General features: G+C 42.3%; 4 protein-coding genes, 1 long non-coding RNA gene and 1 pseudogene across 20 annotated transcripts; 2 read left to right on the top strand and 4 right to left on the bottom strand.

The window, feature by feature from the left end:
* The first annotated feature begins 37,732 nt into the window (after positions 1-37,732).
* On the top strand, positions 37,733-41,723 carry LOC130455146 (uncharacterized). Its single transcript, XR_008913075.1, has 2 exons — positions 37,733-39,267; positions 40,582-41,723. It is a non-coding gene; the product is annotated as an uncharacterized LOC130455146 (long non-coding RNA).
* Positions 41,049-118,685, bottom strand: LARP1B (La ribonucleoprotein 1B). 6 transcript variants are annotated; one of them, XM_007495499.3, is made up of 20 exons: positions 114,184-118,685; positions 101,210-101,268; positions 99,943-100,002; positions 97,620-97,794; positions 92,720-92,770; positions 90,091-90,231; positions 86,581-86,724; positions 86,172-86,340; positions 82,307-82,451; positions 77,831-78,005; positions 71,670-71,842; positions 59,760-60,128; positions 54,102-54,225; positions 51,867-52,078; positions 50,151-50,257; positions 46,020-46,180; positions 45,364-45,508; positions 44,012-44,121; positions 43,620-43,747; positions 41,049-42,372 (listed from the first exon to the last, which is right to left on the bottom strand). In XM_007495499.3, the coding sequence occupies exons 1-20, from the start codon at positions 114,683-114,685 to the stop codon at positions 42,121-42,123; spliced, it is 3,402 nt and encodes a 1,133-aa protein (XP_007495561.1). In that variant the 5' UTR covers positions 114,686-118,685; the 3' UTR covers positions 41,049-42,120. The 6 variants fall into 6 exon arrangements, 5 of the variants coding, with proteins under 5 accessions (XP_007495561.1, XP_007495562.1, XP_007495563.1 ...); XM_007495500.3 differs by having other exon boundaries at positions 51,867-52,036; XM_007495501.3 differs by lacking the exon at positions 92,720-92,770.
* Positions 118,686-157,841: 39,156 nt separating this feature from the next.
* On the bottom strand, positions 157,842-224,789 carry ABHD18 (abhydrolase domain containing 18). Its single transcript, XM_056803524.1, has 14 exons — positions 224,339-224,789; positions 215,060-215,147; positions 206,355-206,454; positions 204,920-205,004; positions 194,690-194,790; positions 185,395-185,473; positions 185,206-185,290; positions 184,322-184,349; positions 182,949-183,087; positions 178,222-178,311; positions 178,018-178,119; positions 164,670-165,039; positions 162,244-162,406; positions 157,842-160,099 (listed from the first exon to the last, which is right to left on the bottom strand). Exons 3-14 carry the CDS (start codon positions 206,444-206,446, stop codon positions 160,048-160,050), a joined length of 1,386 nt encoding a protein of 461 aa, XP_056659502.1. The 5' UTR covers positions 206,447-206,454; positions 215,060-215,147; positions 224,339-224,789; the 3' UTR covers positions 157,842-160,047.
* On the bottom strand, positions 165,339-178,008 carry LOC130455145 (zinc finger protein 512B-like; annotated as a pseudogene).
* Positions 224,790-225,288: 499 nt separating the features above from the next.
* On the top strand, positions 225,289-267,655 carry MFSD8 (major facilitator superfamily domain containing 8). Of its 8 annotated transcripts, none has more exons than XM_056803523.1 (12): positions 225,289-225,490; positions 230,377-230,468; positions 232,569-232,612; positions 233,680-233,920; positions 235,458-235,571; positions 236,026-236,170; positions 239,426-239,481; positions 242,449-242,557; positions 244,711-244,845; positions 246,239-246,342; positions 246,429-246,676; positions 251,503-254,537. In XM_056803523.1, the coding sequence occupies exons 2-12, from the start codon at positions 230,450-230,452 to the stop codon at positions 251,713-251,715; spliced, it is 1,428 nt and encodes a 475-aa protein (XP_056659501.1). In that variant the 5' UTR covers positions 225,289-225,490; positions 230,377-230,449; the 3' UTR covers positions 251,716-254,537. The 8 variants fall into 8 exon arrangements, with proteins under 8 accessions (XP_056659501.1, XP_007495548.2, XP_056659498.1 ...); XM_007495486.3 differs by having other exon boundaries at positions 225,486-225,824; XM_056803520.1 differs by lacking the exons at positions 225,289-225,490; positions 251,503-254,537 and adding exons at positions 225,620-225,824; positions 264,679-267,655.
* PLK4 (polo like kinase 4) lies at positions 255,597-282,987 on the bottom strand. Of its 4 annotated transcripts, none has more exons than XM_007495498.3 (16): positions 282,278-282,503; positions 282,088-282,183; positions 281,103-281,198; positions 280,902-281,016; positions 278,983-280,006; positions 277,218-277,294; positions 275,001-275,371; positions 270,949-271,053; positions 270,321-270,423; positions 268,845-268,994; positions 267,487-267,620; positions 267,283-267,374; positions 266,963-267,113; positions 266,159-266,299; positions 265,509-265,615; positions 255,597-259,853 (listed from the first exon to the last, which is right to left on the bottom strand). In XM_007495498.3, the coding sequence occupies exons 1-16, from the start codon at positions 282,308-282,310 to the stop codon at positions 259,847-259,849; spliced, it is 2,802 nt and encodes a 933-aa protein (XP_007495560.2). In that variant the 5' UTR covers positions 282,311-282,503; the 3' UTR covers positions 255,597-259,846. The 4 variants fall into 4 exon arrangements, with proteins under 4 accessions (XP_007495560.2, XP_007495558.2, XP_007495557.2 ...); XM_007495496.3 differs by lacking the exons at positions 255,597-259,853; positions 282,278-282,503 and adding exons at positions 264,080-264,674; positions 282,726-282,987; XM_007495495.3 differs by lacking the exon at positions 255,597-259,853 and adding an exon at positions 264,080-264,674 and having other exon boundaries at positions 282,278-282,362.
* Positions 282,988-288,358: the final 5,371 nt, after the last annotated feature.

Below are 288,358 nucleotides of genomic sequence, written 5' to 3'. Positions count from 1 at the left end.
TCATCATCCACTTGCCCCACGAACAGCAATGGATAATGTTTTAAAGAGTCTTTGGGTAGATGTAGACAGATTTTCCCCAATTTATCACATTAAATGGTTACTCCAATTTTACACAAAAAATCTCTCAAAAGAAGGTTGATTGGGCATTCTGGGATTAATAAGAATGTGTGTTCTGTTGTTAGGGGTCCTAGAGTTACCATTTTTTATTTTAGTTTTGATACTCTGTTTTTTTCCTGTAGGTCCCATTATTTGTACATAACTTGTGATTTGGCTGTCTTCAGGAGATGTTTTTAAAACAGATTTAGATGCCCCTGTATTGATAAGAGCTGGGTAGATCTCATTTCCCACTTTTATCATGACCCTTGGTTCTGTGTTCTCATTTTGTTGGCATACTTGGACCATAGGTGCCTGTATTTCTATTTTATTCACATACTAGTTTTGTCCATCAGCTATCGACTTTTCTTGTTGCCTTTATTCTTTTTGCAATCCATCATCAGTTTGCAATGGAATTGCATTATCATGGAGACTTAAGGATGGAATGTTTGTGTTTGCTTTTTCTTGTGCAGTTACTATTGGTTGGAATTCTGCATAAGGATTTAAAGTTGACTTTTCTATTATGTCATTGTTATTTTCTTTTGTAATGTCGTCCATGCTTTCAATGTCATTGTCTCTAGGAGGTATGCTAATTTGAATGTTCTCTGTTATTGCATTTTCCTCCCCATGGGACTCTTCTGTTGTTTGTTCATGTGCTTCACTTAATTCATTTGCAGTTTGTTTAGAATCTTTATAACCCTCTACTATTTGTGTCTCATATGGTTCTGTTTTTGGTTTTATACTTTCTGTTTCTAAAGTATATTCATTCCTTTCTGCTAAGTTACTTTTGTCTTGTGCTGAGAAATGTTGCAAATCACTGTTGCTTGGATCTAATCTTTCATGTTCTTTGCTTTTAAAGTTATAATGTCCTAATATGTTTAAGGTTTGTGTGTTACAGACTGTTGCCAGTTCTGTTCCTTCCTCTTTCTTTGTAGCTTGTTCCACTCCAAAAATTTTCTCTTTAATCTCTGTTACATTATTATCTAATTTGATTTCTTCTTCTATCTGTTCTTTATTTTATTTTGTGCTTATGGAACCCCAAATTCTATTTGCACACAGTCTCCTTCCTTTTCATTTTTCCCATTTCCTTTCCCATTTTTCCTTTTTGATGTTACCCCATGCACCTGGCTTCATAACTGACTTTGTTTGGCAGCACCTGAAACTACTTGCGAATAATGTGGTTTTGCTCCTTGTAGGATGTATCTCTCCATGGTTTCTAAACTTGGTGCTTGCAATGAATTCTTGCAATTACAAGCACAACATTTTGTATTTGTTTGTGTATTATTACTACTATACTTTATGTTGCTTTTCCAGGACCTCTGTTTGCGTTAGATTGGACTAATTGTGCCTTTAAATAACAGTCTCAAACCATGTGACCCATTTTTCCACATAGGAAACATTTGGGTACATTTCTCATTTGATTGCTTTGTGTGTAATTTCTTGTGGGTTTGTATGATTGCAGAGTGGCTAGATTTTTTATTTCTTAAATTTCTTTATGTTTAAATGAGCTTTTTGCCTCCTTGAGCTTGGATTTAAGCTCTTTTTTATTTCATCCTTTTCCTCTAGGATTTCTTTATGACCTGTAAATATGTAAGTTGCAGTTTTTCTTAAATCTTCCAGACTTACTGTTTCCCAGTCTGGGCATTGAAGTTTAAAATATGATCTTATAGATGTGTTACTGCCTTTCACAAATTGTCTCCTTATGTGTTGGAGATTTTATTCAGTTAAATTTTCAAATCCAAGCACATCCTCTGCTACTTCAATCACTCTATCGAGGAACTTTGATAGATATTCCCCACTTTCCTGTCTCAATTTCTCAAATTGTCCCCAAGTATCTGGTCTTTTTGAAAAAAACTTTTCATTGCCTCTAATAGATCTTCTCTGGTCTTTTTTAGATAATGTAGATTTTCATTATTAGATAACTCTAATTCTGTTTCTTCTTCTGGCCACAGTGTTAAATTTGGATTGTTTCTAGTTTCATCAATAAATTGTTGTTTTTCCTTTTTGAAAATAATTCTGAGAGAAGACTTTCAGTGTCCTGGAAATCTGGATCATAAAGCCTAATTGCTCTTTAAAATTCTTTTAAACATCTTATCAGTTCTGAAAACCAGGAAGGCATCTTTTTTTTCAGACTTTCAAGGTCAGCTGTTGTAAATGGCTTATGCATTTTATTATGAATTATGCCACTATCTGGTTGTAGGCTTGCTTGATCTCTTAGTGACAATATTGGTATTCCACCTTCAGCCCCATCTGTATTTTCTTGCTTAACTACATTGTTATGTTTAGGTATGTCATATTGTGTGTTAATATATTTGCCACATTGTTTCTCTTCAGTCAGTTGCTTCATCATTTGCTTTAGTTGCGTGAGCTCCTCCCTCATGGCTAAAATCATCGCAGCCATTTCATTGTCTTTTGCTTTTTTCCCATAAATTAGATACACTCCTTTTTTTAGGGCATAGTATAATTGGATTAAGCAGAATAATGCTCCAGCATATGTGGGAATGAATGAAATCAAGCAATACATACTTATATTCAGCCACTGCAAACTTTCATAGATCCTAAGCAGAAAATAAATATAATCCGGAATCGTGACAAAAAATAAGTTGTAAAGCATATACAAGAAATAGGCAATCCAGGCTAGATAACCCATGGCAAGTAATAGTTTCTTTGCCGTCTTGAATCTTGAAAAGCCTTTTGCAACAGAAAAAATGTTTTCCAGTCTGGCCCTTTAAGAGTCGCCTCCTCCCTTCAGAAGGCGTGGTTTCTTTTGGCTGTGGTGTTGCCAAGCAGATTAGTTGCACTCAGCACTGCTCTCAAAATGGCTGCTTTCCACAGTCACACAGGCTTTTGAAATGTATGTAGGCCCGATTTCTCTGAAACTTCTCTGACACCTCCAAATGCCTTCTTCTTCCCAAATTCTTGACAAAATAGGCTGGAAAACCTAGCTGGCTCTGCTAAAAACTGTAATATTTATAGGGAAAAATGGGGAGGATATGAAGAACAGGAGATAAGGAAGGTTTGTAGCATGGTAAGGAGGAGTTGAGGGAGAGAGGGAATGTTGCTTGGTGAGGCAAAAGTGAGAGATGCCCCCTGCCGAGAGGCAGCAGCAGGGGTCCAATAAGTAATGTTTGTCATTGAATAACTGAACTGATGTTCAGCTCCCTCTATACCCCAGAAAAGATAGTCTACTTACCTGACTGCGAATTCAAATAAGATAAAGCTTAATAACCAGTTGTATTAGAGAGGTATCAGGGAAAATGGAAGAGGGTAGTCCCTAAATAAAGTTGGAGCCTCCCTCAGCTTTGGAGCTGAGGCCAGGCCTCACAGGCTGGTGGAGGGTTTCTCTTACTCCCGTCTATGCTATATCTGTGCTAGTTTTGTAAATTTCAGAATTTTAGCAGTAGACAGAACATAACAAGAACAGTTCTAGTCTTCATAGCTGGTTGGACCTGTGTCTTCGGACTGAACCAAGTAGAGGCACTCCACTCCAGACTAGGCAGAATGAGCACCTCCCACTTCCCACACCAGGAAGGAAGTCAAGCTGGCAGGAAGGAAGTGCTAGTCACAAGACCCACTCCCAGTTGCCCCTTCCCCCACTAACTGTCAGTCCTGACAATTTCTTCTCTCTTGATATTTCCACTATTGCTTGTTCCAACACCGTGGCAGAAAGTTCAGAACTTATTTCTAGTTTCCCTTCCACACCCCCCATTGGGAAATGGTTGAACCAATTGTGGTAGATGATGGTGATGGAACTCTATTGTGCTGTCAGGAATGATGAACATGATGATTTCCAAAAGAGCTGGAAAGACCTCCGTGACCTGATACAGAATGAAATGAGCAGAACCAGGAATTCTGCTTTATTTTACACATGTATTAAACACAGTAACAACAATACTGGACAGTGACTATCTATAAAACTGGGCTGCTCTCGGCAGCACAATGATCTGAGACAAGCCTTCAGGACTTACAAGGGGGAATGCTCTCCACCCCCAGAGGAAAAACTCTTGGAGTCATCTTTCACACCCATGTATTCATGGTTTCATTGGGGGGCTTTGGTTCTGTATGAGTGTGTTCTTACAACAATGACCAATATGGGAGTATATTGTGCATGACAATAAAAATACAATTAAAGTTCAAAAAGAAGATCATAGGTTGGGCATGGAAGACACTGAGCATCAGTGAATGTGCTGATTTGGTGTGGGGACCTTATCGAGTTCTTCCAAGAATGTTGCTACTGTTACAGTTAAAAGAGTGGTTGCCTTAAACTATGACTGCGAAAATATGGTTTCAAGACTTTGAATTGCCAAAACTGTAAAGATAATTTTTTGTGTCTTGATTTTATATTAAAAATAAAGTGGTCACCATGGGAAAATTTCCCAAATATGAAATATGCAAGTCAGCTGGGTTTTATGGAGATTTTAATTAATACAAATAAAGGAATTAAGAAAAAGGAGAGAGGGGGCAGCTGGGTAGCTCAGTGGATTGAGAGCCAGGCCTAGAGATGGGAGGTCCTGAGTTCAAATCTGGCCTCAGAAACTTCCCAGTTGTGTGACCCTGGGCAATTCACTTGACCCCCATTGTCTAGCCCTTACCACTCTTCTGCCTTGGAACCAATACACGGTATTGATTCCAAGATGGAAGGTAAGGGTTTTTTTAAAAAAAGAAAAAAAAGAAAAAGGAGAGAGAATAAGAGAAATATAGTATGAAGGGCCTAGGCCAACATGGCCTAGGCCGGAGCCTTAAGAGAGAGACTAGTCAGTCTTCAATCACTCACCACAAGGTCCTGTCCTAAGCAAGATTCTAGTGTTCAGAGACAGCCTCCAGTTTAGCTCAGGAAGCTGAACCAAGTTCAGCCACTGAGAGAGAGACCAGCCTCCAATTCAGCTCCATAGCTGAATTCCATTCAGAGGCCTTCTGACCTCCTTTTAAAGAGAATTTTCTCCTATGTCACCTCCCCTAAGTTTTCACATCTACCAGTCACAGTAGACGTTTTCACAGGACTGACCATTCTTAATTCACATCTTTAGTTCTCAACTTCTCTGGGTAGACTAAAACCTCACACCTCTTGCTAAGCTTGTCCCTTGCAAGTTTTCAAGTTGCCTGACCTTTTAGTGATTAATTTGACCTTCATAGGTACTTAGCACCTTTTTGTATTAGATCTAAAAATAGACCCAGCTTAAGGGTTTTAGCTTTACTTTAAGTATGGGTTAAGTACTTTTCATTGTTCAGTAAGGAGTTTACAACTTTATCTTCCCCTAAAGTATGCTTAAGTATGGGTGGAGTAATGTTTGAGTTCTCACATTCCTGATCAAGTACCTTCATTGTTTAAAATGGGGAATGGTCTTAACCAAATGTTCTAAGGTAGAGTCTGAGAAATTTTAAGATTCACACTACTCTTAACACTCTACAAGAGTGAAGATGTTATTCTGTGAAGATACAATTCTCTTCATGATGGTCTTTATATAAGCGTCCAAAGCCTAGTAATGGAAGATAACCAAAGATAGGGACAGCTAGGTGGCACAGTGGATAGACTTACAGGCCTGGAGCCTGGAGGACCCTCAGATACCTCCTACCTGTGTGATCATAAGCAAGTCATTTAACCCTAGCCTAGTTTTTGCCCTTCTGTCTTAAAAAAAAGATAACCAAGTATCGCCTGAGATGTTCTGCATTGTCTTGGTATATACATGATGGAATTAATTCTTTCATGGTTAATGGGATAGATTGATGGACAGAAGAGTCAGAATACCCAGGTTCCAATTGTATGACTCCTGGCAAGTCCCTTATTCACTATCTGCCTCCGTTTCCCACCCTTCCTTCCTTTCATCCCTCCTTTCATCTTTCCTTCCTCCTTTCTTCATTTTGTCGTCCTCTCTTCCACATATGTCCCAGTGCAGTGACACTGGCCTTCCATGACTGGCCTTGCTCTTCCTTACAGAGCCATTTTCTCTGACTGTCATTCATGCCTGGAACAATCTCCTTCTCTGCTTCCTTGGCCTCTTTCAAATCAAAGATAAAATCCTGCCTGTTATCTAGGTCCCCCTCGAGCTAATTCTTTCCCTCTGAGATTATCCCCAGTGTGTTCTGTACATCTCTTGTTTGTGCTCACTTGTTTGCCACTGGCTTCTCCACTAGGCTATGAGATTCTTGAGGGCAGAGATCAATTTTGCCTTTTTTTTTTCTATCCCCAGCACTTAGCACAGTGCCTGCCATATAGCAGGCATTGGATAAATAGGGAACAGCTAGGTAGCATAGTAAACAGTGTCAGGCTGGGAGTCAGGAAGCTGTGGGTTCGAATCTGGCCTCAGACATTTCCTAGCTATGTGACCTTGAGCAAGTCACTTATCCCAATTGCCTAGCCCTTTGCCACTTCTCTGTATTAGAATTGAAACTAAGAAGATAAAGGTTTTGTTGGGGAGGGGGGTGGAGTTTTCAAGCATATTGGCTAATTGACTGACTGCTTAACTCCATAAAAACTGGCTTGTCCTGTTTTGAACATCTTCCCCCTGTGGGGAAGGAGGGAGTGTGAAACCTCAGCAAAGTTAGACAAGTAAGGGCAGCATCCTCCTTTCCCAATAGAGGACTGGGGAAAGCGTCTCAGTTCTAAGCAGCCTCTTGGCCTGTTTCCATCTGCCCAGCACCACAGCAGGGAGGCCCCAGAGATACTGCCCTTAATTCTTGGGTCTCTTCCTTCCTGTTCTTGCCAGATGTGACCCGAGAGCAGGCTGAGGTACAGGGATCCCCGGCTTTGGGTCTCGCCTCTGGGTGGCATTTGGAGCTGACTTCCAGAGCCATGCCCTCAGAGTCCTGCAAGTACACCTGAGCGGTGCAGTGTCTCTCTCCTCCTGGGCATGGTTTTTCCCACACATGCTGTTAACGTCCAGTGACGAAGACCCTGGCTGCATTCCACCCATCAATAGCAACCAGTTCTGGTTTTAGACGTATCAAGTACACTTCCATGCAACGGCTCAGGGCCACACACTTCCTTCTGCCACCTCAGGCCCCAGGGAGAATGGGCGCAGACAAACAACTCACTTTCTACATGACAGTAAGTCAGCCAAGTTCAAGTCCAAATGCTACATCAGCCTGAAGGAATCAGTCTTTGCTACTGCTGGACTGGGTTCTAAAGATCAAAGGTTGTTCCTTACTCCTCAACACACTGGTGCTGCCAAGCCCAGCACAGATGGAAGTCCTCCCTGGAATGAAGGTCAAGAGCCTCCATTTCTTTTGCCCCAAAATGAAAGAGCTCAACCTACGTGTTGGCCTTTGAGGGAGAGGGTCCCAACAACATTGTCTCTCACTGGATGCCATCACTCAGGAGGAGGTCAAAGCCAAGAGAAGAGGCTGCTCAGCCAATGCCTTTTCATGTCTGAATAGCTGAGTTCATTGAAGTATGAAGAAAGACAAATCTAGCAGCTGGCATTTGAGCTGAGTTTTGAAAGAAGGAATTCTAAAAAGTGGGAGTGTAGTTATAGTAGGCCCCAGTAAAATCAGAGCCATCGGCTTAGCACATATGATCTCACCCAAAGCACCTGATAAGTTCTTGACTGTCCCTGGTTGTTCTTGTTCTATCCACAGAAACCAAACATTTCCCTGAGGATCTGAACTAGATGGTTACATATTTACCTGTGATTTATCATCCTATAGAAAACTCTGTTTAGAATTACTGAGGTAATCTACATCCATTGTCTCCATCTTGTAAATCATTACTAACCACTGTCCCTGCAAAAGGCTTACCTAGTCGCTTAGCCTATGTCATTTTCCCTATAGAGTGTGTACCCCAAGTCTTTAAACTTTGTCACTTCCCAGCAAGAAGGTTTTCTTTCTGTCAGTCGGGCAGTTCGGCCTTCCTGTAATCCCAGAATCATTTTTCTCATCCTGGTTCATTGACCCACGAGTAATTTGTCAAGTAGATCTTGGCATGACAGTATGAGAAGAGAAGGCATTCCAGGCCTAGGGAGCTACCTAAAGCCTAAACAAGGGCATGGAGGAGATAGAAGGACTTCAGCAAGTGAACAGAAGGGTTTAGAGCATTCTGGGCTGATGCACACATGGGCAAGGCCAGAGACCTAAGATTAGAATGTTTGCCTGAGAGAGCTGTCCAGTTTAGCTGGAGCACGAAAGGGGGTAACACAAGAGGAGACTGTAAAGATAGGGAGAAGCAAAACTGGGAAGAGCCATGAATGCCAGGCAGAGGAATCTAAATTTTTCTCAGCAAACAAAAGGGTGTCCTGAGCCTACCTGCCAGGGCTATTGTGAGGCTCTAATGAGATAGTGTCAGTAAAGCATCGTGCCTGGCACATACTAGGTGCTTCAGAAATACTTGCTTCCTTCCTTTCCCTGGGCTCGCCTTCTCTTCCTTCCCTCCTGAAGAGTTTACATCCAGTCACTATAACTCTGGCAGTCATTGGGGGAAGAGGTAGTGGAGTGGAAGGAATGATAAGAAGGATAAGGAGCCTGGAAGATTTCAATGTCAGTCATCAGCACTGGAAAGCCACTTTTCCCTTCTCTCCAGATAAGGCCCATCCCAGCCCCCTGGCTTGCTGATGCAACGGAATGAATGCCAAAGGCTGGAAGAGCAAAGTTGCTGAAGATTTTATCTTGCCCAGTTGGTCATGTTACTCTTTCCTTATTTATGTGGCAAAGGGCTGAGCAGGAAGTCTTCCAGAAGTGCCTGCACATGTCCTGGTCTGAGGCAATCCCCACGTAGATCAGCTCTCTACCTAACCTGCAGAAAAGCGTGCTTCCTAAATGGAATTTGGGCTTTCAGAGTGATTTATGAAGAATAATTTTAGCCCAACCATTGTCCTGGTGACAGACAGCACCTGGGTGAGTCATGGAGCACCAACATTGCAGATGACCCAAGAAGCAGGAGGCAAATGGCACATCTTTCGCTGGGACTAATGGTAAGTAGGAAAAGCAGAAGCTACATACAAGATATCATGAAGAGGACTGGTCATGCCACACCTGGGAAGTCATGGTCAGCCTGTATTTGGGTCCCTGAGATCGGAAGTGTCAGAAGAAGGCCTCCAGCATGTCGGAAAGCTCTTCTGTTTCCCATTTCCTCCAATAGATTATTCCTCTGCCATCCCCATTCCATCCCTTATGTCTCTCCCTCTGCTGGCCCCATTTCCTATGGGCTTCAGATATGCCCATGTCACCTCCATTCTGGAAAACCCTCACTTGACCCTTGTATCCCCTTGCAGCTAAACCCATCAGAAAGGCCATCTAGGACCTGTGTCTCCATTTTCCCTACTCCCACCCTTTTTATAGCCCTTATAATCCAGCTTTTTTTTATCAAAAATATTTTATTTTCCCAATTACATGCAATAACAATTTTCCACATACAGTTTCTGAAATTATTAGACCCATATTTCTCCCTCCTTTCCTTCCCTCCCCTCTCTCAGAAATGGTAAGCAATTCTATCTGGGTCATGCATGTATTATCGTGCATAATATGGGTCCATATTGGTCATTGTTGTAAAATAATACTATAAAACCAAAAGCCTGGAATAGAACCCTAAATAAACTAACGTGAAAGGTAGCACACTTTGAGCCCTTTCTCTGGAGGTTAATAGCATCTGTCCCTCCTCATGAGTCCTTCAGAATTGTTCCAGATCATTATATTGCTGGGAGGAGTTATCATCCAGCTTTTAACTTCATCCTTCCACCAAAAGTGCTCTTTCCAATGAATACACTGTGGCACAATCGAATGTAATGGACGTTTATACTAGCAGCAATGCAATAATCCCAGACACTTCTGAGGCACTTATGAGAAAGAACACTATACACATTGTGAAGATGGGATTAACTCCCCCCCCATTTTTAGATTTAATCACCAGAAGCATATACACCCCACTTACACTTGAGTGGGAGAGGTCTGCGACCCATGTGTGTGAAAGTGGATGACAAGTCAGAAACCACTGATTGCCCCCTGTAACATTTAAAATAGTTGTTACCCATAAACTGTGGCAATTAAAAGAGTGGGAGCCATAAACTGTTATAATTAAAATGGTTGATAGATACAAATTATGCTAGATATAAGAGTAGGTGAGTAAATTTGACCGCAGAAATATGTTTCACTACAGTGTCTTGGTTTTAAATCAAAATACAAGGTGGTCACCAGGGAAATATTCCCAATTATTCAAATACCCAAGTCATCTGGGTTTTATAGAGATTTTAATTAATACAAACGTGGAATTAAAGAAAAGAGAGAAAGAGAGAAAAAGGAAATAAATATGAAGGGCCTTAAGCCAACATGGCCTAGACCTGAGTCTTAAGAGAGAGAGATCAGTCAGTCAGTCTTTTATCACTCACCACAAGGTCTGTCTAAGCAAGGATTCTAGTGACACCAGGCCAGCTCCATCTCAGCTGACTTCATCAGAGAGAGTTCCAGCCAGAGTCCTCCTCAAAGAGCCTTCCAGCCAGAGACTGTTTCAAAGGGCCTCTCTCCAGAGCCTCCAGAGGGACAGAGTCCCCTCAGAGGAGCTCCAGCAAGACCTCCTTAGAGATTGTCCTCCAAGAGCTTCCCTTCTCCAGAGCCTCTCCCAAGAGATTCTTCCCAAGCGATCTTCATCAGAGCTTTCTCCAAAAGGATTCTTTTCTCAAGCGATTCTGCTTTTTCTTATATAGGGGGTTTTCCCCTATGTCACCTCCCCTAAGTTCTTCCATCTACCAATCACAGTAGATGTTTTCCAAAGGACAACCCATTCTAAAAACACTGCTGGGTCGACTAATCCCCTCAGTAAGTCTGAACCAGAGAAAACACAGCTGAGTCGACTAATCCCCTCAAAAGAAAACCTCTGAATAAGTTTTCACCTCTTGGCTCCTGGTAAATTTACAAGTTGCCCAACCTTTATAGGTACCTAGCATCCCATTGTATCAATTCTAAAAACAGGCATGGCTCAAAAAACTCCTTGTCTCATTATAAGTATGGGTCTAATTACTTTCATTGTTTAGCAAGGAGTTTTCTCCCCTAAAGCAGTCTTAAGTACGGGTGGAGTAGGGGTCCTCCCATTTCTGATCCTGGTGAGTTCTCACATCAAAATGGGGAATGTTCCCAGTAGGGAATTGTTCCAATTGAGAATTCCCCGATGGGGAAATTTTTAACATTCATAAGTCTGAGAAATTTCAAGATTTACACCCCTGGGCAGTCCTTTTTTTTTTTAATTGAAAAATTTTATTTAATTAATTTAGAATATTTTTCCATGGTTACATGATGTATGTTCTTTCCATTCTCTCCCCACCCCTAACCCCCATAGCTGATGTGCAATTCCTCTGGGTTTTACACATGTCACTGATCAAGACCTATTTCCATATTATTAATATATATGCACTAGAGTGATCCTGTAGAGTCTACATCCCCAATCATATCCCCATCAACAAATGTGATCAAGCAATTGTTTTTCTTCTGTGTTTCTGCTCCCACAGTTCTTCCTCTGGATGTGGATAGCGTCTTTTTCATAAATCCCTCAGGATTGTCCTGGATCACTGCATTGCTGCTAGTAGAGAAGTCCATTACATGCCACGGTGTATCAGTCTCTGTGTATAATGTTCTCCTGGTTCTGCTCCTCTCGCTCTGCATCACTTCCTGGAGGTTGTTCCAGTCTCCATGGAATTCCTCCAGTTCATTATTCCTTTGAGCACAATAGTATTCCATCACCAACATAGACCACAATTTGCTCAGCCATTCCCCAATTGATGGGCATCCCCTCCTTTTCCAGTTTTTTGTCACCACAAAGAGAGCAGCTATGAATATTCTTGTACAAGTCTTTTTCCTTATGATCTCTTTCCCCAGGCAGTCCTAAGCAAAACTATAGACTTTACTTTGTCCACATAAAAAAGTAGAAGGCACAGGAAGTGACGTAAAGAAGCCTCTTTAAAACAAGTAACAATTTCCTGTGAGGAGAGTTCTTAGTTCTTCGTCCTTTGGAGTTCTGAGTTCAAGTTGGAGGTTGGTGAAGAATCTGCTGACTGGACCTGAGACCTTTCTTGGTGAGTCTGTTCTTGAATCTCTCCCTTTGAACTACAACATGGGTGAGTGAGTGAAAAAGGCTGCCTCCTTTCCTGGATTTTCTGGAAGGACTAGCCTCAGGAGAGGCCTTCTCTCTTGAGAGAGGTTTTTGTGACTGAAGCCTGTGCTTTAGTCATCCCCCCATCCTTGACTCAAGGCTGAGACCCCTCTGGCAGAGGACTAATTAGCACTGCCTGGGTTGAGCCAGGGGCTGGAGCGAAATGCTTAGTGTGTTAGGTTAGAGATCTTACCCTATCCTCTGTCTGACTTGCTTACTTTCACCCTTTCTATATTTTATAAATAAATTGCTAAAAAGTCATTTGGAATTGATTAAATTCCTGGCGACCACAACCACACTCTTAAATAATCTCATCCAACCCCCTACAATATTCTGTTTTGTTGTTTTCAAGAGAGGAAAGAAAGGGGAGAGAGAAGGAAAAACGTTAGGGGGAAAATGAGGAAGAAGGGAGAACGAAAGAGTGTGCAAATGTGGAAGAATGGGTAGGAGGGAGCAGGCATCATCTTATAAACTTCATTCTCATTTGAACCCGACAAAGGAGGATTAAACATACACATAGAGTTTGGTATAAAAATATATTAAAGTCTGAGGGCAGCTAGGTGGCTCAGTAGCTTCAAAAGCCAGACCTAGAGATGGGAGGTCCTAGATTCAAATGTGGTTTTAGGCAATTCCTAGCTGTGTGACCCTGGGCAAGTCATTTAACCTTCTCTGCCTAACCCTTACTGTTTTTCTGCCTTGGAACCAATACATACTATTTATTCTAAGATGGATGGTGTGAGTCATTATTTTATATATGTGTGTGTGTTTATATATCTAATAACCAGGAAACAGATGGGGAGAAATAGAGGAGAAATGGGGTTAAAGAAGAAGCATGAGAATGAAGAGGGCATAACTATAGGCAAAACACATTTCATGATCAGATTCTGCACTGTGGAAAAGGAGAGTGCACCCATCCAGCTATCCATCCGATCCTCTAGGAATTTCCTCTCTCCTAAAAAGAAGTGATATCCAAAATTTGCTCTCTTTTCCACAGTCCCTGACAAGATGGGAGTGGAAAGGGAAGCACGGCTCTTATTCCTTTTCTAGATGTCTCCTTTAGACTTTTTCATAAGGTCCATTTTTTTTTTACCTTATAAAGTCTTCTCTTTCCTAACTGGAACTCTCCATCTCTCTAAGAAAATGACCTTCCCCGAATTGGGCCAAAGAATGTCAAGCAGAGTTGTTTCTACTTCCAGACAAACATTTAACGGGCTTGTCCTAGGGTCTAAGGCTTAAAATCCGCCAACGCCTACAAAAGCGTGAGATTGTCGTAAGTACCGCAGCAGTCCGAGATTGCGGCTGTTATGTAAAGATTTTCCTTGTGGGCTATACCTTGAGAAGGAGAAGGGAGCCGGAGGGCAATGGGTGAAGCTAATTGATATGGGGAGCGGCGCCAGCGCCTTGTAATGTTTTCCCTTGAAGATTAATTGAAGGAAAACATGAGAAATAAGAAAAGGGTTCCTAGATGGGAAAGGTGGAGCCTCAGCTCCTGGTGCCTTTACAACAATAGTAGGCACTGGGGAGACTAGGCGGCTAGGAAAGATAAGGAGAGATAGGAGGAAGAACTCCGAGGATGCAGGAATCAAGAGGGAGATTAGCGCCCTACCCCAGCACTGATTGAGGGATGTGGATGGGGAGGTGTTCAATGAGTCCGTAACATAGCATGTAGGCCTTAACATTGGTTGGACAGGCAATGACAAGCTCAGAGGAGGTGGGGATTGGCCTTTGTGGCTCAGGCTCAGGAGTTCTCCTGCCCTTAGAACTGCCCATACGTTGATCATGAACGGATCTGACCAAGTATCTAATACATCAACCATACTTCCCAGATGCCAACATGCCTGGTATGCTACAATAAGTTTTTCCTTTCAAACATTTTTTAAAGCATCCTAAACACTAGTAACAGAAGAACTTACTCATTTTTATTCTTCTGATTTCCCAAACTCAAAATGGTGACATTGTTTAATATTCTCTTTGTCCTTCCTCCCTGCATGAAGCAAGCAATCCCAATATTGAAGAGTTCTTTGTGTGCATCTCCACTGAAGTCCTTCTCCAGTGCCTCGGGCCATCTGAAGTTCTTAAGGTGAGAAGGTCATCATAGTGATGATTGGTTCAGGCACAGTAACTCCCAACGGTTGTCAATTAAAGGACAAACTGGTTGGAACGACGCCCAAAGGGCGACAAAGAACTGTCTGCCCTTGATCCAGCCATAGCACTGCTGGGTTTGTGCCCCAAAGAGATAATAAGGAAAAAGACCTGTACAAGCTGCGCTCTTTGTGGTGGCCAAAAATTGGAAAATGAGGGGATGCCCTTCACTTGGGGAATGGCTGAACACATTGTGGTATCTGTTGGTGATGGAATACTATGGTGCTCAAAGGAATAATAAAGTGGAGGAATCCCATGGAGACTGGAACGACCTCCAGGAAGTGATGCAGAGCGAGAGGAGCAGAACCAGGAGAACATTGTACACAGAGACTGATACCCTGTGGCATGTAATGGATTTTTCTACTAGCAGCATTGCAGTGATCCAGGACAATTCTGAGGGACTTAGAAGAAAAACCACTATCCACATTCAGAGGAAGAATTGTGGGAGTAGAAACACAGAAGAAAAACAACTACTTGATCTCCTGGGTCGATTGGGGATGTAGACTCTACAGGCTCACCCTAGTGCAAATATCAATAATAGGGAAATAGGTCTTGATCACATGTAAAACCCAATGGAATTGTTCATTGGCTATGGGGGGCTGGGGAGAAGGGAGGGAAAGAACATGTATCTTGTAACCATGGAAAAATATTCTAAATTAACTAATTAAATAAAAAAAATTTCCCTTAGAAATAAATAAATAAAAATAATGGACAAATTGGGTTATTATTTGTTAAAGGAAATAGTCATACAAATATGTTTCTGATGCCCAAACTACAAAGGGATAAGGCAGAGAAAGAGAGCTAGAAAACAATGTAAATAATACATATTCTTGCAAAATACTAAATAAAATATTGCCAAAGAGCCTGTACATCCCAAAAGCTATTCATTTATGACCAAGTTGGATTCATGTCAGGAATTCAAGGATGATTCAACACTGGAAAAGCTACTAGCATTATTAATCATATTTTTAAAAGCCCAGACCACACAATTATATAAATAGGAAATGCCTTTGACAAATTCAGCACTTAATTTATGTTGGAAATGCTAAAAGCATTGGAATGGAATACTCTTTCTTTAATAGGATAAAAGCTCTTAATATTCAAATGGGTCTATGAGCTCATGAATTTGGGCCGGTTCCTCCAGCGTTGGGCATAACCTTTATTTGATCTAGCCTGGAATGCTTTTTCTTTAATAGGGCAAGGAATCCTTGCTTAGGATTTGGTTTGTCTGGAGGACTAGGGGTATGAGAAGCACAGCCGATGGGGAGTTGGCAGCGTTCCAGAGGTTTGGCAGCATGCCCCCTGCCCCGTGAGACATCTTTCCAGCGGGGTGGGGTGGCTCTGGCTAACGCAGAGGCAGACAGGGAGCAGTGCCATTTGCTTTTAGTGATTAGGTCTTTTTAATCCCTTAATGGAAGTTATTTTATGGTATTCTCTGATCCATGAGTATTTAATTTATTTTAACCTATGGGGAACTCCTGGCAAGGCATGGACAAGGGTGTCCCAGGATGGGAAAGCACAGATGAGGGATCTTTCCTGAGTCAGCCCGGCTTAGGACAAGATGAAATGCTGCAATGAAATCCTCATGGATCAGAGAATGCCATAAAAACAACGCTACAACCATTGGCCCAAGTTGCCTTGTTCCCAAGGGTGACTTGATAATACTCTGCTTGAATTCTCTGCCCTCTCTCTGCATGGATCTTGTGTGCATTAGGGGAGAGGGAGCCCCAGCTTTATAAGGACAATGTTTTGAACCCACCATTCTCACACCTTTGCTTTGAGGAAAAAAGGAGGCTGGGGACATTCAAGGAATTTTGCAGTCTCCCGAACACAACGACAGCCATTTTCTCTTCTTCTGTCTAATTCTACTGCCAATTCATGGTCTGTTTTCACTGTGTAGTCCAGATCAATCTGTACATTCACGATGTTGTCTGCAGGTCGGAGCATCAACTCCTGGCTCTTCCAGGTAGTACTTGTATGATCCTGAGCAAAGTACTCATGTCACGGGGCTTGTTTTCTCCACTGTAAAATGAGAACTAGGTGACTGAATATGAAGCCCCAAAAGACCTGAGTTCAAATTCAGCCTCAGATACTTACCAGTTGTGTGACCTTGGACAAGTTATTTAACACTTATTTGTGAGGCAACTAGGTGGCTCAGTGAACAATGAAATAGTGAGCTTGATTATTGATGTTGTAGGAGGACGGTGCGGAGAAATACTCTGTTGATGTTCACAAAAATATCTTTCAGCCACCCCCTCCGAAGGAAAGCCAGTATGCAAGGTTCCTGGAGACTACATATTTATATTAAAAGCTATTTATTTATATTAAATGATATGAATATAAGGATTACGACCAAGGAAAGCCTTAACACTAAAGGAGAACTAACTTTCCACCCACCTCTTACATTTGCCTCCCAGCGAACACTCTGAACCTGCCTAGCACTTACTAAAAAGCCCCAGACGCTATCTGACTACAGTCTACTACAATCCTTACTAAAATTAATGTACGATTATTAAAGATGTCTCCAAGGAAACACAGGAGCAGTCCGCCCAATATGGCACAGGCTGGCCGCGCAGAGTCCAGGCAAACAGGCCTTCGAGCCTTCTTCTCTCCAGACCGTTCTCCAACAAAGCAGATTTGCCAACTTCTTTCTCCACGACGGTTTCTCATGGTAGAGACGGTAGGAAAGCCTCGTCAGTGGGTTTAGAGTTCTCTCTCCCCCTATACACAGCAGAGAGCAAGGTCGGAGTCGTCTGTCCTCACCAGAAGTGAGTGAGTGTCAGTAACTCTCCCAGCCCAGTCACCAACGGTCAGAATTTTATCTGCTTCTCCCCTTCCAAGTTGTGTCTGATCTCTCGCCCAGCACTCTGCCCTGCCAGCAACCTCAGAGGCCCTTTCCTAAAGTTCTTATCTTACCAATAGCTAATCAATATACTTCCTAATTTCCTTACTACAATAGAGAACCAGAGATGGAAAGGTTCAAATCTGGCTTCAGACTCTTCCTAGCTGGGTGACCCTAGGCAAGTCACTTAAATCCCATTGCCTAACTGTTACTGCTGCTCTGCCTTGGAACCAATGCTTTGGGTTAAGTCTAAGACAGAAGGTTAGAGGGTTTTTTTTTCTATTTGCCTCAGTTTCCACCATTATAAAATGGGGAGAAAAATAGCTTCTTCTTCCCAGGTTTTTGTGAGGATCAAAGGAAATGGATGGTATTTGTTAAGCACTTAACCACAGTATCTGGCATATGGAAGGTGCTCTATAAACATTAGCTATTATTGTTATTCTAAGATCCCTTCCAGCTCTAAGTCTCTGGTCTTACCACCTTAAGACGTAGACTCTGCCTTCGATGTTCTCAATGAGATCAGTAAATGTTTGGGTGAATGCTTCTCCCCTTTTTCACACAGACTGATGGTTTTGGTCAGGGTCATCACACAAGGCTGTCCCTATTGGGGTTTTTTCCTTTCGAGAACAGTGGAATAACTTTGATTTCCAGCTAGAAGGGGGATACCTAGTATCTCCACCATCCTGGTGGGACTGAAATCTTAAAATGAAAGAAAAACAAGGAGTTACATATGTAACAAGAAATAACAAAAACATTAGGATAACTAAAGGATTTTAGAAGAAGAAAGAGGATTTAACCCAATCTCAAGAAAAGAAGGGAACAGGAACAGGTGGATTTACAAAGCTATTCTAGCAAACATTTAAGGAACAATTATTGCAATTATAGCAAATGTTTGCCCCTGTGAATTTCAAAACTACTTCACCCTATTCAGACCATTACTTAGATTGGATTTAGCTATTTCCTGATCAATAACAATAGAGATACTTGGAATAACAGACTCAGGTCTTGGAAACTACATTCTCCACCCTACTCAGTGTAACAAGATTTTGAAAGGTCTGCAGCAAACTCAAGATTTAATTATTTGAGAATATGGCCTTCAACAGACATGTGCAAAAAAAGGACAGACATCTGGGCAGTCCTAGGTCAAGGTAGAGCCACCATTGGCACATGTGAGACACAGGAAGTGAGGTAGAGAACAGCCTCTGGAGTTCTCATGACTTCCTGTGGAGAGGGCTAGAGTTCAGTTCGATCCTGGAGCTGGAGCTTGAAGGAGCCCTGCAGACAGCTTTCCTTCAGACGGTCACATGAGTGATAAGGACTGATCCCTTTCTTTGCCTTTGCTATCCAAGGCCTTAATGCCCACTTTGGCTCAGCCTGAGCCAGAGTGGTTCTAAGTTAAACTTTCCTTCTCTCCCTCTTTCCTTCTCTCTCTCTCTCACTCTGTCTCTCTCTGTCTCTGTCTCTCTGTCTCTCTCTGTGTGTCTCTGTGTGTGTGTGTCTCTCTCTCCCTCTAATATTTTCTTCCTCCTGTTGTAATTAAAACACCATAAAAATTTGGCAGCTGTCTTGAGTGTTTCATTTAGGAATTACATAAGTGAATTCCTTGGCGACCTTAAATTAATCTATATCAGTCTTTTAAAGTGATTTCAATATCACACCTCAAAACCAGGCAAAGAAGGAATCCTTCAAAATTCTTATTATGCTACAAATATGCTCTGGATACTAAACCAGAGAAAGAAAGTGATGGGCAAACAGCTCAGTGGATATTGTTGCAAACATTTAAAGTTCAAATATGAACAAAGGGCCTAGAGCAATATATCACAAAGATTCTTTGTTGTGACCAGGTTGAAGTTTTTGTACCAAGAAGGTAGTGGTTTAATATTAGGAAAACTATGAACATAACTGAGCAGATTAGTAACAAAAATCATCTAATTCCATCAGTAGAAGCAGAAAAAGCTCCTGACAAAATATGCCACTTGTCTCCTGAAAAACACTAGAAAACAGCAATAAATGGACCTTTCCTTACGGGGCTCCTGGCAGATATCTAAAACCACGAGGCAGCTTTATAGAGAGGAAAATCAAAACTTTTCCAAGCAGTTCATGGGGAAAACAAGGACATCCATTCTCTCTCTCCACTGCTTTGTATATCGTGCTCAAATGCTAATGAGAACAATGAGACAAGAAAAAGAAATCAAGGAAAGAAGCCCAAACAAAGAAGAAATATGACCGTGTGCTTAAAGAACACAGGAGAGTCAACTAAAATGACCTGAAACCATAACTTCAGCAAAGTTGTAAGGCATAAACTAAATCTGCATACTCTACCAGCAGGTCCATTAAGTCAGAAGCAAAATCCAGCAGGAAGAGCTAGAGGGAGAAAGCTCATTTGAAATGATTATAGAAGGTACTTTCTAAAACCTTCTGAGTCTACCTACTGAAGGAATTGTGGGAACTGAGTGAACTATGTTGTTACCATCTTGTAACTCAGTTCCAGATCTAGCCTAGTTCTCTTTCTATCCAATTATGAGTCTAGTCCAATGTCTGTCCTGTGAGAAAGCTTTATTCAATTGTGGGAATTGTGAGAAGATTTATTGTACTATTTGTACTAGCCCTGTGTGACTGGGAAGCTGCACCCCCTCTGCTTCTACTTTAACTAAGGTCCTCGGTTATGCTGTCCAGAAATCCAGTCAGATCCAAAGACCAATTGATGGAAGGAGTTTCTCACAAGTCTACATCTCAAGAAAGCCATATGTCTTATCTGAAAACTGGCCCCAAACTGGTCAATCAGTTGCTGTTTCTGGGTGCCCTTGATTGAACACAGACCCTTGGAGTAAGGGGGGGGGGCACCTCTTTTTCTGATGTCGAGGAATTTGTACGTGCTCACCATCCCACCTAAAATTCTTGAAACTCACTCATCTCCCTCCCAACTCAGAAAGCCCCATGTCTCTCCTCCAATTAGAAATCAGATGACCTAATCTTGCATCCTGGTTTATCTCCTGTGCATTGTTTTCTTGTACTGCATAAAAATCTCTCCTCCCCTGGATTTGGGGTCCAGTGCCAGCCTGAGACGTCCTGGTCCCGATTTGTTATACCGATGGCACGCACAGCTTAATAAGCCAATGTGCTTGAAAAATCAAATCTTTGATTCTTGTCATTTCGGGTTCCCCTGTCACACGACTGAGAAATAACTAGACCAAAACAACTACAAAACCCTATTAGGGGAACTGAAGACAGAACTAAACATCTAGAGATGTAGTGAGTGCTGCCAAGTAAGCGGAGGCAATGATTAAAAATGACAATGTTACCTACATTCAGTGCCATAGCCACCAGACTACCTAAAGATGACTTTTTAAAACTAGAAAACGTGATCATGGAATTCATCTGAAGAAATAAATGATTACAAATCTTGAGAGAAATGATGGAAAAATAGCTGGAAGAAAGAATCAGAGCACAAATAACTGCAAAGCAGTCGTCACCAAAGCAATCTGGTACTCTCTAAAAACTAGAGGTTTATCAACAGGACAGATAGCTGCCCACCCTGACAATGCAAATGGACCCAAGAATCTCACATGCATTACACCAAAGGCTAGGAAAACTAGGCAGCAATCTGGCAGATATCTGGGGTCGAACAAAGCAAAATCAGCTCCAAACGGATACATAACTCAGATCTAAAGGGCCATATCAGAAACAAATGAGAAGAATGAGGAAGACGTTACTTGGCAGATCTCTTAAAAGGGAGAGATTTCATGGCCAAACAAGGAAGAGAGAAGATCACAAAAGATAAAATAGGCCGTTGTGATTACATCAATTAAAAAGGCTTTGAGCAAATAAACCCAATGGAGCTAAGTTTAGAAGAGAGACAATTTAACTGGGGGAAAAATCTTTGCAGTAAATTTCTCTAATAAAAGTCTTGTTTTGAAGATATATAAAGAATTGATTTCAATTTATGAGATAATAATAAATAATCAAAGGGGCAGCTAGGTAGCACAGCGGATAGTGTGCCAGGCCCGGAGTTCGAATGCGGCCTCAGACACTTCCTAGCTGTGTGACCTTGGGCAAGTCACTTAATCCCAATTGCCTAGCTGTCTCTGCTCTTCTGCCTTGGAGCTGATACTTAATATCAATTCTAAGACAGAAGGAAGATAAGGGATTTTTAGTGATAATAATAATAACAAAGATCAAAGTGCTGAAGACAATCCTCAAATGAAGAGAGAAAAGTGCTCTAAGGCACTAGCCATTAAAGATATACAAATTGTTCCAGCTTACACCCATCATGAAACTGGGGCAAGAGCAGCTGGGGGTGGGAGAACAGGGTGTGGGGAGATGTGGGCCAGGTTCACCTGCCTTTAGGCATACGGTAGGTCTGACCTTGGCCCCCCACAGGGCAGGTGGGGATCCAGATGGGGGCTCCAGGGGAGGTGCTGGCCCTGGGGGGCATATTGCTCTGCAGAGCTCTTGGGAAGGACACCAGTGGTGTCCCCACTCCGTTCTGGGTAGCTGGGGACTCCTGGGTCTACGGCCCTATTGACAAAGTGTAATATAGCTTTTCCAGAAGGTTGAGGTCTAAATTCTTTTCCTCCCCCCCTCGATCGCCCCTCTCCAAGATGGTCAGCCATTTGCTGCAGGTAATACACGTGTGGCCACTCAAAACTCATTCCTATCACTGCGGTGTTCCTTGCCAGTCAGGGCAAATTAGTTGGCTGGATAGAAGGTGAGGAAGGAAAGATTTTCTATTTGCTCCTGGAAGGAAGGCAGGTGGAAGGGAAGAGCCAGGCGGCCCAGCTGGGTTTTCAGAACACCTCTTTGGCAGCTGTGTAAATGGTAAAGGCGAGCCAGGAGAGACTGGAGACAGAGGGACCAGTTAGGAGGCCTCTGCAAAAGGCTCCATCCGGAAGGTTTGAACTTGGGTGGTGGCTGTGTGGAAGGGGAGCTAACACGTTTGAAGGATACTATGGGGGCAGCTCAGTGGCCTTGAGAGCCAGACCTGGGTTCAAATGTGACCTCAGACACTCCCCAGCTGTGTGACCCTGGACAAGTCGCCTGAGCCTCAGGCCCTGGCCCTCACCGTTCTTCAGCTTTGCTGTCTTGATCACTGGCATTAAGGCAGAAGGCAGGGATTTCTTTTTTTTAGGCACTGTGGCCGTAAAATCGCTAAACCGATAAAGCAGGGAGCCAGAGGAGTGGATTCCAGCTGGCCCTCGACTTCCCCCAAATTGTACTTCTTCAAGAAGCCTTTCAGGTTCAGCCGCCTCCTCATTCTGGCCTTCCACCCCAGTGGGGGCCTTAGACGAAGAGCCCGAGGGCCTTGGAATGACCCAGCATTGGGCCGTTGGCCATGGCTCCGAGGACCGTTCTCCTTGGGCGGAGCAAGGGCCCATTCCAGATCTGGGGCCCGGGAGGCTTTCAGTCGGCCCTGCCTCCCCTGGGGTTGGAGGACACGCGTGGGTGCCTCCGACGTAAGCGGCCTTATTGCCGGGGCAGGCTGTTTGCCTTTTGCCGCGGCAGCCCGAGGTCTGCAGTCCGGCCCCTCTGGGGATTGTCCGGCCAGGGATACAGTAGAGGCTTGTTAAAGCCGCCCCCGGGAAGAGCACCAACGATGGCCCTCCGCGGAGGTGGGGGTCTGCGGGGTGCGAAGCTGCCTCGGGTTTGGTCTTCGTCGCACAGGGCGGAGCCCCCCCCCCCACCCACCCACCCAAAATAGCGAGTCTCGCCGGGCCAGGGGAGTCGTCTTTGCCCCGAGGCACTCTCCCCGCGTTCCCTCCCTGGGCACGACGCCTCCTCCCTCTCGTTATCATTTTGGCCCCGTGTGGAGAATTTGCAGTTCGCAAACTGCCCGCAGCCGCAAAGAGGGGCGCTTCCTCCGCAGCCGGCCCGAGTGTCGGGGCTCCAAGATTTCAAGGAAGCCTCGCTCCCTTTCCCCCGACGGCCAGCAGCAAGTGCCCCGGGGAGAGGGGGCGCCCCCGGGGAGGGCTCTGGCCAGGCCGGGACGAGCCCATCTTCTGGGCCTTCCAAAGAGGCGGGAGGAAAATCTGCTCCTGTCCGCCTTCATTACGGGGCCCCGCCGGCCCTGTGATTGCGCGGGCCTATGTAGGTCAGGCCCGAGCGCATTAATAAGCGCCTTAACAGCTCGGGGCTCAGCTGGGAGGCGGAGCACCCTCAGGTCCCGGCAGCCGCTCCGAATGGCTTTGTGCAAATGGAGGCCGGGCTCCCCTTTCATTTGATCCCCTTCAGGAACACTCTCTCCCTGGGCTTGCAGACGCGGAACATTTAACACCCGGCTCACCCCAGGCCTGTGCCTTCTCTGTCAGCTTTGGGGGGCTCTCCGAGATCCCGCGCCCGATGGATGTTTGTTCCTTAATGCCGCAGACACAAAATCCCTGCTGAAGGCTCGCCCTATTTTACTGCCAGGCCCCGGGCTCTCCCTTCTCCGCCCCACAAGGCTACAGAGCATTTTCCTGGGCTCCCCTTCCGCCAGGGCCAACATGGGGATCACCTTCCCGTCACCGTCGAGGCCGCCGCACGGTCGACTTTCCCCAGGGGCAGAGTGGCTCCTGGCCTCGCAGACTCTGTGGGGGCCCGAGGCCGCCTCCCAGAGCCAAAGAGAGCGGCCGGATCCCCTCACCCCCTGCCCACAGGGCGCCCGAAGGGAGAGAGGCCGGGGTCAGGGTGCCTCCAGCCGCCCCCGCAGCTAACCAGCAAGCGCTAGCTAGCTGTCTTACCCTCAGCCTAGGATGGAAGGAAGGACTGGAGAACCTCTCCGGAATCTAGTTGGGACCCTCCCTATTTCCAAGGAGCAAACAGGCGGAGGGAGGGGGAGAGACTTGCCCAAAGGCAAGAGTCAGAGACAAGATTTGAACCCAGAACTCCATGATCCCCTGTGCAGGGCTGGCTGGCTCCTCCAGCACAAAGAGCCGTGAAGCCCCCATCCCCGAGCCAGGCCCAGCCCCCTGCTGGAGCGGCTGTCTCCCTCCCTCCCTCCCTCCCCAGCGTCTGCAGGTCACCGATTCTTTCTCCACTGCCAGCCTCTGGGACCCACGTTGGGAGAGGGCAAAGCCCCAAGGCTTGGGCTGGGTCCCACTCTGGGACCCCAGGGGGGCTTTCTTGGCAAGGAGCCTGGAGTGGCTAGCCTTGTCTGCGGCCCCCAGCTGCTAACTGAGGTCACATCTGAACTCAGTACTCCGGCCCCTGAGCCCCAGGCTGCAGAGCTGGGAGGCCCCGTAGGGCCAGAGCTTTAGGGTGAGGGGGACCCGAGGAGGCTACCCGCAAGGCTTGGGAGTCCTGAGGTGACTTGCTGAGGGGAGATCTAAAGCCTTCTCCTCTTCATTGGAAGCTAAATTCCAATGGGACCGCGGCTCTTTGCCTCTGTTTGCTCATCTGTTGAATGGGGATAACAATAGCAGGCCCCTCCAGTCTAGGGAGAGCATTGTAAAGCCCTTTAGCACAGGGTGATGGATGACTGGAAGCCCGGCACCTTTCCCGTGCCTACACCGTGCTGTCCAGAAGCTGCTGCCCCAATTGGGATTCTAAGCCAGAATTCCTGGACCCACATCCGGGGCCTTTAGGGCCCGCGATTGTCACTGGGGCTTTTGTGGCAGAAGGGGGATGGGCTCCCTCCCCCATACCCACAGCCCTCGGGATGGCTCCTCTTACGGGGTCTCTTTCTGGTGACATTTCTGCCCATCCCGAGAGGGTCCGTGGTGTAACCGGAGCCCGGAGCCCGAGGTAAGGCAACACCAGACCCAGGAAGGGGCTATTGGGTTTCCTGAGCCCTCCCCGGCAGCTGCCCGCCCTGGCCAGGCTGGCCTAACCGCTCCCTCCTCTGCCGGGATCTGGACTCTGCCCACTGAGGAAGCGTCAACACCAGTGACCCAGTTAGCCCACTGGCCTGCCTTCTGTCTCGTTCCCGTGGGTGGCAGCACGCAGGAGGGCCTAAGAGAAGCGGCCCGGAGTCAGGGGAGCGTCTGGGGCGCTCGGGCCGTCCCCATCAGGCCGGCCCACCTCCCTCCCGCCACTACATCAACGCCTCTAAAATCGCGTCTTCCGTATTCAACCCTTTGAAAAGTCGCGAATTCTGTGAGCGCTTTTCGGTCGTTTCCATTCTGAAAATATACCGTCTGTCTCAGCGCACCCTGGCGGCTCGCTCCCCTGTCCGAGCCAAGCTTCCGCACCTGGCCGTCCCGGGCTTCTGCAGCTCCGCCATAGGGCTCCCTCGCGGGGCCTCGCCCAGTCATTCACCCCCCCCCCCCCCGCACCCCTTCGAAATAAGGGCCGGCTAAGGCCTCCCCTCCAAGCTTGCTTGTGGACGTCTCTTTAGACGGTGTCTCCCCTCAGAGGCAGCGGAAATTGGCGAGCCTTTCCTTGTCCCCTCAACACTTGCCGAGTGGGGAGAACACAATAAAGGTCAGTCGGGAGGGGCGGGGAGCTCCGGGGACACTGATGGCTCGCTGCTGGAGCCGTGAACTGGCCAGGGTGGAGCTGTGTGCGTGCGCCCTTTGACCCAGGAATGCCCCTGCCACGTCTGGATCCCAAAGAGCCCCTTTAAAGGGGGCCGGGAGGGGGGACACATCGGGAGAGCCACTCTGCGTGGTGGCAAAGAATTGGAAATTGCAGGGATGCCAATCCCCCGGAGAATGGCAGAACAGCTGTGGCCTGTGATGGCGCCCAGGAGGAGCCTGGGAAGATTTATAGCGACTGAGAAAAAGTGCAGCGAGCGACGGAGCGGAACCAGGAATAGCTGATGAGCACTGAAAGATTTCCTCCTCTGCGCGTCCGAGACCACTCCAGAGGCCTCAGTGGAGAAGGTTGAGTGCAGCCTTTTAGAAGCTCGTCTGCATTTTTGGATTAGGGTTTAGGTCGTTTACACGGAGTTGGGCTGTATTTAATGAAATTAATAGAAATACAGTCTTAAATGCCAGCTGATTGATAAGGAAATTTTAACAACTTAAAACTGTGAGAAAACACAGTCGTCCTGGTTCTTCTAGAACATGGACCACCTCTAGAAAAAGTCGCAGTATAGATGCCATGTGTCTTTAGGGACATCCTGACCGTCCTCTCCCCTCTGCTCAGACTTGGTACCCTTGTGTCCACCTCTCTGTCTTTACACTCCTCAAATTCAGGGCTATCAGGCTGCCCCCCTAGGCTTGCCCAGCTTGCTCCAAAATGGCAGGAGCAGAGGATTTAGAGCTGAAAAGGCTTTTAGAGGTCTTTTCATCTGACTCTTTCGTTTTAGGGAAGAAGAGGCTGAGGCCTCTGGGAGAGAAATAATTTGCCCAACTCCTCCTTTCCTATCCCTTCCTTGTGTAATACTGAAAATGAAATGATATGGTTGTGAGTAGCTTTAGTAGCCTTATTGCATCAAAGTAGAGATAGTAACGCGAGATGTGCCGTTCTGATGAAATCCAGCTCACCACCAGCACAGTTCCAATCTCCAGCCAGAAGTTCTCAAGAGTCTCTTCAACAAGAGTCACTGGAGCAAGACTGTCTCAGAGTCACAAGAGCCAGACAGTCCCTTCAGCAAGTCACCAGCAGAATCTGAATGTCAATCCAAATGGCCTCCAGACCCTTGGTGGCACCTTTATAAGCAGTTTTCTCCAGCCATTAGCTCTCCCATTCACATCTCAGGAACCAATCATAGTTCCTTAATTTGCCTGGGGGATCAATTTCCTGCCTTCTTGGTCTCAACTTCCTTTCACTGTGGGCCTGTGTGTCCCTGCACATCTCGATGGTAAAAGACCTCCAGGTCCCTGATAGATTAAATTAAAGCAAAGGGAGGTGAATTCCTTTCTCACACTTCTCCAATCTTTCCCCAAGCAAAAACTCTCACGCCCTTGGGTTGTTGTTAAAAGGTGGCCTTAAGAAAGCTGTGAGCCTTGAGAAATAAGGACTGGCTACCCGCTTCATGGAATGCTGAGAGCTACTTCACTGTAATAGGGGGATGTAGGAGCCGGTGTGAACTGTTACATACATAGTTTTATTGCTAAGTTACAAATCAATAAAGTTACATTTAATAAAATTTAAATAAATAAATGTTGTGCAGGCGAGACAATGGAAAAGTCTGCAGCCAAGGCTGGAAAAGCAAGGACTCCAGAACTGTCGATCAAGATGAACATTCTATTGGGAATGGGGGCAGGGGAGACAGTTAAGAAGGAGGAGGCAAGCTGAAAATCTGGGTCTCTTTGCCTTGGGACAGAAAAGAGGAAAGACGAAAGGCGGACTCTCTGGTTTCTCTCTGCTGTACCAGTGGCTGACTCGACAAAGCTGTTGACCATTTCCCCATATCTGAACTCTATTCCACCATCCTCCAACTTGGGAATTGTTTCGTATTAGGGAAACCCCAAACCCTCTCTCCCCTCAACTTCTTTTCCTTTCCCCTTCTCCCAAATAACCCCCTTCCTTAAATCTCAGAGAAGAGAAAGAGTGATTTCTCTGATCTGCCAAAAGACTCACTCTGAACTGATTTCAGTGAGATCAACAGAAGGATCAAATAGGGAGGGGAAGGGAGGAGGGAGGAGATTGGCACATCCGATCTTAAATCATCATCTCTCGCCTCAATAATCCCTAATACACACATTGGAAATGGGCAAATCAGGGCTTGGTTTATTACTTTGTTGACTGTCGAGACTTAATGAATAGAGAAAATAGTAATAATGCAAATTAAACTTAAAAAGTGTGTCATGTGGATGGATTCCCCCCCTCCCCCCCAAGAAGGCTGCTGTTAAACACTTTCCCATCTACCGCTGTACTCTGTACAAACACTGGACTTGTGATTTCACTGGCATAGGGAACTCCCAGGTAAGGAAGCTCACTCTGCTATTACAGGTCAGCACACTCTCTGAAACTTGCACTTAGTTGCCTAAACTCTGAGAGGTTAAGTGAGCTGTCCAGGGTCACAGCCATTAGGTGTCCTGGTCACCTGGTACTAAATCTCTTGGCTTCAAGACAAGGGGGAGGGGGGAGACTCTTGGGAAAGGTATTTAGGGAGGAAAAGGGAAGTTTCTCAGTGTCCCTGGGCTTGCCTAGAGGAGACTTGATAATCTGAAGATTTTGGAAAGAGAACTCGAGGAGATTCCCAGGGGAGAGCCAACAGCAGAAACCAGGCCTGTCAGATGATACCTCAAACAATGGAAGGCTTGTCTGTAGCACCATATGTTTCTGTGGTTCTCGTCTGTTCCCTTTATTTTGTGCTTGCATTTTTTTAAAATTTATTTAATGAGATGATTTAGAATAATTTTTCCATGGTTATAAGACTCTTGTTCCTTCCCTCCTCTCCCATATATGACACACAATTCCACTGAGTTTAACATGTGCCATTGATCAAGACCCATTTCCTTGTTATTTATTTGCACCAGAGTGAACTTTTAGAGTCCACTTTCCCAGTCATAGCCCCACTGACCCATGTGATTAAGCAGTTGTTTTTCTTCTGTGTTTCTACTCCCACAGTTCTTTCTCTGAGTGTGGATAGCTTCTTTCTTCTAAGTCCCTCAGAATTGTCCTGGGTCACTTCATTGCTGCTAGTAGAGAAGTCTATTGAATTTGATTGTGTCACAGTGTATCAGTCTCTGTGTACAATGTTCTCCTGGTTCTGTTCCTCTCACTCTGCATCACTTCCTGGAGGTTGTTCCAGTCTCCATGGAATTCCTCCACTTTATTATTCCTTTGAGCACAATAGTATTCCATCACCAACATATGCCACAATGTGTTCAGCCATTCCTCAACGGAAGGGCATCCCCTCATTTTCCAATTTTTTGCCACCACAAAGAGTGCAGCTATGAATATTCTTATACAAGTCCTTTTCCTTATTATCTCTTCGGGCTGCAAACCCAGCAGTGCTATGGCTGGATCAAAGGGCAGACAGTCTTTTATCGCCCTTTGAGTATAGTTCCAAATTGCCCCCAGAATGGTTGGATCAATTCACAACTCTACCATGTGCTTCCATTTTATAGATGAAAACAAGTCAAAGGGGGGATAAAAAATGGACATCAGTAGGAGTCCAAGAAAACTGGGAAAATAGCTTGAGGCCAGGCAGAATTAGTAAGAAGAAAACCAAGATGGTAAAAGCCTGAACAGTTTTATTGGGTGGTTTGGACCTCCCTTTGTTAGTAAATACCGTAAGCTTCGAGATTCCTTCATGAACTAGTGTTTTGGGTTTGGGTTTGTATGCTATTCAAATCAATTCAATTAAATAGGAATTTACTCAGTTCTTACTCTGTGAAAAGCAGAGCATGAGAAAGACATTTCATGCAAGGAGAAAAAAGGTGAGAAGTAGATCCCACAGATACTGCACCCCTGGGCAGTGTTGGGCAATTTGGAAGCTGTGATTGACCCTTGTGAAAAGGGGAAGGGACAAGAAGTCACTATAAAAGGCCCTGAATTTCTGGGGCTGAGAAGTTGGCTTCAAGAAGAAAGTTGGCATCAGAAGTCACCTTCAGCTCAAGTCATCCTCTTGACCTGCCTCTTGGAGGAAACTTGGATGATTGGATAGCTGGCTTTCCCTTCCTGTCTTCTGGAGAGAGTTTAATTCTGGTTGAAGGTCAACAAAACTTGGCTGAGTCTAGCACAGGAGCAATATTTTAGTTAGATAGGTTTATGTCTTCTCTACCCTTTTGTACTTCTCTATATTCACTCTTTCCACCTCTTTTGTAAATAAAAGCTTTTAAAGATCATTTCGACTTTGAGCAATAATACTTTGAATCGGTGACCACCACTATTATTTATAATTTTCATATATTTTAGTCAAACCATTAATTTTTAATCCCTACAATAGTCATAGACCAACATCTCTGGGTCTTCATCATCCATCACCTTAGTAATACTCCATTATCATCACCTCTCATTACCATCACCAAAATTAAAAAAAAAAAATTAGTCACTTTTATTTCTGTAAATACATCTTTTCAGTCAAATTAATTCGATAATTCGAGGTCAGGATTGAAAACATAAAGCATAAGAGATCCTAAGGATCATGGGATCTGATCAGTAGATGTGGAAAAAGGCTTTTGACAAAACCTAGCACTCGTTTCATGTTAAAAAATAAAATAGAAACTGTACTGCTAGGCAACTTTAGGGAGAAAACTGCCTTTCTTTATCATGGTAAATCGTACCCTAAAATCAAGCTACCAGTGAGCAATATCAAGACTAGAGAAACCCTGGAGGCCTTTCTTCTAACATCAGGGAGAAAGGAAGAATGGACTGTGTCCCCACTGTTATTTGACACATATCCCGAAATGCAAGCCAGAAACAAGAAATCGAAATTGAGGATGTAAAACCCAGTGGAATTGCTCATTGGCTCCAGGAGAGGGGAGGCAGGAGGGAAGAAGAATACAAATCATGTGATTATGGGAAAATATTCCAAATTAAAAAATTAATTAAATACATTTTTAAAAGAAAAAAGAAATTGAGGAAACAAGCACAGGCAAAGATGAACCGATATGATCACCTTTTGCAAATGATGGTTTACTCAGAGAATTCTCAAGAGTCAACTAAAATGAACAGAAACAAAAGTGTTTATAAAATGAACTCCCAGCGGACAAGAGACATCAGATATGGCAGGCAAAACCTAGCAAGAAGAAAGAGAAAAAGAAACTTCATTCCAGATTCTCCCAAGGCATAGAAGCTCTGAAGGTGTGCTGGGGGAGTTTATGGATCCCACTACAAATGACTTTTCATGGAAATAATGTATAACGTGGTTGCCTCTGGCCCCACTCTGTCGGGGCACACCGGAACCTCGTCCCCCTCAGGGTTCTCAGAGAGGGTTGGGGGTATCTCTTTTCTCTGCCATTAGTTCAAGTCTCCATCACTGGTGTTCCTTGCATGTTAGGAGGACAGAGACTAGCACCCCAGTTACACTTCATCATTCAATTTTATTGGCTTTTACAAAGGAATATTTGCTTCTCAGAGACAGCGAGAGCAAACAGCTACACATTTCCCCACTTGGCCATCATCCTTCGCTCAGTTTCTACATGCCGCTGGTCCCAACAAGTCCTGCTCCAAAAGCCAGGCTTCGGAGGGGAAGAAGAAGGCCCTCGTTTGCTAGAGGAGAAGGAATCAGCTCCTTCCCTTGGAATGAATGCAGCAGATCTACAGCCAGAGCTAACTCAAGGCCCTCTGAAGACTGACAGTTCCATCTATGCAGTCAATGCAAAAAAGTTCCCTCCACTAAGATGGCAGGCCAACAGAAATCATTCCAAAATGTCCACTCATGCTCCAATCCTTGTGATCTTCCTGGAAGAGGTTCACCAGCATCTTCCATGTGGCTGATGCCATTTCAACAAATGAGAGGGTTTGCACATACATCTGAACCCCAATCCAAAGGGAAAACAAAGAAGTAGAGACAAATAAATTGGCCATTGTATTCTCTATGCTAATATAATAGATGTTATAAAACTACACATATTAATTTCTAGATTAAGGGAGTTAGGAAAAGAAAGAAGCACCAAATGGCTTTTTTTTCAAAATTCCTCTTTTGTTCACTTGTTTCCAATTGTCTCTGCCTCTCCATGACCCCTTTCTAGGATTTTCTTGGCAAAGATACTAGTGCTTTTCCATTTCCTTCTCCAGTTTGTTTTACAGATAAAGAAACTGAGGCAGAGTTAAATGACTTGCCCAGGGTCACACAGCTAATAAAGTTTCTGAGGCCATATTTGAAGTGGGGTCCTCCTGACTGGGCCTGGTGCTCTAACCAATGTGTCACCTTTTTATCTACCTGACAGTTCCTTGACACAGATCTAGAAAATGTCCAGACCAAGTCCTGATGGGGAAATCCAAGAAAAACAATCATCACGAGTCATTTTTCCAGTCCAGGTCATCAAAGGGAGATAGAGACATCTCATGAACACTGGGAATTGTTCTACCAAGTAAAAATAACATCCCATGAAAATAGTGACTAGACAGCTTTCAACTATACCATTCACAAGTACTTTTCCTCAAGCTAATCATGGTACCTCTAGAAGCAGCCCAAGTGCTTTGGGATGCATTTCTCATTTCATCACCCAAAATATTTTTTAAAACATGATGGGTCAAGAGCACTGGACATGGGGTCAAGAAGATCTTCCTGAGTTCAAATTCAACCTCAGATACTTCTTAGCTGTATGTCCCTAGGCAAGTCACTTTGCCCTGGTTTTTTGCCTTAGTTTCCTTATCTGTATAAATGGTCTGGAGAAGGAAAAGGCAGACTGTTCTAGCATTTTTGCTAAGACAACTCCAAATGGGGTCATGAAGAGTCAATTATAACTGAAATGACCAAACAACTAAGGTCAAAATTTACTTAAATTAGCCATTTTTAGAGGCTTCATCAAGAACATCCTTATGGGTTTTTGTTAGTCAATCATTTTTATCCTTAATTTTATTGTTTCTCTTAGAGCTAATCCTCGAGGCTGGTTTTTGTTGTGTTTTTTTCATTGCGAATGCACGTGAAAAATACAAGGACTATTTGTTGTTTATAGCAGATCCATTGCTCCTAAGGCACCAGTTGTTTTACCCGGCACTGCTTTTGTACCATCAGAGCAAAAGGCAATCGAGTTGTTCCAGAATCAACTGTGATCCAGCCCTGGCTCAGGTAGCAGCACTCGTGTTGGCAGCCAAGCAAGCCTTCACAGAAAAGAGAATCTCTGAGGCACACAAAGCACACACGTCCTTGCAGGTCTGTGGATTCATCCCCTTGTATTACTCTGCTGAAGCCACGTTATGTCAACCTTCATGTTTACTTCAATTCCCTGGTCTTGTAGTCTAGAAATCTCTGCTACCTGCTCTTGCGAGAAAGACCAAAGAAAACAATTTCATTGGTGAAGAGAGTTTTGACCCCGCAGTCCCTCTAAAAGTACCCCCAGCCCGACCTTTGAGAATCGCTGTTAGGCCATACAAACATTACAAGTACATTCTGGAAAGCAGATATACTGCAGGAAGGGGATTTCGCAAAGCTGGATGCATGAGAGGTTGCAGGGCCAACATTCCACTTAGAACTCTCCCAGGAGCAGGGACTGGACACAGAGGCTGTTACTGGAAAATCAGGGGGTGCCCGTTTGGCTGGACTCCATTGAAGGGAGAAACTGCATCTCTCCTGCTCTCAAGATAGACCTGAGGAATACCTGTGTAGGTTTCTGGGTCCACCCCAATACTAACTGGCTTTTTTTCTGGACCAAAATGAAAGAAAAATTATATTAAATAAAGGGCTGCTGAAGAGATAGCTGGAAATTAGAGACTAAATTACTTCATCTTCAAGAAATGGTGGGTCAAAGAGAAATATTCAATAGCTTTACATAGATACATAATGATGACGAGGAGACAATATCCCAGAATTAGGGGGATGCAGCCAAAGCAATGTTTACTGGAAAATTTGTGTCTAAATATTTTCCTCAGTGAGAAAAAGAACAGATCAGTGAACTGGGCATGCCAGTAAAAACAAACATCTGAAAACCCCAATTAAACACCAAAATAGAAATCCCCCAAAACCAGAGATTAACAAAATAGGAAGCAAACAAAAATATTCAATTAACAAATAAAACTAGGAGATGGTTTTAAAAAATAGATAACTTGGTGCCAGGCCTAGAGATGGGAGGTCCTGGGTTTAAATCTGACCTTAGACACGTCCCAGCTGTGTGATCCTGGGCAAGTCCCTTAATCCCTGTTGCCTAGCCCTTACCACTCTTCTGCCTTGGAATCAATACACAATAGTGATTCTAAGACAGGTAAGGGTTTAAAAAAAATAAATCTTTGAAAATGAAGCCAATGAAGAAAACTAAAACAATTAGAAATACTTCACCCAATTATATGCCAACAAAACTGATGATCTAAATAAAATGTTTAAGATTTATAAAAAATATGAACAAGAACTATAAGACTTCTGCCACATAGTGGGCTCTTAATAGATGTTTATTGATTGATGGACTGATGTAAAAATCCCATTCTCTGAAAAAGAAATTGAACAAGCCCTAAGTGAACCCCTGGAAGAAAAAAATCCCAAGGCCAGATGGAGAAGGAAATTCCATCAAGCTTTTCAAGCTTAATTCTAATATTATATAAAGTGTTTGAAAAAATAAGAAAAGAAAGAGGCTTCCTTAAATTCTTTCACAAAATAAAAAGAGTTCTTGATACCTCAGCCAGGGAACCGACAGAGTTTTTTAAATGATGAAAGCCTCCATCAGAAAGCAAATCTTTTTTTTTTTCCCATTAATTTTCCAGATACCTGTAGGAACAATTTTGGGCAATTCTTTTCTGACATTTTAGAATTCGGATTCTCTCCCTCCCTCCCTTCCACCTCCCAGAGATGGAAAAGAGTCTGATATAGGTTGTACCAGTGCCTTCATGCACTACATATTTCCATATTGCTCATGGCATGACAGAAGACACCCATCCCCTAGACAACAAAACACTCAGGAAATAAAGTGGAAGATGTGATGCTCTGATCCACATGCAGGCTCCAACCGTTCCTCCTTTGGCTGCGGATGCCATTTTCATCCCGAGTCCCTGGTGGCTATCTTTGCTGACATGGGTTAATCCTTCACCAATGATCAATGTCAGCTCACAGAAATCTTTCCCAGTTTTTCTGAATTCACCCCATTCAGCATTCCTTATGGCCCAACAGTATTCCATACAGCATAACTTGGTCATCCATGTCCCAGGTGACGGCACCCCCTCCATTTGGAAAAACAGAAAAAAAAATATTCTCTCCCTCTCTGTGTGTGTGCGTGTCTGTCTCTCTTCCCCTCTATCTCCCTGTCTCTCTCTCTCTGTCTCTCCTTCTCTCTCTGTCTCTGACTCTGTCTCTCTCTCTCTCTCTCACTGTCTGGCAACTACAAATTAATATATTTGTGGGTGGACACCTGAGAAGGGAGGTTAGAAACTATGGGAAGATGGGTGATGGGGTAAGAATAGAGAGGACACAAGAGAGGAAGAATCAGACTCAGAGACAAAGGGTTCAATAACATGGGCTCCAGCGTGCATATTCCTCTGATGGTGGAAAGAGAGCGAGCTACACGTGTCCCCAATCTTTTATTGCATCAAAGCATGGGGAATGGGAGGTTGCTAATGAACATGTGGCATGGTAGAGGATTTGACACTGGCTCAATTGACAATAAGATCAAAGAGGAGGAGGTGCAGCAAACATGTGCACTGGTAGGGAATCTGGTCTGTCTAGGGAGGAGCTAGGACCCTGTGGCAGCTAGTGCCCTAACCAGGAATTCTCTCACCCTTTGGACTGTAGGCTGGAGAGGGGTCAGAATAATTAGAGTTTCAATCGAATACAGTGATCAAGAAACCACATGACCATGAATCTGGTACATGAGCACATAGGTTACAATATTAATACATCAATATGTTCAAGATTAGAATATGCCTGGGATGCCACATTCTCTGTCTGTCTGTCTCTGTGTCTCTTTCTCCTACTCCCTCTCCCTTCCTCCCCGCCTCACTCTCTCAGAATGCCCTTGTCTTCTCCCCCTGGGATTTGTTCCTCCTCCTTTGGCACAGGAGTCCTCCAGCCAGCCAGCCAGCTCTTCACCTGGCACACCTGCTTCAATGTCTGGTTTCTGCTCTCCATCTTCTGGATTCACTTCACCAAAAATGGGAAGTGCTAAGCTCTCAGTCACAATCTCATGACTCTACAGAAAGTCAAGAGGCCAAAAGTCTGGGGAATCTTGACTTTCTGTAGAGTCCTGAATGATATAAGAAAGACTGAACCATGTTCTGTCCACCCTTTAACCTTATTACAAGTTGGGGTTTGGTCCGGGCTAGCATGGTTCAGTCTTACTTATATCATTCAGCCCTCTACTGCAACCCATTCTTTATCTTTCTGAGACTCCTCTTGAGGTCTAGAGTGATCCATGGATATGATTTGATATTTGCTTCCTTGTTGATAAAAATACAACCTTTTGCATTAATTAGCCCAAACCACACCCCAGAATGACCTGAAGAATTTTCCAATAGTAATCACAAGTATAGATAACTAATTAACATATGAAAGCAAATATGTAACTCCTTATAATATTTTGGCTGCGTAAAATTTTACCGAGTAACCTCCAAACTCAAACAATAAATAGCACCATCCCCACACAAAGTAATTCACTCTAGAAATGATTAAAGTCTCTCAAGAGTTTTCATGGTTCTCCTCAAGGGACAGGGAGTCCAAGGCCTGTCATTTCGCTGGTATTAGGAACTTCCTGGTGAGGGAACCAGCTCTGCAAACGAAGAGAAGTTAAATTCAGTCTCTCAGGAAATAAACTAGGTCAGTCCCTTTTTTGCCCTCTCTCCAGGAACCACGAAACCATCTTTCCAAAATATGCCACTCTTCTCTTCATCAGAGAAACTTCACAGAATTCTAAAATGTTTATATCGTAGTAGGTTCACCTGTCTTTTTGCTGTAGAATCCTCAAAGACCCTCACAGACCACAGGTTCACGTCTCCTCAACTCCACAGAGAAGCATGGCATCGCAAGGCATTTTTCAATGGTTATTTCTGACTCACCAGGGCAAGCTTCTTTGATATTCCATTTGGTTCTTAAAAAGAGCAAGAGCATCTGGAGCAGGAGGTGGTAACATGGAGTCCGCAAATAAATACATTTCAGAGTGTCTATGAACTTTGCTGGGAAAAGAACTATAGCTTTTTTCCCCACTATTCTTTCATTAAGATTCTGCACATCCTTCATTTATGATTTTAAAAATACTATTCGGAGAAAAGGAGCACAGGCTTCACCAGACTGCCAAAGGGGTCCACGACAGGGAAAAGCTTCTGAAGTTCTGATCTCGGTCTTGGTGAGTCGTGTGAAACAGGATTCCAAAGATAAAGCTTTTAAATAACCTCTCCTGCACTTCCCTTCTGTGTTACAAGTGGTCTCACCTTCTTATACTCAGGTTTAAAGCAAATCCAGCCATTTAGTGAAACTAACGGGGTGGCACCCCTTGGAAGATAAACATTTCCACACCAGAAAAGTCATAATAATGTGAGTCTACTTAGTCGTTTGTGTAGACATAGGCTCCCGTTTTGAATACCATTGACTGTGGAAATGGTCTTGGTCCAGGTTCTCCACGATTTAGTCGGGCTTGGGTAAGCCACTTAAATAATTGTTGGGCATCACTTGCCTGCCTTGTCTAGTCTTGTTGGTGAAGTGCTTTGAGATTTGAGATTAGGTGAAAGGAGGAAGCAAGACCCCCAAAGCAAAACTAATCATTTTCATGCGATTACACTGAAAACTGAAGTTTAACAGGCATGTCCGAACCCAATGTAAATAAATATATCAAAATAAAAGCAATTCTATAAAAATGGATGCTTTGAAGCCTAGTCCTCATTTGGAACAGGTCATTTAGAAGTGTCTCCATCTTCTCAAAGGCCCCACGGAAACAGAAAGGAAGGGGTGGGAAGAGGTGAGTGACTTAGGTGTTGACCATTCCCATGGCTAACGAAGGCTCTGGGAGGAATCCATCATTAAAGTGCCCGTCTGAAGCCACGAGGACGGTAGTCTACACGGGATGAGGAGAAGCCGCTCCAGCATGCTTGCTAATGCGTACTGTTTCATTTGGTTTTGTACACAGGCTTTTTAACTCGGCTCTTAAAGTGATTTAATACATGAACTCAGTTTCGGGTTGGCGGCTGGGTGATTTCTTTTTTTTTTTTTTGACCACAGCATATTGTTTTTAAAAACCAATTGCCCGCCCTTCCCACAAACTCCTCTTCTCTTGCCCCGCCACTGGCACACTCTGGAGGTGGTTGGGCATCTCCTCACAAGATGGCGTCATGAAAATCCGGGGCTTGCTCAGTAAATTGCCTGGGTTTTGCTGCCATCTAGTGGCTAAAGGGGATGTTCTCGGCTCCGACAAGAATTCCATTTCATTCAATAATCTTTAAAAACCCTACCTTGTACAAAGCTCGCTGGAAGGGCCAAGTGGGCCACGAAATGCCAGTTGAGGAAGCTCCTGAAGAGCTCCTCGTGTTAAGAAGTCGCGGCGAGCTCTGCCACGAGTTTGGTGCCTTTGGGGGAGTCCCGTCATTCTCTCAGCTTCCGATTCTGCGCTGTTTTCACGGGTCTCTTTCCCTGATCCCGGGATGAGATAGACACTGGGTGTAATCCGTGAAAAAAGCATATTGTATAGGACAGAATAAAATAATAATCGCTCATGGCAGGCAGGCCCTCACACCAACCCCGGGAAGCAGGTGCTAATATTATCCGGATCGCACAGAAGCGGAAGTTGAGGTAGAGCCGGGGTCACAGGCCGACGCTCCGTGAAGGAAGCACCCGGAGGTCTAGATTTTGAGCCGCTCCGCCTCCACAAGCTGCACTCTGCCTTAGAAAGCCACGAGCACGTTTTGTTGGATTGATTGGGTGTCTAACCATTTCCCAATGACAGCCGAATACAGTCCAGTCATCTTGCAGGAGTGACCACCGGGGCCTCTAATCCGGCGTCCCTTGAATTCTTTCTCTGCTATTTTATCTAGACTGGGCCCAGCTCGGAGCCCCCAGGCCCAACATTCTCCAGCATCCTCAGCCAGACTGGGAGAAGGGGGAGGGGGGAGGAGGAAGCGGGAAGGCCTTGCCGCCCAATGGCCCGCCTCTTTACTTCCTCTTGAAGGGCTTCCCCTCACTGAAGTCTCCCTTCCGCATGAAAAAAACGCCCGACATCTCCTGCGTGGCTCTTCTCCTCACCCGTGACGCTCCCTAGAGCTCCTCTTGGAGTCCCTCTCAGCGGGGTCCGCCCCCCTGCCCATCCCAAGGCCTGCAGCTTGGGAGGCTCCCAATAGTGACCCCGGTCTGCCTTTGCTTTTCCGCACAGCACAGGGGCCCTTTTCAGGACGGCCTCTCCAAGCAAACCTGGAAGGATTGGAGTATTCTGGCCAGGGGTGTGCTTCCCGGGGCCAGAGGACCAAATCTAGGCCAAGGATTCTGGTTCTTGGCTCCGTACAGCTCCTGCCCTTTAAAAGCTGGGGAGCCCTAAAGGCTTCCGGGTCAAGCTTCCAGGTGTCCCGCCCCCACTTCCTTTCCAGGTCTCCGGGCGATTGCGCGGGCCCTTGGCTCCCCTGGGCGTCGGGAGGGTTAGAGCTAAAGCCTTGCCCCAGTCCCCAAGATGGTCCAAATGCAGGGCGTTGCCACTCTCCGAGCTCCTTGGTGACATGTCGCTGCCTCACTAACCTAACCGGACATTTTGTAAGTCACCCGGAGAGGCTTCACGGGGCTTTGGGGTTTTTAACCCCCTTAGAATCGATACTGTGGACTGGTTCTAAGGCCCAGGGGCGGAGAGGGCTAGGCCATGGGGGTCACGTGACTTGCCCAGGTCACACAGCTGGGGAGTGTCTGAGGCCACATTTGGACTCTGGGCCCGGCTCTCAATCCAGCTGCCCCCGCCGGTGTTTTTAGAACGGATAGTGGTTGATTTTGCCTGTCCTCAAAGGACCACCTGGCCAGAAGGGCAGATCACGTTGGGGTTGGCTGCCTGTCTGGGGGCTGTGGGACACACCTCGGAGCGGACCTTGCGGGGGAAGAGTCATCTTAATGCCACACGTATTAGCAATGAGAGAGAGGAAGGCAGAGGGGGAGATCTCTGCCTTTCCAGCTTTAGGGCTAGATCTAATTCGGCCAGCCAGATACCAGGCCAGGGAAAGCTCCAAGAGAGGCCAGCCCAGCCATGTTCAGAAGCCAAGAGGCCCGATTCTCCACCCCTCCCCCCTTTCCTTGGCCCATGGTTTTCAGGTGTCATGCCATCTGCCCTTGGACTCTGCTGGGGCGCCATGGGATGGAGTGACTTTACACAGACATAATCTGTATTCAATGTTTTATAAATTCTTTGGATGGTCAAGAGTTCCTAGTGGGGGGGAGAGCTGGGTGGCTCAGTGGACTGAGCGCCAGGCCCGAGATGGGAGATTCTGGGTTCAGATCTGGCCTCAGACACTTCTCAGCGGTGTGACCCTGGCGAGTCACTTGCCCCCCATGGCCTCGCCCTTACCACTCTGCTGCCTTGGAGCCAAGATGGGAGGTAAGGGTTTGGAAAAAAAAGTTCCTAATCACCATTTCTTATAAAATGCAAAATTAAAAAAAAAAAATCACTATTTTAAAACCTTCATTTTGTGTACACATATATGCAGGTTTATACACGTATTTGCACATTTACCTCATTTTAAGTGGCATTGCCATGTATACAACATCCCCGATTTGAATCCGAAGGTTTACCACAAGATGACAGTAATGATTCTTTTAGATGTCAGTTCACTAAACGTTTGCTTAAAAAGCCAGAACCGTCTATCTACTTCGAAGTAAAAATGCGTTCACAGTTCTGTTCAATGTGATTCAGCCAACATTTATTAAGTGCCAGCTACGTGCTAGGGGCTGGAGGGTACAAAGATTTTTAAATGGCAATTCTTGCCCTCGTGAAGCTTCCGCACTACCGGGTGGCGGGGGAAGAGGAGCCCCTAAAACTGTATTGCATCGTCTGTCCATTTCCTGATAAAATGTGTTTTCTGCCAGGTAAAACAAGTTGAAGACAACCTCCTCCTATTGAAAGTTATGAAGTGACAAAAACTGGTCCCCAAATGATTGGAAACACACTGAAGAAGAAACATCTTTGTATATGGACGAGAAGCACGTGGACATCCAGCACTGACCAAACAGCCGTGCTGCTCTACCCGCCACCTGGAGGAAGTAGTGTATGTTCCGGGGCTGGCAGACAAGAAAAGGACCAAGGAATCTTCACCACCACCGCCCTCCCCTCCCAAGAAGACGATAAAAGAATTCAGTGTTAAGACATCCAAATGCTTGTTCAACACCAAAATGTATTTGAATCAAACTGTTCAACGTAAAAATGGATTTATCACAAGGTTAGCATTAAGATTTAACTCACAGAATGAAAAGTTATCCCCTTAACAAAATTCTTAAATTTCAGCTTTTGAAATAAATATACTCTAACAGAAAAAAAAATAAAAATCAATTCAGAATCAATTCAGAATTAGAGTGCTTTATTTCTTTAATTTCCCACAAAATAAACTGAAACTATCATTTACATCAGTTGAAATGGCAAAAAAAAAATTAGAAATCAATCTGCTATAACTCTCTTGTAAACACTTTATGAGCACAAAATAAGGATTAAAAGAAACAAAATGGAAAAACGAAATACCTCTTAAATTGAGGATAATCTGACTGTCATATTAGCCACCTGCAGATGTCTGAACAGCAGATGTATTTAAAGTAGTGCAAGATTTAACGAATTTAGGACAATACTCAAATCAGCCCTAACCCAGTTTTCAATTACTTGCTCAAGTTCATATATAAGAATCAATTTAAAAAGCAAATCTCTCCTAAAACTTAACCAGCAGATAGATGTCAACTCCATACCCAACACAACACTAACTATGGAGATCTTGAATATGAGTTTCCCACCCCCACCCCCAAAAAACACACACACCAAAAAGCGAAAGCCCAGCACCCCAAGTGCATCCACTTCCATGTAACTGCCGTTCCTCCCATGTACTGCCACTTGTGTAAAAAAGGTTTCCTTTAATATTTATAGATCTAGGAGTGAACATATTGCTTCAGATCCTCTTTCTGAATTTAAAATATACATACGTAATCTTCCTTTGTCTCTGATAAGTACAAATATTAGTTGATAATGGGGAAAATGGGTGAAGAAAGCTCTATGGCTGAGGTGAATAAAACAAACTCTCTCTTCTTTAAGAAGCATGAGCTGAAATGTAAGGCATTCCAATTTTTGTTGTTGCACGTAATAAGGGAATGCAGTTTTTGTAAACAATAGCTCTAAGACAGAAATACTGAAACCAAAAGACATTACTAGAGGATCTCTATTGAAGGTCCCCAAACCTAACCTAGTCCACTAGAAATTAGGGGAAAACGTTTGGAATTTCTCTTGTGTTAGAGGAGATGCTACCCTTTGTCTTCCCTTGCTTTGTTCCGACCCCCACAATCAAGCATGAAAACATTTTCCCCAAAGATCCTTGAAATAAAATACTGATGTAAATGCTGATTTCAAGGGCAAACAGCTTTGACAAAAGTCTATTTCTCGGGCATCTCGCCGCCGTCTGTTGATTCGGAGGCAGTGCCGTTCTGGGGGAAATTGTCAATGGACTCCTGTGAAGCATTCCTTCGGGGAGAGTTTATTGGGACCTGAGGCTGATGGGTAGCAGGAGGTTTGGCAGCATTGAGTGGCTTTGAAGAAGAATTCGATGGAGGTCTGCGGCGACTACTTTCCTCACCAGTAGAAGCTGAAGAATGTCTTTTCCTCCCAAATTCCTCACTAATAGGAGGCTGTGTATGAATAAAGAGGATATCATTTAAATAAGCAGAGGTGTGGATTGTGCCAACTTAAAAAGGCCAAAGAACCATGGGCTAGGGCCAAGGGGAATCTGATGTCAAAACTGGGCCCTGCTATTTATGAGACCATAGAAGTCATTTTCCTTCCTTGGGCCACCCAAAGACTCTGGCTAGCATTTTTCTTTAGGAACCTATGATTTGCACCCTAAAGTCTTTGGCGAGTCATCCCGCCTCCCTCTTCCCTAAAGATAACGCTGAAGATAAGACTGGGTTCCTGGCTGCTTTTAAACGGGAATCGACAGGCTACAGCCTTGCACAAATGCTGGCTGAGTAGGCCTGCTGAGAGACATAGCTTTTGCACCACCTTCCAGAGAAGGGTACTTCTTTTCTCAGGAAAGAGAGCCACGGACTTCTCAAGCAACTCTGGCCCAGGCCACTAAATCCATGGACACAGAAAGGAGATCCAAAGGTCTACCTGCTCTCTCCCTTGCTTTCCAAATCTCGGGCGGCACTCTCTCCCTTCCTCCTTTTCTTTCTTTGCCTTATTCATAATCCTCCCATTTCCTTCCCCACTGCACCGGAACCATGCCACTGCCCTTACAAAGTCCAAATATCTTGGGGGGAGGGAGCTGCAAAGGGGTCGTGGATGCCACAACTGTCAATTTTTGAACAGCTGTTTGGTGGGCTTCAGGGTTAACAAGACTGGCTTCTGAGCTGTGTGTCCCTGGGCAAGTCACTTAACCCCCACTGCCTACTGGTCTTTAGCCTTCTTCTGCCTTGAGTCGGATGCTTAGTATCGACTCTAAGACAGAAGGGAAGGGTACTTTAGAAACCCACAAAGAGGCCGCCATAACATTTGAGAACCACTGGCCTAGACAGTTCTTGGGAGAAGATTCGGTAAGATGGTCATTCAAAACTTGTTTTTGAATTGGTGCCCAAGACAACCCTAACATATTAGATGAACTAAAAAGGACATCCTGCTCAAACGTGCAGAATGTCACTAGTATCAAAGGAGAGCAGAAAGCACGACAAACTAGTTTCGAAACATTTTGTTTGGGGATCACATGTGACAACCACCCACGTTCATACAAAGGAACCATCCATCAGAGAAGCTTCATTTGGGGAATTAGGAAGCACGCTATGACAGTTTAAGGGGAAAGTGTAAGCGAGGGGCTGACAAACCACCCCAGACCAAAATACAAATATCCCAAAAAAGATGGCAGAGAAAGTTAGAAACTTACATCAACTCGGAAGTCTTCTAACCTCTTAAAACTACAGAGGTATTCCTGAAGTTTTGGGTCGATAGACTGAGTCTTGGATTGGGAATATTTTAGATAAGCCCAAAACTTTTCTAATCCATACAGCTGACCTGGTGATAGAACATAAACATCCCATCAACTGTGGCGGAGAGCATCTCCAACAGACATCCTCTTCCTAGGGCACACGTTCGAGATTAACAACTAGCAACATCTTCACAATACAAGTTCTGCCCAGCTCCGGCCCTTCGGCACACTCCAAGGATCTTTATTTGGTAAGCTCGACTGGGGACGTCCTGGGTTTATGCAGTCCTCACCCCGTTCACTAGCAGGATCGGGTCCCACATTTTAAACTGGATAAAATCAGCTCTTCATACCTGATTCATAATCTTTTTTGGTTTCTTCTTGGAAATCCTTGAAGATCTCTTGTCTGAATTTTTTTTCCAGTCCGTAACTATAAAACCTGAACAGACATTCTAGTCCATATCTGAAAAGGGATGAGGGAGGCAAGAGAGAAACAATGAATTGTTCCATCAATCAACAGTCAATGACTTGTTAGATCCAATCAATGATACCATAATCAGTTCATTGGCTACAACTAAATGGTGGGCCACAAGAGCAATCTGGAAGGTCCATTTCTGTGCGAGTTTTTCCTCTATCTCTGGTCCCCGCAGCTGGGGGCACAGGGAGGTCCTGGAGAGAGCTCGAGGCCTCCCCCAGTCTCCTGGGCGCGACAGGAGAAAGATGAGGGTCGCCCGCATCGGGGAGGCCTAGATGGGTGGTGATCAGGCATACTGGAGGGAGTAGGCACGGGGATTGGAGGCTATTCACTAGCATGCAGTCCAAAGTTCATTTCTATTGGTTTGTTTAAAATCTGAAACTGAGGCCAGCCCAGAAAGAAAGGGAGCCCACGGGGGTGCGTGGGCAGCAGAGCTGTGGCCCAGGCCAACACAGCCTGGCACAGGCCACTCTACAGGCTGGGGCTGAGCTCTGGGCAGCGCCGTCCCAAAGAGAGGGGTCAGGAGCGACAGTTTAACTCAAGCCCGGCCTGCTCAGACCCTTGGCTGCCTCTTCCTGGGCACCCCCGGCCCCCAGGCTAAGAGACAACGAAGCCCCGGGGCACAGATCCCAGGGGCCCTGGCGGTGACTGGCGTCAGGAGCGCTGGACCTGCTGGACCTCCCGCTGTGGGCATCTCTTGTAGGAAGCCTGGACCCCGCAGTGATGGGAGACAGGATGAATGTGGGATTGCTCCCCTCCTATCTCAGCTAAACCTAGGAACAGCATAGGGTGAAGAGAAGGCAAAGACTCGCTGGGCCACCTTGTTCACCACCCCCGGCTTCAGTTTTCCCGACAGTAAAGAGAGGATGAGAAGAGCCCCTGAGACCTCATCTGGATGGCACTCGAAACCGTGCCGACACTCGATAAATGCCAATTCTACCCCCCCCCCCCCCCATGGCCACTGTAGAGATCTGAGGGCTGGAGCTACTTCCTGTGGACACACAAAGAAAACAACATCCAAGTCTTCACATCTAATTACATGTGGGTCTACGGGAAATACTGACAGCTTAACAGGTTACAAGATAATGCCACTACGATACGAAGGCACCAGGGGAGAAGTCGCTTCAGGAAGGCCTCTGGAGGGAGGAGGCTGGATCGTTCAGGTCCTAGCAGTATTATCTGAAAAGTCACCTGCCACATGAAAACAACAGTCTGGGGAACCCATCTGACCTGTAGTTTTCTTTTGCATCATCCCAAGCAAGTTGTCTAAATTCCTCGTACATTTTCTTATTGAAGTGGTCTCTGAGAAAAAAGGACCAGAAACGAAAGAGGGTATTCATTTCTTGGGACTGGCCAATTCCCAAGCGTTTTCTCTCTGGAAAAATTTGAATGATAAAATGTGTTTATATGAATAGGTAGATAGATATGTTTTTAATCCACTAACTTAAATCAAGAAAATTAATATTTCAAATTAATTAAGCCAAAAGGGTTAAATCATGTCTTAATCAATTTCTTATGTTTTCCAATATTTTAAAGTATTGGAGAAATCTGGAAAAATTTCCTAGTACCCTTAAAATCACTGCTGAAATCTTAAAGTTTAAGGTGAAAAATGCTCATTTCATAAGGGTTTTTAACTTTCACATATTAAAAAATATATAGAAATGATAAAACTAATTTTCGACTATCCAAGTAAAATTCTTAAGCAAATTTTTACCAAAAGGTATATTCTTTATTGGACGTTGACCTCTAAGATCTAATCTCTAACAAATTACAAAAAAATTCTAACTTGATATAAAATGTCATATATAAACACTGTGTTAACAGAAAAAAAAATTTTTCATTTAATACTCTTAAAGTTAGCTGCAGGGAACTGAGAGGAACCTTACCATTTAGGCACCTTCGGCGATATTTATGATATACTTGTTGTGTAAAGCCGTTTTCCTTCAAAAGTTCATGAGAGGGATGCTGGAACTTTGGGAGAGAATGAGGGGTACATCCATAGCTTCCTACCAGTGGTGCACCTTCTGAAGGGGAAGCATTGGAACTACTGTTAAAAAAGAAAACAAAAAAACTTCAGGCTGGAATATCAGTGTAAAAGAGGGGGGGGGAGGTGGCCCCACTCCACCCTTGCCCCATACACAAGCAAGCAAAGAATCAAACCAGTTTGCACTCTCCTATCACTACTGGAATTCTTTTAAACTGGCCTTATTTCAAAAGCTATTTAATTCACTCGTCTATAAAAACATTGGAACCCATGTTACCTGGAATCAAAACAAGCAGAAAGAGAAAGTTATAAATTCAAAAACTCGAGCAATTCAAAAATAATTATAAGTAAATGGCTCTATTCCGCCTTCAGTTCCATCAATTTTGTTTTTCAAACTAGAAAAAACGAATACTCGTGTCACTTACCTTCAAAACAGAAGGGTAAGCGATGCCAGAGAAGATAAAAGTGGGTAACAAGGCCACGGGGTGCCAGACACAGAAAGAGGGGCGAGTATTCAAAAACAGAAGAGACATCACCGCTGTCCAGCTCCCGGCGCTTCCCTAACGTGCATCCTCCTGTGCTAGCACCCATTGCCCGCATCTTTATGCCTTGACTTTGCTTTCCCATGACAACGGACGCTTTCAACAACCTGGTGCGGAGCAGCCCAAGGCCTGGTTGAACATAGTTCTTGACCATCGTTACACCCAATTATTCAGAACTGCTACAAACAGCTTGGCACACAATTCCCGTTTAATCCATAGAAAAGCGTATGTTTAGTCAAAATGCTCCTTTAAATGTCTGTAGCGGAAACGGGAAGGGACGGGCAGCTGTCGACACTGCACAAAGGGGCCACTTAGCAGCCAGGGGGACATCTGCGGGCTGTCCGATGGCCTGACCTAGTAAGCCTCCATGCAAATTACATTGTAAAGCACTAGAGCAGCAGTTTCCAAAAATGAACCCAAGCTTGATTAGTAAAAAAAGCAGCCTTACAAGGAATCGACACTCAACCACCGAGCAATCTATGCACCTGGCCTTTTCCGGGTAGCCCGAGGAAGGAAACGCTGGGCCCACAAGGCCTATGCATTCAATCCAAGGTTCCGGGCCAAAGAAAAAACCAGGGAGTGGGAAGGAGAGGGCCTTTAAGAAGAACAAGGAGGAGCATGCCGGCCTTGACGACGGCTTGCCAAGTAGTACCAGAGCACACAGAAGGGCTCAGAGGGAAGCCAGGGTGAGGGAAATCCTTCAAGTTTCTGTTCCCCCTTATAATACCCCCTGAGAGACACCTCATCGTGCGCCCCCCCACCCCCACCCCCAGCGACACACGGCAGGAAACCCGGCTCTAGCAGGGCCGATTCTGGCCACAGAGATGGCCCCTTCTCTGAAGTCCGCCTTCTTGGTCACGTGACAATGGGGACACGCACACGCCCATCTGGGTCCAAGGGGGGAGTCGCACCCTCGTCCCTGGCAACCTCACGGCAATCTTCATGCGAATGGCGAGTTTCTGTTGTTCAGTCTCTTCCATCAGGTCTGACTCCCGGGACCCCACTGGGAGTCTCCGTGGCCAGGATCCTGGACTGGATTGCCATTCCCTTCTCCGAGTCACCGACAGGTGCGGAAACAGAGGCCGCCTCCAGGCCCAGCACTCTATCCATTTCGCCACAGAGCTACAAGGAAGGAAGCCGGGACAGAGCCTTCCCTGCTCTTCCGGGCAAGGCTCGGGAGCTGCCCGGGGACCGTGCGCAGAGCACGGGAACCTTTTAGAGGCAGACTCGGGATGCCCGGGGCTGGAGGCGGGGCCAAGACCCCCCAAAAAGCCAGAGGACGAAAATTGGGCTTGGATCTGAACGCCAGCTCACCGCAGACCCCGAAGGGTGTCAGGCCACAAACAAGGGGCAAAAGAGACTCCGCTCTGCTGGTCAACCTACTTCAGGAAACTGCAGTACGAATGTGCTATCAAGGGGCACTGCATGTGCATGTATGGCGGCACCATGGAGAGAAACTCGCCTTCAGAAATCCCTTTTTTATTTAGATAGGAGGACACTGTTCTACAGGATGGCTCTCGAGGGATGGGTAGGGATAGGAGAGCAAGGTAGATAATGTAAAGCAGAAAACAGCAATAGCACTAGATTTTAAAAACACAGAAATGCCATGATGAGGTCTGTACCCCAAAGCGGTCAGAGAAAGGGGGCTGCAACAGCTCTTTTTGGGGTGGCAAAGAATGGGGACCGGCTGAACAAGGTGTGGGATAGGATCGCGCTACAAGAAACGACGAGCAAGAAAGATGCCATCGGAAAAAGCAGTCCAGACCACAAGACGTGCTCCGGAGCGGAAGCAGAAGCAGGACGTGCCCGTGGGGAGAGTGGCGATGGGCCACGGTCACCTGGGAAGGACGTGGCTAGTCATCTTTCTGGGGCTTTGGGTCTGTGTGTCCTGCCCCAAAAGCAGGCAAGGGGCGCTCGCCGGGCTTCCCTGGCAGGGCAGGGGGACGCGGCCAGATGAGTTATGGAGCAGGGGAGAGGCCGGGCCCAGACCCAGAGACTCGAGCCACCCGGCAAGTTTACACTGGCAGGGAGGGCGAGATGTGTGTGCGTGCATGGTGCCTTTTTTGCACCTTTGTTTTCCAGAGGGTGGGAGCTGTAAGAGACGGGGCGGCAAAGTAGGCTTTGTAACAAGCAAAGGCTGGATGAGGGCTTTGGGGGACACTGTGTGGGGAGCCCCTTCTTTTGTACAGACGAGGGCTGCTGAGGTTCTTCTGAACTCTTGAATGCTGTACTTGTGAGAGTAAGTCATATTCCCCACAGCGACCAAACACACCTTTTCAATAAACTTCCTGGCCTCTTTATTGCTTCTAAAAGAGAATGCTTTGAATAGAAGCTCCTTACAACTTGGCCTAATGATAGCCCGGGCTTCCCCCCCCACCCCCCCCGCACCCAGCTAGAATAGTACCCCCCCCCCAAGACATGCACCAATTCGTGTACGTGAGGCCCCACGGTGCCTCTTCCACAGAGAAGCCCTCCGTTCTCATCACCCTTGCCACCCCCCCAACCCTCCAGAACTTATCGACTCCCACAAAAGCAGTCGGGGGAACGGCACCCCATAAACACTTGCTGATCGAGCGGCCTCAGAGCCTACAGAGGAATTCTCAGGACACAACGCTCGCTGGACTGCCCCAGGGGCCCCGCACGGCTCCCCGAGGCCACAGAGATGGACAAAGGCAGGGACGAGGAGGAGGCACAGGGGATACCGCGGTGATGTGACACACAGACAACACCAATAAAAACTTGTTTTAAAAAGTCAAAGGAAAAGGACTAGCAGGCCCCGGCCCTAACCACATCACCTCTGGAACTGATGCAGTCCTTTAACAGAACAACTAATTAACCTGAGCTGTATGTGTACGGAGTGAAGCAACTGTTATGACAACGGTCCCAACTGGGCCCAGGCAGGCTTCGTCATGGGATTGCAGGAGCCCTGCCTGGGATACGCGACCAGCTCACCCACCATTTGCTCTGGAGCCCCTCCAAGCCAGGGATGGCCAGCTCATCACAGAGGAGGCCACCGCAGCTTGGCCAAGTGAGCCCCTGCAGCCCAAAGTCTTGCTCATTCTGAGCATGCACATGAACACCAAGGAGTAATGTAATTTTTAAGAAAAGTTGCTTTCGCTGAAAAGAGGGAAAGAAGAGCTTAAAGCTCTAAAATCTAACTACTATTACTGTATTTACCATCTGTTTCTTCTAGCCTCTGTCCTTTGCACCCCTTCTTACATTCCTTCTATTGTTTCCAATCTGTGGGTTCTTGTGCTCTAGAATCTTCGCCCATTCATTCATCACTCACTCACTAAATGCCTCCTGTGTGCACGGCGCTGGGCTAGCAGCTGGGGGGAAGGTGTAATAAAACAGAGGAAGCCGTCTCTGCTCCTCCCCAGGGCAACCAACACACCGATTTCTCATGCCACTACAAATCTCCATAGTCTGTTTTCACCATTAACAACTTGCCATCAAGAAAAACAAAATGTCCTGTCACTTAGATTAGCTACCTGACAGAGGATGTTCTTGGCCTGTGATCTCTGGAGTCCATTACCCAACCAACATGACACTCTAGAGGGGGGTTTGTACTATGCCGTGTTTTTCTCTTTCTTGGAATCTAAAAGAAAAGAAGTCAAACATTGCAATTACTTTTCAGTAGTGTGAACTTAACAAGTAAATTAAAACCCTCTGAGAGTAAAGCAGCAAAAACATTTTCATACTATGGATAACACATTGTGAAATCATATGAAGTCACAAAACTCAAACACCTCTCTCTCACACACACATACAAGTCTCATAACTTAGACAAGTAGTTTTGCTAGGTAAGGGAGTATCATTTCTTAGGATGCAGCATCATTTCATGATATCCTTCTTAACTGCATGACCCAAGTTCAGGGAAGTAATTTCCTTACCAGCAAAAGAAATCATCTCCAAGGTAATTTTGTTCACAAATTTACTCCAATATCTTGAAGATACTCTGAAGGTGGCAATTTTGAAAGCACCTAGGATGGCTTTTTCAAGTACCTGAGAGAAGAGGACACAGTAGCAATATCTATGCCCGTCTTCTCATGATAAGGAGAGTCTTGATGGAAATTATGAGGAGATTTTTTTTTTTGCAAATTTCTAAAGCACAACATACTATCAGAGATACAAAACTGACTGAAAGGTAAAGAGAAGAAGATTCTGCACTATTCATTTTTTATGATTAAAAAAAAAAGCATGATTTGATAGGATGAACTGAGGCATTAAAGTTCTTCCAATGAGGCATTTATTTCCCCAAAGGTTCTTTAATATGTGCAATCAGAGATGACCCTAAGCAACTGCAAAGAGAACTTTATTCAACGATCCTGAAATTAAGACCATCAAGCAAAACAGCTGTCAGCTCAAAGGCATTTGCAACTTTCTCAGACCACATCCTACAGAGTTCTAAAGGGAAGGGGAGTGTGCTAAAAGATGATGAGCTCTTCCAAAAAATTCTATTTAGAGATGCCCCTGAATCCATCGAATCAAGCCCCAGAAATCCACAGGGACCATTCACAAGAGAGCCTTTGACCAGTGTAAACACAAACACAGGGACAAAGGGCTAGGTTGAGACTATAAGCAGCTGAATGGGCATGCTGAATTGGGAGACCAGTACCGGGGCTGTAGGATCAAAGAGTGGCCTGTTGAACCTTTGGGAAATTACATAATGCTTTCAGGAATCCCAATCTACTTCAAAAAAATAGAAGAAATCCTCTTCAAAAATACCTTTCCTCACTCTGGCAGCAAATCATGGACCGCCATGCCATCCCTGAAGAATACAAATTCTGGAGGATCTAAATCGTGATAGAGAGGTCAGAAGGTGGGTTTAAGGAGACAGGGAGTCAAGGCCATGAAAGACACTCAAGGTAATGGGGCATCCAAAAAGGGTGGAGTCAGCAACATCCACGTGGGAGTGAGGCAGAACCCACGGTCGGCCAGATGGTCCAAGCACTGCTCGGCTATTCTTAAAAAAACCAACCAGCCTACAGTACATGTTTCAGTTCAGTGAGCAGACCCTGTGTGAAGTATGTTAGGATCCCAGGGTCTATGGGAAGAAGCTCCTGGACAAGAATCTCACCGACACAAAGGCATATCTATACCAATGAGGTAGGAGAAGAGTGTTAAGGAGGATAGAAAAGTGTATGGGAACTTTAAGAAATTCCTCTTTCAATGTTAAACAGAGGCTCCAGCACTCTTCCATTCACCTTCACATCGATGGCTTTCGGTTCCTTCACAACGGGATAGAATCTTGGCGTTTTGTTTGGATCTTGCAACCTGGGTGTGCGGGGTGTTTTGGGTGTTCTTGCAGGATGGACTCTTGGAGATTCTGGAACTGCAGTTGGCAAGGAACGAGCCATTGTTGTTGAAGATACTTCTGAAATACCAAATAATTTATGAGCCAGTTCATCAGTCAAGTCTGTAAAATAGGAGAACACAATGAAATGTTAGCAGCATTCCAGTCTCAGCTGTGATGACCATTCTTTCTTTACTAGGCAATCCTTATTCTGAACCAGCTTAACAGGATGAAACCCCCAAGGCACCAAGCTCTGGAGCTGATGTCAGGAACCCCAAAGTCCACTCTCCTCGGAGCTCATGTTCTTTTCCCTATCATCTAAGTCAGGTTTCAAGGCAAGGTCCATAAAGCCCCAGTGGCCCGTGGCATGACAAAGCTACCAGCGGGTATGGAAGAGGGCCTCCCTCTCTGCAATAATGCTCCCTCCTCATTACACTGCCTGCCTTCTCTTCTGTGCCCATCCACAACAGGCCTCTCAGGACTGAGGCGAGTGCTCAGACTCTCCTCCTCTGCTGTTTCAGGGCTCAGCCTATTAGGAAGGCCCATGACCCAGGCACCCTTGGGCAGCTGGCATCTTTAGGGAATCCACTTCCCTCTACCGCAACCCTCAACAATTGGCTAAAAATATAAAAGCAGAACAGCCTTCAGTTGATGCTTGCAAGAACAATTGGCATCAGAGGCGGTTCAAAGGCACTGAATTAAAAACAACAAACTGCCTCTACTCTGTGGGCTTAAAAACATAGCACCACACAGTGTCAGGCTGGCAGCTGCTGGGAAGCCCCTGGGCACACCTCGGGGATGTCTCCAATTCTCACCCCCTTCTCGAGGCTCAGAGCAGCACTTGCTGGGAGCTCCCCTGACAAATGCATCCGGTCTCTCTGGGCCTCTCCTCTGCAAGACCCTGTCACGTTGGGGGAGGAGGCGGGTCCTAGCTTTTCTGGCCAGGACAGCCACTCAGATCATCTCGAAAGAAACAGGTCTTTGAACCGGACTCCCAAAGACTGCTTGACATCTTCCCGAACAAGGAAGCCTATTCAATCACGCTGCTCTCACCCAAAAACACTGACTTCCTAGAGCAGGGCAGGGGTGGCCATCCTCTTTGCAGAGGCTAGTGATCCAGGGAATGACTTCCTCCCATTTGCCTGCATCCTGAGCATCTAAGAGGTCACCAAAGAGTCTGGCACTCTCTCCAGCTGCCTGCCTGAGAACACGCTGCACTCTCCCCTCCTCCTCCTCCTCCTCCTTCCCCTCCCATCTCCCTGCATGCTTCTGGGTCCTATAAATTCTCAGCTGAGTGGGAGACTACGCAGGGAACACCAGGTCGAGAGAATGAAGATGCCTGGGACCCCGGGGGCCCAACCACCTCACTTGGCAGATGAAACTGAGTCCCGGATCCCCACCAACGATGACCCCCTAGTCCATGTCTCTGGTCCACTGCGGCAGATGACAGGGGTACAGGGACGGCAGACCCCGAGCCTCCCCCAGGGGCCACCGAGTCCCTGACTGAACACTCAGAAGTTGCCACTTAACACAGGAGGAAAGCAGGACAGACAGAGGGAAGCGACTTGCCCACGCCCCAGACAGGCACCCGGGGGCCACCTCTCTTCCCTCTCTCAAAGCCATGGAAACCACAATCGCTGATGGCCATGGCGGCCTCTTGGGGGTGTTTGTCAGAATTTCAGATGTGAAAAGCCAGTGTAAGAGGTTTCTCCCATACCCTGGGGATGACATGACATTGGCTCAGAGGGCCTGGGCTCCCACCCAGCTTCAGACCATAGCTAGCTGTGTAACCCCGGGCAAGTGGCCCGTCTCTGCCTGCCTCAGCCTCCTTATCGTAAAACGCACAACTGTCGTGAGGATCCACTGAGGCACGGGGCCTCCTTGGTGCTGACTCCCTGCCCCCATTTCCAGGGTTACCATGAGTAGACTACAGGCCCCCAGGGAGGGCCCCCGGGCACGCATGTCCTTAAGCTCAGACAGGCTGGCCTCTGGGCTCTACCCTCTCTTAAGTTACAGTCTATATTAGGAGAGAAAACTTCGGTTTATGCTATTTCTGGATATCAAAATGTTGATCAAGAACCAAGAAAACCAAAGGGACGTCTCATTAAAGTGATTCAAAGGGTGAGAAAAAACCAAATGTACATACCTTGCTGAGACTGCGAAGGTCCTACAGGAACGTCTAGATTTGGCTCAAAGGGAGGTTCAGGTGCTAGATTCTCAAATTGCTCTTTACTAATTAGATTTAGCTTCTTAAAGTTTTCAACTTCTTGCTGAATTAGAATAAGGAAGCTACATTACTACTAAATTGGACAACAAGCTCATAAAAGACAATTTGTACACCAACTTCAAAAAATGAGTCTTTGTTAGCAGAGACAACACATAGTCACAATGTTTAGGACAAAATCAACAGAAGTGGTCATTAAAACGATTGTACTCTGAATAAGAGCCCATAGCTGGAAGCAGCTATCCCGCCCGGCCCGGCCCGGCCCAGGCACCAGGCCATCCTGGGGCCTCCCAGGCTCACAAACAGCTCCCGAGAGGCTGCCATTAAAGGCTCTAGGGCTAAGGGCCAAGCGGCAGGACAGAGGACTGGGCAGTCTGTGAAGACAAACAGAGCTCAGAGCTCAGCAAGCAGGAAAAGAGATTCCCCAAGAGAGGAGGACCCCCCATATCTCCACTGCTCCCCCTTCTCACTAATTCAGACAGCCCCTGCCAACCCACCCCCTCCCCTGCCCCTGCTCCCCTGCTCCAGTATCTGGAGCTCACGGGCTTTCCTCCAATGTGACTCTGCCCTCCCAGCTCAAGGAAGGAAGCCCGGAGGTAAATGACTCATTGGAGGCTTCCCAACTCGACAGGGGCAGAGCCAGGATTAGAACTGTGCTACCCCGTGCCCACGGGAAGCCCTGCTCCAACGTTAAGCAGCCCATTCACCCTCAATTCTTCACCTCACAAGCTGGCCCCCTTCTATGGGGCTGGGCGCCCCTCTGAGGACCCTCCCCTCTCTTCAAACATAATTGCATCGTTCACTCTCTCTCCCACTCTCCTTCCTTGGGGCCACGATGGGGTCTCCCGGCTCAGCAGCCCCAACCCAAGTACGCCCTTGCGCTGCCTGGGCCGCCCAGGAGGCTCGTCCATGTCCCACATTGCCTTACTGTCAGTGCTGCCTGACTGCCCTCCCTATTCTGCCAGGCCATCAGGGGATTCGGTCCTGATCCCATCGCCAACCACCTTGCCCATCCTCAAACCAGAGCCCCCTGACCATCCTTCTGTGGTGTCACCGAACACCACGAAACCGAGTCAGTCAGCTGGGCTCCCCAGAGCCAAGAAATCCACCGTCTCCTCTGCTGCAGTCCCCTGGGTCATCTTCCCTGCTCCTCTCTGCAGCTGGGGCCAGCCTCAACCACTGCCCTCCCATCCCTGACAAGACTCGACTCCTTGAGCTCCCTCTTCCCTCCCATTCTCCCACCTTTTAAAAACTCTCCTCTGGCCCCACTCTCTCTCTCTCTAAGGAAGAAGTCCTCTTTGTCGATGGCCAAGGCCATCCTTCCTGAGAAGACTTCCCCTCCGGTGATCCTCCCTCTCTCATCTTCCATTTTCCCCCATCGCTAGCCCCTTCCTACTATCTACAACAGTGTCTTCAAGCACTTTACTTAGCTTTGCTATTCCTCTCAATTGGCACTTCTCCCTTTTCTGCCCAAACACCCCAAAAGGTGTCTACTCTTGTTACTTCTGTTTCTTCACCTTCCACTTACTTCCCAATCTCTTGCAGGGCGTCTTCCAACTCCACGGCACAACTGAAGTGGCTCCCTCTGAGTTATGATGGCTTAGCGGATACATCTAGTGGTCTCCCCTCAATCCTTACCCTACTCGACCTCTCTGCCGACTCTTCCTCCTCGAGTCATTCTCGATGGTACCTTTTTTAAAGTTCTACCTCAGATTCCTTTCCTGGCCCATCATCGACCTGTTACCCACCAATTATATTCTTAGACATCCCAACACTTTCTCAGAAGTTCAAATCTTCTCCATGAAGATGACTCCTGAGCCCACATACTGAGCAAGCCCCAATCCTTTTCTGAAACGCCAACCAGCTGCAGGACATATTCCCCTGATGTTCTCTAGACATCTCAGACAGCTTGTTCAAAACGGAACTCGGCATGTAACACAATTTCTTCCCCTTCTCCAAAATTACCGACTTTCATTGAGGACATCAGCATCACTCTGGTCACCTCCAGCCTTAGACATCTACTCTTTCCTCTCCCAACTTCTCAAGAGTTTCAGGTATTTTTAATTGTAGCATCACAATATTTCTTGTATCTCTCTCCTTATTTCCTTCTTTCCTACAACCAATAATGCCTGAGTACAGGTCCTCGTCACTTTTCTTAGACTATTCTAATAGCTTCCTAATTCATCTGTCTGCTGTCTCCAGTCTCTCCCCTCTCCAATCTATCCTCCATATAACTGTCTAAAATTAATGTTCTGTCACTGTGCTGCTAAATAAAAATCACCAATAGTTTCCTAATGCCTCTAGAACAAAATGACGCTCCTGAGCCAAGCATTTAAAGCTCTCCATAATATGGCTCTCACATACCTTTAACACTCTACATTATAGAGAAACTAACACACTCTGTATACCTTGACTCTGACATCTCATTTCCAGTCTCCACCACTTTACATACACAGGGTTTCCCCACTGCCTCAAATGTACTCCTTTTTTACCTCTCTCTATGGCCCAGGATCCTGCCATCTCCTGTGAGAAGGAAGCCTTTCCAGATCACTCCCAGGTATCAGCATTCTCTCAGTCTCTCTCTTCCCTCTTAATCATCATGCATTTAGTCAACTGTTTACAAGTTGTGTCCTATGGAATGCATTAAGTCCTTGAAGCAAGGACTCTTTTAAAAATTTCTAATACCTAACCCAGTACTTTATACATTACAAGTACTTAATAAATGTCTAAAGTGTCAGACTACGTAGACTAGGGAAAATGAACACATTTTAAAATGAAAGGGATCTAAAAAATATGTTGATCCCAATTTTGGAATTTCCTTTTGAGTTTGTCAACTGAAGTTGCTGTTCCTGGGAGGTAGAATGCTATACTGTGGAAGAGTAGACTTGGAGAGGGAAAGACTTCAGAGGTCAGCAAGTCTGACCACAGTCACACACAAGCAGCAAGTGACAAAGCTGACCTTCACATCCACATCCTCAGACTACAGCACTCTCTCCCTGCGGCCATCAGCGTAGGGGAACAAGGACAGTCCCAGCAAAGCTGCTCTCTCACACTGGTGACCCCTGATGACTTCTGGACAATTCTAGTAGCTTCTTACTCTAACTGTCCCTTGTCTCGACTCCTTTCCGCCTTCTTCCCAAGCACTGCTGCAGACCTTATCCCCAGAGGTCTGGGCTCTCATGGGCAGCCATTTTCACCTTCAGCTTGGCTCTCCCTTCTAGACTACAGAGCCCCACTCTTCACTGCCAACCAGGTCCCTGAAAGGACAGGAGACATTTCTCCATGGATAGAGCTGAGCCGTCCACTCACGTCCACTTACCATTTCCAAAACAGAATTTTCTATTATTCCCTCAGGTAGTTATCTTGCTTAATATCTCCTTATGTCATCAGCTTCTTCCAAGCTAGAAGCACCTTAGATACCCTCCTCTCCTTTTTCTTCTGTAGTCAATAAACACTAAACATTTTGACCTCCAAATGTCTCAATTTACTTCTTCTTTTCCTTCCCACTCTGCTATCCGTTTAGTTCAGGAATATGTCCTCACCTCCTAGCTGGCTGCCACAATAGCCTCCTAACCGATTACCGTGTTTCCCTTCATTGAATCTGTCTTATGTGCTGCAGTGTTGTTCAAGTCACCATATTCTGCAGCTGAGCTTCCCCTGAGGCCATTCTTCAGGCAACTCTAGATTACTACCCCAATAAATACTTGGGGGGGGGGGGGCGCTAATTCAAGTTTTATCTTCTGAAGCCTTCTTCCCTTTTTATATCAAGGAAATCGTACTCATCTGACCATCTCTAGAGCATTTCATTTTGGTATCACACCAATTAGTTCTTCTATTCTGTTAGAGTTGTTATTTATTATTTCTTCTGCAGATGCCTTTGAGTCTTACCTTTTTGATCCAGCTATGACCTAAGTTTTCTGCTTATTTTGTGCTACCTGCAACCTAGCACAGGGGGTCCCACGGTGGCATTCCTTAAGTTTACCAAATGACTTACACGCAGAGATAGCGGCAAGTCTAATTTTCTGAACTGTTTAGACCCGAAGCCTTTTTTAAACTTCCAAACTGCACCAAAGGAGTCCATGAGCTAGTTTTTGCTAGCACCAAGAGAACTCCATTTTTCAACTTCACTATAATCCTGAAATTATTCTCCAGTAATATGAGTTCAGATGAAATGGATTCAACAAATGCTTCCTGAGTTCCAGCTCTATGCAAGATGCTTTGTGATGAGGAAATGCAAAGAAGATTAAGACAGTCTGCCCCAGAGAAACTTACATTCTAACAGAGAAGATAAAACCTGTATCCAATTAAGTCTATTATGAAGCAGAATGTGATGGTAAATATAATATATATATTTTTATATATAATTTCACATTATATGATATAACGTGAAAAACAAAGTGCTATGAGATTGCAAAGGAGTGAGCAGCTACTCTGCATAAGAGAACTAATGAAGTCTTCCCAGAAGAGGTAGACAACTTTGAGCTCTGCCTTAAGGTTAATAAGGTTTAAAAAACAAAAGTTTTCTGTAAAAAAAGCTTATAAATCTTAATTTTTGCTAAAAAAAATTTATTCTGAACTGAACTTTAAACAAAATCGATTAAAATTACATTTACAATTGAACTTTCCTTAAAGACTTTCAACATACATTTATCTACATAATTCAGATATTCCCTTCTGTTTTCCCCAAAAACATAGTCCCAGGCAATGTGCCTTGGCATTCAGACAGCCTCAGCTGCTTCATATTACCTTTATCTGCTGTTGAATGCATTATAATATCCCACATATACCAGTTTGCTCATTTCTCAACTACCTGAGATATTTAAGCCCCTCCTGGTTTCCTGTAACTAGTCATATTTCTATAAATATATTTAAAAAGATAACTTTTTTCTTTCTAAAACTGTCTTTTACAAGATTGCCGGATCATAAATTTGTAAGTCAGAAGGTACCTTAGAGGTCCATCATCTAATCCAAACTCCTCATTTTATACAGAATTAACCTGAAGCCCAGAGATTATGTGACTTGCCCAAGGTCACACAACAGATGGTCAGGATTCAAACTTAATTCTCCAAATTGAGCACTTTTTCCATTATAGTCCTCTCTCTCCAAACCTAAGATTAATTGTGCCAGAAAATAATTTTCTGAAGCTTAATAACTTCATAAATTTCCAATATAGTTATGGTTGAGGCATTTTAATGTAGCTTGTTAAATATAAAATAATTTCTTCTGAAGGAAAAAAGTATCTTTTCATTTTAAACAGCTCACTTGAAAAATTCTATGTGAGAACAAGTAATTTGTTCAACTCTAAACCTGTAACAAAAAGCTCTTACTGCCCCCCGAAGGCCAATATGTGCTTTAAGATCAATAACTGTGTGCTAAATTGGCTCTTGACAAAAACTCTCTCTTGATAACCACCAAAATTCACGACAGAAAGCCTGATGACAAAGAAGGGGAACGACATTTTAGAACAATGATAATGCTGCTCTTTGGAAGAAGAATACATTAAGATGATATAAGAAATCTCATTTAAACACTCCCTGAAAAAATTAAGTCAACACTAGATTTCATGATCAAAATAATTACCTTCATTGTTGCATGTTCGTTCTCGTCTTCCTCCATCCACAAATCTTGTTCATAATAATACAAGCCATCATTGATGACTTTAGCAAGTTCCGATGTAATTTTGGCACGAGACACATGGTTGCCTGTACGATCTCCCCCAGGATGTTTCCGCATATAAGGTGGGGTCTGAGTCACAATCAAGATCTTATTTAAATCCTGGTCATCGATTTCATAATCGGAATCATTGTCAGACCAATCAGTAAATGTGTTCTTTCGTCCTTCTATCTGTTCCATTTCTTCATCAAACAAAAAATCCAGTTCCTCTTGTTCTTGTTCCTCTGAAGGCTGCTGGGGCTGATTTGCCGCTTCTTCAGCTGTGCCCATCGACTCCTGAAAAACAATGAGGCGCCCTTCACATGTAAGAACACTCCCATCTAGTCTTTAAAGTGCGACCCGAGCAGCCCTGCGTGTCATTTGCCTCTTCCCTGGACGGGAATGGCCAAGGGGAGGGAACCACGATTCTTCTGCCCCGAGAAACACAAACCGGCCACTTCCCAAAGGTCACTTCTGGATTTCACAGATCGCACGCACGCACGCACGCACACGAGCACATGTGTGATTTCAAGCCCAGAATTCCTTCAGGGGTCGTCTAGTCAGACCTTAAAAGTTCAATGGAACAGCATTACAGATCCTCTCCAAGAAAGCTGAGAAAAGTACTCAGTGGGAGGGCCCTGTGGTGTGGCAGGAGGGGAGGGGGAGAGGGGGAGAGGGGGAGGCCGGACCCGGGACTTCATCAGTACAGGCCACGGCCCCAGGGACCGCCCCATATCGCCAAGTATTCTGCACGTGACAGTATTAGAGGGCTGCCCAAAGTCCTGGGAGGTGGAGCATCCGAACTGGTACTAGAACCCCAACTAGGGCAACCTGCTAGTGCTGGCGAATCTCTCTATCTACTAAGTACGCCCATAAGCCAAGCACCTCCCATAATGTCCCAGGCACATGGCCAAGCGAACCAAAATGAAACACCGGGGAGCTTACGGTCTACAGGAGGGGAAACAAGGAGACCGTGTGAGACCGACAAAAAACACGTGCCTTTTTTTCTTTTAACATCTGTACTTTGTCTTAGTAACAACCCTCAGACAGAAGGCAAGGGCTCGGCCACGGGGGTTAAGTGACTTGCCCAGCTTCCCACAGCTACAGGGTCTGAGGGCAGATGGGAAACTTCTAGAAGAGGACACGCTGCCTTTGAGCCTCGAAGTTATAAATCCTCTGAGGTGGAAGGAAAGGCAGCGGCCCAGGCACTCACTTGGAGAGAGCCCAGAGGCAGCCCATACTCCCGTGGGCATTACACTAAGCTGAGCACCACCGACTCGCTCTATGAGCGGCAGAATAAAATCAGAGCCATTTGAACTGGAGCGGCTGGGCCACTCACCCACATTTCCTGGGAGCGTCGAAGACAAACGAAGAGCGGGGTTCTTAGAAAGTCCATGAGATGCTGTGTTTTCCACAATTTCCTTCACTTGCAGCGGAACACTCCAAAATCACTCACCTAGAACCCTATCCTTTCTGCCCGTCCCCTCAAAAAATAACGGGCTATCTGAAGAAAGCCGTACACAAGGCCACAAATGCCAGGATATTTCAATAGAAACGACCTAAGACATGGACAAGTTAACTTCATTTGGTTTCCATTTTTGAGGCTACAGGAGGGTGGCTGCTGTTCAGTCATCTTTTAGGAGCGTCCATCTCTGTGACCCCGTGTGGGGGTTTCCTGGCAGAGATACTGACGTGGTTTGGAGGAGACGGAGGCAAAGAGGGTGAAGTGACGGGCCCCGCGTCACCAAGCGAGGCACCTGAGGCAGGATTTGACCCAGGTCTTCCTGATTCCAGGCCTGGCGTGCTCTCCACTGGGCCACTTACCTGTCTAAAAGACAGGCAGCACAACATGTTCCCCCAACTTTCTCCCTGGGATTAAAAATGCATCGAGCACCAACAGAGGCACTGTCTCCCCCTAATCCATTTACTTGCATACTCAACGCCGCCTTAAAACAGAGCGCAGAAAGATGTGTCAGGTAACTTCTGACCTGGCGTGAGCCAGGCTGCCCCCGAGGGAACGGCTTCAATCTCCTTGGCTTCCTGGGCCGCCAACAAGGTTGAGGACCTGGCATCATTCCGAGGGGAAGCCTCTTCATCCCACAATGAATGAGCAGCCGCCTCCAAGGTTTGCGGCTTTTCCCCCTTGCTGCTGCCACTTTTCTCTCTCCCCTCCTAGTGTGTTCACCCAAGAACAAGAGAGGCCTCCTTGGCTCTGACTATCTCATCAGCTTACCTCAGTGGAAATCCACACAGACCCCAACAGTCAGAGGATCTGCCTCTCTGTACAACGGCCTCCCTCAACACAAGGGCCCCGTCTAACTCTCTAATCCCGATACGGTCAATATAAAATCCCAATGGGAAGAAAAACGCTTAAAATGGCATTTACAGAAAGTTCTGGTCTGACAAGCCCAAGATATGGTTCTCCACATCAAAGGTAGTCAATCTCTGGCCCTAAGCCTAGAAGCCTCAATCTAACGCAAGTGAGGCCTAACGTGCATGCCAGGGGAAGAGAAGGGCTTGGGCTGCCGCCATTCTCTCATGAGCTTTCCTTATTCCCAGTTACCAGCTCTCTTCCTCGCTGGGTCAATGACCCAGTTCTACTCCCGGCCCTGCGTATGAGACCAGGCAGAAGTGCCGCTCCAGACCAGTCCAAAAGCTTTTTACTTCATTGCTAATGAATGCCTATGCTGGCTTCTTCATGGGCAGCTCCCCCCCACTACTACAGTTTTGACACTCAGTTTCCTCATCGGTAATATGGAGAGAACCTTTATGCCCACCTACCTCACAGGGTTCTTGTGAGCAAAGTAGTTTGGAAACCTTTTAGCAGTCTAGAAACCGAGGCTCAAAGGGCCTCAGATACAGACTTTAAAGGGATCTCAGGAACTCGTTAAGCCCTTTCTACACAAGGAAACTGAGGCTCATAAAGGTGAAGCGACTCACACCAGACGGAACGGCGTGCTTTAAATCCAGAGCTTGTTTCTGCTCCATCATGGGGCACTAAATAATCATTTGCATGCACACACACACACACACACGCTATCATACTTATTTCCCACTGGTGCAACACTTCATCTCCAGCCAGCATTCTCTGACTGTGCCACATCCATGACGCTTCCCTGCCTCCAGTTCTTCTCTCCTCATTTTGTACTGACTTACACTTTGTTCATCTAGCACAGCTGTTCCAGGCCATGACCCCCTATAAAACCTCCTGCAATCTATGGCTCATTTCCTTACATTCAGCACAGAACAGCTCAGCATGCAATTTTTCATTGGTTCAACTCAATTATGTGAATTCCTTTTACGTAAGGGACCCCCACCATCCTAAAACTCTCTGGGGCCTCTCACAACATATGCCGGCCTCCACAGGAGGTCGGCGGACGTTGGGCCAGCTGAGGGTGAGGACCTAATCAGAAATCTAGTCTCTGGGCCAACTTCACTAGAACCTACAGCAGGGCCTTAAATCTGCAGGAAAAAGAAAAGGCTTTAAGCTCTCTAAAAGTGATCCAGTCCTCTTCCTGCTTGAGAGAAGACAGAGCAGAATCCTCTCTCCTCTTTATACAAAGCACAGAAGTGGAGTGTCCCTGGCTGGCCGTTTCCCTTAGCTGTTTGTCTCAATTATGAAGATGGATTCCAAAGAGCACAGAAGCCAGACCACTATCAAGCAGGGCTGTTTTGAAAGTTACATATGAAATATATTAGAGACTTTAAAAGCCGGTTTGGGCAAGAAATCTATATATGTATTTATTTGTTTGTTTTTATGTGAAGGAAGGAAGAAGATGGGACCGTGGAGAAGGACAAAACTGTTTAGCTGGAAATGACTGCAACTTAAAAAAAATATGAATACAAATATTTTTATTTATTTGTTTAGCTTTGAGGGAAACTTGATAGTCCATGGCCCACTGGGATTTTCCCTAAAATGTACTTCATCTGAGAGACAAGAAAAAATAAAACTCTTCTTTGCTACAAAGACTAAAGCCAACGACACTCCTCTTGAGGAGAGAGGAGAGGGAATTGCTACCCGTAAGTGGCCGGTCCTGTCGTTAGTCCTCAGCAGAGCAGCCTCCAAAGGAGAGCCCAGAAAGAGAATATTTAGCCCTTCTCTTTCAGACCCTCTGTTGCTACTATTCGGAGACGCAGGCTGACACCGACTCCCTCCCAAAGCCTCTCTTGTCACAAGGTTACATATTCTTCAGGGTATCCCGAGAAAGGGCAGTTCCAAAACATGGCAGAGTTCACTTGGGACCTCACAAATCCACTGCGCTAAAGTGTGCTTGAGCTTCACCTGCTCACAATTCAAAGCATCTTTACAGAGGACATCAAAGTCTGAACTAAACTAACTCTAATAAACTGGGACAAGTGTCTGAAAAAGAATCCTCCAAAGAAACTGCAGCCTGAAAATTATATTAATAACCCTACCACAAGCCAACCAAAAATGGCAGCTAACACTTCTCTGCCTAAGAAGGGCCTTTCTTCTTCCACCACATGACAAAGTTCAAACTAAACAAACAGAAAAATGCAACCGCTTCTGCCAAGTTTGCCAAAATGACAATTGTGGTTTACTCACAGTTCTGGGAGGGGGCAGTGTAAATGTATTATTGCCATTTTACTGATGAGGAAAACAGAAGTCAGGATGGCTTATCCAAGCTCACATGGTAAAAGCGACTCTATACTGGAACCTCCGGCCTGGATTTCAGTTTTATCTTTTCTTCAAGACGGGAATTAAGACCATCTACCTCATAGTGATGACATGCAAACACAATCATGTCTGGAAAGCTCTTCTTCAAGGGCATTTACAAATGAGCTAAATTCCAACTGAACAGGATCGATGAACTGGCCACATGGCTCAATCAACACAGGCCAAGACGTATTTGTCCTAGGTTCTCAGTCTCACACGATCATCTTCTTTCTCAAGGTCCTTTTTTAGATGTGGATTTATTCATGAAAAATAGTGAACAATTTCTCTCAATGTTCAGGTTTTGTATTCTAGTGAGAGCAAAAGTATTGACCACCATGTCCAAAAAACTCACAAGGTTTCCAAAAGTCCTGCCACGTTCTGGAACTTCTCGCTACAATCTACTCTTCAGACTCTCGGGGTTTGGGGTATGTATGGCGAGTCAAGTTCAAAGTCTGTTTTAGAAATGTTCCTTTGTCTCATGCTTATCTTTTTTTAATGTGCATGACATAAGTATATGCATATTTTATTGACGAGGTGCAGAACAGTGAGGAGGGAAGACCTGACTTCAAATCTGCCTCAGGCACTTACTGGCTGTGTGACTCTGGGCTAGTCACTAACCCGTTTCCCTTAATCCACTGGAGAAGGAAATGGCGAAGCACTGCAGTATGTTTGCCAAGAAAACCCCACGAACTCACCAGAACAAGATGACCCCCCAAGCCAGCTGCTCGCTGTCCCTGTATGACCCTGAGGGAGCACACCTCCTCGTGTTCCACCAACCCCAGCCTCTGAGACTGCCTGGTCAACGAGCAAAAGCATCAGACTTAGAAACATGACGTATGGGCGTGAGTCTGCTTGCCGTAGAAATAAGGGCAAGACGGCACCTTTTGGCCTAAGTGCCTCCATCTGGAAAAGAGGGATAAAAACGTCTACACCAAAGTGTTGTTCCAAGCAAAGTACTCTGCGTGCCCTAAAGTGCTCTAGAAACTCACTTGGCAGGAACTTGAGGATTAGGGCTCTGAGGAGTGTCCTTCCTAACAAGAACGTCTCATTGAGAAGGAACTTTAGACAAATGCTTCAGAGCAGCCTGCAGGGAGGAATTTCATCATAAATGAACAGAATCATCAAAGCAAAAAAATCCAAATAAAAATCTTTTCCAGTAACTTGCTGCCTGCATCATTCCCAAGATGCCATCTGGAACGCTGTATCCATGAATGTCAACACATTCCCGAACTACATTTTTATGCCCAGATTAAGCCAGTGTGCTAAAGTCATGCATCACGGGCACCTTTGAACTCTGAGGGTGAGCAGGTCTGGCTCCTTGAGCCTGTCCTCAAGGAGCCGGGGAAAAGAAAAATGTTCACACATCCAAAGGTAGCCATTAGCCACGAATCCCTTTCTTTCACTGGTTCGAATGTTCCATTCTTAAATCATAAAGAGATCAATTGACCTAAATTAAGAGGAAATCAAACTGATTAAGCCTGACTCCCAATCCTCTGAGCTACCCAGCTGCCCCTGCTCTTCAAACTTAAGGAGACTGACCTCAAGTCAGAAGATCTCTATTCAAATTCAGTCCAAGACTCCCGTTAGCTGTAGGAGCCTGGGCAAGCCCTAGAAGCTTTCTGGGCCTGTTTCCTCATCGGGAACACAGAGGGGGATTGGACAAGTGGCCTCAGATGTTGCTGGGGGTGTTTCTTTGGGGACAGGGACTGAAACGAGTGCTGTAAAAGCCAAAGGAAACATTTCCTAATAAGGACAACTTTATCTGAATGCCCCCCAGTTTCCTGGCTGTGCGCTGGAGATGTGGCCCGACAGCGGGCTAGCCACAGGCAAAGAGCTGGGGACACCGAAGAGAACAGGGAGTCACGGCCCAGGGAAGCTCAGACGGTCAAACCATCCCGGGGGAGCAGAGAAGGAGAACTTCCTCCAGTGACAACTCTGGAAGTCGAGGGGGTGCCAGGCCCCCCCAGCAAGGCTCCTTGGGGACCTCATTTTTCCTCTGGACACGTGTGATCCCCAGCACTCAGCAGGGTGCCGGGCCCGGAGAAGGCCCTTAATGAGTGTTCTCCAGGTAGACGGCTTCTGTGTGAAGCAGAGCGGATGCTAGACAGGGAGTGAAAAGCCCACAGTGAGTCGGGCTTCTGCCACTTCCCGTCTGTGATCTCCTTGAGCGTCATTAGGCTCTAAGAGGGCCCGGCCACCTCCTGGGGAAAGCTTGCCCGGCCCTTCCCAGGGCCGGCTCTCCCCTGCGGGGCACACCTGGCAGGGCAGTAAGCCAAGTTAGGGGGCGTCTGCCCCAGGCACGGGAAGGAGGAGGGGCGGAGGAGAATACTCTGTCCCCGTGGCCAGGAAGGCAGCCGAGCCGGTGCTGCGGCATGTTCAGAGCTCGGCCATGCCCTGCACCAGGGCCGTCATGACTCTGGGCCTAAATCCGATCACGTACAAGTCCAAAGACACCACACATCACCACGGATGTCCCTGTGGTCCTCTGCGAACAAAAGATAGCCGCCCCGCAGGGGAAACGGTCTGTTCTTCAAAGACTTTACGCAGCGGCTCAAGGGGGGAATCTTCGCCTCCGACGCCCAGCGTTGAGAGGAACTAACTCCAACAGAGGAGGACCTTAAGGCGCCCTGCCACTGGGACTGCAAACTCCTAGCAATCTCACCAAAGATTACTCCAGACCAGAGAGAAAAGCTGCTGAAAAGAGCTCTGCGGCTGCACAGCACACACGCAGCAATTGGCACAGATGCCCAGGGGGTGGTCTGGTGGCAGAGCACACGCAGACGCTACAGAAACTGGTGGATGCCGGCACTGATTCAAGAAGGATGCGACGGAGAGGAACTATGAGACGGCCAGAGCCATGCACTGGGAATCCCGCTGCCACCCAAGTCAGAGGCAAAGAGAATTTCCCTAAGCCCCAAAGCCTTGAGGGCTCCGGCTTTCTAAAAAGCAGACAACGGCAAACTAGCCCATCGGCTGTGGAATGACTAGCTATAGGAAATGGTCCCAACGGAATCTTGACGCCCGTTAGAGGAATACAGACAAGCTTGGAAAGGCCTCGTATAAACGGACAAAGCACGGTAAGTAGAACCTGAAAGCCCATCGACTATAACAGAAATGGAAAGGACAACAAAATGGGGAAATGCTAGGTCATGACAATGGCCACATTTATTGGTCCCAAAGGAAGACAATGATGGTGGCATTCTGCACCGCTGCCGCCCCCCTCCGGCCTGTTCCCACTTCTCTGCAGGAGGGGAGGGGGTCGACAGGCTTGGATGAACTACTGCTTGGCGGCTGCTGTTTTTCTTCTTTATTATAACCAAAGGTACCCTAGGAAGAAAAAGAACGGGGGACACGTTGGGAAATACGAGTAGCAGAAAAACAAAAGGTACCAGCCAGCTTTTTAAAAGGGGCCACGGAGAAGAAGATACAGGAAACAGCTGAGGCTACTGTCCAGATGTTTAGCCTTAAATGGCTTAGCCATGAGTGATGAGGCATTTTCTCAAGAGAAACGTAAAAGCACCTTCTGAGGTACAATCCATATCTGGGACTGTCTCTCACTGATCCCCTCCATTATCACAGACAAAAAAAGGTATCATTCTTTTCATTTTACTTCTTTTTCTTCATACAAAGTTTAAGAAGATGAACACGATCTTCTAAATGAGAACTCTGCAGCCCATTCACTGGATTTTTCTTCAAAATATAGTGGGGGGGGACCCCCTTACCTTATGTCTTAGAATTGATACTAGTAGGGGCTTGGCAGTTTAAGTTAAATGACTTACCCAGAGTCACACAGCTACAAAGTGCCCGAGGCCAGATTTGAACCCAGAACCTCCCATCGCCTGGCTCTCCATCCACTGAGACACCCAGCTGCCTCCAAAACAGTTTTTTGGTTTGTTTTTAAAACCCTTACCTTCTGCCTTAGAATCAATACTATGTGTTGGTTTAAGGCAGAAGAGTGGTAAAGGCTAGGCAATGGGGATAAATGACTTGCCCAGGGTCACATTGCTAGGAAATGGCTGAGGTCATATTTGAATCCAGGACCTCCCATCTCTAGGCCTGACTCAATCCACTGAGCTACCCAGATGCTTCCAAAATAAAGTTTTAAATGGAAAATCTGAAATAACTATTAAAAACTTACCTGGAAGCTACAAACATTAAAAAGCTGTGCACTACTTGACTACTTTGATCTGCTTTAAAGGATAATGAAGAAAAGATGAAAACAAGAAAAAGATTATCTGGGAGAACCTGAGTCAGGTCAATTTTCCAGTTTTAAAATAAATATTCTGGGGTAGCTAGGTGGCTCAGGGGACAGAGAATCAGGCCTGAGGATGGGAGGTCCTGGGTTCAAATGTAGCCTCAGATACTTCCCCATTGGTGTGACTGGTCAAGTCACTTGACCCCAACTGCATAGTCCTTACTTCTGCCTTGAGACCAATCTTAGTATCAACTCCAAGATGAAACTTAAGGGTTTTAAAAAATAACTATTCCATATACCTATCACCAGTAGAGAAAAACTTTCCTAAGCATATGGAAAAGAAACCCCTAGCATGAGTCTCTAAAGTAGAATTTGAATAGGAGAAATGTCCTGGTGCTCTGCCCACCCACCCTACCTCCTTGGGGGGTGCCCCCACCTGTCCCCTTTGGCCTCAAGCTTCTCATGGTCCCACCAATGCCTGTCTCTCTATAGAGACCTCAGAAAGAGCGAGCAGATTCTTACACTCCAAGTCTTTAATGAAATCTCCTGCCAAGGCCAATCCCTGGCAAGTCCCTTCCCTTCCCACAAATTACGTTGGGGAATGGGTCTGGATACTTGAGATCTTTAATATGTGGCACAGACCACATCAAAGTATGCAAATGTAGGGCAGAACTAGTACTTTGGGAAACACCAGTCCCAGCCGATTCCCTGGTCTCACCCAGGACCTCCAGCAAGCTCCTCCAAAAAGAACAGGGTGTCTTAAGACCTCCAGAAAAGGAAGCTCCACAACCTACTTTCCTAACCCAGCTCCATGTTTATTTAGCAAGACGTAAGAGAACTGATTTCCAAGCCTGCATCCTTCAATGACATCAAGCAGTTCGTTATTTTCTATGTGGTAATGCTAGACATAACTCAAGATAAGAAACTGTCCCCATTTTCTCTGCTCCAGGACCATTGAGTGGTTTCAGTTTCCTTATAGTTATTATTTTCAACCGTTTCATTACCCTGTTAGTTTTCCTCACAGTTTCTAAGTATTCCTTAGACCCTTTTTTTTTTAACCTTTACCTTCTGTCTTGGAATCAATACCGGGTATTGGTTACAGGGCAGAAGAGTGGTAAGGGCTGGGCAATGGGGGTCACGTGACTTGCCCAGGGTCACACAGCTAGGAAGTGTTTGAGGCCAGATTTCTTAGACCTATTTTTAATGTGATCTTTGAATCACATTTACAAAAATTCATTCTGCTTTTGATAATGCTAGTTTAAATGGAAGCTTTAAGTCAACTTTCAAACTTAATAAGCTTAAAGTTCTGATAATTCAGTATTCCAAGTATTCAATCGATCACAATTTCTAGCAAATTTCTACAATTCTCTTCTCACCCAGGTCATTTAAAAAGGACTATGGCCGGGACTAAGAAATATGTTTATTTTAAAATTTCCCAGGGTGAAAATGTGTATTGCTAATTTAACTCTTTTTTAAAAGAACATAACCTTTTCCAATTTCCTGATAATTAGAAGCCAAAATCCTAAAATCAAGTAAATTAATCTCCCCTACTTTCTATAGGATTATGAGCCCCAAAAAATCTATCACAGGAGACTAGTTAAGTCTGACAATTTTAATTCAGGTTCCTTTTTGTCAGGATTCCCATTCTAAAAGGGTGACAAAGAATTTGCAAAATTCTTCCTCGTTTGCATGACCAAACTAAAAACCTCTTAAATTCTTTAAACTCTTTACTTTTTATTATCTTAAAACACCCCCACACGCCACACCCCTCCCCCCCATGAAGTGTTATCAGTCAACTTTTTTTCCAGATCTTAATACTTGAATTTAAACACCACACACCCACATACCACCACCACCACCACCAGTGAAATCATTACACTCATAAGCAGGTTCTTCCTGACGTTGCCTGCTTCTTGGTAAGAATGGCCACTGAAATGGCAGAGAATTGGAAACTGAAGGGGTACACATCTGAGGAATGATTGAAGAAGGTATAGTATAGAGCAGTGATGGTGAACCTATGGCACACATGCCAAAGATGACATGCAGAGGGGCTCTCTGGGGGCACACACTCCATCTTCCCCCTAGTCCTAGTTACTAGAAGGACTCGAGTGGATCTGCTCCCCTCCCCCTCTCCATCTAGCCTGACCATATTTTTTCATATTCCCAGTCCTTCAGATGAATGGGAGTGCTTTCTCCCTCCCCTGTGTGGGGTAAAGGGGGAGGGGGGAGGGAGAGGCACAGCACCCAATCTCTAAAAGGTTCACCATCACTGGTACAGAGTGCAATGGCAGATTACAACGTAGCAAGACATGAAGGAGATGGTCTCAGAGAAACCTGGAAGACATATATCAAGTGACTGATGAGGTGATACAGTACCCAGAGAACACTATGTTGTAACCAAAACCATGCCCAAACATGATTGCACAGGCCTCATGATCAAAGAGGCCGCCCACCTCCTAGCAGAAGTGATGACGGACTCCCCACTGCAGCGGTCAGGGGAGGCCACCGGGAAAATTTTTCCTCAACAACATGTGTTTGTAATGGGGATTTGGTTTTTCTTACTCTCTTAATTGAGGGCAGGGGAAGAGGGGCTGGGTGGGAGAAAATAATAATAAAATTCAATTTTTAAAAAGTCATCACCACCACCAGAGAACAACTATGGAAGGAGCTCAGCAGTATTTAATTTCCAAGCACAACAAGGAACATTTTCTCACTTAGCTTGTACAAATGCAACAAGAATATTCAATGGATTTTCTAAGTGAGAAAAAACCAAAAGGGAAGATTACTTGTACACTTGAACACTAGAGGTTTTGAGGTTGGTCAGACAATTTCTGGATCTGAGCACTGTCATAAATGCTGCCCATCAAATTAAAATTTTAGATTGTGGCCTTCAAGGCTTACATACACACTTTCCTTGAGCCTGCTCTAAGGGATATTGCTCCTTATCCAGGAGATGGTGATAGCTTACCTTTAATTTAACTGGGGACGGACGATGCCTCTTTTTTACTTCTATCCAAGGCTCCGAGTCCAGATCAGGCAAGCTGGTAGACAACCCTCTAGACATTGTTTGAAGGTTACTTGTTTCAATATTTTTCTTTGGACTCAATGGACTTCCCATTCTTGGAGAACTTGGGGCAGACTCTAAAATTTTAAATTAGTTCTACAGTTAAAACAACTGTTCTTACTTTTCTATTACACATCTTATATTTTCTTTGAACTTGGGTGATGAAAGTATAAATCCATGTAAGAAAGCTAAATCAATAAAGCTAAGATAATATGTGAACCGCTAAGATAATATGTAATATAGTTTTACAACTTAAAACCTTCTTTAAATGTGAAAGATTAAGCCTTGCAGAATGAAGCCTTCATTAAACACAGGAAAGATATAGGAAGGACAGTCAAATCCTTGTGCAAACCTGTGAATGTGCTTCAATCTTGCTTTGGAAGGACCACTACACATTTAGTCCTAGCCTGTTGAGAAGTGGGCCACTTACGAGATTTGGGGGCACTCGTCCATGAAACCTGAATGAAAATTTGCAGAGAAAGTTAATTCTTGTGAAATTCTAAGTCAGAGGGAACATGCGCTTTCTATCATTACCCTGGCCCATATTCTAAATGAAGTTTATGAAAGGTTACTTGTGAATCCTCCATTATTTTACCATTGTGCAAAATGGAAACAATCCTATTTTGGATGTTGCCCTCAAGTAAGAAGGCAAAATATCTTGATAAGTGAACAGTCCGTGTATATGTAACCTACTCAATTCAATAGTTATCAGGCACTTGATGTACTATGAGCAATCATGTTACAGCTTTTGTGTATATATTCTATATAACACACTATCATTTAGGAGGTCTAAAAAAGTTTCCATTCACCCAAGTCTACACTCAGTTTTTTACCTCCCAGGGTAGTTTTTATTACAAATGACCTTTCTTTTCAAGAGAGGCATTTTCAAAAATAATTCCTCTCTTTCTGCACTGGGTTGTGGGTTCTTATGCATGTCAAGAAGACAGCTAACTTCAGTTCTATGGAACTACATGGGAAAACAAGCAAATTATAATGATGTAACTTTAATTCCATTGCAAATAATCACGTTTTCCTAAACATTTCATTGAAAATGTTGAATTAAATTATATTTACTAGGTCTAGAAAGGTACAATGACCTATTTTAGCTTAATCTAGCTAGACACTGAGAAAGGTAAATAATATTATGTGGTACTCTGACAATGGGCTTGGCCCTAAATTTGGAAATTCTAGGAGCTAAAAGGAAAATGGGAGGGAGCAGAGAGAAACTACCACACACTTTAAAAAATAAGAAATATGGTTTTATACTGAAACAACCTGATTTTACAGACAAAATAACATTGCACACACAAGTCAATTTTAAAAGGCAGACTCCTAAGTCACAAAAGATCTAAGGCCAGAAACTCCTCTGTTTTTTCTACTGTTAGCAGGAGTTAAGTAAAAAAGGTCAAACAGCAAAATCCTAATGGAAAAATCCTCTGGACAATCAGGAGTTCTAGTCCCAAGTCTACCACTAACTAGTTATAATCAAGTTCTTCTCATTTTGGCCTCGGCTTGCTCATTTGTAAAACAGGTTACAGGCTTGCTGTGACAAACAAGTTGATGGCTATAAAACCACTTTTTGAACCATTGATACAAATCAGTAATGAAATGTACACTTGTTGGAAGAAGGAAGACTAGATTGTGGGACAAAACTACTCCTTAAAGTTCTAGCTGTGATTGGGGGAGGGGGGGGGGGTCGGGCCAAATTCTATGTTTTATCCCACAATATATTCTTGGAGCTAAAAGCAGCATTTCACAAAGTACAAACGCTCACACTGCAGAAATACTTTAGGTCAGATAAAGCAATTCTGATGAATGCTTTTGGATAGCAGAACTATAAATGGTCTTTTTAAACTTTCAAGGGCAGGGTTCTCCTAAAGCTCTCGTTCCAATACCAACACCGAACAAACTCAAGTAGTGTCTACTTGCCGAAGTTCATGTGAACTGAGCCACATGCTCCTCCCTCCTCTGCTTAGCACTGGGGTCAGTACAAACGAACGAAAGCATTTACTCCAATCACAGATAGCTGTGTTTTAAAACCTCTCAAGTTCTAAAATTGGGCAGTATATTTAAATGTAACAAGCACCATTTCCAAAAATGTCTTAAAACATTTCTTTCCCATGGTTCCAATTATAAGAAAAATAATTCCCCAAGATGTTATCCCTCTTAAACTAGATAGACATGAGGGATTTTTAGGAATTTAACCGTTTGAAACTTTCAGATTTGGCCAATCAGTTCTGGGAAACCTATGACATATCAGTATATTTCTTAAACTGAAAACAGAGCTTCCTTCCTTTTTAAACCCTTGCCTGTCTTACAATTAATCCTAAGTATTGACTTAGAGGAGTGGTAAGGGTTAGCCAATGAGGGTTAAGTGACTTGCCCAGGGTCACACAGCTAGGAAGTATCTATCTGAGTGAGATCTGATTTGAAGACAGGTCCTCCCAACTCCAGGACTATCCACTGAGGGAGGGAGAGAGGACTTTAAGACATATCGAGGCACTTATTTTAAGTAGCGACTAACTCAGATCATTTCAGCAAAAATTTTGCCAGCAAGAGCCATGAGGTTCAGCCCTACTCCAGTGCAGGTGTTTCTGTCCTTTGAGTCTATCAAAGGAGTTGTGATCTCATCAGTGTATGGGTCCCTCCGTCTCCCACTGCAGACAGCAATCCATTCAGCTATGCTAGACTAGAAGGTATTATGAGATGCCTTTGACAGAAGAACCCTAAACTTGGTGGCCGCCCTGAATCACCTGGTGATGAGGCCACTCCACATAAAGCTTTTTGTGCTAGGAAGGTCCTGCCAGAATACACTCTCCAGGGAGGGCCACAGCCAGTAAGAACCTACTTTACTTTCCTGCTAGGATGAGGCGTCCAAAAGTGCACTTTTTCCATATGACATTTTTTAGGGGAAGAAAGAAGTATCTATAAGCCAAAATTACTTACCAAGAAATGTGGTTCTCTCCAAAGGACATCATGTCAGCTCCTCATTACATACACCTGCTAACATGATTTTCTAAATCCACGTTAAGAGAACCACAGCCTTTGGGGTATGAATAAGCTTGAAAAGTTAAAAACCTAACCTTTGACGTGGCGCCTGGCCAAAATTCACCTATCAAAATATTCCCTGCGCATGTTTTTAAGATATGTCAACAGCTTCACAAAAAGTAAGCTGCCTACTCAAGGAAGGAAGAATGCAGTCAATTAAAGAGTCGAAGGGCAAATTCCACCATCCGTCCCCTCCCCCGTTTTCAAAATGTGGAACTTCTTATGACTAAAGATGTCCATTACTAGAAGACTTTCAGAGTACTGCTAACATCATCACTGGTCAAGTAAGTAACAAATGTAAGTATACGTGGTGGTCCTAGGGTCATTCATAAAGCAAAATTGCCCCCGCCTGAGTGAGCACCAAATGCATTTTGGGGAGAAAAAAAAGTCTAACATCTTACCATTCCTCTTCTAATCAAGTTGCTCTTTAAGCTTTCCTGATGCAATAAAGTCCTCTGCTCGTTGCAAAGGCCAATCAACATTAGACAAGTCAACCTGATTTAAGAAAGAGTCTACAAAAAAAGATCAGGGGTTTCCCTGAAGGAAAAAGAAAAGACTTGTTTCTGTGATGAAGAGAGGAACAGAAATGTTGAGAAATAAATATCTCCCCTTCCCTCCCCCAAATTCCTCCGAAAAGGACAAATTAGGAGCATGGCTTTATGCTCTTTAAGTCTCAACCGTGTCATTTGAGCTAAAAGACCACTTTCCCACCCTACTGGAATGTAAAGAAAATCGGGGATCCAGAATTCCATTACTTAATTCCATTACCTTTACCACCTTAGTACGTCAAGTTTACATGACCCCAAGCCGTCCTGGGGAGGTGAATTAGGGGCAATTCCAATTAAATGGGCAGTAAATAACTGTACAAAAGATTAAATGAAAACCACTACACAGCATGTATTATCTCTCAAGGACTTAATACTCATTTTTCAAGGAAATTTAGCAGCTTCAGAAAATTCCAAAGTCCATGAGTGCCCCCTTTCCTACTTTGGCATTCATTCATTCATTAAGCTCTGACCAAATTAACTTTTGTTGTTCATAAATGACCTGAAAATGGCAAAACTGTGTTTGAACACACTCAGATTGTTCCGGAGACACTAGGTTAATATGTGCATGTGTCTGGATGCTAGTTATTATAAAAACACACACAAAAAATATACAAGGCATTCTGATTTTATTATCTTATGTTTTATTAATAATGCAAAGATGATTAATAGACTAATGGCATCTCCAATCTGGCTGACCTGTTTCCCGTCTGCCCTGCAAATGGTATTTTCCATGTCAACATTATTACTGGACTATTCATTCTGAAATTCCTGTTCTTAGGTCAGGTCAAAACTTTCATCTTGAACCCCATGAGGTTTTACATAATAAGGGAGAGTAATCGCTGACATGCACAAACAACATACATGAATCACTTGTCAGGAGGCAGTGTCATCCTTCCTTCAATTATGGAAAAAATCATCACCTGGCCATTTTAATTCCTATAAAATAATGTTACACAATGGGTGTTTGCTGGGATCAGAGAGGCAACAGCTAGGACAATCAAAGGGAAAGCAGAAAAGTCAAAAGAACTCTGCAAGACTGCCCGACATCACTGCTGACTGCACCGGGTATATTTCCAGTGCCTTGAAGTACCATCAATCACACATAATTCATGAGTGGAAAAGGTGCCTTCTTTTTCCTTTTCGGTATTTTAAAAAATTAAATGGTAAGACATTCTGCAATTCTTTAGAAGAATCAACACTCACGAATAGAGAGGTGCAAGACTCCGTCAGTCTGCATTTAATCACATACGTAAGTTCTGGCAGGAGTGAGCAGCTGATGATGGGTAGACCAATTAGCAACCAGCCTCACGGTTGGGAAAATGCCTCCACATTCAAACCTACTTCTGTAACACTGCTGATGCACACAAGCCTGGGAGCAAAAACACACACACTTGCTAGATTTCCAGAACGATAGCTGTCGCAGACTCTCCCTCATCCTGGAAGGAGTAGCCCCTGCAGCCCACTTCCATGTCGATGGGCAGAGTCTCTAAACCAACAGCAGTCCTCTAGTCCACCTGAGTATCATCTCAGAGGAAGACTCTCCATTGTAGTGTTGAACCTTGCTCCTGCAATAGGAGTCAGAAAGCAGGCTTTCTTGGCGGACGAGGGAGGACAGTCCCAGGTTCAGATTTGCTGGACCACATAGCTCCAAAAGGGATAGATTTGACTTTTCAATGAGTCACCCATTCCACTGCATATTCCGTTCACATGACATCCAAGAACATCAGAAGATCATCCCACTGACTGAAAAAAGTTCTAGTACACATTTTTCCCGAGGCGGCATGCCTTAAGGATGCTCCAGGAAACCATCTAACACAAAGCAGTTTGTGAAGTGGAAGTCACAACCAGTTTTTAATCCACAAAGTGAGAATAACCTTATAGATATGCCCTACTTCTGCTTTAACCACAGTGTAGACAAGGTCTGTGTCCCTTCAAGTCAAGGTTGAAGCACATTGGCAGGGAAATTAGGGGAAGCTTGCATTGTAATTGCGTGTGCTCTACTATACCTGTATCGTGAATAAAAGAATACTTGCCCAGGATAAAGGCCTGGAATATTCCAACATTAAACTGACTGGGGGGGGGGGGGGGGGGGGAGTGGTGTATTGTATCTGAAAATGCTCTAGTTTTGTTTTCCTTAATTCATTTACAAAAATAGGATTAAATAATCATCAAAATCAAAAGCAGTTAGGCAGAAACATCATGCCTACCAAAAGTATGAAAACAATCTCAAAGAATGATAGGTGAGTTAAGAATACCGTTTCAACTGTAACTCTCAGATCCCTGCTTTTGGTAGTTTGTAGCTATCTATGGGAATTACATGGATAAAATTCAGGGCATCGAAAGTCAGAGTGTGAACTTTATTCTTTCTATTGAATCCAAAAAAAGAAACTAAAAAAGGGACAGGAAGATTGGGCCACATTGCCTTTCCTACTGCTAAACTGTCTGTTCTGGAAAAAGAAAAGCCGTTACCAGTATGTGAGCCAAAGGCTTTGCCTGGTATGAACTCTGGGCAGTCGATGAGCTGAGAGAAGTCAGTTTGTGGCACATTACGTGGAGGAGGGCCAGGAATTGGCCATTTTTCGGGTTCCACCTTTTTCCTCATCTTCTGGTCCACTATTTCCACTTCGGTACTGTCTTTCAAAGCCTAGAGGCAAAAGAAATGGGATACTGTCAACTGAACATCACTAAATTCCCAACAAGTAGTTGCCATGACACCATCACCAATGGCACTGTTGCCTATTTCCTTAGATGCGGGCACCATCTTTTGGCTTTGAGGCTCAAGCATAGCCTGGACTTCTACTTATAGATTTGGGAAACCCAGCATTGGCTTCCACAACCCAATGAGGCAGTGCAGAGGGATGCCTACAATTGGAACAGCACCCCTAAAAATGAAACCCCCCAGACTTGTCAGGGATTGTTCTAGTAGCTGGGGGGGGGGGAAGGAGGAAGGAAGGGGGAGAGAGGGAGGGGGGCGAGGGGGGAGAGAGATCCTGTGCAAGTCACTTAACAACTCCTATTGCCTCACCCTGTCTACTCTTCTGCCTCAGAACAGATACACAGTTATCAATTCTAAGGTGGAAGGCAAGGGTTTGAAATAAACAAATAGCTTAGTGAACACCACTGGCTGTTCAGGGCACATTTTCTGCTGACTTTCTAGTTCTGATTTGTCCCTGGAGCCTGAAGCATCATTATAGCTTTTTATTTTTTTTTTTAAACCCTTACCTAAATCAATACTGTGTATGGCTTCCAAGGCAGAAGAGTGGTAGTAAGGGCTAGGCAATGGGGGTGAAGTGACTTGCCCAGGGTCACACAGCTGGGAAGTGTCTGAGGTCAGATTTGAACCTAGGACCTCCCGTCTCTAGGCCTGGCTCTCAATCCACTGAGCCACCCAGCTGCTCCCCCATTATAGCTTTTTTTGCCAAATGTGTTCATATACGTGTTTATTGGGAATATGACGTTTTATAATGATAGGAAAAGCTTAAGGAGGTTTGGGAATCAGAAGAGAACCAGATTCAAATCCCACCATTGGTGAGGCATACTGTTTACACATCTGTTTTTATACTATTTCTTATCTCCTACCACTATAAGACCTATCTGGGCCAGTCTATCTTTCTGTTTGCAAAACCCTGCTTCTGAACTGACTGTGAGCTTGGGACACCAGTAGCAAAATCTGTTACATTTAGGTGCAAAATGAAAATAGATTCGGAAGGTCATTAAGTACACAAGAAAAAATGAGTCTGGAACTTTAAAAATGTCTGTTAACCTGAGTAAGGCACTACATGGAAGTTTACACATTTAATTCTATTTCCTTACTAATGATGCATTGAAAACAAATCTTCCTGAGCGTTACCAGACCTGAACATAAGCCCCCAACCTCAGTGCTCTTCACATTTTCTAACCATGTGAAAAGAGGCCCATGAGTGGTAACTAGGTAGAGCACCAGGGCTGGAGTCAAAAAGGACCTGTGTTCCAATCTGACCTCAGACACTTCTTAGCCGTGTGACTCTGGGCAAGTCACTTCATCCCCACTGCCTAGCCCCTACCATTCTTCTGCCTCCAAACTGATCCCAAGAGAAGGCACTGGTTTAAAAGAATTTTTTCAATGTAAGAAAACCAGGCCTATGACCACATGACACTGCACAAGAAACTGGACAAAGATGTCAAGATTCAGAGTTGTGTCCCCTTGCGAGCGCTCGGGCTACTAGAGAACATGGTGCATAGTTAGTTAGTAACCACTTAACAAGTCACTAGCTTCTCTCTTCTGGTGAGTCCAGGCTTTGAAATCCAACAGGTCCTCTTTAAAACAGGATACATTCAGAATGGCCAGGGTTAAGGAACTTCTTTATTTATGTCAGCATGCTCCGTAACAAGCTCTGAGTTCCAAAGGACAGACACCATATATTGTTGAACATGCTTACTTCCTCTGAGGCAGATCAAGCCCATCATCTATTTATTTTGCCAAAGAAAAACGGAGAGGAATCTAGAAACTAAATGATAATTGATGGCCGTAGAACAAATGACCAATAAAGCCAGAATTAGAATTCTAAATCTCATTTTCTTTGTTCATATTCTAGTTCTTCTGAGAAGGAAAAGATGCAAAGGAAAAATAATCTTCTAGTCAGTTAAATACCATCAATCCCTCTCACTCTGCCCATATCATACTTGTCACCTAGAAGACTGTGACACAAGGCCTTGGTTCTCTATTTCCCCCATCTATACACTTCCTCTCCAAAGCTTCCTTCAGTGGATCTGTGAGTCCATAAAAATGGCTCCCCGCCTCTGGCCGTGAAGGCTGCAACCCACCCACGCCCTTTCCTCCCCTATGACTCTTGAGGGACATCAGCCATTAATTCTACCTGTCTCATTCCATGACTGGCTCACCTCCTTTCCTGGCCATATAGCTCTCAGATAACACCAACGTTGGTAATGTAGCACCACCTACTCACCATACTACACATCTAGCCTTCCTACTTTGGATACCCAACAATAAGAATATGGGGAGGCAGCGAGGGGGTGCAGTGGATAGAGCACCAGGAAGACTCACTGTTCAAATCTGGCGCCAGATACTTCCTAGCTACGGAACCTGAGGCAAGTCACTTAACCTTGTTTGTCTTGGTTTCCTCATTTGTAAAATGAGCTGGAGAAGGAACTGGCAGACCACTGCAGTCTCTGGAATCACAAAACGTCAGATGCCAGTAGAATGGCTCAACAATTACTGTTAATAGAGTGTAGTGAGGTGGTTCAAGGGACAGAGAGCCAGGTCTGGAAATGGAAAGTCCTGGTTCCAATCGAGCCTCAGACACATCCTAGCTGTGTTACCCAGGACAAGTCCCCTAACTGTCACAGCTTAGCCCTTTCCACTCTTCTGCCTGAGAACCAAAACACATACCGATTCTAAGAGAGAAGGTAAGGATGGTTTTTTTTCTTAAATGGAGGGAAGCTATGAGTCCCCACACCACCAATCACCTGAGATACCCATACCTCACAAAGGCCACAGTCAAGACTCTAATTAGATAGGAGGTTTAAATGGTTTGCAAACTAACTCTCCATACAAATAGGAATTATTATGAACCCACAGAGTTCCCAAATGTCATCTGGGGCAATCCTTGCTTCCCCTCTGGGCTGCCTGCTCTTTTTGATTCCAAGTCAAGATTATCGTCCACTCGCAAAGTCTATCAAGAGCTCTACCCTAATAGGCCACTCTTATGAAATGCCCATCCAAAATCACGATGAGTCCAGAATTCTTCATCCAGCTGAGCTTCCTCTGCAGACAGACACTTCATATGCTCCTGCCTGGGTCTTGATACAGTCAGCATGTTACCTACAAACAGGGGAATCTAAAAGACTTCACCTCTTCTACCTGGACTCCATGTGGGGAATATCAAATTGACCTGCTGCTCTTTTGAGTGCTCGTCATCAGAGTTCCACAGTTCTTTCACTCATGTGTTCTATCATAGCTAACACTGAGATGACAAAGCACATTACACATAGCTCTCACTGGATCTTCACAACAACCCTGCGAGGGCAGGTTCTAGTATTAGCCTAATTTTGAGATGAACAAACTGAGGCAGACAGCAATTAGTGTCTTGTCCAGTCACGTAGATAGTATCTGAAGCCAGATTTGATCTCAGGTCTTCCTGACTCCAGGCCCAGTGCTCCATTGTTGCTGTCCAATCAGTTCAACTCTTTGTGACTCATTTTGGGGTTTTCTTGGCAAAGATACTGAAGTCGTTTGCCATTTTCTTCTCCAGTTCATCTTACAGATGAAGAAAACAGAGGCCAACAGGATTAAATGAATTGACCAGGGTCATAGCTAGTAAATGTGTGAGGCTGGATTTGAACCCAAGACGATGAGACTTCCTGACTGCAGACATGACACTATCCACTGCACCACCTAGCTGTGCTCCTCTAATGCTCCAGGCACTGCCCCATCTAACTGCTTCTACATGCCCAAACACATTATAAGCTGAAAGCAATAAGTAATTAGTATTTAGTCTTCCCCTACACAGTCTAGCATAGGCCTCTGCACACAGACACAGTTAAGTGCTCAATAGTCAAAGTTTGCTTACTTAATCAATAAAAACACTCTTGGAAAAAAATAATATTAAGTGATAAAACATGGCTGCTCCTTCCTCAAGAAGGAAAAAAAAGTCAAACTTGAATCAGTGAAGTAAACACACTCCATTTTTCATTCTAAATGCCTAAAGACTAAATCCAATGAGATCCTTTTTAAATTCCTTGCTTACATCTATTTCTCTTCAACACTATGCTCTCCTCTTCTTGTTCTTATTCTAAGTAGATGTGCCCCCTGCATCAATGGTGTATGCTCTGTGCTTTGGGTTAACCATATAATAAAAGACAGGAGTTTCTCCCACAAAAAATCAAAATGAGATTTAAGATGAAATACACAGCCCAGGAAAAGTTTTTAAAATATAATTGGATTACCTCTAAAATGAGATTGACATTTGTAGTCAGGGCCTGAACACGGTGGAAACTGGCAATCAGAGAAATGGGTAAGAAACCTTGTTCATCCATCTTCCTCCTAAGAAAGAAGTCCCGTTCCAAATTTTCTATACTGAAGTAATATTCACTGAAGAGAGAAATAAGGAGGCCAACGTGAGTTTAGTTCTTTTATTGGGAGGGAAAAGTAAGCTTTTGCTCTTTACCACATCTCATCTGCCACAAGATATGTTTTCCCTATGGTTAGCAATAAAATCATATGTTAATAGTTAAAAACTAAATACTAAATAAATAGCAACATTAGGAGGAAATGGCTAATACAAAAGTCATTAAAAAGTCTGGATGTGAAATCTAAGAAAGAAATGCCTCAAAAATTCCCATGCCTCCCCTAAATTTGACAACAACAAATTCCAAAAGGAAAATAGAATAGAAATCTTTTGCAGTGAATTTAATTGTTCTTCAGTTTTGCATATTATACAGATGGCAGGAATGGACAAATCTGCAATTTCCACAAATCTGAGACTAATCTAGTCTGTTTACATCAGTCTAGCATACAAGAAGTACCAAGAATTAAGCCAAGTCTCTCATTTGTTTTGAGCCACATACTTCCAAGGAAGTATCAAGTTAAATTGAATTAGCATTTAATGAAACATTCTTTATTGCCAGGGTGATTGACTCAGGGACTAAGAGTAGAAGCAAAAGAAGTCCTTTCACAAAGTGAACTTTGTAGAGAACATACTACGATCAGCAGCTAGCTTTCCCAAGTTAGTTCAAAACAAAGAAGAATATGAAAGTATCAAGGACTCTCCTTAGCTCTCAACAAAGAATAGTTTTGGCTCCATTGTTCCCCCTTCTAAGAAGAAAGTCTGTACCTTCCAAACAGCAATAAGAATTGTACTTCCTATAACACATTTGCTGACTAATGCCACCTCCCGCCCACTTCTGTATGAAGACTGGCAGACGACTGAAGGGCAAAGAAGAAAGATCTTCAAGGACCCCATTTCAAGGAACTAGACACAGCTTAAAGGCATACAGGTCTTCTGATAGTATGCCAGACCCATGAGGACTTTTACTAAACAAGAAATGTTGGATAAAAGACTCAGTCATATCTGGAGGAATAAAGAGAAAACACGGAGACATTATAAAAGACAAATGTGCCATAGCCTTTGAGAAGTAAGTCTTTCGGTAAGCAAACCCCATATAAAACATGGGCAGAAGAAATTCCTCAGAGGAAGAGAAAAATCTCTCAAAGATAGCGGTTAAGAACACCAAGACTGGCCAAGGGCTGGAATTAATAATAATCAGCTTCTATAACACGTTTCTCTAATGGAAGAAACAATTAGTACGGTAAAATACCAGAAATCTGATATTCCAAGAGTGGCAAACTCCTGAGCAGAATTTTTCACAACTACGTCAGCATGTATACATATAAAGAAAATATACACATGTATTTAAAAACACTTTGAGTTTCTAAAGATACTACTTTAAAAAAAGGAATCCTAAATATAAGGAAACAATGATTGCTTTTCCTGAGAGTGTTTTCAGAGCCGCCACAAGCTTTTAATGAAAAGCAGTTATTTTGCAAGTTTTAACCATTAAACCAACTTGATGAAAGTTTGTATTTATCTCCCAACTAACCTAAAAAAAAAGGCAAAAGAGTAGAATCACTGGAATATGAATTCTGAAAGTTGAAATCTCAGTGAAATGGCAAAAACATCCCAAAAAGAATGCTTTAGAAGGAATTCAAGAAGTAAAAATATTAATTTAATTTCTATTTTCAAGACTTAGTAAACTGAAGAAAAAAAGAATATACTCAATTTTTGGTGAAGAACAAAATAATCTTTAGGAATTCTCATCTACTATAATTTTTTTTCCTAAAAGAATTCATTCATGTTTCAGAATTCTTCAACAAAAATTTCTAACCTCACTTGAAAAAGGTCACTGCCTCAAAATGATGTCAAATGCCCGACAATTGTCAACAGTTATCAGATGATGCTAGGGTAGCCACCATCACTGCTATATAAAGCTTTCAGTGATGACAAGATCACATTCTTCCCTAGATCTGTAAGGACTTAAGAGAATGGTGTGAAGGCACCATTCATGGCTAGAAATAATCAAAAAATATAAATGGAACAAGCTCTGAGACTCTAAATAAACAATTCCTGGATTTCCAAAAACAAGACAAGTTTATTTGAAAGGCATTTGTTTCCTCCCTTGCTGTCCTACAGAATTTGGGGATTTTTCCTGACTTGGTTTTATGAGCACAAAATTCTAAAGATTCCTTTAGCTGCCTTAGCCTCCAAGTGCAAGGAGAAATAAAATTACATCTCTGGTGGTTTCTGAAAAGAAACACTTGGCAGAAATATCCAAGAAACAAAGGCTTTAAAAAAGTAAGACTCTACCTAACTAGGTCTCTCTGTTCTCCAACAACCAAAGATCAATGAAACCAAGTTAACAAGCTATCTTAAGTAGTGTGCTAAAACTTGCCAAAAATCTGTTGCTAAAAACAAAATATAAATGAAAACAAGTCCAAGAGATCATGAGCAACACTGTGCGTTACGTTGTGCTGAGTGTAACAGGGGACATCATCATGTCCTACCTTAGAAGCTCTCGATTCTACACTGCATGACCAGAAATTTTGCCAAGCCTGGAGTGGCTCTGCTCCTCCCTCACTTGTCTGAGGACAGTGGAGGCCGATTATCCTGACAGGGAGCTGCATGTCCACTGTCAGGTCTCAGAAGGGGCCTGGCAGCAAGAGTTACAAAAAACAAAATGGAATAAGTGGTTTGAGGTTGGTGCCACATGCCAGACACTTTCTGCCCATAAAAAGGCCCTTTTCTTCGTTTGTTTGGCGACCACTGTAACAACAGAAGCAAGAACAACATGAACAAGCTGCTTCATGTATTATTAAGAAGATTAAATGCACTATGATGGCATCCTAGGAGAGTGAGCAGCCAGTAATGATAAAGATATATTTGCCAATAGACAAAGTCCATTTTCTTTTTAAAGCAGCAAGAAGAATATGCAAGAATTTCCTTTTTATTAACCCCTTCCAAAACAAGACTTCCTCACTGCTTTCCGCACGAGGACAAATATTTCACATTTCTGAAAATTCAACACATTCTCCTGTTTCTCTCCTCGATAAAATATAGCATCAAAACACTATACAACTACTAATGGCCAAAGGACTTTTTTCCAAGAGCTGAAAGAACAGAGTAGAGAGCGCCTCTAAGTTAAAATGTAACAGGGAAAGGAGATACTAAACTCCCTCAAGTGATAACATCTCAAAGCCAACCCAAATAGTGCACACCACAGGAGGCCAACAGCTATCTTTGAGATCAAAAAAAGGGGAGAAAACAAATAAACAAGGTGAAATGCAGATTTAGAATTAACACTCCACTGACAGATACACAAGAAACTACCATATCCTTTCACTTCCAATTCAAATTTTAAAGTAAGCACCCATCTACAAAGGACTGGCTAACATCAGTTTTTTTCTGAGTTGCAAATACAAATTTGCATTCTTAATCATTTATGAGAAAGTATGCTGTCATTTAAAAAATAGGCTCTCTTGGAATTGCCATCAATTTTACTTAAAAAAATCTAAATGGGCCATCCTCCCATGGCACATATCACAGGATAAAGAAATAGTCAAATATTGGGAGGGAAGTTGCATCCATTTTATGAAGAAGTCTGAGTCACCTACAGCCTATTTCATCAGAATGAAAACCCTTTCCTCAACAAATAAAAAATGAAAGTTTCCATATTTTCCAACTTTACCAATGTGTTTTTTGAAAAAATAGAAAACATGCTAACAGTTAAGTCCTACAAGTCAAGTCTCCCTACTTACATTTGTCGCTTAATGTATTCTTTGAGCAATGTTTCGTCCACAGAATACATCTGAACTCCTGTGCCATCATCATAGTAATACATCATGCTAGTGTTAAGTTCTGGTTGAAATGGTTGATCAGTTCTTTCTCCATGTTGTTCTCGATAACCATACGAATATTCAAAGTTCACTTCAAAAAAAATATGGTGGGAAGAGATTACTCAAGAGAAAAATCCAAAGTTAAGTATTCACAAAGTGACACAAAATGCCTAATTTTACACTATCTCATGACATATTCCAACAATCAGTAAAATAGAACAATATTTAAATATTTTGGACAAAGACAGAAGAGGGGGCAACAAATGGCTTAACAAAAGTCAGAAATCATTTTAGTCCACCTTAAATAAAAAAAAAAATACTTGACACATACTTCGAGGGTTTCCTCGCCCTCGTCCTCTTCCTCGGCCACGGCCTCTTCCTCGGCCTCTAAAACAACCTCGTATATTACCACCTTCACTTCTCACACTGGAAACTTCATCCTGATCATCTCTCTTCTCTCTATCACGTCTCCAACCTTTTAAAAAGAAAACAAATTAGATATGGTCACTGTGTTGACTTGCTTCCCTTTGGCTGTTTGATTTTTTGGGGGGTTACAAAGGGAGAATCTACTGAGGTCTACGAATGAAATAACGCAAAATGATCCTGACATTAAAAAACCCAAAACTTTTTTTTCTTTTAATAAAATGCAAAGTAAGAATGATACATAGAATCTATTTACAGATCAGCCAGTAAGGTCATGACTCTTACCACTACAATGCCTCATAGACTTGAAGAGAACCAAAGGATAATCCAAAGGGCTTAAAATCTAGATAAACTCTAATGTGGTGCTGTTCCAAAATCAGACTCCAAAGGGAGGCAAAGACAACTTAGAATTCTGTAAGAAGTACAACTGTCTATCCCTTTTGACCACAATCAGGCAGGGATCCCAACTTAAAAGAGAGAAACAAAGGAGGTACCCACGAATTGAAAAAGCTGGGGAAAAAAACTATGGTAGAAGAATCAATAATATAATAATTATAATAATATAGTAACATATTCAGCAACTTGGCAAGATTTGTATGAAGTGACGCGGAGCAAACACAAGCCGGACTCAGGAACAACATAGACAATTTTGACAATATAAATGCAAAGATCAGCAAAGGAAGCTGAGTAATGAAAACCCCAGAGGACAGAACAGAAAAAGATCCTGGGGAATAGATAACAAAGCACACCCCCTGCTCTCTTTAGCCCAGTACCTGAGGTGTCTCCTAGAATGGCTACTTTAGCTCAAGGGCTTCTCTCTGTTACAATGGGGGGAGAAGGGGGCGCGCAGAGTGATCGTTTCCAGAATAACACTGCAGGAATGTGATGTGGGCACTCTTTCCAATGGTGATCCTCTGACCATCTATCCTTTAGGGAGTCTACTCATCATGCCAAGAGCTTTCCTCTATGTCTCTTGGCATTACGTGGTACCCACTCCAGACATGAGCTCTCCTATCTGTTACCCCTTGTTCTTGCCATATTGCCAGGCGCACCTTTTCAGTCTCTAGAATACATTCTAGGCCACTTTAGACATAGAACTTGATGCTGGTAATGCATTTCAGTCACTCAACTCCTTCTTCTAATGACTTTTTTATTCTTCACAGTATAAGGCTTTCTTTGTCATGTCGAATGAATGTTAGAATATTCGTGTTTAAAAGGATGGATTGTTTTAAAGAGAAAGTAACACTCAGTTTCCCAAATGCCATTCCGCCTACCACCCTGTTCCTAAATCATTTGGATCCACCTATGATACAGCGTCTGTATTAGACAGAAATTCTGATGGGCCAGTACCATGGGCTTTCACACCCAATTCCATATTACACTCAGACTAATAAGTCTTCTTCATTCATTTGGTTTTTTCCTAAATAGCTTGGTAAATCGGTATCTTGTGTGGGCCTGCATTCAATGGAGGGGATTCTATCATGGTTTCTAGGATGACATCAGCAAACATTTTCTTTCTCTAAAACAATCAACAAAAAAATAAAACAGTAGATGCTGCATTCTCTGTCTCTTCAAGTGTGATTATGAAGATCCCTCTACTATACAATAACATTTGCAAAAACCTGCTTGTTCCAACCTCAAGGATACTCAACATAGAACTCAAACATTCTCCAAAATTGCGTACAAATGATCAAGTGTGCACACAAATGCATCAACAGATGAAAGAATTGCTCTGCCTTTCTCAAAAACATCTTCAAATAAAAGGCCAAGTACTGCCTCTGCTGGACTATAGTAATGATCCATCAAGGCCCACAGGGGAATCTAGGGTTTTATATATGCCGATCTTCTCACATCCCAGATTTCAAAATCAGGGCCTACAATAAGTGAGGCAGCCAGGTGGTGCAGTCATTAAAGGGAGATGAACTTGGGAGTGAGGAAGACTCAAGTTTAAATCCTGCCTCAGATACACTTTCTAGCTTTGGGAAAAGCAAGTATCTTAACCACTGTCGGCCTCAGTTCCCTAGTCTGTAAGATGGGTTCAAAAAGTCATTTACTTCCCAGAGTTATTTTAAGGTCTAAATGAGGTAACATAAAGTCTTTTGCAAGCTTTAAAGTGCTATTTAAATGCCAGTTTTTGCTTTTACAATTATGTGACTTTACCAAAGTCACACATTTGGCTAGAGGCAAAACTGGAACTAGAGACAACCTTTGACACCCAACTTGGGTGTTCTATCATAGCTTTTTATTTAGTTATAACTAAGAAAATAGAACCTATTTGGGGCATGGGGAACACATCTGTTCCTTAAGCCTTGTGTTATTGTTACAACCATGAAGAATTCCACATCTTGGAATCACATAAGGTTACTGTAGTTGTACTTTCAAATATTTACTAGAACACAAATACAAAATATTTTTAGTCTATCTGTAGCTATTGTTTTAATTGACTTAGTAAAACAGACAACAATATTAGTTACTAGAAAAATCCAATTAAACATCATGCCACAAGTCTCAAAGTGGGAAGGGGCCACAGGGTACTTCATTGTCATCACATACCACACTAATCACTACATTCGACAAAGGTCCTACAATTCAAGTTTAAAATGAAATCCAGGTTACAAAAACCACATTTCCGACATGCAGTACTTGCGCACAGTAAGCACAGAATAAAAGTTTGCTCACTCAATTACTCATTCCTCATTCCCTCTAGAATGCATTCATTTTCATTCTTTAGGAGTGAAGGCTTAAAAAAGTCTGACGTTATATCATAGTTCATCATATTTTCTAACAACAATATGGCTGGTGTGGATTGCTGTCAGAAATCACTCCATCATTAACATTTATTGAACTAAATGACAAGTGCAATGGATAGAAAGGTGGACTTCAAGAGTCTGCCACGGGTCCAAATCCTGCTTCTGACACTAACTAGTTATGGGACTTCAGATTCCTTATCGGAAAAAAAAAAGGAGGGGGGGGGGGTAATCTCAGCTATAGCACATAGCCACTCTGTGAGATTTAAATGCCATCATCTGCGCAAAGTATTTTGTAAACCTTAAGGTACAATTATATTCTAAAGATCAGCTACTCTTAGGGACAAGGACTAGATCTGTGATTTCTCTGAAACATGAATTCCTGCGTGAAGAAACCCCTTCTCCTGGTGCCAAGCTGCACCTCAGAGTGAGTTGTTTAGAGCACAGAAAGGTTAGTGAGTACCTTGCTCAAGGCCTGAGACTCCTTCCCTAGCTGGTCCATGGCCAATTATGTCAGAGGAAGGACTGACTCCAAACCAGATCTTCATTCCTCTCTGACTGATACCACCTCTCCAACTACTCTATTTTATTGAAAACATAAAATTAAAAATCTTACCTACGCCCAGGGAGTCTATAGCTTTAGCCCTTTGGACCATGAGAAAGTTACTTACTTCGTGAGTCATTTCGGCGGTTGTTATGTGCTGACTTATTGGCTTCTGGTTGAGATCTTGAGCTGTTCCGGGATCCTGGTCTTTCTTGGCTATCAGGTCTTACATCATCTAAATGAAGTGGTACCCACTTGTGCTTATTAGCTTAAAGAATACAAAACAGAATCTTTTTGAATAATAATTACTATAGTTTTCCTAATATTTAAAAAAGAAAATGTGAAAAGTCGTACGGCTAGTATCTTAGAAATTTTAAAAAGCAATATCTTAATTTTTGGAAATTGGAGTCAATGAATATATTCCCTAAAATCAATATTGTTGAATTCAAACAACTTTTAAAAATGAAACAAGTAAAAAGTGAACAATCAAATTCTCAAAAAAATCTATTTACAACTGAATTAAATATGAAAAAGAATGAAGGCAAAAGAAGACATCTATGCTTATTTATTCTTAAGGAAATTGTTGTGGGACATCTAATTTATTTTTTTCTCAGTGTTTATGAAGTTCCTAATTAAACTTGTTCCAGATGCTGCTACTACTGATACAAATAAACACTTTGCATCTTCCCAACAAAGGCAAGTGTTTGCAAAGGAGGTTGGAAATCAATGTTAGAATACATAGAATATTTTTCTTTTGGAGCCATAAAATTATTCTAATCTTCTGTATTGAGTTGACTTGAGAAAACTATTGTCTAAAAGTAACGTGGATAGAAACCATTTGAAAGATTAGAAGCAATGATTCCCTAAGGTACTGAAGAGGCCTTCCACTTCAATACTGCCATATGTGATCATCCTAAATGCAGTAGAGGAACATCCTTCAAATCCAAAATGTTCGGTCTGGTCTTATACCACCTTAAGATAATGAACCCTAATACCTCCCATTTGCCTGGCCGTCATTGGAGGAGGAGGTATTTGACAGACGAATTAAAAGTTAATTGGGTCATTCAACAACTGTTATAGGAATGTTTCTAAAACTCAATTATACAAATATTGAAAAACTGCTCATGTCCCATGTTTGTGGAATGGGAAAATTGTGATATATAGTGGTGAAATAGAGCACACCGTCACTATGAATAAAAATACGGAGAGCCCAGTATGATTTAATTCAAAGGTTAAAAAAGAGCAACCCAAATCAGTATGCAGAGTGACTTTGTGTATAAAATGCGTCTTCACACAGAGGAATGCCTGGTGAGATGAGAGGATCCTTCTTTCCTCGTTCGTACTGACTCTATATTTGTCATCTATATGCACACTTCCATCTGTTGATGGTCTCCAATTTATCCTATATGTATATCTTGTGTCCATACATGGTTGTGCATGTGTGGCCCCTGGCCCCATCAGACTGGGAGCTCCTGAGAGCAGGCCTATCTTTGGCCCCTCTTTGTGCCCTCAGGGCTTAGTACAAGTGCCTGGCACAAAGCAGAAAGTGAATAAATGCTAGCTGACTGACTGAATCAACATCTATATAAACCATTCACTATTCTCCTGAAGAGTAAACGGAACTGCACTGAGCTTTTTCTGGATGACTCAAGGTCATTATGGCCCAATGATTAGCTTGTGGTGCAGTCTGAGGTCCTCTGAACTGATCTGGCAAGTAAGATGTCAGAATCAGTCTTTCACCAAAAGCAATGGTAGAGAGGGTTTGGAAAAGTAAGTAACAAACATGGGGCAACAACATCGTGTCCCTAAACTGTCACTCCCTGACAAACCAGGGAAGGAGCCCAAGTCAAAGAGGCGAGGTGAACACCTAAGGATCTCAGCTCCTGATCTTGTAGCCATTCACTTGGATTTAGTGTGCTCTTTTTAAAAACACTGCAAATGCCCTCTTTCTAGAGGATGTCTGTGCTACCAAACCTATCTAAGCCCTATGGCGCATGGTGGAAGGGAAGAGACATCTCGGCTCAGCATTTAACCTGTGCTAAGGAATCTGAAACAGCCCGAATACTCACAGACAATGAGTATCTGAACAGTAAAGAAAAAGAAGGCAGAAGGTAGGGAAAGGGTCCAGGAAGGGACACACAATAAGAAACCACACAAACTATGCCTCCTTTTCAATTTTGCTGACTAGCCTAGAGGTGGCTGATGTGGCAGTGTTGATGGGAAAAGGAGGACCTATTTGGAACCAGGCTGTAAACATCAACTTAATCCAGTGTCCCCAGCATGAGCAACACCCATTTGATTTGATGATGCCTTATTTAATCTCCGCCCTTCACCCACTTGGAGACAAGGAGAAAGGAGGGAGCAATGACAGGCCCATGCCCACCCAGTCTCTTCTCCTCTCCTTGTGTTACAGTCATCATTGGACAGGATCCTTTAAAATACATTCCAGAGGAATCCTGACGCCTTCGGTCATTTTTCCTTCCTTGTCATCCAGTATGTCAACTGTCATTTCTCCTTTCAATATTCCTGCCTCCCCCGAAGGTTCTCGCTGCTTCTCTCCTGCTCTGATCTAAGAAGTCAGAGGAAGTTCTAAATGATAACCCTTTCAGACTTCCCCTCCAGGGGAACGGGCAGAACTCTGAACTGAGAGGCTTAGGGGCTTCTTGCTTCCTTCCTACATCGGGGAGGCTGCCTCAGAATATGTAGCGCTTTATAATACTTTTATAATAGAAATAACAAAACCATAATGGATTTACCTGGAATTGACAAAGAAGTCCTCACACAGGATACAGAATATGGCAGGTTTCCTGTAGGGTGGAGCAAGCCACCAAGAACACATCAGCTCCATCCTTTACCTTCCACACTGGCTGGTGAAACTAAAGTGAACTCAATCTCATAACTTACGCTTCTCCTCCAAGTTCCTTACTTACAACCCACATTCGGGCAAGTCCCATTTTTCAAAGGCCTTTAATCATTACTCATTCAGTGACAATAAACTTATTTCCCAGAGTCTTCACTCACTTATTTATCTATCTCTATAACAGGACCCCAAATGGACAGTGGCCTCTAAAGGAATACAAGAAGGCTAGCCACTTATAATTAATAAAAACAACCCTGTGTGGCTGATAAGACAAATCCTTAAACAAATACCCAACAGCAGTAAAGGAAAATGGCTATTTTTCCTTCCAGAGCTCTGTGCATGCATGTATATCCCATCATTTTTTCTCCTTTAGGGCTACAAGGGAGGCAGGGAGCAGGGAGGACAGAGCAAAGAAAATAAAGGTAGTCAGAAGGCCTAAATTCAGCAGCCTTTAGTTCTGCACATCCTCAGAACACAAGTCTTTGGGGAGACTGTCAAGTAGAACTAGGTGCTATGATGGTCTTTATTTTTAAGCAACTGCTTTTCACTGCAGAGATTTTATAAAAAATAATAGCATAGCTATTACAACTTTCCTAGACAACTTAAAGTCCCAAATCATCTCCCAAAAGCCCTTCAAACCCCAAAATTAATATTCAATAACCACATTTTGGCTGGCTGATTTGTTTTAGAGATAAAATCTGTAGTTCAGTAGCACCGTAGCTTCAAAGAACTACAGAGACATATTTTGCAGTAAGGTGAGACCTCATAAATAATGAGCTTGAATAGTGCCCGTATGTTCATTTTTATAGGATTTTTATCAAAGACCAAGAATGGTAAAATATAAACAACATTAGATGGAGAGTGTTAGGGATTCAATTTCTAGTTCCAGCTCCACCACGAAATATGTCCCTGAAACAGTCACTGAGGACATTTCTTGAAAGTCTCAATTTCTTAATGATTTTTAAAAAGAGTTTGGACTAGATATTTTCCAAGATCTCTTCCAGTTCTACAATGGGATAATTTTAATATCTGAAACACAACTGTAACATTTTAAAGAATAAAGAGGTACTTAGAATTGCTGTATTCACTTTCATGATGGTTGGTTCTATTATGTGATGCTGAGGACTAAGCAAATGCTTGTAATCTTTGAGACTGTCAGATACCTAACACTAATTTAGAATTTCTAAATGGCAAAGAGTGAAAAAAGATTAGAATATTGCAATACATGATAATTATTCAGTGTCCTTTAAAGGACTAATATAATACTCACAATCTGGCTTGCTCATTAAACTGAATCTAGGCTTCTTTGAGGACAGAAACAATCCAACTCCCACCCCCTCCCTACCCTACCACTTGGGGAAGATATAGCCAAACTGGTGAAAGGAGATACAATGAAAAATCAAGTAAGGTCCTAGAGAAGAGACGCTCCCTTTCTCCAAGTGGAAAAGATACCTGCATCCCTACTGGGGCACAATATTTGTATAACATTGCTGGCTCTTTTTGTAGAAGTTGTTGGATTTTTGTTTCTGTCTTGTCACAAGGAAGGGTTCAATCTAGACAGAGAAGGTACCTAGAAATAACTTATGGAAAGGCATGGATAACACTAGAGAGGGGGATGGGAGGATGCAGAGGAGTTAAGAAGGGAAAGACTCTTTTTTTTTACGCTAATTTTCCTTTTATTCTTCTACACTTCTGCATCTTGCTAGAATACTCAATTTGTTATTCTACTAAGTTTTCAAAAACTTTTTAAAGCCCACACAAATGTTTACATAACTTTCTTGAAACAGAAAGAATCATAAACATAAAGAGCTTGGGGAAATGCGCCCCAACTTTACCAGACACCATCAATTTCATCCCAACCCTCCATTTCCGTACTTTCCTTTTCATTACTCACACACACAAATTGGATCAATGACAATCCTCAGTGTGTCAGTTTTTTGGTTTTTAAACTGTGTCCCATTTTTTATAATTCGGGTAGAAAGAGTTCTAGGAAAAGGAGAAGAGAATGTTCCTGATAATCTTTTCTTCTTTGTTTAGGCCCTCGTCTCCTTTTACTTTATGAGTAGCTTTTGCTTCCTGAAAGATCCCCATAAAAAGCCAAGTTTGCCTAACCCCTTTCAAAGAGTGAAGTGAGCATGATTCAGAGACGAAGAATCAGGATTCCCGGGTCTGCTCCTGACTCTGTCATTAATGCCCTCGGTAGCCTCAGACACAAAATTCCTTCACGTCTATGGACCATAACATCCTTATCTCTAAAAATATTGCCAACTTTTACATAACACTACAGAGAACGGTTGATGTCTGTTAGACCATGTTCCGTATGACATTGGAATGTTATTTTTCTAATATTACATAGCAACTATCACATTATTCGGGATTCTAAAACTTCTAGGTAAATGTTTAAGTTGTCTACAAGTTCTTGAGTCCTCCCAGTGTAGCCATGGAGACCCAATTTTTTTTTAAAGCACAATGTAATTGATCTGAGATTGCATTGGAAGCAAGTTATTGTATTCCCAATGAGAGAGGTGGTAGTCTTTCACTACTTCTTGTTCTCTGACCTAGTCAGATCAGACCTAAAATATTTCCAACCACTCCTGGGCAACTGGAGGGCCAACAAGGGACTGGGAAAATTTTCTCTGAAGGAGAGAAAACCAAGAGTGGAGGCAATGAAAAGCCAATAGTTGATTTCAAAGACCAGCCATGTAAGAAATGTCAGAGCGATTCTACTTAGCCAAATTTGGGCTTATGGTAAAGAAGAACTTGCTACCAACTGAAGGTATCTGAAAGTGCAAAGGGCTTCCCTTAGGATAAATAAAGGCATACTCCCTACCCCTGTTCCCCTTACAAGTAGTCTTCTCCCAAAGGCCCGCTTACTAAAGATGGAGTGGAGAATCTTGTTCATTAAGGAGTTGGCCTAGATAGGATCTGAGATTATCTGAGTACTAGATGGTTTTACTACTGAATTCTGATTTCATGGGTTTTCTATGACAAGGAAAACAAAACTGCAAGAGCCACTGTCAGTGATTCCAGATAGATCATACAGAATGGGAAGCATGTCTCAGGACTAGAGAAGGGCAAATGTCATGATTTTCAAAAAAGGGAAGAAAATGGAATCTGAAAACTACTAGCTCAATGTGATTCCTAGGAAAAAAGATAGGCCACGTTATTCAAAAGTTTAAACCTTAGAACAGGACATGGTAATCATAAAGAGCCAACAGGACTTCCCTAAGAACAGGCCACACCAAATTTAATGAGCATTCCCTTTTTTTAGGGTCACTAAATTGCTGATTCAGAGGAGCTCCACATATATTTGTATATATATACACTTTACCTAGATTATAGGAAAGCATGTGGCAAGGTTTCATATCTGTCCTTGCAAGTAAGGAGGGATATGGGCTGGGCAATAGTTCAGAACCGGTTGAATAGTCTGGATCCAAGAAATGGTCATTAATGGTTTCACAGCAACTTGAAAGACAGAGACAGTCTTAGCGGTGTGAGCCCAAGATCTGTGCTTGTCCCCTGTTGTTTTGGAGGAACTCAAAAAAGAACAAGCTTATCCAATCTGCAGTTGAAAAAAGCTGAAAAGGAGAATTAACACACAGGACACTACAGAAGGATCCAAAAAGACCTCAAGAGGCTGCAACATTGGGTTGAATCAAATGAGAAAAAAAGGTTAATAGGGATGAAATGTCAGATTTTACAATGGGGCTCCAAAAATCAATTCCCCAAGCCCAAGATGGAGGAGGCAAGTGCATTTAAAAAGATTTCAGGCTTTTGGGTAAACTATAAGCTCAATATGAATCAACAATGTAGCATGGTATCCCAACAAGATAATCATAGGTTACATTTAAAAAGAATAGTCAGAATGAGTCAAGTATTAACCCTGTTTTTCTCATTCCTGCCAAAACCCTTCAGTAGTATTCATTCCGTTTTGGGCACCACATTTTTGGCAGCTTGACGAGTCACCAAAGAAATGCTACCATGATGGTAAAGATTCTCACATACCATAAAAGGGTTGGCTGAAGGAACTGGGAAAATTTAGCCTATAGAAAAGAAGACTATGGGGAGAATGTGATCGTTGCTATCAAGTACTTCATGGGTCCTAATGTGGAAGAAGGACAGACCTAGGAATACGGGTTCAAGTGGAAGCATAGTAGATTTGTGCTTGACATCATGTTAAAACTGCCTAACAATTAATTACAGCTACTCCCAAAAATAAAGCAGGGTATCTCAGAATCTTCCCCTCATACAAAAATTTTCAACAAAAGGCTAGATGTCCATTTGTTGAAAATGTTGTGGAAGGAATTCTCATTAAGGTACAGAGTGGAGTAGATCAAGGATTCTTAACCTTTGTCTTGTCTCATGGAACCCTTTGGCAGCCTTATAAAGACTATGGCCCCCTTCTAACTTTTTGAATGCATTAAATAAAATACATATGATTACAAAGGAAATCAATTTTATTGAAATAGTTATCAAAATATTTTTAAAATAAGTTCCTGAACTTCAGGTTAAAAGCCTAGGTCTAGAAGTTCCTCAAGGTCTCTTTGCACTCTGAAATATGACTGGAAAGGAAGGAGTTCCTTCCATTTTATTTCATTTCTAATTGTAGTGACTTCCCTTTCTCAGATACAGACTATGATAATAAGTCATGGAAGTAAAAACTCTAGTATAATTGGCCTCAAGGGGAACCCCAAATGATGTTTCACTCAAAAGCCCTCTGTTCTAAGCAGTGATTGTACAGACTCTTCCTCATGAACATTTATTCTCCAGTAAATTACAAAATAATCTGGACCAACCTCTCTTTCTTTGATTATTTGACTGAGCCTCATCCTCACTGACATTCTCTCCAGGGCCATCAAGCTTCGCTTCCCGGTTTTCTTTACTTTCACTGTTGATTCTCTTTTCAATCTTCTCTTCCTTGTCTTTTCTGTTTTGTGGTTTCTTATTTGGTTGATTGGTGACATTCTGGCACTGCAAACAAATTTTGCTGAATGAATTATTATAACAATTAACACCATAACTATCATAAATTTCAGTGGTATTAAAAATGTGAGAATCTGTCTTATACTAAAATCAAAATCAATAAATCAACCAAAAAATGTCACCACTGAGAGCTCATGGGTGGATCCTCACAATACCTATAATAGGCCAACAATACTGCCTGAATTATTTTAGTATTATTATTTAGTATATTATTCTTTTGTACTTATTATTTAATATTTAGTATATTATTATTTAGTATAATTAGTATAGTATTAGGAACTGATTTAAAATATCTAGATGGGGGGCAGCTGGGTGGCTCAGTGCATGGAGAGCCAGGCCTAGAGACAGGAGATGCTAGGTTCAAATCTGGCCTCAGACACTTCCTAGCTGGGTGACCCTGGGCAAGTCACATGACCCCCATGGCCTAGCTCTTACCACTCTTCTGCCTTGGAGCCAATACACAGTAGTGACTCCAAGATGGAAGGTAATGATTAAAAACCAAAACAAAAACTAGATGAAATCCAGATCATATTAATGTGAAACATCAACTAAATGACTAATAAACCATAACTTTTTACACTGGTTGGTTTTTTTAGTAGATGATTCTATACAGAGGTTGAAATATATGCCAGAGTAGCTTGAGCACCAGGGCTGAAATCACAAAAGCCTGAGTTCAAGTCCTACCTCTGACATTGGAGCTTTGTGTGCCTCAGGCAGCAAGTGATTTAACTTATAAGTGACTCAGAAAACTCATTTCAGACAATAAATTACATGCAAATTGCTGAGCTGCATCAGTGAAGGGAGTTCTCCAATACTGATCAAATTATAGGTCTAGATACTCAAAAAAGAAAAAGGAATGTAAAGTTTACTACCACAGAATTGCCCTGTTTTTTAAGCAAATGCTTAGGAAAGTAAACAGAATCTACAGATTCAAATCAATTGGCATCCATTTTGTCAAGATGGATTCATTAAGGGACAGACAACCCACCCCGAGAATGCCACATGCCACCCCACCAGAGCTAAAGGTTAAACCATTAGAATCTCAATTAAAATAAATTCACATTAAATCCAAAATGATTTCATTTAGTCAGCAGCAACCATCTTCTACTGAGAACTTTAAAATATATCACAAAAAAAGCAGCAAAAATCCTAATAAGCAGACCACATACTCAAGTGCAGCACCAAGGAAGCAGCAAAAATCATTGATAACACCAACAATGAACTGTCTGTCAGTCCCGACCCATGACCTTAAGTGGCACAACATAAATTTAAAAGTTGTTAGAAGGAAGTCAAACCAAGTTATTTTTAAAATCCTTGATCAAGGGCAGTCAGATGGCTCAATGGATTTGGAACCAGGCCTATTTGGTCTCAAGACACTTCCTGGCTATATGATTCTGAACAATTCAACGTATCCCCACTGCCCAATCCTTACTGCTCTGCCTCAGAGCTGACAGTATTGATTCTAAGATAAATGATAAAGGTCTAAGAAACAAAAGACCTGGATTCAAATATTCCTCTGACATTAAATGTATAACACTAAACTAAGCAAGTCATTCTTGGTGTTCTCAAGCTGCTGATTCAAACCACAGAATGTGAGTCTGCATTATATCCCATCACAGAACTTCAGCTTCTTAGGAGGGAAGTCTGTTTTTTATTGTGTCCCCAACCCTCGAACTACCATCATGGATCTATTGTTGGAAAGAAACTGGACAGTTGCTAATCTTTGATTAAAATTCAAGCATCTGGATTTCTTCTAACAATATAAAAGAATTGTATGTCTTCATATTAGTTAACAATGCTATCACACATACACAGATAACATTACTGTGAGTGATGTAAAACTCTGAAGCTTAAAAAAAAAATCAACTCTATAGAACAGTACTTAATGACCAGGGTTCTACTCCTTATCTTAATACCTACCGTATGAGAAGCAAAGAAGATAACATCTGTCAAGCATTTTAAAAGGTATATAAATGGTTATCATCACCTGAGCCTAACTGTAAAATGAAGACATGAAAACTACTTCATCCTATCTATATGCAAGCTGACAATGATCTGAATTATACAGAAAGTATACTGCTTTGTGATATCTAAGTTGAGATAATATCATTAAGTTCCAAAATAAAGAATACTTACTTCATTGTTTACTAATTCACTTGGTGTCGGCCAATTTGTGATGTCACTGAAATCACTAGCCTGCAAAGCAACAAAATAATTACTCCAAAATGTTATCAAAATACATCTATATAATATAGAAAAATCTTGGGGGCAAGTTGTATCTACTGGAAGAAATTTAAGACAAAAAAAAAAACAAATTTAAACCATACATTCACTTAATGAATAACTAGGAAAAAAATTGCTAAAGATCAAAAACTCTTTCAAGATAAATACTGAGTGTTAAAACATTAGGTCTCAAGCAAATAGGTAGCTCAGTGGATAGAGAGCCAGGTATGGAGATGAGAGGTCCTCAGTTCAAATCTGGCCTTAGATACTCCCTAGCAGTTGTGGTCCCAATTGCCTAACCCTTATCATTCTTCTGTCTTGAAACTGATACTTACTATTGATTCTAAGATAAAACAAGTTTTTAAAAAAGGGGGGGAAAGCTGGTTCTCTAAAATTAATGTAGCTAGATGTAATCCAACTAAAAGGCAGAGAGACTGTAAGCCAAAAAATGTCTCTCACCATATATCCATTAATAAACACATTTTATACTTTTATTCTAATTAAGCTTATCCAAATGGCATAATTAGGGGGGGAAAATTATACCAATTACAAAAATAACTGTAAATTATGATCCAGGAACTTTTTTAATTCATGTAAAACATATTTCCATATTATTGATTTTTATGAGTGAATAATCTTATAGAAGCAAATACCCAAATCATATACACAAATAAACCAGTGCTAAATCATATGCTTCCATCTGCATTTCTACTCCAACAGTTCTTTCTCTGGAGGTATATAGCACTCTTTGTTAAAAGTCCCCCAGAATTGTCCTGTATTGCTGTTACTAACAAAGTCTGTCACATTTGACCATTCCATAACCTTTCAGTTACTGTCTATAATGTTCCCCTGGTTCCACTCATTTCACTCCGCATCAGTTCATGGAGGTCTTTTCAGCACTTTCTGAAATCCTCCAGTTCATCACTCCTTACAGCACAATAGTATTTCATCACCATCACATACCACAATTTGTTCAGCCATTCCCCAATCAAGCGGACATGCCCTCATTTTCCAATTTTTTGCCACCCCAAAAGCACAGCTATAAATATTTTTGTACAAAAAGGCCCTTTCCCATTTTTTAAAAATCTCTTTGGGACAGGGACCCAGTAGTGATATTACTAGAAAATCCAGAAACCCTTAACATGGATCAAGTACAATTTATTTTATGAAAATGACATACCTTGTTAGTTTTCTTTGTCTTGGGTTTTCCTGCTTTTATAATTTTTGTGGAACTTAGCTCTAAGGAAAAAAAAATAATGTTATTTGCTTTTCTGACCATGATTTCAAGATTCGTTTTTCATAAGAAAAATATCAACTTCAGTTACTCCAAATTCAATTAAACTGCTCAACCTTACAGTTTATATAATTATATTCATTTCTCCTTTTAAGAAATCACAAGGTTCACAACATGATTTTCTGGCAACAGGCCCACTATAATTTCGTTATATACAACATCAAAAACCAGCAGTATGTTGCAAGACCATATAGGTATAATAAATGAGTATTCTTAACAAAAAGACTAAATGAAGGTCCAAAGAACTTCTCATAGGCGGATCCTACTGTTCACTGGTTCAGATGCTCTGACTATTTCCAACCGGGACATGCTCACCATTCCCTGGGAAGCCCAGCCTCTCTTATCCCAGGGGTTCACCAGATTGATTCTGACCTTAGTACAGACAACCTGGCTTAGAGCTGCTGCAATTCAATTTCAGAGCCTTAGTCTCCACAGAAGCAGGGACCAGGAATGGGTATCACCCCCCCCCCCACAACGTAGCATAACTTTTAAAACAGATTCACAAACCACAGATTGATAAAAATGTAGGATAACAGAATATAAATGAAAATTAAAGGAAAATGTAAAAGTTAATATTTTAAGGATTGTAAAATTTGGTAAAATCATTAATTGGTCCAACCATTCAAGAAAACAATTTGACACTGGAAAATAAAAATAAAAACCCCATACCCCGAAATATTTATAACCATACTTCTGGTAGACACACACACACACACACACAAAACTGAAAACAAAATTAAGAGAATGGCTAAACAACCGGACATGGACATAACCAAATATTACTGTGCATTATGAAAAGATGAAAATGAAGGATGATAAGCTTGGGAAGTAATACAAACTCATAAAAAGTGAAATGAGCAGCACCAGGAAAACAGTATGTGAATGCCTAAGACAATGTAGAAGTAAAGAGTAATTAACCCCCCCCCCCCAAATAAATGGCATTCTAACGACTAAGCTTGACACCCAAGCTATGTGGCAGAGGTGGGGGACTATGTATGTAGAACCCTGCAGGTGACAGCATGGTTTGATTGATGGGTTCATTAATTGCTTTTCTCTTTTTCTTAATCCTAAATTTAAAAGGATCGGGGGTTGACTAAGACTGAGAAACAAAGAAAATATAAAAACAAAAGATCCAAATGGTGGAAATAGGCCACATTAAGGATCATATGGATCAAAATGAAAAGAAAAGCAGACCAAACCTCTCTTCCACAGATCCGGAGAAAAAATTCTTATACAAATAAGTGGCAGGAGCAATTACAAATGAAAAAACACGCAATTTATATTACATGGGGGGAAAATCTTTTGCAAAAATAAAATGGCTGTAACTAGAATAAGCCAACTACTTGACTGGGAAACAATTTTCTATCAAATACCATGAGTTTGACATCAAAGTTATCAAAAATAGTCATTTCTCAATAAAGTGGTCAAAGGATAAGTTCTCAAAAGAACTGCCATATACATAACCATGAGAAGAGAACATTCCAATTTACTAATTCTAAGAGAAATACAAATCTAATCAATCACACTCAGCAAACTGGCAAAGATGGAGCTTGTTGTGTAAAGGGGCACTTTTGTGAACTGGTTACACAAGCATTCTGAAAAGCAATTTGGAGATAGGCTCAAAAACTCCGTGCTGTTAGGAATCAGAGGTCCCATTTCTAGACATAGAACCCCCCCAATGAGGTCAATGACAAAAGGAAAGTCTCTGTATACATCAAATTATTTGTAGCAGGTTTTTTTAAGAGGTAGCAAAAAAAATAGAAACAAGGTAGATACTCATTTTAACTTCTTAAGAAAAACTAAAAAAGTTGTGTTACATGAATATAATGGGAATATTCCTGTGAGGTTTAAAAAAAGAAAACCAGGAAGATGATAAATACAAAGAAACATGCAAAGAATGAAGTAGAGCCAAAAAAACAATGTATACAACTAAAACAATGTAAATAAAAAAGAACCACAAAAAAATAGAAACTGAATGTTGTAAAATTATGAAGACCAAGTCTGGCCCCATAGGATAGAGAGGAAAACCCTTTCCCCATTTTCCTTCTTCCTCCTAGGCACAGACAGGTAGGTAGCCTGCTGGTGCAAAACAGTGAATATAACATTTTTTTTCAATTTGGTGATTGGTTTTATTGAATTCTTTCCTCTTCACTTAAAAAAAATGTTATGAGGTGGTTTTCTGGAAACAGGAAGGGGGAAAGATTTATATGGGAAAGTGTAGCTGATATAAAATGATCAATAAAAATCTTTTCTTTTAGGGGGCAGCTGGGTGGCTCAGTGGATTGAGAGTCAGGCCTAGAGACGGGAGGGTCCTGGGTTCAAATCTGGCCTCAGACACTTTCCAGCTGTGTGACCCTGGGCAAGTCACTTGACCCCCATTGCCTAGCCCTTACCATTCTTCTGCCTTGGAGCCAATGTGTGTAGTATTGACTCCAAGACGGAAGGTAAGGGTTTTTAAAAAAAAAAAAATCTTTTTTTAAAAAGATCAATAAAAAGTTGGAGTTTTTGTATCCTCCAAACATAACTCATTTCTACATTTTTCTGAAATCAAGTGGACTTGTTAAGATTAGTTTCCACAACTATCTTTTATAGGTGAACACAGCTGAAAAGCAGTAAAAACAAAACGAGTTGAGCATCCCGGGTTATACCTAGCATCAAACAAATCATAAAGGTCAAACCCTGTCCATCTCTTGGATAAAGTGAACAGTAGGTAGCCCAAATAATCAGCATATAGTGGTACTTTGATACACGAGCTCCTTAAGTCACGAGCAATTTGAAATGATTGGGAGCTTCAGCTCCTAGAAGAAGCCCAAAGTGTTTGAGGTAATGGTACAAGTGAGATTGAGAAAATGCTGAGGATTTGGGGGAAAAAATTAAACTGTTTTTTGAAAAGACACACACAGAAAAAGTTGCAACAGGCCATGCATTGGAGTTGTGTGACAACACTTGTTTCACACATTATTGGAACGTTCTGAAAGAGAGGAAGAAACAAACTTCCGTGGAAAGGGTTTTGTCGAAATGACCTCTAAGTGAAATCTTGGAAAGTGTGGCAAAGAGTCAAAATTCAATGAAGAAAATGATCATTAAGTAAAGTCAAAAAATAGCAATGAAGTTTAGCAATGAAGTTACATATCATAAGTAATGTGTAAGGTCAATTTTGCATTTAAATGTAGCATTACGTGTGTAGACAGTTAAGTTATTTTAAGCAATAGCGCACAAAATGAAAACCTCTGCCAGCATCTTTGCCTGACAAAGATAAATAACATTTCATAAGCAAGTTTATTTCTTAATATTTTCTTATTATCTGTAACTATACTTATTTTGTTATTTATAAAGTACATTTTTATATTGAAAAGCATATAAAATTAAAAATTTGTGTGGTTTGGGGGGACCAGAACAGATTAATTGCATTTCCATTCATTTAAATGGGGAAATTTGAATTGACACACAAGCAAATTGAGTCATGAGCTTGGCCATGGAACAAATTAAACTCATGTGTCGAGGTAGCTTGCCAGGTAACAAACAAGATTCCCTTACCTGATCTAAATGAACTGCAAAATGGGATGACCTTTAATAGAATCGGTGAATATAGATTTTGCAAAACAGAACAAGGTTTGGTGAATTCTAGTGAAATACAAATCCATTCTGTGTTAAAAATCAGGTACAAGGTGAAAAAAAAATCAAAGGCAAAAACACCAAGTACACCCAATAAATACTGCAAGTCAAACCAAGTATTGTACTTGTCTAACTCTTCTTAACAAAAGAAAAGGCTTCGGAAATAAGCTCATAGTGAAGTAACTCAAGTCTATATAACTTCTTTCAGGACAAGTACCACTGTCACTTCTCAAAAATCCTCGATTTCTGGCTCAGAAAATCAAGAACAGTGACAACAGAAAGTTAGGTTGAAAATATCCTGACAAGATGCCATGAAAATATTGCTTCCCTATATGAAAATGTTAAAGAACACAGATTTTGTGCAAATTAAAACTTGAAAATATTTTCCCTTTAAAATGTAATCACTTGCTTTCAGTATTTAACAGCTAGCTTTTTCTTTCTGAGGGCTAAAAAGGCCATGTAAAAAGCAAAGTTGATTTTTCAAAGCTGATTTTGTTTACCAGTAAAACAAAGAACCTGCAGAAAATAAAAATGTTTATTACTGACATTCCAGCAGCATACTATTACTATCTAAATTTCCATTCATTCTCACAGATTGATAGAATTTCAGAGTTGGAAGAGTAAATTTCAGCAACTCCCCAGTCAAACCTAAAGGAAAAAGCAAGGCTCTTCAGGGGTAGCTAGGTGGCCCAGTAGATTGATAGTCAGGCTCAGAGATGTCCTGGGTTCAAATTTGGCCTCAGATATTGCCTAGCCCTTACCACTCTTCTGCCTTAGAACCAATACACACACCCACACTATTGATTCTAATACAGAAGGTAAGGGTTTAAATACATTTTTTAAAAAGAATGTAGCTCTTTCATAACATACAACAAGTGATCACGAGGAGCACTGCCTGTATTTGAAACCACTCTCTCTCTCTCTCCAAAGACAAGACTTTTAAGACAGGTCAAAGACAAGTCTCAATTTACCTAGGTAATTTCTACCTGTTGCTCCCAGCCTTGCTCTCTGGGCCCCAACCAGAACAAAACTAATGACTTCTGTTCACATGACAGTCTTTCAAATACTTGCAACACAGTTATCACACCCCAAGAGTTTTTTCTCTTTTGCCGGCTAGGTCTCGCTAGAGTTCTCATGTCATAAACTCAAGACTTTCTGGTTTCTCTCTATAGGTTTTTATCAGCACTGTTTCTAAAATGTAGCAAATCAAATTGAACACAAAACTCTTAGCTCCAGTCTTGGGCCTTCTGTCTCTCAAGACAGCAGTTTTCTCAGCTGCCCCATGATACTAGCCTCACACTAAGGACAGTCGCACCCCTAACCCTTGGATTTTTTTAAAATCTAAATTCCAAATTCAAAGTCAGTGACTAAGGCTACTTTATCTTTATCTAAGGTAGATAAAGTGAAAATGAAAACCTGTCTGCTTCAGGACTCTTCAAGCTTCTGATGAACTCTGGGGCCAACTGAAGCATATTTTTTCCCATATCATTCTACCGTTCCATAGCATGATTAACATGGAACTATGTTTTGCACATATAAGTATCATATTTTACCTTCTCAATGGGTAGGTGAGGAAGGATGGCAAAAAAGAATTTGAAACTTAAAATGATTTTTTTAAATTTTAAGATATAGTCCATCCCGTGCCCAAAAAATGTTTTTTAGCAGTTTTAATCTATTTACTAATCTTTATTTTCTTTAAAAAAAAAAAAAACCTTCCTTCTGACTCAGTATCAATTTTAAGACAAGAGAGGTAAGGACTAAGCAATTAGGGTTAAGTGACTTGCCCAGGATCACAAGCAAGAACCCTAAATCCCAGTTTCCCATGTTCCTTTTCACATTAGTGCTAATGTAGGGAGGATATAAGTTTTGTGCAGCTCTGCCCCTGATCAAGGTTTGTGGAGGTGGCATAAGGTGAGAAGGAGAGTTTTACTCAAGTTTTACTTCTATTTCTTTTTTCTTTTACTTCAAGTGATTATTAATAAACTTTATAAAATTAACACTTATTGGAGTTATTGGATATTAATTTAAATCTTACAGAATTCAAATTTGAACCCATGCCTAGTGCTCAAATCACTGGGCTGCCACTGCCTTCACTTTCTAAACTTTCTCACCCATACCTCTAAACCCAAGACATTCTTTTGAGCAGCCCACTTTACTCACTTGAAAAAAAAACTGGAGGCAGTTTATGACAGTGTAATCCAAGAGGACTTACAACATGAAACTGATAAAAACATTATGAGTCAAGTTAAAATCAAGCACTAGGCCATGGGAGTTAAGTGACTTGTCCAGGGTCACCCAGCTAGGAAGTATCTAAGGCCAAATTTGAACCCAGGATCTCCCATCTCTGAGCCTGACTCTCAGTCTACTGGGCTAGCTGACTGATTACATGAGGCTTTTCTGAATTCCCTCGGATTGTTGGTGCCTTCCCCACTAACCCAAAATTTCTTTTTACAACTTTCCTATTAGCTCCTCTATATACACATTTCTCCCAAACAAATTGTAAAGCTCCTCAAGGATAGAAGGCTGATTCTGGAGGGCAATTAGGAATCATGACCAAAGGGCTTTCAAACAATTAATAACCTTTAATCCAGCAATACCACTACTGGGTTTGTACCCCAAAGAGATAATAAGAAACGTGTTCAAAAATATTCATAGCCATGCTCTGTGATGGCCCTCGATAGGGGAATGATTGTACAAACCGTGGTACATGATGGTGGTGGAATACTATTGTGCAATAAGGGATGATGAACTGCTTGATTTCCATAAGAACTGGAAAGACCTCCATGAACTGATGCGGAGTGAAATAAGCAGAACCAGGAGAACATTGTACATAGAAAGTGAAACATTGTGGGACGATCAAAGGTAATAAACTTTTCTACTAGTAGCAATGCAATGATCCAGAACAACACTGAGCGACTTATGAGAAAACATGCTATCCACATCTAGAGAAAGAATTGTGGGAGTAGAACTCCAGAAGAAAACATGTGATTTATCAACTGTTTATATGGGTATATGACTTGGGGTTTTGGTTTCAAAGGATTATTCTTTTTTAAAAAATGAATACGGAAATGGGTGATAATATACATATGAATAACCCAGTGGATTTGCTGGTGAACTCTGGGGAAAGGGGAGGGATACAAGGAAGGAGAAAACATAAATCATGTAACCATGGGAAAAAATTTTTTTTAATTAAAAAAGGACAGAAGGCTGTTTGGGGTTTGTAGCTAGATGATTTGCAGGGGGGGGGGGGAGTGTTTGTTTCTGTGTTTCTTTTTCTGTATTCCCAATGCTGAGACCAATGCCTAGGAAGTGCCAGTTTTTAATTTACTGCTCAGAATTTTGTAAGTTAAAATTTCAAGGAAGTCATGGAAAAGCTATTGAAATCTTTATTCTTAGTGATTCTTTTCACTTAGCCCTAAACACTAGAGATAAGTAAATAATACCCAGAAAACATTCAACCTACTAACTCCATCCATCTACTTGAGATGTTAACATCCTAGACATCACAGACACAAAGTAGGCAAAATATCAAATTCAAATAGAAACTGATTGATGTCCACATACTGCCCTAGAAAACCACAAATTAACATTATCTATATTGCATTATATGTTTATTTGTTAACATTTTGATTTAGGAGTTTTGTAGGCCTAAGTTTGACATCAGTGCCCTAGTACCTTGCAACATCTCCAACATTTACTTTACAGAATGAAGGCTGACACCGTAGATTTGTACATTATATACTTATGCATGGATTGTTTTAAAAGAACATGAAGCTTTAATGCCTATGTGTGTGTGGTTCAGTCCTCAATGTCTTCCCAAACCATGGGATATAGAATAACAATTTTCTATATTATTTGATGTCTTAATTCCCAAAAAATACATGTTCAGTTTTGAAACTAAAGTTTAAACACTATACACATTTATGAATGAGGTATTCACATGTTAAATGAAAAGTCACTAATGTCCACATTTAAAGTATTTTAACTGTAATAAATCACATTAAGAATATGAGAGGGGGCAGCTAGGTGGCTGAATGGATTGAGACCCAGGCCTTGAGACAGAGGTGGGCCCAAGTTCAAGTCTAGCTTTGTGACTCTGGGCAAGTTATTTAACCCTTACCACTTCACCAATACACAGTACTAATTCTAAGATGAGTAAAAGTTTATTTACAAAAAAAAGAATTGTTCTCTCTTAAGAACAATTTCTGAAGGGTAGATAACATGTAGGAGAAAATGAATCTAATTCTTCAGAAAAGACACTCAGACTGTGACCACACTGGCTGTGGCAGGCCCTTAAACAAGCTAGTTACTTCAAAAGCTTTTGCCTGTTATCCTAACATTACCTCAGGAGTATACTCAGTTTCCATTTCTCTCTTTAAATTAATTTCCCGCTACTTACTTGAACTCAAGTCCTCAAACTGGAAGGGATACGAAGTGAAGGGTAAAGGGAAATAGGAAATTATGAGGACAGGCCCTGGAGTGAGTTAGAAACAGCCATTTAATGAAAGAAAAATTGGGGCTAACACCAGGACTCATCTTGACACACCAAAGCACTTGGGCCTATGAAAGTCTCCAAGTGTTTGATTCAATAATCATTTATTATTAACCCAATTCTGCTGAGGAGGGGGGACTATTGTCCTAGTTCAGCAAAGCCCCACTCATTCTTCACACACCCTCTACTTCAGCCCCCTCCCTCTCTGGAGGCCTCCCCTTGCAGGCCACACTCCAATTCTGGAACCAAGAACAAAGATCAAATCAGCTGCCATTGTTCCTGGATAGGGTGTTTTCAGTCTATTCCCCAAAGGCCCCACACAACATCCCAGGAACTTTCTGGACTGAGGTGCCCCTCCTTTAGCCACCACTCCCTTGCATTAAGGACTTTTATTCATTCACTGCTCACCGTTAGGCACTTAAGCTAGCTGCCAGGACACAAAGACAAAAATTAAAGTTCTCAGCATTACATTCTATTGGAGGGAAAACAATGTGTGCACAGAAAAGCAAAGACAACAGATGGTCCTTCCAATTCTGGGATCAAAGCCTTCAAGCTCTTCCCAACCTGTCCCCTTCCTCTCTTCTCCGAGTCTTCTTTTAGACCTCACCCCCACTCTTGCACACTCCGCTGTCAGTTCACTCTGGCTCCCCTGGGCCCCCCACCTTCCATCGCTCCTTCTCTCCTCGCCTGGGCTTCCGAGATGCTCCCTGCAAGGCTCAGCTAAAACTCACTCACACTCCACACACATTCCATCTCCTCCTTTTCCATCCCCTCCCCTCGTCCCTCGCCCCTCTGGCGACCCCATACTACCCTGGGTGTGTACTAATAGCCTCCCCTCTAGAAGTGTAAGCCCTTCAAGCACAGACATTCAATTCTTCTTCTCTTCGATGCTTAGAAAGATGCCAGTGGAAGCAAAGGCCTGAGGACTATCTCCAAGTCTGTTCTTTGGGTGGAGAGGACGTTCACCCAATGGGATGAGAGACTTCCTTGGAGTCAGTAGCATCAGAGTTGAGTTTTAAGAAAGCTCAAGATTGGAGTGTGTCTCAAGAGAAGAGGGCGGCAGGTGAGCTGGAAGGGCCTAGATTAAAGGAGAGTAACATGCAAACAGCCAGAGACAGGCTTATGTTTATGTTATTTCAGAGGAAAACAGGGAACCCCACTAGTACAGAGAAGAGGGCCAAACCTGTGTAATGGCAACAGCGTGGAGGATGCACTGGAGAGGGCAGGCTGGAGTCCAATTAGGAACCTATTGCAAAGGTTCTGGCACGGCACAGGCCATGCAGATAGGAGAGGGGATCCAGGAGGGATGGGAGGGGCACGGGAGAGGAAAAAATCGAGGCTAACTCCCCAGCAGCAAAGCCAGTTTAATGCAAAGATGGTGGTGCAAAATAGGAATCAGATAGAGGGACATAAGAAAGAGGGGGAGGTTTGGAGAAGAAAGCCAAGCGCAGATTTGAACCTGTGTATCTGAGATGCCTGAGATAACCAGAGACAGTCCAGCCGGTGATGTGATATGGAGTTCAGTAGACACGGGCTGTATATGTAGAAACAGAAGTCAGGCACCCAGATCCCATAGGAGCTCATGAACTCGGCCCACGAAGAGGAGCCCCAACTACTGAGCAGACAGGAAGGCTTCTCAGTCTTTGGGGGAGTCGAAAGGGTTGCACAGTGAGGAGATGGGGATCCTAAGGGAGAAAAAGTACCAATATACATATGGTGCCTGTTGTAATTACCAGTCTTTGTGTTTAAAAATGTACTTTAAAAATTTTTACAAACAAGGAGCAGCATACCCTTTGATCCAGCAATACCACTACTAGGGTTTGTACCCTAAAGAGATAATAATGAAAAATGTTTGCACAAAAAAATATTCATAGCCATGCTCTGTGGTGGCAAAAAAACTGGAAAATATGGGGGTGTCCCTCGATTTAGGAATGGCTGAACAAACTGTGGTCTCTGATGGTGATGAAAAACTACTGCGCTGTAAGGAATGATGACCTGGAGGAATTCCAGGTGAACTAGAAGAGCCTCCAGGAACTGATGCATCATGAAAGGAGTAGAACCAGGAGAACATTGTTTACAGAAAGTATAACACACTGTGGAACAATCCAATGTAATGGACTCTGCTACAAGACAATCCCAAAGGACATGAGAAAGAATGCTATCCGCGTCGAGAGAAAGAACTGTGGGAGTAGAAACACAGAAGAAGAAAAAATGACTTCTTTGTTCGTAAGGATATATGATTTGGGGTTTTGTTTTTAAAGACTGCTCTATTGCAAAAATAAATAATATGGAAATTGGTATAAGTGATAACATTTGTTTTATATGGTGGAAGTGCTTATTGAATCCAGGAGGGGAGAAGGAAAAGGGGAGGGGAAAAATGAAATATGTAAACATGGAAAAATATTTTAAAAACAACATCAAAAACCAGGAAGCAGCTAGGTGGCTCAATGGATTCAGAACCAGACACAGAGAAAAGTGGTCCTGGGTTCAAATTTGACCTTGGAAACTTCCTAGCTGGATCACTTTGGATGAGTCACTTAACCCCCATTGCCTAGCCCTTACAGCTTTTCTGTCTTAGAAGCAATACTTAGTATTGATTGACTTTAAGATGTAAAGTGGTAAGGGCTAAAAACAATTCCAAAAACAATTACTACACACCCATCCCACATAAAGCAAATAAATGAATTATCTCCTTTAAGGAATTACAAAGTTCTCTATAGTAGTTTTCATAAAAGAGGTGTTTTCATGAAGGAGTTAAATTCTCTAAATTTTATGGCAAGCAAGTCTATTTTGGAGGGGCATTTAATACTTGAGAGTTTTTCTGGCCCATCCTTTGACTTCTTACATTCATGTTTGACAGGGACTCTGCAAGCAAACAAGATGGCAGATTCCTGTTTCATAGACTCCACAGACAGGGGTCTTTTTAACGAAATCCCCTACCGAAGATCCTTTTTTAACATTCCCTATGACCCAGAGAATTAGAGTTCCAGTTTGTTTGTAGCTAATTTGCCAGCAATAGCAGCAACAGCTGAGTAGTCCTGAAATGGCAGAGGCTTCTCCTGAGAGTGGGCCTAGAACACTTGGCTAAACCAAAGCACTAGCTTCCCAGGCCTCTTTCTGCTAAGAATGCTGTGGTGGCGTCTCTAAATCGCCTCAAGGAGAGGGGAGGCCATACACACCACCTCCCCGAGAGGACAACCAAGGACCCTTTTCAAAGCAGGCTGGCTTAAATGGGAGAGAAGGAGCCAAGTGTACCGAAGCACAAGGGGAAAACCTACCTCCTAGAACACATCCCTATAGAGTCCATCAGTATCTATATGCCAGGCAAGGTGGTAGTAGCTGGGGATGCAAACACAAAGAAACAATTCCTACTCTCCACCACAAAGTAGGCTATAATGTTCTTTCTCCACCTAACTGCTTCATTTGCGGCAAAGTCCACTCCCTTCTGCTATTTCTGGAGCCTCCAGTCAATCAATAGCTGCCTGTGAACTCTGTTCCTCTTCCTCATCACCTAATATTGTACAAACTGATCAATCAAAAAAGGGAAGCCAACAAAACTTGAGTTATGCACGGCTGCTGTCTTGACGCTAGGGGGAAAAGAATTTGAGGGCAGCTCCAAGTAATAACAGTCACAATTCCTTCATTGGGCAAGGGAGAAACTGAAAGCCCTAGCAAGGTGGGCTTGCCTAAGCTCTGGCTAGTTCCTGAGACTAGCCGGTGGGCAGCATTAAAGTTCCTGCTAAAGGAGAAGAGAAGATTTGCATAGAGCTCTAGGTGCCTGCATAAATGTCCCCTAAAAGGAAGGGAGACCATCTAGAGAAAGAGGTCTAGGATTCTACATAGTTGTTAGCAAAGCTCAGCTCGTTCCCACCTAATTGGACTCAAATTATGAATGGCCCCCGTCATGGGTCTTATCTTAACTACGGAAATGGCTGACATAGCTTCTTCGTCCTCCAAGCAGGCACCTTTACTAGGCAATAGGGGCTAAATGTAAAGAAGCCGAAGGTCAAAGGGCAGGCAATTTACTAAGATCTACCCATTTATAACGGCCTAGATAAGTGTTTATGGCAATCCAGAGCTCTACTTCTGGCTTCGGTGCAGCCGTGTTCTCTCACAACGTAGGCCTTAGCTCTGACAGCTGGGCTGAGCACATTGTCTGCCTGGAGACCTGGAAGCTTTCTCTAAGTGCGATTTCAAGGCTTGTCGGAAAACTGGGTGCATTTCCTTCTAGAGATGTTACTGCAGGGAAATGGCCTGCTTAATTATGCTATCTTTGCAAACTTCTTTGGCTCAATCATTAAACATTTAACGTATCAAGACTGCCTAAGAGGCAAGGCTTCAATGAGAAAAACCAAAGGTTTTCAAGCTGAAGGAAACCATTTCGGTATCCTCGTTCATTTAGATGCAGCCGGGTCACTTTTTAAATCTGCTCCGGCCCAGCGAAATGTCAGCAAAAAACCCCTCGGCCTTCGTTGGTCAGCTCTCCCGGCCGACCGGTCGCTGACAGCGATCAGTCAAGGGGCCTTTTGGAGATCTGCTCCGCCCCGCCCAAGGTCCCCAGGAGACCGACTGACAGTGTGCTCTGGGGTGGATCCAGCTGGAGGAGCCGGCACTACCCGGGGGTGCCCAGGCCGGGGGAGCGGGGCTTTCATTTAAAACGACCGAGAGGCGGAACCTCCCTACCCCTAGCGACGGCTAACGCGGGTGTGTTCCCACCACCACCACCGTCTACCCCGCAGTCCCGCACACGCACCTGGCTCCGCGGCCTCGGTCAGGGGCAGAAGCTGCGGCGGGCCCAGCACGGAGGAGGCTGCGGCTGCCGGAGTCTGGCCTGGGGCCGGGCTCGGGGCGGCGGTCACCACGGCCGGCGGCAGCAGCGCGGAAGGGGGAGGCGGTGGCGGCGGCTTCTTGGTCCAGGGGTTCTCCTTGGGCGGCGGCGCCCGGGGTCGCTCCCTCGCGGCGGCCCCGTCGTCCTCGTCGTCGCCGTCACCGTCGTCTTCGTAGTCCTCGGGCCCTGGGGGGCTCCCCGGCTCCGGAGGCCTGTGAGCCAAGGGCAGTCCGAGCGGCTTCACGGCCACGGCCGCCAGGGGCACGCTGTGGCCCAGGGGCGCGGGAGCGGCGGGGGGCACCGGCGGGGGCTCCCCGCGGGCGGCGGCCCCGGCTCCCTCCAGCTCCCGCTCCCGCGGCGGGGGCAGGCCCAGCTCGGCGACCGAGGCCGGCTCCTCGGGCGGGGGGACGGAGCCCTCAGCAGACATGGTCCCGCCCCGCCCCGCCGGGGCCCAGGCCCAGGCCCGCCCGCCCGCCGCCCGCCTTCCTCGGCCCGCCCGGGTCACAAACGGCCCCGGCCTCGGCCAGAGAACCGGATACAGCCCGGCACGGCCCGCCGCCGCCCACTCAGTCCCTCTCCCGCGGAGCGCCCTGCGCGTGAGTGTGCGCGCGTGCGTGTGAGCCGGGCGTGTACGTGTGCGCCGCGGGGGGGAGAGCGCCCCCTGGCCCACGCGCCGGGCTGAGCGCTAACCGCCCGCGGCCGCCTCTCCCGGTCGCGCGCGCGCGCGCGCACGCGTCACCACCGCACACACTCGCCCCCTCCCCGACTTTGCCTCTCTCGCTCTTTCTCGCCTTCTCTCTCTCCGCTTCCCTCTCTTTCTCCCTCACGTCGCCGTATTCCTCTCGCACACGCACGGTAGGAGCACGAGTCCCCCTCACGCCGAGCGTGTGGAGCCAAGGGACGGAGGCCGCTAGAGAGAAACCGGGCGGGACTGGGCGGGGCTGCGCACGCGCACAGCAGGGAGCCGGTAAGCGCGAGGGGTGGTATCAGAGGGCGGAAGGTGAGAATTTCCCCCGCCCCCCTCGGGAGAATGACGTGGCCTCCGGCCCGCTTCTTCCGGTCCTCCTGACCTGCAGCCACCGCCCGCGCCTATTTACCTACAAACGCCCACCCCCGTCAGCCCCCCGCGAGCCCTAGTGGGGTGAGAAGAGAACGAACACCGCGAGTACCCGCCGCCGACCCTCCTCTCTCCGAGGCTAAGGAGACCCGCCCCCGGCCTGCGGGGGTGGGGGGAGAGGGAGGAGACTCGGGGCACGGCGCACGCTCCGCTCCCGCCTAGAGACAGACCACTGTGACCACACAGGCTCCTCCGCTCTGGAGGCCCCGGAAGGGAGGTGCGGCGCGGGGCGGCACCGCGCACGTTGGCTCCTCCCCTCGAGGCGGCCAGGCCAGGCCAAGACCCTCCTCCCGGCCAGGCCACGCTTGCGCAGCCGTGCCCCGCCTCCTCGCATAGGGCGTGCCTCCTCCGTGAGCAGTCGACCCCCTTCGGGTCGCCCGGCTCTGGCTCCCGGCTGCCCTTTGGTCGCCCAACCCCTCTACCCCCTACCTCACCCCACCCCCTGCGCGAGGCCGCCTCACTCTCTGCTGCCAATGCTTGGAGAGTCCCCAGCCTTTCCTTTCCGAGTTCGGACCCTGACCCTGGCACGTGCTCCGGCAGCAAGGCTCTTCTCCAATGGAGGGGGCAATCCGGCCTGCCGGGCGGGGCAGGGAGTGTACTAAGGTCGTCGCGGCCCTTGTAGCCGGGCCGGGCCCTGACTGCCAGGCGGAGGCGGCGCCTGCTTTAACCTCACGGGGTGCCCGATGCAATGACTCCTGGGTGGGGCTACGCCTTGAGCGCAGGGACGCTGGAGACTGGGGCCGTGTTGGGGTCCGGGTAATGGAGCACTGGCCCCCCAGAACCCCAAGGTCGCCAGCTCGGGCTCTTCCTTTGACCCCCCCACCATCCCCCGGCAGCTCTTGACTCTGCGACTCCGAGGCTCTTGCGAGGCCTCCCGGATCCGCCACGTTGTTTCCCACTTGCTTTAGGAGGAAAAGCCTCCCAGAGGAGTCAGCACAGACCCGGTCACCCCATTGCAGACCCTCTCAATATTGCCCTGAAACCTTGGCCAGAGAGGACTGGGCTCCGCAGCTGAACTCTGCAGAGTGGCGCTCTAGCCCAGGCTTCCGATGGTCGTGCCTTATGGCCCCGCCTCTGGACAGCAAATGATTCTTCATACACCGGTTACCCTTCTGCTAATCAGTTACCTCTGAGTCAGCCTCCGTGCTAGTCTATTAAATTAATCATATTTCTCAAACTGGAAAAAACATTTCCCATAAGCAGCATCTCTCCCTCCCCCCCCCCCATCTATATATAATAGTTTGACATTTATAGTTTAGCTGCTAGAAAAATCAAAGCCAGAATTACCTCTAACCAGTACTTCACTTCTGAAACCAAGTCCCACTATTCTCCTCTCCAGATTGTAGCCCAGGTCTCAACAATCTTCTTATTCAGAATATTAAAAGTTAAATAGTTCTCTTGGGGGTTAAGTTCTTTATTTTTCTCCTCTCAGCTTCCCCAGGCATGACAGATAACTTTCAAGAATGACAGCAGGGGGCAGCTAGGTGGCTCAGTGAATTGAAAGCCTGATCCAGACCCAGAGACAGGAGGTCCTGGGTTTAAATGTGGCAGTCAGACACTTCCTAGCTGTGTGACCCTGGGCAAGTCATTTAACCCCCATTGCCTTGCCCTTACTGCCATTCTGCCTTGGAACCAATACACAGTATTGATTCCAGGAAGGTAAGGGTTAAAAAAAAAAATAACAGACAAATTATCTGGAGGGACCTCACTGACTTCTCAGGAATTTTTTTTTTAATAATTAAAAAGATTTTTATGTTAAAACAACACCAAAATTTAAAAAATTTCAATGTAAGGTACTATGTAAGCCGTGTGAGATGTTATAGTTTAGTTGCTGAAAGGAACAGAAGAAGAATCTGGAAAACAAATAAAGGAAAAACTAACAAATTTCAAAATGACATAGAAAACAAAATGGAGTTCCAATATAGTGGCCAAAAGACCAGATTCTGTGCTGTACCTTAGTGAATATGTTAGACTACCATGGCAAACAAATGGAAAATGAGGGGATGCCCTTCAATTGGGGAATGGCTGAACAAATTGTGGCGTATGTTGGTGATGGAATACTATTGTGCTCAAAGGAATAATAAAGTCGAGGAATTCCACGGAGACTGGAACAACCTCCAGGAAGTGATGCAGAGTGAGAGGAGAAGAACCAAGAGAACAATGTACACAGAGACTAATGCCCTGTGGTGCACTCGAAGGTGATGGACTTCTCCATTAGTGGCAATGCAGTGATCACGAGCAACCTGGATGGATCTATGAGAAAGAACACTACCCACATCCAGAGGAAGAACTGTGGGAGTAGAAACACCAAAGAAAAACACCTGCCTGATCACATGGGTCGATGGGGATGTGATTGGGGACATAGACTCTATAGGATCACCCTAGTGCAAATATCAATATTATGGAAATAGGTCTTGATCAATGACACGTGTAAAACTCAGTGGAATTGCTTGTTGGCTATGGGAGGAGGGTAGGAGGAAGGGAGGGAAAGAACATGAATCATGTAACCATGGAAAAATTTTCTTAATCAATTAAAAAAATATGTTGGACCACCAGCCCCCCTAGGGCAAATAATCCTTGCTTAGCTGGAGGGGGCTGGGGGAGCCTGCTTCACACCCAGAGTTGATCAGCCACCCTAGAGTCCCCATAATAGTCATGTAAAGACACATCAGTTGCAGGACTCCCACTGGTACGTCAATGAGGAGATGAATTTCAGCAGACTCCATTCAAGCTTCATGGAAGTCAAGAAGTCTCTATTCATTGGAGGTGATGTGGAAGAGGAAGGAGCAAGAGATAAGGAAGGACAAAACTGGTTTTTATCTTGACTTCACCTCTAAAATGCCTTGGAGACAGAGCCAAGTTATTTAGCCCATCTGAGTCTTAAAAGTGTCCTCTGCCGGACCTAAAGCTCTCCAAAGTTCTGCCTTTTACAAACCCAGGTTTTCTGGGGGTTAGGAGTTGAATGGGATAAAATCTGTGACTTTCTCATAAGTGCTAAGTACCTAGCTAGATGTTAATACTTTCCCTTCCTTTTAGAGCACCCCCTGCTCTAAAAACAAAAACCTTGGCCTTTCACTTTTCAAAGGTCTTGAGGGGTGGAATAACTCACAATCCATCAAATCCTGTAATCTACAACCCAGTAATTCCCTCATCTTTTCAAGATGTCAAAGATGACACATCTGACTGCAGGTGGGAGGGAGGGTTTCTTTGATTGAAGATCCTGCGAATTGAATCTTTGGACTCAATACTTTAATGTTGCTTAGGCCCCAAAAGCTGGGGAATGTCCCTTTTGCAAAAGAATAAACTGCTGTCTTCTACTTTTGACTTCTGAGCTCCGTGATTGTGAACTTCTTTCAGTGCTGGGGTCCTCTGTCCGTGACCCTGCCTATTTCTAGCCCCCAAATCTGTGGGACCTTAAATAGATTTCCCTGTTTTTTAAGTAAAGATAACACCAGCCTCACCTAATACATGGAACTTTTGTGAAAATACAGAATGCATGTAAAAAACACTTTGAAAAACAAAGAATTCTATTAATGTGAAAGATCAATGAATAGTCTCAGAAGATAAAGTAGAGGAGAAACTCTATAAAGAGAATCACACCTCTGAAATATATACAAAGAATTTGTAAGCAATTACTTCGGTATGATGGCTACATGTGACATTTTGGTTCATCAGATCCTTCCCAGAATAATGTGGTTTTTTTAAAGGAAGCCAGTTATATTGAAATAGATTTTTAAAATATTTCAGATATTAATAGAAATGATTTCTTGAGTTATACCTGATTAAGTAAAGATGAGTCACTAATACCAGGCAGATCTGATTAGAGGCAGTTAAACCAGAGCAACTAACGTTTTTAAAAGAATATATAAAATGAAGCAAAAGAGAAGTGACTGAAGATTAAGAAACAGACATGCTTTAAAATCTGTTTTGCAGCTGATTGAACAAAACAGAACCTATGCTATTTGTGTATTGGTGGAGATTGACAGTTGTCTAAACAAAAAATTCTAACTCTTTTCTCAGTGCCCTTTGAAGGCTCCACTGGCTTGAGAGCAAGACCTTTGCCCAGAATGGGCAGTGAGGACCAGAAAAGAAGCAGCTTTGGGGGTGCATACTGTCCCTGAAGGTGTAAAGACAGCAAGGCCTGCAATCCAGAGTTGTGATCTGCCCCAGGAACAAGAATCCTCTCACTTGTGTACCTCCCTGCTAGATGGCTGGGCATGCCCACATGGACACAGGGTGCTTTGGTGGGAGAGTGTGACCTAAGTACAGGAGCTCTCCCTTCTACCTGCACAAGTGATCCTATTCCCATCCCATTTGCTCCAACAGACTGCCCCCGTTAGCATCAGCAGTCACCAATTGTTCATTTTCTATTGACTGTAGCTCTATTGCCTACAAACATGCCTATGGGTTCCTCTCTCCTCAAAAGACTCATACTGGATCCATCCATTCCTGCTTGATATTTTTCTCTCTCTCCTCCCTTTAGTCCTTACAGTCCTAGAGAAAGCTATCAACAATGAGTGCCTTCATTTCCTTTCCTCTCTATTCTTTAATTCTCTAAAGTCGAGCTTCCAACCTCAAGCTCCAGTGAAACTGCACTCTTCAGTTACCAAGTATCTCTTTATTGCTGAGTCTATTCTCCATCCTCACACCTCTTGATCTCTCTAGACTACCCCTTCTCCTTAACTCTATCTTCTCTCTACATTCTTGTGACCTAACTTTCTCCTGCATCTCTTACCTGACTGTTCCTTCCCAGTGTCCTTTACTAAGCCTTTATCCGTGTCATGCCCACTAACTGTAGGTATCCCCCAAGACTGACTGGGTCCTCTTCTCCCTCCAAATTCTTTCAACTGCACTTTGGTTTCAATGATCATCTCTATGCAGAGAACTCTCTGATCTACTTAACCTCCTGACCCCCAGTCTCACTCACATCTACAGTGGCCAACAAGATAGACATCCCAAGCTGAACATCCTCTAGATATCTTAAATTCAACAAGTCCAAAATTGAACGCATTGTCCTTATCCCAAAATCCCAAAAATCTGACTTTCCTCTTACTGTTGAGGGCACCCCCTCCCCCCAGTCATACCGGCTCATAAGCTGAGTCTCATTCTCATCATCTCATGCTCACTCCCCGTATCCAACTCATTGGCAAGTCCTGTCAATTCTACTTCCTAACTTTTCTCGCATCTGCCCCCTTCTTTCCTCCAACACTGTCACCACTCTGATGCAGGCCGTAAACACCGCATGCCCAGGACACTGTGAGAGCCTGCCGGCTGGTCATTCTACCACACGGCTCCTTGCTCCAATCCAGTCTCTACTCATTTGTCAAGTTGATGTTGCTGAAATTCAGGTCTGATCATAGTACTCCTCTATTCAGGAACTCCAATGGCCCTCCGTTATCTCTGAGAACAGATATAAAATCCCGTTTCTCTTTCAAAGCCCTTCAGACCCTCATGCCTTCCTGCCCTGATAGTATTCTCATGTTTTTCTCAACCCGACATACTCTGTAATCCAGGAACATTGCCCTTCTTCCTGTTCCATATAAACTGCCTTCTGTCTCCAGACGTTGAGCATTTTCACTAACTATCCCCCATGCCTGGAACACTCTTTTCTTCTCTGCTTCCTGGATTTCCTAGATTCCTTAGTGTCCACTAAAGTCTCATCTTCTTCAAAAAGTCTTTCCCAAGTCTCCTTAGTCTTGGTGTCTTCCCCCTGAGTCTATCCCCAATTTACAAAGTAGCAATAGTAACATTATACCAATAGTAATAAAACATTTCAATACCATTTAATATGTGCAAAACATTGTGTACAGAGTGTTCAGGAAAAACTAATACCTCTAATGTGAGGACTTGCTGAGCCTTTTTCAGGGCTGCTTTTCTCCTTTGGTATCCTCCTGCTACCCAGACCTCACCTGTGTCTCCAAGAAGCTATATCAAGTGCAGCAGCCACATCTCAGTGGATGGGGTAAACCAGGTTGACGATAACCAATAGACCTCAAACTTGTCAGTGAGTTAGGGGAGTGTCTAAGCCCAGGCATATAAAAATGTCCCCCAATAAAAGGTACAGGTAAGAACAAATTGTTCCAATGACACCATGAAGGCAGCAGAATTGGGTATTGTGGAGCACGTAGAGCTTGGTTAGACATGGAAGAAGCCAAGGCCATCTACTGCATCCTGGACCAACATCAGACAGCTTGACTTCTGTCTTGCCACTGGACATTGATGACTGTGGAAGAAAGAAAAAGGCATGGCTTTGTGCAACTCTGTCTGATAATAAATCTGATTTATGCACAAGTCAAAAGACTTCACCAATGACCTCATTCTGCTCTTCTTCAAGTAGGAAGGTCAATAACCAGCCAACCAGCCAACCCCGATTTATCCAACCTATATCTTGTTTGTACATAGTTATTTGCATATTGTCTCCTGTTAGACTGTGAGCTTCTGGAGGGCAGGGACAGGTCAGTGCCTTCTTTGCATCCCCAAAACAGTGCTCATTATAGGCTTTAATAAATGCCACTTGATTGACTGACTGCTTATTATATTATTAATGCTTATGATTAATGCTACTCTCATCTTCTGTTGAGTAAATGTAATGATTACTCCTGTTCTTCTTGCCTTAAATTGAGTAAATGACTTTATTATTCCTGCTTTTGTCGTATGGGTTAATAAATGTATTACTTTTAAAAGTTACTGGTGCACTAGAAACATTAACAGCAATTAGAGAAGAAAAACAAATTGAAGGTATTAAAATTGGCAATGAGGAGAGAGTCTACTTAAAGAATCCTAGAGAATCAACTAAAAAGCTAGTGGAAATAATCAACAACTTTAGCAAAGTTGCAGGATTCAAAATAAACCCACATAAATCATCCACATTTCTACATATCTCCAAAATTCCTTTTAAAATCACCCTAGACAATATAAAATATTTAGGAATCTATCTGCCAAGACAAACATAGGAACTATATAAACACAACTACAAAATACTTTCCACACAATTAAAACTAGATCTAAACAGTTGGAAAAACATTAACTGCTCATGGGTAGGACGAGCTAACATAATAAAAATGACCATCCTACCCAAACTTATTTACTTATTTAGTGCCATACCCATCAAACTATCAAAAAACTTTTTTACTGAATTAGAAAAAACCATAACAAAGTTCATTTGAAAAAACAAAAGATCAAGGATATCCAGGGAAATCATGAAAAAAAAATGCAAAGGAAGGTAGCCTTGCAGCCCCTGATCTCAAACTATACTAAAAAGCAGGGGTTATCAAAATAATATGGTACTGGCTAAGAGACAAAAAGGAGGATCAGTGGAATAGACTTGTGGTAAGTGACCTCAGCAAGACAGTCTATGATAAGCCCAACGATCCCAGCTTTTGGGACCAAAATCCACTATTTGATAAAAATTGCTGGGAAAATTGGAAGACAATGTGGGAGAGATTAGGTTTGGATCAACATCTCACACCCTACATCAAGATAAACTCAGAATGAGTGAATGATTTGAACATAAAGAAGGAAAATATGAGTAAATTAGGTGAACACAGAATAGTATACATGTCAGACCTTTGGGAAAGGAAGGATTTTAAAACCAAGCAAGACTTAGAAAAAATCACAAAATGTAAAATAAATAATTTTGATTACATCAAATTAAAAAGGTTTTGTACAAACAAAACCAATGCAACCAAAATTAGAAGGGAAGCAACAAATTGGGAAATAATCTTCATAACAAAAACCTCTGACAAAGTTCTAATTACTCAAATTTACAAAGAGCCAAATCAATTGTACAAAAAAATCAAGCCATTCTCCAATTGATAAACGGGCAAGGGACATGAATAGGCAATTTTCAGTTAAAGAAATCAAAACTATTAATAAGCACATGAAAAAGTGTTCTAAATCTCTTATAATCACAGAGATGCAAATCAAAACAACTCTGAGATCACCTTACACCTAGCAGATTGGCTAACATGACAGCAATGGAAAGTAATGAATGCTGGAGGGGATGTGGCAAAGTGGAGACATTAATGCATTGCTGGTGGAGTTGTGAATTGATCCAACCATTCTGGAGGGCAATTTGGAACTATGCCTAAAGGGCGCTAAAAGATTGTCTTCCCTTTGATCCAGCCATAGCACTGCTGGGTTTGTACCCCAAAGAGATAATAAGGAAAAATACTTGTACAAGAATATTCATAGCTCAGCTCTTTGTGGTGGCCAAAAATTGGAAAATGAGGGGATGCCCTTCACTTGGGGAATGGCTGAACAAATTGTGGTATATGTTGGTGATGGAATACTATTGTGCTCAAAGGAATAATGAACTGGAGGAATTCCATGGAGACTGGAACAACCTCCAGGAAGTGATGCAGAGTGAGAGGAGCAGAACCAGGAGAACATTGTACTCAGAGACAGATATACTGTGGTACAATTGAATGTAATGGACTGCTCCATTAGTGGCAATGCAGTGATCATGAACAACCTGGAGGAATCTTATGAGAAAGAACTCTCTCCACATTCAGAGGAAACACTGTGGGAGTAGAAACACCAAAGAAAAACAACTGCTTGATTACAAGGGTAGAGAGGGATATGATTGGGGACATAGACACTAAATGATCATCCTAGTGTAAACATCAAGAATATGGAGATAGATTCTGATCAAGGTCACATGTAATATCCAGTGGAATTGTGCATCAGCTATGGGAGAGGGAGGGAGAAGGAAGGGGAGGGAGGAATGGAGTATGATTTTTGTAACCAAGGAACAGTGTTTGAAATAGACAAAATTAAAAAGAAATAAAAATAAAATAGAAAAAAAGTTAATGGTGCTATGGTGGTTAATTTTTGGTAAATCAGAAAAACATAACTGGAGGCTCAGGAAAGATATTAGTAAGTTACTATGTCTGTTGACATAGGCCAGCTGTGCCTCCTCATTACTGGGGAGACTTAGGCTTTACTTTGGAAGGTCTCAGCTTCTACAACAAAGGTGAAGCTGATCAAGATTACTGTCCCAGATTTAGGAGAAAGAACGCTATCCACATCCAGAGGAAGAACTGTGGGAGTAGAAACACAGAAGAAAAACAACTGCTTGATCACATGGGTTACTGGGATGTAGACTCTACAGGATCACCCTTGAGCAAATATGGAAATAGGTCTTGAATGATACATGTGGAATTGCTTGTTGGCTATGGGAGGGAGGAGGGGAGGGAAAGAACATGAATCATGTAACCATGGAAAAATATTCTAAATTAATTAAATACAATGTTTCTAAAAAAAAAAAAGATTATTACCCCAGAAACAGAAAATTACCAAGTGGCCCAAAAGGGGATAAACAGATCAAACTTTCCATGCCAATTGGTATTGTGATAAGACTCATAGAGAAGCCACTGTACTTCTAGCCTGGGTGAAACAGGGTGACCAAGCCTCAAAACAAAAGTCAATGATACACACAAACCAGGGTTTCTCTAGGAGAGTTTTGAGTAGTAGCCTGTGGCTAGTGAGTGTCTCTCTGTGTCTCTCTGGAAACCAAACTCATATCTACATGAGTATAGGGTGAGTAAGGAAGCCAACTCAGGGAGTGAGAGAGGGGATCCATGCCAGGAAAGCAGCATTTGTCATCCTCATTCTCTAAGTTTTCTTCATACTTTCTCTTAATCTGTCACTATCAATTGTCTCCCCAACATAGCAGTTAAACTGTCACTGTCAAAGTTCTAGCACCTCTAGGAGATACAGGAACAGTTTCTGTAAAATCCTAGGGAGTAGCTGGCATTGGATACAGATTCCATATACGGTGTCCCGAAAGTCTTAGTGCCATCGGAAGCTTCAGGCTATGCTAAGACTTTTGTAATACTCTTTACAATTATTTATGAGCATGTTGAGTCCCCTGAGAGAAGCTTTTTTAGGGCAGGGACAGTCATTTTTGTGGCTAACTCCAGTGCTTACCATAGTGGTCCTAGAATCCATCACTCATTATTGGGCATTTGGCAAACGATAATGCTCGATTAATCGGTGTTTGTTGGATTCACTTGCAAGGCACTGTGCTAGGTGTTGGCCTGATGATTTGATCTTCGAATCATCTCTCTGATATGTCTTCTTCTCTCCTCTGACACGGCCACCACTCACCACTCTCATCATGCTCGTCATCTTGTGCCTGGATTGTTGAAACAGCCTGCTCGCATTGGCTCTTCTCAATCCAGGGCATCCTCCACTCATGCACCAGTGACCCGCACTGTGTGGCTTGAAATCATGTATTATCCTCCAGCATCTATTAGTTAGTATTAGTAATCCTAGATTGGCAACGTCCAAGTGGAAGTTGGTGCCCTTCAGAACTGGGATGCTTCTCTCTCCTTGTGAAGAGCAGAGAAATGCCCCTCCCCAAGCAGCTTTATACACACAGCTATCCGCCTTTAATTCACTCTTTTCTAATGGGCCCAACGCCCCCTTTTCCTTATTATGAATTCCTGAGAGCTCTGGCAACATTTAAAGGTCAAAGAGGTTAGAAGCTGGGTGCAAAATGGCAGCTCCAAAGGTTCCTGAGCCTAAAGTTATTCTCTTGACTCCCCATATCAAATGTTTCAGTATGAGCGACCTTGGCCATGTCTAAACTGGCTCAGCCTAGAAACTGCAAGCTTGACGAGTGCTCCCGTAAATTCGAGAACCCTGGGAAACTTAAGGGAGGGTAGGACAAGATCAAGAAAAACATACCCTCGCAGACACAGGGAGTGGAGGGCGACTAAAAGAGAAGCACTGGGTCAATTTCCACTAAATTCTGGGGTTCCTTCTATACTCTTGGGCATTGCTTTGGGTGGAGCACTCAGAGCAGTGCCCCCTGCCCTCTTCCCTCTCTAATAAAGGTGGGATGTTCTCTGCCAGCATCTCTCCTGTCTGCTTCTTAGAGTGACTTTGGGGTACAGATCCTGAGAGTCAACGCCACACAACCCCATGGCTTAAACTCCAGTGGCTCTCTATTGTCTTCAGGATCAAATACCAAAAAAAGAGAAAAACACACAAAAATCCCCTAGCTCCTCCTACCTTGCCAGTCTTTTCCACCAATAGATATTCTTCGTTCAGTGACTGGCCCCACCCGGCTTTCCCACAATCAATATAGCTCTCACCTCTAGACACTTTCTCTGGCTGTCCCCATGACTTGAATACTTTTCCTTCCTCTGCTCTAACTATTGACTGTCTTGGCTTCCTTTAGGTCACAATGAAAACCCTACCTTCAACCGGAAGCCTTCCCCAAACCTTTTTTTCCTTTTTTTTAGTTTTTACCCAATTACACGTAAAAAGTTTCCAACATTTTTTAAGAATATTGATTTTTTGGATTCTCTCCCTCTCTCTCCCTACAGCAATCTTATATAGATTTTACATGTGCAATCACATTAAACAGTTTTCCATATTAATCTTTTTGCAGAAAGAAACTCAAATAAAAAGAAAGTTAAGAAAGTAAAAAAAAAAGTTTGCTTTGGTCTGGATTGAGACTCCTTTCTTTTTCTTTGGAAGTATATGTCATTTTTTAAAAATTTTATTTAATTACTTAATTTAGAATATTTTTCCATGGTTACAAGAATCATGTTCTTTCACTCCCCTTCTCCCACCCCCCTCCCATAGCCAAGGGTTTTACACGTGTCATTGATCCAGACCTATTTCCATAATATTAATATTTGCACTAGAGTGATCCTGTAGACTCTACATCCCTAATCATAGCCCTATCAAACCATGTGATCAAGCAAATGTTTTTCTTCTGTGTTTCTACTCCCACAGTTCTTCCTCTGGATGTGGAGAGCATCTTTCTCATACATCCCACAGAATTGTCCTGCATCATTGCATTGCTGCTAGTTAGTAGTCCATTACATTTGATTGTACCACAGTGTATCAGTCTCTGTATACAATGTTCTCCTGGTTCTGCTCCTTTCGCTCTGCATCACTTCCTGGAGGTCGTTCCAGTCTCCATGGAATTCCTCCACTTTATTATTCCTTTGAGCACAATAGTATTCCATCACCAACAGATACCACAATTTGTTCAGCCATTCCCCAATTGAAGGGCATCCCCTCACTTTCCAATTTTTGGCCACCACAAAGAGCGCAGCTATGAATATTCTTGTACAAGTCTTTTTCCTTATTATTTCTTTGGGGTACAAACCCAGCAGTGCTATGGCTGGATCAAAGGGCAGACATTCTTTTATCGCCCTTTGGACATAGTTCCAAATTGCCCTCCAGAATGGTTGGATCAATTCACAACTCCACCAGCAATGCATTAATGTCTCAATTCTGCCACATCCCCTGTTTGGAAATATATGGCATTTTTTATCATGAGTCCTTTGCAATAGTTTTGGACCATCATACTGCTGAGAATAAATGTTATTCACAGTTATTCATTATACAGTATTCCTGTCATTATGTTCTATGATCTCCTGGTTCTGCTTATTTCTCTCTGCTTCAGTTTGTGTGAGTTTTTCTGAGCTCCTCCTGCTTGTTATTTCTTACAGCACAATAGTGTTCCATTATAATTATATACTATAACTTAGTCATTCCCCCAACTGATGGGGATCTCCTTACTTCCCAAATATTTGCCCCCCCCACAAAGAGCTGCTTTAAATATTTTCATACAGATCGATCCTTCCACTTTTTAAAAAAAAATCTCTTTGAGATACAATACAACATGGTATTGCTGGGTCAAAGGGTATGTACTACTTTATAAACCTTTGTGCAAAGGCCCAAATTGCTCTCCTCAATGACCAAATCAGTTCACAGCTCCCCCAACCATGCATCCATGTCCCAGTTTTCCAGATCCCCTTCAAGTTGTGTCATTTTCCTTTTCTATCATACTAGCCAATCTGATATGTATGGATAGTGCCTCAGAATCTTAATTTGCATTCATCTGATTAATAGTGATTTAGAACATTTTTTGAATGACTATAGGGAGTTTTAATTACTTTGTTTGAGAACTACGTGTCCATATCCATTGACCATTAATCAATTGGGGAATGTATTCTTATATATTTAACTCATTTCTCTATGTATTTGAGAAATGAGGCCTCTGCTAGAGATTTGTAAAAAAAATTGCACCATTATGATTATTATGTATTACTTTTCATCCTATTTAACTCTGTTTAGTTTCTGACCTCCAGCTCTCCCAATTTGCCCTCTTTCCTATTCTCTCCACCTTCCTTGTCATCCCATTTCCCTCCTACTTTTCTTTACGATAAGATATATTTCCCTATCCAATTAAATATGTATATTTTCCCCCATTGAGCCAATTATAATCAGTAAGGTTCATATGTTCTCCTACCCCGATCTTCTCCTCCAGTGTGAATGCTTTTTTATGTGCAATAATGTGACCCATTCTGTTTTCCCCTTCCTTCTCCCAATGCATTTTGCTTCTCATGCTTTAATTTAATTTTTATGTCATTCCTATCATATTCAACTCATTCCTTTGCCTTCTGTCTATGTACATGCCTTCTAACTGCCCAAATAATGACAAAGTTTTTGGCACTGAAAGAATCAACTCCCCATGTAGGAATATACAGGGTTTGACCTTATTGAATATCTTTTGATTTGAGTTTCCTGTTTACCTTTTTATGATTCTCTTGAATCTTGTATTTGAGAGTCAATTTTTCTATTTAGCTCTGGTCTTTTAATAAGGAATGGTTTAAAATGCTCTATTTTTGCATTGAATAACCCACTTTTTCCCTCTGAAGAATTATGCTTAATTTTTCTTGATAAATGATGAAAAAAATACACTATCTTCTGTCTTAGAATCAATACTGTGTATTGGTTCCAAGGCAGAAGAGTAGTAAGGGTGAGGCAGTGGGGGTTAAGTGATTTGCCCAGGGTCATACAGCTGGGAAGTATCTGAGGCCAGATTTGAACTCAGGACCTCCCATTTCTAGGCCTGGCTCTCAATCCCCTCAGCCACCCAGCTGCCCTGATAAGTGATTCTTGGTTGAAGTCTTGCTTCCTTTGCTCTCTGGAAGATCATATTCTAGGCCCTCAAATCCTATAATGTAGAAGATGCTAAATTTTCTGTTATTCTGACTGTGATGCCATAATCTTTTAATTGTGTCTTTTTGGCTGCTTTCAATATTTTCTTCTTGACCTAGAAGTTTTGGAATTTGGTTATAATATTCTTGAGTATCATTCTTTGGGGATCTCTTTCAGGAAGTTATTGTTAGATTCTTTCAGTTTCTATTTTGTCCTCTGATACTAGAATATCAGACTAATTTTCCTTAATGATTTCATATGTGTGTGTGTTTCTCCATTTATTCACAGTTATACTTTATGCAATTTTTATTTGAAAATTTTTATTTAACTAATTGATTTAGAATAGTTTTCCATGGCTAGATGATTCATGTTTATTTTCCTCCCCTCCTCCAACCCCTCCTCCCATAGCCAAGGAGCAGATCCACTGGATTTTACATGTGTCATTCAAGACCTATTTCCATATTATTAATATTTGCACTAGAGTGATCCTGTAGAGTCTACATCCCCAATCATCCCCCTCCACCCATGTAATCAAGCAATTGTTTTTCTTTGGTGTTTCTACTCCCACAATTTTTCCTCTGAATGTGGATAGTGTTCTTTCTGGTAAATCCCTCAGAGTTGTTCTGGATCATTGCATTGCCACTAATGGAGAAGTCCATTACGTTCGATTATACCACAGTGTATCAGTCTCTGTGTACAATGTCCTCCTGCTTCTGCTCCTCTCACTCTGCATCAATTCCTGGACGCCGTTCCAGTCCCCATGGAATTCCTCCAGTCATTATTCCTTTAAGCACAATAGTATTCCATCACCAACATATACCACAATTTGTTCAGCCATTTCCCAATTGAAGGGCAACCCCTGATTTTCCAATTTTTTGCCACTGCTAAGAGTGTGGAAATAAATATTTTTATATAAGTCTTTTTCCTTATTATCACTTTGGGGTATGAACCCAGTGGTGGTATGGCTGGATCAAAGGGAAGACAGTCTTCTTTTTTTTATAACCCTCACCTTCTGTCTTAGAATAAATACCTCTTGCATAGGTCATTTACCCCATTTCTACTCCACTGATCCTCCCTTCTCTTAACCAGTACCATATTATTTTGATCTCAGCCGTTGAACCTTCTTGTTGGTTTCTTCCATCTGTTCAGCCGAAGCAGTCTTCACATGCCGGGTGAGCAAAGCCCTGGTTCACCAGGGGTCCACGACGACCCGATTGCTACCCTCACAAGGTTTGGCCGGCGTGTCTAAGCCGTTGCCCGGGGTGTGGCCGCTGCCGCATGCTAGCAGCTACTGGGAGCCACAAGTGAGAGCTGGGTGTCAGGTGAGGGTCAGAGGCTGGAGAGCTGCCCTAGGAGGGCACGACAAGCCCTCCATACCAGGGATACTACCCCTCCCTGAGCACCCCATACACCCAACAAGAAGGTTCAACGGCTGAGAGGGCGATGCAGCAAAGCATTGTGGAGTGCTTAGGGTGTGTTGGAGCACAAAAGACAACACGGCCATCCAATGCAGCTGAGGAAGTCTCCATGTAATGACTTTTCGTGCCATTGGACACAGGCTTCCAACGCCGAGAGAGTGGGACTGTCTCTGTGCATCGGCTTTTCCACTTAAATCTCCTTCATGCACAAGTGTCTTTGTGCACACTCATTTATCCTGACCCCGTCCACCCTCTTCAAGGCCTGCGGCGATGGGGGAGTGGCGACGCAACAGGTGGAGGTGACCACTGGCAGTTGTAGTCACGATCCTGCACGTAGGCAGCCCACGGACCAGTGGTCGCTCGGCCCTGTGGGCAGCAGGGACGTTCAGCAGCATCCTGGGCGACTGAGCAGCCCTCTCTAGGACAGCACTGCTCACCCTAATCAAGGGAGGGGACTAGAAAAGGTGTCCCAAACATTGCCTGCCCTACAAACACCCGGTCAGCACACCGCGGCTGGCGGGTCATCCCTTTAAGAGGTCGTAATCAAAGAAAAAATACAAAGAAACTCCTACTAGGAGCCTGGAACATCAGGACATTACTTGACAGAGAGAATACCCCAAGACCTGAGAGAAGAACAGCTCTAATCGGTAAAGAACTGGCGCGATACAACATCGACATCGCAGCCTTAAGTGAAACACGCTTACCAGAAGAGGGATCACTCAGTGAACCCACCACTGGATACACCTTCTTCTGGAAAGGCAGAGCCACAAATGAAGACAGAATCCACGGTGTTGGCCTGGCCATCAAGACCAGTTTGCTCAAACAGCTGCCAGACTTGCCTGTGGGCATCAGCGAGAGGCTCGTGAAGATCTGTTTACCTCTCAGAAAACACCGGTATGCCACAATCATCAGCGCATATGCCCCAACACTGACCAGCACAGAGGAGACCATCGAGCAGTTCTACTCTGACCTGAGTGCCGTCCTGCACTCAGTGCCCACAAATGACAAGCTGATACTACTGGGAGACTTCAACGCCCGCGCTGGCCAGGACCATGAAAGATGGAAAGGAGTGCTCGGCAAACATGGCGTGGGCAAAATGAACAACAACGGCCTGCTGCTACTCAGCAAATGCTCAGAGTTCGAACTCACCATCACGAACACTGTGTTCAGAATGGCGAACAAATATAAAACAACGTGGATGCACTCACGATCAAAACAGTGGCATCTCATTGACTACATCATTGTATGCCGGCGAGACATCCAGGATGTACAAATCTCCAGAGCCATGAGAGGAGCTGAATGCTGGACAGACTACCGATTGGTTAGAGCGACTCTTCAAATGTGCATTGTGCCTCACCAACCAAAACGCGCCCAGAAAGTTCGCACATTTTATAACACTGAGTCGTCTTAGAGATCCATCTCATTTGCAAACATTCCAGTCCTGCCTGGACGACAAGCTGTCTGCCAAGGGACCACTCACTGGAAGCCCAACTGAGAAATGGAACCAGTTCAGAGACGCAGTGAAGGAAACATCAAAGGCAGTCGTAGGCCCCAAACAATGCAACCACCAGGACTGGCTCGAAGAGAACAACACTACTATTGAAGACCTGTTGAACAAAAAGAACAAAGCCTTTATGGAGTGGCAAAATAACCCAAACTCTGCTCCTAAAAAGGACAGATTCAAGTCTCTCCAAGCCATGGCGCAGTGTGAGATCAGGAAAATGCAAGACCGATGGTGGGAAAAAAAGGCAGAAGAAATCCAGCTCTTTGCTGACATGAAAAACTATAAACAATTTTTCAGTGCCCTCAAGACTGTCTATGAGCCATTAAAGTCCATCACCACCCCCTTGCTATCCTCTGATGGTGACACTCTCGTAAAAGACAAAAAAAGGCATCAGCAACAGGTGGAAAGAACACTTCAGCGAGCTCTTCAACCTACCCTCCTCAGTCAACCAAAGAGCCCTTGACCAGATCCCCCACAACTGCATCATCAAGCAACTTGACATCCCTCCTTCATTAGAAGAAGTCCAAAAAGCCATTAAACAAATGAGTGCAGGCAAGGCACCCAGTAAAGACGGGATCCCAACAGAGGTGTGATCAGGAGTGAAACAAGGATGCCCACTATTGCCTCTATTATTTGACATTGTACTAGAAACACTAGCAGTAGCAATTAGAGAAGAAAAAGAAATTGCAGACATTAAAATGGGCAATGAGGAGACCAAGCTATCACTCTTTGCAGATGATATGATGGTCTATTTAAAGAATCCTAGAGAATCAACAAAAAAGCTAGTGGAAATAATCAACATCTTTAGCAAAGTTGCAGGATACAAAATAAACCCATATAAATAATCAGCATTTCTATATATTTCCAACACAGCTCAGCAGCAAAAACTAGAAAAGAGAAATCCCACTCAAAATCACTTTAGACAATATAAAATACTTAGGAATCTACCTCCCGAGACAAACACAGGAACTATATGAACACAACTACAAAACACTCTCCACACAACTAAAACTAGACTTGAACAATTGGAAAAGCATGCTCATGGGTAGGATGAGCTAATATAATAAAAGTGAACATCCTATCCAAACTTATTTATCTATTTAGTGTCATATCCATTGAACTTCCTAAAAATTTCTTCACTGATTTAGAAAAAACCATAACAAAGATTATTTGGAAGAACAAAGGATCAAGGATATCCAGTGAAATCATGAAAAAAAAAATACAAAGGAAGGGGGCCTTGCAGTCCCAGATCTCAAACTATATTACAAAGCAGTAGTCATCAAAACAATTTGGTACTGGATAAGAGACAGAAATTAGGATCAGGGGAATAGACTTGGGGCAAGTAACCTCAGCAAGACAGTATATGATAAACCCAAAGATCCCAGCTTTTGGGACAAAAATCCACTATTTAATAAAAACTGTTGGGAAAATTGGAAGACAGTGTGGGAGAGATTAAGTTTGGATCGACACCTCACACCCTACACCAAGATAAAATCAAAATGGGTGAATGACTTGAACATAAAGAAGGAAACTATAAGTAAATTAGGCAAACACAGAATAGTATACATGTCAGACCTTTGGGAAGGGAAAGACTTTAAAACCAAGCAAGACTTAGAGTCACAAAATGTAAAATAAATAATTTTGACTACATCAAATTAAAAAGTTTTTGTACAAACAAAACCAATGTAACTAAAATCAGAAGGGAAGCAACAAATTGGGAAACAATCTTCATAAAAACCTCAGACAAAGGTTTAGTTACTCAAATTTAAAAAGAGCTAAATCAATTGTACAAAAAATCAAGCCATTCTCCAATTGATAAATGGGCAAGGGACATGAATAGGCAGTTTTCAGATAAAGAAATCAAAACTGTGGGGTTTTCCTTAATGGACTTCCCTGACCAGCAGGGTCCCACAAGGGAAGGGGATCACCTTTGTGATGGGACCCGAGGAGAGGTAGGAACCGAGAACCAGGGTGGAAATGAAAGACAGGGACAAGTCAGTGGTTGAATAGGGCAGGCGATCCCTATGATACTCCCTTTGATAGGAGAGTATGAGTACAAAGGAACACAGGAGGTGGAGAAGGAGATTAAGATAGGGAATGCAGGCCGAGATGGTTACAGCCTCGGGGAAGGAGAAGGTCAAGAGGAGAGAGAGACATAGTCATTGAGGAGCCCAGTGGAGCTCCATGGAAGGGGAGAAAGGCCAAGAGGAAGTTCATGGGATTGCCTCTGAATTTATTCCTGTCCTGCTTGGGTGGTACTCCCAAGGACTTAGTAACCACATCACAAAGTATAGACAATCAAGATTGGGTGGCAAGGTAGAGGGAACACCTTTGGGCGTGTAGATTGCAAACCAGCTTACCCGGGGAATTGAGTCCGAGCATGTTAATGAGTTTGTCTTAGCCAAGGGCCGCATGGCCAGTTCAAGGTTACATTCACAAACCTCATTGGTATAACCTTATGCTTGGAGACACAGTAGCCATACAGTCATTTATCTTTCATAGATGTGAATATGCTTGGGATGCTACAAAAACTATTAATAAGCACATGAAAAAGTGCTCTAAATCAAAACAATCTGAGGTATCACCTCACACCTAGCAGATTGGCTAACATGGCACCAAAGGAAAGTAATGAATGCTGGAGGGGATGTGGCAAAGTAGGGACATTAATGCATTGCTGGTGGAGTTGTGAATTGACCCAACCATTCTGGAGGGTAATTTGGAACAATGCCCAAAGGGAGCTAAAAGACTGTCTGCCCTTTGATCCAGCCATAGCACTGCTGGGTTTGTACCCCAAAGAGATAATAAGGGAAAAGACTTGTACAAGAATATTCATAGCTACACTCTTTGTCGTGGCCAAAAATTGGAAAATGAGGGGATGCCCTTCACTTGGGGAATGGCTGAACACATTGTGGTATATGTTGGTGATGGAATACTATTGTGCTCAAAGGAATAATGAACTGGAGGAATTCCATGGGAACTGGAACAACCTCCAGGAAGTGATGCAGAGTGAGAGGAGCAGAATCAGGAAAACATTGTACATGGTGACTGATAGACTGTTATACAATCGAATGTAATGGACTTCTCCATTAGTGGCAATGCAGTGATCATGAACAACCCAGAGGGATCTATGAAAAAGAAAGCTATCCACATTTAGAGGAAAAACTGTGGGAGTAAAAACACCAAAAAAAAAAACAAAAACAACTGCTTGAATACATGGGTCGAGGGCATATGGTTGGGGTTGTAGACTCTAAATGAACATCCACCAACACCATGGAAGTAGGTTCTGATCAAGGACACACGTAATACCCAATGAAATTGCATGGTGGCTGCAGGAAGAGTGGGTGGAGGGGAGGGAGGGAAATAATGTGATTATTGTAACCAAGGAATAATGTTCTAAATTGACTAAATAAACTTATTCAAATGGAAAAAAAAATAATCAGTCCCCCTAATCCCCATCTCTGTGTGAGATGGCCTGGGAGATGAGACTCTAAGGAAATTAGGTATGTTAAGAGATGAAGCTGAGAAATGAGAATGTATTCCATGCCTTCAGGCTGGAGGAGAAGGATGGAGTCCTAGAAGAGCAGACTGGCCAGCTGGATGGGAACAGAACAGTGGGTCATTGGAAATCATAGAAAAACAGGATGAAAAGGTAGGCCAAAGCGAGCTTCAAAAGGATCTTAAATGCTGGGCTAAGGAAGGTTAATTTTATCTTATACATAAAAGGGAGCCCCCAAAACTTCTCAAATACAGAAATAACATAGTTAGACAGTCCTGCTATAAGATTACATTGACATCTTTTTTTAAAGAATGTGTTGGAAATAAAAAAAAAGAATGTGTTGGACAGCTGTGTGACCTTGGACATGTCACTTGGCTCCTCCCATTGCCTATGGAACCAATTAAATACTATTGATTCTAAGATGTAAAGCAAGGGTTTTTTTTTTTTTAAAGTAGATTGCACAATCCCTATAAGAAAAGAGGTCATTGGTAACTCTTAAAAATTGTTGTTATTACCTGAGCAGCAAAAAGAAGTACACTTAGAGGGAACCATGACAAACTGTATAGGATGCAAGGACATAAATAGGTATATAGATATATGCATGCAAAAAGACATACACATGAGAATGCATATATATATACATATATATAACTAGAGCTTAAAAATAGGTTAATATTAAAAGAAATGGGAAAAGAAACAAATGGGAGTAAATTTATACGTCATAAAGAAGCTCATGGTGGGAGGGGGGAGAACATCAATATACTGGAAGGGTGAAGAGGTCAGAGACAGGAAATACTCAACTTTTAGGTGCTTTGAAATTGACTCAAAGAGGGAAAAACAATCCAATCCATTGGGGGCAGAGAATAGATTTGAGCCCAATAAGGGAGTAGAAGGGTAACAAATGGTCTGGTGGGGAGGGAAGCAGTACAAGAGAGGGAGGGGGCGGGGGGTTAATTTTAGAAAGACTACAGGGAAAATAATGGGGGGGGAATAAGAAGGGAAGGGGGTAGAAAGGGAAGTAAAATAAGGGTGGGAACAAGGGGGACTGTTTAAAAGCAAACATTGGTGTAGAAGGAAATAGTGAAAGAAGAAAAGGCAGGAACAGAAGCAGAAATCAATATGCTAGGAAATACACAGCTAGTAATCATAACACTGAATGTGAATGGAATGAACTCACCCATAAAACTCAAGAGAATAGCAGAGTGGATTAGAATCCAAAACCCTACCATATGCTGTCTACAAGAAACACACATGAGGAAGGTAGATACACATAGGGTGAAAGTAAGAGGGTGGAGTCAAATCTATTGGGCATCAACTGACAAAAAGAAGGCAGGAGTCGCAATCATGATATCCGACAAAGCCAAAGTAAAAATAAATCTAGTTAAAAGAGATAGGGAAGGTAATTACATCCTGATAAAAGGCAGTATAGATAGTGAGGAAATATCTGTACTCAACATGTATGCACCAAATGGCATAGCATCCAAATTTCTAAAGGAGAAACTAGAGGAACTCAAGGACAAAATAGATAGAAAAACTATACTAGTGGGAGACCTGAACCTTCCTCTATCTGAACTAGATAAATCAAACCAAAAAATAAATAAGAAAGAGGTAAGAGAAGTGAATGAAATTTTAGAAAAATTGGAGTTAGTAGACGTGGAGAAAAATAAATAGGGACAAAAAGGAATATACATTCTTTTCTGCAGCACATGGTACATTCACAAAAATTGGCCATGTAATAGGGCATAAAAACATTGCAAACAAGTGCAAAAGAGCAGAAATAATAAATGCAACTTTCTCAGATCAGAATGCAATGAAAATAATAATTAGTAAGGGAACATGGAGAGGTAAATCGAAAATTAATTGGAAATTAAACAATATGATTCTCCAAAACCAGTTAGTTAAAGAACAAATCATAGAAATAATTAATAACTTCATTGAAGAAAATGACAATGATGAGACATCCTTTCAAAACTCATGGGATGCAGCCAAAGCAGTACTCAGGTGGAAATTTATATCCTTGAGCTCATATATTAACAAATTAAGAAGGGCAGAGGTCAATGAATTGGGCATGCAAATTAAAAAACTAGAAAGCAAACAAATTAAAAATCCTCAGATGAAGACTAAATTAGAGATCCTAAAACTCAAAGGAGAAATTAATAAAACTGAAAGTCAAAGAACTATTGATTTAATAAATAAGACTAGAAGATGGTACTTTGAAAAAAAACAAATAAAATAGACAAAGTATTAGTCAATCTAATTAAAAAAAAAGAAAAGAAATAAACCAAATTGACAGTATCCAAGATGAAAAAGGAGACCTCACCTCTAATGAAGAGGAAATTAAGGCAATCATTAAAAACTACTATGCCCAGTTATATGGCAACAAATATGACAATCTAGGTGATATGGATGAATACTTACAAAAATATAAATTGACTAGACTAAAAGAGGAAGAAATAAATTATCTTAACAACCCCATATCAGAAAAAGAAATTGAACAAGCCATCAAAGAACTCCCTAAGAAAAAATCCCCAGGTCCAGATGGATTCACAAATAAATTCTATCAAACATTCAAAGAACAACTAATCCCAATATTAAACAAACTATTTGACAGAATAATCTAAGAAGTTCTACCAAATTCATTTTACGACACAAACATTGTACTGACCCCAAAGCCAGGCAGGTCAAAAACAGAGAAAGAAAACTATAGACCAATCTCCCTAATGAATATAGACACAAAATCTATAATAGGATACAAGCAAAAAGACTCCATCAAGTCATCACAAGGGTCATCCACTATGACCAGGCAGGATTCATACCAGGAATGCAAGGATGGTTCAAATTAGGAAAACCATCCACATAATTGACCACATTAACAAGCAAACCAACAAAAATCACATGATTATATCAATAGATGCAGAAAAAACCTTTGATAAAATACAACACCCATTCCTATTGAAAACACTAGAAAGCATAGGAATAGAAGGGCCTTTCCTAAAAATAATAAGCAGTATATATCTAAAACCCTCAGCTAACATCATCTGCAATGGGGATAAACTAGAAGCCTTCCCAATAAAATCAGGAGTAAAACAAGGATGCCCATTATCACCTCTATTATTTAACATTGTACTAGAAACACTAGCAGTAGCGATTAGAGAAGAAAAAGAAATTGAAGGTATTAAAATTGGCAATGAGGAGACCAAGCTATCACTCTTTGCAGATGATATGATGGTTTACTTAAGAAATCCTAGAGAATCAACCAAAAAGTTACTCGAAATAATCAACAACTTTAGCAAAGTTGCAGGATACAAAATAAACCCGCTTAAGTCATCAGCATTTCTATATATCTCTAACCCATTTCAGCAGCAAGAATTAGAATGAGAAATACCATTTAAAATCACCCTAGACAATATAAAATACTTAGGAATCTATCTGCTGAGACAAACACAGGAACTGTATGAACACAACTACAAAACACTTACCACACAGTTAAAACTAGATCTAAACAATTGGAAAAAATTGATTGCTCATGGGTAGAACAAGCTAACATAATAAAAATGACAATCCTACCCAAATTAATTTACTTATTTAGTTATTTAGTGCCATACCCATTGAACTACCAAAAAACTTCTTTACTGAATTAGAAAAAACCATAACTAAGTTCATTTGGAAGAACAAAAGATCAAGGATATCCAGGGAAATCATGAAAAAAAAAATGCAAAGGAAGGTGGCCTTGCAGTCCCAGATCTCAAACTATATTACAAAGCAGTGGTTATCAAAAGAATTTGGTACTAACTAGGAGACAGAAAGGAGGATCAGTGGAATAGACTTGGCGTAACTGATCTCCGCAAGACAGTTCATGACAAACCCAAAGACCCCAGCTTTTGGGACAAAAATTCATTATTTGATAAAAACTGCTGGGAAAATTGGAAGACAGTGTGGGAGAGATTAGGTTTGGATCAACACCTCACACCCTACACCAAGATAAACTCAGAATGGGCGAATGACTTGAACACAAAGAAGGAAACTATAAGTAAATTAGGTGAACACAGAATAGTATACATGTCAGAACTTTGGGAAGGGAAAGACTTTAAAACCAAGCAAAACTTAGAAAGAGTCACATAATGTAAAATCATTAATTTTGACTACATCAAATTAAAAAGGTTTTGTACAAACAAAACCAATGTAACTAAAATCAGAAGGGAAGCAACAAATTGGGAAACGATCTTCATAAAAACCTCTGACAAAGGTTTAATTACTCAAATTTACAAAGAGCTAAATCAGTTGTACAAAAAGTCAAGCCATTCTCCAATTGATTAATGGGCAAGGGACATTAACAGGCAGTTCCCAGCCAAAGAAATCAAAACTATTAATAAGCACATGAAAAAGTGGTCTAAATCTCTATAATCAGAGAGATGCAAATCAAAACAACTCTGAGGTATCACCTCACACCTAGCAGATTGACTAACATGACAGCAAGGAAAGTAATGAATGCTGGAGGGGATGTGGCAAAGTGGGAACATTAATGCATTGCTGGTGGAGTTGTGAATGGATCCAACCATTCTGGAGGGCAATTTGGAACTATGCCCAAAGGGCGATAAAAGACTGTCTTCCCTTTGATCCAGCCATAGCACTGCTGGGTTCATACCCCAAAGTGATAATAAGGAAAAAGACTTGTACAAGAATATTCATAGCTGTGCTCTTTGTGGTGGCCAAAAATTGGAAAATGAGGGGATGCCCTTCACTTGGGGAATGGCTGGACAAATTGTGGTATCTGTTGGTGATGGAATACTATTGTGCTCAAAGGAATAATAAAGTGGAGGAATTCCATGGAGACTGGAACAACCTCCAGGAATTGATGTAGAGTGAAAGGAGCAGAACCAGGAAAGCACTGTACACAGAAACTGAAACACTGTGGTACAATTGAATGTAATGGGCTTCTCCATTAGTGGCAATGCAATGTCCCTGAACAATCTGTAGGGATCTACAAAACACTATCCACAAGCAGAAGATTAACTGTGGGAGTAAAAACACCGACGAAAAGCAACTGCTTGACTACAGGGGTTGAGAGGATATGACTGAGGAGAGACTCTAAATGAACACTCTAATGCAGATACCAACAACATGGAAATGGGTTCAAATCAAGAACACATGTGATACGTCGGCTACGGGAGAGGTGGGGAGAGGGGGGAGGGAAGAAAAGAAAATGATCTTTGTTTCCAATAAATAATGTTTGGAAATGACCAAAAAAATGTTTAAAAAAAAAAGTAGATTGCACATCTGAACCAGAAAAAAAAAAACAATTAGAAGGTTGTTGTGATAAACTAGGTATAGGACCCATTCTTGTCATCAGTTTCTTCATGTTTGAAATCATGGTCTCTAAGATTCTTTTCATTGTTTCCCTGGATATCCTTGATCTTTTGTTCTTCCAAATGAACTTTGTTTTGGTTTTTTCTAATTCAGTAAAAAAAAGTTGTTCAATTGGTATGGCACTAAATAAGTAAATAATTTTGGGTAGCATGGTCATTTTTATTATGTTAGCTCATCCTACCCATGAGCAGTTAATGTTTTTCCAATTGTTTAGATCTAATTTTAATTGTGCGGAAAGTGTTTTGTAGTTGTGTTCATATAGTTCCTGTGTTTGTCTCAGCAGATAGATTTCCATGTGTTTTACATTAGCTAGGGTTATTTTAAATGGAATTTCTCTTTCTAATTCTTGCTGCTGAGATGCATTGGAGATATATAAAAATGCTGATGACTTATGTGGGTTTATTTTGTATCCTGCAACTTTGCTAAAGTTGTTGATTATTTCCACTAGCTTTTTGGTTGATTCTCTAGGACTCTTTAAGTACACCAATATATCATCCACAAAGAGTGATAGCTTGGTCTCCTCATTGCCAATTTTAATACCTTCATTTCTTTTTCTTTTCTAATTGCTACTGCTAGTGTTTCTAGTACAATGTCAAATAGTAGAGGTGATAATGGGCATCCTTGTTTCACTCCTGATCTTATTGGGAATGCATCTAGTTTATATCCATTGCAGATGATGTTGGCTGATGGTTTTGGATACATACTGTTTATTATTTTTAGGAAAGAACCGTCTATTCCTATGCTTTCATGTGTTTTCAATAGGAATGGGTATTGTATTTTGTCAAAGGCTTTTTCTGCATCTATTGAGATAATCATGTGATTTTTGTTGGTTTGCTTGTTGATAAGGTCAATTATGTGAATGGTTTTCCTAATACTGAACAATTCTTGTATTCCTGGTATAAATCCCACCTTATCATAGTGAATAACCCTCATGATCACTTGCTGGAGTCTTTTTGCTAGTATCCTATTTAAGATTTTTGCATCTATGTTCATTAAGGAGATTGGTCTATAGTTTTCTTTCTCCATTTTTGATCTACCTGGCTTTGGAATCAGGACTATATTTGTGACACAATAGGAATTTGGTAGAACTCCCTCTTTGCTTATTATGTCAAATTGTTTTTATAGTATCGAGATTAGCTGTTCTTTGAATGTTTCATAGAATTCACTTGTGAATCCATGAGGCCCTGGGGATTTTTTCTTGGGGAGTTCTTTGATGGCCTGTTCAATTTCTTTTACTGATATGGATTTATTTAAAAATTCTATTTCTTCTTCTGTTAATCTAGGCAATTTATATTTTTGTAAATATTCATCCATATCACCTAGATTGGCATATTTATTGCCTTATAATTGGGCAAAATAGTTTTTAATGATTGCCTTAATTTTATCTTCATTGGAGGTGAGGTCTCCCTTTTCATCTATGATACTGTTAATTTGGTTTTCTTCTTTCCTTTTTTATTAGATTGACCAGTACTTTGTCTATTTTGTTTGTTTTTTCAAAATATCAGCTTCTAGTCTTATTTATTAGTTCAATAGTTCTTTCACTTTTGATTTTATTAATTTCTCCCTTAATTTTTAGGATCTCTAATTTGGTTTTCTTTTGTGAGTTTTTAATTTGTTCGCTTTCAAGTTTTTTGATTTGCATGTCCAATTCATGGACCTCTGCCCTCCCTAATTTGTTAATATATAAATTCAAGGATATAAAATTTCCCGAGTACTGCTTTGGCTGAATCTCATAGATTTTGAAAGGATGTTTCATCATTGTCATTTTCTTCAGTGAAATTATTGTTTCTACAATTTGTTCTCTAACTGAATTTGGAGTTCATATTATTTAATTTCCAATTAATTATTGATTTGGCTCTCCATGGATCCTTACTAATTATTATTTTTATTGTGTTGTGATCTGAAAAGGTTGCATTTATTATTTCTGCTTTTCTGCATTTGTTTGCCATGTTTTTATGACCTAGTACATGGTCAATTTTTGTGAATATACCATGTGCTGCTGAAAAGAAGGTTTTCCTTTTTGTCCCTATCTATTTTTCTCCATATATCTATTGACTCTATTTTTTCTAGATTTTCATTCACATCTTTTACATTTTTCTTATTTATTTTTCATTTGATTTATCTAAATTTGATAGTGGTAGATTCAGGTCTCCCACTAGTATAGCTTTACTAATGATCTCCTCCTTCAATTCCACTAGTTTCTCCTTTAGAAATTTGCATGCTATACCATTTGGTGCATACATGTTGATTAGTGATATTTCCTCATTTGTCTATACTCCCTATTATCAGGATGTATTTACCTTCCCTATCCCTTTTAATCAGATCTATTTTTATTTTGGCTTTGTCAGTTTCATGATTGCAACTTCTGCCTTCTTTCTGTCAGTTGAGAACCAATAGGTTTTGCTTCAACCTTTGATTCTAACCTTGTGAGTATCTACCCACCTCAAGTGTGTTTCTTGTAGACAGCATATGGTAGGATTTTTTATTCTAATCCACTCTCCTATTTGTTTTCATTTTATGGGTGAGTTTATCTCATCAACATTCAAAGTTATGATTGTCACTTGTGTATTCCCCAGCATTTTGATATCCTCCCCTAGTTCTGTCCTTTCCTCTTTTGCTATATCCTTTTAAAGCAGTGGTTTACTTCTAATCAATCCCCCTAATCCCCTCCATTGATATGCTTCCCTTTCTGGCCCCTCCCTTTTTGTTCCCTTATTGTTTTTTTAGGGTCTGTTAAGTTCCCTCCCCCCTATCTTTCCCTCCCTTTTTTGTGCTCCCTTCCCCCTACCCCCTAGTTTTCCCTTCACACATTCTCTGTAGGATAAGGTAGAATTCAAGACCCCAGTGGATCTAGGTGCTCTTCCCTCTCAGAACTGATTTCACTGAGAGTAAGTTTTAAGTATTATCTATTAGCATTCTCTTCCTCACCTTCTTATAAAAGTATTCTTCCCTTCCCCTTCCCATGCATATCTTTGTGTGATAAAGATTATCCCATTTATTTTATTTCTTCACGTATCTCTTGGTGCCATCCTCAATTCCCCCCTCCCTTTTTCTTTTTTTTTGTATATCATCTTATAGCACTTATTACCCCAATCTCTTCCTGTGAATGATTCTTGTAATTACTATAATAATGAGTATAATTTTTGAGAGTTACAAATAACATTTCCCCATATATTAATATAGATAATTTGATCTAATTGTAGCCCTTAAAGAAGAAAGTTTGAATAAAAAAAACATTTTTCCCTTTTCCCTCTCTTTCTTATTTGCCTTTTCATGTTTCTCTTGATCTCTGTGTTTGGATCTCAAACTTTCCACTTAGTTCTGGTCTTTTCTTTACAAATACTTGGAAATCTTCTATTTTGTTAAATGCCCATACTTTCCCCTGGAAGTATTGGTGGATATGTGGTTCTTGGTTGAAGACCCAATTCTCTTGCTGTTCCAAATTTTGAGGTTCTTTAGTGTGGAAGCTGCCAGGTCTTCTGTGATCCTGATTGGTACTCCTTGGTATTGGAATTATCTCTTTTTGGTTTCTTGTAGAATTTTCTCCTTAGCTTGAAAGCTCTTGAATCTGCAGTTATATCCCTGGGAGTTGTCTTTTGAGGATTTAGTGTAGAGGGTGTTCTATGAACTCTTTAAATGCCCCCTTATTCAAGAACACAAGGGCATTTTTCTTGGATGATTTCTTGTAGTATGATGTCAAGATTTCTGTTTATGTCTGACTTTTCAGGTAGACCAATGATTCTCAAATTGTCTCGTCATAATCTGTTTTCCTGATCTGTCATCTTGTCAGTAAGATATTTTATGTTTTCTTCTATTTTGTTAGTCTTTTGACTTTGCTTTATTAATTCTTGCTGTTTTGAAAGATCATTGTCTCCCAATTGCCTAATTTTGGTCTTTAAGGACTTATTTTCCACTATAATCTTTTGATTTCCCTTTTTGGTTTGGTCTATCCTGCTTTTCGTGGCCTCCAGCTGTTTCTGCAATTGGGAGTTCTTGCCCTTTAAACTGTTATTTTCTTTTTAAATTATTTCCCACTTTTCTTGACTTCCATCTTTTTGATAATCTCTAATTTAAGTTCTTCAAGAATTTGTGGACAATTTCCATTTTTTGGAAGTTTTTGGCTTTATTTTAATATCCTCCTGTATTTCCTCTGTAGCCTGGGGTTTCCCTCTGTAAAAATTTTACAGGGTCAACCCCTTCTTTATGTTTTTCTTGGAAGGAGGTTGTTGCTCCTGGGCACAATTTGCCATCACTGTGGAGGTTTTTCCTTCCCGTTTTAGTCAGAAATCTGAGTGAGATGGGCAGCCTCTCTGTGTATGGAACTAAGGAGCAAGGATTTTGCCTGAGGTAAGCTCTCAGATATCTGCAGCTTTTGCTGTTTGCTGCCCTTCTCTGTGCTATTTTCCCATGAGTGCCCATGGTCTGCACTCTTCAGGCTTCTGGGGTTTCAGGTGTAGCTGCTCTCAGGGGTAGGTCTTTGGTGGTCTTAGTGTAAGGGGAAATTTTAGGTTTGTGACTTAATCTAAATTTAATTGGTTGTCAGGGAATATCCCATATAAAATACTCAAATCAGTTTGGAAATTTATGGTGGTTTAATTAATATAGAGGGAGGGAATTAAGGAGAAGAGAGAGGAAAGGAGTATAGGATTTCTCCTGCCTGGCCTGTGCCAGGGGGAGTTCAAGGACCTCCACCACGAGGTCTTTTCAGGAGATTAGAGGCTTTCCTAAGAGGATAGTGTTTTTGAAGGTAAAGGAGAAAAGAACCAGTCTAAACTCTGAGAGAGCTTGGAGATGATGCCTCACCTGAACTAGGTTACTAAGCTTCCCCAGTAGTGTATGTAACAGTTAAAAGAGTGATTGGCATAAACTGTGACCACGAATATGTGGTTTCAAGAATGTCTTGATTTTATATTAAAAATAAAGCGGTCACCATGGGAAAAATCCCCAAATATGAAATATACCCAAGTCAGCTAGGTTTTTATGGAGATTTTAATTAATACAAATAAGGAATTAATGAAAGATATAGAGTAAGAGGAAACAATGAGAAAAGGGCCTAGGCCCAAGCCCTAAGAGAGAGATCAGTCAGTCTTTAATCCACTCACCAAAAGATTTGTCCCAAACAAGATTCTAGTGTTCAGAGAGACCCTCCAGTTTAGTTCCTGAGCTCCACTTCAGATTCCAAGGCTGAATTCCTTCATCTCAGCTTTGGCAAGCTGAATCTCTTCAGAGAGAGTTCTCTCAAAGAGGGTTTTCTTCTCTCAGCTTCTGACCTCCTTTTAAAGAGAATTTTCTCCTATGTCACCTCTCCTAAGTTCTTACATCTACCAATCACAGTAGATGTTTTCCAAAGGACAGACCATTCTTAATTCACACCTGAGTAGACTAAACTTTTGAGTAATTCACACCTGAGTAGACTAAAACCTCACACCTCTTTTGTTAAGGCTTGTCCCTTACAACTTTGCAAGTTGCCTGACCTTCATAGGTACTTAGCACCTTCCTAAAAATTGACTTAGCTTAAGGCTTTTGCTTCACTATAAGTATGAGTTAAGTACTTTTTCATTGTTCAGTAAAGAGTTTACAACTTTATCTTCCCCTAAAATATGCTTAAGTATGGGTGGAGTAATGTTAGACTTCTCACATTCCTGATCAAGTACCTTCATTGTTTAAAATGGGGAATGGTCTTAACCAAATCTTCTGAAGTAGGGTCTGAGAATTTTTAAGATTCACATGTATCAAGGACTCTCACCGCCAAACCCGGGCAATAGCTCCCACCACACCAAGATGCCAAGACACTCAGCACGCTGCCGCCAGAGTCACCTCTCTGCCAAAAGAAGCCGAGAGAGGAAGTGATGTGAAATATATAGACCGTTTTTACATCACTTTCCTGAATCTCACATGTACTAATGGTAGCTTAAGCTTGTCTTAGGACAGCCCAGAGGGTCTGTCAGTTGTTTCTGATTTGTCATTTGCTAGCAGGTCTGTCATAGGCCATCCTCCTAGATACTTAATCCTTAAGTAGGGTTGTAGACATTCCTGTTTTGTTAGACTAAGCAGGGTGGAGTAAATCTAAAGTTCATATTAGTTAGCTCGCCAAGGACCTAGAGGTGCCCATTACTCACTCTAGAGCTGCTCACTGATTCTGGCTTGCCCTGACTGACTCTGGCTCTATAGGTGGGGTGGGGGAAGGGTAGATCAGTTCGCAGTTTTGGTGGGAGCTTTTTCACCTCTTTATAGTGTGGAAATGCCCAAATCCCATGTTCCTTCAATGCTGCACCCTACTGTAAAGTCCCTTCGTTCTTATGAATTTGGTTTTGTTGTTCTTTTGAGGTAGTCTATATCGGTGGGTGCTGACGAGAGGATGAGTTTTGCATCTAGACTGCTGCCATGTTTACCCGGAAGCCCAAACTTTTCATTTTAAAAATAAGATTAGATTATAAAGTCCAATACTTTATACTCAGAATAAGACTTTTCTTCCCCTCTTTTCTGTGTTTAAAATTGCTTGATTCATCTATTTATGTTTATAAGTAGAATTAACCACTTTTTGTTATAAATACATATATAATATTTCTTTTTTAGGTTTCCTTTTTTGTTTTTCCAGATTATGTGTAGATACAATTTTAATAATTGTTTTCTGAAATTCTGAGATTCATGATCTGTCTTCCTTCTACATCATCTTCTTCCCCAAGATGACAGGTAATATGATATGGAATGTATGTGTGCTATCAAGCAATAAATAATTGTATGTTCATCATTTTGTGAAAGAAGATACATATCATTTATACTAGAAAAAAATTCATGGAGGAAATAATGTGAAGAATGGTAGACTTCAATCCGCACTAAGACTCCTTCAGTTCCTCCTATGGCAGCAGGTAGCCTTTTTCATCATGAGTCCCTTGGAATTGTCCCAGATGCTTGCATTGCTTAGAATAACCGTTAAGTCCTTCACAGTTGATTATCAGACATTATTGCTGTTCCTGTATTCAGTGTTCTCCTGATTGTGCTCACTTCACTTTGCGTCACTTCCTATAAGTCTTTCCAGGGTTTTTTTAAATGATCGTGTTGTTCATCATTTCCCTTGGTGTATTAGTACTCCATTACAATCATACACCATGCTTTGTGCAGCTATTCCCCAATCGATGGACATCCCCTTAATTTCCGATTCTTTGCCACCACAAAAAGAGCTGCTATAAGTATTTTTTGTGTGAGCAAGTCCTCTTCCCCTCTTTGATCTCCTTGGGATACCGAACACTGATGCATGTTTGTTTGAATTTTTCCTTTAAGTTCTTAATGTTTTTATCCAAGTCCATTCTCAAACTCCTGTGCCAAAAAGTGTTGTCACAAAGTGAACGGAAGAATCAAAGTGAATCATAGACTGTTTAAGGAGGAGCCAAATGCTTTCTTGCCATTTGTCCCAACCATGAGACCGCGATAATAATGCCAGTTATCATTAGCGTGTTATCTAGTTATACCAGATCGGATTTGCAATGAGTGCACTGGTATATTAATCCCATTTAGGCAGACCAGAAAAGGGATGGACTGATTTTTATTGACCTCGTGTGGTGGTTGCCAGAGTGAGACTGTCACCCACGACGCCACAGAGAATATGATCTACCTTGAGTAATTGTAACTAGCAAAGGAAGCTCCAAATATTCCCTGGGAACACTTGGACGCGACACAGGGCCCTCCCTGGCACTGTGCCAACTTTCTTCTGGCCTGGGGCTGCTGTGGGGATCCACCATCTTATTCTGTGCTGATACCACCAAGGACTCTACCAATTCTACTCCTTCACCCTACTGAAACCTGTGAATAACCAAGCCGGCATGCCCCCCTCTTCATTTGGCATCACAGGCATTCTCTGGAAGGGTGTGCCAACCTAGGATTAGTATAAGCTGCAAAGAACAGATCTGCCCCCCTATCCTTGGCAGAATTGGCAGGATAAGGTTGCCCCCCTACAAATCTTGTGTCCTTACACATCACTGAGTTTTCTAAAATTTTACTGAGCCTTTTTAACATCATCTTCATTTCACAATATAGTCCCCCTTCCCCCCTCCCCCAGAGGACCATTCTTTATAAGAAAGAGGGAGAGAAATCAGTTCCACAAAACTAATCAAGGACTCAATTGAGTCCGCTCATACAACACATTCAGTGTTCCATATGCAGGGTCCCCTGGCCTCTGCAAGAAAGGGCTTTAAAGCTCTTGTCTGGAAGCAGAGACTGGTTTTGCTGATTTTCTCAATTTTATAAAATCAAAAAAATGAATTCTCTGCACTTAAATATATTGGTATGTGAAGTCATTTTTAAAATTATTTTGCTTATCTTAGGGCAGAGGTAGTTTGACATATGCATTACTATGGAAATTCATTCAATATTTACTCATTGAACAGATATTTCTGAGATCAGGAACAATGCTGAACCATAATCACCTCTATCCCTTGTTTGGTTAAGAATACATCTCTTAGGATCAACTAAGTATCTTAGTGCATAGAGCCAGGCCTGGAGACAGGAGGTCCTGGGTTCAAATCTGGCCTCAGACACTTCCCATCTGTGTGACCCTGGGCAAGTCACTTGACCCCCATTGCCTAGCCCTTACCACTTGTCTGCTTTGCAACCAATACTCAGTATTGATCCCAAGATGGAAGGTAAGGATTGAATATATATATATATATATATATATATATGTATATGTTTATTATATTTTATATATACCCATAGCTGTGAGAGGTAAATGATCTGTTTCTCTTTTAATTTTATATTTATATTTTAATTTAATATCAAGGTTACATATTCACTTAGATTGTTTTGTAGAATACTGGTTAAAGTATTGATTTAAATTGGATTTCTATGCGATTGCTTTACAGCTTTCCCAGTAGTGTTTATTGGGCAGGGAGTTCTTTCCTAAGTAATTTTTGCTCTTCTACTTTAGGGAACACTGGGTTATTCAACTCCATTGTTTGCTTCTCCCTTTCCTCACCTGTTTCATTGTAACCCTATTTTAAAAAACTAATTCCAAATGGTTTTGATGAATGTTATATAAGATAGTTTAAGGTCTGGAAGTATTATTTCCCTTTCATGTCAACATTTTTGTCATTTCCCTTGCTCTTCTCAATCCCTTGTTTTTCCAAATGAGTTTTATGATCATTTTTATCATGTTTTATAAAGAATTTCTGCAGAGAGTACCTTGTAACGGTGTTCATACAGTTCTTGTGGAACTTGGCAGGCAGATTCAGATAATTTCTCCATAGTTATTCTAAATAGAATTTCTCTTTCTTTCTTTATTGGATTTTGTTGGTTATAGACAGAAATGCTCATGGTTTCTGCAGTATAGCCTGCACCTTTGCTGAAGCTGTTCTGATTTTGTTAGTTGATTCTCTAGGTAAATTCTCCTATCATCTGCAAATGGTGACCATTTTGTTTCCTGTTTATGCTTGTTCCTTTCATTTCTTTTTCCTGTCCTGCTGCTATAGATAGCATTTCTAGTACAAGACTGAATAGTAATAATGGACGCATCTCTGCTTCATTTCTGATTGGAAAAACTTCTAACTTGTCCTCCTTACGGATAATGCGGGCTCTTGGTTTTAAGTAGACACTATTTGCCATGTTAAGGAAAGGTCCATTGATTTTTATACTTTCTAGTGCTTCTACTAGGAACAAATATTGTATTTCGTCAAAAGACTTTTTGTGTATCAATTGAAATAATTATGATTTTGGTTGCTTTTCTTTTTTTTAACATTATTGTATTTGGTCATTTCCAAACATTACTCATTGGAGACAAAGATCATTTTCTTTTCTTCACATGGTTGAGTTCATAATTTCCCCCTTATTGAATGACACCTGCATTCCTAGTACAATTTTACCTTGTTGCTAGTGTATGAGCGCTGATTTATTCCTATAGTCCACTTGCTCATGTTTTATCTTAACATTTCGCATCAATATTCATCCATAAGGGAAATTGGTCTAGTGCTCTTTCCCTCTCTGGTCTAAGTGAGCATGCTCTCTCATGCACGGTTTCCTTCTTCATTGTAGTATTGTGAACATGACGATAGCCATCATCACTCTGCCTCAGGGATGTTATGCTACTACGTGCTGAGCTGGGCTTCCAAGAGAAGAGACTACTTTTATACTACACTCACTGAGTTCTCACCAAGAGAGGTGACAGGGCAGGGACATCCCTAACTGGTCATGAATGATGAGGTCAGTCTTCCACTATGAACAGACCAGCAAGCTCTCGATTGGAAACTATCCATTCTTTGGAAAGTGGCTCTCCCCTCCATTGACAGCCACAACTACCGGAGCTAGGAATGTTGGTGACCCATTTTTTCCCTGATTTCTTCGATATTTTTAATCTTTTGTTCTTCTAGATGAATTCTATTATTTTTTCCCCTCTATAATTCTTTGGTAATTTGATCGATAAGCACCAAGTCAATTAATTTAGGTTGTACTGTCACTTTTATTATATTGACTCAGCCTACTCATGAACAAAATCACTTCAGTAATTGAGATCTATCTTTATATTCAAGTGTTTTGTAATTGTGCTCATATAGTGCCTGCATGTGGACTTGACAGGCACTTTTTGGTATTTTATATTCTTCATAGTGATTTTAAATGGAATTCTTCGATCTTTTCCTGCTGGATTTTTTGATCACATACAGAAAGGCTTATGATTTCTGCAGGTTTCTTTTATATCCTGCAACCTTGCTAAAGTTAATTGTTTTATTCATTAATTACAATCACTCTTAGAGGAGGAGTTAAGCAGTGGGAATGGCTCCTAGGAAGAAGGAACATATGATGACTTGATTAGAAGCAGGGGAGGCTTCCAGACTTGGGCCCTTTGGGGGCCTTTCCTTAGCTCTTGCTCTTGCTGCATCTTTCTGGTTGGTTTGGCTTTCTCAGTTCTGCATTCTCTTCCTTTTTGGCATCTGGAGAAGGGCACAGAGTGGTTCCCAACTCTGGACAGATATGGAAGACGCTTCTTCTGAGGGGCAAAGGAAAAAGCAGAACTCTCTCTTCTACTCTATTCTTTTGCTTATAGTTGAGAAGTCTTTATGTCCTTGTGTAAAGGCAGAACCACGTTGGCCCTAGAGATAGAACACCCTACTGCATATTACCTCATGAATACTATTCATATCCCCGCGAGATATGTTGTTGTTGAGTTGTGTCTAATTCTTCAGTGAACACCTAGACAAAATTGCACCAAGGCTGTCCATGGGGTTTTCTTGGCAAAGATATTGGAATGGTTGGCCATTTCCTTTTTCGGTGAATAGAGATAAACAGAAGTTATGTGACTTGCTAAAAGATTTAAAATTTAGGGGAGACGGCAGCAGGTAGAAATTAGTTTCTCTCTGCAAGGAGTATTATATTTTTATGAGGTTTATTAAAGATAAAAGAAATTACAGAAGAAGAAAACACATGCCTAGGCCAGAGGCCTAGACAAGATAACCTCACATCCTGAAAGAGACGCGTCTGCTCCAAAAAGGAAGTCCAAAAAGAGACCAAAGCCTTTGCAATCAGGTCAAATACCTTCTCGATCTCAGCCCACGTGAGAATTCAGTGAGATTAGAAAGCACTCTGGGGATGTGGAGCAAAGGATTCTGGGGATTGGAGTCCTGAATTCGAGTCTATTTTTACATTGCCCAGGGTCATCTAAGGCCAAATTTGAACTCCAGTCTTCCTGATTCCAGGCCCAGAGCTCTATGTATGGAGTCACCTGATGGCCTGCATGAGAGACATTATCCTTATTTTACAAGTAAAAAAATACACTCACCTCTCAGAGGATCTGTCCATTATCAGATAGTCAGGAAATACAAAAGATTCTGAACTGAGATCTTGCCTGAATTGAAATCCTTCTTCTTTCTACTTTATATCATAATCCTTGACCTCATTCAAGATTCTGTTCAGGGACCACCTCTGATAAGAAGCCTTTCTTACTCATCTCCCATTCTTAAGTGATCTTTATTTGTATGCCTATGATTTATAACCACAGAGAACATAAGTTCCTTAAAGGCAAATGTTACTTTTTGTCTGTATATCCAGCATCTAGTGACAGTATAGATGTAGATGCTCAATAAATGTTTATTGAATTGAAATCTTTTTCAGAGATGTGTGTATTCAATTTCTCGCTGATAAGAAGAGGAGGGTTTTTGATCTGTTTTTCACTGGATCTAAAATTGCTCATCGAAAATTAAGAAGTACAGCAAAATTTAGTATTTTCACTTTACATTTTTGGCAGTTTTTTCTCCAGGTTCACTCTGCACTTTAAATATTCTTAGAAGTTTTTCATGTTTCTCTGAATTCCTTGTGTCTGCTATTTAAAGCACAATAATATTGCATCACATGTATTGTGTATTGATTGTAAGGAATGATGGGCAGGATGATCTGAAAAAAACCTGGAAAGACTTATATGAACTGATGCAGAGTGAAGTGTGCAGAATCAGGAGAATCCTATATACAGTAACAGCAACACTGTACAATGATCAATTGTGAAAGACTTAGCCATTCCAAGCAATACAACGATCCAAGGTAATTCTGAAGGTTTATGACAAAGAATGCTATTGATCTCCAGAGAAAGAACTCTTGAAGTCTAAATGCATATTGAAGCATGTTATTTTTCACTTTGTGTGAAATTTTTTATTTTTGGATTTTGGTTTTCTATTCTCTCACATGACTAATGTATAATGTTTTGCAAGATCATGCAATGCATAAACCAGATCAAACTGTTTACCATCTTAGGAAGGAGACAATTTGGATATCATAATTGCTGAAAACATATGTAGATTATCACGTATAATTAGAAAATAAAGTGACCTAATTGTCAAATCTTATGGCTTTTCCTAAATCTTCCTGATCTCTGTGCCTTTGATACCATTGATCTCCTGTTCCTTCTTTATAGTCTCTTTAGTTTTTCATGGCAATCTCTTTCCTAGTTCTACTCCTGTCTGATCATTCCTTCTGAGTCTTCTTTGCTGGATCTTCATCCAGTTCACACTGGCTGACCATGGACACACATTCCCCAAGGCTCTGTTCTGGCCTCCCTCTATGATATTTCACTTGATGAAATTCATCAGATCCCAAGTAGTCAAATATCATCTCAATGCTGATGAATCCAATCTGTCAAGCCCTTCCCAATCTCTCTTCTGATTTGTGTGACAAGGAAATCACTTTAAAAGACTGATATATATTAATTTAAGGTCGCCAAGGAATTCAGCTATGTAATTCCTAAATGAAAACTCAAGTCAGCAGTCAATCTTTTATGGAGTTTAATTACAATAGGAGGAAGAAAGGAATTAGAGATAGAGAAAGAGAAAAGGGAGAGAAGGGAATAGGGCTTAAATACCCCTTCTGTTTAGGCTGGGCCAAAAGGCCCAAGCCCTTAGATAGCTGGGGCAAAGAAAAGAGATCAGTCCCTATTACTCACGTGACCAAAATGGAGAAACAGTCTCAGAGGCCCCCACCTTCAGCTTCCTTCAGAGCAAGCTTCTCAGAGCACACTCCAACCACTCAGACCAACTCCTCAACTCCCCCCCTGAGTCTTCAGACCCCTCTATCTTTAAGGAAAACCATCCAAGTTCCCTCCCCTCAGTTCTCACATCTACCAATCACTGTCCATCAATTTCCCTGTGCCAATGGAGGCTCTAGCTTAACCCAGGACCGCCCAGAGGTCTCTGGCTTTGCACATGTCTGTTGAAGGTCATATTCTCAAATAATTAAATCTTTGATCCTTTGCTACAGCCCTTCCTAAATCCTGTTACCCTGAGTAGGGTGGAGATTGGAATAATTAAATTTTGATCTATGCTGCAGCCCTTCCTCAATCCTGTTAGGACTGAGTAGGGTGGAGATTGATTCCAAGTATCTCCATTGTATCAATTCTAAAATCAATCATGACTCAAAGAAATTCCTGTTCTATGCTTAAGCATAGGTCAAAGTCCTTTCCATTGTTCAGCAAAAGGTTTCTGTCCTAAAGTAATCTTAAGAAGGGAGGAGGAGGAACCTCCCATGCCAATGGGGTTCACATTCCAATAGACTATTAGTAAGAAATTTTCCAAGTATGAAATTTCCCAATGGTGAAATTTCCAACATTTATAAGTCTAAGAAATTTTGAAGTTTACATTTGCAGGACCTACCTATTGGACACCTGCCTGTTTTGTAGGCTTTCAGCTCAAAATGTTCAAAAGTTGAATGTTTTTCTCCTAATTTCCCCATTACTGTTAAATGTACCATCACCGACCAGGCCCCAGAAGCTTGCATTTTTCACCCTCTCCCCATACGCAGAAATCCTTTTCTACCACACCATCTCTGAGGTACCATTACCAGCACTGCAAGTCCATGCCACCTCACACAGACTGCTGCTGTTAGATAAGTTCACCTTTTGTGAGTTACTTGACCTTTTGTGATTAATTTAACCTTTATAGTTATTAACATCTTTTTGTATTAGATCTAAAAATAGACTTAGCTTAAAGTTCTAGCTTCACCCTAAGGTAAGAGTTAAGTACTTTCATTGTTCAATCAGGAGATTACAACTTTATCTTCCTCTAACATATGGTCTAAGTAGGGTGGAGTAATTTAAAGTTCCCAAGGCATTCCTGATTTTGTTAAACTAAGTATCTTCATTGTTCATATCAGGAAATAGCTAAATGCAATCTTCACATTACTCCAGGTTCTTATTTTCCTTAGAGTTTATTAATCATCACTTGAAATAGAGAAAGATATATATTTAAGCCTAATGGAACCTAACCCTGACCATGTGGTTTTCCACATGGCTGTCTCTCACCAATGGTGCTTCCCTGCTGCTGTCCAAGGGAATAGAGGATGAGTACTCCCACACCCCCTCCATTATTCTCCGTCCCTGCACCATGTATCCCTGTGGGTTCATGTCCATTCACTCGGCGTAAGCACACAAATGGGATACTGGGTCAGAGAACCTGGGTTGGATAGGGCTGGGGGTGGGGAGCCAACAGACTCCCACTGACTGACATGGTCACAGTGGAAAGCTGGAAACTGCAAAGCCCCCTTCCCCCCCCACTAAACCCCTTCTGTGACTTCTCTCTTCCATTCTCCCTACTAATGGACTTGTTATGATTATTGTTTCCTCCCCAATACAGGAGAAATAATGAGAGCAAATACTTACAGGATCTATATATATATATCCCACTTTAATCCTCCTAGGTTATTACCCCAAGATTGCATTCACAGTATGAAAACCTAAAGATCATTACCCCCTCCTTTCCCTCTTCACAGAGTTAGTCACTCCCATTACAAGCCAGGCAAGAACCTCAATCACCTTCAAGACATACTCCACTGAATTCTGTTTAAGGACAGAAACCAGGCAACATTGCCAGGTGCTTTAAAGTAACCCAAGAAAAACAACTTGTGAATTGAGGAAAACCCCAAATCTGGTCTGTCATTAAATTGCCCTCTAACCTTGTACCTAGCTACAAAATGTTTTGTTACCCATCTCCTAAGTAATTGTGATTGATTGTGAAAGCTGACCAAAAGGAACAATGATTCTCCTGGGTCAGGGAGAATTAACCTCTAGATCACCCCATTTATGTCATTCATCTATAGCAACAATGTTTCGTTGACTATGTCCTTAGGCTACACCTCTCATTGTTAAGTTCCATGGAAACACATATGTAGAAAATTGATTACGTGTCAAAGAAGTATGTAATCACCAGCCTATATAATAAACGAACCTCTGTGCTATGGCACAACACTGTGTGACGCCTGTGCACGTGGGCCTGAGCACACAGTGCTTCTCATCTCCTTTACTCATATGAGGCAATATTATTGTGCTTTAAATAACAGACGCAAGGACTGGATCGTCCCATCTAGACGAGTAACCTCGGACCCTCAGAGAGACCGCTGGACGGATCTCAATACGCCAGGCCATCTTCCATCAGCCTATCCAATGTGATCTTCCCATGCCATTCCCCACCACCCATACATTCAATAAACACCAGTAACCTGAATGGCCTCCAGGACCAAATGCAAAGTCTCCTGAAACTTTTCTTACAACTTACTCCTTTGCACAGTCCACAATCCACCCACATAGGCCTCCTGATGTTCCTCATTTCAGCTTCCAAAGTCTCTGGCTGTGCCTGGTCCCGGGAGCCCCCTCCTCCTTCCTCCTATTGGTTTACTAGTGTCCCTGTTTTGCCTTCTGCAGGAAGCCTCCCTAATTTTCCTAAGACTTGATGCCTTTCCTCTAAGATCACCTCCAGCTTCTCTGTACCTTGTTTGTACATGGTCGTGTGTGCTTGTCTGCACGCCCATTCCACTGTGAGCTCTTCAGAGAAGAGGGTTTTGGTTCTGGCTTTCCTCACCTTTCTTTGTGCCCCAAGTGCTAAGCACAGAATAACTGCTTGGTGACTCAACTTGTTGAAGCTGCTCTCCTTACGGTTTAGTAGCCCAAGCCCTGGGTCTGTGGCTTCCCTGAATTAAGCCTACTCCCCATCTAACTTTATCTGGTGCTAAGTTTCCTAAAATTTTTTCTTTAAAACATCAAAATCTTTTTAGACTTTAACTCCCTTGTGGAAGAGAGAGGGACTAATTGTCTCCTCAGTCCATGTGTTACCATGAACACTGGTACTGCTAAAGCTTCCTACCCAAGCCTGGCTCTTCAGTGGAAACCTATCTGCTTTTTGGAGGCGGTAGTGCTGGTGGCAGGAGGGAGTACAGAGGCACTTCATTTCTAAGCAAATAGTGCAGAAACAAAACCACATTTTTAAATAGGCTTTTATTATACAATAGAAAGTTAGGAAAATCCTATCAATTTAAAAGTTACAGTAGTAATTCCATACCCCAAATTAGAAAGCACCACATGTTAAAATTACATCCATAAGAAATCATCGAAAAATGTATACATTAAAAATGGTCAAATCACTTTGTAATCTTGAAATTCAGAAACTTTTTCTTTCTCAAGTGAATTTCTAGTCCTATAGTATTTACAATCGCTATCATGGCAGACAAGGACAAAATGACAGAGAAATAAAATTCCTGGCTGAAGTAATACATAAAGGTTAACAACATTGGTTTCTTTGCATTCATCTGTCTGGTTGTAAACATAGGAACATTCTCCTAACTTTGATTTCATATTTTTTTCAAGTAAAAAGCTTCCATTGTAACACTGCTCTAAAAAGTTAGTGTGCTCAGAGCTCAAAGAGAGACGTTTTCAAAGAGATTATCTAGTTACATGGAAAATCCCTTTCATGTGAATAGTCAAAATATGCAATTTTATTTTTCATGCAAATTCCATAGCAGAGAAATACATGAGCAAAGCAGAAATTTCTTTAATGGCTAAGGGAAAGAATTTCATATCTGAAAGTGATTTAATGAGGCAATGAAGTACAATCATTTTACCAATCATAAAGTATACATTTTTAAAAGTTACTGACTAAAAAACCTCAAACTCACATTTCACTAAAGCCAGTCTTTCAAAAGAATTCAATTACTGGATAGTGTTACATAAGAAAATGAGATAACAATGCTAATCTCTGGATAGCAAATACTGCATTACCTCCAAAAGGAATTTTAGTGGAAGAACTTGATTGTATTAGACACCTGTCTATATCAGGGCAAACTCTCCAGTTTTTGTTAAAATAGGAATTAAGCTTTCCAAGTAATTTTATGATACTTGCTTACTGACATTTTTTAGAATTAAAAATTAAAATATTTTTACATTGTAAAGGCACATAATCAAACATTCTTGCAAGGTTATGAACTGCTATTTTAATATAATTCCTACATAGGTACATTTAAAAACAAAGGCAACTTGAAGGACTTGGTAACTTTCCTAAGTATCCCCCCAAAGAAACAGTATTTCTTGGAAGCTTCTCTCTTCGGGCTTTATAATTGTTAAGATAAACATAAGGAGAAACTACTACTAAAATACACATATTAAGAAGCCAGTTCTTTTCCATTTTAAAAAAGTTCCTAAGTTGATGACACTGATCATAAAACTACATTAAAATTCAAACTCAGAACTTAATAAATTACCAAATTTGGCATTTTCTCTAAAATAAGTCAACAAAACAAAACCTCACGCGACCATTAAAAATAAAAATTACAAAATAAAATTACTGTGTGAAATTATAGATCTTGACTTAAATTCTAGGCATCAAATAAATCGAAATCAAGTCCAACAGTTGAGTAATTACACTCCACTCACATTTACATATCATTAAATAAAAAGTGTTAAAATAGCTGGCAACAACTAAAAAGTCACTCAGAAAAAAACTACTAGTGACATAGCATTTAGTTATTAAAAAAAAATATACATATATATATATAAATAATGCTGAATTTCCTATCATCTTCCTAAGTTTTGCAGTAGGGAAAGGAGATGTGGCTTGACAATCATTATGATGATGATGATGATGATTTTATCATCACAATCATTTGATTATCATCAAAAATCATTTGGCTGAGATTTAAGCACAGAGACATTCTATCTGGCTTTTATTTCTTCTGTACTGGCATAAGCTTCTGACTCTTAAAGCACTATTAAAACAGTCAGTTTCTTATGGAATTTGAAGATGTTTTTGACAAATCACAGGTATATTTTAAAGCTAACCAAGTCTAAAAATGAGGTTACTGACTTCAACATAGAATGAAAGGTAAACCCAAATTTTTCCAAAATTTATATAAGCTGGAGGATTAAATCAAGAAATTTAATTCCAATATTTCTAGGATCACTGGATGGCCTGTGAACTCATTTATTTACTTAAACTGAAACTTACATAAACATGAAAGAAAACTATCTCTATTCATTAACTTATTAGCACATTTCTCATCCAATATACTTGGTAGATCTTCGAACCTGAAATGCCGCCTGAATTCACATTTCTAGATGCTGTAGCTTGCTTGTTCTTCCCACAATGACACGGCACAAGAGCCTCCAACAGGATAATCATCCCAGTTACATTCAATAAGCATATTTATGGAGAAAACGTTCAAATGCATCATAGATGGCTTGCCTAAAATAGAATAGATGACAATATAAGCAATCTACTGAAAATGAGGCTCTCTGGCAATCATATTTCTAAACAAAGAAGCTGAAATGGTTCCCAAATAAGGCAAGATTCATCAATTCTCAGCTCCCTCCAATGAGTCCCACCAGAGCCAGGAGGAGTTCGGGAGGAGAATGTGGAAATGAGTCACTACTATTGGAAGAAAATGCAAAAGTACAGCAGCCTCATTATATGTTGTCATGACAGGTGAATCCCTTTTACTGCCATTTTACCTTGGCTGTGCCCAAAGTGATCCTCAGGATGGTTAGATGTCCTCTGTGAAGTGATCACATCTGACTTAAGAGGTATCTAAGGAGGGACGCTGGGTGGATAGAGCCAGGACCAGAAATGGAAGGTACTGGGTTCAAATTTGACAGCAGATACTTCCTAGCTGTGTGACACCGCCCCCCTCCCCCCAATTGCCTTTACTGCTCTTCCACCTTGGAATCAACTCACAGTGTATTGACTAGAAGGTCAAGGGTTTAAAAAAACAAACATTTAGGTCTCTGGGCCACTAGAAACCTTTTTGCCCAGCATTCTAAAACCCAAGGGCAAGCTGTCTCTGCTGGCTTAATATTGGGGAGGAAATGAGTATTTTGACTTTGTGGAATTCTATTAAAAATCTGTATAAATATACTTGTGGGTTTTTTAACAGCTATGTGTGTCTTGCCCCGCCCTCAATTCGATGCTTTTTTTCAAACCCTCACCTTCCATCTTGGAATCAATACTGTGTATTTGATCCAAGGCAGAAGAGCGGTCAGGGCTTGGCCACGGGGGTCACACCGCTGGGAAGTGTCTGAGGCCAGATTTGAGGCCTGGCTCTCAATCCACGGAGCTACCCAGCTGCCCCCAATTCTATACTCTTAAATGGCGGGGCCAATGATTTGTTGCTTAAAGGGATTCCCGAAATGGAGGCAGGCTGACCAAGTCAGGTTGCAGGAACAGGGCAGAATCTCTGCCTGCTGCAAGAAAGAGCAAAGGCAGAGTTCTGAGAGGCAGGCAGCAGAACCGGAGAACAATTTCCACAGGAACAGCAGCGTTGGAAAGAGAATCAAACCCACAAGCCTTAGCAATGCCGAGCCATGGCAGTTCCAAAGGGCTTGCGGGGAAACTCGGGCTACATCAGAGCGCCCCCTGAAACAGGCTTCTTCCTTTCCTTGAACTCTGGATCCTGGCTCAGGCGGACATTTGTTTGGCATGCCTTCCACAGGGTAATGGGCTTTGCATTTCTTCCCTTTGGATTGGATGAGGGAAGGAAAGCATTTGGAACTAAAAACAATGGAATGAAAAGCAACAGATTGGTTTCCTAATTCCGTGTTTCTTTCTGACCACTTGTTTGCCTTCTAAGAAAACATTTTTGTTTATGTGCAAAATGGGGACACATTGGAGAAGGAAGTGGCCAAAGACTCCAGTGTATTTGCTGAGAGTCAGACACAAATGGCAGAACCGCAAACCCAAACCCCAACAACTTCGATTCAGCTGTGGCTTTTAGTCACAGATCCCAGTCCTCTGGAATCACAAAAAATAACAGGAGAATTAAAACCTATTGAAGGGTCTCCACAATCCATTTAGTTCCAACATGCCTTTCTAGAGCTATTTAACACTCATCCCTTTCAAAGTCAATGTTCTCTTCTAGCCAAGTATAACCCTAGCTATTCACTAAGTCGTCTTCAACTTCCCTGTTCTGTGAATTCCAACAGGCACAGTCCTGCCATAAAATACACTCCGCCAATTCTGCCAGCCCAAATTCTCATCCTTCAGGGATAAGCTCAGACACTATACCCTGACTCCTCGGGCTCTCTTGCTCCTCTCCTTTTCCTTCTTTATGTTCTAGGATGCATTTGATTTATCTGTGCCCTTGGAAATGTGACAAGTATGCTATTCTGAGTCTTCATTTAAATCACTGAAAAAAATGTTGGGGAAAAAAATGAGTCCAAAGAAAAGATCCTGGAGAGGTTAGCCAAGAGTGAAAAGGAAGATGGACGATAAAGAAGGGACAAAAGGAACTGAAAAGAGTAGACCTTAGAAAGTCACAATAAAAAAAGCAAGTATTTTTATTTATGCTGGTGAAAGAAGAGAGAAAAAAAACTTGTTTAGATTAAGCACCTCACCTGAACAGCCCTTGTTTGAAAAGGTAAGCACTAATATGTCCCCCTTCTAGGTAGCGAATTTCACATCCAGGCCAAATTTCTTGAAGGCTTCGAACTCCTGTTCGTGGAATATAGGCATCTTCTTTGGCTTGAACCACGATAATAAGACTTGGATCAACTGGAACTATGCATAGGATTAAAAACAATTCAAAAGTAAGCTTATTTAGTGAACAAGAGATGTTGACATTGACTAAGTTAGGAAAAATTGAGATACCTGAATATTATGAAACTTCCTCAAATTTAAATGGAAAAAAAATAATCCTGAACCAAATCAGTACAAACAACATGAGAAGGGAGGAGGCAAACAGGGGGGAAAAAATCTTTTCTTTAAATATCTTTCATAGATGGCGGCTTAGAACAGAAAAGGGTGAAACTGATATGACAATCCTTGCAAACCAATCTTTGGAAAAAGTACCTCAAAACAACAGGAGTCAAATATCTTTCATAAGGATCTGCTATCCAAGATATACAAGCAACTAACAGAAGCCAAGGCCCAGCGGAAAAGTAGTCACAGGATGGAAATAACAGTTCTCAAAAATAAGAACTGCAAACTTGTCACAACAGCAAAAAAAAAAATGGTCCAAATCACTCACAGGAGGAATGTGAATCAAAACAAAGCCTCAAGAAGTTTCACTGCTGAATTAGCAGAGGACAAAAAGTAAAACCTGAAAGGACTGTCCTAACCCGAGGCAGAAGGTGCCCCGCCAAGGTACTGGAGGCCCAATACAACCAGGACATGTGTAGTACTTTCCACTTTCTCTTTTTCTTACTCATAAGGATGGGGTTTTGCTCTTTAGATTTTTGAAACTGCCAAATGCTGAGTTCCTTTCTCAGAGAATGTAAATAAATCAAGAAAGCTTGCTACATAAGGCACAGCTTTAGAAATAGGTCTACTAGATGCCAGTGCTTCCCCAATATTATCTCCTTTGATCCCTGCACCAACCACCCTGGGAGGTAGGAGCTATTATTATACCCACTTGGCAGATGAGGAAAAAAGAAGCAGAAAGAAGTTAAGTAACTTGCCCAGGGCCATGCACCTCGTAAATATCTGAGGCCAAATTTGAACTTGGGTCTCGCTGACTCCAGGCCGGGGCTCTATTTGTGCCACTTTGCTGCCCCCTAAAAAAACCTATCAATACATATTTGCCTTTCCAAACATCCTCTACAACACACCTAGCAATTGGCCATTCAACCTCTTTTTGGCCATTTCTGGGAAAAGGAACCCATTCTCTTGCACTTAACTAGTATAAGGGTGCTATTGGAATTTAGGTCTTGTTGCATTCGTTTAGAGAAAAGAAGTAGAGAAGCTGGCTTGAGCAAGAATTGGAGTTTGAAGCAGAAAGGAGACCGAGTGTCCATTTCAAATACGGACAGTAGAACGATCATCCTGTGACAGTCTCTCGGGGGGTCGCTGTTACTCTGAGGGAGTTGGGCAGTTGGTCACTGGCAGAGACTCACTCTGACGGCTTGGAGGAGGCAACTTCTTTTCTCTCTGTCTCATTGTTTGAAATAGAAGGAAAGGAGGGAAGACCTGAAGGAGCTTCGTGCGTTCTTTTTCTAACTTGGGAAACACTACTGACTCTCTAGTCTAAGACCACCAAAGAAAGACCTGGTCTTTGGTTTGGGCTCAGTCTGCTAAAGCTCAGTCCTAACTCGATCCTTGCTGAGACTCAACCAGCTAGCCTTTGTTATTTTTGTAACTTCAAGGCAAAGTCAAGCATTATAAGGATACGAGGCTCAGTGTATTGTAGAATGGGGACACTTTGAGTTAGTCAGATCAGGAAGGATCAGTGTAGCCTGTGGACACAGGAGAAGTGGTTCCTTGTGGGACCAGGGAGATTTATTTAGGTGGAGGTAGAATCCTTTAGTTGGAAATCCTTTTTATCCTTATAGTTCAATAAATACTACATTTTTTATGACAAAAGTCTCTTTATAGTGTCCTTGCGCCTGGCCCTGAAGAGAAGTTAATTGATGAGCTTCACTTCACTGTTATAAACTGAAGATACTTTGTTAGCACAGGAAGCAGAGTATCAATAATCCATCCAGTGTCTATATTAGTTTTACAGTCTTTTACACTAGCTATGTGCCAGACAATCTGTGCCTCCAGGCCTGTGGCTCACTCCCAGGTCCTAAGGAAGACCCTTCACAATGTTTAATGCACTATGAAATGCAGGGGACCCCCACATTCTGACACTTTCTGGGGCAAATTCAGTATTTTCCAAACCAATCAAAATTATAATCAAATCAATATATATTCAAATAAAATATAATCAAATCAAAAAAATTATGAATCAAAATTATAGACATGTCTGGAGCTTCTCAAAGGGTAAGCCATGTTCCAGCCATGCAGATATAGGGCGCGCTTAGCCACCAGAGGAAAATGGTACCTGAGAAGTTCGCCACATGGGTGCATTCGTCCATGACGCCTTTCATGAACATCAAGGACTCCTTCTGTAGGCTGCGCCGCCTTCTTTCTTCCCGCAATGGGCGGTTTGACTGCTGTGTCGTGCTCTCACTGCCACTGCTCTGGGCAGACAGTGTTTTACTAAGGGCCTGAATCTTGTCTCCAAACACAAGGCCTTCTGATGCGGAACCGACGGAGGCCTTTCCAGAGTTGTGACACTGGGCAGATTTCATGCAGAAAGATTCATCTAGGTCTAGGTTCAAAGTTCTGGGAGTCAGATTAAAGTCAGTCAGGTTGTCCACACTATTAGGGAAATGTTTCACAAAGTCTTGTCCCATTTTAAAAGAATCTGTCTGAAGAGTTGGAAGGAAGGGAAAAAAAGAAATCAGAACATATCCTCAAGAATCAGATACCTTACTAAAGTAAGAGATCTTATTTACCAACTTTGCTTAAAAAAAAAAAGTATGAGTTTACAGGAATTAACTAAAATCCAACCACTACCAAGTGATACCACTGAGATCTCAGAATGGTATTTTATATAATTTTTTAAATGATTTTATCATTTGCATTTGCTCATGACATGCTTACTTCAAGAATTTGAAAACCTGAAGGCAGACCCACCTTAGTGATCTTCCTAGACCCAAATAGGGTTGTTTCCATCACAAATATTTCCATACACATTACAAAAGTTAAAACATTTAACCAGGCTGAGATACCAGGCAATACAATTATTATTATTAGAGTTGACAAAAACTTTTTCTTTTTTTAAACCCCCACCTTCTGTCTTGGAGCCAATAGTGTCTGAGGCCAGATTTGAACCTAGGACCTCTCGTCTCTAGGCCTGGCTCTCAATCCACTGAGCTACCCAGCTGCCCCTGACAAAAACTTTTTAAATGAAGTTTTTCAAGTAAGATTAATGCTTATGGATCTGGAACTTTTGGTTATATTATTGTTTTCAGGATGAAAGAAGGAACTAAAATTACAGCGATAAGGGTTACAGAGGGTAGCCCTTACCATCTGTCTTAAAATCATATTGATTCTAAGACAGAAAATTCTAAGACGGATGGTAAGGGCTCCCAAATAAACAAACAAACAAATAAATAAAGGCTACAAAGACATGATGTTGAGGTGGTGACGGGAGTATTTGGACAAGAGATGGACAGGAAAGGCAGGCACAGATGGGCTACGATCCATATCATCAACAGGAGGAATTCAAGAAGATCATGGACTCATTTCAGCATTTTTAAATTTAAAAAAATTTCCCCCATGGTTAATTATTAGAAAAACGCTGTTGACGATGAAGAAGATAGCATTTATGTAGTGCCCATTGTGTGCCAAGCACTTTACGAATATCATCTCATTTGATCCATACAACCCTGGATTATTATCATTCCTATTTTACAATTAGGGAAACCAAAGCAAAACTGAAGATCTGCTGTCAAATCCCAGGTTACAACCTGACAAGAGGAATAAGTGTCTTATTCTTTAATAGATTTCATCAGTGGGGACATTTAAAAAAAAAAATAGTATCTGATTGTTATTTTTTGTGCAAAACCCTCCATCTCTACTACAGGCATTTCCACTGGCTATCCCCCACAGCAAGATCTCTCCTTCATTCCCATCTCCTGATGTCCATGGCCTCCTCTAAACATTGGCTAAAATCTCACCTTCTGAAAGAAATTCTTCCCCATTTCCCTTAATGCTTGTGTCTTCCTCCTGCTGACTACCTGTACACATATGTGTTTGTATGCTCCCTCTTCCATAGAGCACGACAGCCTCTTCTCTTTCTCTGCATCATCAGGCATGGTGCCTGAGGCAGATTAAGTGCTTAGCTTTCTGAGGTAGGGAATTTAAGTCCTTTTGTTTTTTTACCTTTTATCACCTTCTAGGTTATGCTAAGTGAAAATAATATTAATTTACAGTAGTGGAGAAGAAGAAATCTTATAATTAGAATAAAAGATGTATACCAAGCTATCATCTGAACTATGTATGCCAGCTATTTTAAGATTCTTTGTAATTCCCAAACAAAAGTAAATCTATGACAAAACATTTTTCTGGTCAATGGCTCTAACAGAGACAATTTATGAGAGGGGAGGGGAGGAAAAGAAAGGAGAAGGGAGAGAACCAAAGGGTGAAGTTTGGTATTTTCTCTTAAGGAAATCATTTCTAATTACAATTTTATAGTTTAGAAACAAAGACAAAATGAAGGTTCCTTTTAGAAACTGATTAGGATTTTGATAACGAAGAAATCAAGGATTTCAGAACAATACATTTCCAGTGGAATCTGCCTGAGCACTGATAAAGAATTACTCTCTCAGGTGAGACCAAAGGACTTTAGGGCCAGGATAATGAGAAGGTATTTCTTAATAAATTTTCTTTAAAAAGGAGGATGGTTCCACATTCTTAGTAAACTATTTTTGTCAGCCTTACAAAAATGTCCATGACTGAAATAGGCCACTGACACTGTTATCAGATCTCGAGGTCTACAGATCTCTAAAGAGTGTCAAGTAGAAGCATCAGTACAATACTTTTACTTCTTCCTTTTGGAAGGCATAGGCCAAATGGTACTTGGAAACTCATGTTCCAAAACAACAGATTTAGAAGAGAAATAAACAAAAATGTATAAGGCAAGTCACAAAGATATCCTAGGGGCAGCTAGGTGACTCAGTGGATTGAGTTAGACCTAAAGAGAGGAGGTCCTTGGTTCAAATGTGGCCTCAGACACTTCTTAGCTGTGTGACCCTGGGCGAGCCACTTAACCTCCAATGCCCTTATGCTTTTCTGCCTTGGAACCAATACTTAGTATTGATTCAAAGGTGGAAGGTAAGGGTTTAAAAAAAAAGTGAGAGACATTTTTCTTCCTTGTAGTAGGAGTATAGAGTGATTTATTTATTTATCTTGGGGGGGGGGGGGGCATTTTTTCATCACCCAGGTTGAGACAGTAGGAAGAAATAAGCTATAAATGTAGCCCCCCCACCCCAAGTTTAGACAACTTATATAGTATAAAAAGAATATAAAATCATTTGGTACTCGTGAAGACAACTGGCTTTCTCACAATATCTAGGAGACACACACTGGGCAAATATAAAAATTCACATCATGAACGGTAGCTCCTGCAAACAGGGCCTTAGGGACACTTGAGGGAGCAGAGATCCCTTCCCCAACCCACCCACCTCCAGCAGCCCCTTCATGTCTGTAGCTACATCCAAATCCTCCCTCAGTTTTAAGGTACTTTCTTCTCTTGCTGGGAGAGGAGGGGTAGGTAGGGTGTTGGAGGGAAGACCCATCAATAAGTTGGGTCATAATTATATCTATTATATGCATTAATGGAGGGAAGTGGTGGCACAGATAATTCATAAAAGCAAATAATCTAAAAACAATTTGTGTTTGGGAAGACAGTGTAAGCTACTGCATCTGCAAAATAAGCCCGACTTCCCTTTTACATTCTGTCTGGATCCTCATCTCAGGTGACCTTTCCTACTTGGGCTCTCACTGCTTCCTAGGAGTAGGAGGGAGAAAAGCCAATCTTACCTTTTACAAACTGCCTAGAAGCTACCACTTCCTTGGGGGTCCCATTTGCCTTTGATCAGTCTCCATCATAAGTACACAATGTAACTGAAAGGGGTGCTGGATTTGAAGTCAGAACACGTAGGTCCAAAGGTCAGCTCTTCCACCTTAGCCTTTTGGGGCCTCAGTTTCTTAAATGTAAAAGGAAGAAGCTGGACAAGATGACCTCTAAAGCCACGATGTAATGAGGTTAGAACTCCTTCCATATTTCCCAAAGGTCCACATTCAAACTTCCCTTTTCACCATTAAAAGCTGGAGATAAAAGGACCCACTAGACATTCAGGGATCAGTCAGATGACTGGGGCTGAGGAAATACTCAAAGCCAAAAGTTATAATGGCTACTAAGTGCTTACTGGGGAGATACGTTGGAGACAATTTCTTGAGGAAAGCCGATCTTCCACTGCTTTCAAGAAATAAGAATTTATTAAAGACTTCACTCACTCTCCAATACCCTACAAAGCAGGTGCCACATACTGTCTTGATTCCAACTCAGGGAGTCTGGAACCTATTCTGGAGGTCATTCTACAAGAGGGAGTGGATGAGGAGCTGTAGGCTCTTCCTAACATCAGCATCCCTGGAGCTGTCATTATTTATTAAACGTTACTTTCTAATCTCTGAAGTGGCAGCAACCAGCCTGGGCACCATGGTGTAGTGAGGGGAGAACAAAAGGTCTGAATAGGGAATCAGGTGGGGAGTCTGATAGACTCACTTCATTTCGCTGGGCCTTGGTTTCTCATCTGTCAAAATGAGGGAGCTGGACAAGATAATCTCAAAGATTCTCTTATAGCTCTATGATAATCCTATGAGCCAGGAGAAAACTGGTAATGGTCAAGTGCAGAGGAAGCAAGAGGGCCTTGCACCATTGGGCCATGCCCTCCTCTCATTACCACCACCAGTCATGACTGTCACACATAGAACTATGTTTCTCCAAGAGAGGGGATCTGGAGTATTGTGCTATAGAAAACCAGAGATGAAGTTCACCTTCCCTTCCCTCAACTCTACTCAGGGACCAGAGAAGTCAAGACTTGGAGAAGAATGATGGATAGGCACGTCTTCTAAAAGCACAGCTCCCAAGGGAAGGGAATGACAAAGTATTTGAAGGGTGCTCATATCTGCCCTTCCAATGCTTCACAATATTAGTCAGTCCTTCAATTCTTATTCTCATTATACCCTCTGGCGGAGGTGAGTGGGCAGGCAGACACAGAAGAGAGAAAAAATAGGGAAAGGGATCAGAAGACACAAAGGGATTGCCTAAGATATAAGGGATCTATCCAGGAAAGTGGTTAAGTAGGGTCCAGGCTTACAAGGCTAAGAGGAAGGGAAGTCATGAACTAGGCTGGGTCCTATGATGTACAAGCACTTAACAGAAGCACAATGCCATAAGGGCACAAAAGGCGGCTCTCCTGAGAACAGGACCAGCACCAGTCCCATCCAGGGGCTGAGAAATAAGATATTTGAATGTGGGGTCAGTACGCATGGCAAAGTCCAGGTCCCCATCATTTCCTCAACTATAGCTGAAATCTGTCTTCTACGTCCCACAGGGATCCCTTTTCTTCACCTATAGAGATAGGCTTGTCCCTCCAGAAGAAAGTTCAGGCCCTTTAGCAACTTTTCCAAATACCGGGATCCCCAAAGTCATTTTATCCCTGGAGATGTGGGAAGAGGGGAGGAGTTTCCCCCCCAACCATTCTCAAATGACTTCCAAGCATTGGAGGTCGTGGCTCTGAGAGAACATCTGGACACAGATTTCTCTCACTCTATCCCCCACCCCATCCCCTCAAAGTACAACAGCCTAAGGTCTCAAGAACAAATATCTGAGAAATGCAAATCAAAACAACTCTGAGGTACCACCTCACACCTAGCAGATTGGCTAACATAACAGCAAAGGAAAGTAATGAATACTGGAGGGGATGTGGCAAAGTCGGACATTAATTCATTGCTGGTGGAGTTGTGAATTGATCCAACCATTCTGGAGGGCAATTTGGAACTATGCCCAAAGGGCGACAAAAGAATATCTACCCTTTGATCCAGCCAGAGCACTGCCCCAAAGAGATAATAAGGAAAAAGACCTGTACAAGGATATCATAGCTGCGCTCTTTGTGGTGGCAAAACATTGGAAAAGGAGGGGATGCCCTTCAACTGGGAATGGCTGAACACATTGTGGTGTATGTTGGTGATGGAATACTATTGTGCTAAAAGGAATAATAAAGTGGAGGAATTCCATGGGGACTGGAACAACCTCCAGGAAGTGATGCAGAGCGAGAGGAGCAGAACCAGGAGAACATTGTACACAGAGACTGAGACACTGTGGTACAATTGAAGGTAATGGACTTGTCCATTAGTGGCAATGTAGTGATCCTGAACAACCCAGAGGCATCTTATAAGAACTATCCACATTCAGAGGAAACACTGGGAGTAGAAACACCAAAGAAAAACAACTGCTTGATTACATGGGTCAAGGGGGATATGATTGGGGATACAGACACTAAATGATCATCCAAGAACATGGAGATGACAAGCTGCCACAGCCTTTCTCAGTTAAACAAGGCTAAGGAGCAGGTCCCTGGGAGTGGTTTTCTTCTTCCTTCCAAAGGGATAGCCAGGGTGACAGGGAGGACAGGAAAGCCAAAGAATGAGGGATGGGAGATCGGAGACACCCTCCCTTCTCCTCTCCCTGGCCTGTAAACTCAATATCCAGACAGTCTGAGAAGCAGCTTGGCCTCCCCAGCCCCCCACCTCTCTACCCCAGCCTCAACCACTGCTCACTTCTCAGGCACCTTACTGGCTCCTGATTTCTGGCTGGGCACCACTCTTGTCTTAACTGCCAATTGTCTTTTTTTTTGGGGGGGGGGCGCTCAGAGGACCGTTCCTTGGGTTTTCGGCCCCACTTCTTCACACTTGATGTGCTTTTTTTCTTCTCCTTGGCAGAGAGCTGCTCCTTGCTCTTGGGTTTGGGTGGGGAGTCTACTGAGGTTCGGAACCAGTTCTCAGAATGTGTCTTGATGATGTGGTATTTTACACTGCTCTCAGAACTTAACTCCCTCTGACACAGGAGGCACCGATACTTCCCCATCAAGTGGTCTCCCTTGATACAGTTGACCAGATGGGCTTTCAGCCCAGAGTAGAATAGATGGCTTCACAGCAATTATTACAAAGAACAGTTGACATGACCTCTTTCCTTTACTTCATTCTTCTACGTCTCCATTACCTGAGGATTCAGTGTTGGGAGTCCTGGCCGAGTGTAAACCTCTCCCAAGCTAGCTCATCCTCTGCAATTTCCTAGAGATGGAACACTGCCACTTGGGTGGATTTCTGGCAGATCCGTCCACTTGGTGTCCACTCCATATTCATCTCAACATCTGGCTCAGGAGGTTTTCCCACAGGTTCCTCAGGAGGCAGAGTAGGATGCTCTGAGCAGATGTGGTAATCATGACCAGCCTTGGGTTTATAGGTCTTACCATAGTGATGACACACGAACACAGGACTCTCCACGTCACATGACTGCTTCCCATTGCGCCTCTGGTGGTACTGGTATCCCATGAGACTGGAGAAAGCTGCTGCATAGCCCTCATTGGGACACTTGAGCTTTCCCAACTGCTTCAGAACTTTCCTCAAACGCTCTCGTTCCTTGTTCATCTACCTCAGTAGGCTCTACATCTTGAGCTTGCTGCTATGCTCCGCCATGGTATGGTAGCTGAGTCCTGCAGCTTCTGATAAACATCCATGTGCTTTTTGAGGCCTACAATGGTTTTCCTGGTGATGATTCCACAGGTAGGACAAACCAACTCACCCTTCTCATGGAGGATCCTTTGCCACTGTTCTTCAGGGCTCCCTGTGCCCAGGTAAGCTGTGGTACAGTCTCTTTCTTCACGTTGGTTGTCAAGACCTTTTTCCTGCCCTCCTCAGCACTGCTGCTGGCTTCTAACTTCTTGGCACAGTGAGCCTTGGCCTTGTCCTCTGCCTTGGCAAGGCCTTTAAGTCCAAAGGTCCCTGAGATAAGATGGTTGCTCCCCAGTGAACTTCTTAGGCGTTTTTTGTTTCCTTCTGTGCTTGGAACACTCAGGATCCTCTTCAGGGAGTGATACCAGTACTGTGGCCTTTTTGCTGCTTGTAGCCTTGGTAGCAGGTGAAGCAATGGCCTCTGTTGCAGTCATATGGAAGTCCCTATTCTCACATGTGTCCAGGGCACACTCTCCATTTTCTGGGTGCAAACTCCCTTCTTTCTCCAACTTCGCCTGTTTTGAATGGACAGGGTAGGTGTCCAAGCCCTCTTTTTACCACTGCTCCTTCCCACAGTTCTTTGCACTTTGCTCTCTGATTTGTTCATCAGCAACACTTTTCTGGGTGATGCCAATTTGCTGATTGGGATGGGCTTGCTGACCAGGACAGGTTTGCTGGATAGGATAGGTTTGCTTACTTGAATCAGCTTGCTAGGCAGAACAGTTTTGCTGACAGAGACCAACTTAGTGACTGGGACAGGTTTGCCAATTTGGACCGGCTTGCTGACTTGGATCAGTTTGCCGACTGAGACTAACTTAGGTACTGGGACAGGCTTAAGAACTGAGACTGGTTTAGGGACTGGGACCGGCTTGGTGACTGGGATTGGTTTGCTGATTGGGACCGGTTTAGTGACAGGGACTGGCTTATTGGTCTGTACTGGTTTCCCAAGGGGTACAGCAGGGGGAAAGGCCTGCTGGCTGGAACAGGCTGGTCCATGTGATTCCACAGTCTGCGCTTCTCTAGCCGAGTTTTGAAGGTAAAGGCAGCTTCACAGTAGGAGCATGGGTATGTCAGCTTCTCAGAGACGGCACCCCCCTGGCAATGCTGATAATGATATGAGTCCATAAATTCCTGGGAACTCCAGCCAGCACCCTGAGTTTGGACACCTCACCTGAGAGTGGGCTTTGAATCCATCCTTCCATTGGTTCATCAAAGAGAGAGGAATGTCTCTCAGTGTCTGGTTCTCGACCTTTGGCTGTCCTGTCCTTTCTTCCTGCCTTCCATCTTGTCACTGGTAGAATTTCCTTCAGCTGGGTGCATCATGACGCCCCCGGGGCCGGTGCAGGCTGTGCGCCATGCAGGGCTCACGTGCACTCCCTCCCCTCTGTAAACCTTAAAATTTCTTAGACTTATAAATGTTGGAAATTTCACCATTGGGAAATTTCATACTTGGAAAATTTCTTACTGATAGTCTATTGGAATGGGAACCCCATTGGCAAGGGAGGTTCCTCCTCCTCCCTTCTTAAGATTACTTTAGGACAGAAACCTTTTGCTGAACAATGGAAAGGGCTGCAGCATAGATCAAAATTTAATTATTCCAATCTCCACCCTACTCAGGGTAACAGGATTTAGGAAGGGCTGTAGCAAAGGATCAAGATTTAATTATTTGAGAATATGACCTTCAACAGACATGTGCAAAGCCACAGACCTCTGGGCGGTCCTGGGTTAAGCTAGAGCCACTATTGGCACAGGGAAGACATGGACAGTGATTGGTAGATGTGAGAACTGAGGGGAGGGAACTTGGATGGTTTAAAGATAGAGGGGTCTGAAGACTCAGGGGGGGAGTTGAGGAGTTGGTCTGAGTGGTTGGAGTGTGCTCTGAGAAGCTTGCTCTGAAGGAAGCTGAAGGTGGGGGCCTTTGAGACTGTTTCTCCATTTTGGTCACGTGAGTGATAGGGACTGATCTCTTTTCTTTGCCTCAGCTATCTAAGGGCTTGGGCCTTTTGGCCCAGCCTAAACAGAAGGGGTATTTAAGCCCTATTCCCTTCTCTCCCCTTTCTTTCTCCCTCTCTCTCTCTATCTCTAATACCTTTCTTCTTCCTGTTTGTAATTAAACTCCATAAAAGGTTGACTGCTGACTTGAGTTTTCATTTAGGAATTACATAGCTGAATTCCTTGGTGACCTTAAATTAATATATATCAGTCTTTTAAAGTGATTTCCATGTCACACCTCCTAGAGAACCTAGTTTCTCCATGTGGAATGAGACAGGAAGTCGTTCTTTTTTGTCCAGACACCTTGGAATGAGGAGAGCATGCGGTTAGGCTCTGGGCTAGGTCAGTCTTGCTGATGAGGTAGGCCACTGGAAGAGCTATCCTGACACCTGTCTCCCTCCTTCCCACTTTTTGCTATTTAATAATATTCATAAAATTAAGATACAGTGTCTAGAGAATTTTTATTGACACACCCACAAAGGAAGACGCAGAAAATGCCCCAGATTGAATTCTGATGGGGAAATCCAAGAAATATCATGGCAAGTCATTTTTCTTTGCTCCAGGAAGCTTAGGGAGACAAGGAGTTTTGCAGACAACGGGGATGGTGTCTGGTCAAGAGCACACTGTGTGGAACATGCCAGCGGCCAAAATAGCTGAGATGGATGGAGTGGGCACCGATGCAAGTCACTGGTCAGAGCAGTAAAAAGCAGCAGAAGTATTGAAGAGGCCCAAAGGTAGGCCAGACATATCCAAGAAGTGCATAAACCCAGCACCAACTAAAAGCCCAAAGTCAGAAGGACAAGAAAGCAAAAAAAGGATCCTCCTCAAGAGTTAAGATAGAGAAGCCCAAGAGATAAATACAGAAGAAAATGCCTCAGCAGTATCTACAAGCCAAGGCTCAGAGAAAAATCCACATCCAACCAGAATTCTTAAGTCAAACAAGTTTTTTAAAAGAGCTAAAAGATGCTTTTGAAAAAACAAATGAGAGGTCAGGAAGAAAGAAATGAAAAGACAATTCAACAGGCTGGAACAAGAGGTGCCAAACCTTACCCAAGAAACTGACATCAGAAAAATTGGACACTAAGAAATTTTAAGACAAAGACAAAAGCTTAAACAAATGGGAAAAAAAATGTGACGTGCTTTCATGGACAAATGATAAGGAAAACTGAGCAGAAGAGGTTATTTAAGAATCATTAGATTAGAAGCAGCTAGGTTGCCTTACTGGATAGAGCACCAGGCCCCGAGTTCAAATCAGAACTCACATGCTTCCCAGTTATGAGACTGTGGGCAAATCAACTAACCCCAACTGTCTAGCCCTTACTCTTCTTCAGCCTTGGAAGTGATACTTAGTACTGATTTGATTTCAGAATGTATGGATTTTAAAACTATCTGAAAGCATTGGCTAAAAAACCAGGCCCAAGAGATCATAATTCAAGAAATCACACAAGAAAATTGGCCAGACCTCTTAGGACCTGAGGACAAAGTAGAAAATGAAAGAATCAAATGATCACTTCCTGACAGAGAGATCCCAAAATGAAAACTCCCTATAAGATTACAAACAAAATCCAGGGCTTCCAGGTGAAAGCCAAAATGCTGCAAGTAGTCAGAAAGAAAGAATTCAAGTACCCAGGAACAACAGTCAGGATCACACAAGATCTAGCCAACCAAAAGAGCAGAAAGCTTGAAATGTCATTTCCCAGAAGGCAAATGATATAGGTTTACAATAAAAAAACCCAAATCTGCTCAGTAGGAAAATGAAAGTCCAAGAAAGCAGGTAAAGAAATTGTTACACACAATCAAAATGTTTGTAAAAGCAGTTTCTCTTTTTCCCCTTTAATATTTTACTTTTCCAATTACATGTAATAACAATTTTCAACATACATTTCCTGAAGTTTTAAGATCCAAATGGTCTCCCTCTCTCCTCACCTCCTGATTAAGGTAATTAATTTGATGTGGGTTACATATATATTATCATGTACAACCTACTGCCAAATTGGTCACTGTTGTATAGAGAATAAGTATATAAAAAGCCAAAATCCCCACAAAAGCCATAAACAAACTAAAGTGAAAATTAGTATGCTTTGATCTGCATTCTGACTCCAGTAGTTCTTTCTCTGGACATGGATAGCACTCCCCACCATAAGTCCTTCAGACTGTCCCAGATCACTACATTGCTGAAAGTAGCTATGCCTTCCAGTGGATCATTGTACAAAAAGAGCAGCTTTAAATATTTTTGTACAGGTAGGTGATTTTTTTCCCCTTAAATCTCTGAGCTACAGACCCAGTAGTGGCATTATAATACCAAGGAGTATGCATAGTATTATACCTCTTTAGGAAAAGCTCCAAACTGTCCTTCAGAATGAGTAGATCAGTTCACAACTCCACCAGCAATGCATTAGTGTCCCAATTTTGCCACATCCCCTCTAATATTTACCATTTTCCTTTACTATCATATTGACCCAAATGCATTTTTAAAGCTCTAGTTCTTCCTTTCTTTTTTTCTTTCTCTTTTTAAAGGGCATGTTTCTTATTTTATTATTGTTGTTTTAAAAAATCCTTACCTTCCACCTTAGAATCAATACTGTGTATTGGTTTTAAGACAAAAGAGCAGTAAGGGCTAGGCAATGGGGATTAAGTGACGTGCCCAGGATCACACAGCTAAGAAGTGGCTGAGGCCAGATTTGAACCACACATACACACACACACACACACACATACACACACACACACACGCATTTATTTATTTATCTGTTTGTTTATTTTTGCCCTTACCTTCCATCTTGGAGTCAATACTATGCATTGGTTCCAAGGCAGAAGAGTGGTAAGGGCTATGCAATGGGGGTCAAGTGACTTGCCCAGGGTCACACCGCTGGGAAGTGTCTGAGGCCAGATTTGAACCTAGGACCTCCCATCTCTAGGTCTACCTCTCAATCCACTGAGCCACCCAGATGCCCCTGCATGTTTCTTGTTTTTGAAAGAAAGGGAAGATATTAGGAAGAGAATTTCTTGCTAAACAGGATATTTGTCTTTCTTCCTCACCTCACTCTCTTCACTCTGTTTAAATAGTAGTTTTTGGTGGAATCATAGGATTGAGAGTTGGAAGGAACCTTGCTGATTGTTTACTTGATACAGCTGATGAAAATGAGGCCCAGAGAGGTTGAGGGAATGGTCTTACCTGTGTGAACTCAAGGTCACACAAGCAGTAACCAAGTCAAAATTCAAACCCAAATTTAGGATCGCTGCTATTCTACCATGATGCCACCATGATAACACAGAGCTGATGTCTAATCAAAACACTATATCTTTTACATTCTGCTACTAGACACACAGTAGATGCTTCGGAAATGATTACTGATTGAGTGATTCTATCAAAAGTAAATATCAACTTGCATTTTCCTATTAAGAATTTCCAAATCTGACTAGAACAAAAGTAAAGAAAGTTTGTTCTCAAATAAGTAATTTTCTCTTAAGAGACTTAATGGGAATGTTCTCAAAACAATAATTTTTAAAAACCTGACACTTGAATTTGACCTTATACACAAAGTATCTATGGAATATAAGCCAATTATTTTCTACTATCTCACCTTTAAAAAATATGATCATAGAGGGCAGCTGGGTGGCTCAGTGGATTGAGAGCCAGGCCTAGAGACGGGAAGTCCTAGGTTCAAATCTGGCCTCAGACACTTCCCAGCGGTGTGACCCTGGGCAAGTCACTTGACCCCCATTGCATAGCCCTTACCACTCTTCTGCCCTGGAACCAATGCATAGTATTGACTCCAAGATGGAAGGTAAGGGCAAAAATAAACAAACAAATAAAAAACAGATAAATAAATAAATGCGTGCGTGCGTGCGTGTGTGTGTGTGTGTGTGTGTGTGTGTGTGTGTGTGTGTACACATATAGAAATTCTATGATCATATACGGATATGATCATAGAATTTAATGTTAGTGGCATTTTTCGTATTTCAGGCAGAAGGAACAATGAATCATCCTACAAAAAAAATATGTATTTACTCTAATGAGCCACTTGTAACAGAAATCTGAATACACTTACCCCACAATATTCAAGCATGTGGAAAATTTCTTCTTCATAAACTGTCTGTGTATAATACTGTTTCTCCAATTCCCTCCAATTGACTGATTTACTTAGCACACCCTAAAACAACAGAAAATGTAATATTCACACACAAATGCCACTTCATTCACTACCACTTCTACATATTTAAAGGTGAATCAATATTAAATGCAGGAACATTACCGTAGTAAAAACTCCAGAAGCAGTTGACCAGGAAAGACATGGAATTAGTGGCAAAGGTTTTGGCCAGTTAGTTACAGCTAATGAAGCCATCTGTAACAAGAATTATAGTTATAGAAATGCTTTAAATAGGAAATCCTTCAATGAAAAAAAAATTTCCAAGAAATACTATTAGTTTGTTTTGCTAGTTCACTATGTTGGCTCTTTACTGTCTGCAGGAGTTTCCAACAATTCTATATTTGGCTCTTTTGATCATTTATCCACACATTTAATGAGTGTCTACAACGTGTATGCCACTGTGTTTCCCGCTGTGAGGACATGAAAATAAAAGAAATAGCCCTGAGAGATGCAGTAAACTAGAAGGGGGGAGAAATTACATACTTTATACAAAGGAGGAAGCAGAAAGGAGTACAAAGTGTTCCTGGAGTTGAAAGGCCCCCTTCATGACAGGGATTGGAGAAGGATCACTAAAGTTTTAAGAAGTAAAGGGAGGGCAGGGAAGGACTGACAGATCGGCCATTTCAATAGACAAAATGATTTGGAAGACAATTTGGCTAGAGCCTAGTCGACCTCAGAGCCAAGAGGACTTGGGTTCAAATGTTACTACTGGCCCGTACTGGCTACGTGACCCAGGGCAAGCACTCAACCTCTCAGTGATCTAGACAATGCTCTCAGACTAGGAAAAGGGGCCAGCTTGCACTCGTAGGGGCAGGGTCCTCATCTGGCAATTTACTCGGAAGAAGGGACATCAGGTGCAGTTCCTGTCCCTAGGCATCCTTATTTCCCAATGGCTCCTCAAAATGTGGTGGTCACTTGGGGTTCCTAGAGGCTGTTGCAGGCCCTGAGGCCTTGCTTCAGGCTTCTCAAAGACCCTCTATCTTCTCTGATCCTGTCAATGAAGCAGGGAAAGGTGGATAGAGGCCAGACTCAAAATGCTGAGGTATAATTCCATAGCTAATAGAATCACTGAAGATTTCTAAGCAGAGAAAGCAAAGTACTCTAGAGGTCTATTTGAGAAAGATGAATCTGGTCACAGTATATAAACTAGAACGGAAAGAGGTGGGGAGACCTATTAGGAGGCTACTGCAATAGTCCATGTGATGTATCATGGCTTCAGAGGGCTGACTGAAAAAGGTGGTGGACCACAAGCGAATAATTCCAGACCTGGCCAACATGCTGAATTATCTTGCTCATGGAATAATTTGTTACAAGGGAGGATTCTATTCAGAGAGAAGAGGAATTAAGAATAAAAATTATTAAGAAGAAGAAGAATAAAGAAGTGAGTTATGTTTTTAAAAGCATCATTAAAAAAAATTTCACTCCAGGGTAAGGAGGGCATTCACTAGGGGGGATACACTGCCTAAACAACAATGTTCATGGAAATATTATTTCACTGGTTCTGAAAGTTGACTCTTTTCTAAATTTTAGTAAGAGTTGTTTTGTTCATAATCAGTCTAGGCTGAGAGTCTTCATTTGGAGTCTGTAAACTCTTGAAAAAATAGTGATAGCTATTTCTTTTTTTTTTTAAACCCTCACCTTCCGTCTTGGAGTCAATACTGTGTATTGGCTCCAAGGCAGAAGAGTGGTCAGGGCTAGGCGTCAAGTGACTTGCCCAGGGTCACACAGCTAGGAAGTGGCTGAGGCCAGATTTGAACCTAGGACCTCCTGTCTCTAGGCCTGGCTCTCAATCCACTGAGCTACCCAGCTGCCCCCAGTGATAGCTATTTCAACAGAATTGGTTTCCCTTGTACCTTAGTTGACGTATTAAAAACATTTATCCGAGAAGGGAACTACAGATTTCACCAAACTACTAAAGGAGTGGCCCCCAAAAGGTTAAGAACTCTTTTTCTAAAGGGAGCCTCTCCTTAAAATGTTTTTGACCTCACCAAGACGAGATATAGAATTTATGCTTTAGATAACACTTTCAATTTAACAAATAAGGTAGGAAAATGATTTATATAGGGACAAAAATCATGAGGCTCTTTTTAAAAGATAGTGTAAGAGAAAGGCTGAAAACTTTACAATCTGTTTCAGAGTATCTTAAACAATGATGACATAAACCTTACAGATCTGTGCTATAATGAGGCCAAAGGCCTGAGACTCATGAGACCTGGTTCTTTCTAGTCCCTTCACTGCCAGGAACTAAGAGACTTAAGCATTTCATTCAACTTGTTTGAGTGCTGTAGAGTTCAGTTGATCTCTAAGGTTTCTGCTAGCTCTAAAGTTCTATGATAAAGATCAATTTCCTAGTTCCTCTAAGCATAATTGTATCCCAAATTACAGAGATGGAGATATCAGACTTGTCCTAAATCCAGGACCAGAGAACTATTGACATCCCACTGTTTCTACTTAATAGCAAACAAACATTTTAGCAGGGAATCAAATGAGAGAACAAGCATGAAAGCAGTAGCAGTGTCCAAAATGATTCCATCATCTTTAGTTCCAAACATGTATCTTAGAGACAAACAAAAATAAGACAACCAATGGGAGAAGGTTTTTTTGGCAAGAAAAAGCAGCACCAAAAGATGTCATATAAGATATTGTCATGGCATGCTCCAACAACTAACAATACTTTTGTAAAAATCCAACGACTTCTTAAGAGATTTACTATAGTTTTTTCTTAAAAAAAAAAAAAATTCCGTACCCTCTGAATTAGAATTGATACTAAGTATCAGTTCCCAGGCAGAAGAGGAGTGAGGGTTAGGCAAGTGGGGTTAAGTGATTTGGCCAGAGCCACCCAGCTAGGAAGTGTCTAAGGTCACATTTGAATCCAGTTTACCAAGAGTTTCCAGTTGCTTTTAAGTGCAATTAATATCATCAAAACTGGTAAAATAGCTTTGGCTCTGAATAATAAACACTTATTTTGTCTCCGTCATGCCATCTAAAAGATATACTGTAAGTTCTCGCTCACGGCCATGAGTATCAACCAGGGACTAGTAAACATGAAACTCGGTCCCTTTTTAAAGCAAGGCAGCCCCCTACTACAGAGGATGACTGCCGACCTGCCTCTTGACAGAGAGATAATGCGGAATGACTTTTTTTTGGACTTGGTGAATGTAGAAAGACATGAGTTTTGCTTGATCACATCGATTTGTTGTTCTAAGGACCCCTTTTCCTTTTTGGGAGAAAGCAAAGTAAGCCATTTGTCCTTCCATTCAGAGAGGTTAGCCTTATACTTTCCATATACTGTTAACAAATGACCTCAGTCTTGCTATAGCTCTGCTCTGACTGCAAGTATCATACCTGTACCATTTTAAAGATACCGCCTGGCCTTGCCATTAAAATCGTTACTGAGAGGTGCTGGATGGCACTATTTCACCATGCCTCAGAGTCATTTTAACAGCTCACACTGACAACCCCGCGAATCAGATGCTGGTTATCATCATCCCTCTTTTAAAGATGAGGACACAGGCTATGCCGCTTGCTGAGGGTCACACAGCAGCATGAGTAAGTTTATCTCTAAAGAGGGATATAAATGGAGCCTCCTTGCCTCCATATCCAACACTGTAGCCACAGCCTTCTCCACCTGCAATCTAATGGAACCACAGGGGGAAAGGAAATGGACTTCTCTAACTTTGGGGTGGTTTCATTTTGAGTGAAATTTAAATGGACGCTACACTCTACATTTGGGTTATTTTTAACCGTTTTTCCATGTATGTTCTTGGCAAAATAATCTCATAAAATGGTTTCTCATGCTTGGTGTAAATGATTTTGAGTCTTCACGCCATCGAATGCTTTATTTGTTCAAAGCATTTGTCCATGTATTATCTCATTTGAGTCTTGCAATAGCCCAGTCAAGCAGGTGCTATAAATATTTCTAAGGAATCCACTGTTACATTGCAGGAAATGAAGCTAATAAAGAAGCTGAAGGACTGGCTCCCTAGAGGCTCAGTGTGTGGATGAGTCAAGGGAAGAGGAGGTTTCTTGATTCCTAGGCCAGGGTTTCACTGATGCACGCGAACACAGGCAGTGCCCGGTAGTATTCAAGAACACCAATTCTTTTCCACTTAACGGTTATCATTTCATTGCTTACATTTGACTTTAGAGTTCGTACCTGCTAATGTGCTCCAATCCAGAGCTCTAAAGACATTTCATCATCTAAAAACAATTAGTATCTAATTTCATCTCTCTGAATCCTTCCTCTCCCCATGCAAATCACAGTTTCCCTCTGACTGAATATATCAAGAACCATTTATAGAGAAATTTTCTTTACTCTAAGGTTAGTAATATAGTTGGTGACCATTTTCTGATGCTAAAACCTAGTTTTTCTAGAAGAAATTTTCACCCTAAATGTTAGCCCGAGGTCAGTTTCCCTCTAAGCATTTTAACATATACAATGTTTTCTAATCCTATTAGCTATATTGAACTTTTTTCTTTTAAAATAACTCTTAACTTCCACCTTAGAATCAATATTGTGTATTGGTTCCAAGACAAAAGAGTAGTACGGGCTAGGCAATGGGGGTGAAGGGACTTGCCCAGGGTCACACAGTGAGGAGGTGTCTGAGGCCACTAGGATCTTCTGTCTCTAGGTCGGGCTTTCAAGCCACCTGGCTGTCCCCTATGTTATAAAGTAGTATCAAATTTCCTTTGGGGAATAAGAAAAGACCGTACTTCAAAGGGACTCTTCTTAGTATAAAGTTAAGCCTAGCTTTACTTAATCAGTTATCAGTTGAATAAGGTCATTAAGTTTGTAACAGAATGAAACAAATGAAAACAACATAAAAGCTTACATGTCCTCCCATGGATATTCCAGTCATCCCCAGAGGTCCATAACCCTCCCTCTCTAGCCAATGCAAGAGAGCTGCAGACTCTAGAACAAGAGCCCCTCCCATCACAAAGAGGTCAGACACATTTTTCAAGCTTGACCTTCTATTCTCAAAAAGAGAGAGAAAGAGAGAAGAATGGGCTTATTTCACAAAATTACATTTCTAAATATAGCAATTCACTAATTAAATCTTCTTAATTAATCAAATGAGATAATATATGTAAAAGGCTCTGCAAACCTTCAAGTGCTCTATGTTAGCTATTGCTATTATCACAGGCTGGGATTGCAGACAGAGTTGTCTTCGTAGCCAGAATACCAAGGGTTTGATTGCTGCCTGTGGCATTAGCTTTTCATAAAGAACAGCTCTGGTAGAATGGACGTGTCAGATCAAATGTTTTTTTTCAGTAAGAGAACAATGTAAGTTCTCACTTTTTGTTGGATCTTGAACAGGAACAGAGTAAGCTCTGGCTCTGGGGAAGCCAAGAGCTTACATTTTAAATGATCCCTTACATGTCATCTTTTGACCTGATTTATTTAAAAGTCAAACTCATACAGAGATATACCCTGAAGTATCAAGAAGTCCTTGGTTCTCTGCCAATACAAAAGTGTCTTTCTGGCATATCTATGGCCAAAACCCCATGGACTGAGTCCAAGATGGACCAACAAGAGACTAACGGCCAAATTCCCAATCTTGTGATTACGTTTACAGGATGGGAAGATTCCAGTGTAAAAAGAATTCACCTGATATACTGATTTCCACTTTCAATGCTTGAAATCCTCTATTGTGTTCCACAGAATATAAACTCTTCAACTTTTAATGCGTTCATTTTCACATACTCTTTTAATGACGAAATTGAAATTTGATGTAAAAATTCATCACTAACAAGAGTAATTAATTAATCACCACCCATTCGGATGACTTTCCCATTCGAAACACTGCTTTCTGGCCACTACTATTTATATATGCTGTTTTTCCTAAAGAAAACATAAGCTACTTGGATATGTACTTCACAGTGCCTGGAAATAGAAATTTCTGTTAAGACATGCTTTTTTCATTCACTCATTTATTCAGAAATTCTCACTACCGATAACATGAAGGGCAAATTACTGTTTTATAAAATGAAAAAATGTATTGCAATGTCTCTTTGCCCTGTTATTTGTGGCAAAAAGATTTCAAATCCCTCTCCTGTTCTTCACTAACTATAATAATTTGCTAGAGTTTTTTTTAAATCAAGCAAATTTTGTAGTGATTTTTAAAAATCATGCAATCTTGTAGTAAGACATTTTTAAGATCAATGAAAATGAACATAGAGCAACAAAAATAAACATTATACTTACACTTGATCTTTGGGTTTCCTACAGCCATTTAAGAATGTATGTCAAAGAAAAAGCTAAAAAAAGTTTTAAATAAACTCAATGCCCTAATGAATAGGCCCCAAAGCAAAGTGGCTCATCTACTAAGGACCAAGAATTAATTTAAATTTAGGCATCAATGCTTCTTTGTCGCTGTCCAGAAGCTCTGAGTTTCCTCAACTCAATTTTATTAAAGTTAAGAGTTGGTCAAACTTCATCTAGATATGGTTTAGAACAAATTCTGATAATATGTGCATCTGGATCATGAAATCCTGTCAGCATTTTTTAAAATGTTAAATACACTAATCAAAAAATAACAGATTAACCCAGTAAAATTACTTCTCACCTCCAGGAGGGGGGAGGGAAAAGAGGAACGAGAAAACAAGAATTATGTAACCATGGGGGAAAATTTAAAAATTAAATTAAAAAAAGCCAGAGTGGGAGTTAAGGACTTCTTTTCATATAATATAACTTACACCTTAATGGAATACTAAGAAAGCAGAACCAGAAAAATAGGGTACATGATCATATAGAAAAGAAAGTGAACCAGAAGGAGACATAGAAGAGTGATTAAAGACTGATTTCATGTGTTGAAAGTCATTTCTTCATTACTTAAAATATAAAAGGGAGCAAAAACAACTTTAATGTACTCTACTAAAGATTGTTAACATCACTTTTCTAATGAATCGTTGAAAAATAAAAGAGCTTTTACTCAGGGAGAAAAAAACTCCATTGATCTTTAAAAATATCTTCAGAATCAAAAACTAACCTACTGTTCATCTGTTCAAAAGGGGCAGGTTATCATGCTCCTTTCTTCCATTAAAGACTCATGAAGAAAGAACAGCTTCCTGGTTATTGCAAAAGGATATAATAAGGGTTTTCTAACAACAAAGAAGCCATTCGTGCTTCTTTGATCATTGGACGGGCCATTAGTGTTCGTCGTCTCCAGTAATGCTAAGGAAAGAAAAAAATGATATACTTATAAGGATCAAAATATCACATTTATTAGGTAGAGTGAATTAATGATTGATTTGGGTTCATGGGTTTATAAGTCTTACATGATCTCCCGTTCCAGCAAGATGAATACACACTGGTCTGTATTTGTTGTTCCATTCTTTGGGTACAATGAATTGAAACCTATTTAAAAAATAATTTATAGTTAAATTCTCAAGGTGCTCTCAAGGGGAACAATATTTGAAATAGCTTAAACTAAAAACTCACTCATAAGTATAAAACGCCAAATTTTGGATTTTCAGCTACCTCACAGAACATCTGAGATCATTTAAGTCTGACTGAGACCTGACAAGTTATCCTCAATGAAGAAATAGCTACTGTCACATGAGACAGCCCACTTCACTCATGGAAAGCTTTAGTGGTTAACAAGTTCTTTACTTCTGCCTCTCTGCTCATCACCCATTCAAGTGGGTAAGTGAACTGTTGTTTGGTCCAAGGCATAAAACTATTAACAACATGCTAAAAGAGCATTGAGGAGCAGTGAAAAGGGAACTAAATTTGTAGTTGTTAAGTTTCAAAGTTCAAATCCAGCTCTGACACTAAATGTGCTTGTCCTTGGACCTCAGTTTTCAGATTGGTCAAATATGCAGGTTGGGCCACGTCCAATATTGCCCTCTAAAGTGCCTTTCAATCAGATAATCAGGAAACAAAGCACTTACTTTGTGTAGGCACTAGGGGTTAGAAAGGCAAATGCCAAACCCAAGCCTGAACAAGAACTCTAGCTCAAACATTAGGCTCATCTAGCCCTTCCACCCTACAGAAGACAGCCACTATGATTATACACATTCCCCCACAAGTGATTAACCAGTCTTCTCTCCTTAAAGACTCCACTGAGAGACTTTGGGGGGAGTGTCATTTACCACTTGAGTGAGCTCTCATTGTTAGGATGTTTTCCCTAAATCTGCCTCTTTGCAACAATATTGCCAGGATTGGTTTTGTTATGGCCCTTTGTCAGATATTTTCTCTTGGTTTAGCCTCTCCACTTTTCCTAGCAATTCTTACCCTCTCTCCTGGACCGTTTAGATTGGAACTTTTTTATTTAAGCTGTAATAAAACTACTCAAGGGGTAATGAGGTGGCTCAGCGAAAAGAGTACTAGGCCTAGGGACAGGAGGTGGTTCTGGGTTCAAATCGGGGGGTGGGTGGGGTGGGGGCTTCAGACATTTCCTGGATGAGTGACTGTGAGCAAGTCACTTAATCCCAACTACTAAGGCCCCACTACTCTGACACTTAATATCAATTCTAAGACAGAAGGTAATGGTTTAAGAAAAAGCTTCTCAAAAGAAGAACTTTACTAGGAAAGTAAAAGTAAAAAGTAAAAAAAAAATCACCATAATTAAATGTACAGAGGTTCTACTATGTACAAATCAAAATACATGTTTTTTGCAGTTTGGAACTTTCAAAGACCTAAAAATACATCATTTAGAGTAAGGTAGGAGTGTGAAAATCTCCATTGTCACAGCTGTGCAAATAAAACACTACAAAAATCATTAACACCAGAATCAAAATATTATAAAAAATAGCACATCCAACTTCATATATTATTGCTACTTTTTTCTTTTTATTTTAAACATTATTTTTATTTGGTCAATTTCAAACGTTATTCATTGGATACAAAAGTCATTTTCTTTTCCTCTCTCCCCTCCCACTACCCTTCCTATAGCTGACATGCGACTCCACTGGGTATCACATGTGTCCCTGATCCGAACCCATTTCCATGTTGTTGGTAATTGCACTAGGATGTTCATTTAGAATCTACAGCCCCAATCATATCCACTACGCCACTGTAGTCAAGCAGTTGCCTTTCCTCTGTGTTTTTAATCCCACAGTCTGTCCTCTGCGTGTGGACAGTGTTTTTTTTTTCCTCATAGATCCCTGCAGGTGGATCAGGGTCACTGCATTGCCACTAATGGAGAAGTCCATTACCTTCGATTGTACCACAATGTATCAGTCTCTGTGTACAGTGTTCTCCTGGGCTCTGCATCACTTCCTGGAGGTTGTTCCAGTCTCCCTGGAATTCCTCCACTTTATTATTCCTTTTAGCACAATAGTATTCCATCACCAACACATACCACAATTTGTTCAGCCATTCCCCAATTGAAGGGCATCCCCTTGTTTTCCAGTTTTTTGCCACCACAAAGAGCGCAGCTATGAATATTCTTGTACAAGTCTTTTTCCTTATTATCTCTTTGGGGTACAAACCCAGCAGTGCTATGGCTGGACCAAAGGGAAGACAGTCTTTTATCGCCCTTTGGGCATAGTTCCAAATTGCCCTCCAGAATGGCTGGATCAATTCACAACTCCACCAGCAATGAGTTAATGTCCCAACTTTGCAACATCCCTTCCAGTATTCATTACTTTCCTTTGCTGTCATGTTAGCCAATCTGCTAGGTACAAGGTGATACCTCAGAGTTGTTTTAATTTGCATTTCTCTGATTAATAGAGATTTAGAACACTTTTTCATGTCCTTTTTAATATTTTGATTTCTTTAACTGAAAATTGCCTATTCATGTCCCTTGCCCATTTATCCATTGGAGAATGGCTTGATTTTTTGGACAATTGGTTTAGTTCTTTATAAATTTGAGTAATTAGACATTTGTCAGGTTTTTGTAATGAAGATTATTTCCCAATTTGTTGCTACCCTTCTAATTTTGGATGCATTAGTATTTAGTTTGATATAGTCAAAATAATTGATTTTACATTTTGTGATTTTTTTCTAGCTCTTGCTTGCTTTTAAGAATTTTCCTTTCCCAATGATCTGACAAGTATACAATTCAGTGTTCACCTAATTTGCTTATAGTTTCCTTCTTTATATTCAGGTCATTCACCCATTCTGAGTTTCTCTTGGTATAGGGTGTGAGAAATTGATCCAAACCTAATCTCTCCCATAATGTCTTCCAATTTTACCAGGAGTTTTAATCAAATACTGGGTTTTGGTCCCCAAAACTAGGATCTTTGGGCTTATCATAGATTGTCTTGCTGTGGTCATTTACCCCAAGACTATTCCACTGATCCTCATTTCTGTCTCTTAGCCAGTACCAAATTGTTTTGATGACCACTGCTTTATAGTATAGCTTGAGATCTGGGACTGCAAGGCCTCCTTCCTGTGCATTTTTTGTCATTATTTCCCTGGATATCCTTGATCTTTTGTTCTTCCAAATGAACTTTGTTATAGTTTTTTCTAATTCAGTAAAAAAAGTTTTTTGGAAGTTCAATGGGTATGGCACTGAATAGATAGGGTAGGATGGTCATTTTTATTATATTAGCTCGTCCTACCAATGAGCAGTTAGTATTTTTCCAACTGTTCAGATCTTGTTTTAGTTGTGTGGAGAGTGTTTTGTAGTTGTGTTCATATAGTTCCTATGTTTGTCCCGGCAGATAGATTCCCAAGTATTTTATATTGTCTAGTCTGATTTTAAATGGAATTTCTCTTTCTAATTCCTGCTGCTGAGAAGTTAGAGATATATAGAAATGCTGATGACTTATGTGGGTTTATTTTGTATCCTGCTGCTTTGCTAAAGTTGTTGATTATTTCCACTAGCTTTTTAGTTGATTCTCTAGGATTCTTTAAGTACACCATCACAAAGAGTGATAGCTTGGTCTCCTCATTGCCAATTTTAATACCTTCAATTTCTTTTTCTTCTCTAATTGCTACTGCTAGTGTTTCTAGAATGATGTTGAATAATAAAGGTAATAATGGGCATCCTTGTTTCACTCCTGATCTTATTGGGAATGCATCTAGCTTATACCCATTGCAGATGATGTTGGCTGATGGTTTTAGATACATACTGTTTATTATTTTTAGGAAAGAACCGTCTATTCCTATGCTTTCAAGTGTGTTCAATAGGAATGGGTGTTGTATTTTGTCAAAGGCTTTTTCTGTATCTATTGAGATAATCATGTGATTTTTGTTGGTTTGCTTGTTGATATGGTCAATTCTGTGGATGGTTTTCCTGAGATTGAACCATCCTTGCATTCCTGATATAAATCCCACCTGATCATAGCGAATAAACCTTGTCATCACTTGCTGGAGTCTTTTTGCTAGTATCCTGTTTAAGATTTTTGTTCATTAAGGAAATTGGGCTTAGTTTTCTTTCTCCGTTTTTGGCCTGCCTGGCTTAGGAACCAGTACCATATTTGTGTCATGAAAGGAATTTGATACAACTCCCTCTTTGCTTATTGTGTCAAATTGTATAGTATTGGGATTAGGCGTTCTTTGAATAGTTGATAGAATTCCCATGTGAATCCATGAGGCCCTGGGGATTTTTTCTTGGGGAGTTCTTTGATGGCCGGTTCAATTTCTTTTTCTGATATGGGATTATTTAAGAATTCTATTTCTTCTTCTGTTGATCTAGGCAATTTATATTTTTGTAAATATTCATCCATATCACCTAGATTGGCATATGTGTTGCCATATAATTGGGCAAAATAGTTTTTAATGATTGCCTTAATTTCCTCTTCATTGGAGGTGAGTTCTCCCTGTCCATCCCTGATACTTTTAATTTGATTTTCTTCTTTCCTCTTTTTTATTAAATTGACCAATATTTTCTATTTTGTTTTTTTTTTCAAAATACCAGCTTCTAGTCTTAAATAAGACTAAATTAGTACAATAGTTCTATCACTTTCAATTTTATTAATTTCTCCCTTAATTTTTAGGATCTTTAATTTGGTTTTCTTTTGGGAGTTTTTAATTTGTGCGCTTTCAAGTTTTTTGATTTGCATGTCCAATTCATTGCCCTCTGCGCTCCCTAATTTGTTAATATATGAAATCAAGGACATAGATTTCACCCCGAGTGCTGCTTTGGCTGCATCCCATAGTTTGAAAGGATGTCTCATCATTGTCATTTTCTTCAATGAAGTTATTCTTTCTATGATTTGTTCTCTGAGTAGTCGATTTTGGAGATTCATATTTAATTTCCAATTAATTTTTGATTTGGCTCTCCATGTACCCTTACTGATCATTATTTTTATTGCCTTATGATCTGGAAAGGATGGATTTATTATTTCTGCTTTTCTGCATTTGTATGCCATGTTTTTATTACCTAGGGTATGGTCCATCTTGGTGAATGTGCCATGTGCTACTGAAAAGAAGGTTTATTCCTTTTTGTCCCTATTTATTTTTCTCCTTATATCTACTAACTCTAATTTTTCCAAGATTTCATTCACATCTTTTATCTCTTTCTTATTTAGTTTTTCATTTGATTTATCTAAATTTGATAGTGGTAGGTTCAGGTTTCCCACTAGTATAGTTTTACTATCTATTTCCTCTTTCAATTCTACTAGTTGTCTCCATTAGAAATTTGGGTGCTATACCATTTGGTGCATACATGTCGATTGGTGATATTTCCTCATTATCTATACTCCCTTTTATCAGGATGTATTTACCTTCCCTATCCCTTTTAATCAGGTCTGTATTTGCTTTGGCTTTGTCAGATGTCACGATTGCAACTCCTGCCTTCTTTCTGTCAGTTGAGGCCCAATAGGTCTTACTCCAACCTTTAATTTTGACCTTGTGAGTATCTACCCACCTCAGGTGTGTTTCTTGTAGACAACATGATAGGATTCTGGATTCTAATCCACTCTACTATTTGTCTACGTTTTATGGATGAGTCCATCCCATTCACGTTCAAAGTTAGGTTTGTCACTTGTGAATTCCCTAGCATTCTGATATCCTCCCCTAGTTCTGACCTTTCTTCTTATGCTATATCCTTTTAAACCAGTGGTTTACTTTTAATCAGTCCCCATAATCCCCTCCCTTGATATGCTTATGTTTCTGTCCCCCTCCCTTTTTTTATCCCTTTTTGTTGTTTTGGGTTTTTTTTTTAGGGTCTGTTAATTTCCCTCCCCCCTTAGTTTTCTCTTCTCCCTTACCCTGTTGGATAAGATAGAGTTCAAGATCCCAATGGATCTAGATGCTCTTCCCTCTCAGAGTTGATTTCACTGAGAGTAAGGTTTAAGTATTACCTATTAGCAATCTCTTCCTCTCCTTCTTATAAGAATATTCTTCCCCTCTCCTTCCCATGTGTATCTTTATATGGGAAAGATTATTCTATTTATTTCTATTTCTTCAAGTATCTCTTGGTACCATCATCGATCCCCCCCCTTTTTATGTTGTTTTTTTTCCATATCATCTTAATGCCCCAATCTTTCCCTATGTATGATTCTTCTAATTACTCTAATAATGAGTACAATTTTTGAGAGTTACAAATAACATTTCCCCCAATATATTAATATATATAATTTGATCTAATTGTAGCCCTTATAGAAGAAACTTTGAATAAAAAAAAAGTTTTCTCCTTTTCCCTTTCTTTCATATTTACCATTTCATGTTTCTCTTATTCTTTGGGTTTGGATATCAACTTTCTAATGAGTTCTGGTCTTTTCTTTACAAATATTTGGAAATCTTGTATTTTGTTGAATGCCCATACTTTCCCCTGGAAGTATATAGTCAGTTTTGATGGAGAGGTGATTCTTGGTTGAAGACCCAGTTCTCTTGCCTTTCTGAATATTGTGATACAGGCCTTGTGGTCTTTTAGTGTGGAAGCTGTCAGGTCTTGTGTGATCCTGATTGGTGCTCCTTGATATCTGAATTATCTCCTTTTGGCTTCTTATAAAACTTTCTCCACAGGTTGGAAGCTCTTGAATTTGGCAATTACATTCCTGGGAGTTGTCTTTTGGGGATTTAGTTTAGAGGGTGTTCTATGAACTCGTTTAATGTCTATTTTGCCCCCTTGTTCAAGAACTGCAGAGCAATTTTCTTCTTTCTTGTAGTATGGTGTCAAGATTTCTGTTTATTTCTGGTTTTTCAAGTAGACCAAATATTCTCAAATTGTCTCTCCTTCCTCTCTTTTCCTGACCTGTCATCTTGTCAGTGAGGTATTTTATGTTTTATTCTATTTTGTCAGTCTTTGGACTTTGCTTTATTAATTCTTGCTGTTTTGCAAGATCGTTGTCTTCCAGTTCCCTAATTCTGGTCTTTAAAGACTGGTTTTCCTTTTCAGTTTGGTCTGCCCTGCTTTTTGTGGCTTCCAGCTGTTTCTCTAATCGGGAGTTCTTGTCCCTTAGACTGTTGATCTCTCTTTGAATTAATTCCCATTTTTCTTGCCAGAAGGTTTCCATCTTTTGGATAAGCTCCAATTTCAATTCTTCCAGAGCTTTTGGACAATTTCCATTTTTTGTGTGTGAAGGTTTTGATTTTGTTTGATTTTCATCCTCTTTTTCTTCTGTAGGCTGGGTTTTCCCTCTGTAAAAAATTTTCAAGAGTGACTATCTTCTGATTTTTCTTGGAGGGTTGGTTTTGGGCACAATGAGCCATGCTTTTGGTGGTTTTCCCTTTCCTCTTTAGTCAGAAATCTGAGTGGGATGGGCAGTTTCTTTGTTTGTGGAGTTAAGGAGCGAGGCTTTTGCCTGAGGCAAGCTCTCAAATCACCGCAGCCTCCGCTGTTCGCTAGAGCACCCACCGTCTGCGCTCTCTCCAGTGTGCAGAGGTTTCCTGTGTAACTGCTCTCAGGGGTACGTCCCTGGCAGTCCTAATCAGCTCCCAAGGACCATGGAGTGCCCCTTGCTCACTCTAGAGGTGTCTTTTGCTCTCTCACTGTTTCTGGTGAGTACCAATTCTGACTAGGTGAGGTGGGGAAGATTAGATTGGCTCACTTTGGTTGCGAGCTTTTTTCCTTCTTACAGAGTGGAAATGCTCAATCCCCACATACCTTCAATGCTACACCCTACTGCAGAGTCCCTCCGTTCTTCTGAAGATGGTTTTTAGGATCTCTTGAGGTAGTCTATTTCGTTGGGTGCTGGGGAGAGGAAGCAACTCACCTCTTGATTGCCACCATGCTTACCTGGAAGTCCCTTATTGCTACTTTCTAATAATGGGAGCCCCATTGAATCAAGGTTTTCTGGGGACCCATGATATTGAGAATACTTACTGCATTATACATTTTATTTTGCTAAATATTCCCCAGTTACATGTAAAAACATTTAAAACATTCATTTTAAAACATTTTGAGTTTCAAGTTTTCTTTACCACCTGGCCCACCCCACCTCAAAAGGGCAAGCAATTTGATATCAATTCTACAAGTGAACCATGACATTTCAAGTAAGTTTTGTTCTACCAATGTGCAAGACAAAAAAAGGTTAGAATGTCATTTCCCTACAAACAAAACATGTAAGCCTGCCTTACTTTTTTCACTTTTTTCACTCACTTTTTTCTCACACTCATTCTTTTGCAAATGTTACATTCTCCTAGTCAACCATTAAGCTGAGGTGGCTTCCCAAGACCCTTGTAGGGTTCACTCAGAAGTATTTGAGTCCAAAGAAGTAAAACACAGATTATCAAAAGCATACCTAATTTTTATCAATGACACATGTAAAACCCAGTGGAATTCCTCATTGGCCAAGGGAGGGGGGCTGGGAGAAGTGGAGGGAAAGAACATGAATCATATAACCATAGAAAAACACTCCAAATTAATTAAATAAATGAACTTTAAAAAATGGTTAATTAAAAAAAAAGAATACCTAAAAGAACAGATGTCTCATTTACTTTTACTTGTGTACCATCAAGTACCCATAATTAAGACCTTAAATGGACAAAGAGCCAGTTACAGTTTTCAATTTTTAATGGAAATGGAGGCATGTGATGGCCCAGAGAATCCCCAAGTCTCCTTTGAAGTAGAATAAAAATGATATGGAATATTGAAACACCTCAACTTTGACAGTTCATCTTCTGAATGTGAAAACCTGTGGTTTCTGGAACCCTTTTTGCTGCGCTATGCCATGGCTGTGTCCATTTTAGAGGGCAGAAGCTACAGCAGGAGAAGCATCCTCTCTTTCTCTAGCCACTAAACGGCTCCAAAGCCACAGGAACAGCATTTACAGGAAAGGAGAGATGAGCTTCATGGAGAAAAGATGCAGAAATCTTTCTTGACTGACAACTAAAATGCAGAACTTTGTAAACCTTAAAAACTGCTGTAAAAATACAAGTTCTTAAAGAGATTGTGAAGCACCATTAACATATTAAAGTAAGATGAGGATAATTCCGCCAAGGTCAGGCAGGCCTTTCTAATTACATAATGAATAATGAAGCAAATGAATAAAAAGAAGGACTAGGGCTGCAGGAGGAATTGGAATGCAAGGTTTCACTTCAGAAACTTAACCTGTGCTGGTTACAAATTGCTTCTCCATTCAGGAAAGTAGTTCCCTTGAGGCCCTCTCCCTTGCCCACATGTTGGCCTATTTGAAGTTAGTGCATATGCTTAAATGGTACTCTGCCTCTCTCTGCTTACTAAACAGATTATTAAAGACATGGCAATTGCATGCAAGCACAATGGAACTCTCTTACCTGGCAATAACTGATTCAATTGGCATGAGATCAGGGACATGATGAGCCATAGGAGAAACAAAATGTCCTTCGAGAATCTTACAGTCGGTCTCATCTTCAATCTGGCAGAGGAAGAAGAGGAGTGATCAAGCCAGATGGTCAGTCCAGCGGCAGTCTCTGCAGGGTGCGAAGGGTCAGGACTACAAGAGAAATGGGGTACTGCACCAAAGGCTACTTTACACCTCGCTCAGAGGTCCAGATATGGAACATTTCATGGAGACAATAAGTAGAAGTTCCTTATTGAAGCTCCAGCTCTGGGCATGCTGTTTGCCCATGCCCCACGACATCCAGCTCTGGGCCAAACACTCCCAGGGGGGTCTGAGCAGAGGGAGCAATGCCAATGGGAGTGAGCCACCTACTCACACCCCATGCTCTCAGAGAGCTGATGCTAGGCACTGGGTGAGAAACACAAAGGCAGAGGCATCCTCTGCCTATTCCAGGGGAGAGGGGCCCTGCACTTCTGACACTGGGAGGTAACGGGGGAGGGCAGAAGAGAGCATACACACACTCAATCGGGGAACAATAACAGAGCTGACCTGATCCCAGAGACAACTCTGGAACAGAGGGGAGTCGGGGAGCAGCAAGGCCCCTTGTCACAGCAGGGAGCAAAGAGTGAGACAGTGACCTTGAGGCTGTGTGCTTCAAGGTGGGAATTCTCTGGGTTAAGATGGCTGCTGAGTAGAAGTAGGACTCTTCCTCTCCTCACCACTGACCGATATAGACTATCTCAAAAGGCCAAAGAAAACAAGTTCAGATAAATGAATGGTCTTCACAGTAGGGCAAAGCATTGAAGGTAGGCAGGATTTGGGCATTTCCACAGTATAAGAGGATGAAATAGCTCCCATCAAAATGCGAGCTGATCAAACCTCCCCCACCCCACAAAGAGTGCCAGAGTCAGAGCCAACACCAGAATCAAAGTGAGCAAGGGGCAATCTCTAGGTACATGGCAACAGGGATTTACCCCCTGTGAGCAGCTAGACTTGAGACCCCCACAGGCTGAAGAGTGCGAACCTTGGGTACAGACATAGAGCAGAGAGGGGTGGCACGCACATATTAAAAGCCACGATCACTGGAAAGGTGGCCTCAGGCAAAAATCTCGCTCCTTAGCTCCATACATAGAGAGCCTGCTCTCCTTGCTCAGGCTTCTGACTGGAAAGGGAAGGAAAAACCAGCATAGTGATGGCCAGCAATGTCTAGGAAATACAACCTTCAATCACCAAGAAGAACAAGAGAAAGGCACTAATCCTGGATAATTTTTATGGAGAAAAAACTCTATAGAGTCTATAGACTATAGAGGAAACAGCAGAAGATGACAAACAAGTAAACGCATCCAAACTTTCAAAAAAAAAAGGAAATTGGCTGCAAGCTCTTGAAGAATTTAAATATGAGATTATGAGAAAGATGGAAGACTTTTGGCAAGAAAAGTGGGAAATAGTTCAAAAAGAAAATAATTGTTTAAAAGACAGGAACTCCCAATTAGAGAAAGAAGCTCAGAAATCAAATGAAATGATAAATAAATTGGAGCCCAAAATTAAAAAGATAAAAGACATGAAAAGCAGGATAGACCAAACCAAAAAGGAAAATCAAAAGATTATAGTGGAACACCAGTCTTTAAAGACCAGAACTGGACAATTAGAAGCCAATGAAGACAGCAAGGATTAATAAAGCAAAGTCAAAAGAATGACAAAATAGAAGGAAACATGAAATATCTCACTGACAGAATGACTGACCATGAAAACCAACCTAGAAGAGATAATTTGAGAAGCATTGGTCTACCTGAGAACCCAGAAATAAACAGAAACCTTGACAACATACTATAAGAAAACTGCCCTGGTGTTCTTGAACAAGAGGGCAAAATAGACATTGAAAGAGTCCATAGATCACCTTGTACATTAAATCCTCAAAAGACAACTCAGAGGAATGTAATTGCCAAATTCAAGAACTTCCAAGCAAAGGAAAAATATTTTAAAAGGACCGCAAGACTTGGAACATGACATTCAGAAAGGAAAGAGAATTGGGTCTTCAACCAAGGAGCACCTACCCATCAAAACTGACAAAATACTTATATGGGAAAGTATTGACATTTAACAAAATAGGAGATTTCCAAGTATTTGTAAAGAAAAGACCATAACTCAGATGAAAGTTTGATATGCAAACACAAAAATCAAGAGAAATATAAAAAGGGAAATAGAGAGGGAAAAGAAAAAAGTGTTTTTAAAATTTTCTTCTTAAAAGACTTCAATAAGATCAAATTGTTTATATTCCTATATGGAAAAATGTTATTTGTAACTCTCAAAAACTGTACTCACTATTCTAGTAATTAGAAGAATTATTCATAGATAGAAGTTGGGGCAGTATATGGTCTAAGATGATATGCAAAAAAGAAAGCGGAGGAGATCGAAGATGGCACCAAGAGAAAGTTGAAGGAATAAGATAAATAGGCTGATCTATACCACACAAAGAGGTGGAGGGGAAGAATACTATTATAAGGAGAAGAAGATAAGTGTTAATAGGTTATACTCAAACTTTACTCTCAGTGGAATCAATTCTGAGAGGGAAGAGCAGGTAGACGCATTGGGGTATCAAATTCTATCTTGCCCTACAGGGAAAGTTAGAAGGGAAAAACCAAGGGAGGAAGTTAGGTGGGGAGTATAAAAGGGAGGGAAAGAGATGGGAGGGGTGGGGGGGTGGGAGAGAGGGGAGATATTTAATAGACCCTAAAAAAAATAAGAAGGGAACTAAAATGGAAGTAAAATAAGGGTGGAGATTGGGGGACTGATTAAAAGCAAACCACTGACTTAAAAGGAAATAGCGAAAGAAGAAAAGAAAGGAAGAAAGAAGAAAGAAAGAAGTTCTAGGGCAGAACTAGGAAAAGATATCAAAATGTTGGGGAATACACAGGGGTTAATCATAACTCTGAATGTGAATGGGATGAACTCACCCATAAAACAAAAGCAAATAGAGTGGATTAGAAACCAAAAATCCTACCACATGTTGTCTACAAGAAACACACATGAGTCAGGTAGACACAAACAGGGTAAAGGTTAAAGGCTAGAGCAAAATCTTTTGGGCTTTAACTGAGAAAAAGAAGGTAGGAGTCACAATCATGATATCTCACAAACCCAAAGTAAAAATAGATCTCATTAAAAGAGATACGGAAGGTAATTACATCGTGATAAAAGGCAGTATAGACAATGAGGAAATATCAGTAATCAATATGTATGCACCAAATGCTATAGAATCCAAATTTCTATAGGAGAAATTAGTGTAGTTGAATGAGGAAATAGATAGTGAAACTATACAAGTGGGAGTCCTGAACCTACCTCTATCAAATCTAGATGAATCAACCCAAAATATAAAGGTAAGAGATGTGAATAAAAATCTTAGAAAAATCAGTTAATAGATATGTGGAGAAAAATAAATAGGGACCAAAAGGAATATACTTTCTTCTTCACAGCACATGGTTCATTGACAAAGACTGACCACAGAAACATGGCAAACAAGTACCAAAGAGCAGAAATAATAAATGCAACCTTTTCAGATCATAATGCAATAAGAATAATAATTACTATGGGTACAAGGAAAGGCAAATCAAAAATTAATTGGAAATTAAATAATAGGATTCTCCAAAATCAGTTAACAAACAAATCATATAAATAATTAATAATTTCATTGAAGAAAATGACAATGAGGAGACTTTCTTTCAAAATCTATGAGATGCAGCCAAAGCATTAATCAGGGGAAAAATTATATATTTGAGTGCATATATTAACAAATTAGGGAGGGCAAAGGTCAATGAACTGGGCATGCAAATTAAAAAAACTAGAAAGAGAACAAATTTAAACCCCCCAGATGAAAACTAAATTAAGACATCATAAAAATTAAAGGAGAAATTAATCAAATTGAAAGTAAAAGGACTATTGAATTAATAAATAAGACTAAAAGCTGGTACTTTGAAAAAACAAATAAAATAGACAAAAGTATTGGCCAGGCTAGGTTAGGTTAGGCTTTCTTCCTTCCTTCCTTCTGTTGCAATGGGAAGTAATGCTCAGTGCATAAGAATGATTGACAAGCAGAATCCCCACAGCTGGCAGGGGAAAAGTTCCAAACCGTTAGAGAGACAGTTTACTTGACTTGGGGGTTTTGTAGCTGAGAGAGAAGCTGGAGGTTGCTGATCTGTGCTCCTGTGGACATCTCTGGATCATCCTGCAAGCAGTCCTCTGGACAAGAGTGGATAGGAGTGTCCCAATTACCATTGGGTGGACCAAGGGAAAGATTGGGAGCTCCAATCATTCTCTAGACCATCTAGGACTCCTCATCTGGTTTTCAGCCTCTACTTGCCAAAAGACTATATGTAAGCTTGATGAATTTTCTGTTGGACTGGTCCTTAAGAGTTTAGGATAAGATAAGATAGGATTATTAGTTAGGAATTTTAAACTAAGGAATTAAGTTGTAAGAACTCCTTCACTTTCTCCCTCCTTTCCCAAACATCTCCTCTCCATTGAATAAAAGCAAAATATTTACATGTTAATCCCTGTGTTTTCCATCCTAATCCCCTCCAAATTAATATTGTTATTTCACTTCCTTCCTTCTCTCTCTGTGCCTGTCTGCCCACCACCCCCCAGCAAGGAAGAGAGGGAGAGAGAAAGAGAAAGAAGGAGAGAGAGAAGTGCTATGGCCTTCTCACTAAAGAGGTAAGAGGTTAAAAGCAGAGAGAAACCAGGAGCCATAGGTTACATTTCTGTACACTGAGGCTACATCCAAAGATTTTGGGTTTGTAACAGGTAAAACAGTCAATTAATTTCTTTCTTGTGTCCCTCCCTTCACACCTGAAGATTCTGTCCACACCTTTGTCCCAGGTAGTATGCTATGCTAGGAGCATTGAAAATAACTCTCTTGAGGCCTATATGAATTGATGCTGAGTGAAAATAAGCAGGATCAGGAAGGGGCAATAGTGGGAAATGAGGGACCGTGAAGGACTCAGTTATGTTGGAAATATAAGATCCAGGAGAATGTGAACTGGAACAACCTCCAGGAAGTGATGCAGAGTGAAAGGAGCAGAACCAGGAGAACATTATAAACAGAGACAGATACACTGTGGTACAATCAAATGTAATGGACTTCTCTACTAACAGCAATGTAATGATCCAGAATAATTCTGAGGGACTTGTGAGAAAGAATGCTATCCACATCCAGAGGAAGAACTATGCGAGTAGAAACACAGAAAAACAACTGCTTGATCACCTAGGTCAATGGGGATATTATTGGGGATATAGATTCTAAACAATCACCCTCCTGCAATTACCTATTGGTAATATGGAAATAGGTCTTGATCAATGACACATGTAAAACCCAGTGGAATTACGTGTCAGCTATGGGGAATCGGGGGGGGGGGGGGAGGAGGTGAAAGGAAAGAGCATGAATCATGAAAACATGGAAAAATATTCTAAATTAATCAAATAAAAACTTTCAATAAAAAAAAGGTGGGATGTTCCCTTTTAATGAACAGTTAGTCAGAACTAGAAGGACCTCCCTACCCCCTTTTACAGACGAGTAAACTGAGATCCAGAGAAGCAAAGCTCTTTGCCCAAGGTCTGGGAAAGTAGGAAGACTCATGTCCAGGCCTGGTGGCTCCTTAAGCTAAATCCTAAAGGAGCCTGGGCATTCTCAGGGGTGGAGATGAGGAGAGAGTGAATTCCCAGCATGGTGGTGGAGGGGAAGAAGGTTTGCACAGTGATTGCTATGCAATTAGTGCGTAATAAATGATGGATGGTCAGGGATAAGATCAGGAATTTTGTCCAGGGACATGCTAAATTCAGTTGCCTAAATCTGGGGGGAAATGTCCAGGCAGAAGGTGATATGGGTCTGGATTTAACAAAGAGATCTCTGAAGCCACAGGAGCTCCCCAAGAGATAAAGAGGATTAAACACGGAAAGGGGTCCTGGACTAAGGAGGCATGAGCTGGATGGAGATGCACCAAAGGGTCCTGACTCCTCAGCTGGGGAGGAGAACCAAGAGGGAGCAAGATTATACAATCCCAGGGAGCATGCTCACTAGATATTAGAAGGATCCTTGGTCTGTTTAGCCTCAGTGGAGAATCCAGGAATACTTTAAATACTCAAACTTGGGTTTGAAGTAAGGAAAAAGACAATTTTCCCCTAGGCTGGAGGTCTTCACACAGAGAAGAGGCAGCCACTTTTTGGGCCTTTCATTGTAGAGGCTACTTTTGGTAGTTGGACTTGATGGCTATTACAACTTGAAATTTTGTGGTTCTCTAATTCAGAATAACTACAATAATATGAAGGAAAACAATATTAAGAGCCATCAGAACTGAAATGTGCAAAATGTCGAATCTTGATTCCAGGGAGTGATGAAATATTCCCCATTCCTAACATCAAGCTTTCCTGTCTCCCCTCCTTTCCCCTCCACACCAACTTCATCTTTAAGGCTGGGGTAGATTGAGAAAATATGAATTGATAATAATGGTCTACTTACAAAAATCCTAGAGATTCAAATAAAAATTTATTTAAATAATTAAAAACTTGAGCAAAGGGGCAGCAGCTAAACAGCTCAGAGGAGAAAGACCTAGCCTAGAGGAGAGGTTCTCAAGACAATTCCTAGCTGGATGACCCAGTACAGGTCACTTCACCCCCACTTCCTAGTCCTTACTGTTGATTCAAAGATGGAAGTGAAGGATTTAAGGGGGGGAGGAACTTTAGCTAAGTATCCAGGATATAAAATAAATCCACAATTACCAGTCTTTCTGTATACAGCATAAGTAATAAAACTCAACAAGATAGAAAAAAAGGATTTCATTATTTCAGAGTTTACTTACCAAGATACACACCATAATTAAATACATATATTCTCTTACAAAAATACAGATACACCTAAATAATTAGAGAAATATTTGTTCATGGTTGGGCCATGCCAACAAAATAAAATAGCAATTAATTTTCTAATCCAGTACCAAAAAAGACAGCATGAAGAAGTGGACAGAATTTGTCCTTCAGTCCTAACTCACTGTCACCTAGTTGCTCTTAAGTCATACAGAATACTCGGAGGGGGCAGCTGGGTAGCTCAGTGGATTGAGAACCAGCCCTAGAGATGGGAGGTCCTAAGTTCAAATCTGGCCTCAGACACTTCCCAGCTGTGTAACCCTGGGCAAGTCACTTGACCCCCATTGCCTAGTCATTACCACTCTTCTGCCTTGGAACCAATAGTAGTAGTAGTAGTCTCTCGGTAACCGAGGATGACGATTGTCTTTGTGCGTTTTCATCTATGGTGTATAGATGAGTGTGCACAAAGACAGTCCCACTCTCTCGGCGTTGGAAGCCTGGGTCCAGTGGCACGAAAAGTCGTTACACCTGGAGACTTCCTCAGCTGCATTGGGTGGCCGTGTTGTCTTTTGTGCTCCAACACGCCCCAATATTTTACATATATTACATGTATGTATATGCCTACATACACATATTTATAAAACAGAAATACATATATTATTATGCATGCATAATCTATTTTACATATACTAATTTTTAAATATATTTTAATACCATGACATATTGCACATTTATAATATACCAGGATACTGTTGGAAGCAAATTTCTCTCTATTATGTCATCTTTTTTAATGTCATCTCTCAGTGACCTGGAGGTCAAAGACTACCATGTAAATTCAGGTATAGATAAGCCCTCAGAGAAAGGAAGTTAAAGAACCAAGGAACCAATGAGACAGGAAACTGATTCCACGGGCACTGCCCCTCTGGGCAGCCAAAAAATTCTGATTGGTTCCTAAGATGTGACATGTGAGAGATAATGGGTGGAGAAAAGAGCTTATAAAAAAAAAAAAAAAAAAAAAAAAAAAAAAAAAAAAAGAAAAGAGCTTATAAATGGAGACAAGGTGGCCTCTGGGGTCTTCTGGCTGGAGCAGGGAGAGCTGAAGGTAATCTTGCTGGAGTTTAGTCACAGGCCTCTCATGGCGGCCAATAGATTAGAAAGCTAAGTATCTCTCTACCTTTCTCCTGTATTTCCCTCTCTTTACCACTACTACTTTGATTTAATAAAATTATTAAGCTACTATTAGCCTCATAATTTCAATGACTGTAATATAATAAGAATTATAATTTCATTATATGTATATTGTAATTTATTATCTATATTATCTATAATGTATACCTTATGCATAGTGTAATTCATTTATTATATATTATTACATATAAATTTATATTATTTTAAAATATATATAAATATAATATATAATACATTTTAATGTATATTTTTATTTACTACATATTTACCATATTTTTATTTACTATATTTATTTACTATATATTTTAAAATTTATTTACTATATAAAAATATTATAAAATACATTTATTATAATCTATAAATAAAGTATGTCTATTGAATTTCATGACTACCCTAAGAAGGAGATGCTATTATTATCTCCATTTTACAGAAGAGATCACCAATACACAGTACTAATTACAAGACATAAGGTAAGGGTTAAAAAAAAAAGAATCTCAAAAGAATTTCTTAAAATAGGAATTAAGAGGATCTAATGTACCAATGTACCAAAAAAAATACCAAATATAACATTATATACGACACAGCAGTGATCATTTGCAACTGGTTTAAAAAACAAAAACAGAAGAGTTGATCAGATGAGCAGATCAGGAAGACAAGATCCAAAAGCAATCATAATGTTCAATATATGCAAAGACCAAAACTACTATAGGAATGATTTCCTATTACCCCAAAACTAGAAAGCAGTCTATCAGAAACTAAATTTAGATCAATATTTCACATAAAAAAAATATTCCAAGTAGATACATAATCTCAGATTCCTTCATAAATCAATTTATAAATCAAATAAAATTAGTGCTATCTTTCAAAACTGTGGACAGAGAAGACATTTCCAGAGATTCAAAGGGTTATAGGATATAACACGGGCAATTTTAATTACATAAAATTGAAAAGTCTTTGCATAAACAAAATTTGTGCAATTAAAATCAAAAGGTAAACACTTATTAAGTAGGAAAATTTGTTTAGCTAATTCTCTGATAAGGGTCTAACATCCAAGATGTATCCCATTTTACTGATGAAGAAACTGAGGCAAACAGAAGTTAAGTAACTTGCCCAGAGTCATATAGTTAGTAAAAAAAATGCCTGGGGCTGTATTTGAACCCAGATCTTCCTCATTCCCTGTGCTCTAACCACTTTGCCATCTAGATGCCCCTGAAAAACTCATTTTTTGATTCAAACAGTAAAGAACAAGAGCTCTTTCTACAATAAATAAAAGAACCAAAGAAGTGACTAGGCAGTTTTCAAAAGAAAAAACAATCAAAATGTTCCAAGTCACTAATTAGAAAAAAGAAATGAAAATTATAGTAACTGTGATACCATACCTCACATCCATCATATTGGCAAAAAGGAAAGTAAAAGTCGCTGGGAGTGGAGGACAGGCATCTAACACACTGCTAATAGAACTCTGAATTGGTATAGTCCTTCTGGAAAGTAATATACTTAAAAAGTCACCAAACTCAGCATTATTCCTTTAATCCAGAAATTCCAAAAGCAGGCCTATACCCAAAGAACTAAAAAAGGGCAAAGATCCAAAAAACAGCAAACAAAAGGATGCTGATCAACGGGGGGATGGCTATACAAACCATGGTGCAAGATCATAATGGATTATTTCTGCTTTCTAAGAAATGATGAATATAAATGATGAAGATAGGTTCAAAAACTTGTAGAAGCTGATGCAAAGAGAAGTGAGAAGAACCTGGAGAACAAAGTACATGATGACTACAATTTGGCAAAGAAAAAAAAAAGATTTCTGTTCCTCTTATTCCCCCTAATGTCTTTTTGCCCTAAGTCCTACATCTGCTAACCATTTCCTTCAATATGTCTTGTACCTGTATGTAAACATATTTGTTCATGACATCTCTCGTGTGATAATGTGAGCTCCACAAGGGCAGGATCTCTTTTTCCTTTGCCTTTGTATCCCCAGATCCCAACACAGCACCTGGCACATGATTAACACTTAATAAATGATTGATCAACAAATGAGTTTTATATGCATATACCATCTGATATAAGAAAAAACAGACCTACTGTTACATTTTAATATTCAATTTAATATTAACATGTTTTCATTACAATGTAGACAACTACACATTTTTATCTTAAATACCTTGTCAACATATACTGGATAATCTCTGGAAACCATATTTTGGCATGTTTCTCGATTACCAATTACTTTTCTGAATTCAAATAGTCTATTATGAAAGAAAAAGAGAAAATGAGTTCAGTTTTTCATCCATTATAAAAAAAATCCCAACACAAAATATGGTAGGGCCCTTTATTAGAGGGGGATTTTTTCCAAGACCTCCTACAGATGGCTAGAACCACAGATAAGTGAATACTTGCTGAACTCACGCGCGCGCATGCACGCACGCACACACGCACGCACACACACACACACACACACGCACGCACGCACACACGCACACATGCATATTATATGCTCTTTCTCCCTGATCCTTCCCTTGGATTGGGGCTCTGAGACCTCCCTCCCACACATCCAATTCCACCATAAAGAAAACAGAAATCAAAACAAAACAAAACAAAAACAAGAAAAACACATGCCTGAAAATAGGGAAAATGAAAAAATGGGAAAAGGGTGGAGTGGGAGGGAAAGCACTGGGAAGGAAAGAACTGGGAAGGAGCTGCAGAAGAATCTCAATTGCTTCCCAGAAGACCTCAGTAAATGAAAGCAAGAGCAAGAGTGAGTGTGTGTGCGCACTACTGTAGTTGAAACTTGGTTATGATGCTTAATTATAAAGACATCTCCCAGGATCAACTGGGTAGCCCAATGGATTGAGAGCCAGAGCTAGCGACTGGAAGTCCTGGGTTCAAGTCTGGCCTCAGACACTTCCCAGCTATGTGACCCTAGGCAAGTCACTTAACCCCCTCTGCCTAGCTCTTATCACTCTTCTGCCTTGGAATCAATAGACAATATTGATTCCAAGACGGAAGGTAAGGGTTAAACAAAACAAAACAAAACAAAGACTTCTCCCCCTTTCCACAAAATCCAGTTTATGGTTCCATAATTATTCTTAATTTTTCAGTACTAAATGTTTTAAAATAAGTATAATTTATAATTTTGTACTAAAATTTAGGAAAGATAATCAGAAAATGATACTACTCTGATAACATATCACTTGAAAGTTGTGATACTGGTCTAGTCACTCAAGCTTTGTTTGCCTCAGTTTCTTAAACTGTAAAATGGGGTTAATAATAGTACCTCCATTCGAGGACTGTTGTGAGGATCCAATGCTTTTTTATAAAGTGCTTTTGGAAACCTAAAAGTGAAAATTACTGGCTATCAAAGGAACTTGTATAGCTGGCACCAGTGTAGGTAGGGGCTTTCGGCCTACAAATCACAACCTTCATGTCACTTGGTAGACAATACTACAGAGAGCTGCCCTGGCCAGAAATATCATCTCTGTAGCCAATCTGAAGCTGGAAAGACTAAATAAACTAAATTATTTCCTTGCTTGGCCTATAAACTTCATGCAAAATGACACTTGCAATCCCAGTTAGAACATGCGAGGCAAAGTGCTCACCGTTTCAGATCTTCTGGCCTTCCCCATCCTCTGATGAAAAGCTTTGTGAGGAGAAGCCGTCGGTATAGAACATCCAACTTGCTCACACCCATTAGGACATCTAAAAGCAAAAAAGGTGAAAGTTGTGAATTGATTTTACTAATGACACTGCTGAACGCGTGAGTTTTCTGACAAGAATATTCTGAAGCTTTCATTTTCCCTCAGGTGCAATGTTGAACAAATGCTGGGAGATAAGGAAAAGGACACATGATGTTGGAATAAGAGAGGAAATTTGACAATGGAGACAAAAAAACCATCAAATTTTAAATTATTCCCTTGTTGCTTTTCATGGATTTCTGAAGGTTTATACCTTTTACCACTGAACTTTCAACCCAAATACTTATTCAACTTTTAAATGTATTCTATTCATTAAGGAGAATTTAAACATTAAAAAAAGAGAGAAGAATTTAAACTTGCATTTCTAACAAGGGGTCCTAATAAGTGCTCTAGAGGAAGTAGTGGATAGCACTGTTCTTAGTTAAATTAGGAAGACCTGAATTCAAATCTGCCCTCAGAAACGTATTCACTATGTGATCCTGGGCAAGTTAATAACTTCCCTCAGCTTTGATCACATCTATAAAAATGAGATAATAAGAGTACTTCCTTTCAGGGATGTTGTGAGGATAAAGTGAGAGGATACTATAAAGAACTTAGCAAATCTTAGTGCTATAGGAATGCTAGCTATATTAATTTAATTTAAAGTTTTTTTCCCATTGTTACATGATTTTTGTTGTCTCCCTCCTCTCTTCTCTCCCCCCTCTTGGAGCTGCCAAACAATTTCACTGGGTTATACATATTAATCACTCAAAATCTATTTCCATACTATTCATTTTTGTAATAGAATAATCTTTTAAAACCTAAACCCCAAATCATATACCCGTCCCTCAATATGGATAGCATTCTTTCTCCTAAGTCCCTCAGCATCGTCATAGGTCTTACAGTGTTTCACTTTTTGTGTACAATAGTCTCCTGGTTCTGCTTATTTCACTGCACCAGTTCATAGAGGTCTTTCCAGTTGGTACAGAAATCCATTGAATCATCATTCTTTACCGCACAATATTATTCCATCACCATCATAAACTACAATTTGTCCAGCCATTCCTCAATTGAGGGACATTCCCTCAATGCTAACTATTTTAAGAGAAAAATCTGCTGGTTTTTCCCCCTTTCAACTTAACAAGCATTTAGCAAATTAAAAACACCTATGATGTATCACCTCACACCAATTAGAGGTTGACTAATATGACAGAAAAGGAAAATGATAAACACTGGAGATGATGCAGGAAAATTGAGATATTAATACAGTGTTGGTGGAGTTGTGATCTGATCCAACCATTCTGAAGAACAATTAAGAACTACACTCAAAAGACTCGAAAACTGTGAATACCCTTTGCTCCATCAAAACCATTACTAGATCTGTATGCCAAAGAGATTTTTTTTAAAAAGGACATATTTGTACAAAAATATTCATTGCAGCTCTTTTTGTGGTAGCAAAGAATTGGAAATTATGGGGTAGTCCTTCAACTGGGGAATGGAGGAACAAGTTGTGGTATATGTTTGTAATAGAATACGATTGTACCATTAGAAATGACAAGTAGGATACTTTCAGAAACATTAGGAAAGGCTAAGACTAAATGATGCAAAGTAAAGTGAAAAGAACCAAAAGAACATTGTACGCAATTAACAGCAATACCTTTTGATTAACAGTTGAATGACCATGATTTTTTCAGCGATCCAAGACAATCCCCCAGATTCCTGATGAAAAATGCCATCTGCCCTCTGAGAAAGACTGATGGAGTTTGAATCCAGATGGAAACATATTATATTTTACTTTCTACTTTTTTATTTGCGATCTCTTCCACTAATACAGAAAAAGGTTTTACACGATTGCATATGTACTATCTATCAGATTGCTTACCAATTCAGGGAGGGGAGGGGGATAGGAGAATGTGAAGGAAGGAGAGAATTTGAAACTCAAAACTTAAAAATTTAACAAGCATTTAAGTAATTAATAAGTATAAGACCCTAGGGATAAAAGATAAAAAATTATATGGTCCTCTCTGTCAATCAATCAATCAAACAATGGAGGTTCATTAAATACCTACTGTGTGCCCAGGCACTGCGCTAAGTTCTGGGATACAAAAAGAAGTCCTTGTACTCAAGGAGCTCCTAACATAATGGGGCAAACATGCAAACCAATACATACAAAATGAGGTATAGGGGCAGCAGCTGGGTGGCTCAGTGGAGAGCCAGCCCTCAAGATGGGAGGTCCTGGGTTCAAATGTGGCCTCAGCCACTTCCTAGCTGTGTGACCCTGGGCAAGTCACATTGCCTAGCCCTTACCACTCTTCTGCCTTGGACAGAAGGTAAGGGTTTAAAAAAAAATGAGCTATATACAGGAGAGGCCAGAGAAGACTTAGGCTGGGACTTGAAGGAAGCCAAGGAGGCCAGTGGGCAGAGTTGGGGAGGGAGAGTTTTCCAAGGAGGGGCACCTAGAGAGAATGACCACAGCCATGCTGGACGGTCTTGTTCATAGAATGGCCAGGAGGCCAGTGAGGCCAGTGTCACTGGATCCAAGAGTACACATTGGGGAAGAAGACATATAAAAACTGGAAAGGTTCAGGAGGAAGAGAGTTATGCAGGCTTTCAACTCCAACAGAGCATCTTATACTTGACACTGGAGGCAACAAGGAGCCACTGGACTTTATTGACTAAGGGGGCTGACAAAGTTAGTCCTGGGTTTCAGGAAAACCACTTTAAATGGCTGAATAGAAGATGGATTAGAGTTGGGAGAGCCTGCACTAGGAGATAGAAAAGATGCAGGCATGTTTGTAGGCAGCAGGGAATAAGCCAATAGTGAGACTGACCATAAAAGAGCAAGGATGACAGAGAGGGCAATGGAGGGGAATGGAACAGGATTGCTTGAATAGAGGGGTTAGCCCTGGTGAGGAGTAAAGCCTTGTTATCATGTGAGATGGGTAAAAGAGGAGAAAGTGTCCTTAAATTTTTCAAAGTGGAATTAATCTTAAATAAAATTGTTTGTAAGACTGGCATAAGAGTACAGCATTATTTTTTTTCTCTGACAACCATACAATTTTGTAGTAGGCTTTTGAGAAGGAGACAGATAAACAACTAAGAGAGTGGAAGGATGAAGGCATCTGAATAATGGAATAGCTGGCATTTCTAGAGAGCAGGGGCAAACTGTTGCCTTCTTTTATATGGCCTTAGAGCTAAGAATGGTTCTTACATTATAAAATTAAATTCTATTGCACACAGACAGGCAGAGGGTCACATTGGGCCTTGGTCCTCACCACCTGTAAGGTAGTGATAGCAATGATCTACATTTCTAAGTTCATGATCACAGAAGTCCCTCTTTATTCTATAACCTAAGTGACAAAGTGTATGGGGACAGGCAAAGACAGGCTGTGCTAATGTGATAATGAGATTGCCCTGTGTTCAAGGGCCAGATGCTATCTGCTCTCACCACCTAGCTGCTTAGGGGGACAGAAGGATGACTGTGGTTAGGAAATGGGAGTGTCTTGTTCACGGAACAGCAATGAGGCCAATGTCACTGAATTAAATAGTACCTAGAGGAGATGGGTGTAGACCTGTAGTGTATTCCCCCTTCTCCCTACTCACACAGCTTCCACCCTAATTCACACTCATCCTCTCTCACTTGGACCATGGCCATGGTCTTCTTTAACACGCTTCCCCCTCTGCCTCATCTCTCTCTTCTGATGCCAAAGTATCTTTTTCCTAAAGTACCAATCTGACACCCCTATCAAGTCCCTCCCCTTTATCTCTCCCCTCAAACCCGACTTTTCTCTCCTACACATTGGAGAAAGTGAAATGATCTGGGGTCAAACAGAAAGTTCTTGGCATTTAAAGGTTTTCACAACTTGGTCTCTTTCTAACCTTTCCAGACTCCTTATGCTCTGCACATATTTTGTGTGTATCCAGTTATTTATACATTTTGTTCTCCCCATTAGAATATGCGCTCCCTGAGGGAAGGGACTTTAAAAACATTCCCAACTGTTGAGAATAGAACCTCCTATGTTTAATAAATGCTGTTGACTTTTCAGATCACAATGCAATAAAAATAATATAGTAAGGGTACATGAAGAGGCAAATGAAAAATTGGAAATTGAATAATATGATGCTCCAAAATTGGTTGGTTAAAGAACAAATCATAGAAACAATTATCAATTTCATTGAGGAGATATATCAAAATCTATGGGATGCAGCCCAGGCAGTACTCAGGGGGAAATTTATGTATCTGAGTGCATATATTAACAAATCAGAGAGGGAAGAGGTCAATGAATTGGGTATGCAAATTAAAAGAGAACAAATGAAAAATCCCCAGATGAAAACTAGAAAAAGTACTAGTTAATCTAATTTTTTTAAAAAGGAAAGAAAACCAAATTAACAGTATCAAAGATGAAAAGGGAGACCTCAACTCTAATGAAGAGGAAATTAAGGTAATTATTAAGAACTATTTTGCCCAATTATATGGCAATAAATATGGCAATCTAGGTGATATAGATGAATTTCTACAAAAATATAAATTGCCTAGATTAACAGAAGAAATAGAATACTTAAATAATCCCATTCCTATTTAAAACACTAGAAAGTACAGGAATAGAAGGGCCTTTCCTAAAAATAATAAACAGTATATATTTAAAACCATCAGCAAGCATCATCTGTAATGGGGACAAACTAGAAGCCTTCCCAGTAAGATTAGGAGTGAAACAAGGATGCCCATTATCACCTTTATTATTTAATATTGTACTAGAAACACTAGCAGTAGCAATCAGAGAAGAAAAAGAAATTGAAGGAATTAAAATTGGCAATGAGGAGACCAAGCTGTCACTCTTTGCGTATGACATGATGGTCTACTTAAAGAATCCCAGAGAATCAACTACCAAAAAAAAAACTAAAAAGCTAGTGGAAATAATCAACAACTTTAGCAAAGTTGCAGGATACAAAATAAACCCACATAAGTCATCAGCATTTCTATATATCTCCAACACATCTCAGCAGCAGGAATTAGAAAGAGAAATTCTATTTAAAATCACCCTAGATAATATAAAATATTTAGGAATATATTTGCCAAGACAAATACAGGAATTATATGAACACACGCACAAAACACTTTCGATACAATTAAAATTAGACCTAAAGAACTGATTTAAAAATTATTTTCCCATGGTTACATGATTCATGTCTCCCCCCCTCCCCCAAAGAGCAATTACACTGGGTTTTACATGTGTCAAGACCTAAATAATTGGAAAAACATTAATTGCTCATGGGTAGGACAAGCTAACATAATAAAAATGACCATCCTACCCAAACTTATATATCTATTTAGTGCCATACCCATTGAACTACCAAAAAACTTTTTTACTGAATTAGAAAAAACTATAATAAAGTTCATTTGAAAGAACAAAAGATCAAGAATATCAAGGGAAATTATGAAAAAGTAAAAGTAAAGGGGGGGGGGGAGGGGCCTAGCAGTACCAGATCTTAAACTATACTATAAAGCAGTGGTCATCAAAACAATCTGGTACTGGCTAAGACAGAAGGGAGGATCCAGTGGAATATTTGGGGTAAATGACCTCAGCAAGATAGTATATGATAAACCCAAAGATCCTAGCTTTGGGGACAAAAACCCACTATTTGACAAAAACTGCTGGGAAAATTGGAAGGAGAAATTAGGTTTAGATCAACATCTCATACCCTACACCAAGATAAATTCAGAATGGGTGAATGACTTAAGTAAATTAGGTGAACACAGAATAGTTTACCTGTCCGATCTATGGGAAAGTAAAGATTTTAAGACCAAGCAAGAGATAGAGATTATAAAACATAAAATGAATAATTTGATTACATTAAATTAAAAAACAGAACCAATGCAATCAAAATTAGAAGGGAAGCAACAAATTGGGAAAAATCTTTATAAGAAAAACCTCTGACAAAGGTCTAATTACTCAAATTTTAAGAAGCTAAATCAATTGTACAAAAAAATCAAGCCATTCACCAATTGATAAATGGGTGAGGAACACAAATAGGCAATTTTCAGATAAAGAAATCAAAATTATCAACAAGGACATGAAAAAGCGTTCTAATCTCTCAATATAGAAATGCAAATCAAAACTCTGAGGTACCACCTCACACCTAGCAGATTGGCTAGTATGACAGCAAAGGAAAGTAATAAATGTTGGAGGGGATGTGGCAAAATTGGGACATTAATGCATTGCTGGTGGAATTGTGAATTGATCTAACCATTCTGGAGGGCAATTTGGAACTATGCCCAAGGGGCAATAAAAGACTGTCTGCCCTTTGATTCAGCCATAGCACTGCTGGGTTTGTACCCCAAAGAGTTAATAAGGAAAAAGACTTGTACAAGAATATTCATAGCTGCGCTCTTTGTGGTGGCAAAAAATTGTAAAATGAGGGGATGCCCTTCAATTGGGGAATGACTGAACAAATTGTGATATATGTTGGTGATGGAATACTATTGTGCTCAAAGGAACAATAAAGTGGAGGAGTTCCATGTGAACTGGAACGACCTCCAGGAAGTGATGCAGAGTGAGAGGAGCAGAACCAGAACACTATACAGAGACTGATACACTATGGTACAAGACTTCTCTACTAGCAGCAATGCAATGACCCAGCATAATTCTGAGGGACTTATGAGAAAGAACAGTATTCACATCCAGAGAAAGAACTATAGAAGCAGAAACACAGAAGAAACTGCCTGATCACATGGGTCAATGGGAATGTAGAATCTAAACGATCACTCTAGTGCAAATGTTAATAATATGGAAATAGGTCTTGATCAAAATGACACATGTTAAATTCAGTGGAGTTGCTCATTGGCTATGGGAGAGGGGTGGAAGGAGAGGTAAAGAACATGAATCATATAACCATGGAAAAAATATTCTAAATTAATTAAATAAACATTTTCAAATAAAAGAATAAAATTTAAAAATAAAAATAAAAAGGAAAAAAACACTGCCTGTCCTTTGATCCAGCCATACCTCTGCTGTGTTTATACCTCCAAGGAGATCATAAGGAAAAAGACTTGTACAAAAATATTCATAGCTGCACTCTGTGGTGGCAAAAAATTGGAAAATGAGGGGATGCCCTTCAATTGGAGAATGACTGAACAAATTGTGGTATCTGTTGGTGATTTGAGTATTCTAATCAACTTGAAGAATTCCATGTGAACTGGAACTACTCCCAGGAATTGATGCAGAGTGAGAGGAGCAGAACCAGGAGAACATTGACCAGGGGAACAGGGATGGATACAACTTCTCTACTAGCAACAATGCAATAATCTCGGACAATTCTGAAGGACTTATGAAAAAGAACATATCCATATTCAGAGGAGAAACTGGGAGCAGAAACACAGAAGAAAAACAACTTCTTGATCACATAGACTGTTGGAGGGCCAGACTATAAAAAAAAACAACAAAAAAAAACTATGAACAAATCTGTATAGCTTTGTCTGAGATAGCAGAGGCTGCATTGCTCACTGTGATGGACCTGTCACACCTTGCACAGGCCCATCACCGCCACCACTATACTGGGCAGCAGGATACACAGTGCAGAATCCCCTCCCCCAGATCACTGCTCACCATGCTAAAGTCTTCCATTGTGCAGCCACATAATCCTTTGCTTGGAGTTCTCAGAACAAAGTGCCACGCAAAGGATTATGTCACTGGAAGTAGTACTGTTCATCAGCGATGCCTCGCTTTGTGACGCCGCCACATCCAGTGCTCCTCTCACTGATCACCAATGAAAGAGGTGCCCCTTCTGGAAGTGCGGTGGGGGCCAGATAAATGGCCGGGGGGGGGGGGGGGGTCGAATGTGGCCCTTGGGCCATAGTTTGGGGACCCTTGCTGTAAATGATCACCCTAGTGGAAATGTTAATAATATGGAAATAGATCTGGATCAATGACTCATGTAAAACCCAGTGGAATTGCTCATTGGCTACAAGAGGGGGGTGGAGGGGGGGGGAGAACATGAATCATGTATGTAACCATGGGAAAACATTCTAAATTAATTAAATAAATAAAAGTTTAAAAATGCTAGTTGACTCACTGACAAAGAAAACAAAGTTCCTGGACCTTGTGAAATTTAAAATCTAGTTAAGGGAGGCATAAATTTAATGGTTCAATGCCAAATATATTGCATATTATTTGAAAAATATTATTATTCACAAAGACATCTGAATAAATCCAATCCATTAAGTCCTTTTCTAAAAGACAAAGGAATCAAAATCAAATCCCCCCCCCCCCCAATAACTGTTAGCCATAATTTTAACACAGAATTTAGGAACAGGTAAGGAAAACTGAGCTGCTGAGTTAAAGATTACTTTTAAGATTCTTTCATACTATCGTTGCAGGCTTCAGGTTCTGTGCTTAAGTATATGTTAAGCACATTATTTCTTTTCGATTGTGAGGCATTATTTAACCCAGCGATTTTCCCAAGGGATGAATATATATTCCTTGAAACTTTATTTTTCATATATTCATTTGCCATTTTTATAAGTTATAAACTACCCATATTGCCCTCTATCACCACAAATGCTTTTCCTTTTGGTCTGGCGGGTAATGTTATGAACCATTAGACACCAAACAAAACAAAATGCAGTTTGCTACCTGTTCCTCCCAGTTCAGCATCAGGAAAGTGACACTAGCAGTTCAACCCACAGAGGAACCAAAGCCTAGACCTGCTCCTCTGTCAGTCCTGAGGAAGCAAAGAAAGAAGACAATGAGGGGATGAGAGAAGAAATGGTACTGGTTCATTATTCAAATATTGGCCTAAAACCTTTCATTATAGTATTTTTTAAAAAATCTTTGCCTTCTGTCCTAGAATCGATGCCAATACCCCTTCCCTTTGCTCTGGGTCACAGTTAGGAAGGGTCTAAGGCCAAACCTGAACCCAGGTCAACCTGACTCCAAGCATAGCTATCTATCCATGGAGTCACCTAGCTGCCCCTCATTATAGTAACTTTAAATATTTCAAATAGGTATGTTCCCTAATGTAATGACAAGGAAAAAATCATAATTCAATCATGCGTGTGGTGAGGCGGAGTAATGATGATTTTAAAATTGAAAATCAAAGATGAACTAAAATATATAACCAATATGCTACATTTAAGTCACAAAAAGTCTACTGGAAAATGGTAGCTAAAAGAAGATGACCCATTGCATTTATACAGCATTTAAAGGTTTACAAATGTTAGTTACACATATTATCTCATTTTATTTTCGTAATATCTTGAGATGTAAATACTATTATTACCTACACTTTACAGATAAAGCAACTGAGACAGATAAAGTCTCACCCAGGGATTAAGCAGTGTGACAAGGAAATCACTTTAAAAGACTGATATATATTAATTTAAGGTCACCAAGGAATTCAGCTATGTAATTCCTAAATGAAAACTGAAATCAGCAGTCAATCTTTTATGGAGTTTAATTATAATAGGAGGAAGAAAGGAATTAGAGATAGAGAGAGAGAAAAGGGAGAGAAGGGAATAGGGCTTAAATAAATACCCCTTCTGTTTAGGCTGGGCCAAAAGGCCCAAGCCCTTAGATAGCTGGGGCAAAGAAAGGAGATCAGTCCCTATTACTCACGTGACCAAAATGGAGAAACAGTCTCAGAGGCCCCCACTTTTAGCTTCCTTCAGAGCAAGCTTCTCAGAGCACACACCAACCACACCGACCAACTTCTCCACCCCCACCCGAGTCTTCAGCCCCCCCTATCCTTAAGGAAAACCATCCAAGTTCCCTCCCCTCAGTCCTCACATCTACCAATCACCTGTCCCTCAATTTCCCTGTGCCAATGGAGGCTCTAGCTTAACCCAGGACCGCCCAGAGGTCTTCTGGCTTTGCACATGTCTGTTGAAGGTCATATTTTCAAATAATTAAATCTTTGATCCTTTGCTACAGCCCTTTCTAAATCCTGTTAACCTGAGTAGGGTAGAGATTGAAATAATTAAATTTTGATCTAGGCTGCAGCCCTTCCTAAATCCTGTTAGGACTGAGTAGGGTGGAGATTGATTCCAAGTATCTCCATTGTATCAATTCTAAAATCAATCATGACTCAAAGAAATTCCTGTTCTATGCTTAAGCATAGGTCAAAGCCCTTTCCATTGTTCAGCAAAGGGTTTCTGTCCTAAAGTAATCTTAAGAAGGGAAGGAGGAGGAACCTCCCATGCCAATGGGATTCACATTCCAATAGTCAAGACCCACTATCAATAGGAAATTTTTCAAGTATGAAATTTCCCAATGGTGAAATTTCCAACATTTATAAGTCTAAGAAATTTTGAGGTTTACAGCAGTTAATAAGTGGCAGAGGCAGGATTCAAACTTGGGTCTTCCTGATCTCCAAATCTAGCAGCACTCTACCCACCTCACCAACTATCAGCTTAGATAATGAGAGAAAGAGATATAATTATTTCATGTTCTAGTAGGGTCTGAATGAAAAGTCCTTTTAAACCAACTACTTCTCTTTTCTCTGATGTTCACCAAAGCAACCCTTTTTGCTCCCAGATTGTGATACATTAAACAGAACATCTTGAGTCATTATTGCTAGTCATGACTGCTAATGCACGGACATTCCAACATACAAATCAGTCCAAAGGTGATATAACCATCTCTGGGCTAAGAATTAGACTCATCGTTGTGGCCCATCAACCACTACACGGCCAAAACCAATAAGGGTCTTAATCTTTAAAATTCTGATGAGATATGATCTCAGGCCTACTATTTTTGAGAACAAACCCCAAAATCTGACATCGTTTGAGACATTTATTAGGTTGTTTACTAAGAGATCTGGACAAAGGCACCTCTGCATAAGAACCACATAGTAAAGTAAGTTTGACAAGGGGGCAACTTGAACAAGGTAGTTGAGAGGGATAGTCCAAAAGTGGAATAGGCTACCTTAAAATATGGTAGGTTTCTTCTCTTCAGGGGTCTTCAATAGAAAAGAAAGGGATGACTGCTTCTGGATTATGTTACTTCTAGTAGGGATCCTTCCCATGTATGGATTAAATTGGCCAGCTGAAGTCTCTACCAACCATCAAACTCTGGGAGTCTTCCTATTTCATCAGAACAAAAATATTTTCTTCCCGCATAAACCAGGGGCTCTAGGAATAGTGGACTTCATTTAGTAAAAATATCTGACATCTGGGGAAATAGGAAGAAAAGGGGACAGAGGTACATCCTACTCTATAAACTCTGAGGATTGAGCCATAGAACTTCTGTCTACCCTTCTCAAAGGAAAAATGAGGTAATTAAGGCAACTCTGAATAAGCAATTAAGAATAAACAACTAAATACTTATAAGTCAATGGCTTTTAAATAAGCAGAAGCCATTTCTCCTCCTTAACTCTTCTGCCTCACCTCCCACTTCTCAATCCTTCCTAATCTGGCTTCTTCTAATCTCTATGGAAACTCTTTTTTCCAAAGTGATCATATCTGAATTGCTAAATCCTACAGTCTTTTCTCCATTCTTTCTTTTCCATTTCTCTGCAGTGTCTAACTTTATTCACCACTCCCTCCTCCCCAATAATTCCTCTCTCCTTAACATCCCCATGACTTTTTTTCCACTTAGGGTTCTCTTCCTACTCATCTGACCACTTTCTCAGTCATTATTCATGTCCTGCTCCCTAAATGTGGATGTCCTACACAACTTCTGTCCTGTACTTTGCTCTCTCTTCTCATAACCAGTAATACTCTTATCACTGTAATTTGTTTAACCAATCCCCAATCAACTTTCTTACTTTGCAGTTCTTTCCTACAACAAAGAGTGCTGCTCTACACATTTTTGTGCATATGGGTTCTTTCTCTGTCTTTGATCTCTTGGAGGTATATACTGTAACTAGTAGCAATATCGCTGAGCAACATGAAGAATCTGAGTATCAGGATCGCTATAAAATGGCCATTTCACTTACATAAAATTGAAAAGCTTTTACAAAAGCAACACCAATGGAGGTAGTGATAATCAGAAGAGAAGTGGTTAATGAGGGAAAATGTTTATAGCAAGTTTTCTGATGAAAGATCTAATGTGTACATCACACACACACACACACAAAACTGACAAAAAATATAAGGAAAAATCCTTTCTCAAAAGTGGACAAGAAAATTTCCCAAAAGATCCAAGCTCTTAAACAACCACACAAAAAATAGTTCTAAATAGCTATGAAAAAAATAAAACAGGTTTTATCTCACACTCATCAGATTGGCAAAACTGCAAACATATGAGCCTTTCCCCTCTGTCTCCGAGATCATATTTATATTTGTGCTTTATAATATATAAGCTATAATATTTGTCATACTTATAGCAACATTTTTTGTAGTAACTAAAACTGAAAGGAAACTGAGTATTCACTGATTGCAGAATAACTGAATTATGGTGCACGAATACAATGGAATATTGCTACACCATAAGAAATGAACATGAAGAATTCAGAGACAGGCCAAATTCTGCAACATGTATCAACTGCCACGATCATAGTAATGTAAAGGAAAACAACCCAGAATGACTTCAGAATTCTGAAGGCCACCAGTGGCAGTGATATGGCTAAGGCATAATTTTTTTCTTTCCTTTTTTATTTTTTTTTTAATTTTTCTGTTACACAGAGAAACACTTTTTGACATTTTAAAATTAAGATTCTTCTCCATCCCTTCCCTCGTCCCTCCTCTCCCCTGGTAGTAAATCATGTGATATAGATTATACTTGTACTTCCATGTAATACATATTTCCATAACTCTTCATGTCAAGATTGAAGACACAAATCACATATACAATAGAAATCTCAAGAAGGAAATAAAGAGAGCAGGCTTTCATTTGCACTCAGATCCCAACTGTTCCTTCTTTAGCTATGGAAAGCATTTTCATCATTAGAACCCTTGTGGTTAGCTTGGTTAACTTACTTTGCTGATAATAGCTGAGTCCTTCCCAGCTGAACATCTTATAATAATTCAGTTACCATATACATTATTCTCTTGGTTCTGCTCACTTCACTTTCAATCAGTTCATATAAGTCTCTCCAGGTTTTTCTGAGCTCATCTTGTTCAGCATTCCTTATGGCACCACAGTACTCCATTACAACCTATACCCCAGCTTGTTCAACCATTCCTCAAGTGATGGGCAATCTTTCAGTTTCCAATGCTTTGCTACTACAAAAAGAACTGTTAAAAATACTTTGGTACAGGCGGGTCTTTTCACATCATCTCTAATATCTTAGGAAAACAGACCCAGTAATGGTATTGCCGGGTCAACGGGTATGCACGGTTTTGTGGCCCTTTGAGCCTAGTTCCAGATTGCTCTCCAGTGAATTCTGCATCAGTTCCATTGACAATGTTATTAGTGTCCTAATTTTCCCACATCCTCAGCAACATTTATCAAAAATGCTAGCCAACTTGGCAGATGTGAGGTACTATTGTTTTAACTTGTATTTCTCTAATTAGTAGTACTTTGGAGCATTTTTTCATGAGTATTGATAGTTTTACTTTCTTCCTCTGAGAACTACCTGTTCATATCCTATGAACATTTTATAACTGGGGAATGAATGCTTTGTATTCTTATAAATTTGACTCGGTTCTCTATATAGTTGAGAAATGAGGCTTTTGTCAGATACTTTGCTATAAAAATCTCCCCTAGGGGGCAGCATCTCCCCTAGAGATGGGAGGTCCTAAGTTCAAATCTGGCCTCAGACACTTCCCAGCTGTGGGACCCTGGGCAAGTCACTTGACCCCCATGGCCTAGCCCTTACCACTCTTCTGCCTTGGAGTCAATACACAGTATTGACTCCAAGACAGAAGGTAAGGGTTTAAAAAAAAAATCTCCCCTAAATCTGTTGTTTCCTTTCTAATCTTAGTTGCATAGGTTTTATTTGTACAAACCCTTTTTAATTTCATGTAAACAAAATTATTTATTTGAATTTTTAAAATGTTCTATATCTTGGTTGGTCATAAATTCTTCCCTTATCCATAAGTCTGACAGGTGGACTTTTTCATGTTCCCAAGTATCCATTTTGACTTTATCCTGGTGTCTGGTTTGAGATTTTGGGCCATGCCTAATCTCTGCCATACTGCTTTCCAGTTTTCCCAGCAGTTTTTGTCCAATAGTGAGTTCTTTCCCCCAAAGACTTGGATCTCTGGGTTTACTGAACACTAAATTGCTATTGACATTCTGATCCACCCTTCTATTTCCTAGCCAGTACCAAATTGCTTTGATTACTCCTTTATAGTACAGTATTATATCTAGTATCTAGTAGGCCTCTTTCCTTCATATTTTTTTTCATTAATTCCCTTAATATTCTTGACCTTTTGTTCTTTTTTCTAGTTCTATGAAATAATTTTTGGGTAGTTTGGTTGGTACTGACTAGATAAAATAACATTAAGTAGAATTGCCATTTTCACTACATTGGCTAGGCCTATCCATAAGCAATTAGTTTTTTAAAATTGTTTAGGTCTTATTGTGTTTAGAGTACTTTGTAATTGTGTTTAAATAATTGCTGGGTTTGTTTGCGGGGGATTTTATATTGCTCAGGGTTATTCTAAATGACATTTTTCTATTCTATCTCTTTTTTTTTATTTTATTGATGGTAAATAGAAATGCTGATCATCTATCTGGGTTTCTTTTGTATCCTGGGACTCTTGAAGTTAAATTATTTTTTTGGTTGTTTTGCTGAGTTTCTAGGATCCTCTAAGCATATTATGTGCAAAGAGTGACAATTTTGTTTCTTCATTGCCTATTCTAATTCCTTTGATTTCTTTTCCTGCATTTACTAGTGGGTATCCTCACTTTCCACCTGGATCTTACTGGATAGGGTTTTAGTGTATCCTCATCATGGATAATGCTTGCTGATAGTTTTCGATCGACAGCATTTACCCCTTTGAGTATTTTCTAATGTCTTTATAAGGAATGAACATTGTATTTTCCAAATGCCTTTTCTGCATCTATTGAAATATCCGGATCGGTTTTTTTAATAGCATGAATCCTCACACAGGAACTAAACTAAGGAAATTCATCAATAAGTTACAAAATATGGGCCCAGCATAGTCAAGGCCAGAGAGAATGTGTAGCTCCATAAATAACCAAAATGCTTCTGTGCCAACAACTGAGCTCTTTCCTAGAATTGCATTTCATTAAGCTGAGCTATGTTACTAAAAATGATGCACGTTCTGTCTGGTCATGACGTAAAAAGATCTGGTGTCACTGCTCTCTAGACACTTAAGCATCACACCCTTTAATTTCTTTGCTTGATAACTGATATTTTTAAGTATAAATAAACATATAAAGGAGGTGTAAGTACTGGGGGCAGATGAGTAAATCAGGGGATTGAGAGATTGAGAATCTGACCTCAGACACTTCCTAACAGGGCAAGTCACTTAACCCCCATGGCCTAGCTCTTACCACTCTTCTACCTTGGAAGCAATACACAGTATTGATTCTAAGGCGGAAGGTAAGGGTTTAAAAACAAAAGTAGTGAAATTATTTTTAATTTGCAAGGTATACATACAATGGCCACAGTTCCTCCCTCCCCCCATTAATTACTAATCTCATAGCTTCATTTTCAATCATTTCTCTCTCACTTGGAGAATTGGTAAAGAAAGGATTTTGGGGTTGGAGCCCTAAAACCCTCAACCTCAATCGAACCCAAGACTATACATGACACCACACGTTACATAACATACACATGACATAACATATCAAACAAAACTGTAAACACATGTAGATATAGGAAAATAGTGTTCATAAATCAATTACACGCATATATGCAACACATATGTAAATATGAAGCATGCACGTGCATATAGATTACCTGTATATTATGTGTACAATGTACATACATGTAAATTATTTATGCAGCTCACTTAAAAGCTATTGTTACATGTATGTGCATAAGTGAGTTTAATGTTTTGGTTTAATTTTGGTGTAAAACTTGTGCAATGTTGTGTTTATTATAATTTTCAAATTTTTTTCTCTAAGTTTGATGTTAATGTAGTACAATAGTAGTAGAATGTTCTATATTAGCAGAGAAGAATAGTATTTTGAGTTTGATGTTTGCATGGAAGTTATTTCATCTTTTGTTTTGATGTCGCTTGTTGAGCTTTTGTTTATGTCTGCCTGTTGTATTTGTTTATTATTTAATTCCTTTTCCTTATTAATATCCCTAGAACAGGTTAATATCAGTTAGATTAAGATAGTTGAGTATAGGCTGTTTGTTATTTTGGGTAGATATCTTAAGTTTAGGTAATTGGTAAGTATTTTAGATTCTGCACAAATGGCAAAATAGTGTTTTCAACACGATTTAGGCTTTGTGCAAAGGGGGGACTGTATTAAGGAAGAGACAAAGACATGTGACACAGAATCACATGGGACCCTGGGTCAAGATTCCAAGCAAGGAGGTTGGGGGAAGTTTTGTTCCAAAGGCCAACTGTCAGAAGTAGGAGCAGGAAGTGTGGCTGGTAGCTGCAATTTCAATCATACAAAGATACAACTGGCCCTGGAAGACATCAGCTGTGGAGAGACTATTTCAGCCAGACTGCAGGTCAGCTGAACTGGAGAATATAAGGAAGATTCATTTACTTGTCTGGGAGCTGTTGTTACCTTTCCTCTTGGACCTTGGCCCATCTTGGACTCAACTTTGTGAGATACTATTTATGTGGCCTTAACTTAGTTATCTTAGGAAGTTAGCCAATAGGATAGTTATTAGGGGATTAGTTTTGGGGATAAGATTTAGAAATTTCCCTTCTCCTTGTTACCCTCATTCCTATTAATAAAACTCAAAATTAATAAACTCAAAATATTTATATGTTTAGCTCTTGTTTCTTCCCCTTAAACATCCCAAAATAACAGCCTGCAGTAGGTCACTAAACCTTTCATCAGAGCCTAAAGGGCTACAATACCCATTTGAAAGGGGCAGTGAGAAGAGTACAAGGTCATTCTTAGTGTTACTAATAAGGGAGTTGTTTTCTCACAAGTTAAGGGAGCTGCAAAAGGAGAAAGAGACAAAGCCTGCCTTCACAGGACCTCGGAGAAGCAGAGAATAGAGAGATCCATTCCTTCCAAGGCTTCCCTTTACAGAGAGAACTTTTTCCTAGGCCTCCCTCCCCTAGGATAAATAAGCTCATCACCTGGGAGATTAAACCGAGCTATTCAGCACCCTCCAGGGCCTCTCCCTTCTGATTGGGGGATGGAGGGTAGAATCAGGAACTCCTCCCTAGGCCTCCCTTTATGGAGGGCTCCACCCTCTCCAGGGATCTACAGTTTCCATCAGGTGCTCGGCTGGATTTCTCTCCAGGACCATCATTCTCTTCCTCTCTCTCACTCCCGTCAGCTTTTTCGGAGTACAATCTTTCCTCAGGCCTCTTTTTGGCATTTGTACCCTCAGAACTTAGCCTAGGGACAAGCACAGTGGGCACTTTCTTAGTAAAGGCTTCTGGACCCAGAGTTCAGAAGCCCGAGGCCCAAGAAGGCAGAGTGCAAGCCAGAGCCTCCAGGAGAACATTCCACACATCTTTGTGGACATCACAATAAGTGACTAAAGGAAACTTTCTAATCACTCGGACTTCCTTCCTGTGGAGAACTCTGGCTGGGAAGAGTTTAGCACCCAAGCAGAGCACCCAAAGTCCTCAGAGGTTCAAATCAGGAGCCAACCCTAGCATTTCAGCCCTCAGCCCCCGACCACAGAGAAAGCCAAAGCTAAGCCAGACAATAGGAGAGACACCTTGTCTTTCCTGCCTGTGCATCTGGCCTCGAGAATGGTCCGGCAGCGGCCTGGGCAAGTTCATTTGTAGGGCGGCAGCTAACTCTAAACAGGGGGGCAGGAGGGGCTTCCCAAGCAAGGCCTGGGAACTCCTTCCAAACCCGCATTTTAATCCCAATCGATCCAACAAAGAACATAGATGGAGCACTTACTCGGGCTAAGTGCTGGGGATCCAAAACGAGGCAAAAGCTAGCTCCCGCCCCCAACAAGGTGGCAGTCAGGCGTCAATATGTAAACAAATGCAAGCCCAAAGCAAGCCAGGCGCGCAAGGAGGAGGGAAGAAGGCATCCGGGAAGGCGATTCCACACGCACACCCAAGCGCGCGCGCGCGGTAGCCCTAGACTTATCGGGGCTTGCCCGGGGGCTGCAGTGTGGTTGGATTCTGCCCCTGCTCAGGAAGCTGCTGGGACTCCCTCTAGCCCGATGGACAGAAAGCCCAGAGGGTCCGTCCCCTGGTTTCCTGGGTTGCAGCCTCTGCTGCTCCTGCCCATCCCGCCTAAGGATTGGGGTGGGTCTCTGCACCTTCCCTCCGGGCTCGGCTCTGATCTACCCCCACCCCGGGAGCGAGAGCCACGGCCCAGAGTGGGGCCTGGCCACGGACCCCAACGTAATAAAGTAACAAACAAGGGAGCAGATCTGCTTCGCGCCAACTCGGCCGGGTGTCCGATAGACCCGCGTTTGAGGCTCCCGGCGCTGCAAGACGCCCCGATACCAACTGCTCTAGGGCAGCTCCTCCCCACGTCTTACAGAAGGACCCTCGGAGGCCAAGAGGGAAGTGACTTACCCAAGGTCACCTAAGAACTAAGCGGCTCAAAATTCGTGCCCGAGGAGGGACGCGGGAGTAACAAGGCACTAAGGTAAAACTCCTTCCTCTTCCCGACGGGGCCGCAGCCCCGTCCTCCTAAGGAGCGCGCCGGACGGCACTTACCCTCCGTCTGACGCCCTAGGATCTCGCCCCTCTTCTAGCCTGCCCCGAGCGCGCGTCCCCACCTCTTCCTCCACTTCCTCCTCCTCTTCCTCCCTCCCCGCACGGACACGAGCTCTTCTCCTCCCCATTCGCTCGGGTGCGAGCCCGGCACTCCGTCCCCTCCCCGTCCCCCCATAACCCTCCGCGCGCCACTCACCAAGGGCCGCCAGCTTGAGGCTTCTCCAATAGTCCGCTGCCCCCTAGGCTCCCACTTCCTGGTTCCTCCTCTCAGATCCACCTGCTGCAGCCGCCCGCCATGGGGGGTGGAGACTGCGGACGGAGCCGGGGGCGGGGCGAGCGTCCGTTTGGATCCAGACGGTCCTCCATCTCGTGTCAGGTACCGCCACCATCGGGCGAGCTGCCGGGGAAGGTCACGGGTTCGGTTTGTAGGGGGTAGGCCTCAGGTCTGGCCCGCCCTCCCGCGCACGCGCCCTCCCCCAGGCTCTGTAAGTCCCGCCCCCACACGCACGCGCTGCGGCTCTAAGACCAGACAGCGAAGAGCGCCGGCGCAGGTAGAGGTATTAGGTCTTCTAAAGGTCGCGAGAGTCTCCAGCGTTTGAGCGCACCTGCCCCTCCCCCCTCCCCGGCCTCGGAGGCTGCTTGGTTATGGCCGCCCGCGGAGCCGCCGACGAGCAGCAGCCCCTGCTGGGGGAGCGGGGCTCGGAGAGCGGGTGAGTGGGGGTTGGGGGGGGCCTCCTCTCCCGCGATACGCCTCATTTATACGCGGAGAGACTGAAGCAGGAGCACCACGCCTCCTGATACCGCCGCCCGGCCCAAAACCTCCCTTTCCGTCTCAGTTTCGTGTCTCGCAGAATGGGCCCGTGTCGGGAGGCGGCGGTTGTTCGGCGTGTACTCCCGCTCCTCGGGACTCCGCAGCGTCGCTTGTGTTACCTCTTGCCCCGGGGCCGTGCCCCCCCTTTCCCCAGCTCTCCGTCTCCGAATGCAGTCTCTAGTCCCGGCTTCGGAGGCGCAGGCCAGAGTGTTTGAGATTTCCAGGGGAAAGGCGTCCCGTGAGGGAGCGCCCCGTTTTTGAGTGTTGGGGAGCCCGATTGGCCCCTCAAACAAATGGCAGACACGGGGCCCCCTTTGCGATCGAATCTGCCCTGCCTTTGACCTTAAAGGTGTGAGGTAGATCGAAATCTCGTTTAAGTATTTGAAGCTTGAGCGTTTTACAGTGCTGCCTACCCTCCCACAAGAATGTAAGCATTTAGGATTGTACCACACTTACACTGGCTTCTTCCCTTTAAAAAACCGAATCCCATCTTAATGCTGGCTGAAGCAAAAACTGTGAAACATCTCCATTGAAACAAGACTTCCCCTTCCCAGAATTCCGGAGAATGCAATCCGAAAGATAAGCAGATGGTGGAGTCTGGAAGATCTGAGTTCAGATTTGCCCTCAGACACTAGATTTGTGACCCTGGGCAAGTCACTTGTCCCTTTTTACCTCCCGTTTCCTCATCTGTAAAATGAACTGGACAGGGAAACAGAAAATCACTCTAGTATCTTTGCCAAGAAAATCCCAAATGGGGTGGAAGGTAACAGGCCCGAAGAGTTAATTTGAGCTATGTGAGTTAACTGGGTGGCTGAAAGCTTTCCTTTTTAAACACTATAAAAAATTTTAAACCATTTTGCATTAAAATATTTCTCAAGCCTAGGACGCTGCTCCCCTGCCTTCTTAAGTAAGAAACTAACCCCAATTTCGCCTTTTCCCTTAATGACCCATTCTCCTCCTTGGCCCTGGCACTGTGCTTTGTACATGTCATTTTGCCCCCAGGTCCATTTCTTAACTTTTGCAGGTGTGTTTTTTGTTCCCAAGATTTTTCCATACTTTTCAGCTATTATTTCTGTTTGAAGCAACTTCTTTTCTTTTAAAAATCTGCTGAAGATGGGAAGACATGCCCTCCCTGAAGGTGTTTATCAGACTGACCTGAGACTTTCTCTAATTGGGAGTATGACCACATCGGCTGGAGAGATGGCTATGTTTGGACACCTGCAGTGGGTGACCTGGGGACTGAGCCAGTTGAACAGGGAGTTCTATTTGAGGATTTGAACAGCCCTTTTGGTGTTCTCGGGTTGTCCTCCAAACACAAACTTCTTAGCACCAGTATCCTCCCACTTCTGCCAAATAGCTGTGACTCAGCAGCACAGTTTGGGTTCCTCATGGATTGTTCTGTTTAAATGAGGGCAGTAGGAGACGGGTTATGGTCACATACCATAGGCCTTGCATGCAAGAAGTGGCCCAGAGGACTACTGAGAAAGAACACTCTCCACATCCAGAGACAGAACGGTGGGAGGAGAAACACCGAAGAAAAACAGCTGCCTGGTCACATGGCTCGAGGGGATGTGACTGGGGATGGAGACCCTAAAGGAACATCCTCGTGCAAACCCCAACAACATGGAAATGGGTTCTGATCAAGGACACAAGTAAAACCCAGTGGAATTGTGCATCGGCTACACATGGGGAGGGGAAGAACATGACTCATGTAACCATGGAAAAATATTCAAAATTAATTAAATACATTTTTAGAAAAAAAGTGGCTCAGAGGAAATCATGCAGATTTATGGTTAGGAAGGGGAAGGTAGGCCAGCCATTTAATGAGAGTGAAGAAAGGCCGATGGAAAGCCCAGGTGTTTGAATGATACCCACCCAATTTTTTGTTTTGTTTTTAAACCCTTACCTTCCTTCTTGAAATCAGAACTAAGTATTGGTTCCAAAGCGGAAGAGCTATAAGGGCTAGGCAGTTGTGGGTAAGTGACTTTCCCAGGGTCACATAGCTGGGAAGCGTTGGAGGCCAAACTGGAACCCAAGACCTCTCTCATCTGGGCCTGGTGCGCTATCCACTGGGCAACCTAGCTGTTCCTCCTCTATCATGTTACAAATACGTAAGCAGGGGCCCAGAGCCTAAACTTGAATGAGGCAACGCAAGTGCAAATTTAGGGCTCTAATACACCAGGCTGAACTATACAACCTCAAGGTCTCGTCTCATCATCTGCCATGGGCCTGGCCATTTGTCTAATACCTCTGCTAAAAGTGACTTTGGGTTTATTTTGCAAGCACTTCTTTTTATATACATTGTTTCCCTGAATGGAATACCAGTTACTATTTCATAAGTTTCTTTCTAGTTCTAGTGCTTAGTTTAGGGCCTGACTCGCAGCAGGCATTTAATAAATGGGTTAACTTTGGTAGGGTTCATCCATTGCTTCAAATGCCATTCTTCAAACAACTTCCCCTCTTCCCTAATTCTCATTTCTCTCCTCTCAGTTCTTCTGGTTTGTTTAACCACTGCTCTTGGTCTGAGACTCCTCCCTAGCTTAGGTGCTCTCCTGGGTGACAGCTGCCACTGGGGTGCCATAGAAATAGCCATGACGCCCAGATTTGCTCCCAAGTCACACTTCTCTGCGCGACGCTTTGCGGGGGACGTCTCGACCGACGCTTCCCCACCAGAAGCTCGCTACACTCACGAAGTCACAGAGCTTGCCAGGAGAATAGATCCTTGCACTCTCCCTGCCCTCGGAGTTGTCCCAAGAACAGGGCTTTGTCGGCTCAACCTCCGTATAGAAACAGGAGATGACAATTCCCTTACAGTGGGGCACCTTGAACTATTAATAGAACATTCCAGGTGTGTCTAAGCAGCGCACAAACATAAATGAGGCTCTAACTTACCTGCTCCCCAGGCTCCTCGAGGACCAGGCACTGTGGACTGGGCTTGGCTCATCTTCAGAGATTTGGGCTTGCAGAGGAACTTTGCATAGTAGCTTACAGTTATGTTGCCTCCACTAAGGGCATCCTAGGTCCCTAGAGAAAATGGATTCAACTCGGTTGGCTGCAGGGCCACACTCCTTCCTTCGAGCTTGTCTTCCCCTTGGATGTTCATGAGATGTTGTCTCACCCAGCTACATAGAGCACTTCACATTCCTCCTGTCATATTTTTAAGTTGGCAAGCACAATATTATATGGAAAACTATGGATAAAGAGACAGAAAGTAGTGCCTCGCTCCAACCTGTACTGAACTGAACCTTAGCAGATTTCCCTGATAATTCTGTCTGTCCTGTTCAGATTCTTTAGAGAGATTTCTGACTGGGCCCCAGGCGTATCTAATTGCTCCCTGTTTTGGATCTGATAGGCACGTCCTCATTTGGGTGGATTCTTCCACACCCTCCATTAAAGCCTGAAAGAGGCCCAAAGCTGGTAACTTGCCCCAAATAGCTACGCTGCCCAATAGATGTGTAGAAAGGATACACAAAGGAGAACTCCAAGTCCCGGGGCCAGATCCTAGACTTCCCTAGAGCAGGTTTTCTAGAGAACTGCGAGAAAGGGAGTGTCGGCTGCCTTTTAAGCTTGGGTCTATGGTTTCATGGCTCCTGATGTGGAGATTTCTCCTTCCAAGTCTATTTTACAACCATATTCCAGGAAAAAATTATGGCATCAGGTATATGTGCTTCTAGCCGGTGAGGTGACTCTGGAATAAGACATGTTCACATTGCCTGGGAATGACCTGAAACATGTCTGGAGGCCTCTATGGCCACCTGCCACACAGCCTCCTTGACTTAAAGCACCAGCACAATTCAGAGCTGAAACTTTTCATTTTCTGCTGCCTGGGGGGAGGATTCGGATGTTTTCATCCCTGTGGTGAACACTCACATTTCTTGAGCTTTCTTCTCTTGTTTGTTTGGTTTTGTTTATGAAACCCTTACTTTCTGTCTTAGTAACACATCTAAGACAGAAGGGTCAGGGCTAGGCATGGAGGTGAAGTGACTTGCCCAGGGTCACACAGCTAGAAAGTGACCTTCTGAGGCCTAGCAAAAAGTCAGGTTTGGGTAGGTGATAGGAAGAGTCCGCCACAAGCAGGTTACCATTAGTTGCAATTGGTGACCAAACAAGAATCAGCCTTTTTTATGACAGTTACTTGGGCAAAATCTTATAGCCTTTCCAAATGCTTCCCATCCACAAACACTAATATTCAGTTCTGTCTTTAACCCAAACTTCAAAAAGGAAGGGCTTGTCTTGCTATTCCTAACTGCTAGGATACACCTAAATCAGCGATTTCCTCCTCCTCCTACCCGTGCCTTTACGATGTGTTTCCTAAGCCCCTAGACAGCAAGTCCACCTCCCTGTCCATTTTCTCCCATGTTTGAGTGCTCCTCCACCACCACCCTTACATCCTGGCCTAGCGATGCTAATGACTTTATTCTGATGTGATTTCCTTATTTTTTCTCATCTAGGCAGCGGGATGTCATAGAGACCGAAGAACATCGTCGGAGTCGATGGCGGTCCATTAGGATACTCTACCTCACTATGTTTCTTAGTAGCGTAGGTGAGTAATAGGAAGGAAGTAAACCATTTGAGTCCTGTGGCTTAGGATGACTGAGTTTTCTTCTCTTACCAAAATAGCCTTTAGAAGGAATGGAATCAGTAGATTAAATGTCACTCATGAAAGTGGAAGGGCAGTATTGTAAAAGAATGGGCTTTTTCCCAGTGTAACCTCTTGGAGTGGACGTCTGTTTATTCTGCTGTCTTCATTTGGTGCCTTAGAGAATCGGTTGAAAAAGCATTTATTTATCGGATGAGTTACTATGTAGAAAATGCTCTGCGCCCCTCAAAATGTTTTCTAAGTACTCACTGTTATTCTTAAGCTCCTTCTCCACACTAAACACTGGGCTCCAAGCCAAAAAGGAACCCTTCATGGTTGCCAGAACGTAAGGGTTGGACTAAATATATAAACATGTGGTTGCCAGAAATTATTACTCAAGTCAGAATGACTTGTTGCAGTTTATTTATAAAATAGAGGGAAAGAGTGAAAGTAAGGAAATGAGAGAGAGTAGATAACTACTCTGGCCCGGTCTGAACCAGGCAGGGCTTCAGAGGCCCCAGCAAAGTGGGCCCAGAGGTAAATTAAACAAGGATTTTAGCCACGAGGCCTCCTCCAAAACGGGCTTCTCTGGAGGTTAGAACCTCCAGAAAAGCCAGGAAAAGGAGTGCGCTTTTTCACTCACCCACGTGGTGGTCCTAAGGGAAAATCCAAGAGCAGTCTGAGGTTCCCAAGCCAGACATCCTTCAAGGTCAAGTTCCAAGGTGCAAGGTGGTCAGAGGCAGTTCTTGCCACTTTTAAAGACCCGTCCTGTCTTCACTTCCTGTGCCTTCCTTCAACTGGACCTGGACCAACTGCAGCTATAGCTTGGCTGAGGCCTGCCCAGGGAGTAGTCAGTCAATTCTGATTGTCACTCACAGACCTCCCCATACTTAAGGATATAAGTGAGGTGTATGCACTTTTGGTGATTAAATCTAAAAATGGGCAGGGGAGAGCTAATCCCATCTTCACAATGAACTAATCTCTGACTTCCAGGAGCCAGTGTTCTAATGATGGGAGACAAGGTTTACAGACCCAAGCACAGAAATAACACACAATGAAAACAAGGTTACTGACAGCAAAGACTTGGGGAGAAGGATAGATAGGAGGCATCAGCAAAGTGGCTTCTGGCAGAAGGAGGCACTGGAGTGAAGTCGTGGAGAAAACGGGGCTTTTCCCTGAGCATTGAAATGAGGGAAAGAGCATCTCAGGCTTGGGGGACCACTAGTGTCCGCTGACTGCTGCCCCTTTGTTTCTCTATTCAGAAAGGAGCCTCTTCTGTTTTGGCAGTCTGATGTGCCAAATAGTAATGTGTGACAAGGTGATCGTCTCACAAACTTACTTTTACACTCATTTTGATGATATTTGTTTTTACACCACCTTGGGTCTTTGTGACTTCTGTGATTTTGTAACTGACCTTTTAAGGGAAATTGGATACCTGTTTTTCCTCCAGCTCCCTTCTTAGTCTTCCTAGGTTAGTTTGTTTTCTTTGTCTAGCAGCTTTCAAATCATGTCATCAGCATGATCTCCATTTCTCTTTTGTACCAGCTTCTGTCCCCTGTTTGATTAAGAATTCATCCCCTCCCTATAGCCATGAAGGGTTCTTTAGGATCTCCATCTGATCTCTCATCATTGGGGCATGAGCCTTTTTTGAATTGGCTGTAGACTATGGTTTAAGATATTGGCCTGAGCTTCCTATTTGTCACCTTGCTTTGCCTCAGACAACAGAACTACTACCAAGTAAGCCCATGAAGCTCCACAGCATTGCCAGCAGAATATCACACTTAACTTTGGAAGTTCTCCAGACCAAGGGAGGTTATTTCTTCTGTTGTTCAGCATCAGGAACCATTAGGGACAACTTTTCTGGCTTAGGTTTCTTTTAAGTCAACTTTTTTGCCTCTGAAAGAACTTTTGTGGATCCCCTTTGGTCCCCTCAATGTCATTACCAGACTTAAGAACAGAAGTCGAATGGAAAAGGTTCATAATCACATTTTCAGTCTGTAGTGTTGTGTACTCTCTTTGCAATTAGAACTGTAAAATGACCTGGTTTTTGTTCACCTTTCACAGGGTTTTCGATCGTAATTATGTCTGTATGGCCATACCTCCAAAAGGTTTGTAAGTCTTCCCTCACTTCCAGTTTTTACATGTAAAACTTCCAGTTTTACACTTCCAGTTTCAATAGAAGGACTGCTTGAAGGACTCTGGAAGAATCCACCCTTTTTATCCCCAGTTCCTTTCTCGTTCAGTGCCTTCCTTGTAGAAGGAATGTGTTGAGTTAATTAAATGTTTGTGAAATTGTATGGTTGCTTATGTGAGGGGGTTTAGTGAGCTTACTCCTTAAATTGTTCAGATAGCTCCTACTAATAAATAATGTGGTCCCCCCAAGTCACTGCACTTCTTACTGGCTTTCTAATTAGCCTCTGATCTGTAGCGTACTATGTTTTTGAAGACCACTGCTGAGTTTACCCCTCAGTTCCTCAGTTTACATTTTCCAGAGCTTTTTCTGTTGGGACCACTGCCTAATCCTTCATTATTTCCATTGCTTTCTTCTCCACCCCTATCAGAGCACTCACAGGCTCAGATTGTATACCTGCAGTGCTTTTTTGTACGATCTGTATTCTGTATTCCTCACAGAGCTCTCCAGAAAGCCTACATTTTAACAATATAAATTGCTAACAGCTATTAAGTGCTTATGTTCTTTCAAGATTGCTAAAAGCCAAGTCTTCCCGACCTTGTTTTTTGGTGTACAGTCACGGGCTGAAAAGTAGATTTCATTTTACTCCTGGGATTTTAGAGGCCTCAGAAGTCAGAGGGCTCCGCTTCCTTTTCTCACACAGTAACTTCATTTTTTTAATATCATCTCATGACTGAAGAGCATGACAATTAATATTTGTATAGCACTTTAAGGTTGGGAGAGCGATTTATGAACATTATCTCTTTTGTTCTCCATTTCCATCCTATGGGGTAAGTGTGATGGGGTTTTACCCTAATTTTATACACTGGGAAGCTCAGCCCAAAGGGTTTTCTTAGTACATCTAGTATGTGGCTGAGTTGGGCCTCGGACCCAGGTCTTCCTAGCTCCTAAGTCTTGCAGTCTACCTACTCTTAATAAGATTTAGGTCATAGAGTTGCATTTTTAAAAGTAACAATTCTTAATGGGTTGTATTTCTACTTGCAGATCGATCCCACGGCAGATGCAAGTTTCTTGGGCTGGATTATTGCTTCTTATAGTCTCGGCCAGATGGTAGCTTCACCTCTCTTTGGTTTATGGTCTAATTATAGACCAAGGAAAGAACCTCTTGTGATCTCAATCTTCATTTCAGTGGCAGCCAATTGCCTTTATGCCTATGTCCACGTACCTCCTTCCCACAATAAATACTATATGTTGGTCGCTCGTGCACTTGTGGGATTTGGAGCAGGTAGTGTACGTGTGTGTGTGTGTGTGTGTGTGTGTGTGTGTGTGTGTGTGTGTGTGTCTTTGTTTTTGTCTTTCCATTGATGTCAAGTCTAGACTTACTTTGACATTCAAGACCTTCTATAATTTGGCCCCATCTCACCCATCAGACCTTAATTCCTTTGAGTTTTCCACACAGAGCTTCATATCAGATTAGCATGCTTGTGCTCGCCTTGATGATCCCTTGATGGAGAATGCTCACTGCCATGTACTCGTGCTGTGTTTTTCCTTTTAGAATCATCTCTTCTCTTCTCCTTCAGCCTCCCCAACTCAGCTTCGGTTCCCTCCCTTCTCCCATCCTGACTATGCTTTTATTCAATTCAATTCGGCGCTTCATGGTATTCCCCCTGTTGTTTTATGTACGTCTCTTTTCTTCCAACTAGATTATGAGCTTCCTGGGGGCAGAGATTCCATTTTATGCCAATTCTGTATTCCCCACTAACTAGCCCAGTGTTGACCCATACAGCAGACATACAGTAAGTAGTCAGTGCTTACTGAGAGTCATCTTTTTTTTTCCATTTCTTAAGATTAAAGCTTCCAGAGGCAGGGCAAAGAGTAATAGCGACTCACTCGTGTTGTAAGATTAGCTGTAGCCACTAGGACCTTATTATTATTGACACATGCTCGAGAAATACTGGATTAGCAGAAACACTATTGGTTGGTAAAAGCCTTTTTGTCATTTAAAAAATAACATAATGTAATATGTTCTTTAACTCTAATAGAATACATATCATTCATTATAAGTATGTAATAAATTCTAATACATCTTCCTGTCCAGGAGCAACACATTTTCATATTAGCTATGCCCAAAAATCTGTATTCTTTTTTCCTGTCCCCCTGCCCTGGCTCAAGTCGACAGGCAGTATGATATAGGTTGTACATATATTGTCCTATAATACATATTTCCGTTTGTCATGTGAAACAAGACACAGTTTGCTTACACTAGAGAGAAATTCATAGAGGAACTAAAGTGAAGACTAGTGTGTTTCGGTCTGGACCCCATCTGTTCCTTCTGAGGTGGCGGAGAGTCTTTTCCATCCTGAGTCCCTTGGAATGGTCCTGGATCCTTGCCTCGTGGATAGCAGGGAAGTCATTCACAGCTGATCATCGGACATTCTCCTGGTTCTGCTCACTTCACTTTGCATCACTTCCTAGAAGTCTTTCCAGGATTTTGGTGTTCATCCCGTTCGAACACTTGACGATTACAACCATATACCATAACTTGTTGAGCCATTCCCCAAGTGATGGACACCCCCTCAGTTTGGTGTCCTGATTCTAGGTCCACGTCAGTGGAAGGGAATGTAATAAAGCTCAAAGGTGAATCCTGTTTTAAAATCTTGACCCAGCGGATGTAGCCCCACTTCAGTATGTGTAGCTTAAGCAGTCTTTGTGGCCCTAATTAGGGAACATCAACTATGCCCTTTCTATTTTCCCTTTCTATATACTAAAATGGATTTTATCAAGTGGAAAATACTTTTTTTATTTGGATTTTTATTTTAAAGGAAATGTAGCAGTAGTAAGATCATATATTGCCGGTGCTACTTCCCTTCAAGAAAGAACGGGTGCCATGGCCAACACCAGTGCTTCCCAGGCCTTGGGCTTTATCCTTGGTCCAGGTAGGTGTCTCTTCTTTATTTGGAGGGAAAGGGAATATGGTGGTTTTGTCTGCCATTAGGAAAACCGCTATAGTTGTCATTTGGGTTCAGTGAAGTTCAGTGCTTGACAGAAGAGAAATGATACTTTTTAGGTACCATCTAAAGTAAACAACTGTTCAGCATCCCAGCCTGACATGTTTTCTATTTTTACCTGTTCGTTAGAAATGTAATGCTTTAATTGTATGTGACTAGCCTTGGCCCACTTTCTTTTATTTTGTCTCGGCTTTCTTGTAATTGAAATTAGGGCTTCACTTTGGGTGGTCCATAATTGTCTCCCTTTCTGCCGTTGATCTTATTTGATAGAGTAAAATCAGAAGAGAGAATTAGGTTTGTTAGTTTTGCCCCGTCCCTTTTCAGATTACCAGTGGTGCTTGCACGAATCATTATGCACTAGCATATTTTTTACTGTGCTAAGTTTTTCAGACATGTTTTGCTCTGATTGGAGAAAAGGGAGTGACGTGGCAAGCCATTGATCTTCAGGTGAACATGTACACAGCCCCAGTTCTCCTCGGTGCCCTTTTGGGAGTTGTCAATATTGTCTTGATCTTTGCTGTCTTAAGGTAATTAAGGTAATTAAGGTAATAGAAATAAAGTTATTCTGCTAGATTGTAGTGTTGATGGGCTTTGCCACGGTTCATGGGCATCTTCTCTCTGGCCTTCAAGCCGATCTTCTCCATGGTTCTTCTCTTCTATCAAATGCATGCACAGCTTGTTAGAGCTTCTGGTTGTCAAGCACTTTACACACATCATCTCTTCTGCTTCTTAGGGTAGTCCTGGAAGGTAAGTGGCCAGGCAGCATTTGATATAATAGCCAGGGAACTCAGTTGGAGTCAAGAGACTTGGGTTTAAGTGCTCCTTCAGGCATATGTTAGCAGTGGGCCTGAGCAAGTCATTTTATTTCTCAGGTTCAGTTTCCTAATCCGTCCGATTCCTGTCTGCCTCATAGGGTCATTGTAAGGAAAAATACAGACTGCAAAGAGTGACTGCCATTCCACAAATGAGGCACTGAAGATTCCCAGAAGTCCTATGACCTTCCCTTGTCATATGGCTTGCATCTGCCCACAAGTTCAGGGTTCTTGGCCCCAGTCCAGGAAGGGTGTCACTAGGGAAACAGCTTAGACTTTGATTTCACAACCTCTGTCTTTGAGCCCAGTAGCTTCAGGACAATACGGTCACAGGACTCACGAGGACCCAGAGGCCAAGAACTCTTAACGGAGACCCTATCTCCCCCTCTGTGTCTTTCTGCCCATGGGAGCACACATGGAATCTCTTCCACATCAGAGCTCTTCAGATGACTATCCCGTCTCCAAAGAACATTTCTCTGGTTCCTAAGTCTCCTCCACAAACAACTAGAAATTGAGATGCCTCACTATCCTGGTCACCCTCCCCTGAAGAATCTCTTGTTTATCCATGGTTTTCCTAGAATGCAGTACCCAGAACTAAAAACAATGTCCAGACTAACTGACCAGGGCAGAGGTCATCAGGTTCTCGCCTCCTTATTCCTGAACGCATGACTTATTTTAGTGATGGTTGCTTCCAAGGCACTAGAACTTCCAGATCTTTTTCAAATGCAGTGCTCCTCCATTCTCGGAGCTGAGAAGACAGTTCTTACAGTTTGATTTTTTTTTCTTGTTTGGAACATAAAACATTAAATGAAAGAGTATTTCCATGTTCGACAACTCATGAAAAGGAGTTGTATGTGAGACCACGAATCTATTTCCTCCTGCTTCCTTTTTAAAAAAATTCATGGCAAATTGTGCATATTAATTCATTTCATAGCCATCCTACTTGTCTCTATTTCCTTCTGAACTCTATTCTGCATTTTTACAAACAAATTTGCTGTCTTTGGTCTACACTTTAAAATTGTATTTTTCCCCATCAAATGTCATCTTATTAGACACAACCAAACATTCTAGCCTTTCAAGCTTTTTGGCTCCTGCTGCTTGCCAGGCACAGAAGGTATCCTCCCCGCTTTGTTGTGGCATTTGGAAATCTTCTAAGTGTGCCATCTCTGCCTTTTGTTAATCTCTTGACTAAAAAATGTTAGATAACCTACTGCCAGGGACGGACCCCTAGAACATTCTGCTAGAGTTCATGATTCATCCTCAGTCTGGCTAGTCAGCCAGTCCCCAGACCACCTAAAGCTCACTCGATTAAACTCCTCCATTGTGTTGTCAACGATAGCACAAGAAACTTGTCCAGTGATTTCTTAAACTCTGGGCAGAGTATATTTCCAGCATTCCTTTGACTGTCCGTCTGGTCGCCTTGTCACGAAAGGAACCGTGTTATAGTCTGGCCTGGCATTTCCTTGCCCAAGCCCCCCAACTGACTGGCCTTTTGGTGCTTGATGGAGTTTTGTCAAGAACTGAAGCTCCCCTGACCTCAGTTTCTCTCTACTTGCTTGTTTTGAACATCCAGACTTTGCTCTCTCTAGTCCTGAAGCGGTTCTGCCATAGTCATGAATCTCTAGTATATTTGAAGCTTCCTTACTTCCACAGTGCCGGTGTCAGCTCTGTTCTTGGCCTACGTGGGCTTGATTTCCATCTTGCCGCCCCTTTTATTTCAGCCTCATCTTTGCCATTTTTGCTCTTTAGGCTCCACAGCACAGAGAACAGAAGACAAGTTGAATAATTCTTCCTTCTCTCTCTCTTGTAGTCATTGTGATGCCATCCATCCTAAGCAGCATTTTTTTTTTAGATTTACATTCTGTTGTAGAATCAATACTGTGTATCAGCTCCAAGGTGGAAGAGCAGTAAGTTTTAAGGGTTTTAAGTGACTTGCTCAGACCCAACTGGGAAGTGTCTGAGGCCAAATTTGAACTGAGGACCTCCTGTCTCTGGGCCTGGCTTTCAATCCACTGAGTCACCGAACTGCCTCCCCAAGTATTATACCTATCTTTTCTTTGATCCTCTAATTTTTGCCCAGTTTGGATGCCTTGAGGACACGTAGGTGACACAGTGGATGGATTGTTGGACCTGACACCGGGAAGACGCCACAAATCTGGCCCTAGACACTTACTATGAGTCGCTCAAACCCCAGTTTCTCGCCTGTCAAATGAGCTAGAGAAGGAAATGGCCAACCATGCCAGGATCTTTGCCAAGAAAACCTCAAAGCTGCCATCTTGCCTCTCCTCATGGGCTCAGCTTCTTGGACTTTTTAGCTGACCTGACTTTACCCCTGCAGGACAAGGACACGTTTTAATATTTGGCTTTCTTTAATACTCCCTTCCAGCTTCTCTGTAGATCTCTACAATTGAAATCAGTATGCACTGAGGATTCTGTGCAGAGCATGGAAAGTGTTCCTCTTGATTTCATGCTTTACTCTTGTTCCAGAGTCGCTTAGGGCCTACCTTAAAAGAGTAAACCTCCGAAAGATTGATCTGTTGTGTGAGCCAGGTGTGCTAGGACGCCTGCCTTGGGACCTGGGCACGCTGGCAAGCTCTTCTGAGAGCTCCATTTCAGGGGGACGAGTTTCCTCTAGAAGCCCCTGTGGTTGGTGCATTTGCTGAGGTCCGCAGGCCGGCCCGCCCCTAGCACGTGCCTTCATTTGACAGGGGAGAAAATGTGAGGCAGACAAGAAGAGGGTGTGTGGAGTGTCGGCGATCTTGCAGAGGCTGTGACTGGGTCTGAGCGAGAGCAGCTTGCGAGTGGCGGCATCCGCCCTCCCACTTCAGAGGGCCGGAGGCCATTTGCCAGCTGGAGGGTTCCTTTGGGCCCGGTGTTCTTTGTATTTCCAGCTCTGCTGTAGTCTCGGGCTGGGACGCAGACAGCCCAAGAATACAGGCTGGGCAATAAAAGGCTTCGTTTCTTTTTAAGGGACCATCAGGTGGACGACTTGGGAAGACAGTGCAAAAGCGTCAATTTTGAAGAAGGTACAGTTGAATTCACTTAAGAATTTCATGAACTAGAACGCTCTTGGCTGTTTGGCACTCGTTTAGATTTCGCTTCTAAGTAAAACATTCGGGTCTCTGAAGAGGAGCACTCGCAGCACCGCCCTCAGTGAAGTGATTGACAGTATCCCTAGGCGTGTCACCTCCTCATGGTGCCCGGCCGAAGAGGACCCTGTGGCCACAGTGTACTCCTTCCTCAGCTCTGCCTCTCGGAAAGGCCTCCTCCCTTACAGACCCAGGGCAGGTACCGCCCCTACAGAAGGCCTTATTGGTGCTCCTCCGTCAGCTTCCAGCGCACGTCATTGCTGAGATGTACTGATGTACAGCAGTGTGGCTCTGCGGGCAGCCTGTTAGCTCCCCGAGCAGGGACTAGTCCGTGCTGCCTTCGTTAGGGTGGCCCCTAACCCTGTTTTCACAGAGCAGAGTGTCCTGACGGGCTGGAAAGCTGGGCAGGGCGGCGGTGTTCCAGGCAGCCGGCCCGTTGCTTTCCTTTGCATCCCGCCCATCTCTTGGCGCTCACCAAAAGTAGGAGGCCTTGAGAGGACGGAGCTTGGGTCTGCCCCTTGCTCCCTGTGCATGTGGCCTCGGGCTGGTCGCCTTCCCTGGGCACCCTTTCTTCCTCTGTGATATCACGTGATGGTGTGTGGCGCGCCTTCCACTCCAACATCAGGGCTGTGGAAACAAGCCACAGTCGGAGAGACTGGAAAAGGTTGCTGTTTTGCAAAATGCACCCAGGGGCAGGATAAGGCAAGCTTCAGGACGGGAGGAATGTGCGTATGAGCTAGCTCTTGGAGCAGCAACAAAAGGATGGCAGAAAGGCACAGCCTGGACGTGCTTTTGATAGGAGGAGGAGGGGAAGATCTGCAGGGCAGCATCAAGGCCTTGCGCGTGCAACCTACGTCTTGCCTGTCCGGCCCTCTGGCCCTACAAGCAGAAGCTGAGAGAGAGCGTAGGCGGCACAGTCAGTTTAAGTGCCCCTTTTGCTCTGGGCCCAGGGGAGGACCTCTGGTGAGATTTCAGGGAATTCTGGGAACTAGCAAGGACTTCTGGGGGTTCAGATCTCCATTTTTACAGAGGGCACCAATGAGAGTGACCCTTATATTCTAGGAAGAGGATTTTGGCAACTACACAGAATGGAGTAGAGAAGCTGACATTCAGGAAACTCCATTCAGAGGCTGTTAGCTGTTCGAGTAATCAAGATGAGAGTAATAGGAACAGCTGGGTAGCTCAGTGGGTGGAGCACCAGGCCTAGAGACAGGAGATCCTGAATTCAAATGTGACTTTGGACACTTTCTAGCTGGGTGCCCCTGGGCAAGTCACTTAACCCCCATTGCCTAGCCCTTTATTGCTCTTTTGTCTTAGAACTAATGCACAGTGTTGATTCGAAGATGGAAGGTGAGGGTTAAAAAAAATGAGACTAATAAAAGTCTAACCTAAGGTGGCAGCAGCCCTGTGAGGTAAAACGACTTTGGCTGGGTGGCACAAAGAATGGTAACGGGTTAGACCGGCTTTGGGGGGAAATGGGAAGGAGAATCGGCAGATACAGCTTTCTCAGCAAAATATTTCAGAAGGCCTGAGGGGAGGTTGAGTTTCTTCTGAGGGTGATTTCAATGGACTCAGTGAGGAATTATTTTCCCTTTATCTTTCATGGCAGCAAACCATAGAAAAGTCTCTTGTTTTAGAATATTTTGATTTTTAAAACCCCATAAATGCCACCTTGATGTAAAACCATTTAAATGCCTTATTTTAAATGCTACTTAACCCACCAAACTGGACTCCTTTCCCACTTGCCAGCCGTTTTCAGATATATTATCTACTTCAAATGCCCAAACCATTGGTTAGTTTTGTTCTTTTTCTGCAGAATTAATCTGAAAGATACCAAAGCAAGTCACTGCCTTAAAACACAGAGCATTGTGCAGAGCCTCTAAAAAATGAGTCACAAAGAATGCCTAGCAGAGTTTCTTCAGTTAGTAAAAAAGAGACTTTGAAAGATGAAATTTTCTCTCACAGACTTTTGATTTTGTTTGAAGTCAGAATCTGGTGTATTACAGGACTTTTCACTTTCAAAACTAATTCAATTCTTTTGATTTGTAAAGTATCATTTATAGACCCATATAAAGGGGTGGGGAGATGAGTCGGGGGGTTCACAAGACAGCAGCCTGGCAACAACATGCAATTTAATTTAAGGCACTGGGTAGACTAATGGCGATGTTGTTTATTTTTAGCGTTTGGGGCTCAGTGGCTCAGACTATAAATCTGAGCATTGCTTAATAAATATTTCTTTTCAATTTCCTTTGCTCGTTTTTTGGAAGGCGGACCTCCCTGGTCCCACACTTCTTCCCCCACAACCTCTTTAATAGCATGCTACTGAATAATGATAGCAAAAGATGAGAATCTGATGACGATACCTGGCATTTATAGCACTCCCCATAGTACTGATTAATTAATACTCGTATAGGATTAGTAGTTATTTGGAACAAGTAATTATTTTTAACCATGTGCACCACATTGCTCAGTAAAACAGAAAGAAAATAGCCATGGCCATTATGGCAGTTCAACATGGTTGTTCTGTCTTTGGAGTCAATCCACCCTTCAAGAATCAAATCTCAAGTATTCAAGTCAGTGTGGATATTCATTTTGCAGGAATTGTTACATTTTAAGGCAAATTCAATGAGGTTAATGATACAGAATTTTGTTAATTGTTATACTCAAACTCTAAATCTTAAACTAAAGAAGTTACATATAATAACATTTTAAAGCTTACAACAATGGCTTACAATGGTTTATGATCATCTTTTCAGGCTTTTGCACATGATTTCCAAGATACATAAGAATGGTAATTGGATATATATGGATTTTCTATTTATGGCTATCATGTTATAGTGGTTGCATAAACTTAGACAATGTGGGAACTGTGGGTAACTGGGTTAATCTTGTGTTTATATGCAGCAAACCCGGATGAAGTTCATGATGCTCAGGGGAGCATTGATCAAGTTGCTGTCATCACCACCAACATTCTTTTCTTCATCATCCTTTTTATATTTGCTCTTTTTGAAACGTGAGTTTTATTATTTTGTTATCATGTTACCTGAACTATCCCATTTTGCATATTAGCAAAGCCTGTGGATAGACCTACATGTCCCATGCAACGCAGATTTCTATTATTGTGGAACCAGAAAAATCATAGACACTGACAATTGTGCTTTTCAGCAAAACAAATGACTTCTTCTCTTGCTATATTTAGGAGAGCAGGGAGCCTGAGGGAGGGTCTTCTTTACTCATTCTTCTCTTCTTATGATCTAATACTTCCATACCAAGTTTTGGGATTAATATAGTGTAGTTAGTGGCACCATTCGCTTGGCTTTAGTAGTAGTTATACTCTTGATGGTCAAAGATGAACTTTTCCAGGGCCACAGCCCTATGGAACACCATGCAAACTGGAAATAGCTTCCACACAGAGTGCTCTTCTGGAAGGCTTCTTTTGATTGGATAGAAATGTTAAATCGTTAGGCTCCCTATGGCCTTAACATTTCTGTCTTCTACATAGAGGCTGGGACACTAGTCCTTTCCACCATCACTGATCTCCTTGTGTCTCAGGCTCACCTAGGAGTCATCCTCAACTCCTTGCTATGTCATCCATCCTCCTTGTTGCCTCCAGGAACAAATGCAAAATGCTCTACTGGCATTCAGATTTTCTGTTAAAGTCTAGTGTTTTCTGCAGGAATGCTTAGAAATCTTTTATTTCCCCCTGAAAGAATATGGTCAGTTTTGATGGGGAGATGTTGTAGACCCATTTCTCTTGCCTTCTAGAAAAAAATATTCCAAGCCTTGCATTCCTTCAGTATGGAGGCTGCCAGATTCTGTGTAATCCTGACTTGGGCTCCATCATATCTGAATTGTTTTTTTCTGGCTGCTTGCAGAATTTTCTCATTGGCCTGGGAGCTCTTAAACTTGGCTATGACATTCCTTGGAGTTGTCATTTGGGAATTTACTGCAAGAAGTGATCTGTGAATTCTTTCAGTCTTATTTTATCATCTTGTTCAAGAATATCCAGGCAGTTTTCTTACCTTCTGTCTTGGAATCAATAGGCAGAAGAGTGGTAAGGGCTAGGCAATGGGGGTCAAGTGACTTGCCCAAGGTCACACAGCTAGGTAGTGACTGAGGCCAGATTTAAATGAACCTAGGACCTCCTGTCTCTAGGTCTGGCTCTCAAAACACTGAGCCACCTGGCTGTTCCCTCTTGTATAATTTCTTGTAATATGATGTCTAGGCTTCTTTTTTTTTTTGGTTATGACTTTCAGATAGTCCAATAATTCTCAGATTGTCTCTCCTGGATCAATTTTCGAGATCAGTTGTTTTCTCAATGAGATATTTCATGTTTTCTTTTATTGTTTCTTGATGTCTTATGAAATCATTAGCTTCTATTTGTCCAATTATAATTTTAAAGACTAAATTTCTTCCATGACCTTTTGATCCTCCTTTTCCAGTTAGTCCATTCTACTTTTCATAGTGCTCTTTTTCTTCATTACATTTTTGTACCTCTTTTTCCAATTGACTAATCTTCCTTTTTAAGCTTTTATTTTCTTTTTGCATTACTTTAATTTCTTTTTTCCCCTTTTTCTTCAACCTGTCTTACTTGATTTTTGAATTCCCTTTTGAGTTCTTCGAGAACCTGCAACCAATCTCTCTTTTTTAATTGTTACTGTTGAAGTTTTGCATGTGGTTGCTTGAATCTCATCACCTCTTGTTGGTTCTGCTCTTTCCTTTTTTCCCCATAGAAATTTTTGAGGATTAAATGTTTCTTTTACTGTTCAGTCATTTTCCCAGCCTCTTTTTGCCTGTGGACTGGGAACTCTGAAAACTGCTTGCTGATTCTTTCTCCTCTGCTGACTTCTACCCTGGGGCTAAGTCTTCACTGCTGCTGTGGAAGCTTGAACAGAGGGGGAAGAGGGGAGACAACCTCTATGGGTTTGAGGCAAAATAGTTTAGTAATAGTGAGATTATTTCAGGCTCTAAAGCACTACAAATCCCTCCTGATGCTATAAAAGGTAAGCAAGGGAAGCCAGAAGGATGGCTGGTGATTTGTTGCCACTTTTCAAAAGTGTAGAACTTCCTAATTCCATTTGGCATTAAACTAGTTGTTTTCTCTAATAAACCCAAGCATTTTGCCTTCGGACTCTTCATTTTGCTGTCCTCATTTTTTCTTTCTAGCATTGCTACTCCACTAACTATGGATATGTATGCTTGGACCAGGGAACAGGCTGTTTTATATAATGGAATTATACTGGCTGCTCTGGGAGTTGAAGCAGTGATAGTTTTCATGGGAATTAAAATACTTTCCAAAAGGTAAGTCATCGTGTTCTTCTGTTTATGACCAGGTTAACATTATTCTCGGGTCCTCACTCTTCCTCACCGTCTGCCAAACCCGCAGGCCTCTCTGTGTCCCGGCTGTTCCCTTCTTTTTTCTGCCCCCCTTGCTCAGGCCCTGTCACCTCTTGCCTGCACGGTTGCCCCACTCGGCCACCTCACTGACCTCCCTGCCTCCTCTCTCCTACTCGGGCTGTCCCTCCCTCAGCAGCCACCGGGCAGATGAGGCCAGAGGACTGCCTGCTTGGTAAATTTTAGCAGCTCCTCCCTGGCGTTAGGATCAAATTGTAGTTCATACTTCTCGTCCTTCAAACGCTTCCCTACGACGTTGAGCCCATGCGTGATTCTTGGTAGCCTTGGCCGTGCAAGTCGTCTCAGCGGCCCCGCCAGCTGTAGGGGCGCGCGTGCGGAAGCCTGCCGGTCGCCGCTGCGGGCGGCAGGGGTGCGCTGCGTCCTCGCAGAAGGAGCGGCGGGCAGCCGCGTCGAGAACGCGGGCCGACCGGCAGTGGGAGAGCGAGCGCCTCTGGGAGAGGACCTCTGACAAGCGGCTCGTTGTGGGCGCCTCGGGGCGCCCAGCTGCCCAGCCCCGGCCAGTCAGACGATGAGATCGTGCCTGGCCCGTCTCACTCGCCGACCCAGACAAGCGCTTGCATTCTCCCTGGGGAAGACGTGCGGGCGCTGTGCCCCGTGGAGTCGTCTCGCCCACCCGCTGCCGCCCCGCCTGTCCCCCTCGTCGTCTGGGAGCCGATAACGCAATCAGTGCTGGGAAGAGGGCCAGGGCAGCCTCGCGGGGGGCCCACCCCTGTATGGATGCCCAGAGAGGTGGCTGACCCTCAGGGAGGAGGTCAGGACTCCGCTGCAGACGGGGAGAAAGGGGGAGCCGATTGAGAACCCGGGGCAGGAAGAGGGAAGTGGGTTTGGGGAAGAGAGCAATATAGGCGCCGCCGCGCAAGGCTGGAGCCTTCTGCCCTCCTCACCCCCACCAGGGAAGGAAGGGGGCCTGTGCGTGTCAGTGGGGGGGGTTGAGATGGGGCAGTCATCATCCCAAGAACCCTGGGGACTGGGGCAGGCCGTGGTGGCTTGCAGACAGGAGCGCAAATGGAAATCTGGGCCGTCGGTTTGGGGACTGAGGGGCCCGCCTGCGGTAGGGGGCCGGGGGGGAGGCTGGGTCAGCATCCAGCCTGGGCCTCGCTGTCATGGGAATGGCGGGGAGCAGCCCATCTTCCACCATTCACTCATCGCAGGGGCTCCAAGCCAAAGCCCTGTCTGCAGGGTCCTGGCCTAGGTGGCCGCACGGATCCAGAACCGAGCGGTTTCCTGCCAACAGTGGCAGTGTGTAACTTGGGGTTAATGAGCGTCTCTTGTCTCCTAGAGCCGGAGAGCGCGCGCTTCTGCTCGGAGGACTCGTCGTCGTTTTCATTGGGTTCTTTATATTGCTCCCGTGGGGAAGTCAGTTCCCGAAAATACAGTGGGAAGGTACTCTCCTACCTGTCGGTAACAGCCTCCTCTGTTTGTGCCCGAGCTGCTTCCTTGTGTGACGGCGTGCCGTGCTTACTTTGCAGACTTGCATAATAATTCCATTTCGGACGCGCCGGCTGCAGAAAGGGCTCCATATTTGTGGACGTTGCCAGCAGGAAATTCTAGCGAAGGACCAACCGGCTGCCCAGTCAGGCAGTCCTGGTGTCTCTCTACTCCCGTGATTCACCTGGCCCAGTTCCTGGTTGCTGCCGTCCTGATCGGAATGGGCTATCCAGCCTGCAACGTTATGTCCTACACCTTGTACTCAAAGATTTTGGGACCAAAACCTCAGGTGAGAGAATGACTGAGAGACTGTACTTAAGGGCTTTGAGAACTCACACCTACTGCTACATTCTTTCAAAACAGTCTGATCTGGGGGACTCGGGATTAAGAGCCAGGCTTGGAGGTGGGAGGTCCTGGGTTCAAATGTGACCTCAGACACTTGCTAGGTGTGTGACCCTGGACACGTCACCTTTATTGCTCTTCTGCCTTGGAACTGATACACAGTATTGATTTCTAAGATGGAAGGTTATGGTTATTTAAAAAAAACAACTGATCTACCCATTTGTAGATCATTTGATGTTTTAAATTGAGAAAATAAACTTTCGTAAAAATTCCACCTATCTTTTGCCGACATTTCCCAAGACTATCATGGAAATTGTGAGTTCAAAATCCCTGCCAATAGCAGTATAGGAACCGCAACCCTGTCCAGCAGCCTCTCTTCAGAGTTGATCAGAAAGGGGCTGTTGGCCCCAGCCACCTGCTCAATGGGCCTGTGTTGTGTCTACAATGGAGCATAGAGATGGGGGAGAACCTTAAAAGTTTTAAGTAACAGTGCTCTCGAAGGCCCCTGGGTAGGCAGGCTTCTCTGTGAGAGGAGACCTCTTTCTCTGTCAATTGAGACCTACCTGGGATTTCTTCTCAGGTACGTGAGGATGATGATGTGTGCTTTTCTCCCATGAAAGAAATAGACAATATGTGAAGAAGAGGCTATACTTGTGGATTTTAAGATAAAATTAAAAACCTATTTCTTAACAAATTTTAGCACTCTTTATCTTTTTTTTTTAAACCCTCACCTTCCGTCTTGGAGTCAATACTGTGTATTGGCTCCAAGGCAGAAGAGTGGTAAGGGCTAGGCCATGGGGGTCAAGGGACTTGCCCAGGGTCACACAGCTGGGAAGTGTCTGAGGCCAGATTTGAACCTAGGACCTCCCGTCTCTAGGCCTAGCTCTCAACACACTGAGCTACCCAGCTCCCCCTCTTTATCTTCTTTTTAAAAAAGCCTAGCTATTTAGCATTTTTCAGTTGTACCCAACTCTTTTTTTCCTTTTAAGCATTATTTTATTTGGTCATTTTCAAACATTATTCATTGGAAAAAAAGATCATTTTATTTTTCTTCTCTACACTATCCCTCCCCTGGCCGATGCATGATTCCACTGGGTACCACATGTGTCATTGATCTGAACCTATTTCCATGTGGTTGGTTTTTGTATTAGGGTGTTCGTTTAGAGTCTCTCCTCCATCATATCCCCTCCACCCCTGTAGTCAAGCAGTTGCCTTTCCTTGGTGTTTTTACTCCCACCGTTTGTCCTCTGCTTGTGGATAGTGTTTTTTCTCCAAGATCCCTCTGAGTTGTTCAGGATCACTGCATTGCCACAAATGGAAAAGTCCATTACATTCATCATACCACAGTGTATCAGTCTCTGTGTACAATGTTCTCCTGGTTCTGCTCCTCTCACTCTGCATCACTTCCTGGAGGTTGTTCCAGTCTCCATGGAATTCCTCCACTTTATTATTCCTTTTAGCGCAATAGTATTCCATTACCAACACATACCACAATTTGTTCAGCCATTCCCCAACTGAAGGGCATCCCCTCATTTTCCAATTTTTTGCCACCACAAAGAGCACAGCTATGAAGATTCTTGTACAAGTCTTTTTCCTTATTGTCTCTTTGGGGTACAAACCCAGCAGTGCTATGGCTGGACCAAAGGGCAGACAGTTTTTAGCACCCTTTGGGCATAGTTCCAAATTGCCCTCCAGAATGGTTGATCAATTCACAACTCCACCAGCAATGAATTAATGTCCCAACTTTGCAACATCCCTTCCAGTATTCATTACTTTCCTTTGCTGTCATGTTAGCCAATCTGCTAGGTACAAGGTGATACCTCAGAGTTGTTTTCATTTGCATTTCTCTGATTATAAGATTTAGAACATTTTTTCATGTCCTTTTTAATATTTTGATTTCTTTAACTGAAAATTGCCTATTCATGTCCCTCGCCCATTTATCCATTGGAGAATCTCTTGATTTTTTGTACAATTGATTTTGCTCTTTGTAAATTTGAATAATTAAACCTTTATCAGAGGTTTTTGTTATGAAGATTGTTTCCCAATTTGTTGCTTTCCTTCTGATTTTAGTTACATTGGTTTTGTTTGTACAAAAACTTTAATTTGATGTAGTCAAAATTATTTATCTTACATTTTGTGACTCTAAGTCTTGCTTGGTTTTAAAATCTTTCCCTTCCCAAAGGTCTGACATGTATAGTGTTCTGTGTTCACCTAATTTACTTAGAGTTTCCTTCTTTATGTTCAAGTCATTCACCCATTCTGAGTTTATCTTGGTGTAGGGTATGAGATGTTGATCCAATGCTAATCTCTCCCACACTGTCTTCCAATTTTCCCAGCAGTTTTTATCAAATAGTGGATTTTTGTCCCAAAAGCTGGGATGTACCCAACTCTTCATGCTCCTTTAGGGGATTCTTGGCAAAGATACTAGAATGGTTTGCCATTTCCTTCTCCAACTCATGAGGAAACAGACAGACAGTTAAGTGACTTACCCAGGGTCATACAGCCCTAGAGTTTGAAACTGGATTTGAACTCAGGTCTAACTGACTCCAGGCCTGCCACTTAGATTCCCTCCTTATCTGTTAAAGGATGTCATAATCCAAGGACAATAATCCATTACACGGGACCTCACTTCTGTGTGACTGGGAGTCATTTAATTTCTCCAAGCCTCACTTTCTTCATCTAGAGAATGAGAGGATTGGACTAGACGGCCTGCAATAGTCTTGGCAACTCTGATGCTGTGATCCTCAAATAGCTATGATACGGCACTGAGGTACACGTACATTTTCCATATTTTGTTTTGTGTTTTAGAAGTGAGTAGATCGTCTTATATTTCTTCTTGCTCCAGAAATAAACATAGACTAAAATGACCAAAGGGCCCCTAAATCCACCCTTTTGCTGACCTCTCTTTCCCATCTCAACTAGCTCTCTGGTCATCTCTTGGCGAGGGAGTACACCAAACAGGAAGCGTGTGTTGCTGATCGCCTTCTCTGAATTAGCAAGTGATATTGGTACAGAGAATTCAGTTGTTGAAGCTCTGTTCAGAAACAAGTTTTACCTTGTTTTTCCTTTCATTAATGAAACATTACATATTGGTATTAAAAGGGGAAAGATAGAAACTATGAGAAAATATACTCCGTTTTACAAGTATGAGCAGGAGCAGTAAAAATAAATTTTCAACTAAACACATAAAATGAGATCCCACAGAGGTCATAGATTTGGAGTTGGAAGGGACCTTACAGGCTATTCAGTCTGGCCTCATTTTATAAATGAGGAAACTGAGGCACAGAGAGAGGTCACCCAGAGTCACAATCATCTAATGAGAAGCTACCGGTGAAGTTTGAATGTGGCTCTTCCTAATTCTCAAGTCCAATACCTTTTTCATTGTACCACATTTGTTTCTCAAAAAAAAGAAATGGTATTGTTGCGATAAAACACTATATTCTAGAAAACTTACAAATCATTTATAATTCTGATACTCTACCCAGATTCTCAAAATAACAGAGTTTTATTGGCATTTTTGGAAGCACAAATAAAACCGAATGCTCTAGTTCTCACCTTAAGTATGTAGTCTCTTCAGAAAAGAACCCGCCGAGTTTCTAACAGTATTGCTGAACAGGAGAGGAATTGGTGACACAGAGTAGCTTAGACGTAGCAGCAGAAGCTCCTCTGCCTCCTGGACTGAGGGGGACGCCCAGCTCTGTGTGCAGAATTGTGTGTGGTGGGTGTGGGAGCAACAAGCTGTGGAGGGTTAGTCCCCGAATACAGCAGCGACGGAGTCCCGGTCTGGATTGTGTTGCGATGAGGATTTTAGGATTCCACACTGACGCTGTCCCCTGTGAGAGGGTGGAACAGAGAAGAGCTGCTGCCGGCCCTTGAAGGGAAAAGCATCAAGACCAGGGAAGAAAGAATCCTGGGCTCTCTTCTCTGGCAGTCTGAGAGAACAGGCCTAGCTGCTCGGCGTCCTCTTGCTCTGGCAGTTGCTGGCAGTTGGAGTTCATCGACGATTCTAGATGACTTGGAGAGTTAAGAGTAGAAACAGGGAGTGTTGCTCACTGAGGAGTTTTGCCTCCCCGGCAGCTAGAGAGAGAGAGGCCCCTCTTGGCCTTGAGCAGGGCCCCGCGTCCATTTCCCTCAGCCCAATGACGGTCAGTCCAACCGCTTGATCATTTGTATCAATTAAAGGAGGCTAACGAAGACGCTAGAAAGTTGAGACTGGATCCGCGCAGGCCTGCTCTGCAGGCCAAGTAGAAGCTCCAGGTGGAGCGACCCGTTCAGGGGCGGGTGGGTTAGGTAGAGAGAGTCGCGCTCGTAGGGGTTCCGTGGGGTCCCCTCATTTCTGCCCTCTACGTGCTTTCCCCACCTCAGCCAAGAAGAGACCGTTGTGCTGAACTGCACCCATCCCTGACAGCTTGGGGCCTTCATCAATGTCCAGGACCACCAGCCAGAGCAATCTATTTATAAGTCTGGGCTCACCACGCCGGCTGTCATGTACTCCGCCTCCTCCGTAAAAAGAGAGTTCGGCCGCTCTGGACGGGGCAGTTTCACACAGGCTGGAATTTTAGACAGAAGTAACCACGCTGCTTCTTGGGAGCCTTTTGCTGGCTTTCCAGGACCGTATAAGGAGCAGATGTTATGTGTGGAAACCGTTCGAGATTTACCTGGCGGCCGTAATGTGCCCCACGGGAGGGGAGAAAGTGGGGCTGGGCAAGGAGGAAGGCCGGGAGGAGACATCCGGCCTTAACGCAATGTTCTCATGGTCTTTCTTCTCTTCAGGGCGTCTACATGGGCTGGCTGACGGCTTCCGGAAGTGGAGCGAGGATTCTCGGGCCCGTGTTCGTCAGCCAGATGTATACTTACTGTGGGCCTCGGTGGTCCTTCAGCTTGGTCTGCGCAATCATTCTGCTCACCGTGGTCCTTTTGGGCGCCGTTTACCGGAGACTCATTCCCTTTTCCGTGAGGCACGGGAGAGTCCAAGAAGAAACTTAACTTCCGCTACGGGGGGAGCCCCGCACCAGAGGCTTCCTCTTACCATTGCCGGGAGCCCGAGGACTCAGAAAAACAAACGATAGTCGTGTCCTGTGCTGTGGAACCTGGACTGAACATGGGCTACGTGGAGAACTTCCCTCTGTGGGAGGCAAAACAAAGGCTCAGCCGCATTCCCGAAGGAGCTGCGTCACCGGCTTCATTTCGAACCCCATTTATACCGTGTCCAATAGAGAAGAGAAAGAGATTTTTTTTTTAAGTGTGGACCGTAGTAACTCTTAACTGTAATGTAAGTCAGGGGCTGAGCTCCCCGTCGTCTTACCACCAAAAATACAGAAATGTATATCTGTGCACATGATGTTCTTGCTGAGGTGTGCAAGTCTTCATGACCCCGTTTGGGGTTTTCTTGGCTGGAGTGGTTCGCCATTTCCTTCTCGGGCTCATTTCACAGATGAGGAAACTGAGGCAGGCAGGGTCACGCAGCTAGGAAGTGTTGGAGGCAGGCTTTGAATACGGGAGGAGTCTCCACCCACTTTGCCCCCCAGATTCCAGTATATTAGACTGTATGGCATTGAGGTGCCCGGCTCCCGACAGCATTGGGAAGACCCGAGTTCAGTCCTCCAAATGACTGCCGTATCCTTCAGATTCCCAGCCCTTCCTTGAGTCCCAACAGTGGACAAAGCAGCGTGCTAGGCACTACAGGAGGCCAGCAGGCACGGCTCCATGTAAGAAATGGCCTTGGGCAGCTTCACCCCAACTATGGATTTCAACGAGAGCTGGGTAGGGGGCACCGGGAAAAAGCACGGGGTGGGAAAAGGCGAGGGGCCTGAAGAGAGAGCAGGGGGCCGGGCAGGAAGGAAATTCTCTTGTGCCTCTGAGAAGGGGGGGGGGAGTTGGGATTGAAAACTATGGAATTTTTGAAAAAGAAACTAAGATGAGGTGGAGACGATGGCACCGCGTTTTGGGGAACCCAGCCGGAGGGGGCTGTGACTGCCAGGCTAAGCAGCTCACTCAAGTTCTCATCGGCGGATCCCTCGCCTGAAACGTATTCCTGAGCGAGCACAGACACCCAGCTGGTGTCGGCGTCTTTCTCTTCCGTGCTAATGAAAACTCTGCTTGGATGATACCAACGCGCGGGTCCAAGGGTATGGAACAAGGAGATGCTGGCCTGAGCCCGGGGAATGTTCTGGGCATGCCTTTAAGCCTGAAGAAGTGGCGCTATTTTAACCCCTTCGTTTCGCCAGCGGCCCAGAGGAGAGAGCAGACCAAGTTACTCCTCTTTGTTCAAGAAGACAGTCTGCCATTTGCCGCCAAAGAGTGTTAGTGGCGGGACACGCTTGGGGGAACCCAGGTCTGTGAGTCACACACGGAGCCTCCGCGGCTCTTCTCCTTCTCTGCCCTGGGTTTGCCTGAATCGCTCTACGGACCAAACCGTTCTGCTTAGACAGGGAATAGCCAGCTGGAAAGGGTGACCAGCACGTGTCGGTAGCCAGGGTTTATAGACAGAATACAAGAGGATCTTCAGAGTTTTTTCTAGGCCGGTTTTCTCCTAGAAGCTGAGTGTATCTCCTCCTACTTGTGATTCTATAAGTGCACTTCAGCCGAACTAAGTTTGACTCCATCTCTGTAGCTCACTCCTGCCTGTGGGAAGGGAGCTGTCCATCGTGGCTTTCTTTGCAGCTCCAGGTCTGCGGCAGGGAGCGGTGGACTTTGACATCCCTCATCAGGCTTGCTCTCCAGTGACAGCGACAGACCGCCCGCCCCAGCCAGTGGGCCCCCTGGTCCACAGGCTTCTCCTTGTTGGCCAGGGCCTAATTCTGAGAAAAATCCACCTCTCTGGCTTTGGGGTGGGCATGAAGAGAGAGAGAAGGAAGCTTCCGTCATCATTGTGGCCCAGCTCCAGCCAGGGTGGGATTGGAAACAGCGAGGCCTGCCCTGCCCCTCCTGAGGGGCATTCATCGCCCGTGGACCCCGCTTGGGATGTTGGAAAGCAGCCTGGGCCCTGGGGAAGCCAGCATTCCAGAGCACGTCCTCGCCCGCAGCGGTCAGGGCACCGTCAGCGCAGGGCAAGGACTCTGCTCTGAGTTTCGGACTAAACCATTTCTGACAGGAAGGAAAGCAAGTGGCCCTGAGCTAGACTTCCCTGGTCAGGCCTGGCTTGACAGCCCGGGGTCTGGGGGACGTCGTCTTCAGATGGGGCTGAAGATTGAGATCCTGCTCTTTCCACGCTGCTTGTAACTAGGGAACAAGCTCCATAGCCCCTTTTTCAAAGTCTGAAGGTTTCCCTTTTGCCTTTCAAAGAACACTAACTTGAGCGGGAGAGCCCCAAAGCGTCCCTGAGAAGAGGCAGTGCCCCGAGGCCCGGGGCCACGCTAGAGAATCTCGTGGCTGTGCCAAGTCTGCCCAGAATCAAGGCCGGCCTTCTCGACAGTACTATTAGATGGGGTCTGCTCTCGAGGGCTCCTCACGACTGCTGGTGAATGTTGGGATGTCGTGCCTGCTCCATTCTCGACGATCTCTTGAATGATACAGGCCTGCCTGCTTGGCACTCTGGTGCACTTGTGTGCAGTGACTTTGAAGTGTGCTGGTCACGGCTCTCCTACAGTGTGTCTAATGGCTCTTCTTGGCCCCCCAGTTTGGCCCAGGAGCTGCCCAAGGTTTCTGAGCTGAGCCAAGGGACAGCACGTCTGCGTTGGATGGAGAGCAGCAGAGCCCTGGTTGAGTGCAGGCTGGCAGGAGGCAAACTACAGTGGGGGCTGCCTTTGGCCTTCTGTAAAAATAAAAAGTGAACTGTAAATCTAATAAAGCCATGGATTGATTATTGATTATGGCTTATAAACTCATTTTGATACTCTACTTGCTGCACTCACAAAGTATCCTTAGCTCATCAATTAACTTCTCTTCAGGGCCAGGCGCAAGGACACTATAAAGAGACTTTTGTCATAAAAAATGTAGTATTTATTGAACTATAAGGATAAAAAGGATTTCCAACTAAAGGATTCTACCTCCACCTAAATAAATCTCCCTGGTCCCACAAGGAACCACTTCTCCTGTGTCCACAGGCTACACTGATCCTTCCTGATCTGACTAACTCAAAGTGTCCCCATTCTACAATACACTGAGCCTCGTATCCTTATAATGCTTGACTTTGCCTTGAAGTTACAAAAATAACAAAGGCTAGCTGGTTGAGTCTCAGCAAGGATCGAGTTAGGACTGAGCTTTAGCAGACTGAGCCCAAACCAAAGACCAGGTCTTTCTTTGGTGGTCTTAGACTAGAGAGTCAGTAGTGTTTCCCAAGTTAGAAAAAGAACGCACGAAGCTCCTTCAGGTCTTCCCTCCTTTCCTTCTATTTCAAACAATGAGACAGAGAGAAAAGAAGTTGCCTCCTCCAAGCCGTCAGAGTGAGTCTCTGCCAGTGACCAACTGCCCAACTCCCTCAGAGTAACAGCGACCCCCCGAGAGACTGTCACAGGATGATCGTTCTACTGTCCGTATTTGAAATGGACACTCGGTCTCCTTTCTGCTTCAAACTCCAATTCTTGCTCAAGCCAGCTTCTCTACTTCTTTTCTCTAAACGAATGCAACAACTTAATTTCTAATATCCTGATAATTTCCTCCCTTTGATCATATGGAGAGAGAAAAAAAATCTCTCCCGTATACTAGCTATTCTATGTAATTCTAAAGCTATATCTAACATTATTATTCTATTTCTCCCCCCAAAAATAGTCTTAATCTTAACGCTTATCCTATTCTTATTGCTACACCTTATCTATGTTAACCTACTATAGGGATATAAATTAAAAAAAAATAAAATTTCAATGAAAACATACTTGTACAAATGCAAGTGCAAAACATACAATTACAGAAATGCAAACTTGGAAAACCTTTTTGAACCAAAAACCAATTTAATGTTTTACAGAAAACTAAAGTATCTAAAATAACTTGAAAACATGCAAACTGCATCTTACAAATCCTATTTAGACAATTCAAATGAAACTCACTATTATGCTAAGACCTTATCCTATTGCTAATACAGAAAATCAAAACTACATTAAAACTCAAAATCAACTTGTTATACTAATAAAATCAAAACTTTGCAACAATTTTAACTATTTACACATTATAGAAATATAGATCTGTATAATTTCTACACCTATATATATTATGTACAAATTATATTAAAGACTATATACATATTTACAAAGTATACATTTTGCGGAGGAAAATAACCCCCTCCCCCAAGATAGTCTAAGAAAACCTTAAAGATTTTCTTTTGAAAGATATGGGGGGTGGGGGGTGATGTTGCAGAGTTTGTGAGAAATGTGTCCTATATCTCTATGTTATTTTGTAGTGAATACTTACCAAATCTTTAAAGTCACTTCCTCTGCTACTATCTTCTGTTTTCATGCTGTTACTATGTGTTTGTTTGCAATTATAGAGAAAGTGTGCAATATTAGAATGTCGCAAAGACCTTACAGTTCATGTCCATAATCAGTCTGCATTCCTCTTCTCTGTGTAGATTTTTTCTGCAATGTCTTTGTTACAATTCAATCAATCTTTCCGCTGTCTTCTCTGTTTCTTCTGTTGTCTTCTCCGTTGTCTTGATCTCTGTCTCTATTTCATTTTTCTTGAATAAGTTCTTCAGATGTCTTTTTTACTACAGCCATGTTGTCTGGTGTAATCTCTTCTGCTGCTGCTGCTTTTGTCACATGGGAGCAATGCAGCCACATCTCTAATGTACCTGTGACTAAGAGACAGTCATAAACTAGGGGTCCTATGTTTAGACTTACGTAGGGTTCTGTGCTATTTTCTGGAGAATAGACAGGTATTACAGGAGCTAACACACTAGGATCAGGAAAACTCAATACTTGTTCCTGTTCCTCATTCTCTAATTCTTCACTGATTTCTCCTCTACTAATTTGCCATGTTTTGTTTTTTTTTAAACTCTTTGTCATTTTCATCAGTTCTTATTTCATTGCCAATCTTCCTAGTCCATTTTCTCCATATACTAGACCTTTAACTGCACAGTCCTTGGCACACCTTCATAATGACGTTGCACCTTTTTGAATATTGACTTTTAGGGAATTCCCACCAACTACTTGGGAATATTTTGGACAAGCACCTGCTTTGATATATAGTCTTGCATGGTATTCAGGTCTGGGGCTTGTTGTGAATTATCAAATTATCAATCCAGTATCAAAATAATTTGGGTAGTTTGGTCTCCCATACAGAAATGCATTATTAAATCCATTATTGAATTTGTGGTTAAACCCATGATTTCCATATCCATTTTGCCTGAATCCATTAAAGCAATTAAACCTATTGCCTCAGTTTCCCCTGAAGTTTTGTCCAAAGAATTGAACCCTAAATCTGCACTCTTTCGTGTGTTGATCAGGTCTGTCACAAAGAAAACATCTTGGGGATTGTATTGTCTGGGGTTGTAGTTATTTCTGGGTTGTCTATAAATTCTTAGTGCCACTGCTGTTTTTTCCTTTATTGGATTTGTTTTTGTTTAAGCTCTCTGATTTCTTTGGTTAAGTTTTCAATTATATCGTTTTTATCTTCTGATTGCCTGTCTTCCTCATCTTGGAAAACATAGTTAGCAATTCTCCTACTTTCAACAAGATCCATATCAAACGAATTTGGATAGTTACTCTGAAAATAATTTAGATTAAAAGCCATGCATTTTTTTTTTACAAACTGCTTGTGAATTTGATTTACATTTTCCTCTATTAAAATATCCAACCCAATCCATTTTTCAGCACAGTCAATAATTCTATTGAGGAAAGTGGAGGGAGTTCCACTTCTTGCTTTAGGCTCTCAAATTAGATCAGGTTCCTGGGCTTTGGAATTTTGCCTCATATTTTCAATTATTGCTTCCCTGGCTGTAGTTAAGTCTCTGTACCCCACAACTGAGTTAACTTCACATCCAGGACCCTCAGCTGGCCAATCGGCAATTTAGAGGTTATTAGTGTCCTCTATAATCTGCTGTTTCTCCCTCTTTGTCAATATTTCATCCATAAGGATGTCAAATTTCAAATAAGGTTTGTAAAGCTTAAGTACTTGAACTGCTTTACAACTCCCATTGGTTCTTCTTCATATTTTGGGGTATTTTTCTTAAAACTGTCAATATCAGCTTGTGTAAGCCTTTTGTCGTACAAGAGTCACTATACCATGCTCTGGGGACATTACAGGTACCTCTCTTAAAGGAAACATATGAGCTGGTGTGCTTTCTAATGCTTCAATTTCTATTTCTAATTTAGTTGGTTTATCTGATTTAGTTGCACCCTCTAATTTAGTTGCTTCATGTTCTGTACTTTCTGCCTTTGTCCCTTTAGCCTTGAGTAATTCCTCATATTGAGTTTCCATTCTATCTAGTTTAGTCTCTAGATAGTTTAATGTTAGACCATTCTTTGTAGTAACTTGCTTGATGCTTAGTTTTAAATGTTTAAACACGATGGCTAAAGATTCAATCATGATGTAAAAGCACAAGAAAAACAATACATGAACATAAGAGATTAGTTGTAGGAGTGTCAATGAGAGTAATGGCATTAGAAAGTCATGGGCAAGTAATTTTTGTATATAATCCAGTACAATAATAAAAAGGTGAGAAGCCTTATCTAACAGAAAAAAAATCCCAGGGTGATTTTATTTATTTATTTATTTTTTTAAACCCTTACCTTCCGTCTTGGAGTCAATACTGTGTATTGGCTCCAAGGCAGAAGAGTGGTAAGGGCTAGGCAATGGGGGTCAAGTGACTTGCCCAGGGTCACACAGCTGGGAAGTGTCTGAGGCCAGATTTGAACCTAGGACCTCCCGTCTCTAGGACTGGCTCTTAATCCACTGAGCTACCCAGCTGCCCCCCCAGGGTGATTTTATGTAGCTAATTCACCAGCTTTTTCTGAGAGCACAGAACCTTTGAGTCGAGTTGACTGGGGGATGGGTTTGGAGCCACCTTGAGTTCAACTCACTGGTACTACAGCTCACAATAAAACTGTCAGCTCTAGCTGCTTCCACAGACCCCCTGCTGAGGTAATGGTTCCAACTGCCCAAGTTGACATTTGGACCCTTAAAATCAGACTTTCTGGTTCTTTGACCAAACTGTAAAAATAAAAAGACAACTGTAAAACTAATAAGGGCAATGGATTTGATTATTGATAATAAACTGATTTCAGATACTCTGCTTGCTGTGCTCACAAAGTATCCTCAGGTTATATAAATGAAGTGAAGCTCATAAATGGAAGTTCTTTTCAGGGTCAGGCACAAGGATGCTAAGGAGACTTTGGCTATAAAAAATAAAATACTTATTGAAATATAAGAATAAAAAGGATTTCTAGCTCTAAGGGATTCTAACTACCCAAATAAGTTCCCTGGTTCTGCAAAGAACTGCTTCTCCTGTTTCCTCAGGCTACACTGATCCTTCCTGATCCTACCTAACCCAAATTTTCCCTATTCTTCAATAAATTAACTTTTATCCTTATTATTCCTAACGTTGTCTTAAAGTTATAAAAATAGCAAAGGCTAGCTGGCTGAGTCTCAGCAAGAACCAAATTAGGACTCAGAGAGAGAAACTCCTCACTACTTCCCAGAGAATAACTCCCAACTCCCTCAGAGTAACAGCCACACCCAGAGAGAGTAACTGTCACAGAAAAAAACTGTCAACATTCGAACCTGACACTTGGTTTCCTCTTTGCTTCAAACTCCAATTCTTTCTCAAGCCAGCTTCTCTACTTATCTCTAAATTAATGTAACAAGACTTAATTTCTACTATCATCCTTATCTTTCCTGTTACTTGCTCTGTTTAACTGGACAAGGGAAGAAAGGAGAGAGTCACTGGGCAGGGCGCACAATGTGACGACATCAGTAAAACTTCCTTTTCTGAAAAGAGACCCCAGTGTAGGTGACAACAGGCTGCTCGTCCTCTTCTGAAAGTCACTTTCCTCCTCACTGATGTGGGATGGTAGTTGTGGTACCCTGTGGTATTGCCTCATCTTGGAGTCATTGAGTAAGCCCCATTTCACTTGTAATTGCCTGCGCTCTGGGCGCTTCTCATTTTCCCATCTTCTGGCGCACACGGAAGTCTGAGTGGCTGCAGAAGAGGCCGAATTCTGGCCTGTTCCTGACTCATCTTGTCTCACGCCCTGTAACCATGAAAATGTGGGTTTCAAGACTGTGAATTTCCAAAACTGTAAAGATAATTTTTAGTGTCTTGATTTAAATAAAAAATAAGTGGTTGCCATGGGAAAATTCCCAAATATGAAAATACCCATTAGCTGGGTTTTATGAAGATTTTAATACAAATGAAGGAATTCAAGGGAAGGGAGTGAGAGAAAGAGAAAATAGTAGGAAGGGCCTAGGCCAAATGGCCTAGGCCTGAGCCTTAAGAAAGACTAGTCAGTCTTTTATCACTCACCACAAGATCGTCCTAAATCAAAACTCAAGTCCTTCACTGAAATCCTCAACTCCTGAACTCAGTTCAGAGACCCAGCTCCTCCAATTAACTCCAAACTCCAACCAAGTTCAGCGAGCCTCCTCTGAACTCCTGACCTCCTTTTAAAGAGAATTTTCTCTTAGGTCACCTCTAAATTTTCACATCTACCAATCACAGTAGACACTTTTCCCCAGGACTGTCCATTCTTAGTTCACATCTTCTTTTGTTATCACCTTCTCTGATTAGATTATATCTTCTGAGTATTTCACATCTCTTTGCTAAGCTTCCCCATTGCAAGTTGCTTGACCTTTTAGTGATTAATTTAACCTTTATAGGTACTTATCACCTTTGTATTAGATCTAAAATAGACCACCTAGCTTAGGGTTTTTTGAGTTGGGGACTTTTCATTGTTCAATCAGGAATTTTACAACTTTATCTTTCCCTAAGGCACTGTCTGAGCAGGGTGGAGTAATTTTAAAGTTCTCAATACATTCCTGACTAAGTACCTCCATTGTAGAAAATGGGGAATAGCTTAATAAAATCTTCTGAAGTAGTCTGAGCAGTTTTATGATTCACCATCCCCCTGATGATCATTGGGAGACTAGTTTCCCCATTGATCATTTAACATAATCATCTCATAGTCCTAAGCACTTCTAATTACAGAGGTATACAATATTCAATTTTCTAAGAGGAAATTAGAGTAGTGAGGGAGGAATAGAAAAGAAAGCAAAACCAATGTTTTGCTAGGCACATTGACAGAAAGCCAAATTAGGGGCAGTCCCTTTGGCATAAAAGTGTACATTTACAAATAAATGTTCAATCAAACTTCAGTTCAATCAACCACACTCAAAGTTAATTCTTGAGCTTCTTGATGTATGTGGGTTTCTGGCATCTTTTTGCAACAGTTCATTCTCTGGATTTAGGAGTTAGCAAGTTTCTTCCTTGAAGATCTTTCTCAAAAAATTCAAAATCTTGGATTTTATATTAAAATATAGCCCCCTCCAGTTCTGAATTCTCCCTTTGCCTCTTCCACCCATTGAGGTCACTTCCCATTATTCAGCAGCTCTTCTCTATCAATATTGTCCTGTCCAAGCCTTTGTCACAGTCATTTCTTGAACTCCACCGCTACCCTTCCTGCTGGTACTTCAATGTCCCTGTTGATGGCCCTGGCACCTGCCACCCTCCCAATTCATTGGCTGCCCAACCCCAGCCAGTCTTGGGTGTTACTATCGAAAACTGGGACACTGATGCATCATTGGTGGAGTTGTAAACTGATCCAACCATTCCAGAGGGCAATTTGGAACTATGCCCAAAGGGCTACAAAATTCTGCATGCCCTGCTATCCAGTTGTTCCACTCTTGAGTCTGTATCTCAAAAGAGAATAAAAAAGGGGAAAAGGACCTACTTGTACAAAAATATTTATGACAGCTCTTTTTGTGGTGGTGAGGAGCTGGAAATTAAGTGGATGCCCATCCATTGGGGAATTATTGAACAAATCATAGCACAAGTTGATAAATGTCCAATCATTTCAGGAAAAGCCAGGAAGATCTGCAGGAACGGATGCTGAGTGAAATCAGCAGAACTGGGAAAACACTGTCCACAATAACATTGGACAATGATTTTCTGAAAGCTTGACTGTTCTCAGCAATGCAATGATGTGGGACAACACTGAAGGACTTAGGACAGGGAATGCTCTCCACCTCCAGAGAAAGAACTGCTGGTGTCGCCTCTTACATCAGTGTATTTAGGGTTTTATTTGGGGGTTTGGTTTCATGAGTGTTTTGCATAATAATAAAAATTAAATTAAAAAGATTTTAGTCATCTTGATTAGCTCCATTTGCCAGAGGTTGACCAGGGTATAGCAGCTGGACATGCTATAACTTCTGGGAACCACAGGGGAGAACTCGGTCCAGCGTGGACCCCAAAGGGACACAGAAAGGCTGGAGAAGGGCTCAGCAAGCCCTCCCACCAGAGGTGCTGGTCCCCATATGCCCAAAGCTGGCAGTGATGCAGGGGGATGTCTACCCAAGCAGGTGATTTTATCGGTATGGGTCACTCCTAGAAACTCCTGTTACCAGTGTTAAAGGGCACCTGCTTTGCAACTTTTAGTGTTGCCAGGCTGTTGCCAGGCACGCCAACAAGGGCTAGCAAGCATCTTGGGAGGGTATCAAAGGCAGGATATGTCCAAGGTGTAACCTGAGTGGCTGGCGCTCTATTCCTGGTGCTAGGGGTATCAAATGCCACTAAATGAGGTAACATCTATAAAGTGGCTGGCACACAGTAGGTACTTATTCCCTTTGTCCTTCCCAAATAGTTAGGAATCTGTAGAGAAGGAGCCATACTGACTTGGTCTTAGAACGTAGTTTTCTATGTTCATTTTGCGAAATATTTCTCAATTACATTTTATTTTGGTCAGCTGCTCTGAAACCTTTGGCACCTCTAACACCTTCATTGCCGCAAATGTATTTGGCCATGTCTTGTTTGTTTTTCTACTAAAAACAGAAATTGGGAACCAGTGGGTGCTCATTTGGAAAGTGGCTAAACATTATGCATACAAATGTGATGGAATTTCTTTATTGGGCCCTAACAAAGGACTAATATGAAGAATAGGCTTTGGCATGGTGCTTACCTGTTATATCCAGCCTCTGTTGACAAACGGGATGAGTCTCGTCCCTGTGACAGAACCCAGCCCTCACGTACTCCCCCTAAACGTGTCCATTTCCTTCCCCCAGTCTTTGAGATGATAGGGAACCCCTTCAGCATCCTGCCGACCCCCCAGCTAGCCTTAAGCCAAGGTACCTGGCCCTGAACACTCTGGGAGGCGTCATCCCAACAGGCACCAGAAGGAGGCGCTGCTTCCTAATAGACTTTGGTGACCAGGGACCCAAGGCAGGAGGAAAGCAGAGCCTGAAGAGTAAAACCCAAGAACAACACTTCCCCTCTTCCATGGCAGGAGTGACTTGCTTCTGGGAAGATTCTAAAGGTCTATTGGGAAACCTTTGAAAACCAGCCCCTCCCCAATGAATGGTCTTGTAGCTGGGGCCTTTTAAAACTCTTGCAAGCGAAAGTCCTGGCGCTTTGGGGGCAGCTCTGTAACCCAGTGGGCACAATCCCAGGCCTGAAGTCAGGCAGATTCAGCGGTTTCCCAATAGTCTTACCAAGATCAAATTCTAATCTTTTTTGGAGAGGGATTTTTGCCAGTTTTATGATTGTCTTTATTGCTCAGGTTGTATAACTGGAGCACCTATTTATGTGGGATGTCTCCTAAGTCCCATGTTCATCCTCTCAGGATCCCTCTACCTAATATGTGCCCTCCTTCCCCCTTTTCCTGAATAGCTGTAACAGCTGAATGCTATGTGTGCCCAGAGATGCAATCAAGATTTTATAGTTAGTGAGTTACGCTAATAAAAAGGCTGGGATCTCGGGAGCACCAGAGTTGTAGGAAACTTCCCCCAAAGCGGGGCTTGAGCTGGACACACTCAGGGCAGTTCAGAGGGCGCCTTGGAAAAAGGCTAGTTTTCCAGAACAAGTACGTCAGGAGAAGCGAGGAGTAACATGGAACATTGTTCCCATTAAACATACAAAATCACAGCTTTATGAACCCTTCCAGCAAGAAGCAAGTGTCTCTCTAAACTGTGCTCTTCTGGCTGAGTTCCACAAATGACTGAGATGCTAATGACGTGAGGCAGTTACAGTAAGAGAAAAGCCCCAAGAACAGCGTCGGGAACATGTTCCTTTTTCTAGAGCCATGTTAACTGTGGCCTAGAAAATACTTTCATTTACAACAGAAAATATAAGCACAGAAAATCACCACAAAAATGAGTGCTTTACATAGACGGGGAAAAGAAAGTATTAGCTGCAAATTGCAAACACCTGCAATAAAAGAAGAAGCTTTCTGTTGAATTTTTTGACATGTCAAATGAATAAACCCCGGGCTCAAGGGCTCTTAACACTGCATTTATTTCTTTTCCTTTTTTTTTCCCAACAAAACCCCTTTGTAGGAACGTTTCATTAGAAACTTGGTGCTACAAAAATAAAGATATAAACAAGTATACAATTTTACATTAGTAGTAACATATGTACAAATTCTTTACATGTTTAAAAATCCTAAAACCACATTTTCCATGATTCCCGATCTGTCTGAAAAAAACAATAAAAGCAAAGACCCCACCCACCTATGTGTAGACTACAGACACGTTCACTTCACAACAAACACATAAATACAGACACAAATGGTGGGGGCGTCAGGCATTGCCTAAGAGCTTGGGCTGCTGCCTTCTGACTTTGCAGCTCGGCTAAAATACACACGTTGCAGTCCTGTTAAAATCCTCTTCTGGAGGGGCTGGCCTGGGACGAATAAAACCACTTCCCTTCAAGCCAACAAAAAGTCATTTACTTGCCACAGAGCATCCCAATGAACGCTTTTAATCAGGGGGGGCCTGGAGTGGGGTGAGCAAACATCAGCAGGACAGAAGACAGACACTGTAATTTCTCTTTGATGTATTCTGGTAACGTTTCTTTTTCCCCGTACCTAGGTAAGGCAAGAGGTGAAGACAAGGCGCTGTCAGTAGCTCTCTGGTTATGGGAGTGACAGCCTATGCCGAGGATGGCCAGGGTTTCTCCCTAGTTCCTGGACTAGAGAAAGCATGAATGGCGAAGACCAGAAAAGAGTCTTTTTGCACAGCCCTTCTGTGCGGCCTTCTCCTATGGAACATCCGATGAATTTAGGCACCTCAAGGTTCCACACTAACCTCAGCTGGGCATTCCTTTCACTGCACATGATGTGGGAATGGTGGGGCTCCCCAGGGGCAGTGAGGCTGGGCGAACACCAAGGCCATCTCCACATCACGAGTAGGACTTCTGAGGCAAAAAAGTCTACAAGTGCCTCCTTACAAAGCAGAAACCTGCTTCCCATCACAATAACATTTTCTTCTAGTTAAAACTCGAAAAGAGGAACTGCTTGTTTTCCTGCCATTTCAAATATAGTGGGCTGAGTACCCTATCTTCATGCTCAACCAAAGAACTACAATCATGGAAAGCCATCAGGGCAACTCCAGGATCAGTCACTGGACCCGTTTTCTTTTTGGCCTTTCAAAGCTCTCATTTCAAACCTGGCCGACCAATTGCTGGCTCGGGCTACAGAAAGAGAATGACAGTGAAAACCCCCAATCAGAAGCCAGATCATTGCAGGGAGGCTTCAGAAAACACAAGTGATCTTAGAAAGGATGCTCTTATGCTGTTACAGGGATCTTAATGAATGGATGACATGCTGTCAAAATTAAAGCCAATCTTATGCAATGTAATAGGCACAGAAAAGAAGCTGCCTGGGAAGAGCTAGACACGAGCGTGACCTTCAACAACTCACCGAGTAGTCTGGCCATTTGGTGAGGTGTAACTGATAGAGGGCATTCCAGCCTGAACCACCAACTGGGATCCATCATTGAAGTGAACCCACACAGCCCCACTGGGTAGCTGGGAAGAATAAGGAGATGTTCAAAATTATTCTGTAGGCAAGAACTCGAGGAGTATATCTACATCTCTGATAAATAGGGTTTAGCAGTACAACTGAATATGAATATAGGGAGGAAAAACCCACCCCCAAGTGGGAGAAAAAGAGACACCCCCAAAGGTATTTGGGTGGAATGTCCCCATCTAGAGAAGATCACGTGACTTCTGACACCTCAACATTAGGGTACATTAAATTCCAAATTCTAGAAGACTGAAAAGATCTCTTTTTCCACACTCTCCTTTTACACTTTCAATATTCACTGTGCTTAGGGGAAACAGAAAGGATTTTGTTGCTATAGTAGACCCTGAATGCATGGATGAACCAAAATCTCATGAAAAATTTTGAAATGTACCATTTCTCAAGAAGAAAATGCCAGAAGGACTTAATCTTGGGGAGAAAGTACTTTCCAGTGAGGTATGTAATTATATTGTGGAGCCAAAAAGAAACTGCTAAAACTAAAAAGGAAATGCTTTAAAAGTGACTTCCCTAACTGACTGGCTGCTCACCTGTGTAACACAACCAACATTTTCCACAAAAACAGGCTTTAGAAGCTGCGCTGATTTGGGAAGATAATCCTCTGGGCTGGTCGAAGATCCTCCTGTTTCAGGCACAGCTGCTGTGAACCCAGGTCCGTCATATGAACCAAACTAGAAACAGGTAAAAGACTTTTTAAATTATCATCACCCGCCAAGGACTCTGATGCACATATTTGAGCCATGATGGAGAACTGGTGGGTCTTGATTAACTTAATGCCACTTCATCCCAATGTTCAGAGAAGGTCACAACCAACATGGCAATTTGAATGAGCCAGGCTAGCCAAGGCCTTCAGGATAAGACACTCAAATATCACACTTTTATTTCACTATAATGATGTTCTTCAAATTGATGCCACATTTTGACATGTCAAATATATTACTAATAACTGCTTTGTTCTAGAAGATTTACATTTTTGGCATAGGGCTGAATTTTAAGTATATTGGAAGATTTAAATGTACAAAACAGAATTGTATTTGATTTTTTTAAGCCCCTACCTTCTGTCTTAGAATCAATCCTAAGTATCAATTCCAAGGCAGAAGAGCAGTAAGGGCTAGGGAAAGGCGGGGTTAAGTGACTTGCCCACAGTTACCCAGTGAAGAAGTATCTGAAACCACATTTGAATCCAGGACTTCCTATCTCTGGGCCTGGCTCTCTTTCCATCAAGCCACTAGCTGTCCCCACCTGTTAATTTTTCAAGAGATGATCAGCCACACTGACTGAATTTTGTCAATAAATAGTGGTCCTTATTGTACAGTACAAGTGTAGTGACTTACAGAAGGAGTGGCCTTGGGTGTCTGGTGAGTAGCAACCCCGGGGTTGCTCGCCACCATCCTATTCAACGATGCCGTGTCTTTTCCTAAAGCATCTGGATCCCTGCAAGTTGGAGGGGCCACAGTCTGTGGGGAAACAGGGTTGCCTGGCTTTCTGAAGAGAGGAAGAAAAGTTTCTCAAGTCAACACTTTCCCCCCAAAGCTGCCCACCTGAAAGATTAGTGTCACTTATTCTCTGAGATAAGGTCAACCTTTGCTGAGTTAACGTAAAAGAACCCCTTTTTAGCAAACCAGGGCTCCATATTTTGTAAAACCATATATACCTTCCAACAATTATCGGAAAGCGGGGAACAATTCTACTTTTTGTTTCTTCTTCTGAAAAAACAGATTCCAGTGCAAGGCAAAAACGATGTTCCTGTTTAAGGGAAAAAAAAAAGAAGAACCTTTGTCATGACTTCACCTGTATCATTTGCACACAATGCCAAGAATCAGGTTATAAAACTATAAACATAAAAGAAGATCCATACCTCATTAGCATGATCTACATATATTTTTAGTTCTTCTTTCAAACTATCAATATCAGTCTCTCCTTTCAAAGTGTAGGATTTTCCAGATTTTTCAATCATGTTAATCAAGCCTTCAGTTTTGTGTATTTTTGCTCCTAAAAGAATAAAGTTTTTAAAGCTACCTTTTAAAGAATTGCAAGACATTTTCACTGAAAGATTGTGTACAGCTTTGTTGTACTAGAAAAATGCCTTTATTTGCTGCCCGTCAGATTGCTAAAGCTCATTGGATCTCTCTCTCTATCTGTTTTGACAGATACCTCAAGTCCTTTTGATGCCCCAGTGGTGGGTGGGTGTGCCTAGGTTCTCAAGAATCATGCAGGAAGGGTACAAATTCTGACAAGGAGACTTTCAGTCTGGATGTACCAACACACCGTATGTGTGTCACTTAATGCCATCCTGGGCAAGTCTGGAGAGAGGCAGGGCCCAGACCTGTGATTTCATAGGTATAAGGGACTCCCAGGTGAGGAAATGCCCTTTGCCAATGCAGGTTGCCTAGAGCAGTGACAGCAAACTCAAATACAAATGGACTCCTGTGGCCCACAAACTGACTTTGGAAATCACAGGTGCTGTCCTGTGTTTTATTTCTCTTGGTAAATGTTCTCAATTACATTTTCATCTGGCTCCTGTTGCACTCGGGAGTTTTGCTGTTTTGATGCCTCTGGGAATGGGAAGAGCTGAAGTGATATACCCAGGGCCATGTGGTCAGAGGGGCTGGAGATAACCATTATTAAAATGGATGCAGACCCCGCCACTCTCCCAAAGCTCTGATCAAGCCATTAGGGGGGCTACAGCCTGTATCCACCAGTCAGGAATCTGCCTCTCTCCTAAGTGCTGCTATGTACAGGTACATCTACCTGTGTCTACTCTGGAGAAGGCAGGGAACGCCAAAGGATGGACTTGGTCTGCCAAAAGAGATCTGTTAAGATTCCTGCAGGGATTTTGTGAGAGAAAAGACTAAGGAGACACAAACTGAATGAAATGGGCACATCTAAATTCAAGACAATTTAAAACTATTTTTAAAAACACTTGGCTTTGACCACACCAGACTTCTTCAGGGCCCGACATATTTCAATTTGTCTATCCAAAGCAAAGAATGGGATTTAATTTGCCTCACTCATTCCAAGTGTCAAGAAATACAGTGTAGTGACAAGGGCAAGAGGACACGGACACAGACACACACAAGACTTGACAAATGTCTGCTGTGAGATGTTATGTACGAGTCACATTATAACACGGCTCTGCTGTATCTCAAAGCATAAGAAACAGATAGATATATTCCCTAAAGGAAACAGCATCCTTTCTTTGAAGTGAGTACTCACCATCATAAAACCAAGCTTCAAAGTCAGCCTGAGGGGAATTCTCCATCAAAATGCACTTAGCATATTTTGAAAAGGCAGTGATTTTAGGTGTTTTAGATCTTACAAGCTGTACAAATCTGGAAGCATATTGATACTTTCTCCAGTATTTTTCTGCAGGGGGGAAGGGAGGAGAAATGTTATTAATTCTTGGGAGGACTACAAATGGAATGGAAAACAGCATCTGCCAAAAGTCTTGAAATTTCACAAATTCCTTGAAATTCCTGCTAATTCTTACAACATCCAAGATTTTCCAGACCACATAAACCTAACATTTCCCTAAAACAAAACCTTCCAAAGTCCACTAGTACAAAATGAGGTGAAAGATTTCATGGCATGATGAAATTCCAAAGCACATCATGAACTGGCACAGTCACTACTGAAGTGTCCAAAGTAATATGGAATCTGGATTATTAGTTTACTCATTTCAAAGAAGGCACCTTTAAATCCATTTTTATGCTGCAAATACAGAGGCGTTGAATGGAGGATCATTAGAATAACTCCTGGTACTCAGTTCCCAGCAAATGTGTCTCCTTGAAGTCCTCCACTCACTAGCACATCTTACTCTTCATACTCATCCTCCCATTTGGGGCAGCTCTAATCAGGAAATTCTTTCTCTGGGTTGACATCTGTCTCTCTACAACCCCCCCCCCCAAATTAGTCTCAGTTTTGTCCTCTGAGGCTAAGGAAAAGAGACCTAATTCTCTATCAACACATGGTGAACACATGATGACCCCAATCTCTTTATTATCAGGCTGAACATTCCCAAGTTCTTCCAATGGATCTTCATGTGATCAGTTCCCGTTTTTTCAATAAATGTCCTCTCAGTTTTGAGAAGTTAACCTTTTCTGATGAAATCTTACTCTCGAGCACTGAAAAGGCACACTACTCAAATCAATGAAACTGGGAGCAATTCCAGGGTAAGTGCCTTACATTACAATTCATTACAAATTATTCAGAATTTGGACAGGCAAAATTTCCTTCACGGAATGCTATGACATTCCCTTTAGAATCAATTTTTAATTAGTAAGCCCTATTAACAAAGAACCCCATAAATGGAGGTGAGAGGTGCAGGATGTATCATTAGGCATGATCCAGTCATGTCTATAGTAAAGTTTTACACACACGTATATGTGGCATCATATATAGCAGAAAGAGCAGGCATTTGGCAGCCATGAGAAACCTGGGCTCCAATCCTGCTAGATACAACTGGAAGACCCTGGGGGCTACTCACTGAACCTCTCGGTAAAGATAATACCACTCCTGTGGATCTTACAGTTATTGGGATGATCTAATGAAATCATTTAAATCATAAAATCATTTATAAATCATAAAAGCCTCCATTAATATGAGCAACTATTCTTCATTTTTCTTGTCTTAAATTCTGAAGCCCACTCTCTCTCTCTCTAGCCAGGAGATTTGAGAAAGAAAAGGACGTACCTGGTAAAGAATCAAAGTTATACCTAGTCATGTCTGTGGGAGGAAGGAGTGGTTTATTTCCAAGAGGGAAACCTTTTCCATCATTCGGATAATAAACTGTGATCTGTGGAAATAAATGTCAGAATTTCATTCTGTTAGTCAAGACACACTTCCCTACATCTTCAGACATATATTCAATGTAGCTCCAGAGGTGCTCTTTCTACAATCAAGTGATTTTATTGATAAATCAACTCAAGAAATTCTACAAGCCCCTTAACTTCCCCAACCCCCATGATATAGTGCTTAACAGGCCCAACAACTTTAGAGCAAATACTGGAGTGAAAAGATAGCCTGGGTGTGGGTCTGTCTCTGATGAGCAAGCAAGTGCCTTCAGGAGGCATTGCTTTTGTTCAGTTGTGCTGCTACTGCATTTTCACTTCAAAATCCACTAGGGCAGACCGAGAAGTGACTCAGTTAATTAGAGCATCCAAGGACTTCAACAAATTCCAGAATAGCCTCCCAGAAGCCTCATATCCCACAGAAAATAGCAAATGAAGGAAGCTGGGGGGAAGTAAGTTTCTTTAGGACACCACCTTCGCTTCCCATGGAAAGGCATCTTCCCCAACCCGATTAAATGGCTAAGTAATACCGATTTTCCATCAGGGGACACCAGAAGAACTTCCTTCACGTACTCCTGGGAATCAAATTCCTTCAGCAGCTCCACACACACCTCTTCTGTGTCAAGTATACTCACCTAAAAAACAGGAATACCAAGTTTCTCTATGTGGCTTGTACTTTACAAAGTTCCACAACCGAGAAACCAAAGGACAGGGTTATCTTACCGTGGGAGGGGAGCGCATTAATACCAAACTCATCTCCAGGCAGGACCGCTTTCTCCTTCCCTCCAACAGTGGGCACTGAAAGGAACCAGCCCCTTAAAAAGAGGTGGCAGGGAGAAAGGGATCCGCCCAGGGGACAGCAGGGGGTGGGGGGTGGGGCAAAGAGACAAAAGGAGAGCAAGCCCAGGGAAACTGTAGAACAAAGAAGGCAGAAGAGGGGAGGATGGGAAAGTAGAGGGAAGCATGAATTCACAGATAAGATTATATAGGAAAAGAAAAAAAGTTTGGAATTTTAGTGGCCAAAATACCAGAATGGGATGACTTTTTAAAAAGAAGTTTTAAAGAGAAAAGTTTACCTTTAAACTGAAAATAGGGAAGTCCCCCCAAAGATAACCACTCTAAGAGGAACCCCCCAATCTCTAAAATAAAAGGCAAATGAAAATAATGGGTTTCACATCATACTACACAAATCACCATCAAAGAGTGAAATGGTCAACCTTGAAGAAACCACAGGAAGCCCAGCATATTAACATATTGTTGGCTGGGCTACCACCTGAGGCAGCTCTGGGAAATCAAGGTGTAATGAAAAGTGACTAAAATGAGCAGATTCTTTAACCTAGACAAAGCACTGCCCAGCATATCCTCTAAGGAAACTAAGACAGAGATGGGGAAGCTTTCCCTTTCCTTCTCTTTTTTAAAACCCTCACTTTCTGGCTTAGAATCAATCCTGTGTATTGGCTTCAAGGCAGAAAAGCAAGAAGGGTTAGGCAATGGGGATTGAGTGACTTTTGCTCGAGGTAACACAGCTAGTAAGTGTCCGAGGCCCCAACTTTGGGCCTGTTGTGCTACTCTGCTACCCAGCTTCCCCCAGGTTTCCATTTCTAACCAAATATTCACAGCAGCACTTTTTGAGCCAGGAAATGAAGTAGATTCTCACTGATTGGGGCCTGGTTAAGCAAACTGTGGTACGATGATAATAAGAACACTAATGATAACAGCAGCTCACATTTGTAAAATAGCAAACATAGAGTCCTTGGTTCGTGCCAGGAACAAGACTAAGTGCTTTTCAAAGAGTATCTCATTTGATTCTCACAATAACATGGGATGGAGTGCTGTTATGATTCTCATTTTATTTTTTTAATTGAAATGTTTAAATTCATAATTTTCCATGGTTACACGATTCATGTTCTTTCCTCCTCCACCCCGTAGCCAAAGTGCAATTCCATTGGGTTTTACCCGAATCATTGATCAAGACCCATTTATTTCCCTATTATTGATAGATAATTGCACCAGGGTGTTCATTTAAGAGTCTACATCCCCATTGACCCATCTGATCAAGCAGTTGTTTTTCTTGTTTCTACTCTCAAAGTTCTTTCTCTGAATGTGGATAGCATTCTTGCTCATAAGTCCCTCCGAGTTGTCCTGTATGATTCTCATTTTACAGAAACATGAACATAATGGAATACTATTTAACTGTTAAAAAAAAGTGCAACAAGCTTGAGAAATTTGGAAAAGCCCATATCCAAACTGGTGCAAGGCAAAGAAAGCAACAGCAGCAGTTACACAATGACCACTAACAAAAGACGAAATACCGATGGGTCCAGCAACCAATGCTGATCCCAAAGAACTTGTGTCCAAATGCATTCCTTCAAAATGAAAGGAAAACTGGTCTGGTGCCTGTCTATCACTGATTATGAACAGAGGGAGCACACAGAATCCTTCAGGGACTGCAAGAGTTTGACCCAGTTATCAAGCCCACTGTGTAGACAATATCGACTTGATTCATAGAACATGAACATTAGAAAACATACAGCTTGATGCATTGGAATATCATAGCAATGAACTAAGAACAAAACTGCGGGTCTGCGTAGTTCTCCAGGGAAGCCGTGCAGAAGGAGCAGGGTTCCCTGGGAGGGGAGAGTGGCTGGCTGGCCTGATAAGAGACACAACCACCTCGTTTGGTGGGTACCGTGCCCCGGAAAGGTCACTGTGACCTAAGCAGGACGAGAGTTAACCTTAGACTGAACTTTGAGGACTTTGTAGTAAATGTCCCAAATCCCCGTTATCAAGCCCACTGCATTTTTCTTAGCATCCTCTGGACATTCTGCTGTGGTCCCAACTTCCCCATAATTAGCTGTCAAAAACCTCTAAAACATCCAGTTGAACATCTCAGTGGGGTCGTATCACACCTGGGTGTGGGGAGGCTCCACTCTATTTTGTGTCCACAAGAAAAGAAAGTTGGATCTTCAACTCCTAATTTTGGCAGATTTCTTATTCTTTTACAAAAGGGAGGATGACAGAAGCATGGTTCTATAAATGAACAGTTCTGAGAAGTCATTCATTTACGCAGCACCGGTAGAGGTTGTGTAGTTTTACAGACTAGGAAACTGAAGCCAAGGGAGGGTAAGTGTTTTGCCCACAGTCACTATAGTCATAAATGGCAGAGCTACTTTGTAGTGTCAAAAAACTGTAAATTGAGGTGTCTCATGATTGGGAAATGGTTGAACAAAATGGTGATATCTGGTGATGATGGAATACTATTGTGCTCAAAGGAATAATGGATTTCTATGTGAATTGGAAAGAGCTCCAGGAATTGATGCAGAGCAGAATCAAGAAAACATTGTATACAGAGACTGACTGATACACTGGCACAATCGAATGTAATGGACTTCTCTACTAGTAGCAATGCAGTGATCCAGGATAATCCAGAGGAACTTGTGAGAAAAAACACTGACCACATCCAGAGAAAGAACCGTGGGAGCAGAAATGCAGAAGAAAAACATGAGTGATCACATGGTTCGATGGGGATATGATTGGGATTTTGATGTTAAAGAATCATTCTACTGCAAATATGAATAATATGAAAATTAGGGTTTGAACAATGATACATGTAAAACCCAGTGGAACTGCTTGTCAGTTCCCAGAGGGGTGGGAAAATATTCTAAATAATATAGGAATAAAAAATAAATCAATGGCAGAGCTGGTATTGAAATATGGGTATGGCAATTTCAAATCATATCTTTGCCATTGCATGATAGCAGGACACAGACCACCCACGAGGACTCCAGGTATGGGATGCTACAGACATATCTGTCACACACGGTCAGCAGGCTGGCTTGTCTGGTTTAACTCTTTTTCTTTGTTAGAAGGACCTTTGGGGAGTGAACTGCGAAATGATGGTGACAGTAACCAAAGCATTGACTGAAAGCCCTAAGGTCGAGAAATGGCATATAAAGAAATAGTATGCTAACTCCCAGCACACCACCCTTAGTGTTTCAAAAGCTGTTCATTTTAATTATAGTAATCTCTAGCAGGGACTGGGACAAAGTAGGGCCTTCACATATGCTTGTGGAACTGAACTGGAAAATCTTACATTTTCCATCACTAGCTGACAACTTATGTCTAACCTCCTCAAGTGGAAGCAAGGAGCCTCAGTGGACAGAGCTGAGCCTGGAGATGGGAAGTCCTGGGGTCAAATCTGGCCTCAGGCACTTTCTAACTGTGAAGGACCCTGGGAGAGTCACACAATCCCATTGCCTAGCCCTTACTGATCTTCTGCCTTGGAACTGATTCTTAGTATTGGTTCTAAGAAAGAAGGTAAGGGGTTAAAAAAATAAACTGCCCAAGAATCAGATCCAGTATCTCATCAAGTATCTCCTGCATCCACCACTATCTCTTCATGTGGTGGAGAACTCTGATGTAAGATGCGTCATCACAGACGAACATCTTCAAGACAGAATAAAGGGATCCCCAACACCATGCTTTACTGTCAGCAACAGTGTGTTCAATAAGATGGTGTGTGTGCATCTTCGCTCTCGCTCCTCAGGTTAAAGGACTCACACTTAGAACACAGAAGACATACCACTGCTTTTTTCGTCTTTTGCCTGATGGGCTTTAGCCTGAGGGCATTCAAAGGAGAGGTTGAGCTCCACAAGGAACATTTCTGGTGGCCTCTTTGTGGCTCCATGCCCCTAGATTTGCTTGGGTCAGAAAGAGGATGTGAGCCAAACACAGGTGCTAACGGAGCAGTTTCGGCTTCCTGGTGATGGGCAGGCATATGTTTCATGGCATTTGGCTGTTTGACACAACGCACACTCTCAGAAGCTAATGCATCCCCGTGAGCCATCCTGTCAGTCCAGGCATTTCTCCTTGGGTCCTTCTGCAAATTTGGATGACCCTGGTCATTTCTGCTTGAGTTAATGCTGATGTGAGCAGCAGGCTCTCTTAAATGAGCTAAAAAACATACAATAAAAGAGATCATATAAAACTGATTTAAGTTTTTAGAAAAAAAGCTGTATAGCACACGCACTAGATAAACTTAAAATGTGGCAATCAACGGAATTTTAAAAACAATTCTTATGCAGGAACGTAAGTTTCCTAAAATGAATGCTCAGTTCATCTCCCTCATGGCATACGTGGGTCGATCTTTATAAAGTTTATTTAAAACCTTCACTGCATTTAAAAAAATATCACATAGTGCTTTCCTTTTCCCTCCCCTTTTAATGACAGATTATACTAAACAATATATTTTTAAAATGTAGCAGCTGTACTAAGTAAAATAATGTTTTGATTTTTCCATTTCAAATGAAGATGTTAATTAACTGAGAACTGCATTTTAAAAGTCAAAGATAGATGATAGCTACATAAACAATTATGTAAAGCTGCATTCCCTTCTCCCAACAGCTGCACCTGGATAAAGTAATTCCCTACTGGGATACCAGAAAAAACATATAAAGAATAAGAACGGATTAAAAATTTGTGACTTAAAGCACTGCTTAAATTACAGGCTCATTACCTACATTTCTGTCAAGTAGGTAATCTAATACTTTGTGAGATCTCCTCCTCTCCTTCTGCTTCTTTTTTATCGCCCTGGCCCATTTAATAATTTCTTCCCATCCCATCCTTATGGTATCTACCTGTTTTTCAGTAAAACAATGCCCAGCATCTCAATTCCCTTTTAATCTCTGAAATAGTAACTCAAGGGCATATGCTAAAATACATGCTTACGTTACAACAGAATTCATGGCTAGTTAGGGTATAGTTGTACCATCTGGATATTAAGACAATCCTATCAGCTTCTACATGAAAAATATCATTTCATCTGGAGCCACAGAAGTAGTAGGCTCAATCACCTTCCATATGTAGGGTGGAAAAAGGGTCACTTCTTGACACTCTCCTTTATCCCCATCCCCCCCATTAGCCCACTGCCCTCTGTGCCTTGCCTATCCTGTTTGGATATTCACTTTGCTTAGGGATCCACAACTGCCTTCCTGGCCATAAACCTTGCTTAAACTGTCAGTTATTTCCATTTACCCCATCATTCTGCCTTTAAATTCCCTATTGGTTCATTCAACTAAGACTAGAACTGTAAGACTTGGAAGAGACCTTAGAAAGCTAGTCCAACTCAGTTTACATAAATTTGAGGGCTAAGAAGGACTTGCCCTAGGCTGAAATGCAAAGTGGCAGAGCTGAGACGCTGTAACAGTTCTCCCAATTTCACATTTTCAGGCCCTGGAAAAGGCAAGGGAGGCTTCATATTTCACATGAAATTGGAAGTTTTGGAAATTCATGAATTCCAAGTTTCAACATGAGTCAACAGAAGGTCACAGTAACCAAAAAAGCAAAGGTAATCTTAGGCTTCATCAAGAGAAGCAATGTCCAAAAGAGAGAAGACAGTCCTGCTTAGATAATTCAGTGTTGGCACAGAGCAGAAGGTGATGGGGCTCAAGATGATGCCCTATGTGAATTGGCTGATGGAACTGGATAGTTTCTATCTGAAGCGGAGAACAAGTCCTGAAGGGCTGTCAGGTAGAAGAAAGCAAATACCAAGTGAACTTGTTTTATCCCAGAGTGTGGAAGCAGACCCAAAGGGCAGAGGCTGTTTCAGCTCCACACTAGGAAAAATTTCCTGATAGTTAGGGTTCCAAAATGAAATGGTAGGTAGTGAGTTCATCCTCATGGGACACAATAAAAGGAAGGCTATCAGGCAAGGGTCGGATTAGATGTGCTCTGGTCTATAATCAGAGTCTATGACTATAAGTCAATATTCTGGCCCTGAACACCTCCCATGAGTACTTACCATTTGCTTGTTGAACTATTTCAGCTTGAGAGGTCTGGTCTGAAAACGGAAAAGCAGATTTTCCAGGATGGAGAGGACTGGAGAAGAATGAAACACAATGATTTCGTAATTCAATCAAAAACAACACAAAATTTTTGTTTGAAAGCAAAATATTTGCATAAGAGAAAGTATTTTTTTTTTTACTTCAAGAAGCACTTATTAAGTGCAGTGTCAGGCACTGGGAAGGCAAAGGAAAAAAGTGAATTGCCTGATACTTCCTAACTGTGTGTGACCCTGGGGAAACCATTCACCCCCATTTCTAACCAATCTTCTGCCTTAGAACCAATACACAGTATTGATTTTAAGAATGAAGGTAAGAGTTAAAAGAATGAATTGCAACAGAACCCATCAACAGTGAGTTCATGGTCTACTGGGAACAACAGGCATCAACAATGCCTGGAGTCAGGAAAGGGCTCTTTTTTGAAATTATATTGGCTTCTCAAAAAGGACACAAAAACAAGGCTAAAAATATTGTGTAAATCAAAAGAGTCTAATAAAATTAAGAATGTGGAACATGAAGTAAATACTAAGTAATGTGGGCACATGGGAGGCACTAAGAGTTGGATCACAAAGGCTCTGGGCAGCTGGTAGCACTTGAGTCCCCAAAACAAGGTGTCTTTTCTGTTTTCCAGTTGCCAAGCAACATCTGAATGAATGGGGAATAAAGGACTGAAGTGAGTGGGCAGTTTCTTGTCTGTAGTCCTCAGCTCCCCCAATTTCAAGACATCCTAAATGAAACTCATCTTTCCCCACAAAATGCTTCCCTCTTCCCTTTCCTGATTTCTGTCATGGTCACCACCATTTTTCTAGTCACTCAGGTTCTGAAGTTCAAAATCATCCTAGAGTCTTCAACCCTCCCTCAACCCATCCCCTCACCCCTATCTGATCGATTTCAACCCCATCAAATCCTCACATCTGTCATGAGATCTGTGTGGACTGCTCCAAAAAGCTTTCTAATGGTTCCCCCTAACTTGATGCCAACTACCAAAACAGTATTTCTAAGGCAGAGATCTCACCAGACCACTGAAACATTTGTGGCTTCTTTCTTCCTGAGTCAAAATACAATCTCCTTTGGTAGCATTTAATGCCCTTTCCAACTTAGGCCAGTCTCTCTCCAGACCAGTTACTCAATACTTTCCCTCATGAACTCTATCTTCTGGCCAACATGACATTCCACCTCTCACCTCTGCCTTAAATGGACTTTTTTTCTTCACACCAGAAATATTCTCTCTCCTTATTTTTGCCTCATATCAGGTCAACAATTGTATTAAGAGCCAACACATAAGGGATACAAAGACAGACAAAAAAAATAGTACCCATCCCCACTTTCTTAATTGGAAGGGGCACATGCCCACAACTACATACAAACAAGTCATATACAGGATAAATCAGAGATAATCTCACGAGGAATGGTGCCAACATTAAGGAGGACCAGAAAAAACTTCTTACAATCTGGTGGATCCATTCAAAATCTAACTCAAGTGCCACTTTCCCTCTCAGACCCAATTCTTAGTGCTTCCCATCCCCTCCCATTATCAATTTCATTATCTGCCCATAAGCTGTGTGCCTGCTCCCACTCTCCAGCCAAACAGAAGGTCCTCGAAGGAAGAGACCAGCTATTGTTTTTGTCTTTGGACCTTTGGTGCCTGGAACATAAATAGGCCTAATAAATGCTTGCTGAGTAGGAATTACTACACAATAACAAGAGTTGAAAAACGAATCTTACTGTGCTTGGTCTTTATCAGGTCTTTCAAAAAAGCCAGGAGTATTAGAGATATTTTCTTTAAATGGGTGAAAAATATTAGCATTGCTGCTGGGAGGTGAAAACCTCTCTTCATTTTCTGGCCATCCTCTCCTGTTGGGCTTTGAGAAGATATCTGCAGAGTGACAGCGCTCCACAGCAGGTGGTTTGGCTTGGGAGTGACCACTCGAAGTATCGGATCGATCAGAGGAGTGGGCTCTGCGCAGGTATCGAGAATGTGGCCTTTCTTCAGGATCTTGTTGTAGTCTTCCCCGGCCACTGTGACTGCTTTCTTGTTCATGAAATCCCCACTGAGGATAAAAACTGCTTCCATCACCAGATGAAAAATTACTCAGGTTCTTATTCTTTGGAAATAGAGTCATTTTATTTGGAAGTGGCTGACCAAATAATAGTCTCTTCTTGTCCAGTAAACAACCACTCATACTGGCACTGGAAGAACCGGTAATTGCTGTAGAAATGGTAGCATGTCCACTATCTATTGAATCTTCTACAGTGCTGGAATCCTTAATTCTCCCCGAAGAACTTTGACACATAAAAGGATGATCCAACACTGAGGACAGACTTAAACGGTCTTCTGGATTTTTCTGAAGCAATCGACGAATAAGGTCCTTGGCCTCTTGTGACAAAAAGGTGGGTATTTTGTAATCTACCAATACCACTTTATTAAATGTATTTGTGATTGAGTCCGTGTCAAAAGGGGGCCGCCCAACAAGTAATGTATAAAACATACACCCTAGAGACCAAACATCAGTTTCAAGTCCATGTGCTCTTCGAGTGGCAACTTCTGGGGAAATATAATTAGGAGTGCCACATAGTGTATAGTGTTTTTCATTAGGCATTTTCAACTGAGTTGCTATCCCAAAATCAGCAATCTTGATATTCATATTCCGTGTCAGTAAGAGGTTTGAAAGTGTGAGGTCCCGATGTAATATACCATGAGAATGAAGATACAGCATTCCTGTGATGATCTGGTGCATGAACTGTCGAGCTATTTGGAGGCAGAAAAACCAATCATTGCCAGAAAAATCCAATTTAACACAAGAGGATGACAACATAGCACCACAGTAATTATACAATCTTAGGCCGACAGCTTTGCCATTGCTAACATATGAAGAATAACTACTACTTTGAAATGAGAGTAAGGTATAAGATCAGGAGATCCGTTCTTTCCGCTTATTATAAGGAGGCTCTCTTTGGCTGGCATCATAAGGCCTGAGTTTCAGTCCCATCTCTCCTATGTACTAGTCATGTGAACTTAAATCAGTCACATTTCTATTTTGAGGCTGGTTTTTCATCCATAAAATGAAAATAACATCTACGCTACTCAACTGGGTTGTCGGGAAGTTAAAACGACATAAGAACATTCTGTTAGCTTTAAAGCACAATAGGTTAAAAAAAAAAAGCTACAATCACTTTCACATGAGATGACCTGGGGCTTCTTCTGCATTTTCCTGCCCCTATGTGGATGACATAGCAAGGGGATACTTTAAGCACCAAGCCAGAAACAATTGTGGCTTTTACTAGCAAACCAACAAACACCCCACCCACCTTACCTAACTGGTTTAGAATCTACTTTATAAAAATACAGTCTCAGTGAGGCATTAAGGCCTTCTAAAAAGGCCTTTTCCTGACTCAGATTTGAAAATGAAATTGTTTTATCACAATGACTTTTGTAAACTAGTTAAAATATACATTAAACTTTAAGAAAAAGGATGCCTTAATGCTTCTATGATGAAACCTTCTCAGGAAATATATTCTGAAAAAGGATTTGGTGAGAAAAATCGATTATCTTAAAACAAAACATATAATTTTAGGTTTGTCTTAGTAACAGCAATACCAAAATTTTAGTCTTATGTTACTTTTAATTTTATGAAAAAACATACCTTGGCTTTCTGAGAAAGGTTTCATTTTGTTCTTCAAATACCTGTTCACTTCTCCATTATGACACATTTCTAATACCAGATACACATAATTGTTATCTTCAAAATAGTTATAAAGCTGAAATACAGAAAAAAGGAAGATAAGCCAATAAGTGATTTGTGGGAAAACCCAGCATTCCTGCCCCTATTCCTGCATCCTCTTACCTCCAGGATAGAAGGATGTTTCAGTTGACAGTGGATCTTCACTTCTTCCTGGACCCTCCGGACCATCCCAGCTTTGTACATGGCCTTTTTATCAATCTAAAAAGTTTTTAACATGACAATGAAAAAATGTCAATTTTGCTCTGTCTGAGAGAATAAAAATGACATTAGATATAAAAAATATAGAGGTAATTTCAGGGAAGTTACTTTTAAATCTAGTGACCAGAGAAAAGAAAAACACTTAAGAAGAACTTGGCTTCTTAGAAATAGGCCTTTCATAAACTTTATAGATTCTGGCCTGTGCCCTGGCCCTTCCTTGTTTAACCAGCTGGAGAACCTGCTCCTTCAAACCTAAGAAATAGATACTCTACTCTAGGTATAAAAACAAAAATGGGGAACCACACTACTAAAGAAGGCCCTCCCTCCTTTCATTTAAGATGATGCTAGATGTGCTGCTGACTATTTCCTGTTCTCTAATGAGGAGAAAGAGGATTCTTTGGGAATAATTTTTGGCAAGGGGGAAGAGGAGACAAAACCTCAGATTTCACATCTGACACCGGGGCCCAAATGATCCCAGCTCTTGAACTTTTTTTTCTTCTTCTTTTTTATCTTGGTATCAGAGGAGGGCAAGGACGGGCACGGTGGGGTCTGTGACTTGCTCAGACTCAAGCAGCATGGGGAGTGGAGCCCCTGGTTCCAGGTCTGGCGCTCTGTGCCCCCTCTTCCTCTTCCTCCCCACTTGCCTGACCAGAGATAGACCTACGTCGCTGGGTGCTGGCAGCTGTCACAGTCGCTGCTTCTCAGGTCAGTGAAACCCGGGGAAGCTCATCTTCTGCAGCCTTGGTAAGGCTGGGGGCCACACGACCACCAGGGGCTTCCAGGCAGACATTAGGAGGGCTACCGTCTCCTTCCCCAGGGACCCAGGGCCACACAAAAAGGGGAGCATGCACACTCGGGGCCCCCTCTCCAGGTGGGGGCCAGTGCTCACCATTTTGATTGCAACTTCCAGGCCTGAGTGGATGGCCTCAGCTCTGTAGACACCAGCGAAAGACCCCTTTCCCAGGAGGGTCCCGACCCTGAAATCCTGAAAAGGGGAGGGGACAGTTAGAAAAGGCTTCCCGGAGGCAGCAGCCTTTGCTGCAGGGGAGGGGGCACTCCCGCGGGCTCCAGAGCCGCACCTCGATGGTGGAGGTATCCAGAGACCCGTCCATGGTGCCGAGAGCTACTCCGAAGTCAGACTAAGCGCCTCTGGGCCCTGCTCCCGCCGCAGCTGCCGCCCAGGTAACCGCCACCCCCGGGGGCGGGGGCCCCAAGGTCTTGCCTCACCCCAGGGTGGCAGCTGCGGCGGGAGCTGCGGCGGGAATCCCGGGAGACTGCGGGCGGTAGTGCCCCCCTCCCCCCGCCTCCTCAGAAATGGTTCGGCCCGCGCTCCCCTCTCTCCGGAAGTGGTCTCGTACCACCCCCACCTGTCTGGAAGTGGTCTCGCCTTCAGACTCCGTACCCTCACCCCCTCCCGCCCTGTTTACGTGGTCTCTCCCGTGAGCCCTCCCTGCCCTAGGACTCGGCCCGCCTGGTTCAGTGCTCTGGTCGCGGCTCCTCGGCATCTTCCCGGGCCTCCGCTCTCACCTCTATCTTCTCTCCAACGTAAGCCGCCATGTTTCCGGGCTGTCGCTGCCGTTAGCCTGGCTCTCTTCTCCCCGCACTTCCTCGGAAGCGGCGCTCCAGGCAGCCGGCCGCCCTCGGCGTCCATCAGGCTCGGCTCTCTAGGCCGCCGCTCCGCGCGGCGGCGGCGGCGGCGGCACGGCCACCTCCAAGGTCCCGCCAGAAGCCGGGCTGCGCAGCCACGGAACCATTTTGAAAAATTGCGCCCGTTGACGTCAGAGCGAGGCCGGACGTGAACGTGCAGTCGTAGCTGCGTGGGGCGTGGTTGACTCGGGGCGCGCATGCGTGGGGGACCTTCGGTGCCTTGTCCAGTAGTTCCCCGTGTGGTCCTTCCTGAACTGTGTAGAGCCAGCTGGTGGAACCCTGGCCTTGGACCCGCTAGCCCGAGATTTCCCAGCCGGCGGCGCGCTGGGTCCGAGGCGTCTCCCGGGGTCGCTGCCCTCCCGGGGCGGTCTGGACCTAATACAGAGGACCCCGGTGCTCCCAAAGACTGGAAGACTTCCCAGCATCTGGTTGCCGTGGTAGGCCGAGGTGCTGATTACCGGATTTGTTTCAGTCAGGACACGAAAAAGAATAGTGGTTGGCCGGATTTGCCTTCCTTCCTCATGCTCGCCCCAGCGCCCCCCATCAGAGGGTGACCCTTCCCTATCCCCAGAGATTTTTTAGTCTTTGCTCCGTCGTATGGTAGACTTAGTTCCCCGAGTCTGAAATCTTTAGTCTAGAACTTAGTGCCTGACCGATGAAGATGGTAGGTTCTCCGGTTCATTCCCATTTCCGTTTAGCCTAGAACGCCTAGCGCCATGTTCGAGGGGCTTCATTCAACCTGCCCCCCTGCAGAAAGGTAAGGGGCAGTAGAGAAAGCCTTTTCTACTTTATTTTTTCCGCCGCAATGTTTTGTTTGGAAAATCTTGTTTGTAGGTCCAGAAACAGTACCAGCCCATATATGCAGGCGATCCCTGCATCATTCGCGAGATCTTAGATCCATTAAAGTCATAGAAGAAAGTTTTCTCTCAGTGCCCTTCTGTAGTAATGTGCTGTGTAAAAAGTGTATCTGAACTTCCTATCATGCCGCCTCCACGTACTCTGTGCACAGTAAATGGCTAATGTTCTTGAAATTTAATTTGGAAGAGGCAGCATGGGAAAGCAAAAGCAGCCCCAACCCTTAGAGGCAGGAGACCCAGGTTTGATCCAGTGAGGCAGCTCCTTGAGGGCAAAGGTGCCAAATCTTTCTCCCATTAGAGCCCTTTGAGGGTTGTCCCCCTTCTCTGGAAGCCAAGTAGATAGAAAACAGCCCCTTCAGGCATTGCTGTCCTTCCAGCTGTACAGTGACCACTGGTTATACTAGCAGTGAGCTACAGGGCCTCAACTTCGGCTGCTGAGCAGGTACTATAGCTGGGCTGTCATTGCCCATTCTATTGTTCTCCAGTCTGTGGCTGGGGTCAGCTTTGCTATCTCCTGCCTTTTGGTCACTACTTCTGGGGCTTGCATCTCTGCCCACTTTGCCAAGGTCAAATGCCAAACCCTCTTATGTGAGGATCTGCAGGCTACTTCAGGAGTATGAGGCTAACTAAGCACTACCAACTTAAGAGTCCTTGGGTACTGCTTGTTGCTTAGGCCTGCTCCTGCTCCTGCATGTTAGAGAGGGCTTTGCTGTGGGGCAAGGATGCTCCTGCTTCTCTGCCCTGCCTTATACCAGTGCAGCTGCTGCTGGGGCCTGATCATTCTCCAGAGGTAGCAGGTGCCATAAACCAATGTCTGTATTTGGTCTGCCATAATTGATTAGGTTGAGAATGGGATGGCTCAATCAGTATGTTTGGGTTAGGGTTTCCTTCCTGTCAGCAGTCAACTACAAGGCAGCAAACTGACCTTTCTCCAAGTTGGCCCTCACAGAAGAAATCAGGAACTCATGGAGAGCCCAATGAGCTGACAACCCCTCTTCCTAACATGAGCCCGGGTGGAGGCTTGCCTTGTTTCCTTTTCCAGACGAGTGTTTTCTTTCCAGTGGTGGTGCTCAGTTCTTCCTCTGGTACTAGCTTCCACTGGCCCTGTTTCTGTCCAATCCCCCATTCCCTACTCTACCATACTTGCTCTTCTGCCCCAACTTACCTTTTTAGATCAAGATTGCTCAGCTTAAATTCCATGGAGGACCCGTCAAGGAGAAGACCATATTGAAAGGCTTTTTGTAGATCCCTTTTGAGATCCTTCACTCCAAGGGATGTTGATGGAAGTAGGTGTTGGGGGAAGATCATGGTTATTACTTCAGTTCATGGCTAACACTGGTACAAATAGCTCTGTAGAAGCTAAGGGATTTGCTCAGGTTTTTAATAAAATTAGTGGAAAGAAAAGCCTCAGGATCTCCTCTTAACTCTCCTTAACTCCTGACAGTCTGGCTTTTGAGCTCAATCAAAACTGCTCTCCCCAGTTACTAATGACCTCAAATCTTTTTGCAGCTCTTGACACTGTTGGCCACTCCTCAATAATAACTCTCCTCTCTGGATTTTCTGAACACCTCTTCCTCCTGGTTCTCCCATCTGACCAAGCTTTTGTTGGATCTTCATTTCGGTCCATTTGGGCCCTTCTCCTCACTTAATCTCATCAACTCTCATATTTAATTATTTCTATGCTGATGATTCCCAGATGTATCCTCTCCCTACCTGTTGAACTGAACTTATTTCTCCAACTGTTTTTCAGACATCTAGAAGTGGATGTCCAGGAGACATCTTAAGCTCAATCTAAACCCCTTCCCTGTAACCATCTTCTCTGGGTCCCGACCTAGAAACTCCCCATTTTCTAAGCTGTGGCCAAGGCCATTGCACTTCTACATTTCTCAAAAATATGCCTTTTCTCCTCTGGTGCTTTCCCCACTCTAGTGTAGACCCTCTTACCATGGCCACTTAATCCATTCTCTATTCAGAAACTAAAGTGATTTTACTAAAGCACTGGCTGGCTCATGGTACTGCTTATGCAAAATGCTCTAGTGGGCATTCAGAGTCATTCAAAACCTGCCCCCTCCTACTGTTCCAGTCTCCTGGTTTCTGGGAGCTTCTTTGGATGCCCCCAACAGTTGTCTGTATGCTGCCTCCCTCATCAGACAGTGAGCTCCCACCCTATCCACAGCACTTGGTCTGGTACCTAGGCACATAGTAGCCACTTAATTTTTGACAGACTATGCCAGAGTGGTATGGAATATTATTGAGTTTTCTAATGAAGCCACTGAAGAATTAAAAAAAAAAAAGGCAGTCAGTGTGGGCTAAAAGAAAGCAGAAGCGGCAGATAGCCGTAGCCTAGTACTATAACAATAGCTGTCGGGATTGTTGCTGAGCTTTGATGAATGTATTGATATTGATGTTTTGAAATCAAAGATATATCCAACACTCCAAGAATTATATTTTTATGAAGTTTATTAATCACTTGAAGTTGAAGGAATAAAAAGGAAATAGAAGTAAAAAGGCTTAATTATTTAACAAAATTAAGACCACATGACTAAGTTCTCCTTGCCTGTTTAAAAAGCCCACTCCACCAAAGCTGTGATAGGAAGAGAAGAGAGCGAGAGGCAGGGCTACACCAAATTTATGTCCTCCCTACGTGAGGAGAGTGGGGTGTTGGGAACTGTAGTTTTTAAGAGTAACAGATTCTATTTAATTACACAGGAATTAGCTGTAGCACACAGTTCTGCAAAGGAGGCTTGAATGCAGCAGGAAGTGAGGAACCATTATTGTAACTGAAGGGGAGGAGTGCCATGTAGGAGGATTAGTTTGGCAGTAATGCACAGCATAGATTCAAGGAGACTCTGAAGACAGCTACTTTAACTTGCGGGAGAGGTTCTCAATAGACTAAGGTGAAAGTGAGCAGCACTTAAAGTCAAACCTCAGAGATGAAGGAGAAACGAACAGCATTTATTAAGTATCCAAAAGAGGGCAGATTCTAGGTAGGCGGTATCATGGGAGGACTTCAAAGCCATGTCAAAAGGCAAGAGTCAACAGGTGACTCAGTGGAGAGAGAGGCAGGCTAAAGTCAGGACGTCCGGGGTTCAAATGTAGCCTCAGACACTTTCTAGCTTGGTGACCATGAGAAAGTCACCTAACCCACTCTTCTGCCGTGGAACAGATTATACCTATATCATTTCTAAGATAAAACTGACATGTTTGGCTTGGCACCTATTCACCATATGGTTATGAGCAATAATAATGGAGCTGGCCAAGAGGTGGGGTAGAAATAAAGCATTTCAGCTCAGTTGTGATTTCAGTTCTGAAGATGTGTATTTGGGAGTCATCAGCATGAAGGGGACAGATGAAATTAGGAGAGTTAAATGAGATATCCTTTGGAGTGAAGGAGAGACAACTAAAAGTGAGAGTAGCCATACCCAATAGAAGAACCATCCAGATTTGTTTCTCCTATCAAAGCTAGGGAGTTTACTCTTTTAAGGAACTTAGTGGAATGTTCCTTTCAACCAGGCCCATCAAGACACTTCACTTCTTGGTCTCTGATCTTCTATGCCTTGCTGGAAACAAACAAATGCTATCCAGCGATGAATCCTTAGTGATGAACCTCTCTGAAACTGGTCCTTAAATGGAAGACTATTTCTATCACTCAGGGTGAAGCCTTTCCAGGTTGGTAAAATCTGTTTGTAGTCTAGGGTAGTCTTCAGAAATCAAGGGTCAGAGTAGAATTTGAAAAAGGGTCAGGTAGCATGCTGCATAATTCAAGAAAATAAAACATGCAGATCCAAGTTTCAATGTGTCAGTGCTGCCTAGAAGGGCCTTAAAGAAATGGAATTTTCAAGTGGATCACCTTTCACTCTCCCTTGAGAAGACCATTTTAGAATGGGAATTGTAGCTCATTATTAAAAAATAAACCATAAAAGTGATTTTTCTTCTCTAGGAATCTATTTCAAAATCTAACAACTTTTTCAAGTTTTCACACTTCCCCTACACCAAGAAGCTTATTTCCAATTTTAGTGTCTTCAATGACAATAGGAATAACTGGCCACCGTTTTATTCCTCCACTGCAACATGACAAAGGAGATTGAAGGTAGAACTTGCGATGATAAAGACCTGTGTTCAAATGTCCTCCAAAATCCTCCTTGGGAATATGGGCATCATACAAGCTTTGTAGATGAGCGAGGTCATTTAAAGAATGATTTTAGGGCATTATGTGAATGTGAGTGATAATTATGTCTACTACTACTGAGAGGCAAGTACAGTAATTGAGGTTCTGTTCAAAGCCTCACACTGACAAGGGCCTTTGAGGAAGCAACTTTGATTTGGTTTAGTTCAGATGAACTTGTTATGCTTTGTTGCTAAAAAATACTCTATGATATAAACAGGTAATTATTAAATACTAAAATAAATTCTTAAACTTCCTCATTTTGGATAGAATTGCTTCCATGACAAAGTGTTGAGGGCATCCAAAGAAGATAAGAAATTCCCCACTGGCTCAATAAAAGCAAGGCAATAGGATAAACTAAGTAACCCAATGGTTAATTAGGATATGGAATGAAGGATAACCCAGAAACCAAGTAATACTCCTTGGCATCAGATAAATTCTGTAGATTAACATTTCACAGTAAAAGTTAGTCATTTTTATGAATGCAGGAA

This window comes from Monodelphis domestica, chromosome 6 (assembly GCF_027887165.1).
Source record: "Monodelphis domestica isolate mMonDom1 chromosome 6, mMonDom1.pri, whole genome shotgun sequence".
Classification (NCBI taxonomy): Eukaryota; Metazoa; Chordata; class Mammalia; order Didelphimorphia; family Didelphidae; genus Monodelphis; species Monodelphis domestica.
The sequence above is the reverse complement of the archived record's forward strand: the minus strand, read 5'-3'. Positions and strand labels throughout refer to the sequence as shown.

Bases quoted from the DNA above. Each gene is read 5' to 3' on its own strand.
- ABHD18 (XM_056803524.1), bottom strand. From the start codon at position 206,446: ATGGGTGTGAGCAAGTTGGATGTTCTATACCGACGGCTTCTCCTCACA. The intron at 205,005-206,354 runs GTGAGCACTTTG...CTTTCATAATAG, and splicing joins AGGCCAGAAGATCTGAAACG to ACTATTTGAATTCAGAAAAG. The intron at 162,407-164,669 runs GTACCATTTTCC...TCCTATGCATAG, and splicing joins CCATGTGGCGAACTTCTCAG to TTCCAGTTGATCCAAGTCTT.
- MFSD8 (XM_007495486.3), top strand. From the start codon at position 225,760: ATGGCCGCCCGCGGAGCCGCCGACGAGCAGCAGCCCCTGCTGGGGGAG. The intron at 230,469-232,568 runs GTGAGTAATAGG...CACCTTTCACAG, and splicing joins TATGTTTCTTAGTAGCGTAG to GGTTTTCGATCGTAATTATG. The intron at 244,846-246,238 runs GTAAGTCATCGT...CTTGTCTCCTAG, and splicing joins ATTAAAATACTTTCCAAAAG to AGCCGGAGAGCGCGCGCTTC.
- LARP1B (XM_007495499.3), bottom strand. From the start codon at position 114,685: ATGTCTGCTGAGGGCTCCGTCCCCCCGCCCGAGGAGCCGGCCTCGGTC. The intron at 86,341-86,580 runs GTATGTGTCAAG...TTTTTTTTGAAG, and splicing joins AGGGCGAGGAAACCCTCGAA to TGAACTTTGAATATTCGTAT. The intron at 43,748-44,011 runs GTATGAAGAGCT...TTCTATCACCAG, and splicing joins CAAAAAAGATTATGAATCAG to GTCAGCTGTATGGATTAGAA.
- PLK4 (XM_007495495.3), bottom strand. From the start codon at position 282,310: ATGGACGGGTCTCTGGATACCTCCACCATCGAG. The intron at 281,017-281,102 runs GTAAGAGGATGC...TCTGTATTTCAG, and splicing joins AACATCCTTCTATCCTGGAG to CTTTATAACTATTTTGAAGA. The intron at 267,621-268,844 runs GTGAGTACTCAC...TTATTCTTTTAG, and splicing joins TGAAGCTTGGTTTTATGATG to GAGCAAAAATACACAAAACT.